The sequence below is a fragment of the Chiloscyllium plagiosum genome, unplaced genomic scaffold (genome assembly GCF_037043375.1).
Source record: "Chiloscyllium plagiosum isolate Xiang-an unplaced genomic scaffold, Cpla_swu_hap1 HiC_scaffold_26, whole genome shotgun sequence".
Taxonomy (NCBI): domain Eukaryota; kingdom Metazoa; phylum Chordata; class Chondrichthyes; order Orectolobiformes; family Hemiscylliidae; genus Chiloscyllium; species Chiloscyllium plagiosum.
Window position 1 is genome coordinate 19,828,116 of NW_028270164.1, and position 229,277 is coordinate 20,057,392.

A 229,277-nucleotide genomic window follows, 5' to 3' on the forward strand; every position below is an offset into this window, starting at 1 on the left:
TATTAATTCTGATTTCTCTCCTCACATGTTGCCAGATCTCAGAGTTTCTCCAGCAATTTCTGTTTTTGTCTGTTTCAGACCTCCAGAATACACAGTTTTTTGTTTTATTTTAATATACACTAAATCTGTCATGTGAATATACTGTTACCAGCCTGTTGCATTTGGAAATTCTGCTACAGTCAGTATCTGTAAAACCAACAATGTCTAAATAGCAATGTCTAAATTGTGTATATGATTCATTCAGAGGGTCAGTTATTACAATTAATAAATAAGATGATTGCAAATGATCCAACAAGTGATGTCAGCTGTCTATATTCTGCAGTCTAAGTCATTGTCACTGATGTCCCTCAATTCAAAGATAATGTCTAGTCAGGATTGAGGGTTTCTGCAATGGGTCTTCATGTGACCGCATGGGCTGCAAGGTTTTGAGCATATGAGGCAGATTGTCCTACCAGGTAGTGGGAGTCAGAGTGCACAATTTGCTTCCTTTCCTTTTATTCTCTGTGGCTACTGCATCTCATCTTTAAGGCAGTTTGACTCAAAACTGCTGAAGTTTGATGGACAAATTGTCACCATTTTGAACAATTGATAGCAAGCTCCTTAATGTCATTAATGTCAATGCTGTCACACATTGGTAAGAGCAAAAGAGTGTCTATGAGGCATTTTCTTTGTCCTTCCAGGAATACGGGCTACTTGAGAGTTGAGAAAATTGGACCTGTCAAGGGAGATTGCATTCAGCCATTCATACACAGGCATGCATCCATTGTAATTGATATTTCAGGATGTTCTATAGAATGCATATAGAGATGGTTCACGATACATGTCATTGTTTGTTTGATGGCTGTGTTTATTATGAATGCCAACAGCAAGTGGAACAATGAGCATGCGTGTGTAGAAACATGGAGTGACATCTTGGCAACAACATCATGTGTGCATGCATCTACTTTCTCTGCAGTTTGACATCTGCAGGAAGAGGTGGACCATACCTTGTCCATAATTATGGTGGGAGCAACAGGTTGAGGTTTATCCTGAGGGTATGAATCAGTTTCTGTCCTTTAAGGGATAAATTTTCAGTCCTATTATAAAAGCAAATGGGAACCACAAGGCAAGATAGAAGTACAGAAGCTCACTTTGGGTGAAACACTGCCCATGAAAACTGTCAGACACCTGCAGATGATGTAAAACACCTGGAGAGAGAAATGTGGGGCTTGCAAATTTTTGTACAAATAGAGGTTGCTATAGCCCAGCAAAGTTAGTTTTACACTTCACAATGGTAAAACTGGCTCTCCCGGTGTAAGCATGGAATGAATGATCATTTGACCTAATTTCCTGAGTTCTCTTATCAATTTATCAAGTTGTCTGATAACAGCATCAGAGCATGTATGGCTACAGTCTCAGCCCCAGCCTCCCGGCACAATCTCCCAGTTCTGCGAAGGACCACTCGCCTTCATCAGTTAGCGTGACAGTTAGAGAGGGCCATGTAGTGAGGTAACAGCATTTTTTTTAATTATGACTGCTCACTCTTTTCAAAGTCATTGAATCCAGAGAATTTAGTAGATGTATTGTGGAATTCCCCAACACTTTGTTTTTGCTGACAAATAGTGTAGATCTGGATCACAGGAGTGTAGTGTGACTTTCGGAAGACTTTGTTGCCAAACACTTGCTCCTGTGGTTTGTAAAGGCTAAGCTGGTCTGCTTTTGGATCAATGTAAATTGTGGCCTTTTGAGAAACTGGCTGCCAAAATAGGAAGCACTCAAAATATAAGAGTGCTTGCCCTTCATTAAAGACATCACTTCATATCTTATACTTCAGACAATTGCAGTCATACCAGCATTTGAGAACTGTGATGACATTTCTTGCACATCTCATTTCTGGAGAACAATTCACAGGCAAACGGGACTAGTTCATTTTAGGAAACCTGGTCAGCGTGGATGAGTTAGGCCGAAGAGTTTGTTTCCATACTGTATGACTGACTCAAATCTACAGGATGCAAATGTGCAGTCTTGATGTGAGCAAAAGTCTGTTAGCTTTGAAGACCTCATCTGGAATACCATTGGGACCACAAGTTTTGTTGTTTCTCTTCCATTTGATTGCTTGTTGCAGCGATCACCCATTGATGCTATTCCATGCCATTGATGCAGTCTATTAGGAGAAAATATGCTGCCACAGTGAATTCCCAGTTGAAGTGGTGTTTGAAATTTACTTTTCAGAATTGATGGATGCCATTATCATTTTTAAGAAAAAAAGCCTGGTCCTGTCAATGAAGGTGTTTTTGTTTATTTGACTTCTAGCTATAAAAGGCCCTAGTAGCTTCAAGAAAGTTTTGTCTGTCATGGCGATCTGCTGAACTTCTCAGGTTTCCTCTTCCCACCACCTGCCTTTTATGTTGTGGATTTTTCTTTGGGTGTTAACCTTCAGCAGTTGAAATACTGAGTTCTTGACTTGTGACACATTTCTACAATGACTTGGAAGTAACCTATAAGTAAATTATTATTCTCAAAGGAACAATATTACAGATTGAATAAATATTCACATTTTGCGTTTGATATTAAATTTTCTGACAAGTATTTATAACTGGAAAAAAATTGGATTTAAACAGAAGTAAGTGTGCCTGTGCCCCACACAGGGCTGGCTGTATGGAAATTACACATACTATTTAAAAAATCAATGGCTTTTAAATGATTATTTGATTCTGTCACAGTACAAAACAGTCAAAAGTGAACTATGTTTTATGTTGTATTGATGTAGTTGGTAGCATAGCTCACAAGTTGGGCAGTGGCCTGTGAGTTATGTAAGTCATTGAAAGTGATGTAATTTATGTGGGATTTCAAAGTTACTTTGTATTCTATTAATATAATAAATATTCATCAATGAGTAAATCAAAGTATATTTACATTTTTTTGTGCTTTCAGGAAAAAGGGTTAGCAGTACTGTTAGTGTCCTGGCAGCTTGGAATGTAATGCATTGTTCAGAAATATGCAATGAATATGAAATAGATATTCATGTAGACCATGACATATTTTATAATATTTCATTACATTTCTTACATTGTTTATAAGTGTATTAATCTAAAAACCTTCAATAATACTAAACCTATCCTTTCACTTCAAACAAAAATCCAATTTTTACCATTTTTGCAAAATCATTATGATGCAGTATTCTAAAATTACATCACAACATAAAAACATTGTATTTATCAAGCACCTTTCCTGACCACCAAAGCAACTTTACAGAAAGAAGTACTTTTGAAGTGTTGGAACTTGCTGTTTTAGGAAAAGCTATATTTGTAATACTGAAGAAGGATAAATATTATCTGAGATATTAGAAATAATTTGTCTTCTTTCTGCAAAACGGTGGAATTGGATCTTTTACATCCACCAGGGAGGACAGACAGGGTCACTGTTTAACATCTCATCTGAAGGACTGAATATCTGAAAATACAGCATCCCCTCAGTACTGTACTTGTAACAGCTTTGATTTTGTGTTCAAGTCCTGGAGTGGGACTTGAACACAAAACCTCCTCTCACAGAGCAAGGATGTTACCAACTGAATCATAAGACATTTATTTGAGGAAAGTGGCTTCCTGTAAGTGAGTTAAAGGCAGTATTTAAATTGTGAGCATTCAACAATGCTGCCAAGCCCCAGGATAAAGTTCAAGGATTAGTTTCAGCTAAGAACCAAAATCGGCTTACAGCCCTAAATGTATTCAGTCTTCTACCTTGGCTGAGTATATGCTTTCATCTTTGAGATACAGGAAAGAAAATTCTTTAGAGGGTTTAAATCAATCTGCTACTGTTAAAAGGAAGGATTGGTGTGTAACCTTTTAGGTAAGGAAAACTCCACATAAATCCTATACAAATCAACAGAACTTGCAAAATGAGAAGGAATACCGCAGAACACTTAGCAAGAAATATCATAAAATAACAGAATCCCTACAGTGCAGAAAGAGGCAATTCAGCCCCATCAAGTCTGCACTGACCCTCCGAAGAGCATTTGACTCTGGACCCACTCCATCCCCATAACCCGGCATTTACCTTGGCTGACTGCTGGCACTATTGTCAGTCATTAATAGTCCCCATTAACAGCTATTCATTTCCCCAGACTGACCTTCAACCAGTTCTTTGTCTGTCCAACTATTTACATCTCTCTTTGGGCTCTATCCCCACCTAAAGTTTACTCTCCCCTCTCTCCCCACCTCATCTCCTGTATAAAAAAAATCCTTTTCCTGGCTATCATGAATACTGAAGATAGGTCACTGGACCCAAAACATTAACTCTGATTTCTCACCACAGATGCTGCCAGACCTGTTGAGACTTTCCTGCAATTTCTGTTTTTGCTTCAAATTTTCAACATCTACAGTTCTTTCATTTTTTTTGGCTTGCTTACATGTTTGCAAAGAAAATTCCAAGGTTTTAGTTATAGGCTAATATGTACGTCCGTGAGATATCTTGGGATATCTTTTTCAGCTAAAATAGTCATTCATGAAAGTTACTATTGTTTTCATAGGAGGCAGTTTGAAGATTTATTCTACTCAGCTCAAATGTTAAAAATATAATTAATGACAATAGTTTTCTTTTATTATATTATTTTATACTCTAGCATCACTGACTGGAAGACATTTTATATCCGCTAGGACCAAAGTACCCCACCAGCGCCACTCACCTGCATTCTGCTGACACGCCCCCCACAGACCCCACTGTCACTATCCCCACCCCCCAGAACCCCGAGGGGAGCACTACCCCTGCTCATGCCTCCACCCCCATTCCCCCCACCATCACACCCACTCCAGGTACTGGCTCTGACCCCACTCCCAGCTCCACACCCACACCAGATCCCAGCTCCCAGCCCTGCCGAGTTTTCACCATCCCCCCGGACCTCCCACTCCCTGAGGACGAACGATCAGTCCTCAGCAAAGGACTCACATTCATCCCCCTCCGTCCACGCATCAATGAATTTAATACACGCCGTGACATCGAACACTTCTTCCGTTGCCTCCGCCTCCGAGCTTACTTTCACAATCAGGACCCCCGCCCACCTTCCGAGGACCCCTTCGCCCACCTCCAACACACTGCATCAACCTGGACACCCCGCGCTGGCCTATTACCTGCCCCCGACCTCTTCATTTCCAACTGCCGCCGGGACATTAACCACCTCAACCTGTCTACCCCCCTCCCCCACTCCAACCTCTCACCCTCACAACGCGCAGCCCTCCAATCCCTCTGCTCTAATCCCAACCTCACCATCAAGCCAGCAGATAAAGGGGGCGCAGTGGTAGTCTGGCGCACTGACCTCTACACCGCTGAAGCCAAACGCCAACTCGAGGACACCTCTTCCTACTGCCCACTCGACCATGACCCCACCCCCCATCACCAAACCATCATCTCCCAGACCATACAGAACCTCATCACCTCAGGAGATCTCCCACCCACAGCTTCCAACCTCATAGTCCAGGAACCCCGCACTGCCCGGTTCTACCTCCTTCCCAAGATCCACAAGCCTGACCACCCTGGCCGACCCATTGTCTCAGCATGCTCCTGCCCCACTGAACCTATCTCTACCTACCTCGACACTGTCCTATTCCCCCTAGTCCAGGAACTCCCCACATACGTTCGAGACACCACCCACGCCCTCCACCTCCTCCAAGACTTCCGTTTCCCTGGCCCCCAACGCATCATCTTCACCATGGATATCCAATCCCTCTACACCTCCATCCGCCATGACCAGGGCCTCCAAGCCCTCCGTTTTTTCCTCTCCAGACGTCCGCAACAGTACACTTCCACCGACACTCTCATTCGTTTGGCCGAACTGGTCCTCACCCTTAACAATTTCTCCTTTGAATCCTCCCACTTCCTCCAGACCAAAGGGGTAGCCATGGGCACACGTATGGGCCCCAGCTATGCCTGTCTCTTTGTTGGCTACGTAGAACAGTTGATCTTCCGTAATTACACCGGCACCACTCCCCACCTCTTCCTCCGCTACATTGATGACTGCATTGGCGCCACCTCGTGCTCCCGCGAGGAGGTTGAGCAATTCATCAACTTCACCAACACATTCCACCCTGACCTTAAATTTACCTGGACCATCTCTGACACCTCCCTCCCCTTTCTGGACCTCTCCATCTCCATTAGTGAAGACCGACTTGACACTGACATTTTTTACAAACCCACCGACTCCCACAGCTACCTGGATTACACCTCTTCCCACCCTATCTCTTGCAAAAATGCAATCCCGTATTCCCAATTCCTCCGCCTCCGCCGTATCTGCTCCCAGGAGGACCAGTTCCACCACAGAACACACCAGATGGCCTCCTTCTTTAGAGACCGCAATTTCTCTTCCCACGTGGTTAAAGGTGCCCTCCAACGCATCTCGTCCACATCCCGCACCTCCGCCCTCAGACCCCACCCCTCCAACCGTAACAAGGACAGAACGCCCCTGGTGCTCACCTTCCACCCTACAAACTTCCGCATAAACCAAATCATCCGCCGACATTTCCGCCACCTCCAAAAAGACCCCACCACCAGGGATATATTTCCCTCCCCACCCCTTTCCGCCTTCCACAAAGACCGTTCCCTCCATGACTACCTGGTCAGGTCCACGCCTCCCTAACCCACCCTCACATCCTGGCACTTTCCCCTGCCACTGCAGGAACTGTAAAACCTGTGCCCACACCTTCTCCCTCACCTCTATCCAAGGCCCTAAAGGAGCCTTCCATATCCATCAAAATTTTACCTGCACATCCACTAATATCATTTATTGTATCCGTTGCTCCCGATGTAGTCTCCTCTACATTGGGGAGACTGGGCGCCTCCTAGCAGAGCGCTTTAGGGAACATCTCCGAGACACCCGCACCAATCAACCAAACCGCCCCGTGGCCCAACATTTCAACTCTCCCTCCCACTCTGCCGAGGACATGGAGGTCATGGGCCTCCTTCACCACCGCTCCCTCACCACCAGACGCCTGGAGGAAGAACGCCTCATCTTCCGCCTCGGAACACTTCAACCCCAGGGCATCAATGTGGACTTCAACAGCTTCCTCATTTCCCCTTCCCCCACCTCATGCTAGTTTCAAACTTCCCGTCCCCTTGACTTGTCCGGACTTGTCCGACCTGCCTAGCTCCTTTTCCATCTATCCACTCCACCCTCTCCTCCCTGACCTATCACCTTCATCTCCTCCCCCACTCACCCATTGTACTCTATGCTACTCTCTCTCCACCCCCACCCTCCCCTAGCTTATCTCTCCACGCTTCAGGCTCTCTGCCTTTATTCCTGATGAAGGGCTTTTGCCCGAAACGTCGATTTTGCTGAAGCTCCTCGATGCTGCCTGAATTGCTGCGCTCTTCCAGCACCATTGATCCAGAATCAAACTACAAACTACCAAATAACTACCAAAGCAGTCATATTATCATAAAACTCAAGGAAACCTGCTGCTTTGACTTGGGTTGGTTGATGTATGAATGCAATTCAACATGTGGCTGATCATAACATCTCGGCCATGTATTGCAAATGCTTTTGCTCTGGGTCACCTTAGTGGACAGCATCTCCCACATGTTGCAGCAGCAATTCTTCATCCATCCTGCCATCACTATTGTATTTACTTTATTTACTAATTCTTCTAATAACCCCACTTTTTTACACATTGATGTATTTTTATGTTAGTATCAACTTTACATTTAACAAGCTACAAGGGGAGGTGCAATGAGACATGAGTATCCTTGGATGTCAGTTGTTGAAAGTAAGCATGCAGGTGCAGCCTTGAAGAAGGTAAGTGACTTTAAGTGCAAGAGAATGGATGTCTTGTTGCAATGGTACAGAACTTTGTAGGATCACACCTAGAGTCTTGTAAGGAGTTCTAGTCTCCTAACCTGAAGAAAGATACTCTGGCAATGAGGGAGTACAAAGATTTGCCAGACTGATTCCTGGGAATGGTACGACTGATAAGACTATATTGATGAGGACTATATTCATTGGAATTACGAAGAATACATGAGAATCTCATAGAGACGTATAAAATTTTGATCGGAGAAGACAGAGTGAACACAGGAAGGACGTTCCTGATGACTGAGGAGTCCAGAACCAGAGATGACAGTCTACAGATATGGGGCAGGCCATTTAGGACTGAGATGAGGAGAAATTTCTTGACCCGAAGAGTGGTGAGCCTGTGGAATTCTCTGCCATAGAAAGCATTTGAGACCAAAACATTGAATGTTTTCACGAAAGAGTTCAACATAGTTCTTAAGACTAAAGGGATCAAAAGGTAGGGGGAGAAAGCAGGAAAAGGGGACTGAGTTAGATGAACAGCCATGATCATTTTGAATAGCAGAGGAGGCTGAATGGGCCAATTGGCCTGCTCCTGCTCCTATTTACCATGTTTCTTCATTTTACTTTGAAGACTACAAACACTCCTCAATCAGTTGCTTTTCTTGCAGTTGCAGTACAATACAATTCGTGACATCACTGTTGTTGGTTTTGCTGCTGGTAGGCTTCTTTTCTCATGATATGCACTGAAGGACAAACTTTGGCTAAGATACTGGGAGAATTCTATGCTCTTCAAATAATGCCTTAGGATTTTTTACACCACCTGGGTAAGCAGATGTCAAGTTCTATGTCAAGTTCATTGTACTGCATTGTAGTTTTTAGAGTGGAGCTTCAACTTTCAACCCTCTGCTTCAGAGGTGAATATGCTACCACCCAGATAAAATTGATAGGTATGTTGTGCAAACCGTTAAAGTAATACAGACAAGTTCAAAACAACACATAATCATTAGCTTTTTTTCATTCCATTAAGTGAAAAGGGATCTAGATGATCGTAGATTTGGAACTGATCATACCATACCCTACACAGTAACAGTAAATAAAAGGAACAAAGATTAAATATTACATTATAAGTATTATTCAAATTATGTTCATAGGAAGTGTATGCACACACAAGGTTTTAGTCTCCATGCAAAATTGTAATGAGAAATTTAAGTGACACTATGAATCTCATTTTTGGCTGATTATTTTCCCTTTAATAAAGCAGCAATTGGCTTCAATGCATTTTCTGGCATTGCCAAATCTCGTCCAGTAAAATCACACACTCCAAACAGTATGTTTTACACATGTAACTACAGGTACTGTTAGAATACTGTATTTACTGAAAATTATGTTTAATTATGACCCCTCCTATCAGTTTTCCTCCGCAGTCTACTCTCAGCTTAGAGCTAAATGAGACATACTAAACATAACTTTTAAGCACAGGATTACAGTTGACTCCATTTAAGCGCATACCTTAATTAAATGAACACAAAATGAATATATTCTGTGTACAATGCAGTCCTATCATGGATGAGATAGAATTTTCCTCAAATTGACACTGGAAAAACAGAAGTGGTTTTGTTTGTCGCTTGCATGCTAAACCTTAACCTCATCACTGGAAGGTCATTCAGGATATGGCTGATGGTACACAAGCTCAACATCCTAGATAAAATTCACATAACATTTTTCTTACCACCAGTACCCATACCTCACCAAACTGCTGTTACCTTTAAGATATAACTACTTTCACAGTTGATTTATTGACAGACTGCAATATCAATTATAAGACATATAGAGTCATAGAGATGTACAGCACGGAAACAGACCCTTCGGTCCAACCCGTCCACGTCGACCAGATATCCCAACTCAATCTAGTCCCACCTGCCAGCACCAGACCCATATCCCTCCAAACCCTTCCTATTCATATACCCATCCAAATGCCTCTTAAATGTTACAATTGTACCAGCCTCCACCACGTCCTCTGGCAGCTCATTCCATACATGTACCAACCTCTGTGTGAAAAGGTTGCCCTGTAGGTCTCTTTTAAATCTTTCCCCTCTCACCCTAAACCTATGCCCTCTCATTCTGGACTCCCCGACCCCAGGGAAAGGACTTTGTCTATTTACCCTATCCATGGCCCTCATAATTTTGTAAACCTCTACAAGATCACCCCTCAGCCTCCGATGCTCCAGGGAAAACAGCCCCAGCCTGTCCAGCCTCTCCCTATAGCTCAAATCATCCAACCCTGACAACATTCTTGTAAATCTTTTCTGAACCCTTTCAAATTTCACAACGTCTTTCCAATAGGAAGGAGACCAGAATAGCATGCAATATTCCAACAGTGGCCTAACCAATGTCCTGTATAGCTGCAACATGACCTCCCAACTCCTGTACTCAATACTCTGACCAATAAAAGCATACCAAACGCCTTCTTCACTATCCTATCTACCTGCGACTCCACTTTCAAGAAGCTATGAACCTGCACTCCAAGGTCTCTTTGTTCAGCAACACTCCCTAGGACCTTACCATTAAGTGTATAGGTCCTGCTAAGATTTTCTTTCCCAAAATGCAGCACCTCGCATTTATCTGAATTAAACTCCATCTGCCACTTCTTAGCCCATTGGCCCATCTGGTCAAGATCCTGTTGTAAATTGAGGTAACCCTCTTCACTGTCCACTACACCTCCAATTTTGGTGTCATCTGCAAACATACCAACATCCGCATCCAAATCATTAATGTAAATGGCAAAAGGTAGTGGACCCAGCACCGATCCTTGTGGCACTCCACTGGTCACAGGCCTCCAGTCTGAAAAACAACCCTCCACCACCACCGATTTCTACTTTTGAGCCAGTTCTGCATCCAAATGGCTAGTTCTCCCTGTATTCCATGAGATCTAACCTTGCTAATCAGTCTCCCATGGGGAACCCTGTCAAACGCCTTACTGAAATCCATAGAGATCACATCTACCGCTCTGCCCTCATCAATCCTCTTTGTTACTTCTTCAAAAAACTCAATCAAGTTTGTAATTATATTAAAAGAAAATGTCATTAATATTAAGAACATCTGACCAGGTATTTCTGCCCTATCCCTCCCTTCCATTAGCTGAACACATCACTTCCCTTAAAGCTCACCTTTTGCCTAGACCTGAACTTGCATCATTCTGTAGTTCCTTTCCAATCTTCCTTTATGTCCTGTCCAGGTTCATCTTGTTCCTAACATCCACATGCTGCACCATCAACCTTAGCTGACCATCTTATTGATATTTAATGGTTCTCTCAAGGAGTTCTCCCTTTCTCCTTTAAATCTTCCCTGATTCACACTTTCCTCAAAAAGTAACTTTTCAGCTATTCATCCTTGCAAACTTATTGTCCCATCCGCAGGGAGAGAGAATGTGTTGTCATCTCACAAATCTGTACCTATCTTTCCCAGCGCTCCATGTTCCCAGCCTTCCAAACAGGTTTACAACCCTTGCCACATACTGAAAAGCCTCATAATATAACCACAAATGATACTGTATGACAAGGGTAAACTACCCTTCCTCATCTTTCTTGACCCATCTGCCGCTTTTGACACAGTTGACCATACCATTCTCCTCCAGTGCCTCTCACCTCACCAAGCTGAATGGGATTACACTCAGCTGGTGGCAGATCATTATTTAATTAAACATAGCTGGACTATTACTTACAATAATTCATTTTCTCATTCGCCAGGTGGATCTAACTTGTCCCTTCCTAATTCCCACCCACATGCTCCCCTCAGTGAAATCAGCTGAAAAGTGTTCGCTTTCACATGCAAGCTCTACTTCATCCACCATCTCACAACTCCATCACTGTTACTAAATTATCAAACTGCTTATCCGACATCCAGCACTGGATGCAGGACGAACAAGTATTTCCTCTAATTAATTATTCAGAAGATTGTTGCTATTCTTTTTGCTTCCCTAGCTCCTTACTCCATCACCCTGGTAACTGTCTGAAAACTAAACCAGATTGTTCACAACTTTGGTAACAAATTTGACACTGAAACAAATTTCTCTGGTGTACCCCCACCATCGCCAATACCATCTTTCCACCTCAAACATTGCCTAACATCACCCCTACCTCAAGTGTGATCTCTACCACCACTGTTGAAATCCTTATTCACGCCGTAGTTACCTTTACGTTTGATTATCTAGCACACTCCAGCCTGACCTTCCACAAACTACAATCCACAAACTTGAAGTCATCCAAAGCTCAACCTGCCCCTGTCCTTACCAGAACCAAGTCAGGTATTTGCTGATCTGTACTGACACCTAGTTGAAGAACACTTCAATCCGTCTTAATTACTATTCAAATTTACTTTAAGACTTTTCTTAAAACTGACCTTTTTAGCCACCTGCCTTATTGACTATTTGCTGTAATTCCCCTTTTTCTAGTTCAGAATCTAACAGCATTAAAAACAATCATGTGAAACATATTGGCACACTTTGTTACATTAAAAGTTGATGTTCAACTCTGCTTTTTGCAACTTATTGATCATCTAAAACTCTTGCCTCCCAGGCCAACGTACCTGGACCTTTTTTCAAAGGAATGCCTTTAAATCATTCCATCTCAGCTGACAATCAAGAACACTCTCCCTAAACACCACCTGCCAAAGGTGTATTTTTGACTATTCCTTCAGTCAACCCTGCAAAGCTCCTTTGTAGTCCTCCGTACTAAAATCTGCGGATAATGTCAAAGTTGAGAGAGCTCTCATATTATCTAAGCAACTGCCTGACAGTCATACTCCTAGATTCATACATTATACAATCACCATCCCTGGGTATGTCCTGCCCCTACAGTGGCAGATTGGTGTATAGTTAGGAAGGAATTGGTCTGGGAGCCTTCAACATTGACTGCAGATTCCATAAGGCCAAATTTGGGCAAGGAAATCTGATATGCAAAGCCACCTCTGCAGCTTTCTGCTGATGCATCAGACAAGCCAGTTGGTTGAGTCTTAGAGTACTTAGCTACTCGACTGGGTCTGTGACAAGTGATGAGGGAACCAAGAAGAGTGAAAAAAAATGCTTGACCTTATACTCACCAATGTACCAGCAATACATGCATCTGTCCATGATAGCATTGCTAATAGTGACCACCACACAGTCCTGCCTTCATGGAATTAGAATTAGAAACCCTACAGTGTGGAAACAGGCCTTTGGCCCAAAAAGTCCACATCAACCCTTCGAAGAGTATCCCAACCAGACCCATTACCCTACGTTTCCCTTGACTAAATGCACCTTACCTCCACATCCCTGAACACTATGGACAATTTAGCATGGCCAATTCACCTAACCCGAACATCTTTGGACTGTGGGAGAAAACCCGAGAACCCGGAAGAAACCCACACAGACATGGGGAGAATGTGCAAACTCCACACAGTCAGTTGCCAGAGGCTGGAATTGAACCTGGGTCCATGGCACTGTGAGACAGTGGTGCTAACTACTGAGCCACTGTACTGCCCCTTAGAATTAGAATCCCTACAGTATGGAAACAGGCCCTTCAGCCCAAAAAGTCCAAACTGACCCTCCAAAGAGTAATCCCCCCATTCCCATACTCTATATTTACCCCAAACTAATAACCTACACTATGGGCAATTTAGCATGGTCAATTCACCTAACCTGCACATCTTTGGATTGTGGGAGGAAACCCACACAGACACAGGGAGAGTGTGTAAACTCCACACAGAGTCACCTAGGCTGGAATCGAACCCAGGTTCCTGGCAGTGTGAGGGAGAAGTGCTAACCACTGAGCAGCTGTGCCACCTTATTGAGAATACCCCACATTGTGTTGTTAAGTGGTATTATCATCAAAAAGTGCGGCGCCGGAAAAGCACAGCAGGTCAGGAACTTCTGGTGAAAGGCTTCTACCTGAAACTTTGACTCTCCTGCGCTGCCTGACCTGCTGTGCTTTTCCAACACCACACTTTTCGACTCTGATTTCCAGCATCTGCAGTCCTCACTGTGTCTCTAGGTAGTATTATTACCATATTAAATGGGATAGACAAATCTAGCAACTCAATACTTAGCATCCATGAGGCAGTGCGGAACACCAGAACTGTATTCCAATATGATCTCAATCTCAGGACTCGTCATATGCCCAACTCTATCATTACAATTAATGCAGAGGATCAACTTTGGTTCAATGTAGAATGTAGGAGGAAATTCCAAACATGCTAAAAAAAAATGTCAACGTGGTGAACTAGCTTCACAGAACTATCTATTCGGTGCACAGAAAAACGCAGGACAACTCCAACCTAATTACTATCAGTAATGTAGTGGAAGGGGTAATCAGCAATGCTTGTCTAGCAATAGCCTGTTCAGAGGTAGAGTTTGGAGCCAGGGCCAGTCAGCTCCTAATATCATTACAAGTCTTGGTTCAAACTTGAACAAAAGAGCTAAATTCTAGAGGTGAGTGACTGCCCTTGACATCTTGCCAGTTTTTACCAAGTGTGACATTAATGAGACTCAGCAAAATTTGAGTCAATGGGAATCAAACAGAAAACTATGGTTTGAGTCATATACTGCAAAGATTGATTTTATGGTTGTTGGAGGACAATCATCTCAGCTTCAAGACATCTCTGCAGATGTTCCTTAGAGTGTTATTCAATGCCCAACTATCTTCAGCTGTGATGACCCTCCATCATAAGGTCAGAAGTGGAGATATTGCCGTTGATTGCAGAATGTTCAGCATCATTTGTAACTCCTCAGATACTGAAGCAGTCCATTCCAAATTGAGCAAGAACTGGACAAAATCCAGGCTTGGGCTGACAAGTGCCAAGTAACATTTACACAACTAAAGTGGCAGATAATAACTGTGTACAACAGGAAAATCTAACCATTGCCTCTTGACATTCAATAGTATTACCATCTCTGAATCCCCTGCTGTCCACATCCTGGGGCTTATTGTTGACCAGAAACTGAATTGGACTAGCCATATGTGTCTACAAGAACACTTCAGAGGCTAGAAATCTTACAACAGGTGAACTCACCTTCTGACTCCCCAAAGTCTGCCCACCATCTACAAAACACAAGTCAGAAGAGTAATGGAATACTCCTCTCTTGACTGGATGAGTGCAACTCCAATAACAGTTAAGGAGTTGAATGCCATCCAGGACAAAGCAACATGCTTGACTGCCACCGCATTCACAACATTGACTCCATCTTTTTGGAGAAAAGAAGGTTTAGGGGTGACTTGATAGAGGTGTATAAGATGATTAGGGGTTTAGATAGGGTCGACAGTGAGAATCTTTTTCCTCGTATGGAGTCAGCTATTACAAGGGGGCATAGCTTTAAATTAAGGGGGGGTAGGTATAGGACAGATGTTAGGGGTAGGTTCTTTACTCAGCGAGTCGTGAGTTCATGGAATGCCCTGCCAGTAGCAGTGGTGGACTCTCCCTCATTATGGGCATTTAAGCGGGCATTGGATAGGCATATGGAGGATAGTGGGCTAGTGTAGGCTAGGTGGGCTTGGATCGGCGCAACATCGAGGGCCGAAGGGCCTGTACTGCACTGTATTCTTCTATGTTCTATCCATAACCTATGCTCAGTAGCAACTATGCACCATCTGCAAGATACAGTGCAGCAATTCATCAAGGCTCATTAGGCAGCATTTTCCAAACTTATACTATCTAGAAGGGCATGGACATAGATAAGCAGAAACACCATAACCTGCAGGATACCCAATTACCATCCTGACTTCAAAATGTATAGCCATTCCTTCAATGTCTGTAGGTCAAAATCCAGGTATTCTCTCCCTAATGGCATAGTGGGTCTTCCTACACCAAATGGATTGCAGCAGTTCAAAAAGGCAGCTCAGCACCACATTTAAGGGCAAATTGGGATGGATAATAAATGCTGGTCCAGAGACTCCGACAACCCATTAATGAATTAAATGAACACCTCAAATTTATCACCCAGCATTGATTGTTGTCAGCTCATTTTTACTTCTCAAATACTTTCAGATGCTTGGCATGTAATTTTCTACAATGAAATAAATTGCAAAATTTGATTACCCCAGAAGTTGAAATTCTCAATTTGGACCAGGAATATTTAATCCCATCAGTGTGATTACATTGAATTTTCTTTGGGTTTCAATCAAGCCTGAATGCAATAATGAACAATTTAGGCAAATCATTGAAAGAATGTTCCATTATAGAAAGAATCACCCTATGCCATATTGCATTAGATGCAAGCTACTTCTCTGTAATAATCAGATAATGAATACATAATTTCATGCCATAAGCAACTAAGCTTCAGTGTGATAATACTGAATAAAAAAAGTTGTAGAGGGTCATCGTCATGTTTTTGCATACTTTTTCACTCAAATAAATTATTTATGAATGATTTGTTTTGTATTTGTTTGAAGTAGTAACTTGCAGGTTTAAAGAAATGGTAAAATGTCAAACAGCTGCAGTCTCTGGGGAAGAATGGGGTCAAGATGTTAATTAGACCTTCGTGCACTGCAGTGTTTTACTGGGGAATTCAACAATTAAATCCTCTCAAATGCCACAAAAAAATGTTTTGGGGATAATTCTGTGTAATATCAACATAAGGGGGTCAGATGAAAATATAATTGTGAGGAAAAAGATCAAAAAGTTTAATTCAGAGGCCTACAGGAAAATTTCTGACAAAAGAAAATGTCACTCTTCACTGCCTGTACAGGCAAGGCGAGTAAAGAGCTAACCATAAATTCAGCTACATGTAACTGCCACTTTGCAAGTTCACATTCTCATTTTAAAATACAGCAGTTTCAAGATTACCAAGGTCTCAACTCTCTGAAGCATTTCAGACTGCCTACTGAAAGATTAAAGAACAGCATAGCTCGGGCTCTTGTGAAGGCCTAAGTTCAAGTTCCTCCACGAGCATAACACACCTCAGCAGATTGATTAAAACTATCTAAAAAGACACAGTTCTACAAAATAAAACACAAAAGTCACTGTTTAAAAACAGCACTTCAGATTATTAATGTAATTATGCAAGATATTGAGCAATGGAGGCATGTTCCTAAAATGAAACGCCCGACATATATTTTCAATGGAAATTAGCAGCATAAACAATTAAGACAGGTCTGAATTTTTTTTTAAAAGTCTCTTCCAAACAGCTGGCAGTGTTCAATGCTATTCTTAAATTCATTTTGCTTCAAATGTGATTTTTTTCAGTCATACCTCTGGCAACAAATGTTCTGAATCATTACTGTAAAATAGAAGTTTGGTTACTGACTATGAAATTGGAGTTGTCTTTTTATTAAAAAAAACCATTGGTATAATATGTGAAGAAACCTACTAATTTAAAATTGAGCAATTGGCCAGGCTAAAAGGTTCAATGCCTATTGTGTCAAGCTGATTGACCTCAGCCTTGTTGACACATCCTTGATTAATTGTATGCAAGCTAATTCACCTTACAAATCAATATTCAGTCAGTTGAAATAAAAATAGGCACATGAAAATGTTGGTCTAAAAAGATTGAGGTTTTAAAAGATTTATATTGTTACAGCTTTATTTAGGCACTGAACTCTTTCCAATTTATAGCAAACAGCACTAAGATCTGTAATTGTGAAGGCTCAAAATGAAACACAGACTAAAGTGAATTATAAACCATTTCTTTACATTTGTTTCAACCTTGAGTACTCCTATGTAAAGGTGAACAAAGATTTGAACAACACATCTTCAGTAAGAAATATTTATTTAGCCTCATTTGTTTCATAACAATACGTTTTCAATGCACTATGTACAGTGATCTTTTCATATCCTTGAGATAAAAGACTGTAATTTGTAGAACATTAACAAAAAGAACGTTGATATTGCTGTCCAACAAAGTAAGTTTTATTCCATGAACTAAATCTCCCAACAGAGCACATAACTGACTGTGTTCCAATTCGCACTCAAGGAAGCAGTGGTTGTGCCAATACTCAGGTTTGCAGTTTCTTTATTTCTTCTTCCAGCTCTTCCTTTGTGTACATATGAAATACTTTTGAAGGTTCCATTGTTGCAAGCTAGAAAATAATTAGCAGTTACTACACATCAGCAAACTATGGTGACTGCAACTACAAAAGTACTAAAAATGAACTGGGGTTACTATTCATGCAGTTTTTTGTGGTGAAGCTTGTTACTGGAAAGCCTACAAAAAATACAATTCCAGCCTGCACCATTTTCTAACTTCATTATCAGAGAACATTTTCAATTTGATTTCTTTTTGCATTTCCACTGCATGAAGTGTCATCCTCTTCCCCACTGAGATGCAATGTTTGGCTCTTTGAGAAAATATTTGTTGCTCCAGTTGTTTGGTTCTCTTATATTTCATATCCTATTAGAACTCACACCTAATGAGTTATTGGCTCTTGGAAACTGGCAGCCCTCTGGACCCTTGCCCAAATAGACCAACCTCACACTTTACACTTAAAAAGTGCAAACGTGTCATCATGGGTATGAAACTCACCCAATAACACCAATCAAAAGATGCTTAAGAGTGGCCAGGGAAGGTGTTGGTATGATGGTGATGTCACCAGTTGACAAATGCAGAACTCTGGGCTAACATAAAGGGGAGATGAGTTTTAATGCCACAATGGCAGTCATCATTAGAAACCAACCTGGGTCACCAATGACCTTTAAATAATTGCTTTGGGCAATAAATGCTGACATAGCCAAAGATGTCTATATCCTGTGAATGAATTAAAAATAAAAACAGGAGCTCGAGACTGGGTTGTCTCTCTTCTGCTTCCCAGTCCAGTGTAATGATGCAAATTAAAGCCAATTTTGCCATAAGTGAGACTTGTTTACACCCATAGAGGATATTCCCGTTTTGTTTTGCATTGGATACTGGTTGGAGGAATGTCAGATAACTCAGATGGAGACAATTCACTGTGAATGACAGCAACAATAATAGTTATTATTAATATTACCATATTAAGGGATTTCAACTTCGCCAACATTAATTGGGATAGTCATAACAAAGGGTTGAATTTGGATTTCTTGAAATGGATTCAGGAGAGCTTTTTATGTCAACACATAGAAAGGCCGACAAGGGCGGCACGGTGGCTCAGTGGTCGGCACTGCTGCCTCAGCACGAGGGACCTGGGTTCAATTTCCGTGTTGGGCAACTGTCTGTGTGGAGTTTGCACATTCTCCCCGTGTTTGCGTGGGTTTCCTCCGGGTGCTCCCGTTTCCTCCAACAGTCCAAAGGTGTGCAGGTCAGGCGAATTGGCCATGCTAAATTGCCCGTAGTGTTAGGTGCATTAGTCAGGGGTGAATATAGGGGAATGGGTTGGTGTGGACTTGTTGGGCCGAAAAGCCTGTTCCACACTGTAGTGAATCTAATCTGACCTTAAAAGGGGACAAAGCATTGCTGGACCTAGTTCCAATGAACTAAGCCAGACAAGTGTTTGAGGTGGCACTGTCGTAATAATTTAGAGATAGCGACCACAACACATTATGATTTAAGTTTGTTATGGAGAAGGAAGATGACCTGCAAAAAAAAGGTTTTCGATACTTGAGGGGATGGAAATAAAATAGTGAATTTTGAGAAGATTTGTAGCTCAGGTTGAGGTTCTGGATGTAGGTTTGTTCGCTAACATGTTACCTAGTAGGGTGACGAAACGTCTGGAAATGAACCTTCCAACTCAAAAGAGCAAACCTACATCCATGGGAATAGAATATATTAAAGTGAGGTGGAATGTGGCCAAAGCTACATTTGGAACAGCTATTTGTCAGAGAATCTACAGAGCAATAGGAATATTCAAAAAAGAAATTGGGAGTGTACAGGCCCAATGTGTTCCCTTTGGGATGAAATGTAGGAGCAACAAGCTCAGAGAACCATGCATGTCTGGAAATATTCAGGACAAGGAGGAAAAGAAAAGCTTTTAGCAGCTGCAAAGGGAGCAAAACAATTCAGGCCCTAGTAGAGTACAGGCTTTCCCCGGGTCACGAACGCCTGTACTTAGGAACCAACCTCCATAAAGTCTATTTTTTAAAAATACCAAGTTACATACAATGGTTCGTACTAATGAACGGGTAGACTATTCTCTCAATTATAAATACTGTACTGTCTTTACATTTATTATTATTGTATTTAAGATATTTTAAGTAAAATATATCCTATATTCTAAGACAAACATTTGACTAATTGACGCTAGATGTGAACCGTACGTAACAGTTCCGATTTACATACAAATTTGACTTACGAACAGAATTAAAAATGGAACTCATTCATAACCCAGGAAATTCCTGTATAGAAACTTTGGAGGTTGGTAAACTTAAAGTAAATAGGAGGACAAAGAATGGGAATTAGAAAATCCTAAATTGTAAATTTAGTGAAAATCTCAAGGGGAGAGGATAAACAGGAGAAGAGCAAAGACCAAAAGGGACCAAGAGGACAATTTGCATGTGGAGCTGCAGGATACAGATTTGGTGTTAAACGTGTATTTCATATCTGTCATCACTCAGGACAAGGGTGTAGGTACAGAACTCGGGGAGAAGAACTGAGGTCTTGAGCAGAGTAAGAGACAGCAAAAAGGTTTTGGAGGGTTCGATGGACTTTCGAGTGGACAAATCCTCAGGTCCGTATGCTATGGGAGACGAGGGAAGAAATTATACAGGTCCTTACACAGATTTTCAAATCCTCTCGGGCTGCAGGGAGGTGCCAGAGGACTGGAGGACAGTAATGTGGTTCCATGTTTCTGAAAGGATGGTAGGGATAAATTACAAAATTACAGATCGGTGAGTCTCACATCTGAGGTAGAGAAAATACTGAACAAAACTTTGAAGGAAAGAATTAATCTCTACTAGGAAGAGACAAGGTTTGACCAGTGATGGTCAGCATGGCTTTGTCAGAGGAAGGTTCATGTCTAACAAATTTGATTAAATTTTGATGTGGCGATCAGGTGTGTAGATGAGAGCAGTGCAGGAGATGTATTTTGTATAGATTCCAGAAAAGCCTTTAGACAAGATTTCTCACAGGAGACTGACAAGAATGGTAAAAACACATGGAATCCAAGGTAACTTGGTAAGGTGGATCCAGAATTTGCTTGGTGGTAGAAGGCTGTTTGCATGATTGGAGGCAGATGTCCAGTACCAGAAGGATCTGTGCTGGGTTCATTATTTGTGACATATAGAAATTATATCAATGAGAACTGTGAGAGGGCGGACATGCAAGTTTGGAGATGACACAAAGATTGGCTAGGTGATTATTAGTATGAAAGATGATCAATTGTTGAAGGATCAATAATGAGGGGCAGAAAGCCTCACAACCTTTAAAATGTATTTGGATAAACACTTGAAATATTATAATATTCAAGGCTATGGGATAAGTGTTGGAAAGTGGGACTTGTGTCACTAGGATGGTGCAAATGAGATGGACTAAAGGACCTCTTTTGTGCCATATGAGTCTCTGACTATAACTTGCTGTGTTTAAATTTTACCCAAAACAGATCCAGCAGGCAAGGTTGGGGAGTGATGTGATGGGACTGCAGGGTAAAATGGAAGAGATACAGCAAGAGGGATAGCTAGACATTTCCTTTCAGTGGGGAAATTAATTCTAGTCACACAGGCTGCATTCAGATTTGTTCTTTTGATCAGGGAAAAGAGGGACGAGAAAAAGAAAGAAATTCAGATTCATAGAATGGTCACATAGCACTAGAGTTAATTCCACACATTACAGTTTTCTGAATAGATTAATAATTATGCTAAAACTTGCCAACTTTCAGAAATAAAAGTAAAATTATCAAACAAAAACAGACAGGTCTGGTAAACTGGATGACTCATGGTTTTATCATTGGCAAAATCTGCGTACCTCAATATTAGTAGCATTCAGTTTTTCTTCCATTACTTGTTTCAGGATAGTGAGTGCTGCATTCTTTGCTTCTTCTAATGTCATTGACTAGGAATTAAAAACATTCATTAAATGTACCACTAAAGGCACCATTCTGCGGTTACACGATGAACCTACACAGCAAAACCTTTTGTCATAATGACGACACCCTAAGAGGTCAAGGCCAAAAATACTAATGTTCAAAGCAATGCATATACTATATTCCACTGTGTTCAAAGTAGCAAGGTAGTACCAAATGTTTGGATAGCAAAAACCTACTCTTTATACTCTCATTCTACAGGATTGTTCAAGTTCAACAGATTTCAAAGGCAACTATCCAGTGGAATATAGTGAATGCATCATCCAAATAATAGCCAGACTTATGGCTGAGTAGGCTGCATTTGTACTTAGTGGGGATTAAAAGAATGAGAGACTACCTTACATATGTCTCTTAGGGAGCTCGACAGAGTAGATGTTGAGGGGCTGTTTGCCCTTGTGACAAAGTCTAGAACCAGAAGACATAATCATAGAATAAAGGGTCACCCATTTAAGAAATAAATGAGGAGGAACCTTCTCTCCCGGGAATAGTCAAACTGTGACATTCGAGGACAGTCAAGGCTGGATTGCTAATGCTGAGATAGATATACTTTTAATGAGCAAGCGATTCAAAGGTTATGGAGATAAGGCAGGAAAAAAATAGAGTTGAGAATCAACTATAATCTCAATGAATGGAAAAGCAGATTTGATGGGCTAATTGGCCTACATCTTGTGGTTTTAAATCCAAGCCAACATATTAAAATTTCTCCAAGATTAATGAGTCAATCAATAAATATTTCTACTGATTTAAGTATTAACAAAATAGAAACTTCCAATGGTTTCACATATTTCTCAAGACTGTAATCAATGGAAACAAATATTTCCCAGATGACTGCTTAGTGGCACTGTTTATTTCATATCACTATACAGATCCAGTGTTTCAAAACTGGCAACATTAAGGCAGATATCATGGATTTTAGATCTTGCCTTGTTTTGGGTTGAATGGTTCAAGATGAGCAAGATGTGCCTCAGAGTTAGCATGAAGCATGGGAAAAGACTCTCTCACAATGCCAACACAACAGCTGGCTGAACAAGCTGGAAAAGCATTTTACCCTTGACAAGAATAAATAAAAATTATGCATGGTACATTATATAAAAATAATGTCTAGTTTTCAGGCACTGCTGGCTTAATTGCTGAATGCAAGACACTATACCTGTACTCCCCAGTTTATCCATTAGTCTTAGTGGTGTCACAATAAGTAAAATATTTTCAGTCACTATACTAAGTGGATTTAATTGCTGATTGCATAACATCATCCTATGCGTACTAGTTCCTGTACCTTACGATAAACCTCCTGTAGGGAGCTCTGGGCACCCTCCGAAGCAGAGCCGATCGCTCTTGCATCACACTGTACAAAGGTGCCAGATGGATCCATGTGATACCTGCACAAGAAATTATAATTGGGCTAATAATTACAATGATATAAACATTTAGCAGTGAAATAATTCACACATTTTATCGGCACATTATAGGGTAGAATTCCACAGCCAATCTTGGACAATAGAATAAAGTTCACCAGCTCTGGATGAAGCTATGCCATTTGACTGCTTAATTGCAAAAATCTCAAGCTCCAGGCCAAGTCAAACAATAATTCAACTGAAGACGCATTCCTTATAACGTATGTTAAGTACATTTTATTTGAATATAGCATCCACTGTTAGCAATTGTTGTAGCAAGGGATTGGCTTTGTGACACAGGATTAGCCGCTGTATAAAATGGCAATTTTGGAATTCTACATATAACCATCAAAAGCTACTACTGCTCCTGCTCAAACATTGCTTAAAAGTATAAGAAAATTAACTTTTGCATGGAAATTGCAATACTGAGTTCAGCTGTAGCTATGTATAGACAGTCTTGCAACAATTAATACTCCTGGTGTTACATCTAACATAACTGATCCACCATTACTTGCTATACTTTCTATTTTAAATCTTTTTTCAGGGATACCATAGAGCTAAATGACAGTCAAAAAAAACCATTCTCCAATAAAATTTATATCATCAAAACAAATACTTAATTCATACAAACACAGAAAACATTTGTCACAAGTTTGAAATTAAAATTCAAAGTTTACAATATAAAGCCTATTTTACCTATTGTGACTGTATCAAAATTAGTCACACATTCTCCTTCATTTGCCTCTCTGCATTGTATTTGTTCAGATATTCAGCCAATATTGTCTTAAACGCCTTGATAATTCCACATTGCAAAGCATTTCAGGAAGACCATGGAAGAAAACTTTAATTAATTCATTTTCTCACATTTGATGAGGAATATAGTTGACAATGCCTAATCACAGCTTTCCCCATTAGAAGGGATTCGAGACTATCTTCTTCACCACTCCAATGGCACTGGTTAAGTTCTCTCTCATTCTGTGATTTTACTTGCACTTGGTTTCCAAAGCTACAGAGTACTGCAACTACAAAAAAAATATTTTCTTTGGCAACTATACTGCTTGAAATTTATATTCTTTGGCTATATTTAGGAAACCCCAAAGCCCATTATACTTGATAAAATATTGATCCATCTTCAATTGTATTGGAATTCCTACATCTCAAGAGTTATCCACAATCTTCAGTGTCTTTCCATTAACCCTGTCTCCACATTCCTGTTTCTTTCTTCCAAATATTAAAGTGTTCTGACCCAGATTATTTGACCATCAGCAAAAGAGTGGCACATGCCACTACCCAGAGAAAGTTTGAGATTGCCAGTAACTTGGTGCTCATAGGCATCCTGCCCTCTACAGGTGCATATGAACAGGGCTAGCAACAGTACATTTCTCCAAACATTTTATTTAATCCTTATCAAGCCTGCAGAATTTAAATCAAGAACTATAAATTAGATTTAGAGCAAAAAAATTATATGTAATCAGCAAAGCAAAGAGAGGGAATAACAAAATTAAAGGAGAAAAAGGCTAGACACTGACGATAAAACGAATAATCATTTTAAAATAACTCCAACACTAAAAATTTCAAAGGAATGAAAATGACTCCACATTTGCCTTGGCGCCCCTGCAACTTCCTGACCTTGCTGACATTTTTGTTACGTTTTCCCCATGTCCTTTACTACCCTGACACAACCTAACACCATACCTTACATTACTATGCTCTGAAAGCAATATTCAAAAAATAAAATGTACTTGAGCAGATAGTGTTAAAGACACAAAGCACAGTACAAGTCTCAGTCAAGATATATAAATAATTTAAAAATCTAGTTATAATTAAAAGATTACTGCAGTACAAGCAAAACTGTAGCAAATCTGTGCTTAAGGCTCTAGAACTTGCAAGTAGAGACTATTATTATTGCTCAAACTCTCATGTTGTTCATTCAGATGTAGCGATGACCAATCTTTTTGGTTACAAATATGATATGCGTGCTTAAGCACATGAACTTTCAGACCATCACATAATAATCAATTTGAATCCATTATGCACTCGATCAATTCCAATATCCCAAACCCTGTTTACTTATAGCTGTTTCAAGTCATGGAGTACAGATGTGAAAATTCTTTATGTGGGCTGCACTCCACGATCATCCAAACCTTTTGTTATATCCCCAAATGCACATTTGCCATTATGTAAAGCTTTGCTTTCAGCTGCTAACATTTCTCAGGCTTTTAACCTATATAAAACTTTCTCAAATCAATGTTAAATAGTATAAATGTAATCTAATGTTTTAAAATTGATTTGACACAATTTATTTAAACTCCATGTACGCCAAGTACAAACTCTGTAAAATGCCATCACCAACCAGATGTCAAAGCTGACCTGGAGTCAAATCAGAAACCAGTTCTGGGACTAAAGAATTTCACTTTCACACTGTCAACAAAACATGTAAACTGCAAAGTATATGACAATTAAATCACAACTTCTGAAAGGCCAAATTCAGCATTCATTTCTGATGCTTTGAAAAGGTAATTTGATTTCATCACCAACTTTATAGAAGGAAGTAGTCAATTAACAGTAGAATAGTTAGAAGTGCAAAGTTAATTCAATTTTAGCTCTGAATTTTCAAACATGCACAATGTGCTCAGTGTCACAAAACACAGTCTTCCAGCTTAAATTTAAAGGTAGCTGTCTTGCTCTGACAATATTGTACAAGCTCGAATCAGGTTTACTTCTGCAATGGTTTCAGCAGAATTACAGCCACAGCTGTAATTTTATATAATCCCACGGTGTTGCAAAAAATAAATCATTAAGGTGGAGTACATTGATTTAAACTTAACAAGGCCAAATAACCTATCATTTCCACAGCTCCATTTTCAAAGTTATGCTATTAACCAGTTTGAAGACACCAATCTGAATTTTTGCTTACAAATACAAATAAAAATATACTATTATAAAATTATGCATTGAAACTAAGAGCATGTCCTTTATAAAATCCTAATATAAAAGCTGTGTTTTCAGTTTAAGGATATAACGTGTGTGACATACCCCCATTGTGAAAATGTTATGATGGCAGAGGATTCTTGTAAGACTTGTGAAACAGAAGTGTTCCTTGAATTTTAGGAGTCCTCCATTTGATTTGAACCCAGTATTGGATAAGATTACTTCATCATTTTGTATCTATTAAGCTATAACCGGATCTCTCCGTTGCAGATAATCAATTACTGCAAGGAAAAGCTCAGCAGTTACAAAACATGTAGAGTGTAAAACATAGGCAATCTAGGTAATCAAGCATATGATACATGCTTAAAATGGTACGCTTTGACATTGTTAAAGTACCCAAATGAATTACCGCATAACATACACTTGATATGGGGGAATAAAAAAAGAGATTGGCACCAGATTACAATGCTCATTTGAAGAGCCAGTGCAGGTATGACAGACCAAATGGCCGCCTTTTGTTGTAATAATTCTGACTAAAATTATACTCACATCTGTGGTCCTTTTTCATCAATTCCTCCAAACAGTAGTGCAACACCAAACGGTCGGCTCTGAAAATTTTTTTAAAAATAAAGTTTAAACATGCTTTCCTTCTAAGTACTTAAACACCAAATGGTATATTGAGAAACGGTCTACCTTCCTCTATCCAAGAAACAATGATAAATGAGTGACCTAACAGCTAAACTGAGGTTTTTTTTAGCAATCAAACAAAAAAAAATTGGGACAAAGCAGGCAAGGCATTTTTGTCCTCCATGAAATGGAGTCACAGAGATGTACAGTAGAGAAACAAGTCCTTTGGTACAACTCGCCCATGCTGTCTAGATATCCTAAATTAATCTAGTCCCCTTTGCCAGCATTTGGCCCATATGCCAAGACCAGATTTCCAGTGATAATCAGTCTGCGGGGAAAGGATGATACAAACATTTCCCTGCTGGGGAAACTCTGCAGGTCAGTTGGCTAATGGCTGTCTGCACTGTGGTTGCTGACCTTCAGAGACTGCTCAGTATGGAGAGTTCACCAGGATGGAGCTTCCTTTACATCACCCATGAACCTCACCTTCAGTGCCCAGGCTGTGGAAGGGTTCTTGAGCCACCTCGAGTCACTGGCCAGCTAATGAACATTCTGGCTCACATGGCCTTGGTTAAAGATGAATGTGTGAGGGACATTGACAAACACCTCCTGAGAGCACTGTATCACACTCATACAAATATTTTTTTCTGAGGCTTGGTCTGGCTGGATTTTAGATTGGCCCAGATATTTAAATGACCAAGAAATTGCCTGAGCAATGTAGACTGAAATTGCACTTCTGGATAGTATGGAATCCTTGACACAGTCTCATGGGAACTGCCTGGGAAATTTCCCCATTTCTAGAATCCTTTAAAATAGTCCATTAAAGTTGGAGAATTTGAAGGGCTCACTAAGCTTAATCGGTTCCAGACAGAAAAAAAATTATTAATAATTGTACTCCCAACGCATCACAGACCCACAATAACAGACACTACCTCCACACCTATCCCCACCAATTACCCTGCCAATCAGTAACTTAACTAGCATCCTATCTATCTAGCGCACTACCATCCCACACTGACCATGCATTTCAACCCTTTCATAGAAACTGTCAAAGAGGCCAGTTGTGCTGCTAGGCATTTAAAATAAAATCACAGAATACAGCTCACAGATTGCTGCAAAAGGCAGCGTGATTTCTACTAAGATTATCTTTCCTACTGGATTTGGGAATTCCTGGGAAGGTTCATAAAATTCCTACCTAGAAACCCCCAGTGCAAAAGATATCTAAAGTGAAGTGGGTAATTTTTAATCCAATCAGGGTCAGTAATAGGATTTCCAACTGTGATTGAAATAACTTGGTGGTATGATCTTATACAAGTTACAGTATTTGCACTTCCAACTCAGTGACAGAAACACAAATCAAGCACTGTATTTTGTCATAATGGAATTGAGGGTGGGAGGATGGGGACAGAGAGAGAGAGGAAGACAGAGATGAGAAAGATTGCTTGCATGAAGCAAAATTGTGAAGATATCTTTAAAAGTAGCAACTGTATCTTAAAACTGGTTTTATTTCAATTACTAAGGTTATGTTCAGATTGATGGTCAAAACCTGTTGATTTGATAAAATGACTTAAAAACAATATTGGCACTAATTTGACCTTCACATTTAGCTTTCATTTGGAAATACTGCAGCTTGATGTCAGTTTTATACAGTACCAAACTGCAAGGCCAGCAACTGCAGTTTAACCAACCCCTCAAAGGCACATTGCAGGCCATATATCTGTATATTTAATGAGATTTTACCATTGCACCAGGATCTGCATCTTCTTCACCAAACTGCAAGGCCAGGTTGGAGACTGCCTGCGTCACACTCTCCACTGTCATATTTTCATTATAGGTAAACCAATGATTCTGAAGAAAAAGTATTATAATTTTAGTCAAATAATTTCAGAGTAATGTCATTCTAATACACATAGAGACTGTCAGTGAAATACAACTGGGGGATGCCTCGGAACATTTTACTATTGGTCATTTTCACAAACATTGAATACTGCAGACTGCACATCCACAGAAAGTGACAGATACGCAGTGTGCACTTTTACTGTAGGAAGATTTTTCTTTTCCTTCTTTAAACCATAGAGCAGTGACAATGAGATCCACATTGGTTGAAAAGTTATACGCCAAATCTTGCATTAATAAATACAATCACGATGTGTGTTAGTAAGCGAATTCACCATAGATAGGACATTACTGAGGACATTTTAACCTTTAAGGGAATACTAAAACATTTTTTTTCAGAAAAGTCTTCAAATACAATAGATTGTAGAATGTACATGAATATGGAGGTTTGCTCGCAACCAGAACCTAAGCTACAAATCTTCTCAAAACTCGCTGTACATGAATATATTCAAAACACTGGCTTCAATCAACAAGACAATATAATGGATAAATAAAAACGGTAGGTTTTTGTTAAACAAATTCCTCTTTTGGGCTATCACAGGATCATACTGGCAATCCAGTGTGACTACATGTTGCACCTATGTACGCATGCATTTATTTATTTATTATGTAATGCATTCTAGCTGAAGCTTGCTCAAAGTGAACTGCAATAGAAAGCAATTTAAACATCAAAGCTTATATGCTGGAATGTTAGTTTTCCTAAGACTTCCTCTCGACTACTGGCAATTTATTTGTTTAAGCTATCTTGTTATAGTCATAACATTCTAAATAGCTACCAAAGACCTTTGATAAATGAACACTTCGCAGGTGTATGTAAATTGATTTTGCAATAAATGCTTACCAAGTTAAACACATTTCTGATAATTATGTCAGAAACAATATTAACCATCCTCAGTTATGACAAAAGATTATCAACATTAATTCTGTCCCTCATGACACAGACCTGTATCTTCCACTTTTATTAACATAAAACATCGTACTCATATTACAAAGTCACTTAACATTTAAATATAGGATAGACTTCATGGCAATGTAATTATATGAATTCTAATATTACCTGCGTTTCAACTCTTGCTTTGTCAATCAAGGTTTTGGCATCAGCTATTAATCCACTCATTGCACAACCTAACAACAAAATAATTAACAAGTAAGATAATACACTCCAAAAAGCTATACTGAATGGAATTTGAAATTTGAATTCAGTGGGAAGATACATTTTAAAAATATTTCTACATTTAACATGGTATTCTTAATTTATCAATAAACACTGAAAAAGTACAATTCTGTTGACTCTTGTAAAAGTGATCCAAACACTTTGCACATTATAACATGATACAGTACAAAATAGAATTTTTAAATATCACAAAAAGTGGGTGTCTTAAGAGGCGCTTTGTATACCATACATATCTGATCTTATTTTCTCCAAACCAAAATACTCTGTCTTTACAAGGATTAAGTTTTCCTTCCTTGCATTATAATTTTATTCTATGCATTTATCAAATGGATTTGATACTTTTGCAATCAATCTATTTAGTCCCACTACCTATCTCTTTTTTTTCAAATATTTCACTATTTAAAAAACAATTATTTGAAAATAACTCTGCTTCCAGAACTATTTCTAATAGGGTATATCAAGCCTCAATAATTTTTGGCTTTAAAACTCCATCCAAACCCTCCTTTCATTTTATTGCTGATGCATTCCAGTTATCAACATGCAAAGTAGTGTACAATTTTTAAATTAAAAGTCTGTAACAGAAGACTCCAACAAAATAATCTCATATTCTTGTCTTTAAAGTGTTCTAAGAACATAACAGATTGTGATCTGTATACACAACCAGATCAGACACATTGTTTGTGACATACATATTAAAATGTTGTAAGGCCAGTACCAAACTCAATAGATCTTTTTTGATTGTGGAGTATTTCCTCTGGGGGATGTTGATCTTCTTTGAAAAGTACCCAACTGGCAGTTCAATCCCATCCTCATCTACCTGTAGGAGTACAGCTCCAACTCCAATGTCACTAGCATCGATGGTGACTTTAGAAGGTTTTGAAAAGGTTGGTGTAGTTAACTTGGCGATGTAACTGGCTTGTTCAACTTTTGCGATACAGTCCTCCAAATTAGGAATTGAATATAAGTCCGATTTTGTAACGACATAGACCTTCCAATAATCCATGCAGAATCGTTCAGTTGTGTCCGGTTTGGGAACTAAGATGATCGGTGAACTCCACTCACTCTGGTTTGGTTTGATGTCCTCGTCGAGCATGGCCTCCACCTCCATCTGGACCTGTCCGGCTTTGAAAGGATTAAGCCGATAGGGGCGCTGTTTTATCGGAGCAATATTCCCTACGTCTACTTCATGTACAATAGCATTAGTCCTCCTCATTTGATTCTTACATATGTCCTTATACTGCAGTAACAAATATTTCAACTGTGTTCCATGCTCCTGAGACAGATAGCTTGCTAACCTATCCCACTCCTCAAAGACTTCTTCATTTTTTAATCTATTTTGAGGCACATCAAAATCCACATCATTTGGATTTGATCCTCACTCTGCGGGACAATAACTAACACCTGTTTCTCCAATTCTTTTTTTGGAGTGCAATATGGTTTCAACATCTTCACATGACATACCCAATACCCTTTTTCCCCTATCTGGTATCTTTTACTAAGTAATTCACCTGACTTAACTTTTTCTCAATTTTATAGGGACCACTAAACCTGGCTTTGAAGGGATCTCCTATCACTGGTAACAGTACTAACATGTCATTCCCTCAGGAAAGCGTCCAAGTCTCAGAACTTTTATCTGCCACCTGCTTCATTCTATACCGTGCCCTCTTTAAGTCTGTTTAGCTAACTCGCCTACTCAATTTAATCTGACCCTCACCTCCAATATATAATCTAAGTATGAGATCTCAGACTTTGGTCCTGTCAATTTTTCTTTAATTTCAAAGGGCCTCTCACTTCATGCCTGAATATTAACTCGAAGGGAGTAAACTGAGTAGATTCATTTGGGGCATCTCTAATGGAAAACAATGCGAATGGGATACCTTTACCCTAATCATTCCGGTAATGCTGATAGTATGCTCTCAACGCGGTCTTCAATGTCTGATGCCACCTTTCTAAAGCTCCCTGGGATTCAGGATGGTACGCACTGGATTTAAGGTGCTGTATACCTAAGCTATCCATAACCCCCTTAAACAGCCTAGCAGTAACATTTGATTTTTGGTCCGATTGAATCTCTCCGGGTAGACCATACCATGTGAAGAAAGCTACCATCTCCTCTACAACCTTTCTTGCCTTGATACTCTGTAACGGAATTGCCTCCGGAAATCTGGTAGACACATCCATTGTGGCTAACCAGTACTGGTTCCCACTTTTAATTCTCAGGAGGGGACCTACACAATCAATTATAACCCGCATAATCCTGTAGCTCTCCAAATTATAACTTCTTGTCCTTCTCCCCCTGTTCTTTCTGAATAAACTTTACCCACACAGCCAAATTCTTTGTAGAGATCAGGTACTAACTCCATACCCAGTCCCTGCCTAGGCTGTGCACTCTCCTGTAGCTCCTCAGCTCTTCTTGGGCTCTCCTTTACTACCTTCATTAATCCCACTGGTTTAGCTTCTTTTATGACATCTTTTCCCACAGTGCCTTTCTTTAACGACCAGCACTGTGACTTTACGTGTCCCACTTTACCACAGTGGAAACACTTGAGGCTTTTCTCCGCTTTGGAGTTCTTTTTTAACCTGTGGTAAATTCTTACTAGTGTTCTCTACTCTTGGTTTCGTAGCGTAGGATCTCCCCTTCTCCCTACTTCTATCCCTCACAGGACAAAATTCTGGCTGAAAGCTTGTCTTATGCACCAACATGTATTCACCTGCTAATTTTGCTGCCCTTCTCACTTCCTGAACTTTCTGTTCCCCCACGTGAATTCTTACCATCTCCGGAAGTGAGTTTTTAAACTCCTCCAGCAGAATAATCTCTCGCAGAGCCTCAAAGGTCTAATCTATTTTTAAAGCACCCATCCATCGATCAAAATGAGTATGTTTAATTCTTTCAAACTCACCATAAGCCTGACGTGGTTCCTTCTTTGTGTTTCTGAACCATTGTCTATATGCTTCTGGTACCAATTCATAAGCATTTAAAATGGCTTGTTTAACCTCTTCATAATCTCTTGACTCCTCATCTGACAGCGTGGCAAATACCTCACTCGCTCTGCCTAACAGTTTCGTCTGAACTAACATTACCTATAAATCCTCGAACCACTCCATCTGCCTAGCCAACCTTTCAAGTGCAATAAAGAAAGGTTCAACATTTTTCTCATCAAAACGTGGCAAAGTTTTAACATATTAGTGTGTATCACTACGTTCTCTTTTAATCTCCATCCTGTTAACTTGGCTTTTCTGACTATGTCACAACTTCTCAAGTTCAAATTCTCTCTCTTCTTGCTCAGCTAAGAACTTTCTGTCTCTTTCTATCTCCTCTCTCTCTTTGCTCAGCTAAGAATCGTCTCTCTCTCTCCGTTTATCTTCTAACTCCATTTTCCTCAATTGTAATTTACGTTTTTCTACCTCTATTGCACTTGTCTGTTGCTCTGACACACTGAAGTATTTGAGTAAATCCCTTACAATTTCAGCTTTACTTTTGTCCTCAGTTAAACCCAAATCTAATTTCTTTGCTAATTCTAAAAGTATAGCCTTTTTCTTTCCTTCTAAATTTTCTTGGCAAATTTGAGAATCATCTTCAAATCCCAGAAGGTCTCTCGCAACTTTAGGAACCATTTCTCTCACTTTTAATTTAATCAACCACAAATCGCCCAAAGTAAACAAATTGCCTCACCTATGGGTACTTAAAGGTCTAGAACACTAACCTGCAAGTATTTAAATCTGCTGGGACTTTTCATACCCAAAATCTATTCAAATCTGTCTAAACAAGTACACGCCCCTAAACTGTTATGACATGGGTTATATTGTCTCTTGTTCAGAACACTTGGCGCTGTCAGGTAGTTCTGGTAGCTTTTAACTCTCAAAAAGGTATAGTACACTTCTACACCTTTATAACAGAATAATCTTCCCAATTTCGTGCATTCTACAGCGTGCGATTCCAATATGTTATGGTGATGTTGCATTTGTCGAGGGAGGCTTTCACAGTGCCCTTGTATGGTTTCCTCTACCCTCTTCTTAATCATTTACTATTCTGAAACTCAGATGAGCATTTGTTCAGGGAGTCCTGTCTCAGACATGCAGACAACATTTCCAACCAATTAGAGCTGATTGTGAGATGGTTGTAAGATGATGCTCATGTTTACATGCCTACCCTGCTAGCAGATAGGCAGAATTTTGTGAAGGCAGTGCAAGTGATAACTCTCTGGGGACTTGACGTATCTGCTCTAAATGGTCCAAGCTTCTGATGCATAAAGGAGAGTGGAGACCATGGCTGCTCTGTAGACTACTAGCTTGATGTTGGGCTGGAGGTCTCAGGTCTTTAAACACTCTGTTCTTCAGGCATCAGGACACTATATTGACGCATTGTAGTCAATGGCGGATTTCATCAATGCCTGCTTGCACAGAGAAGAGGCTCCCAAGGAAATGATTCTCAAAGCCCAGGTGACTAACTGTCGATTTTGCTGGGCAGCGGCAGTGTTGTGTTGCAACAATAGCTGATGAGAACATTTGTTTCTCAAGTGTTTATACGAAGACCTGTTTTCTCATACACCTCAGTGAATGTAGCCTCCAAGTGTGCATGCACACAGGCCTTATTGGTGTAATGCACCTCGATGACAGAATTTGGAATGGTCTTGGCTCTGACCTGAAGGTGAAAGGTGAACTGTTGCCTGCTCATCCTGCAGGTTAGCTCCACTCCAATGTTTCGTGGAGATGGGGTGGAGTGTTGTGGTGAGGAAAATGGAGAAGAATGTTGGTGTGATGACACAGTCCTGTCTGACCCTGGGTTTTATTGATATTGAGTCTGTGGTGGACCCATTCTTTTGAGAGGATCATGTCATTATGAAGCAGGTGGAGAATGATGGAACTACCACCTGATGAAGGAGCAGTATTCTGAAAGCTTCCAAATAAACCTGTTGGACTATAACCTGGCGTTGTGCGATTTTTAACTTTGTACACTCCAGTCCAATAACAGCACCTCCAAATTGAGAATGGTGGTGAATTTCTGCGGGCAGCCAAAAATCCACAATCCCGTGGGACTTACGAGTCGAAGATCTTTATGAGGTCAAAGGTGACCATGTACAGAGATTAGTGCTGTTCCCTGAACTTTTTCTAGATTTGTCACATCCTGAAAATCATGTCTATTGTGCCTCTTGCCTTGGGTGGAGCTCTTCAGCCAGTGGGAGGCAGTGGTTCAAGAGGATTCTCAATTATCTCTCCATAACAGACAGTAGGGAAATCCCTCTAATTTTCACTGTTAGACCTGCACCCTTTCTTGAAGATGGTTACAACAATGGCATCACCCAGCATTCTCTTCCTTCCAGACAAAGGTGATGTGGTCATGGGTTTATGTCAAGAGTGAATAAATGGTGAGTGGAAAGAGTGAGCAGACTCATCACAACGTGCATGGCTTCTTCGGTTCCAAAACCATCTACAGAGTACCCAAGCACCAACCAAACTGAGAGCCAGAAAATGGTGAATCGTTCAAAGACTGAGAGATAGTCAACACCTACTGGAGAAACTCTTTGAGGATCTCCATAACCAAGATACAGCCTTCAACGCAAGCACTCTCAACATTATCCTGCAACACACCATCCACCATCAACTCAGTGCACCTTCAAAATGCAGAGAGGTTGAAAAAGCCACTCAACAGCTGAAAAACAACAAAGGTTCCTGAACAAATGGAATCAAAGTTGCTATTACACTCATTATTCAAAATTTAACACAGAATAAAAGGTTCAATAATCAACATACTAACCTATGTGTGCATCAATTTCAACAATTTTCTCAATGCTGCTGGGTTCCATCAGAGGCGAAGTGATTCTCTTCTCAACTGCAAGAACGACACCCTCAGAGGTCTGGATTCCAATTGCTGTGGAGCCCAACTACAGAAAGGAAAATAACATTAGTTAAATTTTGACCACTTATTAACATTAAAAAAATGCAGAAAACAAACTAAAAAATAATTTGATTTCTTAACTAGAACAGAAAATGCTCAAATCCCCAATTGTACTGGTGTGTCCAAAAAAGTTGGTTTGACTTCAAGCACATTTACAGAATAGTTTTGATGTAAAGTGCCTACTCAGAGAAACAAAGTTTTGGATACTGATGAATATGCTGTTTTTGCAACCTTTTCTGTTGATACTTCAAATTTCCTGCTCCGACATTTCCATCCTCCAGTCCATCCACCGATCCTTTAATATCTGAACATCTAGCTAGCCTGTTTCACCATTCAATTAGAATACCAATCTGAAGAATGAGCAAGCTTGTGATGGCACCAAATAGCACAGAACTTCAGTTCCATATTGGCAAGGAGATCTATGTTGATAGCGCAGTTGAAACCAAAATTAGAGGTGTAGCGGATAGCTAAGGTTACCTCGGAGAAGAACAGGACCTTGATCATATTGGCCAATGGCTTGAGTGGCAGATGGAGTTTTAATTTAGATAAATCTGAGGTGCTGCATGGTAAAGTCATAGGGAGTGTTGCTGAACAAAGAGACCGTGGAGTGCAGGTTCATAGTTTCTGAAAGTAGAGTTGCAGGTCGACAGGATAGTGAAAAAGGCATTTGGTATGGTTGCTTTTATTAGTCAATGCATTAAGTATAGGAATTGGGAGGTTATGTTGTTGCTGTACAGGATATTGTTCAGGCCACGTTTGGAATACTGCATTCAGTGATGGTCTCCCTGCTATTGGAAACATATTGTACAACTTGAAAGGGTTCAGAAAAGATTTACAAGAATTTTGTCAGGGTTGGAGGGTTTGAGCTATAGGGAGAAGTTGTATAGGCTGGAGCTTTTTTCCCTGAAGCATCGGAGGCTGAAGGGTGACCTTATAGAGGTTTATAAGGGCATGAGAAGGCACATTTAGAGTGTTTAGACAAGGTCTTTACCCTGGGATGGGGAAGTCAAAAACTAGAGGGCATAGGTTCAGGGTGAGAGGTGAAAAGATTTAAAAGGCATCTAAGGAGCAACTTTATCACACAAAGAGTGGTGTGTGTATGGAATGAGCTGCGAGAGGAAGTGGTGGAGGCTGATACAATTACAACATTTAAAAGGCGTCTGGATAGGTATATGAATAGGAAGAGTTGAGAGGGATATGGGCCAAATGCTGGCAAATGGGACTAGATTGATTCAGGATACCTGGTCGGCACGGACATTACCAAAGGGAATTTTCAGATAAGTTTAAACTAAACAAAAAGAGGCCATAGGAGGGATAACTAAAAACCTGGTCAAAGAAGTTGCGGGGAATGGGACTATTTACTTTAGTTACTCTCTTCCTTCTCACACTTTTGCAAGAATGCACTTGGTTTTCATATTCCATGCTAGTGTCCTTTTATATTCTAATCAACTTTGTGGTAGCACTAGGTTGCTTTATTAAATCTAAAAACACTCAAAGACATTCTGTAAATTTATCTTCCAGGTTATGTTTGCCAACTTGACATTCTAAACCGCCAGATGTATTACAATTGTTTACAACGTTATGAGCCTGTTCTTTTACTCTAGTACACTATTTAACCTTCTTAGTAAGCCAAAGATGTGTCTCTCCCATGGATTTTTTTTGTTTTTCAATAGAACATATTTTGTTATCAAACAATTGAATGGTTTTTAAAAATATTTTCAGTTTATTTTTACTGCAAAATCTTTTAATCTGTTTATCCAATCAATCTTAGACAGTTCTCCCCTCATACCCATGTAACTAGCTTCAATTTTAAGATCCTCATTTGCAATTGAAAGATTTCTACACTGTAAGTAATCTAAAAAAAATTTCAAACTTAATGTAGAATTTGTTGTATTATGATCACTATTCCACAGTATATATTTACAATGGATCAGTCGCAATCATATTGAATAGCAGAGGTTAAATGTGCTTAACCTGCTCCAATTTTCTATATTTTGATGGCATCACTAATTAAGCCTGCCTAACTGCACAATAGTACCTCCAAAGTAATTTCATTTTATTGATTCCACAAACACATTGTTCCAGGAAATGGTCATAAAAACATTTCACACTCTTTCAGGCCACTTTAACCAACTTGATTGATCTAATCTATTTGCAAATTCAAGTCTCTTACTACTATTACACTGCCTTTGTTACAATCGCTAATAATTTTTGTTTAATGCTCTGTCCAGCTGTCGAACTAATGATAGGGAGGCCTATAAAAGTAGCCCTACCAACATTTTCTGACTCGTGTCATTCTTAATCTCCATTCATAGGTTTTACTTTCTGAACATTAATAAAAAATTATCTCCGTCAGATCTGTCATGCCTACTTTTATATCTGCCTATCTTTCAAACCATTGGGAAATAACCATTTCAGAGTAAAATGTTGGTTAACTTGTAACCATACCTCTATAAAAGGCAGAGATCTCTTCTTGTACCTCTAGTTCATGTAGAATATTTCAGATACACTCAGATAAATTGACTTTATTTCTTTTTAAATTAGGCCGTAAATATCAAAAATGTCATTTCTAGGTGGCACAAACAACAGGTTTTCAATAGAGGATGTCTCATGCAACAGGAGGTGGCTCATTGCTTCTCTGACTTCACCTGGGGTAGGTAGATGAGGGGAAAACAGGTGCAGTAGCCCAAGCCCCAGGAAAGGCCTCTCATTGTGCAGCACAGCAAATGGAGAGAGCTGAGGCCACAGGTGGCAGTGAGACAAGCAGTGGCGCTGGTGCTTTCAGCTACTGTCACAAGCTGCACATGCATTGGGACCATTTTGATGTCAAAGATAACCATTTTTATTAGTATTCCCTGCATGATTTTTTACTCTCCAATGTAAGACCACTTTAAAACTCCCTATCCCTTCTGGTCACATCCAGCTTGTCTTTAGTACACGGATGCACTTTTATCTTTGGATGTCTAAATCTCCCTTCACCTCAACCCTCCTCCCTCTCTATTACAGAGTCATAGAGGTGTACAGCATGGAAACACCCTTCAATCCAACTCATCCATGCTGACCAGATATCCTAAATTGATCTTGTCCCATTTGCCAACACTTGGCTCATATCCCTCTAAACACTGCCTATTCATGTAGCTATCCAGATGCCTTTTAACTGTTGTAATTGTACCAGCCTCCACCACTTCCTTTGACCACACATTCCGTACAAGCAGCACCCTTTGCATGAAAAAGTTGCTTTTTAGGTGCCTTTTAAATTTTTCCCCTCTCATCCTAAACCTACCGCCTCTAGTTCTGGACTCCCCCAAGTCAGAGAAAAGATCTAACCTTTTTACCCTATCCATGTCCCTCATGATTTTATAAACCTCTATAAGGTCATGTCTCCATTCCCTATTAAAATATAATTTTAACTATATCACCCCTTCAATATAAGGCTCAGTGTTACAGTTACCACTTTATTAAAAGTACCTTAATAGCCTCTATGGCATATTCGACCTGGAATAACCGGCCTTCTGGTGAGAATGTATTCACGCCTCTGAAAGTGAAACCAAAACGGATCATTGAATACAAAATCTTTTAAAATATATTTATTATCCATAATTTACTCTAAAAGTAAAATTAAAAAGGAAAACACTGAGTGATTCTTCGTGAAGTTATTTCAGTAAAACCCAGTAATAAAACCAATTTGGAAAGAGCAGAGAGGCCTTGCTATAAAATGACAAAGCAGAAGCACAAGAGCTGCACGAACCTGTCGTACTCAGATCTAATTATAAACATTTTTGGCGAAACTTTTGTTTTAGATCCAGGAACAGTGAGCTTAGGAGAAAAACTAATTTAAAATAGAGACTAAAATAAAATAAATCAAAGCTTTCCCGGGGCTTCTGTGACTTGACTTTAATTCAGTCAAAGGCGGCGAACTAACGACTACAGCCCTATCGGACATGCGCTGACCGACCCCGGCTCCTATTGGCTACCTTCCGGGCCGGTGACGTTGCACTACTATTCCACTTTTGATTGGATAATATTCCTGTCGGTTTGCCTCCCTGACCGTCTATTGGCCGTTAGTTATGTTTCGAGTCTTTCCATTGGTTGTTATCCGTGACTACTACCCCTCGGGCTGGTCCATTGGCTGACTCTCTGTCCGTTTCCATCCCTGGCCTCCCATTGGTCACCGCTCCTGCCATTGCCTTTATGGCCTTTCTATTGATCAATCTCCCTGTCCATTATCACTTTGGCATTCTGTTCGTTGCTTTCCGTGAGCTTTAGGCCTTCTCATTGGTTGTTGTCCTTGTCAGTTACCTGTTAGTCCTTCCCATTGGCTATTGTCCGTGTCCGTTATCTTTTCTCATTACTATTGGTCCGTGTCCGTTATCGCTAAAGCCTTCCCATTGGTTGCCACCCCTGTCTGTTATCTCTTATGCCTTCCCAATCGCAGCGGTCACGGTGAGTTATTTCTCCGAGATTCCGATTGGCTATTGTTCGGGTCCGCTAACTCTTCGGGGTTTCCATTGGCCATTTCCCTTGTCAGTTGTCTCTCGAGACTTCATGTGGGAACGGCGGCGGAAGATTCCGACTTCAAAATAGCATCCTTTCAAAACGAAAATGAGGGTGATAATCATTTTAAAAAAAAATAAAAGAGGAAAAGTGCAGGTGTGAGAAGATGGGGAGCGTCGCTGTTTGGCCACCGGGGGAGAAGAGGAGCTGGGGATTTTAGTTCCGCCTGTGTTAGTCATTCCCCTCGTCCTGCACCCACAGCGGGTGCTCAGTGTGCACACGGTGGGGCTTTTCAACATCTCCAGTGTCTTAGCCTTTTCCTAATTACTGTACTAACAGTTCTGAAGAAGGGTCACTGGAGCAGAAACTTTAACTCTGCTTTCTTTCCAAATGTAATGTCAGATTGGCTGAGTTTCTAGGAGAAAGTGAGGTCTGCAGATGCTGGAGATCAAAGTTGAAACTTTATTGCTGGAACAGCACAGCAGGTCAGGCAGCATCCAGGGAACAGGAGATTCGACGTTTCGGGCACAGGCCCTTCTTCAGGAATGAGCAGAGAGTGGGTTTCTAGAGCAATTTGTGTTTCTTTGATGTTTCGAATTTGCAGTTCTTTGTTTTGTTATCCAATCAACCTGTTCAGACACAGCTATGACACACCCCTGGAGCCGTTAGGAATTGAACCTAGTCCTCCTGGTTCAGAGAAAAGGACAGAACCCACTGCTCTGCAAGCGCTGGTTGAGGGTTTCTAATATTAGTTACCAATACTTGATAAACATTTGATGCACACTTCTACAGTACAATCTATTAGGAAACTGCTGCCGCATCCACTCAATTATACTGAAAGTGTAAAAAACAGAAAATGCTGGAGAAACTGCACAAACTTTAACTGGAGTAAATGTTTCAAGTCCAGTATGACTTCAAAGTTTGGGACAACACTACTATTATAGGACAAGCCAAACAGAGAATTCCTAGAGGCATGGCACTCATCCACAGATTTGATCAATAAGCACATCGACCTGGACCCAATATACCAGCCACTGCAACGGACAGCTGGAACTGACAACCGGAAGCAGCAGATACAAATCACTATAAATACCGGAGGAAACATCACAGAAGCGTTTCACAGGAGGCTCCCAAGCACTGAGGATGTCACCTAGACAGGGGACGAAACGTCTGCAACACAAATTCCCAGCTCGGCGAACAGAACCACAGCATCCACTATGACTTATTCGGATTAGTAAACTATGCTTGCGCAAATATGAAATCTTTTTATTTTGTTTGTATATCATAGAGTCCGTACAATGTAGAAGCAGGCAATTCGGCCCATCGAGTCCACACTGACCCTCCAAAGAGCATCCTACCTTGTTTTTAGTTGCTTAGACCTTTCCTTCTTCCATTTTGACTAAGCTGATAATTTACCTTGTCATCCTGCCATTCCTGTCCTTCATTTTCACATGAATATGCCTGTTCTGTACTTTCATCAACTGGTTCTTCAAAGACTCCTATATGTCAGATGTGGATTGATCTCAAATAGCTGCTCCCAATCCACATTCTCCAAATCTTGCCCAATTTGACCATAGTTGTCCTTCCCCCACTTGTAACACCTTCATCTGATGCCCATTCTTGTCCTTATCCAGATGTATTTGAAAACTTGTGGAATTATAGTCACTATTCCCAAAATATTTACTCATTGAAACTTTGATCAACTTTGAACCTTCAGTTCAACTTGTCCGTGCTGACCACATACCCTGAATTAATCTAATCGCATTTGCCAGCATTGGGTCCATATCCCTTTAAACCCTTCCTATTCATATACCCATCCAAGTGACACCAAAACTGGAGGTGTAGTGGAAAGCGAAGAGGGTTACCTCAGATTACAACAGGATCTTGACCAGATGTGCCAATGGGCTGAGAAGTAGCAGCTTGAGTTTAATTCAGATAATTGTGAGGTGCTGCATTTTGGGAAAGCAAATCTTAGCAGGACTTATACACTTAATGGTAAGGTTCTAGGGAGTATTGCTGAACAAAGAGACCGTGAAGTACAGGTTCAAAGCTCCTTGAAAGTGGAGTCACAGGTAGGTAAGATAGTGAAGAAGGTGTTTGGTATGCTTTCCTTTATTGGTCAGAGTATTGAGTACAGGAGGTCATGTTGTGGCTGTACAGGACATTGGTTAGACCACTGTTGGAATATTGTATGCAATTCTGGTCTCCTTCCTATCGGAAAGATGTTGTGAAACTTGAAAGGGTTCAGAAAATATTTAGATTAGATTAGATTACTTACAGTGTGGAAACAGGCCCTTCGGCCCAACAAGTCCACACTGCCCCGCCGAAGCGCAACCCACCCATACCCCTACATTTACCCCTTACCTAACACTATGGGCAATTTAGCATGGCCAATTCACCTGACCTGCACATCTTTGGACTGTGGGAGGAAACCGGAGCACCCGGAGGAAACCCACGCAGACACGGGGAGAACGTGCAAACTCCACACATCAGTCGCCTGAGGCGGGAATTGAACCCGGGTCTCTGGCGCTGTGAAGCAGCAGTGCTAACCACTGTGCCACCGTGCCGCCCACACATTTACAAGGATGTTGCCAGGGTTGGCGGATTTGAGCTATAGGGAGGGGCTACACAGGCTAGGGCTGTTTTCCCTGGAGTGTCGGAGGCTGAGGGGGGGTGACCTTTATAGAGGTTTACAAAATTATGAGGGGCATGGATAGAGTAAATAGGCAAAGTCTTTTACCTGGGGTGGGGGATTCCAGAACTAGAGGGCATAGCTTTAGGTGAGAGGGGAAAGTTATAAAGGAGACCTACGGGGCAACGTTTTCACGCAGAGGGTGGTACGTGTATGGAATGAGCTGCCAGAGGAAGTGGTGGAGGCCAATACATCTGCAACATTTAAGAGGCATTTGGATGAGTATATGAATAGGAAGGGTTTTGAGGGATATGGGCCGGGTGCTGGCAAGTGGGACTAGACTGGGTTGAGATAACTGATCGGCATGGATGAGTTGGACCGAAGGGTCTGTTTCCATGCTGTATATCTCTATGACTCTAAATGCCTTTTAATTGTTGTAATTGTATCAGCTTCAACCAATTCCGCAGGCAGCTCATTCCATACACTCAATACCCTCTATGTGAAAAAGTGGCCCCTTAAGGCCCTTTTAAATATTTCCCCTCTCACCTTAAACCCATGCCTTCTAATTTTGGACTCTGCTACCCTGGGGAAACGACCTTGGCTTTCATCCTATCTATGCCCCTCATGATTTTATGAACTTCTATAAGGTCACCCTCAGTTTCCGACACTTTAGGGAAAATAGCCCCAGCCTATTCACCTCTCCCTAAAGCACAAACCCTCCAATCCTGGCAACATCTTTGTAAATCTTTTCTGAAACTTTCAAATTTCACAACATTCTTCCTTTAGCAGGGAGACCAGAATTGCATGCAGTATTCCAAAAGTGGAATACTGCTACAACATGACCTCCCCACCCCTATCCTCAATGCACCGACCAATAAAAGCAAGCATACCTAACGCCTTCTTCACTATCATGTCTACCTACAACTCTATTTTCAAGGATTTATGAACCTGCACTCCAAGGTCTCCTGTTTAGCAAATGGACCTTACCATTATGTGAATAAGTCCTCACCTGACTTTCCTTTCCAAAAAGCAGCACCTCACGCTTATCTAAGTTAAATTCCATTTGCCAATCCTCAGCCCACCTACCCATCTGATCAAGGTCTTGTTGTACTCTGAGGTAACCTTCTTTGCTGTCCACTACACCACCAATTTTGGTGTCATTTGCAAACTTTCTAACCATACCTCCTATGTTCACACCCAAGTCATCATAAAAATTACCAAAAACAGTGGACCCAGCACTGATTCTTGTGGCACACCGCTGGTCACAGGCTTCCAATCTGAAAAGCAACCCCCAGTCACCACCCTCTATCTTCCAACTTCAAGCCAGTTCTGTATTCAATTGGCTAGCTCTCCCTGTATTCCATGCGATGTAAACTTGTGAACCAGTCTACCATGCAGAACCTTAACGAATGCCTTTCTGAAGTCCATATAGATCATGTCCACTGCTCTGCCTTCATCAATCGTCTTCAAAAAACTCAATTTCCTATGCACAAAGCTCTAATTGGTCCTTGCCTTTCCAAATGCATGTAAATACTGCCCCTCAGTATCCCGTCCATCAACTTGCCCACTATTGACATAAGGCTCACCGGTCTATAGTGCCCGGCTTTTCCTTAGCACCTTTCCTAAATAATGGCACCACATTAGCCAACCTCCAGTCTTCCAACACCACCTGTGGCTGTCGATGATACAAATATCTCAGCAAGGTGCCCAGCAATCCCTTCCCCACAAAGTTCTAGGGTACACCTGATTAGGCCCTGCGGATTTCACTACCTTTATGTGTTTTAATCTTAAAACACATAATCTGAGTGTACAGTTGTCAGGCTTGCAGAATGTTCAATAATTTTTGGAGCACAGCTGAGGTGTAGCCAGTTCAACCATTGCTACCTGAGAAATGCTTGAGAAACCTGTGTGAGAGTTAAAACGATGAAACAACTATTCTCCTGAATGATTTCTAGAAACCTTTTTTTTAAATTCAGTATTGGGTCATGGATGTCGCTGGCAGGCCAGCATTTATTGCCAATCCCTAGTTGCCGTTGAGAAGGTGATGATGAGCTGCTGCCTTGAATGCTGCAGTTAATGTGCTGTGGATTGACCCTCAGTGCCATTAGGGAGGGAATTCCAGGATTTTGACCCAGTGACGGTGAAGGAATGGCGTTATTTAGGATGGTGAGTGGCTTGAAGGGGAACTTGGAATGGTGATCCTATGTAACTGTTGCTTTTGTCCTTCGAGATGGAAGTGGTTGTGGGTTTAGAAGATACTGCCTAAAGGTCTTGGTGAATTTCTGCAGTGCATCTTGTAGATATTATATACTGGCTGCTACTGAGCATCAGTCGGGGAGGGAATGGATATTTGTGGATATGGTGCCATTCAAGTGGGCTGCTTTGTCCTGGATGGTGTCAAGCTCCTTGAGTGTTTTTTGGAATTGCAACCTCCAGGCAACTGGGTAATAGTCCATTGTATTGCTGACTTGTGAATGTTCGATGATGGACCAGCTTTGGTGAGTCAGGAGGTGAGTTACTCACCACAATATTCCCCGCATCTGATCTACTCCTATAACACAGTGTTTATGTGGCGAGTCCAGTTGAGTGTCTAGTCAATGTTAACCCCAAGAATGTTGATAGTGGGGAATTCATTGATGGTAACACCATTAAATGTCAAGGTTGGTGGTTAGATTCTCTCTTATTGCTGATGTCATTGCCTGGCATTTCTATGCCGTGAATGTTACTTGTCACTTGTCAGCCTATGCCTGGATATCGTCCAGATGAATTTTCTCTTGATATCCTGAATAAATTGAATCTGAAAACTGCATGTGTCTAGTGAGATCAATCTGTGCCTAGTGATATGTCCACACATATAAAAATGCCAAACTGAAACCAATCTGGAACATTTTTTATCTTATCCTTTTATTCTCAAAGAATAAACAACTATTTTGGCCAAAAATCTGTCCCTCAAAAAAATAACATCAGCAGAGAATTTTCTTAATTTTTTTTAGACTTGTCTGCACACATGTATTAGGGGTTATTTGGAAGGGAAATTTATAATTTCATATTGCAAATTTTGTTAGTTAGGTCTGAACCTTGGGTGAAAACGTTATTATTATAAGTCAATGATTTTGTAATTTGTTGAAGAAACCTGTTTGGTAGTTTTTTTTTCCTGACTGTAATATAGATTACCAATATTATATAGTTTATAAGTATATGTTGTAAACAGTTGAGTAATGGAATTAGAAAGACACAAGGCTCTCCTCCAATCTCAGATAGAACAAAAACTAAAAGAACTGTGGATGCTGTAAATCAGAAACACAAGCTGTTATGACAGTGTAACTTCTTAGTATAGTATCATTCTAGTCAATTTTTTTTGCAACTTTTCCAGAGCTTCCTTTGGAGACCAGATCAGTTCAAAGTATTCTATCTAAGGATTTATACAAGTTTAGCATCATATATCTGCGTTCAAATCTCATCCCTTGGAAAATAAACTCCTTAATTGCATTTATTTGGTCTTGTTAACCTAAGTCACTATATTAGTGATTTGTGTAATCAGGATCTCTCTGAATCTCTACTCCATTTAGACATTTATTTTTCAAGGAGTATTTGACCTTTTCCTTCTATCAAAAGCTAATAGTTCACACATGATTAAACTTGTAGGATAGAGGCTAATTGACAAATGAACTACAATATATTTAAGTGTTATTTTATAATGTGTTGCTGTCCTTCTCTACATTACCTAGTGTCCCTAATTCGATATCTGCATATTTAGAAACTGTACTTCCATAAGTCTAAATTATTTACTTAAGAGATGAACAACAGTGATTCCAGCATTGATCCTTGTGGAGCACCACTTGCCTCTATTTGATGTTTGAGTAATGAAATTTAACCACAATTCTGTGTTTTCTGTTTTGGAGCCAACTTGGCATTCTCCTAACTTTAGTCACAAATCTATAGATAGCACCTTTCAAAAGCCTTTTGAAAATCCAAATATATCAATTGCATTAATTACTTTTGCCTACTCTTGCCATTATTTCTTCAAAGAATTCAATAAGTTTGATCACTCATAACCATCCCTTTTGGAATCTGTGCTGAATAATTTTAACAGCATTTTCAGTTCCTAGATATTTTTATGTACATCTTTGCGTGTGGACATTTTTATGTACATCGTTCCAACCTCTAATATTTAACTATAGAGATCTAAAGTTCCTAAGAATTATCTCTGTCCCGGGCAGAAACTGGCGTCGGGGAGGCAGACCTGGTACTTGCCTTGGAGCAGTTGAGTGTTGGTATGGAGCAATCTGGGGATTGGAGCCGAGCGAGGACGGCTGTTGGACTGGAGTCTAGTGCGGACAGTCAGACCATATGCATAGGCCCTGCACTGAACTGCAACACTGTAATGTCGATTTGAAATTTTCTACCTTACTGTGATGTCAACCCTTTAATGATGTTGTGTTTTTAATTTATTTTTCAACTCTGTAAGTAGTGCAACTACTTTTATTCTTCTGATGTATCCAAGAATTGTACCTAGGTACTTATACCTAAGATGTCACCGTAAGAAGGCAGACATTGTAAAAGCTTTTCACTGTGCACCGACAATGGTGTACACGTGACAATAAAAGACTATTCTACTTTTCCGGTGAGCTTTTTAAAAATTTCCATGTAATAGTGTCTCTGCTTCCTCTTCTCAAATGTCTTTCAAAATATATATGAATGCATTGCTTCCAGACCAGTGGTTCATTCCTGTTAAGTTGATTGTTTTACAATTATCTCTCTGCTTTCTATGGTAAATGCTAATATTTTATTTTTTCTTTAACAATGTCATGTCCACCATGTTAAATGCCTATGGCAAACTGAATATTTCTGCTACTTTGTTGACGTTATCTGAACATTTATTTGTATATCCCTTAGTGGTTCTCTCTTTATTGTTATTTTTCATTTGTTATTTACATCTCTGTGGAATGCTTTCCCATTTCATTTCATATTATTAGGTAAATTAATTTTGGTTTCTTTGTCTTCTTAATTGTCTTTTTGAATTTTTCCCTAACCTTTTCATATTCCATTTTCTACTGTTTTGTTTTGTTTTGTTTCAATACTAAGTGTAATATTTTGTTTCAATTTGACCTTATTTCTCCCATGTTGTGAAACTTGAAAAGGTTCAGAAAAGATTTACAAGGATGTTGCCAGGGTTGAAGGATTTGAGCTTTAGGTAGAAGCTGAACAAGCTGGGGCTGTTTTCCCTGGAGTGTTGGACGCTGAGGGGTGACCTTATAGAGGTTTACAAAATTATGAGGGGCATGGATAGGGTAAATAGACAAAGTCTTTTCCCTGGGGTCAGGGAGTCCAGAACTAGAGGGTATATGTTTAGGGTGAGACGGGAAAGATATATGAGAGTCCTAAGAGGCAACTTTTTTCACACAGAGGGTGGTACGTGTATGGAATGAGCTGCCAGAGGAAGTGGTGGAGGCTGGTACAATTGCAACATTTAAAAGGCATTTGGATGGGTATATGAATAGGAAGGGTTTGGAGGGATATGGGCTGGGTGCCGACAGGTGGGACTAGATTGAGTTGGGATATCTGGTCAGCATGGACGGGTTGGACCGAAGGGTCTGTTTCCATGCTGTACATCTCTATGACTCTACACATGGTGTGGCATTGCTAGCTAGTTCTTTCTTGCTCTTTAATAGGATATATTTCTCCTGGGATCAATTAATTTCAATTTTTGACTTGGTAACCCACAGGATTTAGATTTAGGTTTATTTAATATATTGTCATTTGTAACTAGCTACAGTGAAAAGTGGATAATGTTGCCACATTCTGGCGCCATCTTGGATTACAAAATAAATGACTGCATAAGTTGCATAAATAGTAAAATACTGAATAAATGAATATTAAATTGATATTACTAAAACTGAAACAGCTTCAAGAGACTTCAGTGTTTCTGCTCCTCCAGTTACTACTGTCTGGTATTGCCCCTTGGCTTTGGTAATGTGCTGTTTTTCTGTTGCCACCACCTCCAAGCTGGACCTGATCATGCCACATGGGTCCCATGCCTCTTCCAATGCAGGGCATTAACTGACAGGTTCCTGGCTCCGAGTTAATTTACGGCTCATAGCTTGTCCTCTGACATCACATCTGAGATGGAGATACACATGGCCCCAGTCTCCCCCAGGAAGTCATCAGGGCAACCAAAACAAAAAAGGTAACCAAGATGGAAAGAAAACAACGAAACCATGTGGATATGGTAGAACCTGCATGAGTAATGAGCAGCCAAGCCCTGTACTCAGGAGCCAAATACAGCTGACATTTGTGACTAAATCCAATAAAGAAAGATTCACTACTGCATTAGACTGCAGATAATGTCAGCAAAATATCAGATCCCACTCCACACTGGGACGAAGTCAGGGACTGTAGAAGTCTATGAAGTGAGGTGTCATCTGTACACCTCCCCCTTGTTCACATGAGGAAGAAAGATGGAAAACTGGACAGTAACTGAGCACTCGATATTAGGCCTCATAAGGATGCTGATCATGTACCTGGGATTGAGAAAGCATTGCAAGTTCTGAAAGGTGGAAAGAATTTCTGCAGTTTTGATTTTGCCCACCAGCTACTCATCACTGAGCAAGGCATTGAAAAGATGGCATTCTGCACAGGTACCAGGCTACTTTATGAATGCCTTTTGGGCTCTGTAGTGTCCCTGTTATCTTTATGCATGTGATGGTTAAAGCTTTTAGTGACTTTCATTACCAGTTTCTGCTTATGTAATTAGACAAAAGATTCATATTAATTGTTTTCTTTCAGATCCTTTCAATGTTTTGATGATGACATCAACACTGATGTTCATTCTTTCATTCACTTGTTGAGAACTCATCCTTGCAATCTCTCTGATGGTGTTTTATTCACCCTTCAACAAGGGACTTGCAGAGAAAGGTGAGAGGAGCTCCATTAGCTATTACTGAAGATTCTCTGGTACATCTTGTCATGACTCACTGGGGTAACGCACTGGAAATCAGGTCCTGCCATTCCTGGATTCATCTCAACATTTAATATCTTACAAGAAACATGCAAAATCCCAAAGTTACCTGATTTTTTAGACCCCTACTAATAGAAAGCATGGACAAGGTTTCTGTTCTTAACAGGCAACCACTATTTCTTTTACAGATCGCTAGATTCTAGCTATAGGTAAACAACATGACCAAGTTAAGTAAACTCGACCAAGTTAAGTAAACTCGACCAAGTTAAAATGCTAAACCTCATAAATCTCACACTTACATGCACAAACAAACATAAACAGTCCAAGGACGTGCAGGTAAGTGGATTGGCCATGCTAAATTGCCCATATTGTCCAGAGATGTGCAGGCTATGTAGATTAGCCATGGGACAAGCAGGGTTACAGGGATAGGGTAGGGGAGTGGGTCTGGGTGGATGCCCTCTGGAGGGTCGATGTGGACTGGATGGGCTGAATGCTTCCACACTGTCAGGATTCTATGATTCCGTGAAATAGTGAAGAAAAAACACACAGGTAGAGGTAAAACTGGGAAAACAGTTTCATAACCTTTGTTCACAAGATCTGTTGATTGTTGCTGAGCTGAAGGTTCCTCCTTGATGTATCCTTTTCCAATAGCTTCCACTGGTTTGAGAGTGGCAAAGGGTGACTTTCTGTGGCAAGAGTCCTTCCAAAAGACTACTTAGCAAAACTAAATGTAACATTCAGCTACAGAACCTAATGCATCAGTGCTTGATGGTTCATATGGATTTGAGTCCTGGAGTGATATGTGTTATGAATCCAGAAGATGCATCCGATGGAAAACAGTTCAGGGATGACCAGCTGGGAGCTGGAAACTGAAGCAATAAGTACCACCAATTATAAAATTCCTGAAAACCTGACAGACTTAGACCCAAAGTGCTATTGAGCCTAGGTCCCTTGGAAGATAAGTGACTGAGAATATCTTTCTAGAAAGTGCCAGATACCACCGAAAAACTCTTTCCATTTGTCCAGATTGATGCTGTAGGAAGAGAATGCTGACACTATTTGAACTCAAACATTCGCATGGCACAATTATCATGCAACTGCTTAGCTGTGTGCAATCTGCATTGCTGAGATGGCCAGTCTCAAGCAGAGGAGTGTGTAACAGAACCTCCAGCAGCTGATGGTAATAGGGAGGGTTGCAAGCAAAGCAACTGGAGCAGCTGTGCCAAAACCTCCATTGCAGGTGTTGATGGTGAAGGAGGCTACAAAACACACAAGACCCTGCCTTGAGGAAAAAATGTCTTTGGGATAAGGATGCCTGATGGGTAAAAGGATCAGATGGACAAAAGATTTCCTCAACCATATGCAATTCATAGGTTTAATTCCATGTAAATACTGTCTTCTTTGTTTAACCTTAATCTTCTTCCATCCTTGTAATGATCTGATGCAAGTAGAATTAATAATCCCTGCTCAAAGATCTTTGGCCATCTGCATGTCCAAATTTCATGTCACAACGTGTTTATAAAACAGGCTCATTTTAAATTTGGCTGCTAATCTTGTAGCCTGTCTTTGCTTTCCATGCTAACAAAGTACTGTACTTTCCATAATCTTCCTGATTATTAACTGAATTGTGTTTCTGACATCCAACCTTTTCTGGCTTATTTTATCTTTTAATTATTTATTGATCCATGGCACATTAACCTTGGATGCACAACTTTTTCCCTTAACAAAAAAATGCCTAGTTTCTATCTGAACAGTCTCTTCCCTGAATACTCTCCATTGCTCCATTTCTGATTACCTTCTAAACTGCCTCTTCCAATCTATTTATGTAAAATCCCCTCTTATATCATTAGAATTAGCACTTTGCCAGTTTTTACCTTTGAGATTGTCTCATTTGCATAATGGCTTGAAACTGAACTTTGTTGTGATCACTGGTAGCTCAATGATTTCCTACAGCAATAAATTTCCTACACTCCACATATCAGAAATTACTCTCCTTCTGCACCCTTTTGCTACATTTATATATGGTATTATATATAATTCTAAGGTCATTAAAATGTTATAATATTACATCCTTTTGAAATTTGCTGACAAATTTATTTATTCTTTACATCAACGCTTTTCTAAAACAAATTCCTAATAATGGGAAAGCTGTTTTTCAACTCAAGCCAAATAGATTAAATTCTAGAACTGTAGAATTTAAGCATAAACTTTGACTAATTTTGCCACACCTCTCTTTTTTTTGGTATTCCTGACTACACATTAATCAGGAGAACTTATTCCATGCCTGTCCTCTGATCTTACTCCATCATTCTGCTGTTTTTGGTATGTTTCCCCTCCCAAGACCCTTCAAACACTTATGACTTGTCATGTCACTGAGAACTTCGATCCAGCCTTAGTGCAAGGATAACCCATCCAACTGCTACAGGAACTTGTTCTCCCAGAACTATGCTCCATTACCTTGAAAATCTGAAACCCTTTCTCCTGCACCACTTCTCCAGTCACTACACTATCATCCTGTTTCTATATTCACCAATAATGTGACATTCTAAGTAATCACAAGATCGTTAATTTACTTTTTGTTTCTTTTTAAACCTTATAAATATATGGAAGTGATTATTTTTTCAGTGGAGTACCAAAGAAAGTGACTAATCTGGAAAAGTTCTGGGAGAATCAAATGCAGATAAAATCTCAGAGATATGTTACATCTCTGACTGACCAGAAAGGAACAGGCGGGCCTTTTAAATTAACTTACTGATTTCTCATGTTCCTGATCCCTGCTCCTGCTTTTGGAAGAAGAGTCAGTACCTGCCAGACTCAAGCAAAGACTCGTCAACAACTAACTCATTAACTGGGCTCTTCTGATGTCAATATGTATATTCAACATTTAAGAAGTATTTAGATGAACCCATGACGTACAAGAGTATACAAGGTTAAAGAGTTGGGAAATGTGATAGGTAGATAATGATGGGCTGAAAGATCTTGTTCTGTGTTGTAATACTCAATAACTCTAAATGAATTAGGAACAGCTGTAGACAATTCAGCCCTTGAGTCTGCTTCACCATTCAATACAATCATGGCTGAATTTCTGCCTCCCTCCCCCCCCCCCACAATAATCTTTGACTCCCTTGTTTGTGAAGAATTTTCTACCTTTGCCTTAAAAATACTTAATCACCCTGACTCTACCTCCATGAGAAAGAGAATTCCAAAGACTCATGAGCCTCTGAGGAAAATAAGACCCCTTATTTCTGTTTCAAATGGGAGACCCATTGCTTTTAAACTCATCATTCTGATCTCCAACATAAGAGGAATCATCCTTTCAGCACTCACCCTGTCAAGTTTGGAAAAAAGAATACAAGCATGGATTACTTTCTAAACAGTGAGAAAATTCGTAAAGCCAAAGTACAGAGGGATCTGGGAGTGCTAGTTGAGGATTCTCTAAAGGTAAACATGCAGGTTGAGTCCATGATTAAGAAAGCGAATGCAATGTTGTCAATTATCTCAAGAGGGTTGGAATATAAAAGCACTGTTGTGCTACTGAGACTTTATAAAGCTCTGGTTAGGCCCCATTTGGAGTACTGTGTCCAGTTTTGGTCCCCACACCTCAGGAAGGACATACTGGCACTGGAGCGTGTCCAGCGGAGATTCACACGGATGATCCCTGGAATGGTAGGTCTAACATATGAGGAACGGCTGAGGATCCTGGGATTGTATTCATTGGAGTTTAGAAGATTAAGGGGAGATCTACTAGAAACTTACAAGATAATACATGGTTTGGAAAGGGTGGACGCTAGGAAATTGTTTCCGTTAGGTGAGGAGACTAGGACCCGTGGACACAGCCTTAGAATTAGAGGGGGTAAATTCAGAACAGAAATGCGGAGACATTTCTTCAGCCAGAGAGTGGTGGGCCTGTGGAATTCATTGCCACAGAGTGCAGTGGAGGCTGGGACGCTAAATGTCTTCAAGGCAGAAATTGATAAATTCTTGATGTCACAAGGAATTAAGGGCTACGGGGAGAATGCGGGTAAGTAGAGTTGAAATGCCCATCAGCCATGATTGAATGGCGGAGTGGATTCGATGGGCCGAATGGCCTTACTTCCGCTCCTATGTCTTATGGTCTTATGGTCTTAAGTTCTCTCAGGATCTTACAAATACTTTGTAATCAATTTTTCCAGATATGTTATAAAATATCTCCAGATTGAGTGATACTTGAACTCAGGCTGTCTGGCCCAGAGATAGGGATTCCTCATTCTTCAAAACGCCAACAGATTTAGTTTCAGTCTGTTCAACATTTCCTCCTGAGAGAAACTGTCTATCCCACATATCAGTTGAGTGAATGCTGATAATGTTTTGACTTGGACCAGGAGGGAAACGGCAGAAATTTATTGCCAGGTTGAATAAAGCAGGTCTGCATCGTGTGGAAAGATGAAGAGATCCTTCTGGTAAATTGAATGAAAAAAATCTTCTGTGCAAGGTTTGAAGAAGCGGGAGACTGCTTCCAGTTCCCACATAGAAAGTTGTTGCCTTTTCTTCCACTGTTGAAAAAACATGCCAAACTATTTTGCATTGGCTTGTGTTTTTGTTTGTATACACATGGCCAGCTTTTGTTTTCCTGTTTTATTTGGATTGTTTTCACCTTATTGCAGAACTTGGTAAACTTTTAATTTAGCTGAAAATGTGTTGCTGGAAAAGCGCAGCAGGTCAGGTAGCATCCAAGGAACAGGAGAATCGATGTTTCGGGCATAAGCCCTTCTTCAGGAATGAGGAAAGTGTGTCCAGCAGGCTGAGATAAAAGGTAGGGAGGACGGACTTGGGGTAAGGGCTTTGGAAATGTGATAGGTGGAGGGAGGTCAAGGTGAGGGTGATAGGCCGGAGTGGGGTGGGGGCGGAGAGGTCAGGAAGATGATTGCAGGTTAGGAAGGCGGTGCTGAGTTCGAGGGATTTGACTGAGACAAGGTGGGGGGAGGGGAAATGAGGAAACTGGAGAAGTTTGAGTTCATCCCTTGTGGTTGGAGGGTTCCCAGGCAGAAGATGAGGCGCTCTTCCTCCAACCGTCGTGTTGCCATGGTCTGGCGATGGAGGAGTCCAAGCACCTGCATGTCCTTGGTGGAGTGGGAGGGGGAGTTAAAGTGTTGGGCTACGGGGTGGTTGGGTTGGTTGGTCCGGGTGTCCCAGAGGTGTTCTCTGAAATGTTCCGCAAGTAGGCGGCCTGTTTCCCCAATATAGAGGAGGCCACATCGGGTGCAGCGGATGCAATAGATGATGTGTGTGAAGGTGCAGGTGAATTTGTGGCAGATATGGAAGTGGCCCTTGGGGCCTTGGAGGGAAGTAAGGGGGGAGGTATGGGCGCAAGTTTTGCATTTCTTGCGGTTGCAGAGAAAGGTGCCGGGAGTAGAGGTTGGGTTGGTGGGGGGTGTGGACCTGACGAGGGAGTCACGGAGGGAGTGGTCTTTTTGGAATGCTGATAGGGGAAGGGAGGGAAATATATCACTGGTGGTGGGGTCCGTTTGGAGGTGGTGGAAATGACGGCGGATGATACGTTGTACATGGAGGTTGGTGGGGTGGTAGGTGAGGACCAGTGGGGTTCCGTCCTGGTGGCGGTTGGAGGGGCGGGGCTCAAGGGCGGAGGAGCGGGAAGTGGAAGAGATGTGGTGGAGGGCATCGTCGACTACTTGTGGTGGAGGGCTTTTATTTTAGAACTGTAATACCCTTTGTTGCCACCATGTGGTGCAAGGTACTGCTTCTGTATGTGGCAATATATTTCTCAAAAGTTTCAAAGAGTCATTTCCTCATTTAGTGGGTTAGTTCTGTTAAGTGTACGCGGGAAACCCCTAACTGCTATCTATATGGACATGAAACTACTTGCTTGTTTTTGACCTTTTAGTACTGCATCTGGAATTTTCCAAGCTTAACAACGAGTACAAGGAACTAGAAACTTTTACAGAGTTGCAAAGCTGTGAAATTCATTTTCACAGTTCGTGGTTAACACAGAAATTATTCCAGCTTTCAAGGCTGATTGGAAGGTGGATGAAGAAAACAGTTTGAAGCATGAAGGAAACCAGATAATGACTAGGGTCTTTTCAAAACTAGGGAAATTCAAAACAGGAGGGCATATTTTTAAGGTGAGAAGAGAAAGATTTAAAAAGGACATTAGGGGCACTGTTTTTGTACGGAGAATGGATTGCATGGAATGAACTGCCAGAGAAAGTGGTGCATGCAGGTACAGTTACAAAGTTTAAAATACATTTAGATAAGTTCATAAATTAGAAAGGTTTGAAGGGATATGTGCCCAGTGGAGGCAGGAGGAACTAGTTTAATTTGGGAAAATGGTTGGCCTAGACTGGTAGGATCAAAGGGTATGTTCATATGCTCTATGATTTCATGATAAATTAATTCAGAAGTCACATGAGACCAGGTTATAGTCCAACAGGATTATTTGAAATCACAAGCTCTCTGAGGGAGCAGCGCTCTGAAAGCTTGTGATTTCAAATAAACCCGTTGGACTATAACCTGGTCTCTTGTGACTTGTGACCTTGTCCACCCTAGTCCAACACCTCCACAACATAAATTAATTCAGCATTAATTGGGAAATAAATGCTGAGCCTTGCTTATTAGACCAAATGGCCTGTTACTGTTCAATGGATTTCAGCCTCTTTACCCAAGTTTCAACAAAATCAGTCTTCAACCTGGTTAGAGTGGACCTATTTGCCCTTGATATGTTTAGTGTCTATCTTTCAACACTTTTTCTCATGATGAATAAATTTCTGGATCCAACATTTTTTTAACGCATTCCCAATAGTCTTTAATTGTTTTACACTGTTTTATTTTAGCCTTGCCAGAACACAATGCAAACTGTGTTCTAAATAAATTTTAACAGGAGCACTGAGAATCCCCTTTCACTTACCATCTTCCCATAATTTATTCCACATGAGTCTAGCTTTTCACCAATATTTCTCACAGATAGCATTGTTACTGTTAAAGATTACTTATATCTCATTCACCATTCATGTTGGAAACATTCGCTTCTGTGCAAATATTTTTGATCATTCCAGTTTTTGCATATTTTGGCACAATCCCAATGTTGTGAATCCTCACACAAATCAGCAAACTCTGCTGAATCCATCTCAGCAGCAGCTGAAAATCTATTTTATAAATGAAAAATGTGCAATTTCCAGACATTGCTACTTTAGAAGTGCACTCTTAGTGCAGCTAGATGGGTGCCAAAACAAAGGAAAATCTTCTGACTGGTCATACAATTGAGCAGTAGGCCCCACAAGAAAGCCTGCTTTACCCTAGCTTCCAAATGATTGATGATATTGGGAGTGTATTCCAAACTGAAGGAAGATTTCCTGGAGTTATTGTGCCTTAACAACATGGTAAACATAACGAGGACATTTCATCTGATTGCAACATTGACAAACATTTTTATGCTTTTGTTACGAGTACTCAAATAACTGAATGTTCCCTATAATATTTGCAATTTGTTAACTTATGGCAAGCAAAGAAGCCATCTATCTATCATCTGCCAATTTGATGGAACAATTTCACACAATATATAATGTAAATGTTACGTTATTATCCAGGAATTTTTGTTAGCTCTGTGTTACAATCCAGGTTTTACTGATACCATTATAAGAAAGATTATGCACAAGGTGGAGATTTTCCCCACCTAATCAGTAACTAAAAAATTCACTCTATAATAGTGATTATTTTGCAGATGTTAGCTACCTATCTTGCCTACATCTGACCCTGAAAAGAACAGCATTCTAACATAAATTCCAGGACTTTTTAAATTCTAAGACTGGTAAAAACAATTCTCTCCCATCTTTTCCTAAAAAGACCCTATTTCATTGTCGGAACAGGAATAGACCATGCAACCCCTCAAACCTATTCTGCCATTCAATTAGTTCATAGCCGGCCTTTATCTTAACTCCATCTGCTACCTTGGTTTCATAATCATTGTACTCTTGTTCAACAAGTTTCAGTTTTGAAAATTTCAATTAATCTTTATTTCAATAGCATTTTAATAGAACAAGTTTTAGATTTCTGTTATCCTTTCTATAAAAATCTTTTCCTGACATTATGCTAGAAAGCATGGTCCAGTGTTACAGATCACTTGCCCATTAAAGTAACTATCTAACTTTCATTCATTGCATGTTCCTTTCTTTGATACAAACAATGAAGTAACAGAGATGAACCAAAGCTGCTGGACTTACTGCACTGTTCATGCACTGCTGCCACTTTTCCCAGGGTCATCGCTGTGTGGCAAAAGCTCCAGTGCGAGTGAGATGGAGTTTCATTTATCAATGCCATTGGGTCTAATGGCATACTCAATCTACCACAACACTTTTAATTGGCTTGTCCTATGGATGACAGATGAGGCCAGGAAAGGCCAGGTTGAAGAATACCTGTGGATCTTCAAGAATAATATGGTGTGCTGCTGCTCTGGGCTATATCTTCACGGATCTTTCTGCAAGTCAAGCCAATGACTGGTTCATGAGGCTCCACCTTCAAAACTGGCTTGACTCCCCTCCCACATCCCAACTTCAGAATCATGCAGCCAGCCAGTTTTCTGTGCCAGTCAGCTGGCCAATGTATGAAATCTACTGTAAAGGTCTGAGGGTGGACCTTATAGAGGCCTGAAAAGTATTAAACACTACAGTAATGCCAATCCATTTCTTCATGGTGAACTGTGAAAACAAGAAAAATGGGAATGGAAACAAATTATGACAGATTAATGGTGGGATGTTTGACTTTAAAATGTTTGCACATGAAATGGATTCCTGTAAAGTTGTAGGAGATAGTTGGATGTTCTGCTGGATGTATAAGATAGGTCAATGAGCTTTGCTGCTGCTATTTATTTTGTATAGAAGTGCCATTGAACTGAACACCACCAGAGTCACCAAAAGACCATAGGCTGCTCCCTAGATATAACTGTCGATAAGTATAACCTGAAAGTCACCACAGGTGAGGAGCAAGGTTGAGGAAGCTGAGCTTCATGATGATTTGCACCAGTGTGGGCATTGAACTTGTTGTTTTGGAAACCTTCTAAACCAGCTAACCAACCCTATACAAAATTCCAGCCAATAATACAGACAAAAATTTATTTCGGCAGGAAACTGAGAATCATAATGTTGAAGCTTGATTACCAGTGGGGAACAGGGATGCAAAGTCCTCTCTACATTTTTCTGTCCACTTGATATCCTCCTGAACAAATATCTCCTGCTTCACTGGAACATAATCTGAGCAAACAAAATTAAATGGAACCAAGGGAGACGGTCAGGCAGGTAATCAAACGCTTGATCAGAGATGGATCTTAAGCAGCATATTATAGGAGGAAAGAGAGGTTAGATACAAACATCTTAGGGATTTTACACCAACTTAAAACTAAATCAGTTTCTGATCCAGCATATTAGCAAGTTCAGGCGATTTTTATGTCTTTGTTTTCTATTTTTTCCTTGATTCTATAATTCAAGTGGAAAACTTTGTTAAACCTTTGCATCTGTAAGAACACTTTCTCTTTCCTAGCAGTGAATTTCAATATGTAAGTAATAATTCATAGGCAGAACCAATTGAAAATAATACTTCCTACTGCATAGTTATCAGGTGAATACATTGAATTCAAAATGCTTGCTTAGTGTCAAGTTGCTACTCTAGGAATTGACATATTTGCTTCTCTGTCCAACACAATTTTGTAAAACAAAAGGAATTCTTTGGATTATCAGTCATACATCCTGCAATAAGTGAAACAAATATCCTTATTCCTAGTACTGGGTTGTGCTTGAAATGGCATTCTGCACTTATCCTGCTGCAGATACTTTGGCAATCACGAGCACTTAGGTTCTTGAATCTTTGCAGTAAATCCATCTGTAACAAAACAATGATTTATATATTGCAGACTACAATTTTTATTTTTGGAAAATCTTGTGCAAACATTGCTTGGAAATTATAAAAGAAATAATGAGGGCTTGAGCCCAATCATTGACATACCTTTAATTGGCATCTTGGGTAAGAATGTTTGTATTGTTATCATTTAGATCCTCGGAGATTATGTTTATCTGTGTCCTGGTACACACTTATTGACGCAACTATATTGCTGTTTGAAAGTCTGCCACCAGAGTATGAATAAAATAATAGAATTTACCATGGAAAAAATGTGATGTTGCTCACTTTGGCAGGAAGAATAAAAATGCAGAGTGTTATTTAAATGGAGTAAAACTAAAGATTTCAAGTGCACAAAGAGATTAAAGTGATCTGACGCATGTGCCATAAAATATTTATGTGCAAGTATAGCACATAATCAAGAATGCTATTGGGATACTATTCTTTATTACAAGATGAACTGAACATAAAATATAAAATAATTGAATATAAAAGAGAGCTGAGGAGTGGCAGATAAAGTTTAATTTAGATAAATGTGAGCTGCTTCTTTTTGGAAAGGCAAATCAGGATAGGACTTATACGCTTAATGGTAAGGTTCTGGGGAGTGGTGCTGAACAAAGAGACCTCAGAGTGCAGGTTCAAAGTTCCTTGAAAGTGGAGTTGCAGTTAGATAGGATAGTGAAGAAGGCATTTGGTTTGCTTGTCTTTATTGGTCAGTGTACTGAGTATATTAGTTGGGAGGTCATGTTGTGGCTGTTCGGGACACTGGTTAGGCCACTTTTGGAATAATTCATTCAGTCCAGGACTCTCCGCTATAAGAAGGATGTTGTTAAACTTGAAAGGGTCCAGAAAAGATTTGCAAGAACATTGCCAGGATTGGAGGGCTTGAGCTATAGGGATAGGCTGAATATGCTGGGGCTATTTTCCCTGGAGCATTGGAGGCTGAGGGGTGGCCTTATGGGGGTTTATAAAATCATGAGGGGCATGGATAGGGTAAATAGTCAAGGTCTTTTCCCCAGGATGGGAGAGTCCAAAACTCAAGGGAATAGGTTTAAGGTGAGAGGGAAAAGATTTAATAGGGTCCAAAGGGGCAACCTTTTCATGCCGAGGGTGGTGCATGAATGGAATGAGCTGCCAGAGGAAGTGGTGGAAACTGGCACAGTTACAACATTTGAAAGGCATCTGGATGGGTACATGAATAGGAAGGGTTTAGAGGGATATAGTCTAAGTGCTGGCAAATGGGATTAGATTAATTTAGGATATCTGGTCAGCATGGATAAATTGGACCAATAGGTCTGTTTCTGTGCTGTACATCTTGATGATTCTAAAACATAAGGGTGGATGGTGGTTAGTGTCAGGCATCTGGTTTTGATTCTTGCCTTCACTGTCTGTGTAGAGTTTGCACATTTTCTCTGTGTCTATGCAGGTTTCCTCTGGGTGCTCCTGTTTCCTCCCACAGTCCAAAGATGTGCAAGTTAGGTGAATTGGCAATACTAAATTGCTTATAATGTCCAGGGATGTACAGGCTAGGTAGATTAGCCATGGGAACTTCAGGGCTACAGGTGTAGGGTAGAGGGGTTCATCTGAGTGGGATGCTCTACAGGAGGTCAGTGTGGACACAATGGGCTGAATGGCTGATTCCACAGTAGGGAATCTATGGTAAAAGTAAGGGTGTTTTGCTTTGGTTGTATTGGGCATTGGTGAGATTGCATCTCAAATATTGTGAGCAGTTTTGATCTCCTTTTTTACGGACATTGTGAATGCATTGGAAACAGTTCAGAAAAGGTTTACTGTTGATATTTGGAATATATGGGTTATCCTATGAGAATAGTTTGGACAGGTGGACTTGCTTCTGCTGGAGTTTAGAGAAGTTGGGGGAGACTTAATTGAAGCATACAAGATCCTGGCAATGTCTTGACAATGTGGACGTGGAAAGGATGTTTTTCTCTTGTGGGGAAGTCTAGAACTAGGGGGCATTGTTTTAAAATCAGGAATAGTCTTTCAAGATGAGGAGAGTTCAGAGGTTTGCGTAACACTTGAACTCTGCCTCAGAATGCAGTGGAGGCAGGATCACTGAATAATCTTAAGACAGAGATTCATAGATTCTTATTAGGCAGGAGTAGATGGGAATATGGAATTTGATGCACCAACAGATCAGCCATGTCCTATTACATGGACAAAACTCAAGGGGTCAAATTTTCTATTTCTGCTCCTATATCATATGTCTATATGCTTATATAAATATAACTACAGATTTGCTGAATATAATCACAGGGAACAGGCAAACAGATGTTGGTCTTATTGATTAAAATAGCTTCAACAACAAATAGATCAGCGCTGAAGTTTTAAGAGCATAAGAATTAAGAGTAGGAGTGTGTAATTCAGCTCCTCAAGCCTGATTTGTCCTTTAATATGACTGTGGCTGAACTCACATCAGCCTCAACTCCACTTTCCTATCTGTATAATCCTTCAACTCATTACTAATTAAAGATCTGTCTATCTCCTCCTTAAATTTGTTCATAGTCCCAGCATCCACTCTGGGTATTATGTGGTAGTGAATTCTGTTTACTAATGGTTAGTTCATTGATTTCAGCTGTTGTAGCAATGCAGTACTATAATACTCACAACAGAGAGGGAAAAAAAATTCAGTCACTATCCAGCGACTCCTGCTGGATATTATTCAAATTAAACTGACTCTATTCAATAACTCTGGTCAGTTGGAGAGAGAGATGTGTTGGAACTTGATCTATTATCTCACTACATGCCATTGCTGTTTCTGGAAAGGATATGGGATGTGAAATGTATCAAAGTATGATGCCAGCTGCACGCCTTTCTTTACGTCAAAAGGTAATGGATTCAAGTCCCACTCTCGAGAGTTCTGTACAAAATTTGGACTGACAGTTGTTACGACCAAGTGGGGAGATGTCATTGACATCCCCCCTCAGTCAGTTGCAACAAATATTTCTTTAGGACATGATTGTCACACTTTTAATTAAACTTAGTTAGCTGAATCAAAAATGAAAGATAGCCAACTACAAGGTTTTCTTGAGTGAAAGAGAGTGAAGGTTTATTACCTGAAGAAATAATAATGCGTGACAACAAACACACTCAAAAAACACAGGTAATGACCTTATTAAGAAAGGGGAAGTGTTTGGTACAGATAGAAAGTGAAAAACTGTTACAATTCACTGTTTTTTTTGAGTTGCAAGAGTTACCTTTTTTGGTAACCTGTTTGAGTCCACCTGTTTGGCTGCTCTCTTGTTTCCTTAGACATGGTGAAGTTGCAGATGTCCAGGAGTTCTTAATGAATCATGCTTGGTGTTCCAAGTTGCTATTCATCAATGAGTTTGAAGTTGAGAGAGAGAGAGAGATTTGCTAAGAGATGGTCTTCCAGTCCTTGTTCACAAATCTATTTTTTCTTGTCTTTGCCCTGCTACTCAGAAGCAGCTGTTGATAAAGGTCCATTTGTATATTCCTGAATCTGTTCATTGTTTCTCCAAGCTGAATACCCTGTAGACAACCTTTGATCTCAATATGCAATTTTCAAAAAGGCACAAATCAAGCAGAATATACAGATTTAAATTTCAGTACATTTTTATAACAATATGAATTTTTGATCAGACTGATTCCTTGTTGACAGATGGTCTCAAGAGCCTTGCTCAACCTGTCAGGTTATCACAACAGCAATTTTAGATCAGCATTTGTCCTTCTTTAAAGCTGAGTTTAGTTCTTGAAAGTTTCAAATTTTAAATTCAAGTGATGAAATTTGAGTATTGGTAGTACATTTTCACTATGATTGTAACACAATTCAGTCAGGTGTTGAGGGTGTGCTACACTGTTCCTGGTACTATCTTTTCAATAAGGTGTTCTCAGGTGGATGTTAAATATCCTGGGGCACTATTTCAAAGAAAGGCAAGGGGATTAATTATGATGAGCTGGCAAGTAAAAGGTATATATCTTGTAATTAAAAATAAATTGGTATTTTTTAAAATGAACAGATCAACACATAGTGAAGTAAAGCGTTGAAATTACAGTCTTAAACATTCACGTGGTATGATGTCTCATGGTACTGTCTGCACTTAAGTGTATAAGTGAATTTAACATAAACTCCTCTTGTTCTGCATTTCATTTTTGTTCAAACATGCTTATAAATAGTCTGTCTACCCTATTCCAGACAGCAGGAACTGATGGCACCATACATTTATGTATGCATAAGAATCTTGAAAGCCAAAATAGATCAAAGAAAAGGCATGTAGAATAACTATGCTTTGATAAACAAATCTGCCTCTAGTTATTTGCATTCTGATCATCATCACAGAAAGACGATTGGTGATATCTATGTGGAAAATATTGTGGCAAATAACGATTGCTGGACTACTTGAAGATACATTATAAATGTTCTCTGATGTGACTTAAATCAATGCTACAAAGAGCTGGATTTTTCTGTGTGCTGAACTATTTTAAATTTGAACACTAAATTGTGAACAAATCTTCATATGTCCAAAACTGTTACTAATTTGGTAACCATTTATTTCTGGTCTATACATATAATAATTTTCAATCAGTGTACTGCTATAGTTGCAAAATTATTCATTGGAGAGGATTGTGTTTTTATAAAAGAAAGTTTATTCACTTAAGTGATGTGGGCATCACTGGCTAAGCCAGCATTTACTGCTCATCTCGACAATGTGTGGTGAGCTACCTTCTTGTACCACTGCAGACCATGTGCTGTAGATAGACCAACTACGTTGGTATGGAGGGAGTTCCATGGTTTTTACCCAGCAACACTGAAGGAATGCTGAAAGATTTCCAAGTTCAGATTGTGAGTGACTTGGAGGTGAACTTGTAGGTGGTTATGCTCCCATGTAACTGTTGTCCTTGCTCTTCTAGCTGGAAGGAATCAGATGTTTGGGAAGTGCTGTCTGAGGAGCTTTGGTGAATTTCGACAGTGCACCTTATATATGGTACACAGTGTTGCTATTAACCCTCAGTGGTAGAGGCAGTGGATGTGGTGAAAATGTGTTGCTGGAAAAGCACAGCAGGTGAGGCAGCATCCAAGGAGCAGGAGAATCAACGTTTTGGGCATGAGACCTTTTTCAGGAATGAGGAAAGTGTGCCAAGCAGGCTAAGCACACTTTCCTCATTCCTGAAGAAGGGCTTATGCCCGAAACGTCGATTCTCCTGCTCCTTGGATGCTGCCTGATCTGCTGCACTTTTCCAGCAACACATTTTCAGCTCTGATCTCCAGCAACTGCAGTCCTCACTTTCTCCACAGTGGATGTGGTGTCAATCAAGCAGGCTGCTTTGTCTTCCATAGTGTAAAGCTTCTTGAGTGTTGCTAGAGTTGCACTCATCCAAGCAAGTGAGGAGGATTCTATCACAGTTTAGACTTGTGTCTTATAGATGGTGGACAGGCTTTGGGGAATCTGGAGCTGAGTTGCAGTTTTCATAGCCTCTTACCTGTTTTTGTAGGCACCGTATCTACATGGCTAGTCCAGTTCAGTTTCTAGTCAATGGTAACACCCAGGACAGTGCAAGATATTAATACCATTGCATTTGAAGCAACAGTGGGTCGACTGCCTTTTTGTTGAAGATGATCATTGCCTGGCATTTGTGTGGTGTGAATATTACTTTCAACCTTTCAATCCAATGCTGAATATTGTCCAGGTCTTGCTGCATTTGGACATGGAATGTTTCAGGAGTTGAGAATGTCACTGAACATTATACAGTCATCAGCAAACATCCTCACTCTGACCTTATGATGGTGGGAAGGATATTGATGAAGCAGGACACTACCCTGAGGAACTCCTACCCTGAGGCACTAAGATGACTGACCTCTAAAAGCACAACCAGGTGTGACTCTAGCAGTGAAGAGTTTTCCCCTGATTCCCATTGACTCCAGTTTTGCTAGGTTTCCTTGATGCCACACTCATTTAAATGTGGCCCTGATGTCAAGGACTGTCACTCTCACTTCACCTGAATTCAGCTCTTTTGTCCATGTTTGAACCAAGACTGCAATGAGGTCAGGAATTGAGTGGCCCCAGTGGAACCCAAACTGGACATCACTGAGCAGGTTATTGCTGAGCAGGTGCTGCTTAATAGCACTGTTGATGACATCTTCCATCACTTTACTGATGATTGAGAGTAGATTGATGGGTGGTATCTGGCCATCTCCTGCTTTTTTGTGTACAGGACAAACCAGGCAATTTTCCTCATTGTCAGGTAGTGATGAGGCTGTACTGGAACAGCTTGGCTAAGGGTGCAGAAAATTCTGGAACACAATTGTCTGAATGTTGTCAATGCCCAAAGCTTTTGCTGTGTCCAATGCCTAGTATCTTCTTAATATCACATAGAGTGAATTGCATTGGATGAAGGTTAGCATTTGTAATGCTGGGTACCACTGGAGAAGGCTGAGATGGATCATCTGCTCGGCACTTCTGGCTGGGGATTGTTGTGAGTTCTTCGGTCTTTTGAACCGATGTGCTAGGCTCTTTTATCATTGAGAATTAGGTATTTCTAGAGCCTTCTGTTCCAGTGAGTTGTTTAATTGGCTACTGCCATTGACGATACAGCAGACTGCAGAGCCTAGATCTGATCCCTTTGCTGTGAGATCACTGAGTAGAAAGTGAGGACTGCAGATGCTGGAGATCAGAGTAGAGAGAAGGATGCTGGTCAGGCAGCATCCGAGGAGCAGGAGAATTGATGTTTCGGGCATAAGCCCTTCATCAGGAATGTGGAATCACTGAGCTCTGTTCATGCTATTTGGCATGCAAATAGTGCTGTTTTGTAGCTTCACCAGGTTAATACCTCATTTTACAGTAAGCCTGGCATTGCTGCTGGCATACCCTCCTGCATTCTTCATTGAACCGGGTTCAAGGAACATGCTTTTTGATGTATATAGACTCTCTTCATTCTTGTAAAAACATCAGGAAGCACCATCAGCAGGATGACCATGCAAATCTGACTTGTTTGATGTATTAAATTTCCTGGTTTTCTATCTAAATACTTGTTGGAATCCCTACCCAAAAGAACACAACTTTATACAGATATGATCTGCCTAAAGCACATTATACCTCATACAAATTCAGACACATTCAGAACCTAAAGTGATCTGATGTGGGATAATTATAATTCATATACTGCTCAATTTGGGTTCCAGCAAACTGACTCCTGAGGTTGTGATCACATTACAGCTTTCGCCCAAACATGGACAAAACGGCTGATTTCCAAATATGAGGTAAGACTGATTTCCCTTGATATCAAGGCCACATTTGACCAGGTGTGACATTGATGACCCCTCACAAAACTAGAGTCAATGGAAATCATTGTATGACTGCAGTCGTACAAAAGAAGATAGTTGTGGTTATTAGATGTTATCACCTTCGCCACAGGATATCTTCTGGGCACTGTCCTAACCCCATCTTCAGGTGCTTCAAGCACCTTTTCTCCATCATAAGGTCAGAAGTGGGGATGTTTGCTGATCTTTGCGCAATGTTCTTTGCACTATTTCTGACTCCTCAGGTACAGAAGCTGTCCATGTCCAAATGCAGCAAGACTTGGACAACATTCAGGCTTAGGCTGACAAGTGGCAAGTAACATTCATGCCACACTGTGCCAAACAATGACTCTCTCTAACAAGAAAGAATCCGACAATTGCTCTTGACTGACAATGGCATTACTGTCACTGAATTCTGTCACTATCAGCATTTTTAAGATCATCATTACTAGCCACTAAACTGACTGGCTATAAAAATACTGTGGCTACAAGAGCAGGTCAGTGGCTGAGAACGCTGCAAAGAGTAATTCACCTCCTGGCACCCCATAATCCATTCACCATCCACAAGGCACAAGTCCTGAGTGTGATAGAATGTTCTCCACTTGCCTGCATGACTGTAGCTCCAACAACATTCAGGAAGCTCAATATCATTGAGGACAAAGCAGACTACTTGATAAACATAATATCTAACATCTTCAACATTCTCTCACTCCAATACTCATACATAGTAACATCATACTGTGTATGATTGATAAATGCATGTAAATTCACCAAGACTCCTTAAACAACACCCTCCAAATCAGCAATTTCTGCCAGCGAGAAAGACAAGGGCAGCAGATACATAGGAACGCCACCAGTTGCAAGTTCCCTTCCAAGCCACACAGCATTCTAATATTTCCTTCACTGTTGCTGGGTTAAAATTCTGGACTTCCATCACTAACAGTATTGTAGGTGTACCCACACCACGTGTACTGTGGTGGTTCAGGAAAGCAGCTGACTACTGTTACCATCTAATAAGGTCTGAAGGAATGTCTGAGACCTAGTGGAAGAAGGAACAGATAATGGATATATTAATTAATAGTTAATTGGGTCAGAATTGATTGTATAAATACAGGGAGCTATTTATCAGTGGGGTGACTTCTATGAAGTATGATCAATTGAAGTAACACTCTCAATAAAAGTGTGTATTTGGAAATATTTATATTTTTGTGTATTACTTTTCTTGCTCTACTATTGGAAACACATTACCGCATTTTCCTGAAAATAGAGAGGTCTGAATGATGCGTATTGTTATTAAAGTTGTAGAAAGCAAGAGATCCCATGAATTGCAAATTGCCACAAGTTTTTGGTTGATTTGCGTTGCTCTTCCAGAAGCCTCATGAGGATGTTGCATTTGTACATGAATTGTCCAGTACACTGAAAAGACACAACATTGCTAAAGATTTTCATCTTGAACTCATCAGACCAGATGGAACACCACCAAACTTCAAAGGGTTTCTTCCTTGCATGTGTCCTAATGAGTGCATGAGGAAAGTCTTCAATAGGAATATGTAAGTTCTATCTAGCAAGAAATTTAAGTCTAATAATTACTGGTATAAATACACTCTTAATAATGAGTAAATTGCTAAAAGTTGTCAACTATTTTTGCTTGGAAGTTAAAAATGGGAGATCATGTTGTGGCTGTACAGGATGTTGGTTAGGCCACTGTTGGAATATTGCGTGCAATTCTGGTCTCCTTCCTATTGGAAAGATGTTGTGAAACTTGAAAGGGTTCAGAAAAGATTTACAAGGGTGTTTCCAAAGTTGGAGGATTTGAGCTTATGGAGAGGCTGAACAGGCTGGGGCTGTTTTCTCTGGAGCATCGGAGGCTGAGGGGTGACCTTATAGAGGTTTACAAAATTATGAAGGGCATGTATAGGGTAAATAAACAAAGTCTTTTCTCTGGGATCGGGGAATCCTGAACTAGAGGGCATAGGTTTAGGGTGGGAGGGGAAAGATATAAAAGAAATCTAAGGGACAACATTTTCACACAGAGGGTGGTACGAGTATGGAATGAGCTGCCAGAGGAAGTGGTGGAGGCTGGTAATATTACAACATTTAAGAGGCATTTGGATGGGTATATGAATAGGAAGGGTTTGGAGGGATATGGGCCGGGTGCTGACAGGTGGGACTAGATTGGGTTGGGATATCTGGTCAGCATGGACAGATTGGACCGAAGGGTCTGTTTCCATGCTGTACATCTCTATGACTGTATGACTCTATAATTATAAGTGCAGAATTTCTATATATTCCAAGAGCAGAAACAATATCAGCCAATGGATGTGAAATTGCAACCCTAATTAAAACTGGCACATTGCATTTGATAGCTTATGAAAATAAACTGCCTGTACACAAATATTGATTGCGGCATAAGCCCTTCATCTATTTATGAAGGGCTTATGCTTGAAACGTTGATTCTACTGCTCCTCGGATGTTACCTGCCTGCTGTGCTTTTCCAGCACCACACTCTCGACTCTGATCTCCAGCATCTGCAGTCCTCTCTTTCTCTGCCACAAATATTGATAGTAGCACTTGTAACTGCTGTGTTCCTAAAATTGTTTAAGTTACAAAACACAAGTGCATCAATTTCATTGTGGTCAGACTCTTGTGTTATTTTGTTGTTAGAGAAATGAAAATATACTCAATCTATATTTAACTTGTGTGATTGGAACATTGTCATAATTCATTTTTATAATAAAATTAACAAATTATGTATCTTACTCAGATAGTTGAAGAAGCTAATGGACTGCTGACTTACCACAACTGTATGCAGGACAATGCAGAATGACTGATCCAAAGAAGCAAAAATAGTACTCAGACCGCCAGCTACATTGCAAGTAGCAACCAGGAAACAAAAAAAAGTATCAGGAAAGAAAATATGGTGAAACAATATAAAAAATAATGAAGAGAAAATTATAAAGAAAGTACAAATTACGAAAAAATGTAAGATAGAACAAAGGTGAGATTTGTAAAATTTGGGATGTGGGAACGTTTCATTATTTATCCAGGTCAACGATTAAATCCTGAGGTTAAATTGGAGGGCACGTTATTTATACATCATATAGGTAAGAGTATGGTTAATGTTAAATTGCAAATTCAATGCTACTTTTAAACCGAATATACAGATTTTTACAGATGTGACTATGAAAACATTGATGATGTGAAATCTATGTAAGTTGATTATGATTTGAAGAAATAATAATATATGGCATCCATAAACTCTCTAGAAGTTGTAAATTATAATTAGTTAGAGCTATCAATTCAGATACTGCAGGTGTTACTCACACTTGTTAATTTTTATTTGTCTTGAAAGTAGCATTTTCACATAACACTTAACATGTCTTGATTTTATAACCAGCAACACCTTATATCTGTGTTAATTTATACTTTTTATATTCTATTGCTTACTTTTATTGACTCTTGTCTCTAAAGAGATAAATTTCGCAAAAGAACTGTTGAGTTTGCTTACCTAATTTTATGTTGCTATGAAAGCCCACAAATTAAACAAGACAGATTCACAATGAATACAGAAATTGAAAAGAGTTCCAAGTCCTCCATGGTCTAGAGATGTTTTGTAACATCTTTGAATAGTATGATTAGAAAATATCAAGAGCTGGATTCTTCATCATTGGGAGTTGGTTTCTGGCCAAGAAAAGGGTCCAGTAGAGGCAAGTAGAAACTGATGTCAGTGCCAAACTATAGATTGTAAATGTCTGACAATCTTTTGCTACCTAACTTAATACATGGATATTGGTCCATCAAATAAAACCGAGATGATATGTTGATATGTAATTTTGATGCAAATGTTACAAACTTAAAGATAAATGTATTTGAACAAAGTCCAACACCATACTTTTAGTGAGAGCTTGGTTTCAGTTAACAGCAATCCAAAAAACTGTTAGGAGCTCTCTTCAGCAACATCTTTCAATGATATTCGTGTTGTTCTTGATGTTTAAATTACCTCTCTGAATCCTATATTATTTTAATATCTGCAGTAATATTTTGTATTGTTCAGGAAGAACTCAAATTGTAAAGAGGATGTTCAACAATAAGGAAAATGCCCAGCCAGATGTGTCTGTTAAAATATTCACTTAAAAATTAATTTGTATTGTTTGTAAACCTTATATTGCACTGCAAGTAAAGATTTTAAATTAACCAGCAAAAATAATAATGGAAATTCTCCAAGTTTCAAAATATGTGACAGAATTGATTGATGCTCTTACCTAGATTTGAGAAGGATGCAAGCATATGTGTTCTGTCAGATAAGGCACTGCCTTCTCTTAGTTATGCAAAGATTGTCTTTGAAGAATATATTTATCCCCTCTACATGCTGCACATCAATCATAACAGAAAGCAGGCTTAAAGTGAGAACAATAGGGATTCCAGAATCTGCAGAATTTCAATACAAGCCACTTCTACTGTAAACATTTGAGAGACAAAAATGTTTTACTGTTTAGTGTTGAGTGAAATAGCAGATTTTGATATTTGCTAAAAACATTTAAATTAAATATTTAAGTATGAATGATCTAAACATTAAACAGTGTAGGCACAAGTATGACAGTTGGAGGTTTATTTCTACACGACAAATCTATCAAAGCTCCCTTCCTCCCTTAAAGATCTAACTTATAGAATGAATTGTCTGTAGCCTTAATTTATACTGAGCTTCACTCAGGACCATAAACATTTTGTGAAATGCACTACCTGTTTTTAATGTCTCAAAGTGACATGCAGTAAAATATTTCAAAGTCATTTTTAATATATTTTTAAAACATGTCTCTGTATGTTATGGCAATACATTTGATTGTAAAAACAAAATGCATGCTTTTCCTGTAAATGTTGATACAATTATCTATTCTAAATGAACAAAGTAATGTTTGATGTATGGCAATACTAATAAATAATATGACTTGAACCATTTCTGCAATGATTCAAAAATTCTTCATCATTCTTTTCTTAAAACTGCTTGTGGGTTCCCCGGTCTAACAGTGAAAACGGACATTGAACTGCAACTCTATTCACCAATTCTGCTGCACAAGTATTAGGAATTCCATATCTTGGAGTCTTAAGGATGACTGGTACAATATTTTATGTTTTATTTAATTTGATGCAACTTAAATATAATATCTCATGAAACTATAAGTATTATTAAAGATCAAACGAACTTAAGGATGATCAGCCATGATCATATTGAATGGTGGTGCAGGCTCGAAGGGCAGAATGGCCTACTCCTACACCTATTGTCTATTTGAACTATGCGAGCACTATAAGTACATATATTCTACTGAAAGGCTTTCCATATTACTACAGACACTGAAATAATCATAGATAGAAGATATGAGCAGGAGTAGATCATTCAACACCTTGAACCTGCTCCGCCATTCATTCTGATTGTGGTTGATCATTGAATTCAATAGCTCAGTCCTGCCCTCCCCCCATAGCCCTTAATCCATTTAGCCACAAGAGCTATATCTACCTCTTTCTTGAAAACAATGTTTTGGTCTCAAATACTTTCTGTAGTAATGGATTTCTCAGGTTCACCACTCTCTGGATGAAGACATGTATCCTCATCTCAGTCATAGAATGATAGAGATGTACAATATGGAAACTGACTCTTTGGTCCAACTCATCCATGCCAACCAGATATCTTAAATTAATCTCGACCCTTTTGTCAGCATTTGGTTCATATCCCAAGACCAGATTTCTAGTGATAATCAATCTCTGAGGTCCTGTATGTAATATTAAATATTGAAGCAACTTTGTAGTACTATATACATGTGAGCTAATTTAATGTATAATAATGTTGTTAAGTTTACACATTTATGGCAGTTAACGTTGCCATTATGAGCAGCCTGCTGGCACATTTTGTGAAGAAGGGCTCCCAAGAAAAGATGTGAAATAGAAATTAAACATTTTCCACATGAAGTAAGGAAGAATTATTTGGTCATTCTTGCCTCAACTCCTCAGATGTAGTTTCATCATGGTGTTATAGAGTCATCGAGATGTATAGCATGGAAACAGAACCTTCAGTCCAACTTGTCCATGCTGACCAGATATCCTAAATAATCTAGTCCCATTTGTCAGCACTTGGCCCATATCCCTCGAAACCCTTCTTATTCATATACTTTTCCAGATACCTTTTAAATGTTGTAATCCTCCCCACTCCCTCTGGCAGTTCATTCCATACACGCACCGCCCTTTGTGTGAAAACGTTGCCCCTTAGGCCCTTTTTAAATTTTAAATGTTTTGCTCCTTAAGATTAAACTATGACCCCTGACCCTAGACTCTCCCATCATAGGGAACATCCTTCCTCCATATAAACTGTTAGAATTTTACAGGTTTCTATGTGATCCCTTCCACAACCCATTGTTCTGAATTCCAGTGAATACAATGCTAATCAACTCAATTTCTATGTATACTTCAGTCCTGCCATCCAGGAATCAATTTGGTAAACTTTGTTCCATTCCCTCTATAACAAGGATATCCTTTCTCAGAAAAGGAGACAAAACTGGACATGATATTCTAGGAGTGGTCTCACCAATGCCCTGTATAGTTGCAGCAAGACATCCTTATACCTGTACCTAGCGAGAGGATCCACCATACCATTTTCCTTCTTGACTGACTGTGACACTTATGCACTTAATTTCATTGACTGGTACACAAGGACACCTAGCTCTCATTGAACATTCCCCTCTCTTAATTGAAAGCCATTTTAATAGTAATCTGCCTTACTTTTTATTTGCTACCGAAATTGGTAGTCTCACATTTATCCACATTATTTCCATGTGCCATGCATTTGCCCACTCAGCCTGTCTGAATCACACTGCAACATCTCTGCATGCTCCTCACAGCTCACCCTTCTACCCAGCTTTGTTTCATTTACACAAATTACATTCTGTTTCCTCATCTAAGTCATGAATGTATAATGTGAATAGTTGAGTCCTAGTACTGATCCCTACAGTACCCCACGAGTCACTGCCTGAATTTCGGAAAACATACATTTATCAAATCTACTAGTTGCTTTCACAAAGTATTCAAGTAAATTTATCAAACATGAGTTTCCTTTTGTAAATCCATGCTGACTGTGTCTGAATCTACCACAATCCTAGATAATGAACTGTAGCATCTTCTCATTACCAACATCACACTCACTGGTCTAAATTCTGGTTTCTCTGTAACTCCCTTTTTAAGTAATGGGGTCATATTCACTACCCTCCAATCTATAGGAACTGTTCCGGAGTGTAGAGAATCTTGGAAGATTCAATGAATCCACTATTTTGAGGGACACTTCCTTAAATATTCTAGGATATAGATTATCAGGCCAGGGGATTTAATCATCTTCAATCCCTCAACTTCTCCAAGATAATTTCTCTTCTAATGCAGATTGCTTCAGTTCCTCCCTCTCACTAAACTCTGTGTTCCCCATCATTTCTAGGACATTATTCAAGTCCTCCTTTGTGAAGACAGAAGTGAAAAATGAATTTAATTTGTTAGCCATTTCTTTATTCCCCATTATAAATTCTCCTGTTTCTGACTACATTCTCTTCTCTTCAGCACTAAAAGCAAAAGAAAATATTTTAAAATATGACACCAATATGAGCCATGCAAAGATGAAGTGGAAACCCAGAATTTAGGGCCAATTAGCTGCATAGTGGCAGGAAAATTAGTGGTTTCCATGCTCAAAATTGTATGAGAGAAATACCTAAAAATTAAAAATATCGTATGAAGTAGTCTGCATCGATTCCAAATGAGAAGGCTACACTTGATTAACCGAGTAAAATTTTTGAAGAACTGTTAGAAAATGTAGATAAATGATAGGGTAGATGCCAGATATTTGGATTTCAAAAAACCTTTATTCATAATTAAGGTTAGAATATTTGGACTCATGGGAGACGTAGCAGAATGGATGACAAGCTGGCTACATATGAAAAATAAAAAGTAGGTGTTAAAGGTAGTTATTCCACAGAATTATCATGGTGCAGAAAGAGGCCATTTGGCCCTTACTGTTTGTATTGGCTCTCTGAGTTTAACTTCATGCCAATCTCTTGCTTTTTTCCCATATCCCTAAACTTTGATTATTTAAATAATCATCCAATGCATTTTTGAATGTCTCAATTGGACATTCCTCCACCACACTTCTAGGAAGTGCATTCATGCCCTAACAACTTGTGTAAAAAAGCTTTCTCTCCACTCATATTTGCTTATTTTGCAAAACACTTTAGAACTGTGCCTTCTGCTTCTAGATCCATCTATAACTTTTCCCTATCTCCTCTGTCCAGACCGAACATGATTTTGAAACCTTCTTTAAATCTCACTTTAATCTTACCATCTCCAAGGAAAATCATCTTGACTTCTCCAATATTTCCTCATTACTGAAATATGTCATCCCAGGAATCATTCTTGCAAGCTTCCTCCGCACTCTCTCAAATGCACTTACATCTTTCCTGTAAAGTGGCACCCAGAACTGTACAAAATACTCCAGCTGAGGCATAACCAGCATCCTATATAAATTCATCATAACATCTCTGCTCTTGTACTCTGTGTGCCCCATTTATGAAGTATAGAATACTGAATGTTTTGTTCGCAGCTCTCTCTCTCTGTCCTCACCTCACATTTGTCCATTTTGAACTTTATCTGCCACCTCTCTGCTCATTCCACTGATATGTCAATAACCTTTTGAAATTCCACATTGTCCTCCTCACAATTTACAACTCTGCCAGGTTTTGTGTTGTAGATGATCCGCATAGATAAGGAAATGCAAGGGTTCCAAAATTGACCCCTGAGGAACTCCATTACAGACATTCTTGCACCCCACAAATGCCAATTTACCAAACATTCCTCCAAGCTTCCTGTCCCTCTGCTAATTTTGTATCCATGTTGCTACTATCCTTTCTACTCCAACTGGAAAATGTTAAGATGTTGTGTTCCGGACTGATTGAGGCCATTTATAATATTGTTTACAATTTTCATAAACAATTTTGATTTGGAAATTAAAAATACAATTTTGAAATTTGAGTATAATGTCATATTAGGATTGCAGTTAATATAGGAGAAGACTCTGACAAAATGGAGGCAGATATTAATAAACTTGCAAACTGGATGGGGAATTGACAAGTTTTTGTGAGATAGTACACATTGGTAGGAAATACCTGAAGTTAATATACTTCTTAGGAATAAAAATCTAAGTGAGACAGAAGGACAGAGGGATAAGGAAAAGGGGAACTGAATTAAATTGAATCTATTGTCACGTGTACTGAAGCACAGTGAAAAGTTTTGTGTTGCAAGCAATGCAGGCAGATCACAGAGTTAAGTAGCATAGATAAGTAAATAATAGGTAAACAACGGCAAAAACAAAAACATAGGTACAAGCGAATGTTAAGAATTTGTGAGTCCACTCAGTATTCTAACAACAATAGAGTAGAAACTGTTGCGAAACTGGCTGGTGCGTGTGTTCAAGCTTCTGTACCTTCTCCCTGATGGTAGAGGTTGTGGAAAAACATTGCCAGGATGGGATGGATCTTTGAGAATGCTGGCGGCCTTTCCTTGACAGTGGGCCTGGTAGATGGATTCTATAGATGGGAGGATGGTCTTTGTGATTGTCTGGGCGGAGTTCACCACTCTCTGTAACTGTCTCCAATCTTGAATGGTACAGTTGTCATACCAGGTAGTGATACATCCAGACAGAATGCTCTCGATGGCGTACCTATAAAAGTTGGAAAGGGTATTCTTCATCAATCAAAATTTCCTCAGCTGTCTGAGGAAGGAGAGACATTGTTGGGCCTTTGTAACCAGTGGGTCCACATGAAGAGTCCAAGAAAGCTTGTTGTAGATGACCACTCCCAGGAGCTTGACATTCTCCACTCATTACACATCTGTTCTGTTAATGTGTAGGGGGGGCATGAGTAACATCCCGTCAAAAGTCAATAATGAGTTCTTTGATTTTGCCGGCATTGAGAGCTAGGTTGTTCTCAGTGCACAATTTTTGCAGGTCTTCCACCTCCCCTCTGTAGTCAGTTTCATCGCCATCTGAGATTCGACTGACTATGACCGTGGACATGTAAATGGCATTAGTCTGGTATTTGACGACGCAGTCATGAGGACACAGTGAGTACAGTAGGGGGCTGAGTACACACCCCTGGGAGGCTCCAGTGTTGAGTGTTAGTGAGGATGAAATATTGTCCCCAATCTTCACTGATTGTGGCCTGTGGGTCAGGAAACTGAGGATCCAGTTGCAGAGAGTGGGACTTAGTCCAAGATCACTAAGTTTAGTAATCAGTCTCAAGGGGGTATTAGTGTTGAAGGCTGAACTGTAGTCAATGAATCAGATTTTTATGTAGCTGTTCTTGGTGTCAAGATGTTCTCGGGAGGAGTGAAGGGCAAGCTATATGGCATCTGACGTGGATCTGTTGGTCTGATAGGCAAATTGGAGTGGGTCAAGAGTAATGGGGAGGCTGAAGTTGATTAATGCCATGACCAAAAATTTATCTTAAAATATTTTGGCAACCCAGCGTAGCCCATGTGAGAAATACAGTTTGCCTCTTTTAATTAGATTCCATATTTTTCTGTGCAAGTGGGTATCTTGGGTATGTGGCTCATTACTCAAATTGTGGAATTTTCCAATGAGGACATTCTGTATTTGTGCCGGAATGAATCATGCACAAGTCTCACACTCCAGATTTTAACACAATTTATGTTATTTAACTGTAAGTTAGAAACAAACAAACGAAAAGGTTTCTGTTCCAAATAGCCCTTTAAGTATCAGTGAATTAAGCAAAAATACTTTTCAACTGATGAAAGCAAGCCTATGTCCATGAAATGTTTGTGATATTTTACTCTGATGTGGCTGTATATAAACACAACTTGTCAAGTGTTGATTAAATGTACAGTAATAGTCACCATTTTGTTAAAGGAACAGTATTTGTTATTTCGAGTGTGCTTCAGCAAATAAAACTCAGTAGGCATATCAAAAATTATTGTTGTATTTTATAGTATTCTGAACTTCAATAAAAAATATTAAAATTATTTCAACAAAAATTAAATAAGATACTCACATCAGAATTTTGTAGTTCTATCATAAGCCTTAATAGCCAACAGGGAAATTCATGAATAGGTTCCATGAGTCAGATAGACAGGGTACTTTCTAATAGGAAGAAACATCAGAACTTCTTCATAGAACAAGACTATTCAGTCTCTTCACCTTATTGCACCATTCAATATCTGGATCTTAACTCTGTCTTCATGCCTTGGTTACATAAACTTTAATACTCTTATCAAACAAAAGTCTATCAATCTCAGTTTTGAAATTTGCAATTGTCCTAGTATTTACAGTATATTCAAAAGGGAAATCTCAAATTTTTGTTTGAAAGAATATTTCCTGATAAAAATTCCTGATTGCGTAGCTCTAAGAAATGGATCTGCTAAACCTAATGACCTGATTCTGTCCTTTCAGTAATTTGAAATACTTGGCAATTTTAAGGTTACTCCCTCAGTTCGGTCACACCCTAACCTTCAATGTTGAAAGGAAGACAAACTTCATCTAAGCAACCTGTTCATATAATATTATCCTGTTGAAAACATTAAATTATATCCATAGTTCCCTCTGGACCAACACCACTAAAAATAGATTATTTGGTCTTTCATTTATTTGTGGGGCCTGATGAGCATAAATGGGGTGGCACGGTGGCTCACTGGTTAGCACTGCTGCCTCATAGCACCAGGGTCCCAGGTTCGATTCCAGCCTTGGGTGACTGTCTGTGTGGAGTTAGCACATTCTCCCTGTGTCTGCGTGGGTTTCCTCCGAGTGCTCTGGTTTCCTCCCACAGTCCAAAGATGTGCAGGTCAGGTGAATTGGCCATGCTAAATTGCCCATCGTGTTAGGTGCATTAGTCAGAGGGAAATGGGACTCGGTGGGTTACTTTTCGGAGGGTCAGTGTGGACTTGTTGGGCCGAAGGGCCTGTTTCCATACTGTAGAGAATCTAACCTAATCTAAATTGAGAACAAAGAACAAAGAAAATTTACAGCCCAGGGATAGGCCCTTTGGCCCTCCAAGCCTGAGCCGATCCAAATGTACTGTCTAAACCTGTCGGTCAAATGCTGGCAAACAGGACTAGATTTATTTAGGATATCTGGTCAGCATGGACATGTTGGACTGAAGGGTCTGTTTCTATGACTCTATGACTCTATGAGGAGAAAGTGAGGACTGCAGATGCTAGAGATCAGAGTTGAAGAGTGTGATGATGGAAAAGCACAGTTGGTCAGGCAGCATCCGAGGAGCAGGAGAATCGACGTTTCGGGCATTCCTGATGATGAGCTTACGCCCGAAATGTCGATTCTCCTGCTCCTCAGATGCTGCCTGAGTAGCTTATCTTTTCCAGCACTGCACTCTTCAGTCTATGACTCCATAAAACCTTGATGGAATTACATCTGAGGAGATGAGGCAAGAATGAACAAATAATTTTTCCTTCATGTGGAAAATGTTTAATTTCTATGTTGCACATTTTCTTTGGAATCTTTCTTCACATCGTGTGCCAGCAAACTGCTTATAATGGCAATGTTAACTGCCATAAATATGTAAACTTAACAACATCATCATACATTCAAATTAACACACACATATATAGTGCAACAAAGATACTTCTACATTTAATATTTCATAGAGGACCTAGTTTCAATTGTTTTGGAAATACTTGGAGTGATCCATGTCCAAATGCAACAAGATCTGCACAATATCCAAGCAGGGGTTTACAAGTGTCAAGTAACATTTGTGCCACACAAATGCCAGGCGATGACCATCACCAATAAGAGACAATATAACCACTGCCATTTGTGTCCCTATCAGAATAACCTTGTTAGTTTTATCACTCTAATATTTTGTTGATATTCCTTCAGGTATATACACAATTGCTGTTTGAAGGTCACTAGTAAATGTATATTCACTACCCTAGCTGGTGGTGCATTACTCAAGGCATGTTTTGCCTCATGTTATCTCCAGTTCCTTTACCAATTACTTTAAATCTGTATGGCCTCTGGTTTTCAACACTTCATCTGTTGGAAAATTATTTTGTTTATTTATTTGATTTAACCCCTTCATGAAGTTACGTATTTAATACAAATTTCCTCTGAACCTTCTATCCTGAAGCAAACAGCCTCACTTCTCTGCTCCACGTATGAAATGTAATTCTCATCTGTTGAGCTATTCTTGTAAATTTCTTCTGTATTTTGTCCAAAGCTTTCTTCTTCCAGAATTGGTCACAACATTCCATCTGGGGACAAACTAGTGTTTTATATATATGCAGTATAACTTTCTGTACATTGTACTTCCTCGGCTAGAGTTTTTACCATGCTGGAGAAGCTCTTGGCCCTGGTGAAAATAGCAGAAAATATCAGCAGTCCTGAGTCCCACCCCTAAACCCAGCATCTCCCATTTTTGCAGGGATGGGTTTGAGGACTATTTGTAGTTTACACACCTGCTTTGTGGAGGTAGCTGTTAATTTTTATAATCAACTGCCTCCACAGGTTATTAAGTGTGAAGGAGATGATGTATAAAAGATGTAAAAAAACCCTTTAGAATTGTCAAGACCTCTCAAGAAGTACAACCTAGCAAGTTCTGTCAAGAAGTTGACCTGTCAAGATTGTCAAGAAATGTCTAGCAAGCAACAATTTGATTTCAGATAGCCAACATGGTTTCGTCAAGGGCAGAGTGTGTCTCACAAACCTCATTGAGTTTTTTGAGAAGGTGACCAAGCATGTAGATGAGGGTAGGGCAGTTGACGTGGTATACATGGACTCCAGTAAAACCTTTGATAAGTTTCCACATGGTAGGCTGTTGGAGAAAATGCAGAGGCATGGGATTGAGGATGATTTAGCAGTTTGGATTAGAAACTGGCTTTCTGAAAGAAGGCAGCGAGTGGTGGTTGATGGAAAATATTCAGCCTGGAGGCAGTTACTAGTGGTGTGCCACAAGGATCTGTTTTGGGACCAGTGCTGTTTGTCATTTTTATAAATGACTTAGATGCAGGCATAGGTGGATGGATTAGTAAATTTGCAAACAAAACTTCAAGTAGTGGGACTTTCTTTTCTTCTGTGTGTACTGGTAGTTATGGATACTCAATCAGTTGATATGGTAGCTAAAGGGGGAAAAGAATGATGGTTGGAAGCAAGTGCTAAACTGCCATAAGTTGTATGAGAGTCCACTGGGGATGGGTAGAGAGGTATAGGCTAGCATACAGGGTGTTAGGAACAATGATGGTGGAGCAGCATAGCATGGCATGGAAGGTACTAAAGTTGGTGTAGTAGTGGACAGTTTGGAAGAATGTTACAGGTTGCAGCGGGACTTGGATAAACTGCAGAATTGGGCTGAGCGGTGGCAAATGGAGTCCAATGCAGTTAAATGTGAAGTGATGCACTTTAGGAAGAATAACAGGAAGGCAGAGTACTGGGTCAATGGAAAGATTCTTAGTAGTGTGGGTGTGCAGAGGGATATTGGAGTTCATATACATAGATCCCTGAAAGTTGCCACCCAGGTTAATACTGCTGTTAAGAAGGCATACAGTGTGTTAGGTTTCATTGGTAGAGAGATTGAGTTCCTGAGCCGCAATATCATGCTGCAACAATACAAAATGCCACTGCGACCGTACTTGGAATATTGTGTACAGTTCTGGTCGTCATATTTCAGGAAGGATGTGGAAGCATTGGAAAAGGTGCAGAGGAGATTTAACAGGATTTTGCCTGGTCTGGAGGGAAGGTCTTATGAGGAACGGCTGAGAGATTTGGGTCTGGAAAGAAGAAAGCTAAGAGGGGATTTGATAGAGACGTACAAGATGATCAGAGGATTAGATCGGGTAGACAGTGAAAGTCATTTTCCTAGGATGATGATGAGAGCTTATATGAGGGGGTGTAACTACAAATTGAGGGGTGATAGATTTAAGACAGATGTCAGAGGCAGATTCTTTACTCAGAGAGTGGTAAGGGCGTGGAATGCCCTACCTGCCAATGTAGTTAACTCAGTCACATTACAGAGATTTAAACAATCCTTGGATAAGCACATGGATGATGATGGGATAGTGTAGGGGGACGAGCTGAGAATAGTTCACAGGTTGGCACAACATTGATGGCCGAAGGGCGCTCTATTGTTCTATGTTTTATGTTCCAAGTGTGTACAACTATTCAATTGTCAAAAGCAAAGAAGTGATCACCTGTCACGAGCTGACGAGACCTATCAAAATGTATTTTTATGAGTTAAAGTGCTTTTCTAAATAGACTATAATTAGCAAACAAAACTTCAAGTCGTGGGACTTTCTTTTCTTCTGTGTGTACTGGTAGTTATGGATACTCAATCAGTTGATATGGTAGCTAAAGGGGGAAAAGGATGATGGTTGGAAGCAAGTGCTAAACTGCCATAAGTTGTATGAGAGTCCACTGGGGATGGGTAGAGGGGTATAGGCTAGCATACAGGGTGTTAGGAACAATGATGGTGGAGCAGCATAGCATGGCATGGAAGGTACAAGGAACCATTATAGATGTGTATAGAGATGTCAAGAGGCACTGGTCAGGCACAAGAGTGTGTAGGTGAGGTGGAGTGAGGGAAGTGGAAGGGGTGAGGGCTAGAGCAATGTCCTGAGTTGCTGACTCCGAATCCAGGCCATACCCTGGCTTTCCCCCAGACCAAAAACTGGAAGTGTGGGTCACCATTTTAAAAGAGTACGTTCACAGAGGCAGGATTTCTCCCAGCTCTATACTTATGATGTGGGGGCAAAGTTGGGACCTATGCCTCTATTTATAAAGCACAGATCCCTTAAGCTTAAAGAACTGCTTTGTTCATCTGTATTGTCACCTTTAATGATTTATGCACTAGCACTCACAGGACTCTTTTTGCACTCCCTCTTATATTTTATCATTTAACATGAATTATAATTGTCATTTTTCTTACCAAAATGCATTGTCTCTCATTTCCATTAAGTTTCATTTGCCGTGTAATTGAGCTTTCTACCAGTCTATCAAGGATCAAGGAGATACTAAACGAGTATTTTGCATCAGTGTTTACTGAGGTAAAGGACATGGAAGATATGGAATGTAGGGAATAGATGGTGACATCTTGAAAAATGTCCATATTTCAGAGGAGGAAATGCTAGTGTCTTGAAACGCATAAAAGTGGATAAATCCACAGGACCTGATCAGGTCTACCCTAGAACTCTGTGGGAAGCTAAGGATGTTTGCTGGATCTCTTGCTGAGATATTTGTATCATCGATAGTCACAGGTGAGGTGCTGGAAGACTGGAGGTTGGCTAACATGGTACCACTATTTAAGAAAAGTGGTAAAGATAAGCTAGGGGACTATAGACTGGTGAGCCTGACATTGGTGGTGGGCAGGTTGTTGGAGAGAATCCTGAGGGACAGGATGTACATGTATTTGGAAAGGCAAGGACTGATTAGGGATAGTCAACATGGCTTTGTGCGTGGGAAATCATGTCTCACAAACTTGATTGAATTCTTAAGAGAAGTAACAAAATGGATTGATGAAGGCAGAGGAGTAGACATGATCTATATGAACCTCAGTAAGGCATTCAACAAGGTTCCCCAGGGGAGGCTTGATCTCATGGAATACAGGGAGAACTGGCCATTTGGATACAGAACTGGCTCAAAGGTAGATGGTGGAGGGTTGTTTTTCAGACTGGAGGCCTGTGACCAGTGGAGTGCCACAAGGATTGGTGCTAGGTCCACTACCTTTTGTTATTTATATAAATGATTTGGATGTGAGCATAAGAGGTACAGTTGGTACGTTTGCAGATGACACCAAAATTGGAAGTGCAGTGGACAGCGAAGAAGGTTACCTCAGATTACAATGGGATCTTGATCAGATGGGCCAATGGGCTGAGGAGTGGCAGATGGAGTTTAATTTAGATAAATGTGAGGTGCTGCATTTTGGAAAAGCAAATCATAGCAGCACATATACACTCAATGGTAAGGTCCTAGGGAGTTTGCTGAACAAAGAGACCTTGGTTCATGGCTCCTTGAAAGTGGAGTCGCAGGTAGATAGGATAGTGAAGAAAGCATTTGGTATGCTTTCCTTTATTAGTCAGAGTATTGAGTACAGGAGTTGGGAGGTCATGTTGCGGCTGTACAGGACATTGGTTAGGCCACTTTTGGCATATTGCATGCAATTCTGGTCTCCTTCCTATCTGAAGAATGCTGTGAAACTTGAAAGGGTTCAGAAAAGATTTAAAAGGATGTTGCCAGGGTTGGCGGATTTGAGCTAGAGGGAGGGGTTGAATAGGCAAGGACTGTTTTAGATGGAGAATCGGTGGCTGAGGGATGACCTTATAGAGGTTTATAAAATCATGAGGGGCATGGATAAGGTAAATAGACAAGGTCTTTTCCCTGGGGTGTTGGAGACCAGAATTAGAGGGCATAGGTTTAGGGTAAGAGGAGAAAAATATAAAAGAGACAATCTTTTCACACAGAGGGTGGTGCATGTGTGGAATGGGCTGCCAGAGGAAGTGGTGGAGGCTGGTACAATTGCAACATTTAAAAGGCATCTGGATGGGTATATGAATAGGAAGGGTTTGAAGGATATGGGCTGGGTGCTGGCGGGTGGGACTAGATTGGGTTGGGATATCTGGTCGGCATGGATGAGTTGGACTGAAGGGTCTGTTTCTGTGCTTTACATCTCTATGACTCTGTGACCTCTTGTGTGTATTAATATCGTCTATATTTGCAAAATCTATGTCATCCGTAAATTGCAAACCTATGCCCAGAATTCCCATAAATTAATATGAATCAAAAAGTGTAGTTGTTCTAGTACCAAGCCTTCAGACTTTCACGATGTACCTTCATCAGTCAGAAAAGCCTGTCATTCATACTTTTACTGCCATGATATCCCATAGGCCTCGATTTTGCTAAGAAGCCTTTCATGTGCTACTCCTTCAAGCAACTTTTGAAAATTCATATATTCAAAAACAACTCCACAGCTTTCATTTACACATTGTTTCCTCATCAAAAAATATAAGCTAGTTCATCGAACATATTTTGCCATTAGCAAATCCTGCCATCTCTCCTTTATTCATCCATGTTTATTCAAGTGGATATGCATTTTCTCTTGGATTATTGATTCTAAAACTTCCCCACTGCTGACATTAAAATGACTGATTAGTAATTGCCCCTGTGATTTACCTTTCTCCCCTTTTTTGAACAAGGATGTTAACATTTGTAACACACTTCCACTTATAGAGTCATACAGTCATAGAGATGTACAGCATGGAAACAGACCCTTCGATCCAACCCATCCATGCCGGCCAGATATCCCAACCCAATCTAGTCCCACCTGTCAGCACCCAGCCCATCTCCCTCCAAACCCTTCCTATTCTTATACCCATCCAAATGCCTTTTACGTGTTGCAATTGTACTAGCCTCTATCACTCAATTAAATAATCAAGGACAAATTCTCCTAATTTTCTCTCAATGTTTTTCATTTGAATCTTTCTAAATCTGCTACCTTTCACTCTTTTTATTCTTCTTTCTATCTCTATATTTTGTTTGACTCTTAATTTGCACAATTTGCTTCTCATCTTCTCAATGAATATTCCTCCATTCTTCTCTTTCATTAAGGAGATGATGTTTAGAAATGACATTGACATATGGCACCCTCATCAAATCAATATTCTTGAAATGTGAGGTACAAAATTCCCGCCTCAGGCAACTGACTGTGTGGAGTTTGCACGTTCTCCCCGTGTCTGTGTGGGTTTCCTCCGGGTGCTCCGGTTTCCTCCCACAGTCCAAAGATGTGCAGGTCAGGTGAATTGGCCATGCTAAATTGCCCGTAGTGTTAGGTAAGGGGTAAATGTAGGGGCATGGGTGGGTTACGCTTCGGCGGGGCGGTGTGAACTTGTTGGGCCGAAGGGCCTGTTTCCACACTGTAAGTAATCTAATCTAATCTAATCAAAAATATTGAAAAGGTAATTGTGAGGATGGAAGTCCAATTAATAGTGTTCCATGCAGTGGAATGAATAATGAAACTCACCACTGCAGCATTTTCAGTTCTAAAATGTGTGTAATTGCAAACACAGCTATGTCTGGCTATTTTGTGGCACAACACATTGTAAAATCAGCACAATAGATTAGATTGTTAATGGCGGAAATAAGAAAAAGGAATGGAAATGAAATGGTGAAAAAAGGAGGAAATTTTGAAACAAATAATACCAAATAGCTTCTAGTGTCTACAAATAAACCTCACTCAGTTCATTAAGTTTTAAAGTAGGAAACTAGAGAGAAGTGAAACACCACACCAGATAGAAAGACATTCTTTTATACAGTGTTTTTCATGATCATCGGTCGGATATCTTAAAGCACTTTACAGGTAATGAAGTCCTTTTAAAGCATTGTTAATTGTTGTATTGTAGAAAACATTGCAGCCGTAAACAGCAATGTGATAACAACTAAATAATCTATTGCTATGACATAGAGTGATAAACATTGGCCAGGTTATTGAGGGATAACTATACTGTTCTTCAAAATAATATCATGGGATCTTTGATGTCCATCTAAGGGGCCATATGAGACTCAATGTCACATCCAAAAGACAATGCGGCACTCCTCAGTACTGCATTGGAGTGCCTAGTTTAGATTTCTGTGCTCAAGTCCTTCAGTGAAACTTGACCTGCTGAAACCAGTGTGCTGTCCCAACTGAATCTTGCTTTTTTTTAGTATTTGGCGTGGTTATTAAAGAAGTTAAGAGAAAAGGCAGGATGGTGGGGCAGAGAATGGGGCTCAGTCTTGTTGCATATTTGACCAGTAGTTTTAGGGTGAGCCTATACTCATTGAAGTGTAGCGAATGAGAGGCGACCTATTGAAAAATATAAGGTTTTTAGCGGACCTGACAGGGCAGACACAGAAACATTGTTTCTCCTTCTAAGAGAGTTTAGGAACAGGCATAATCTCAGAACCTGGTCCATCTAGGACAGATGAGAAATGTTGTCTCTGAGAGTAGTGAATCTGAGGAGCTCTTTACCAAAGAAGGCTTATTGAGGTTGGGTCATTAAGTATATTGCTGAAAATGTGTTGCTGGAAAAGCGCAGCAGGTCAACAGCATCCAAGGAGCAGGAAAATCTACGTTTCGGGCATGAGCCCTTCTTCAGGAATGAGGAAAGTGTGCCCAGCAGGCTAAGATAAAAGGTAGGGAGGAGGGACTTGGGGAGGGGCATTGGAAATGCGATAGGTGGAAGGAGGTTAAGGTGAGGGTGATAGGCCGGAGTGGAGGGGCGGCGCTCAAGGACAGAGGAGCGGGAAGTGGAGGAGATGCGGTGGAGAGCATCGTCGATCATGTTTGTGGGGAAATTGCGGTCTTTGAAGAAGGAGGCCATCTTGGTTGTACCGGCTATCGGGAATAACACCGTTTCTGTCGTCGCCACAGCCACTTCCAAACCCTGGGTTGCTGTCGCCGCAGCCACCTCCGTCCCCAGTGACATCACTAACCTGCACAACGACCACGGCGCATGCGTTTCCGCCCCCACGCCGATCTCCGTCACCTCGCCTAGCCCCGCCCCCACGCCGATCTCCGTCACTATGCCTAATCCCGCCCCCACGCCGATCTCCGTCCACACACCTAACCCCGCCCTATGCCGATCTCCGTTCACATGCCTAATCCTGCCCCCACGCCGATCTCCGTCCCCGCCCCCACTCCCAGCTCCAGTCCCACACCAGGTCCTAGCTCCCAGCCCTGCCGAGTTTTCACCATCCCCCCAGAACTACCCCTCTCTGAGGATGAAAGATCAGTCCTCAGCAGAGGCCTCACCTTCATTCCCCTACGCTCTCGGATTAACGAGTTCAACACGCGGCGAGACATCAAACAATTTTTCCGCCGCCTTCGCCTCTGCGCCTACTTCTTCAACCAGGATTCTCGCCCACCTTCTGACAACCCCTTTTCCCGCCTCCACCACACCCCATTCACCTGGACACCCTGTGCTGGCCTCTTACCTGCCCTCGATCTCTTCATAGCCAACTGCTGCCGCGACATTAACCACCTCAACCTCTCCACCCCTCTCACCCACTCCAACCTCTCACCCTCGGAACGTGCAACCCTCCACTCCCTCCGTTCCAACCCCAAACTCACTATCAAACCGGCAGACAAGGAGGCGCGGTAGTAGTTTGGCGCACCGACCTTTACACCGCTGAGGCTAAATGCCAGCTCGCGGACACCTCCTCCTACTACCCCCTTGACCATGACCCTACCTCCCACCACCAAACCATCATCTCCCAGACCATCCATAACCTCATCACCTCAGGGGATCTCCCATCCACTGCCTCCAACCTCATAGTCTACAACCCCACACCACCTGTTTGTACCTCCTGCTCAAAATCCACAAACCTGACTGCCCCGGCCGACCCATTGACTCAGCCTGCTCCTGCCCCACCGAACTCATCTCTGCATACCTCGACATGGTCCTGTCCCCCTTAGTCCAAGAATTCCACACCTACGTTCGGGACACCACCCACGCCCTCCACCTCCTCCCTGATTTTCGCTTCCCCGGTCCTCAACGCCTTATCTTCACCATGGAGATCCAGTCCCTGTACATCTCCATCCCCCATCACGAAGGACTCAAAGCCCTCCGCTTCTTCCTTTCCCACCGTACCAACCAGTACCCTTCCACTGACACCCTCCTTCGACTGACTGAACTGATCCTCACCCTGAACAACTTCTCTTTCCAATCCTCCCACTTCCTCCAAACCAAAGGAGTAGACATGGGCACCCGCATGGGCCCCAGCTATGCCTGCCTCTTCGTAGGATATGTGAAACAGTCCATCTTCCGCAGCTACACTGGCATCACCTCCCACCTTTTCCTCTGCTACATCGATGACTGTATCGGCGATGCCTCATGCTCCCACGAGGAGGTTGAACAGTTCATCCATTTTACCAACACCTTCCACCCCTACCTCAAATTTACCTGGACCGTCTCAGACTCCTCCCTCCCCTTCCTAGACCTCTCCATTTCTATCTCGCGCGACCAAACCAACATGGACATTTACTATAAACCGACCGACTCCCACAGCTACCTAGACTACACCTCCTCCCCCTGTAAAAACGCAATCCCATACTCCCAATTCCTTGGTCCCTGCAACATCTGCTCCCAGGAGGACCAGTTGTACCAGTTCCAATACCGTACAACCCAGATGGCCTCCTTCTTCAAAGACCGCAATTTCCCCACAGACGTGATCGACGATGCTCTCCACCACATCTCCTCCACTTCCCGCTCCTCCGCCCTTGAGCGCCGCCCCTCCAATCGTCACCAGGACAGAATCCCACTGGTCCTCACCTACCACCCCACCAACCTCCATATATGTCATATCATCCGTCGTCATTTCCGCCCCCTCCAAACGGACCCCACCACCCCTCCCCTATCATTTCCGTCATTTCCCTCTCCTCCCCTATCAGCGTTCCGTAAAGACCACTCCCTGCGTGACTCCCTCGTCAGGTCCACACCCCCCACCAACCCAACCTCCACTCCAGGCACCTTCCCCGCAACCGCAAGATATGCAAAACTTGTGCCCACACCTCCCCCCTTAGTTCCCTCCAAGGCCCCAAGGGATCCTTCCATATCCGCCACAAATTCACCTGCACCTCCACACACATCATTTACTGCATCCACTGCACCCGATGTGGCCTCCTCTATATTGGGGAGACAGACCGCCTACTTGCAGAATGTTTCAGAGAACACCTTTGGGACACCTGGACCAACCAACCCAACCACCCCATGGCTCAACACTTCAACTCCCCCTCCCACTCCACCAAGGATATGCAGGTCCTTGGACTCCTCCATCGCCAGACCATAGCAACACGATGGTTGGAGGAAGAGCGCCTCATCTTCCGCCTAGGAACCCTCCAACCACAAGGGATGAACTCAGATTTCTCCAGTTTCCTCATTCCCCCTCCCCCCACCTTGTCTCAGTCCCAACCTTCGGACTCAGCACCACCTTCTTGACCTTCAATCTTCTTCCTGACCTCTCCGCCCCCACCCCACTCCGGCCTATCACCCTCACCTTAACCTCCTTCCACCTATCGCATTTCCAACGCCCCTCCCCCAAGTCCCTCCTCCCTACCTTTTATCTTAGCCTGCTGGGCACACTTTCCTCATTCCTGAAGAAGGGCTCATTCCCAAAATGTCGATTCTCCTGTTCCCTGGATGCTGCCTGACCTGCTGTGCTTTTCCAGCAACACATTTTCACCTCATTAAGTATATTGAAAGCTGAGAATGGACAGATTTCTAATCAGTAAGAGAATAAAAGGGTTGTGAGGAAAGTGGAGTTGAGGGTTATCAGATCAGTTATGATCTCATGAATGGCAGAGCAGAGAGGTGGGCTGAAAGGCCTCCTTCTGCATCTACGTCTTTTGGTCTTCCAGCAAATGGACCCAACTAGCCTCCATCCGCAACATGACAGTTGTGTGATTCTGAGTCAGGGTTGACAGGCAGATTTCCCTGAATTCTGGAGTTAGTACAATTACAACAAAGAGAAAAGAAAAGCACCGTCCTTTCAGGCGAGGTGGGTGGAAGCGGCGGGAGCGGGGGTTTCCAAACAAAATCCCGGGTGACGACGTGCTCTGCCTGAATGGAGCAAGCTTCCCCGTTGAAGCCGCGGCTTGTCCACTGCGGAGTGGCGAGGAGGCGGGGCTCATGGGAGGGTTGGGGGGAAAGCACGCGCGGCTCTTTAAAAGGTGGCGGCTCGCGCTGAACGCCTCCAACTGTCACACGCAGGAGCCCTGCGCGAGAGCGTTTGTCTGCGCCGGTTCATTATCATCATGCCCATAGCGTCAGCCGCGCAGTCGGCGGCAGCACCGCCGCTGGGTAGCGCGCACTTCGCCCAGCAGCAGCCGGAGGATTTAACCCCCCGCCGCCAGAGGCCGGGGCTACCGAGACGCCTGTCCGGTGACATGCGGTCCGGGGAGCTCATCCTGCGCTGCGTCCTGCTCGGGGGCAACTGCAGTGAGATGCCGGCGCACTCGGCTACTCCCGGTCTGGTCAAGATGGCCAAAGCAGGTGGAGGAGTTGGCGGTGGTGCAGGAGCGGGAGGAGGAGGGATGGCGCAGGGCCGCCGGGTCAGGGTGAAGCAGGGAGCCCATCGACCTCGAGATGTCCGGACCATCTTCCACCAAACGGAGGATCCCAGAGTCCCGGAGGAGAAGGGAGAGGGGCATTGCTTCGTTCGATGTTCCGTGTACACTTGGTGCGATTATTGTGGCCAGCAGATCCCCTTGTGCAATGAAGCTGCCAGGTGTAAAAGTGAGTTCCTTGCAATTGTAATTCCACGGCTAATATATGGATTGGACTAAAATCGACATTGCATTTTTGCTAAACGTAGACTTCACTAACTACTCTGACAGGTGACGGTTTTTGGGTTTGTTATTGTGGATCAATGAAATCCAACCGTAAACATGCTGACACCGTTCCCACGCCGCTGCTTGTTTGGGTGTGAAACTATTTGCTGGTTTGTCATCTGAGTTACCCCGATTTTGATTTCATTTTCTTCATCACAAGTCACCAATGCAGAAACCCCTCTTCTGCTTCGACCCACCGTATCACGTAGAAATCTGGGGGGGGGTGGGGGAAACTGTGTTTTAATGAAATATGCCCGTCGTAACAATACAATTGCGAGCTCTTTGTTCAGCTCAAAGAGCACACATCTGATTTCGAAAAGGTAAATCAAACCGTGTGGAAACCCAGTCCCGTCACAAGCACAATAGTATGGGTTTTCAGTGGACTTTGAGTTCCAAACAGGTTATGGTCAGCTTCTTCCCACGGTGACCCCGTGAGTGCAGGTTGGATTTGGAAAGATGTATGACAGCAAGGGAGAAAAGGCAGGAAAACTGCAAGAGTGAGAGGGGAGGGAAGAAGAGCTGCCTCTGAACTTGCAACCCCACTTGGGATCCCAGCCTCCACTTTGGAAAGCCTTGGAGTGTTCTGCTTCATGTCCAGAAATATTACTATTGTTACATGTTTTGGTTGTGCATTTCTGTTGACATTTACCATTACAAATTATTATGTGAACATTCTCCATTCGTTGTTGTATTGCTAAGGGGGTAATCACAGATCTTGATGACTAGCCTGCTGTGTGGAGCAAGCTTCTGAACTCTCCTGTCCATGTAAAATCCAATGAGTGTCTATCTGTCTCACCAATTGACTGTAGGAAATGCAGAGGGCGTTTGAAATTTAAGAAACAATAGTTTAATCAAAAGAATTTAGCGTGGTAAAATACTACTGGATTTCCATCATGCTAATTGACTTTTTTTTGTTTGTTGGCTAAAGGACAAATTTCTCACTCTAATAACTGTAGAAATTTTGTCTTGTTGATTACATAAATCAGGGAAACATGGCAACACTGTTTTTGGTCTGTATGGCCAGAACAACTTTATAGTATGTTCAAAACAGTGAGCATTTCTGTTTTCAGAAGTGTTATTTGTTGTTTATGGATAATGTATTAAGTGTTTCTGAATGCAGCAGTACATGCAATGACATATGACTCATTTCACAACAAGTTCTGTTCCATTTAAACTTGATTGATTTCGACTCATTTTAATACCATTAATTACTGTCCAGTTTAATCCTGAGAAACAAGATAACGACTAAGAAGGCTAGTTTCATATTAAAGAATTCACCTACTTAGAATGTTAATCTCTAGAAAATAATTAATAAAGTATGGTAATAAATGGCAATAGTCGAGTTTGCAGACCGATTTCAGGTAAGTTTGGGATTCTGAGTGATATTTTTAGAATGGGTCTAAAAGTCTAAGTGGCTCATCTGGTTATTCGCAACTAGGGAGTAAAGTAAACTCCTATCACTCATTAATTAAAAGATGTAAAACCAGACAAAAGGAGAAATTTTAAAACAAGTCACTTACTAAAAAAAATCCGAATTGATTTTCAGATTTAATCATTTATTTTGAAAATTCCAGAGAATTTGGAATAGAGATCCCACACAGCTCCCTAGTAGATTCTTGGAAACAACTGTGCTGTGGGCGGTACGGTGGCACAATGGTTAGCACTGCTGCCTCACAGCGCCAGAGACCCGGGTTCAATTCCCGCCTCAGGCGACTGTCTGTGTGGAGTTTGCACGTTCTCCCCGTGTCTGCGTGGGTTTCCTCCGGGTGCTCTGGTTTCCTCCCACAGTCCAAAGATGTGCAGGTCAGGTGAATTGGCCATGCTAAATTGCCTGTAGTGTTAGGTAAGGGGTACATGTAGGGGTATGGGTGGGTTGTGCTTCGGCGGGGCGGTGTGGACTTGTTGGGCCGAAGGGCCTGTTTCCACACTCTAAGTAATCTAAAAAGAACCAGTTATGTAAAGATTTAGCACAGCTTCAACCTTAATGCATGCTGGAGTAAGATGGCTACCCATCCCTTCAGTTCAAAAATCCCACTCAAATAGGTGGCACAATTCTGTGATGATGTTCTGGGACATCTTAGTCTGTGACATCAATTCACCTTGCTCATGAGGAGGAAATAGCATTGAGAATAATAGACTTTGCATGTCTGATACCTTCTCTGCATCCTGACTGGACTTTCTACTGCAACCCCTTTTTAATATGGAGACTGTTTGGTATCTTCCAAAAGTTGCTGCTGGTTCTTGCTAATACATTTATTTCTCCTCGTTTCTCTGCACCATGGGTGTATATCGGCCACAGTGATGATGAGTGTCATTGGACTACGTCTACAGAATTGGCTCAAAGGTAGAAGACAGAGGGTGGTGGTGGAGGGTTGTTTTTCAGACTGGAGGCCTGGAGTGCCACAAGGATTGGTGCTGGGCCCTCTACTTTTTGTCATTTTACATAAATGATTTGGATGTGAGCATAAGAGGTCTAGATAGTAAGTTTGCAGATGACATCAAAATTGGACAGCGAAGTGGACAGCGAAGAAGGTTATCTCTGATTATAACAGGATCTTGATCAGATGGGCCAATGGGCTGAAGAGTGGCAGATGAAGTTTAATTTAGATAAACATGAGGTGTTGCATTTTGGGAAAGCAAAACTTAGCAGGACTTGTACACTTATTGGTAAAGTCCTAGGGAGTGTTGCTGAACAAAGAGACCTTGGAGTGCAGATTCATAGCTCTTTGAAAGTGGAGTTGCAGGTAGATAGGATAATGAAAAAGGCAATTTGGTTTGATTTCCTTTATTGAACGAAGTATTGAGTGCAGGAGTTAGGAGGTCATGTTGCGGCTGTACAGGACACTAATTAGGCCACGTTTGGAATACTATGTGCAATTCTGGTCTCCTTCCTATTGGAAGGATGTTGTGAAACTTGAAAGGGTTCAGAAAAGATTGAAAAGAATGTTGCCAGGGTTGGAGGATTTGAGCTATAGGAGATGTTGAATAGGTGAGGGCTGTTTTCCCTGGAGTGTGGAGGCTGAGGGGTGACCTTATAGAGGCTTATAAAATCATGAGGAGCATGGATAGGGTAAATAGACAAGGTCTTTTTCCCTGGGGTGTTGGAGTCCAGAACTAGAGGGCATAGGTTTAGGGTGAGAGGGAAAAGATATAAAAGAGACCTAAGGGGCCACCTTTTCATGCAGAGGGTGGTGCGTGTGTGGAATGGGCTGCCAGAGGAAGTGGTGGAGGCTAGTACAATTGCAACATTTAAAAGGCATCTCGATGGATGTATGAACAGGAAGGATTTGGAGGGATATGGGTTGGGTGCTGGCAGGTGGGACTAGTTTGGTTGGGATATCTGGTCAGCATGGACGAGTTTGACCAAAGAGTCTGTTTCCATGCTGTACATCTGTATGACTCTGGGGAATATCAGAAACCGAACTGGTCCTTCATAATTTGGTTTGATTTCCTTTATTGAACGAAGTATTTGCATCTCTCAATGCAGTGGGATATGTAGGACTCTGACAATGCGGCTCATGGTATCACTGAATGTGGAAATTTTGACATAGTTCGCCTTTATTCAATGATTGTAGCACAAGTAATGCTGCACAAATACATTGAGGTTAAGTGCAGCAGGATTACTGACCATTGCCATCCCTCAACACCAAAAGTAAAGGCAGCAGCCTAGAAGAGCCTGATGGTGAATACTTGAAGTTGAAGGGAAAGGGGATGAGCTTTGCATCATACTATGATCTATGAAGCCTTTGATTATCTTTATATGCATTTTAGCCCATGTGTGACTCTTCTAAGATCACCTGCTACACTCACTCATTCCTATTGTGGTGATTGTCAGTACCTTGCCTTGACTGTCGGTCAACAGGATTGAATGTGGCCCACTTCCCTCACCAACCCTTCAGAATTACGGTCCTGACTGGTAACTGATCTATCTGCAGCTCTCCCTTACTGGTTTCATTGAATCTGCAGGACTGACCTTGGTCCACTCCCATCCTGTAATTAAATTGAACTCCTGACTCTGAATACTCAAGTAGCAGGTTGACCATGCTCAAGCCCCTATTCTGAGATTGGATAATGGCTTTGATTGCGGTGGAACCTTCTGACTGAAGGCTGTCTCCCTGGGCTTAATTGAGGACTGCTGTCCTGAGACTTTGACACATTGCCGTTTGATTGTGGCTCAAGCAGTTTGCTCCATAAGCTGCTGGCATATTCTGTTGGTGTGATGTTGACTTAGCAATGTGCATACAGCTATACATCCACTCACAGGCTGCCTTGCCTTTTCTGTGTTAAAAGGCAAGGGACAATAGTAAGTGCTGAATAAGGCAAAGATGCTGTGAGCTTCAAAGTAAGTGCAAAAAGAGTGAGTGCGAAGAGCTCTGAGATGCACCCTGCTCTGATGGGTGCCTGTCTCTGCACACAATGTGACCTTGCAGTCACATTACAATGAAAGCAGCGGGTGAACTCCAAGCATGCAGTATTGAAATGCTGAACTGTGTTTTGTGTGGCCCTGAAATGTGCCATGATAATGTGGTAAAGCATGTGACAAAGAATGCAGGTAGTTGTTGCCAATGGAAATTATCTTGACATGTTGGGGAATGCTGCGCAAGATGGATGCGCAGAGTAGCAACAGCAAACCGGAGCTACTGTTCAGACTGTCATATTGGGAATTCCCACAGACACCTGGGAATTGCAGGTCTAAGACTATTCAAAGAAGAGAAGGAGCATCTGGGAAGGCGTCGAGCAGCTTGAGACTTGCCATTAGGAAAGAAATTGAAGCCAGGTGAAAACAGCAAAGGGAGTGTGCTGCCACACCAATATGCAACCCACCCTTTCCCATGGCCATCACCTGCCCCAAGTGTAACCGAGCCTGTGGTAGCTGCAACCACCTACATATTCACCATGAAAGTGGCAAAAGTCATCCTCGTCTGCAAGGGTCGATGGTATTACCATCTAGTTTCTATCCACTGCCTGGGTAAATAACAAACTGTATATAAATGAGTTGAGATTAGTTAAGAATGAGATGCTAATGCCTGTAAATAGGTTTCTTGCACTCACTCACACATTTATTGTCTCTCTGTTAAAACTTTGGTGAAAAATCAGAATGTTTGTTTTTCTTGTCTGATATTTTTGCCCATATTGTTCAGTTGTTGGGAAGATTCCACCCAATAACGTGATAGATTTCAGTGGTGAGAATGATCTAGCCTGGTGCAAGAGCTGTGTTCATGGAGTCCCCACCAATGAAATAATGCAGATAGTTTAAAAAAATGAATATAACTAAGCTCAATACATTTTTGTTCTTTGTTTAACAGAGGTAAATGACCAGATGCTCACTATCAAAGTAAATGTAACGGGTGATTTAGCTTTCTTCAATTGAATGTTTAACATATTTATTTAGGAAGTTCAGATATTTTGGTAGCTGTGTAATGTTGATGTTTCAACAACTAGTTGCAAAGATTTAAAAGAAAATTGAATAAAGGGAAATGCAAATCTAGAATCTGCTTAAAGATATACACCATCAGATTTTGAGCACTATAAGAAGAGCCTCTTTTCGACAAATATGATTTGTAGAGTTTCCGAGTCCTTCACATCTGGAATAAGAGTTGAACTGTCCTATGAGATGATGTGAAATTTGGCAAGGTTATTACATATTTCCGTTTCCATGCACAAAATATGCTGATTGAAAAGTGACTTGTTGCGGGGGGGAGGAGAAAAGATTAATTTTCATAGGGCATTTAGCAGGCTGACTTTTGAATATTCAATTGGAAGGACATCATCTGTCCACATTCTTCTGTTTGACCTTCGTTTTGCCTTGGGAACTGTTGTAATAAAAGTTAAATGCTTGCAGCTTTCCTCTTTAAAATGAATAGATATATGGTGGTGGGATGCTATTTCCTGAACTCTTACAATTCATAAACCAAGAAAAAAATCATAAATTCGGTTATTCCACTCAACAAATATAGTTGAAATTTGACAAAAGGCAGATTTAAAGTCCATAGAATGAAGCTTGTTATTTTAAATGTTACATGTAATCAATTTAATTGTTTCTACACATTGAAGTAAATTTTGGTTTTCCTTTTTGGATTCATTTTCAAAATATGGCAACTCACCACATGACAACTGAAAATGACTGAATTGGAACAGATTAAATCTCAGTACACTGTTTTGCTTTTTGAAAACTATAGCCACTTCTTCATCAATGTAGCACAAAGAATGTACTGTCATTTTTCACTTCCTATTGCCATAATCACTACTTCTTTATAAGGTCAGAAGTTGCATGATACCAGGTTATAATCCAACAGGTTTATTTGAAATCATAAGCTTTTGGAGTTTGTGATTTCAAATAAATCCGTTGGATCAAAACCTGTTGTCGTGTTCCTTCTGACCTTGTCCACCCCAATTCAACACCGGCACCTTCACATCATTCTTCTTTCTACTTAGATGTATGTGATCAACCAGTTTGACTTGTTTATACATTATGAAATTCAGTATAACTGTATAACTCTAAAGGACATATTGCAAAGTTTGACATAATTATAATCTCGGAACGATAGTCAAGCTCTTTGACCACTCGAGGGACTATTTAGCAATGGCATTTCTTGACTGATTAGGATTGCATTATAGTGGTCCTTTGGACAGATGACCTCTCTTATCGATCTCATTCAATAAGTGAAGTCTGATCAGAAAGAGTATGTAAGGAGGTGTTGATTTGAGTATTGAAAAAGAAGTTAGTTAGGTGTGACATTAACTTTTAGTTTGCTGAGGATAAATTTTAAACTTTAAGTAATGGAGTGATTTGTTTTTGTTTCGTAATGTTGAGGAAAACAAACTCCAAATAAACGAACAAAGTTATTTTTCGTACTGGTAATAATTCTGGCTCATGGAAAACTAAAACAGGGGACAAAAGATTAAGTTCTAGAAACATGGCCAAAGTGCTGTGATTTGGTTTGGAAGTTGGAGGATAGACCATTTTCAACGCAACTTGCAAATGCTACAGATTAGTTGACCAGAACCAGTTGACCGATTAATATTTATGCTCTGTTAAGGGGGTAATGTTTTTCTGACTACTATATTTATTGTAGTTTTTTTGTCTATGATTTCTTCATTGTACAATCTTGTATTCCTGAAATAAAGCTGGTCACCTAGATTGTGATGGTGGTGATTGTCCAAGGCTTCAGTGAGAGTTTAGCATTGTTATCATACTTTCTAAACATATTAGATACTCTCAGCAACATTCAAAAATGATATATCAAATTTGTATGGTGTGTGTGATGCTGAAGGAAAGTTTCTATGCAATGCCTAAACAGGTGCTGCCCTTGAAATATTAACAGTGAAGAAGTTTGAGACAGCAGCTTTTGGAAAATCAAATTGGATTAAAGTGAATGACTTGAAGCATGAGATGGGGCAGATATATCAAATCAGGAATAACCATTTATATTTAGTAGAGGAAATTGATTCTAAAGTTAGTCGTAAAAGCACTGCATTTAAACAAAAGCTGAAACTTGCTGATCGGAGTGCAAAGGAAATGAATGGAAATACTAGAATAAGAAAGTCTAGAAAATGCTTTGGAAGGCAACTAGAATTACAATGTTGGAATTTAATGTTTCACCCACAATGGCACAAATATTCTTATTTATCTCAGTTGTAATTGCTTTGAAATAAAACTGATGATTTAAAAAAGTGAGAACACTGCACCCACAGAGATTATTCCTTTGTATGTTTGCACAGCATTTCACACCCAATCATTGTACGGAGATAAATCACAGTAGCAAGAGCCAAACTAATTCTCCATTGTAATTTTGAGAAAGTGTTGGTCTACTGGGAGAGGTCAGGTATCCTGATGTATTCAATTCTTGCCATTGACAATTGCCAAAGTAAAAATAACATTGGCCTCCAAGAATGTTTTCCAACTTACATATTTTTGAAGTTTAGAACTCAATGCGTTTATTTGCAAGTTTGTTGAAATATATTATTCAAACCCTCGTTTTAGATTTCTAAAATCCTTCAGTAATTTCATAATTTATTTTATCTTCAGTGTCAATCATTGTTCCAGAGTCAATACTTACATGCTTTGATTCTTGTAACATTCACCAATATAGACAAATATTAAATATTAAAATTGCTCTCGGGCACCATATTAAAGTCACAACTAAAAGAACTGTGGATGCTGTAAATCCGAGACAAAAACAGAAATTGCTCAAAGACCTTAGCAGGTTTGGCAGGACCTGTGGAGAGAAATCAGTGAATGTTTCCGGTCGAGTGGCCTGAAATGTTAACTCTGATTTCTCTACATGGATGCTGGCAGACTTGCTGAGTTTTTCCAGTGATTTCTGTTTTGACTCTTAAAAGCCACTCTCTGCTCTTCTTTGACCTGGGACAATGGAGTATTGACTGACTATTTGAATAGTGTATCTATGGCCTTTTGTAAATTACTGTCTATAAATGGTTACTTCTGTAATGAATATGTTCTAAAGGTGCTTGGAGTCTCCCGGTGATATCACGTTCTTTTACTGCCAAACATGTCTCATTTGTTTGACTAATCTGATTACATAATACAAGATACAAAATTAAAATTATTTTTAGCAATATTGGAATATACAAATTGTAAATTTGTGGATCTGACTTGAACATTTAATCTAGGACCAAAAGCCCTCCAAAGCATCGTGTCCATGAGCCCAGCAGTCAGACACAACATATTTTGATGTTTGAATGCATTACACCATGATGACACCCCCTATGTTGTGGATTTAATGTTTAAAATTAGTTTTTTAAATATACCGTTAGTATGTCAAATCCAGTTTAGGAACATGGTTTTGCAGTGCAACTTTTATTAGTATTAGATAAATGAAGTGACAGCGTTGTAAGATTAGGCACTGAGCTAGAGCCACTTACACAAATAGAGTAATGGGTTCTGTGAATTATTTATGAAACTATAAGTTGATCCTTTGTGGTAAGAAAATCTTCAAAATCATTTTTTTTCAGAAGTATCAGGGGAAGCAAGAGGGACAAAAGCAGGAAAATGTTATCGAAGGAAAAATAAAGAGTGGCATTCTGTGAATAAAGTGGCATTTAGAAAAGTGAGCATGGCAGAGTGTCTCAAGCCTCAGTCACCTGTCAGGAGAGGAGAAATGGTGGTGGGTGTCCTGTGACTAGAAAGTGTGACATAGGGAAACTAGTACAAAAATTGAAATGAAAACCGAAGAGAACATTTGAATGATTCTTGGGATTGTAGTATGAGAAGCAGTTATGTAAACTGGCAGATTTTTCATGGAAAGGACGGTTTGCTTTCTATTTTTTTGGACATTCAAAGATTTAGATCATTCAGACCATGACAAGATCATCTTAACTTGAATGGTGGAACCAGAGGTCACAGCTTGAGACTGAATGGCGTTTCATTTAGAATTTAATTCGCGAAAAGCAATCTGATGCCTGTTCATTTTAGGTGAATTTGTAAAAAGAGGAGAAGCAGGGCTTAATTGCTTATCAGTAAGTAGTGAGGAGCTGTTTTCTAAGCTGTTTTACTTCACTAATTTTATTTAATAGTAATGATGGAATTTTTATACCTATGGGATTCTCCATGTTCACCTTCTACATGGATTGTGTTGTTACGTAGCAACACCTACTGACCCTTTCATCCATGAAATTTGGAAGGTCTTTGATTCTTTTTTTTTCTGACTGGACTAATCCACTTATTTGCACCAAAATGGGGGGCCTGGGCATCCACTACAAACTTTTCAGTGTTGGGGAAAGAGGTAAGATTGCAATATTCCAAGTTTGCAGACAACATTAAACTGGATGGGAGGGTAAACTGAAAGGAGGATGCAAAGATGCCTCAGTGGATTTGAACAACTTTAGTGTGTGAGCAAATTCATGGAAGAAAAAGTATAATGTGGAACAATGTAGAATTAACCACTTAAGAAAAACAGGACTATTATCTGAATGTCAATAATTGGAGAAAGGGAAAGGAGTATCAAGATGTGGGGACCCTCATACATCAGTTGCTGAAAGTAAGCATTTAGGTGCAGCAGGCAGTGAAGAAGGCAAGTGGTATGTTAACCTTCAAAGCAAGAGGATTCAAATACAGGAGGAAAGCTGTCTTGTTGTAATTGTACAGGGCCTTGCTGAGACCACATCTGGAATGTTGTGTGCAGTTTTGGCCTCCTTATCTGAGCAGGGATCCCCTGTTAATGTAGGGAGTGCTACAAAGGTTTACCAGACTGATTCCTGGCATGGCAAGACTGATTGTATGAAGAGATGCTGAATCAATTAGGATTATGTTCACTGGAGTTTAGAGTGATGCAGGGGGGAGGCATTGTCTCATAGAAAGCTATAAAATTTTAACAGGACAATACAACATAAATGCAGGAAGGATATTCCCAATGATCAGGGAGTCAGAACCAGGGGTCATAGTCTAAAGATACAGGATGGCCATTTAGGACTGGGATGATCTTATCCTTTTACCTTCAGGATCTGTGGGCAGGTTGGTAGGGTAGATGAAGACTTTGGGATGTTGCCTTTATGATTTATGGCATAGATTATGAAAGCAGGGATGAGATGTTGGAGCTGAACAGAACTTTGATCAGGTCACAGCTAGAGTACTATGTTCAGTTTTGGTCACCACACTATATAGGAAGGATTGCACTGGAAGGGATTCACCAGGATGTTAACTGGGATGAAGCATTTCAGCTATGAAGAGAAGCTGGATAAGTCCTTTTTTTTTGAAGCAGAAAAGGTTGAAAGGGAACCTGACAGAGAAGTGTATAAGATTGAGGGGAATGGACAGATGATTAAAAAGCAACTGATCCCCTTAGTGAAAGGGTCAATAAGAAGGCATAATTTTAAAGTGAAAGGCAAGAGTTTAAGGGGATTTGAGGAAAATCATTTTCATCCAGAAGGTGGTAGTGGTCTGGAATGCACTGCCTGAGAGGGTTGTTGAGGTTGAAACCTCACAATCTTTTTAAAAAGTACTTTTATGAGTACTTAAATTATCAGAATATTGAAGCCTATAAACCTGATGTGGGGACTTGGGACTACTGTAGGCAGCAGTATATTTTTGATGGTGCCGACTCAATGGGCTGAAAAGCCTCTTCTGTGCTCTATGATTCTATGAAGAGAAATTTCTTTAGCAGAGAGTGGTGAATCTGTGGAAGTCTTTGCCAACAAAATCAGTTGAGGCTAAAAGAACTAAAAGGAACAAAAGGTACTGGGAGAAAGTGACAATAGGGTAGAATTGGATGATCAGCTATGATTATATTGAATTGCAGATTAGGCTCAAAGGCCTAAATGGCCTACACCTGCCCCAATGTTTTGTTTCTAATTAACATGTGAAGGCTAAAAAATGTTTCCTCGATCCTAGTGTTTGAGACTATTATAACTTAGAACTACCTATTGTTACACATACATGTTAGAGTGAACTAACTATATATGTAAAAAAGATTCAAAATACTGGACATGCTCAGCAGGTATGACAGCATCTGTGGTGAGAAACCAAGTTGACTTTGTACAACAAGCACTTTCCCTCAGAACTACAGAAAGATAGTTCTAAAGAAAGATCCTTGACCTGAAATGTTAACTTTTTCTTTCTCCATACAGGTTTCCAGACCTGATGAATATTTACAGCATTTTCTGTTTTTACTTTGTGGAATACAGATGAATGTAATGGTCATAAGATAAGGAGGACATCTACTTGTTGCTTGTCTATCTTTTTAATGCTTTGCAGCTTTAGAAATAGTTGGTTAAAATGCTTTCTTGGTTATCAGTAATAATGGTAGTATTGCCTGGAAATATTTGTCTTCAGCATTATTTTCACTGCAGTTGAGATTGCATTTTCAGTTCCAAATCATTTTCAGGCTAGCCTTAAACTGAGTTGGAAATATGATGATCATACAATTAGTACTAACCCTTGCTAAACCAACATTGAGCTGCCTGAATCATTTGATAATTTTATTTCTTGCATCAAATAGTTATCTTATTGTTCAGCATGCTATTGTCTTTAAAAGTTGATTTTATGCATGTGACATATACCAATTTTTATCAGACTCTGGCATGTAGCACCTCTGCCCTAACTCCCTAGCCCCTCCAACAACCATACACAGGAAATAGAGAATCTCTAGTAAGTGAGTACAACATTCTTTGAGTGAACTTCGGTTAATTTGAGAGTTGGTATGATAAAGTGGCATATAACTATTGATGGTAAATACTGCATACCACACTATGGTGTTAATTCCTGGAAGCCTTTTTTAATTTTTCTTATTAGATTGCTGGTTCCTATCAGCAAGAATTATTTCTAAGAGAACAGAGATTTGTAAAATTGTTAGAAGAATCTGCAGATATTTTTGCTGTTTCCCAACTTAAGATCCCTTTGGAAAAATTAAAGCCACATTACATACCTGAGGGTGGGAAATCCTGTTATGCAATCTTATCTTCGCATAAAGTAAATAATGAGTAAATAACTGACTAATTTTTTTGTTGAAGGAAGTTTTTTTGCGAATTACATTTCTTATTTTTTAAAGGCCAGTATTGCTAGTTGCACTGTTTTGATCACATATATCTCTGAACTATACCTGTTGTGTAACCTGTTGTACTTGAAATGCAGCAGATACAAGACATTTTAAAGCCTGTTAAAATGTGTTTAACATTTTGGTCTATCTAGCTTCAGAGATTTGTTTTAATTCTAGAGTTAATTCTTCAAATGTAAGGGTTAAACCTTTTTAAACAACCTTTAAGGAATACATTAATTGTAAATGAACTCTCCTAAACAAATTTGAGTTGAAATGCATTCAAATACTGATATCTTCATTGGTCCAGATTTCTAAATTATTCACAAACTCTAAAATATTGTGACCAGAAAATTTTATTTGTGGGCAATCAGCCTAAATTCATACCAGTATTATTGTATCCCTATTGCTCTTGGTGAGTTAGAGATAGTACTCCAGGGTAACAGAATAGTGCACCTTAGCTTGGAAATTTAGCATCAAAGTACGCATGAGGTTACCAGCTTGTTTAGCAGTGCAATGATGGTGAACAGTGATGGCTTCTCTATCATTAGCACATCAAAATCCAGGCTAATACATGTTGATACCTGAAGCATGGTGCTTCAAAGGATGAAAACCATGTGTGCCTATTATTTTACCTGTTAAAGAATACCCATTATACTCCATCACATTTGTTTAGCCTAAGTTTAATGAAAGCCTCTTGACCTTCAGTAGGAATAAGTTGCTGAGCTACTGAAATTTGCAATAGTCACTGGCAAATGCTATAAATGAAGAGGCCAACTAGAATTCTGTGCAACTGCTTTCTCTAGATTTATCTCTGCAGGGGACTTAGGCATTTAATGGAGTCAATGAAGCATTGTAAATGGAACTGTAGCCCATGTGGTATGCAGCAAATTGTCCGTAAATATATCTCAAGGACACTTATTAAGGAAGAATGCAATAGATGAGAACTGACGCTTAAATATTGAAGTGTATGTTTTGCCCTAACTATTGTTAAATAAAGATCACAATAAAATGTAATGACTAAATACATCATACAAAATCCAAGAGGTTTCACAATTTCTGGCACATTATTTGATATTAAATGTTAATACAATTTACAGTTTCCTGCAAATTCCTGTTGGATTTGCATCTCTTCCAAAAATAGCTTTGAATAGAGCATTTAAAGATGAAGTGCAATTAATAATCATTTAGATACATTCCTGGGGAGGCAGGAAAGATGTTGGTGAGAGAGATTGACTAATCTCAGGTTTGTATTTCATTACTCTTGCTGTCATTCAGTAGAGTTAGAATTAATTTTAACTCGTGGAACTTTTTTATACATTTACGTGTATTTAACTTTATTATCACATTCTAGACAGAAGATTTTAAAACCTCACTTGACTTTATTCAGCCAGGTTCAGTCAAACTGAAATAAAGATCTAATTCAGGCATTAATAGTTTATAATTTGTTTTACTGGCAAAATGGGTGAGCCCCTCCTCCATTCTCCATTACCACCTTTGGGAAAAAATGGATAAAATGTCTTTCATTTGGATGACATTTGACAAAAAGTTAAAATAATGGAAACAAAGGTTGTGCTGACTGCCAGGAGGAATGAATAATCATATTTTGAAAGTTGTTAGGAATACTGAAACATTTAATATGCAGACTGAGTGTACAGATCACATAACTGTTGGCTTGCTATATCTTTGACACAGATACTAGATTAAAACAGGCATATGAAGCTTTTTTGAATTGTACACAATATACATTGGCATTGGTCCCATTTCAGACCTATTCTGTTTTGTTCAAGCTTGATTAGTTTCAGGTGGGTCATAAAGCATAAAATATCCTGGGAGTGTCTTGTGGTGAACTGGTAGTGTTCAAGACCCATCTGCTCCAGAGGTGTGTTAAAACATTTCTGACCAGGTTCATTAAAAATATCTACAAACTCCTGAACTTTATTAATACACAGGGATAGAGTATAAGTGCTCGGAGGTTGCGCTGAATTACCTCAACTTGAGTAACGTATACAGTTCTGAGTGCCACACTATAGGAAGGATGTGATTGCATTGGAGAAAGTACAGAAGAGATTTACAAAATGCTTGCAGGAATGAAAAGCTTTTGGCTAATGAGGATAAGTTGAAGAAGGTTGGGACTGCTCTCCTTGGAATGAAGTAGATTAAGAGGAGACCTGAGATGTTTTCAAAATCATAGGTGATCCACGTAAAGTGGATCAGGAGAAATTGTTCCTGCTCTTAGAAAGATCAAGAATGAGAGGGCACCGTTTTGGAATGACTTGCAAAAGTAACAAATCTGATGGAAGAAGAACCTTTTTACAGTGTACAGTTTAGATCAAGTGTGCACTGCTTAGATCGTGGTGGAGGCAGATTCATTTTGAGGTATTTAAGAGGGCATTGGGTGCTTAACATTCAGTGATATTGCCATGACTGAATCCCTGAGTATTAACATCCTGAGAGTTTCCATTGATCAGAAACTGAACTTGACTTAGCCATATAAATATTGTGCTACAAAAGCCGGTCAGAGGCTAGGAATCTTGCAGCAAGTAACACTCCACCCGATTCCCCAGAGCCTGTCCACTACAAGATACAAGGTCAATGTGAGGACTGCAGATGCTGGAGAGTCCGAGTCAAAACGTGTGCTGTTGGAAAAGCACAGTAGGTCAGACAACATCCAACACTCAAGATACTCAACACTGTTGAGGACAAAGACTGCTTGACTAACATCACATCCACAAACATTCAGTTCCTCCATCACCAATGCTCAGTAGCAGTAAGTAGTGTGTACCAGCTAAAAGATCTACTCCAGAAATTCGCCAAGCCTCTTTTTAAGAAGCACCTTCCAAAACCCCTACCACCTTGAAGGATAAGGACAGCAGATCCATGAGAACACCACAACCCTTAAGTCCTCCAAACTGTGCACTATCCTGACTTTTAAATATGTTACCGTTCTTTCAGTGTTACTGGATAAAAATCCTGGAACTCCTTCATAAAGATTGACCTACAGCAAATAAACTACAGCATTCGAGAAGGTAGCTCACTCACTGCTTTCTTAAGCAACTAAGGATGGTCGATAAATGCTGGTCCAGTGAAATCCACATCTCAAGAATAATTTTTTTAAAAAGCATGCAAAGTAGCCCCTTCTCTCTTTATCTCTCTAGAAAGATTCTCGTCTATCTGTCAAACCTTTATTTGCAAATTCCACTTTTTTCTTGAATCTCAGTTTCCTGTTTTTACCATATTTACACAGCTGATTTTCCAGGGCCCAGGAAAATCCTTCTGTCTTATATCTTTGCCACTAACTCCATCTTCCTCCTCATTCATAAGATTTGTCTTTGGCTACTGAAAACTTCAACTATGAAATAACATCTTCAGTTATTTCAATGTTTTACTAGTCTCCTGTTCCAGTCGACATTTTACCCTATATAAAACTCTGGTCAATTTTACTTAACCATCACTCTTATCCAAACTGACCTATATTGGCATCTAGTCCTTGCGTCTCGTATTAAACTTGAATTCCTTTTTGCAGCATCCTTCTGTCGTCTTGATGTTCCTATTTCTGGAATCTTGTCCAGCAATAAAACCCCTGGTCCTTGAAGTCCCCATTTCTCTGACTCTGTTCCTCTCTTCATCATGCTATCTTCAGTGAGAGACCACCAATAAATTAAATTGCCACATCATTTTCTTCCTCAAAGCCTTGTTTAAAAGCTACTTACAGTTGGTGCTTCTAATATATTTCTCTGTGTTGGCTAAGCATCTATTTTTGCTTCTACTCATGTTTTGAGGGATGTTTTTCCAGATTAAAATAGATATATGTATGGGTTCCAAGGGTTTCATTGAGGAGAGATTAAACAAGCTATGGCGTGTTACTTCTAATTTAGGTTAGGGACAACTTAGTTCAAGTTTAAGATAATAATTGGAACAAAAAGGGTGCATGGGAAGAAACTATTTCCAATGCAGATGGAATCCAGGAGTAGATGTAATAGCCGAGCTAGTTCTTTTAGGATTGAACTTGGAAATATTTCTAGATGATAGACTCTGGAACGACACTATTCTGAAAATGGTGGTAGATGCTAGATCAGAGTAAATTTAAAATTGAGATTGATAGATTTTGGTTTCTGCAGGTATTATGTGACATGGGAGAAAGGCAGTCATTTGGAGTTAGGCCACAGATCGTCCATGAGCTCATTGAATGGCAGAACATACTGAAATGTCTATATGCACTACACCTGTTCCTATCCTTTGCACATTACCATTTATTTGTGTGCTTGAACAGAAAATATAACTGCATTCAACTTTTTACAATTTTAGGGGTCATCAGTTTTGAACAGAGTGCTGGATTATTGATTACCTGTTTTATTGCTAGGCTTTTAATATTGCTGTTGTAAATCATTTCCAAGGCTGACTTTAAGATACGGCTTCCTATCATTGAGAACCAGAGATTTGCCATTTGATATTTAATATTTATTCTGGAAGAGGGATATTTTACAAGATTATGCCACCGGATTGATGTTTTTGACTTAATGTCACACTTGGGCAGGGAAAGTTGCCTTCATAAGAGAAGTGCAGTGATTTATAAGAGAAAACATAAATTAAAATGGAATTTACATAGCATTTTCTGTTTAGAGGACTGAACGTTATAGAGGTAAACCTCATTTTGATGGTTTTTTTCTGACAAGGAAGCCAAGAAATAGCTATTGGAATTTTTCAGTCATTAGGAATTTCACTAAAAGCCCAAATTATTGCTGATAAAGTTACTTTTTGGCTAGGCTTTTCCACTAATACAATTATGTACATTATCTCCCTAGTTAGCTGTTTCTGGCACGGATTCTTGTTTGGTTCACTTCTGTATCCATTCAATTGCAACTGCTTCTATTACACATATGTATACAATTGGCTAAATATACAGGATACTTCAAAAGCAAAAACCAGTCAGTTGTAAAGGGTGGGTCAAAATTCTGAAAGATGTGCAATACTGTAGTCAGAATTTTACCATACAGAACAATATTATTTTGGGGTAACACTATATTTTTCCCATTCCTTTACCTCCTTATTTTTGTGTGTCAGCTATAGTTCAGTTGCAACCACTCATCTGAGTCACAAGGGTTCAAGCAACACTCCAGGACTTAAATACAGAATCAAGGCTGACACTCCAGTGGAATACTGAGGCAGTGCTGCAGTGTCAGAGGTGCATTTATTTGTATAAGACATTAAACCAAGGTCACATCTGTTCCCTCAGGTTGGCATAAAAGATCCAGTTGGCACTTTTTAAAGAACAATGAAGAAATTATTACTCTTTTCCACACTAATTCTTATCCCTCACCAAAGCATTAAAACAGATCTATATAGTAGTCATTATTAAATTGTTTTTTTTTTGTGAGCTCACTGTGTGCAAATTGGATGCCACATTTCCTACAAGACAACAGTGATGTCTAAGTACTTCATTGGCTATGAAGAGCTTTTGAGGTGTGAACATAAAAAGTGCAGTACTAACTTTAATCTTTTTTACATCTATAAATAGATCTCCAAATCCTCTCCAGCGCTGTTCTAAGCTCCTCTGCTTGGATGCTGTAGATGAGTTAGCGAGTTTTGAGAAGATTTGTAGCTCAAGTTGAGGTTCTGGATATAGGTTTGCTCGCTGAGCTGACAGGTTCTTTTCAGATGTTTCGTCACCATACTAGGTAACATCTTCAGTGAGCCTCCGGATAAAGCACTGCTGATGATTCCTGCTTTCTATTTATATGTTTGGGTTTCTTTGGGTTGGTGATGTCATTTCCTGTTCTTTTTCTCAGGGTGGTAAATCAGGTACAAGTCAATGCTTTTGTTGATAGATTTCTGGTTGGAATGCCATGCTTCAAGGAATTCTCGTGCATGTCTCTGTTTGGCTTGTCCTAGGGTGGATGTGTTGTCCCAGTCGAAGTGGTGTCCTTCCTTATCTGTATGTAAGGATACTAGTGAGAGAGGGTCATGTCGTTTTGTGGCTAGTTGATGTTCATGTGTCCTGGTAGTGAGTTTTCTGCCTGTTTGTTCAATGTAGTGTTTGTTACAGTTCTTGCATGGTATTTTGTAAATAACATTAGTTTTGTTGTTTGTATAGGGTCTTTCAAGTTCATTAGCTGCTATTTTAGTGTGTTGGTGGGTTTATGGGCTACCATGATGCCAAGAGGTCTGAGTAGGCTGGCACTCATTTCCGAATTTGATGTAGGGGAGAGTGACTAGGGTTTCTGGATGCATTGTCTGCTTGCTTGGGTTTGTTGCTGAGAAATCTGCGGACTGTGTTCATTTTGAATACACTGTATAGACTCATTGTAGAGGAGTCTTGACTTAAGCACTGTTTTGTCAAAAGTAGGAAGAGTTTGGAGGATGGCATACTTTTTGAGTTTGTGCTTTTTTCGAATGAAACAGTTTGGAAGTTACGTATAAAGGAAGCATTGTCTTTTTGATGAGCTTTTGTACAGTAGGTTAATTAGGCAAGAAAACTCACTTCAAGTAAAAGTTTGGCTTGAATCAAAACTAGTGTTACAACTACTGAGTTCAACTGAAATAAAGCAGCATAAAGCAGAAACTTGCTCTTTCCTTGGAAATTTGAGCTGAGTAAAAATAGTGGTTTCGTAGCGACAAATTCCAAATATTGTGTGAAGAAAGAAACATTATTTGGTGTGCTACTTTACTTGAGGGCCCATCATCCTGTTTTGGGCAGATATTCAAAGTTTGTAACGTTGGTCTGATTCCCATGGCTACTGTATCTAAATGACATCACCTGCAGTCTGGGTGTGGTCTTGGGAATATGCATCACTAAGTGTGATAACATTGACACTTGGTGATAATATTTTGCTGGAAAAATAATGTGTGCTATTATTGATGCACAAATTAGCCAGAAAATTCAAGAGTTACACTAAGTTGGAATCTCCCGAATGTACTGGTTGATGTACAAAACTCCACTGACTATTTGTTTGCATAAACAACAGTCCATCTTTTTCTATTTGTTCTTATTATGAACTGATTTTTGCACATTGAGTCAAGGCTAGAACTGGAGAGTAAGTATGTTTTAAAAATATTGTAATAATTGTTAACACAATACAATCAACCCTGAACAATTTAAATTGTTTCCTTTTAGTGCACAATTGTTGGCAATTTTAATGTTAAATTATTATTTTGCATTCTGAATTTTTCTGTTCCTTTTTATCCAGTGTGTCTTTCACAATTTTTTTTTCTCCGTACTCCTATTTGACTCTAACTAGCCCTCCGTCTCCAAATATAATTTGTTGAAGGATAGAGTGCTGGTTCTGCTTCTGATTGAAGTTTCAAATGCCTTTGAGTAAACCAGTTTGAGCTTAAGCTCCAGGGAAAAAGCCTAACATTGTCAGATGCCTCGATCCAACAAGATCCAGTTCATTATCACATGAAGTGTCTACTGACCAGGATTAATTGTGAATGTTGAAAGTGTTACAAATTATAATCAAATTGGAAGTGGTTAAGCAAGATTTTTGGAAATGTCTTTACATTTTAAAAACCTCCTTTTTCCATTTTAAACAAATTGAAATCCTTCAAAGATTGCACATAATTTTATTTTCTTTCCATCTTCTTGTGTACATTGCTCATTAAAATAAGGCAGGGATGAGATTTTACCCCACGCTGTTATAATTATTTTTTAAAAATATACTCTTAATTACCTAGCCTTATGAGAAACTGCACGCCATGAGGTGCCACACCAAGCTTATGAACATACAACCATATTTGATGTATGGTGGCAAGACATGTGGTAATTGTTCCTTCATCCCCAAAGTAGTCAATCTGCTAAGTGTCTGTCAGGGCACTGTAGATTGTGGGTAGAATGGTCACTAAATGTTGGACTATGTAGTAGTTTGTTACCCTCTTAGCATCACAGTGGTGTTGGAAGGGAGAAGGGTTGGTAATGAGGAATGAACTAGGCTTCAGTAAACAATTTTGAGACAACCTGAGCACAAGTAGGTCAGGAGCTAGCAATGAGAGTTTGACACTTGCGTTTGAGACTAGTGGTTGTAGTCAGAAACATCCCAATCAGGAAATGTAGCCCCTTAGTGAGAGGAGAGGAAGTAAGTGTCAGGTGGGCAACAGAGACTGCACCCTCAGGATGTTCTGCGCCAAAAACTGAGCCTCCAATTCAAGTGGGAGAACCAGTGCTACAAGAGACTGTGACTCTGGGCAGCTGGCCACACAGATTTTTTCCCACATGGCAAAAGACCTCATAACTTGTGGCATTGCTTGCCATGCCTTGCCTGTAGCTGTCAAAACCATCGTGGTTTTAAATTTCTTCATGCCTGACTCTAAGGGAAAGCGGCTGATCTTGTTGCCGTCTATGAATTGGATGCACACTATGCATCGCACCTTACGGTATAAAAACAGAATTAGGCCATTCGACCCATCGAATCAGCCATGATTGAATGGTAGAGCAGATATGTTTCTCAATCCCATTCTCTTGCCTTCTCCCTGTAACCTTTGATCCCTTTACCAATCAAGAACCTATTATCTATATTGTTATAGAGTGGGGGGTAGATAAATTGTTAAGACAAAGGAGGCTTACAGTTGTAGATAGTTGTTTAATGTTCTCTTTTGGAGTTAAAGATTAAAATTGCTATTTTTTCTTTAGTGGAATATGAGTCGTTCTCTGTCACTCCATACTTTAACAGATTACGAGGCAAGGTGAGCTTTTCTGTGTGTTTGGTTCATTTAGCAGAAGGGTTTACCCCGTGTTGTAACCTATTATCTCTGTCTTAATTACACTCAATAACTTGGCCTCCATTTCCTCCTTAAACTCCATTTGAGTACAAATCCAGAGTTCTCAACCTCTTCTGATATGACAAGCTTTACAGCCCTGGGATCTTCCTTGTAAATCTCATTTGAACCACACATTGCCAGCACATTCTTGCATAGACATGGGGCCCAAACTGCTCACAATATTTGAAATGTGGCCTGACCAAAACTTTATACAACCTCAGCAGTACATCCCTGCTCTTGTATATTAGCTTGCTTGAAATGAATGCTCTTATTCCATTTGCTTTCCTAACTGCCAACTTAACTTGCATGCTAACCTTAAGAGAATCCTGACTAGGATTCTCAAGAGCCTTTGCAGTTCAGAATTTCAAAGCCGTTGCCTGTTTAGAAAATAGTCTATGCCTCTATTCTTCCTACTAAAGTACATAACCTCTCACTTTCCAGCATTATATTCTATCTGCCATTTCTTATCCCACTCTCCTAGCCTGTCCAAGTCCTTATGCAGCCTCTCTATTTCCTCTACACCACCTGTCCCTCCACCTATTTTGGTGTAATCTGCAAACTTAACAACAGTGCCCTCCGTTCCTTTGTCCAGATCATTAATGTATACAGTAATGTGAATAGTTGTGGTCCCAATACCCCTGAGCTCCTCCACTAACCACCAGATGCCAACAAAAAGACCCCTCTATCCCCAATCATTGCCTTTTGCCAGTCAGCCAGTCCTCTATCTATGCTAGTATCTTGCATGTATCACTATGGGTTCTTACCTAGCAGCCTCCTATGCAACACCTTGTTAAAGCACTGATGTTATGACTGTGATAGGGACCTTTTTAATGTTTGAAGAAAAAATCCAAACACTTGGCATTTACTGGCAGAACAGTGTGACAAGAGTTCATGTTTGAAACAAAACCTTTTATTTGTCAAAAATGTAAGTAATGTTAAATGGACACTATAGATTGGTTTTAACCAATACATCATGAACTCTGTTTTAGTATTTACTTCCTCCAGTCATTCCCTTATGTTGCAAGAATGTTGAAGGTGCACTCAGATTTCACTGGGGACAAATCCAAACATCTGCCATAGTCAGTTGGAATTCACTGATGGGTTTGATTTAAAAAAATTCTTGTGCAATAAAGCTTGGTATTTTTTCACTATACAGCAATACACGTCAGTCAGCATCTCAGAAATTATTACTGCTCAAGAAAACGGAAGTTAGGTCTAATAAAGTAACTACCCATAATGGTATAGTTGGGACACCAGCTAAATTGAGGTCTCTAACTTGGTGATGTATTGGTCATCTTAGATGCATTGTTTTGTTTTTTTTCCCATTCTGAAATGATATTCTGTGTATTTCAGTGTGGTTGACCTAATTTTTTTCCATAGCTGTTTATTCGTAGAAGAAACTGTTTTTTAAATTTCATACGCACTTTATATTTATATTTAATCTGTCATCAATTTTCGTGTGAAATCATATTTCAATGTTGCTGATTACACCCTGGTGCTAGAAGTGCCATAGCCTGTCAAACATCCTATTCTGGCAAAATTAATTGATAATCAAGGTTGACAGGTCTCATGCAATTTCAGCCAGTCAAACCCTAGTTCACAGGTTAACTGTTCCTAATGAATCACAGTCATAACAAATAGATAGAATTAGAATTAGAATTAGATATTAAATTGTTTCTGCTTGAATTTTCTGGCTGTTTCCTGCACACGCCAATTTGAAAACTAGAACTCCATCTATCAGTTTCAACTTAATTTTCCTTCTGGTGAAGTTGAGCAAAGATTTCTTCACCTTCAGGGCACTTCCAGGACTCCTGCAAATCATTTATTCTTCAGTATGCTTGACCGGATACGATCTCAGTTTTTGTATCAATGGGCTCAAGAAAGAGTTTATTTTTATGCCTCATAGATTAAAGAGGTTAAGGCTGGGAAATTTTGTCCTATCAAAGAACTGATGACACATTAAGATTTCTGTTTGGAGTGATAAAACAATGAGCCACTTTGGTTCAGAAACAGGAATTCACATTCCTATTTCTCAATTTAAAAACCTTATACTGGACTTTCCCTTCCCAGTTCCGCTTAACCATACATGGGAGCTGAGTGGGAGGTAACTGATATTATTCTCCTTGAAGCAAAGGAGAACATAAGGGAGTAAAATAGAAGCAAAAAATGGTAGATGCTAGAAATCTGAAATAAATGCAAAGTACTGGAGAAACTGGCAATGTCTATGGAGAGAGAAAGAGTCAATATTTTGATTCTAATATAACTTCTTCTAAAGAAAATTTTAGGCATTTAAAAAAAAAAGTCCTGACAAAACCAGAGGTGGTTTGTGAAATTCTGTTCTACACCACAGTTAAATTTAACTAAGGGTAACCCCAAGGATCATGTGACATCACACAAAAAGAACCTTAATTCATCATCATCTGGGGAGCAAAACACTTTTTTTTATGAAACTAAAAGAGAATGCTATTTGTTATGTCTGATTTTGATAATTTGGCAATATTGCTCAACTGACACCACATTAATCTTTTATAGTTGTTTTGAATTGACTTAAACAAGGTAACTGGTCAGAATATTAAGTAAAAAAAAATTGAATAATAAAGGTGCAAATTTTTGAACTGGGTGAAGATGTGGCAATATTAAAGCTGAAGGCTCAAATTTGACTGATTTGTTTCAACTCCTGGGGAAAAAAAATTCAATCTCCATGCTGAAGTACTGTAGCAGCTGCTTCAGTTGAGCTTGAGATTGTTTGGCTTCTCATCTGACAGAATTGGCTATCTTCCTTTGAAGTGTTCTACATTTCAAATTTCTGAGAAAAAGGAGCCCTTATCAACAGGAATCCAGACACAAAGGAGATGGGAATATTTCCAGAATGAAGTTTCACTTTCACACCACTAGTCCAACCCTTCCCCATCTCAAATTGTTCACTTAAAGCCCTATGTGAGGATCCAGGCAATTACTTTTTTTTGTATCAAAAGTTATGTGGTTCAGGCAGCATTGGTGATGTTTAGCAGGAGACCAAAAAACATGGAAAAATTAAAATTTAATGGGGGAGTAACAATTAGTAAGTAGCAATTCTTGTCTCGTGGAGCTCTTTCTGAAATTGTCGTCATTGGAATCAGATTGTTGGCTGTTTTATAATAAAACTGGAAACTGCTGTTGAATACTTTTTATTATTTTTCAATGTTATAAAACTTGTGCACCTGCATAATAGTGCTGACATTGAAAGGATTTAACTGTAAGTTGTTTCTCATTTATGAGAACCTGAGAGTTGTTTGTTTTTTAAAAAAGGTTTTTAAAAATTAGAGTTTTAAGGAAGATTTTGTTGCTAGATGTTCAACTAATTACTTTCCCTCAAGCTGCTGTGGTGTGGACTTCAGCGAAAAGAGTTCCTCCGGCTTTGTATTTGAATGTGTAGATAATAATGAAATTTAGGGAACTCTTAGCTTCAATGGAAGGAATGGAGCACTAAATAAATCAGTGACTTTTCAAAATCTGGTGGAGAATGGTGATTTTTTTTGTTCTAATCTATTTGCATACATAACTTTTGCAGATAGACTTCATGTTGCCCCATAACATGTAAGCAACTTTCGAACATGCTGCACAGAATGATTTATTTGATAAAGATCAAATTAAAACATCCCACATCAAAATTTTTAATCTGTTAGCATAATGGTTGCAGACTGCTCTATTCATATTCTGGATTAGTGGTGCTGGAAGAGAATGTTAACAGGCTTGTGTTGCCCTGCATTACAAATGTGAATATTAATGTGCTCAACTCTCAGCTAGGAATTGAATTCCAACTCCACTTTGTTGACCTTCCCATGCAAGGAGCTGGTCTGCTTTTGTTCCTTATCTGAGCAGAACAGCAAAAATTGCATTTAAAGTAATTATTTCTTCTGCCATATTTTAGCCATTCAGCTGCACCCTCTAGTGGACTGACCGTAGAAAAACATAGTCGACGGCCTACTGCCTGGACTTTCCCTTTTTTCGTTTGAGGAACACAAATTTGATGCAATTGGATAAAAGTTTTGATGTGACTGGAGAAAGGGAAAAATGACAAGATGGGGGAAAATGCAAAATGATTATTCTTTTATTCTCGCAATTATTCAAGTCGTATTTACCTCTTGCACTGCCCTATATTTCCAAAGTTAAAAATCGCCCATCACCAGGTTATAGTCCAACAGGTTTATTTGGAAGCACTAGTTTTCAGAGCACTGTTCCTTCATCAGGCAGCTGTGGAGCAGGATCATAGACACAGAATTTATAGCAAAAGATTAAAATGTCATGCAACTGAAATGATGTACTGAACAAATGGCATTCTAGGTTTGTTCAATACATCATTTCAGTTGCATGACACTGTAACCTTTTGCTATAAATCTGTGCCTTATGATCCTGCTCCATAGCTACCTGATGAAGGAACAGCTCTCCAAAAGCTAGTGCTTTCAAATAAACCTATTAGACTATAACCTGGTGTTGTATTTTTAAACTTTGTCCACCCCAGTCCAAACTGGCTCCTCCACTTTATTTCCAAAGGCATTGATTCCTTGCTGAGATACAGTTTGTCAGATAATAGAAGCTCTCCAGTTTGTTTTACAGAGGAAAATACATTTTTCTTTAGCCCAAACCGTTCAGACTACAAAAGGATTTGGATAGGTTAAGTGAATGGGCAGAAATTTGGCAGAAGAAATATAATCTGGGGAATATGTGAGCCTGTCCAGTTTGGCAGAAAGAATAGAAAAACATTTGATTGAATGAAGAGAGACTGCAGAATTCCATGGTACAGGGATCAGAGTATTTGGATACATGAGTTGCAAGAGGTTAGTCTGCAGGCAAGTCATTTAATGAAGGTGGATGGAACATTGTCATTTATTGCAAGGGTAAACAAAGTATAAAAATGAGCATATCATGCAACTGTTGTACGGTGCCTTGGGTTGAATTTAGTGTTGGGCACAGTTTTCAGTTTCTTAAGAAAGGATATAGTACATTTGAGAAGTTCAGAGAAGGTTCATTTGAATGACTCGTGGAATGAAGGGCTATTTACAAGGAAAGAATGAACATTTCAATCCTATGCTGAGTGGCGTTCAAAAGAATGAGGTAATCTTATTGAAATGCAAACATCCTGAGGGGATAGTCAATATAGGTCTTGAAGGAATATTTTCTTTTGGAGGAGTCTTGATCTTGTTGGGATTACAGTTTCTAAAAACTTAGTTCAAACTCCTACCTGAGATTGAGATGATGAGAATTTATTTTCAAGCTTGCTTTTTGTTACAGAGCACTAGAAGCTGGTCCAGTATAGGTATTCAAGATGGAGTTAGATTTTTTAAAATGGGTCAAAGGAATCTAGGTTTATGGAAGGTAGGCAGGAAACGAGAACTGACCTCACAATCAGATCAGCCATTATCATAATGAATGGAAGAACAGTCTCAAGTGACCAAATGGTCATATACTCCTGAATTCTTGTGTAACCGTAACTTCAAACATATATCCTGCTCTATTTAGTCATTTCAAAGTCAACCCTTCAAGTACTGAATACAGAATTGCATAGGAATTACTCTTTCTTGTATGCCATTTAACATTTTTTCATTCTTTAATTTATTTCTCCAATTGATTTATTGATGAAGTCTGACACCAAAATTCTGAAGTCTCCATGCTAATTGTGGTTCTATGCAGAGAGTGACTTGTATAAAATTGTGCCTTTAGTCTGTAAGATTTACCCAAAAATAGAAAATTTGATATCTGATTTAGAATATTCAAAACTGTATCCATTTGATTGGCCCAGCAAACTTAAGTTATCCCATTACATTGAATGTGTGACAACGTGTTGCCCAGTGAAGACCATTTGCCCTGTGATCATTTTGCTTAGCAATTCCTATGTTCTTTACCTATTGGCAAATATGATTTTATTCACTCAATTTGTGATATCTCTTGCTGTGGACTTAACTATATGCAAAACCTTCATTTTGTTAAGCAGAATTCCATTGAATTTTGATTGTTATTTATCTTACCTGCACAGATTGCAATTACACCGTTCATCAAGAGTGTAGGAGCTTCATTAAACTTGACTGCCAGCGAGGGAAACAGCTTTCAGCAGAGAAAATCAGCCCTGCAAACACAATGGTCCAGTCTGAAAGTGAGGTATTAATTTTTAATGTTCTAATTTTCACAGTAGCTTTTATGAATAACAATAACCATTCCTTTGCATTTCTGTTGTGCATTGTCGTCAAGTATTTCCAGTCAAGAAACTTACTGATGAGAAACTTTGAAAATGTCAACAGTTAGCTGACTTTTTAAAACATTCATTGCATAACTTTACATCATAAGGGACCACTTCTGCAGTGATGAACTTTTTTTTTGCAGAACACCACCGCTTTTTTCTTTCCTCTTAATGTAAATTACTTACCTGTGTTTGCATGGCACTTCATCCACATCCTACAACTTATTTAACAAAATAGCTTTCATAGAGATTGAGATATTGTATTATTGGTTATCGTTATTAACTCACTCACCAGCTCACTATATTCATTAATACCAGGTTCCTGTTCATTCATTCTTAACCCTTTACTAACCCGTTATTTACTATAACACAGATTTGTTCATTCATTCATAAACCCGTGGTTCCCTACTATACTTTACTATCATAAAATAGAGCTGAAAATGTGTTGCTGGAAAAACACAGCAGGTCAGGCAGCATTCAAGGAGCAGGAGAATCGATGTTTCAGGCATGAGCCCTTCTTCAGGAATGGGGGCTTTTGCCCAAAACGTCGATTTCGCTGCTCCTTGGATGCTGCCTGAACTGCTGTGCTCTTCCAACACCATTATATTAATTAGCCCTTACCAACCATCTCCTGAACCTGAATAGATTCCTCAATTAGTACATACCTGTTAAATACCTTTTAACTGGGCCATTATCCCTTTAAGAAACTAACTGACAAAACAGTACTTCCATGAAATTGAGGGAATTAATGAATGAAACTCACATTGGCAAATAGTAAACAAATCTCACAACCCAGCTGCAATAATCAGTTTAATATTTTTTTATTAAGTATAGGTACAATGTTTAACTTATTTCGAGCATGTAGGCCTTTTTACTAACTTTTTTACTAACATTTACTAACTGAAAAGACTAACACCTCTTAATTATTCAAGCAGTTCAGACAAACACTCTTAATCCCATCAGAAGTAGTAGCCAGCATTTAGCACGTTTTAACTCATTTTGCTGTCTCCCAGGACCGAAGCCCTTCAAACCTTTGTGTACTATACATAAAAGAATGTTAACACGATAGTTATGGAATTTTAATATATGTAAGAACTGTGTATAAAGGGGTTCTTGCAAGAACTGTATTTCAGGATTCTATTGCTGCGTTGAACTTGTGCTGTGATTGCTGAATAAAAGAGGCTATTTTCGCCCCTCACCAATTCCGATCATTATTTGAACACCATCCCACAAGATGAACATTGAAACCTTTCTCAGATTTTAGAAGAGCAATCTTGCTGCCTTAATTAAGGAAACACGTTACACTGTACTTAATAAGAAGAAAAAGTGAATATTTCTGAAGACATGCCTGGAATATGTGCCCAAGAAGCATGAGCTTGGCAACCTGGCAGAGTACTCTAGTATTCATATCTGGAGCTGTGACAGTCCTATTGAGAATTATGAAATTAAGTGAAATGCATGTATTAGTTTGTAGGCACCAGAAAAGTTACCTGATTGTTCCAAAAATTCACTAGTTCATTTGTCTTCAAGGAAAGGTAAGCCAACCAGTCATACTCTGGGTTATATGGATTTTGGTCATATACAAAGTACATGACCTAATATTATTCATGTAATGCAAACTGCCTATCTCCTGATGAAGGATGTTGTGGTTCTGTTCGCCGAACTGGGAATTTGTGTTGCAGATGTTTCGTCCTCTGTCTAGGTGACATCCTCAGTGCTTGGGAGCCTCCTGTGAAGCGCTTCTGTGATCTTTCCTCCGGCATTTGTAGTGGTTTGAATCTGCCGCTTCTGGTTGTCAGTTCCAGCTGTCCGCTGCAGTGGTCGGTATATTGGGTTCAGATCGATGTGCTTATTGATTGAATCTGTGGATGAGTGCCATGCCTCTAGGAATTCCCTGGCTGTTCTCTGTTTGGCTTGTCCTATAATAGTAGTGTTGTCCCAGTCGAACTCCTGTTGCTTGTCATCTGTGTGGCTACTAAGGATAGCTGGTCATGTCGTTTCGTGGCTAGTTGGTATTCATGGATGCGGATCGTTAGCTGTCTTCCTGTTTGTCCTATGTAGTGTTTTGTGCAGTCCTTGCATGGGATTTTGTACACTACATTGGTTTTGCTCATTCTGGGTATTGGGTCCTTCGTTCTGGTGAGTTGTTGTCTGAGGAGTGGCTGTTGGCTTGTGTGCTGTTATGAGTCCTAGTGGTCACAGTAGTCTGGCTGTCAGTTCGGAAATGCTCTTGATGTATGGTAACGTGGCTAGTCCTTTGGGTTGTGGCATTACCTCATTCCGTTGTCTTTCCCTTAGGCATCTGTTGATGAAAATGCGGGGGTATCCGTTTTTGGCAAATACATTGTATAGGTGTTCTTCTTCCTCCTTTTTGCAGTTCTGGTGTGCTGCAGTGTGTTGTGGCCCTTTTGAATACTGTCTTGATGCAACTTCTCTTGTGCGTGTTGGGGTGGTTGCTTTCGTAGTTTAGGACTTGGTCTGTGTGTGTGGCTTTCCTGTATACCTTGGTGGTGAATTCTCCATTCGGTGTTCTCTGTACCATGTCTAGGAATGGGAGTTGGTTGTCCTTTTCTTCCCCTCTAGTGAATCAGATTCCTGTGAGTGTGGTGTTGATGATCCTGTGTGTGTTCTCTATTTCTGTGTTTTTTAATGATTACAAAGGTGTCATCCACATATCTGACCCAGGGTTTGGGTTTAATTTGCGATGAGACTGTTTGTTCTAATCTTTGCATTACCGCTTCTGCTAGGAGTCCAGAGATTGGTGAGCCCATGGGTGTGCCGTTGATTTGTTCATATGTTTGGTTGTTGAATGTGAAGTGTGTTGTGAGGCACAGGTCCAGTAGTTTGAGTATGCCATCTTTGTTGTTAGGTTCAATGTCCTGTTGTCTGTTCTGTATGTCCAGCAGGTTGGCTATTGTTTCTCTGGCTAGGGTTTTGTCGATTAGAGGTGAACAGTGCCGTTACATCGAATGAGACCATGGTTTCTTCCTTGTCTATGTGTATATTTCTAATGTCCAAGAATTCCTGTGTTGATTGTATAGTGTGTCTGGATCCGCTGATCGGATGTTTCAGTTTCTGCTGTAGTTCTTTAGCCAGTTTGTGTGATGGTGTCCCTGGTAGTGATACTATAGGTCTGAGTGGGATGTCTGGTTTGTGCACTTTAGGTAGTCCATAGAATCTGGGGGTGTTGTTGCTTTCAGGTTTCATTCTTTGTAGGTCAAACCTGGTTATCTGTCCATTTTCTTTTTTGTCGGTTCCTCAGTGTGTTGTTTATCCTATTGGTGAGCTGTGGGGTGGGGTCAAATTCCCTCTTTTGGTAGGTGTTGGTATCTGCAAGTAGTTGTTGAGCTTTTTGGATGTAGTCTGCTTTGTCCAGTATGACCATCATTCTGCCTTTGTCTGCTGGTAGTATGATTATGTTCTTATCGTTTCTTAGTGATTTTAGTGCTTCCCTCTCCTTGGTGTTGAGGTTATGTGTTTGTCTTTTCCTTGTTATCAGAGGTACGATACTTTGTCTCACTGTTTGTTGTGTCTCTTCTGTCAGTCCATTCTTCCTGAGTGTGCATTCTAGTGCTGCTAGGAAGTCTGCTGTCTTGGCGTCCCTGTGGTTGTAGTTGAGTCCCTTGGCCAGTATTGTTCTTTCCATGGCTGTGAGCTGTCTGTGGGAGGGGTTTCTAACCCAGGTGTGTGTTGTGGTGTCCCCTCTGTTGTGTGTTAGTTTGGCCATGTTTTCTTTTAGGGCCATTTTTTTGCAGTGTGTGGTCCTGTTCTGTCCTATGGTGACGGCCTGTTCTATGGTCTGGGTCCATTCCTGATTGGTGGTTTTTGAAATTAACGATTTTTGGCACGCAATTTCTTGTCTGTATTTGTGAAGTCTGTCGTGAGCGTCTGTAATCATTACCTGGATCATCCTGAATCCCTTCTGTCTGGCTGTGTCCCTGGCTTGTGGGTTGTTGACTGGTGGTCTGTATCTGACACATGGTGGAAGGATTCGATTCTTCTCACAAACTTTGAACCTGATGAAGGAGCGATTCTCCGAAAGCTAGTGCTTCCAATTAAACCTGTTGGACTATAACCTGGTGTTGTGTGATTTTTAACTTTGTACACCCCAGTTCAACACCGGCATCTCCAAATCATGCTTTTGTCAGTGTTGTCCACATCCTAAGAACAAACAAAATAAAAAGCAATACCATCCCCATGATTCCAAAAAGAGAACATATCACTTTGTTAAACAGTTGCATTTGGCATATTGATAACTATTATGATATCAGAAATTATGCATAAATCTAAATGAATAAAAGTCTGGTGGATTGCTTTACAACAGAGCTGCTCATTTTTTTTTCCCCATGAGGGGACACATTTAACTTTTTGTCTCACTCAGGGAAAAGTAGGATTGGGTGTTGCTATTTTGCTCTGGATATGGGATGTCATATTTCAGAAAAATGAGGTTTGCTATGACAGAGACCTAATTGGGGGTGGGGTTGAGGGATTTGCAAACAATAAATTGATAATTTAAAATGATTAATTTATAGAAATGGCCATTCAAAAGTATCAAGCTGGAGATCCAATAAATAAGGTCATACTTTTCTGTAAAGCAGAACTGGCGAGAGAAAATGACTAAGTCCCAAGTTAAACGGTTGACATTAAGCTGCTTGCTGCTCTTTCAATCAAAGATTGTTTGTTTTTTTTATTGCATTTGCTTCCCTTCGGTTCAATGTCAGCAGCTCTTTTCAAAATCTTCCACTCACACTTAGTTTATTTTTTAACTTTTGGTTTACTGGGCAACATCGAACCTCTTAGTCAGCTGCATTGTGGTTCACCGAGTTTCTTTTGTAAATTTATGCATAGATGTTTTGAAGAAGAATAATTAGGTGCACTCTGTTCAGTTTAATTTTGTATTAGCACCAGTAAGATTTTTATTTGACATAGAATCATGTTTGTGATGCCAATATATTTGTTGCTACTCCACCTCCGGTCTGGGTGTACGTTTCCAGGGAGAAGAAAAGGGACTGTAGGAGATCCTCAGATCTTGTTTTAATTAATGAACCCATGAAGTTAATGACAAGTTTTTTTTGCCATCTTGCTGAAGTTGCTTTAATTCCTAAAGTAAAATATTGTAGATACTGTACTTCTGAAATAAGTAAAAACAGCGCATGCTGGAGAAACTCAGTAGGTCTGACAGTATCTTTGGAGGATGAAATGGAATTAACGTTTCAAGTCCATATGACTCCTGAAAACCAAGAGTGGTTGCAACAACCTAAAATCTATTTTAAAGTAGAATTAGAATTCTAGCTGTGGCTCAATTACTTTCTTAAGTTATTTACCAAGACTAGGATGACTGTAAATATACCAGATTTTATTTATGGGTCTACATTTCTTCTGGAGAAGCTTACATAAAGGAACAAAACCAATCATGCTTTAAGGCTTAAAAATATTTCATTACTTGTTTGCATATGGGGTTATTTGTACGGATTGATTAATGTTTTACAACTGGTGATCTATTAAATCCATCATTGAATTTTACATGACCTTTATGTAATGCTGGAAGGATGCAAGAGAGTTTGCACTTGTTGTGAATATAATTGCATAAGTGGAATGATTTTAACTCATGCCCAGCAAAAAGTGCATTCTACGTTAAAAATTCCTTCTTTACATTTGCTGCCTACCTGCCATATTTTCTCTAAATTTTCATTAGCAACCAAGGTTGATGTCTGAAGCAAAGAGGTTGGTAATGCATTTAGGTGGAACTGTTCTATACGATAATAACATGCGGATTCTAAATCTATTTTAATTCCAACTAAACCCCATTCAGTAATATTTGGATGGGTTTCTGTTTTAAGTCAGAAGTGATGTTTGAAGGGCACACTCTTGGAAATGCTCCGATCATTGGTATCTGTTTACATTTCCACAGAAGATTTTACTTTGGAAGTTTTTGTTCTTCTTCTACACCTACAACAAAAATGTCTGAATATCATCTTGGTTCTTTAATTCATTTTGGATGAAAAGAGGAAGATTAACTGAAGCTACAGCACCAAGGTAGGCAGCTGTATAAGGGCAACTGGCCACATGTAAGGGCTGCCTGCAAGAGGACTTACTCATACTTGTCTTCTACGGAGTCACTTATTAGGTATAATATTGCTGTGGACTTTGCTGCAGTATCCGACTTCAAAAACTGCAGTTGTAGATGCTGCCAGACCTGCAGAATACAATGTTTTGCTTCTATTAAATGCAGATTTCGGAAGTGTCCCAATGACATGCAATCTGTCAGTCAAGAACACACTTCAACAGGAAGGGTTATCACTTAATTTGCTGATCAGTGATCACAGTCAAGAATGTGGTGCTGGAAAAGCACAGCAGGTCAGGTAGCATCTGAGGAGCAGGCGAATCGATGTTTCGGACATAAGCCCTTAATCAGGAATGAGGCTTCTGGGCTGGGGAGGCTGAGAGATAAATGGGAGGGCGGTGGGGTTGGGGGTGGAGGTAGCTGAGAATGCGGTAGGTAGATGGAAGTGAAGGAGAAGGTTATAGGTCAGAGAGGAGGGTGGAGCGGAATGATGGGAAAGGTGATTGATAGGTCAGGGGTTGGAGGCTTGGGACTGGGATAGTGTGGGGGGAGGGAAAATGAGGAAACTGTTGAAATCCACATTGGTCCTGTGTGGTTGCAGGGTCCTAATGTGGAATATGAGGCATTCTTCATCAGGTGCCAGGTGGTAAGGGTTTGGCGATGGAGGAGGCCCAGGACCTGAATGTCCTTGGTGGAGTGGGAGGGGGAGTTGAAGTGTTCAGCCACAGGGGCTGGTTTATGTGGGTGTCCCAGAGATGTTCTCTGAAATAATCTGCTAGTAGGCGTCCTGTCTCCCCGTTGTAGACGAGATCGCATCAGGTGCAACGGATACAGTCGATAAAATTTACCTGTATCTCCACCAATGTTATGTCGGATGTGGAAGGATCCTTTGGGGCTTGTCACAGCCATGATGTTATATTGTTCTGAGTGCAGTACTAATAGCTGGCATAATGATTTTGTTTTGCAGTATTACCTCTTCTGTATTTGACCGTTTCATGATCACCCAATCATAGAATCCCTACAGTGTGGAAACAGGCCATTCAGCCCGTTGAGTCCACACCAACACTCCAAACAGCATCACACCCAGAACCACCCCATTCCTGTTACCCTGCATTTCCCATGGCAAGTTCACCTACACTGCACATCCCTGGTCACTATGGACAAATCAGCATAGGCAATTCCCCTAACCTGCACGTCTTTGGACTGTGGGAGGAATCTGGAGCACCCAGAGAAAACCCACACGGAAGCAGGGAGAGTGTGCAAACTCCACACAGACAGTGGCCTGAGGATGGAACCCAGGTCCCTGGTGCTGTAAGGCCTCCGTGCTAACCACTGAGACACAACGCTGCCCTAGATGTATAAAAGTGCTTTACAGCCAGAAAATTACTTTGAAGTTATGGCATGGCTGTTGGGGACAAGGGCTAAAAATTGAATATGAATTATGATGCCTTTATGTAACTTTAGTTTCTTGCCAAGAGAAGATGCAATCTAAGCTATCACTACATCAAATCATTATCCAATACAAACTATTCAAATAAGGTTTTTAGTGCCTGGATGTTTCTGACAGTTCTCTGGAGTATAGCCCACTTAAATGCTTTCAACAAGGATGTTTGTTCAATCTTATTGCATCAAGTTGAATGCACATACAGCAAGGACAGAAAGGGAACCATTCCAAATATGACTTGGGTAAACCTGAGGAAAGCACAGAGCTGAGAGGGCACTCAGAGATATTTAGGACCATTTACTTTGTTCAGGGTTTGCCTAAATTTAATCATTCACCACAAAAATCCCACCCTTTTATGTAAACTACTTATAATAGTCAGAGCATTCACTTGCAATTAAAAGCCTGTAACCCTTGGACTAACCTCACTTTTGATTTTGCGTTTATAATATACAGATACTGGAAAACTCTGGTTCATACTGTGTGGAGAGAAACAAGAGGTTTGTGTTTCAAGTCCAGGATTGTTTATCAGAACTGAAGAGAAATAGAAAAGTAAGAGGTTTTAAGTGGAGGAGGCAGGAAGAACGAAGAAGGTCTGTGATAGGGAGGAGACCACGGATGCTGAAATGAGAAAATAGTTTAGCGATACAACAGTTCAAAAAGATTGCAATATATATGGTAGATGTGAAAGATTGTATGACACTGCAAGAAAGAAGAGGAAGCGAGTTATCCTGGCCAATATTTATCTCTCCCATCAATATCAAAAACATAGTGCTCTATTGGTTCTCACAATGCACGGCAAACTCACACAAACAGCACAGGGTGCTGCATTTTCTATGTTTCAACAAAGATTACATTTCAAAAATACTTTATTTGTTGTAATACACTTTGAAGTGTCCATCATTTGTGAAAGGTACTATGTAACTATAAACCTTTTTGTTTTTAAAAATGCACATAGAGTCATAGGGATGTACAACATGGAAACAAACCCTTTGGTCCAACTTGCCCATGCCCATCATTTATCCGAAATGAACCTAATCCCGTTTGCCAGCACTTGGTCCATATCCCTCTAAACTCTTCCTATTCATATACCCATCCAGATGCCTTTTCAATGTTGTAATTGTACCAACCTCCACCACTTCCTCTGACAACTCATCCCATACAGCAGGACTGGAAATCAAGCAAATGTTGTTATTCTAAGTAAACATTTGGTATTGACAAATACACCTTACAAATACAAATACACTTCAAAAATATGTTTGGACATTCTTTGAACTGACATCCAAAAATATTGTATATTGAAAGTAATCTCATTTGATGGCCTACATAAGCTTGAACAATTGCAATAACATAGTTTAGGCAGAGGTAGAAATTGGGCAAGTGTGCATGCTGTACATTACAGGAGAAGTGCATTCCAATAAACATTTAATTTTGTATGGTTATGCACATCTACTGGTTTAATTACCTCTGAAATGTTATAAGTGAAATGAAGCAGATCATTCGGGTAGATGCCCTTCAAATATTAAATAAATCAAGGCTCTTGTTTGGACTACTATCTGCAACACGTGCAGTTAAAGTCGCCAGTTATATTGCAAATGACCCTTAAGATAAGGTCTAGTGGTATTGTTGCTGGGTTCATAACCCAGAAATCCAGTAGTATTGTGGATACCACAGTTTGAATTCTACCCGGCTGCTAGTGGGATTTAAATTCAATAAAAAAAATCTCGAATTAAAATTCTAGTGATATCTATGATACCATTGTCAAGTGCCTTGAAATCCCATCTTGTTCATTAATGTTTGTTTAGGGAAGGAACAATAAGAACTGCCCTCTTTATCTGGTCTGAACTAATGACTCTTAAAGCCACAGAAATGTGGTTGACCCTTTTTCTGCTCCCAGAAGTGATCCTAGCAAGCCACGCCATTGTCTTCATAGCTAGAAAGTCTCAAAAAAGGACTAAAATTGGATGGATCATCTAGTATCAAACTAGAAATGACAATGGCAAGCACAATCCTGTCGACCCTACAAAGTTCACCTTCTCACTTATTGGGAGCTAATGCCAACATTGAGAAAGCCTACTCACAGACAAGTCAAGTCACAGGCTGACCTAGCTTTGCTCTCAGAATTATACCTCCCAGTGTTTTAGACAACACTGATCACCATTGCTGGGCATGTTTTGGAATACCAGCAGGACTGATCCAGCAGAGGTGGTGGCACAGTGGTATACAGTGATAGGGGATTGTCCTAGGAATTCTCAACATTGACCCTGAATGCAATGAAGTGTCCATGGCATCAAGTTGAATGTAGGCAAGGAAATGTACTGCTAGCTACCTAACAGTCCTGCGAACAGAAAACTCCTGTCTGTCATGTTGCATAGCTTTACTGTTGAGCTAATGGGATAGTCATTAAACAGATCTAGCAGCTGAGGATTGGGCATGTGTGAGATGCTGTGGGCCATCAGCAACGGAGTTGTAATCCAACATAATCTGTAATCTCATGGCCCAGCTTATCCTGCACTCTACCATTACCTTCAAGCCAGTGGATCAACCCTGTTTCAATGAAGAGTATAGGATGGCATGCCTCATACAGCATTTGCAACCATCTCCAGCCAGAGGTTGTGAATTGATAATCTATCTTCGCCTCATTCAAAGGTCCCCAGCATCTCCGGTACCAGTCTTCAGACAGTTCAATTTACTTCACCTAATCTCAACAAATGTTTAGAGGCATTGGATACTGCAAAGGCTATGGACTTTGATAACATTTACAGAAATAGTCTTGAAGATGTGTTCTAGAAGTTGCCTGTCCCTAGTCAAGTTGTTCCAGTACAGCTACAACATTGGCATTTATCTGAACGTGTAGAAAATTGTGATAGGTGTTATCCTGCACGTAGAAAACAGGGAAAATCCATCCCAGCCAATTACTGCCCCATCAATCGACATTCATTAATAAAAGGATGGAAGGTGTCATCAATAGTGCTATCCAGCAGCACTTGCTTAGTAAAAGCTTGCTCACTGATACTTGATTTCAGTTCTGTTGAGGATACACGGCTCCTGACCACCATTGCAGCATTAGTTCAAATGTGAACAAAAGAACTGAATTCTAGAGATGAAGTGAGAGTGGCTGTCCTTGATATCAAGGCTGCATTTAACCAAGTGTGGCCTCAAAGAACCCTAGTAAAATGAGAATCAATGTGGGAAGCTCTCCACTGGTTGGAATCCTACTTAAGCACAAAGTAAGATGGTTGTGTTTGTTATAGGTCAGTCACCTCCGCTCCATGATATCGCTGCAAGCTTTCCTCAGGATAGTGACCTAGGCCTAACCAAGTTCAGGTGCTTCATCAATGACCCCCCCCCCCCCCCCTGCTTAATGAGGTCACAAATGGGGATGTTCACTGATGATTATATAATGTTTAGCACCATTCTCAACTCGGATACTGAAGCGCTCGATGTCCAAGTACAACAAGACCTGGACAAGATCCATATAAATAGCAAGAAGCATTCATGACCACAAGTGTCAGGCAATTACCATTTCCAATAAGAGAATCTAACCATCACCCCTTGACAGTTGATGGTATATCATTGCTGAATTTTTAAAAGAAAAATCATTCACAAGATGTGGGTGTCACTGGCCAGGCCATTTACTGCCCATCCTTAATTGTCTAGAGGACAGTTAAGAGTCAATCACACTGTGGATCTGGAATCACATGCCAGACCGGGCAAGGACGGCAGTTTCCTTCCTGTATAGGACATTAGTGAACCAGAAACATTTTGTCAACAATTTCATGGTCATCATTTAAACCCTTATTTCCAATTTTTAAATTGAATTTGAATTCTACCATGTGCCATGGCAGAATTTAAAACCAGGGGCCCAGAGCATTACCTGGGTCTCTGGATTTGTAGTTAATCAATAATACCACAAGGCCATTACCTCCCCTTAGGAATTCCCCTGCAATAAATGTATTGGGAATTATCACCGACCAGACATTGAACTAGGCTAACCATATCAATATAATAACTGCAAGAGCAGGTCAGATGCTTGGAATTCTGCAATGAGCAATTTACCTCCTGACTCTGAAAACCTGTCCACCATCTGCAAGAATACTCCCCACTTGCCTGAGTGCAGCTCTGACAACACTCAAGAAGCTTGACACCATCCAGGACAAGGCAGCCACGTGATTGATACCACATCCACTCCCTTCATCACTGACTCTCGGTAGCCGTTGTGTGTGCCATCTACAAAATGCAGTGTAAAAGATCCCCTTAGACAACACCTTCCAAACCCACTTCCACTTCCATCTCGAAGGACAAGAACTGCAATACATGGTAAAAACTACCACTTGGCCATTAAACACTGACCCAGCCAACTATGTCCACATCACATGAAACAAATTATTAAATAAATAAAATGTTTATGCTATATCTCAATGGCATGTCTGCATGTATTTCTCCCAGCCGACCTATCATCTTGGCCTGCTCCTGCCCCACTAAACTCCTCTCCCCATACCATGTCACTGTCCTATCCCAGCTGGTGTCCCCATCAGTACCCTTCTACTGACACACTCATTCGTTTGGCTGAACTGGTCTTCACCCTCAATAGTTTCTCCTTTGAATCCTCCCACTTCCTCCAGACTAAAAGGGGAGCCATGGGCACCCGCATGGACCCCAGCTATACCTGTCTCTTCGTCGGATACGTGGAATAGTCCATCTTTTGCAGCTATACCGGCACCATTCCCCACCTTTTCCTCTGCTACATTGATGACTGTATTGGCGCCATCTCCCACAAGGAGGTTGAACAGTTCATCAACTTCACTGACACGTTCCACCCCAATCTTAAGTTCACCTAGCCAATCTCTGATACCTCCCTCCCCTTCCTGAATCTCTCCATCTCCATTAACAGTCACTGACTCAATATGGACATCTACTACAAACCCACCGATTCCCACCCTGCCTCCTGTAAAAACGCTATCCCTTATTCCAAATTCCTCTGCCTCCACCACATCTGCTCCCAGAAGGACCATTTCCACTACAGAAAATACCAGATGGCCTCCTTCTTCAAAGACTGCAATTTCCCCTCCCATATTGTTGATGATGCCCTCCTGCACATCTCATCCACTTCCCGCACCTCTGCCCTTGAATTTCACCCCCAACCGCAACAAGGACAGAAACCCCTGGTCCTCACCTTCTAACCCATCAACCTCCAGATATATCGCATCATTCTCTATCATTTCTACCTCCTACATACAGACCCCACCACCACAGATGTATTTTCCTCCCTGATCCACGTTCTGTAAAGACCATTCCCTCCATGACTGACTTGTCAGGTTCACGCTCTCCACCAACCCATCCTCCCTTCCCGACACCTTCCCTTGCCACCACACCTCCACCCTTACCTCCATCCAAGGCCCCAAAGGAGCCTTCCACATCCATCAGAGATTTACCTGCAATTCCACACATAATTTGCTGTATTTGTTGCTCCCGATGTGGTCTCCTCTATATAATGGGGAGGCAGGACACCTACTTCCAAATGCTTCAGAGAACATCTCTGGGTCACGCACGAAACAACCCTACCGCCTCGTGACCAGACACTTTAACACACCCTCCCACACCCCAAGGACATGGCACCCCTGGGCCTTCTCCATCACCAAGCCCTTACCACCTGACGCCTGGAGGACGAGCGCCTCATCTTCCACCTTGGGACTCTCCAACCATGTCGGATCAATGTGGATTTAATCAGTTTCCTCATTTCCCCTTCCCGCACCTTATCCCAGATCCAACTTTCCAACTTGGTGCCGCCATCTTGACCTGTCCTACTTGTCCATCTTCCTTCCCGCCTATCTGCTCCATCCTCATCTCCGACCTATTCCCTTCATCTACCTATCGCATTCTCAGTTACCTTACCCTCAGCCCACCCCACTCACATTTATCTCTCAGCCTCCTGGCCCACAAGCCTCATTCCTGATGAAGAGCTTATGCTGGAAATGTCAATTCTCCTGCTTCTTGGATGCTGCATGACCAGCTGTGCTTTTCCAGCACCTTCCTGTTGACCACTACATGAGAAAATTACAAAGTACTTATAAAATGCTAAGCTTAACAAACTGTGTATTTTGCACAATAGAACAAATTGCATAAATTTGAGTTATAGTTAACTGTGGCTCATTGTGCTAAAGTTTGATCTCTCTCTCATTGTTTTTTTGATGAGAACTTAGGTTCTTATTATTCCTTCCTATCTACATTCATTTTTAAAATAACTATAAATCTGCTTTTCTCCCAATAAAAAGGCAACAGTAATTGTTACTTTGAAATGTTGTAAATTGATGTTCAAATGTGGCTGAACTAAACTTTCAACACATTCTACAACAGGAAGTGGGCAGAGGCCTTTAACGGAAAGTATGTTGTGATAGTGGGGGGGGGGGGTGTCCCAGTTTTGTTAGTCCTTTGTTTTACTTGTATGTGAATGAAAACAATCTTAATGTTGAGACACATTTTAAATTGGATATTTCAAACTCTGGGCTGTCTCTACAAAAGTATCGTTGATGTGAAAATATACCAGGAAATGGAGATAATGAAGGACAGAAGTATAGAAAGAAATTGCAAATTCTTTTTCTCTTAAAGTTCATGTTCTGCATAGTCATTTTTGAGAATTTATAAGGAAAGTAATGTGTAGCATTTGAATATTTTATATTTTGTTCAGGAATGGAACAACTGTTTCATAATTCAATTCATTTCTTGATCTATTGAAATTTTAGCTTGGATTATAGGCAGATTTTTGTTGCCATAAACCATCAATTAACATTTTGATGAAACATTCAGATTCCAGACTATGAACAGCACCATGCAAGATTAGCTGGAGATGTTTAATGTATTGTGCTGATGGAAGCCCAGCATTAAGTTAATGATAGTTAATGTGATGCAGCAGATTAACTTCAATTCAGGCTCACAATCCAAACATTAATTACCAGTAAGCATGAATGATCTTGTGCCACAAGCACTGCCTTTCTTTTCCCTTTCATTTTTTTTTGAAGCCATTGTTTTGACTGTCTTAAACATATGTGACCTCCATGAATACAGATATTGGTAAGCTAAGCGATAAGTTCCCTATCATATCAACAGAGATATAGGCCTTGGTTAAGTTCTTTTCATTCTGGATGGAGGTGGGGTCTTTTAACAGTGAGTAATTCCCCTCTCCTACCAACGAAAGCCCACTAGAACAAGCCAGCAGACGCTGATGAACTGACTGGTGAGCTTCTCGTTCTATCCAGTACTGTGCAGGAGAGGTCCACCATGTCTGAAGCTGCTGGCCAATTGGGCAGCCACTGGGAGCTGGAGAGAGTTGATGGAGTCCTACACTATGTTGCCACAAAGACAGTGACTGGTGAGAATGACTGTTCAGGGCAAGATTTGCAATTTGTAGGGGAGGGTGGCAACGGTGAGAGTGAGGGAGGTCAAAGGTTTTTCTCCCTAATCCATGTTCTGAATTTCCTCCAGAGATCTTTAAATGGCACAGGGCATAAAGATTGCCTACACATGGACTCTTCCATACAGAACTTGATTATTGAGGTGGTGGGAAAAGCGTGCTTAACCCAGGTGCAAATACATCTCATTATTTGTCCTTTCTACCACTTCCTAGGGAGGGGAGAATCCTGCCTATTTTAAAAAAATATGCTTATTAAATATGAGATAATTTCAGCAAAAATGCAGCAATTTAGTTTTATTTAAAATCCTTGCCGATCAGTTTGCATCTCCACTGGATATAAATGTCTGAGTGGAGCTAACTTACAGAGCCTGTAGGAAATTATTCAACCGCTGCCACCTTCAAACCAAAACCAAAGTCACCCCAATGACGGTCAGTGTGCAGATGATGCTTGTGTATATGAGAAAGTACTGAAGAAGTGCTCGCAACATGAATGTGGAATCTTCAGGAGAGGGGAAGAAGGAAAAGGGAAAAATGAGGAAATAAGTCCAAGCTCCAGTATCTAACACTGCAATTAATTTATGCAGATTAAAATACACATTAATATGTCTGGAATAATTTCATTTTGGGATTCACTGTACTAATTAGGGCAGGAGTTCTGTAGTCAACATGCCTACATAAAAGCAAAATACTCAATGCTAGAAATCTGTAATAAAATGATAGAATGCTGGAGAAGCTCAACAGATCTGACAGCATCTGTGGAGGGAGAACCAGTGTTTATGTTTTGTCTTCACTGAAGAAGAGTCATAGAAGAAGAGTCATGTCAGACTCAAAACATTAACTGTTTCACTACACAGATACTTCCAGACTTGCTGAGTTCCTCCAACACTTTCTGTCAATATAACCAAACAATTTAGAGATAGCAGCAGAAACTTTAGAAAAATTGTTCTCCTTGCATTGTTTTTTTGTGTATGTTGAAGTTATTTAGAGCAACATACTTGCAACCAAGATAGTTCTTGTTAAACAACTGTACTGGCACAGAAAATTGATTTTTACAGTGACGTGAGAAGTTCATTCTTTCAGATTTTAGTTAAATAGTTTTGAAAAAAGTAATGAGGCTTTTTTTAAACTTTGTTTCTCTTTATTTTCATCATTCTTCCTCTTTCTGTTTATTTTGCATCCAGTACCTGATTTATCATTGAGTTAAATATTCTAGATGTCAATCCCCTGTTGAGATTCATTAACAAGTCTTCAATTTGGTTAAACACAGTCACTTGCCCTGTTCACACAGCTCCTGGATCCCAGGCAGAGGGCCCCATGTCATCTTGGCTCTATATACAGAAAGATCCAGTGGAAAAATGCTTCTAAGTCAATGGGCAAGCTCCAGTCCAATAATTGGCTATGTTCGTTTGCCAATCATCAAAGCCAAAATTCAGCCTTTTGTATTACTTATGCAAAACGCATTGAGCACCAGTATATTTTATGTAAGTGGAGTTTTATAATGTTGCAATATTCTCTTATTCTTATAAATAATAATTTATAAATTATTTAGAAATTTAAGAAATTTTCCTAAGTAACAATTAACCATTTTGTGTCTTTTAATGGTGTCTTTATAAGGCTAGGTGATAGCATGAGCCTGATACTATTGTGACTCATTGTTTAAGTACATATTTTCAGCACAGATAGCTGAATGGCAAATAACAGTGAAAATTACTGGCTAATTCTTATTGCTGTCTCACTAATGAAATGTAACTTGAGATTTGTCCACACAGTCTGAAGATCATGAGGCAGGAACTCTTTATTCCTCTGGCATCATCTTATTACAATCATAAAGGGAAATTAAGGTTAAACAAAGTATTTATGTGGAATTAAGCCATTTGGTTTACATTGGCCTAAAGATTCTGTTTTTCTGTCTGCTCCTTCACCCCATCAGCCTCCTTTCCCCAAAAGACACCCTTTTTTCCAGAGATGATCTGTTCACCTGTTCCAGCTGGCTATCCCTCACTCTCGCCACCTGCTGGTGAATGTCCTTGCACAACTGCTTGCACTCTCCAGCACAGTGCCCTTGCTGCCCTTTGCTGTAGATTGGAGATTCCATTACACTAAGGCTGTGAAGTGAAATAGCATTAATAATGATGACAACTGAATGATAGATGAAGATTACCTTTTGGAAATTTTTGGCATGAATGGATCAACTGTTCAATTGAGAAGTTTGAGACATTGAGAAGTTCTATTGTTCGTGTGACTAATTATAGGTCCATAATTATTGTAAAGGTGTAAAGTGTTTATCTTTCAGAAACAATGTTTTAATAGTTTGATTTTAATTCAGGTAAGACCACGAGACTGTAGAGCAGAAGTAGACTATTTGAGTCTGCTCTGCCATTCATTGAAATCATAGCTGATCTGAATCCCAAAATTTGCTTTCCTATTTTATCCACGTAAGCTTTGGTTCAATTGTTTATTAAGAAACTGCCTACCTCAGCTTTGCATATACTCAACAACCCAGCCTTGGCAGCCTTCTGCAATAAAGAACTTAATAGATTTACTATCCATTAAGGAAAAAATTTTTCCTCCTCTTTGTTTCAAAATTTTGATCCCTTACTCTAAGATTATGCTATCAGTTTCTAGGCTGTCCCACAAGAAGCAACCTTTACACATCAACCCTGTCAAGCCCCCTAAGAATCTTGTACAGTTCAAGAAAGTCTCTTCTCATTCTTCTAAACTAAAATGAGCGCACACCCAATCTATTCAACATCTCCTCATAAGAAAATCTCTCCATATCCAGAATCAAATGAGTGGACCCTCTTTGAATTACTTCCATCTGTTAAGTTTTTGTCCCCTTACCTAACCTGTCTATATCCTTCTGTAGACTCTACTTTCCTCACTACATGCCTTCCCACCATTTGTTTTTTTGTCATCTGTGAACTTGGCAATTGTACATTCATTTCTGTCAACCAATTCATTAACATATCTTGTAAAATATGAGTAGGATGAGTACATTATGTCTTATGGTAGAGGTTACATGATGCACCAAGCCAAGAAGGTCATTTGCACATGATAGAATTTTAGTCCCCTTTTTCATAATAAAGAAACTTGAATTTTTAACTGTGAGTTATCTAACCTACCAGCCTTGCACATTATTGTTCCTGTGCATTAGCAGAACTATTTGTTATTAGATAGACAGTCCCTCTTTTTGTTTTGCTAGTCTCTGCATGCATGGCACATATTTGGGTTGTTGACCTTTCCTCTAACAGGTTCTGATTGGAATGATATGCATTCTGAGCTTTCACCTTGTTTCTCATTTAGCCTCATGTTTTATATCTGGAATTGCAGATATATTCATGGTAGCATTGGTACTGGGTTGTCTGATTTAATTTGTCCTCTTTGGGTGCACATCATTCTTCACAGAGCCTGAACTTCACCTTCAAGAGTTTTATTTTTGGAATGTCACAAAGCTGATAATGTTGTAGGAAGCACCAGTGTCTATCTAGCACTAATTTTTGTTTGCACTCGTTCTGCTGTCTACTTCAGAGTAGATACAACTTTCTCTTGGAGCAAGTTGGCAATTTTAAATCTAAGGTGTATATTGAATTTTCTGAATCTTTTGCATCTTGCAGGTCCATTCTTTTCTTTTGATTTGTCAGCAGCAGCATCTGACATTTCTGTGGCAATTGTCTCTTTAGTTTTATAGGCATTTTTAATCTTCATTCTTACTAATCACTTGCACTAAAAATGATTTAGTTTCTTGCAGTTAAAATTTTCCCAATGGTTAACATGCTTTCTGCATCTTACATAATTATCCGTGAAATATTTATAACTTGTCCTTCAGCCTTGATCTTGCAGCTGACTCTTCTATGAATACTTGTTGTTTTTCTTCAAATTATTGAATTTGATTTCTAAGTTGTTTTTCAACATCGTGGACGGAACTGAGCTGCATATCAAAATAATTGATAGGACTGGACTGCTTCTCCCCATTATGAAAAGACTTAAACTTGTCTGTTCTCCATTGTATGTGCCAAAGCTGATGTACTGAAGCTCAGAACTTCTACACATGCTTATAACTGCCTGGAGAGTCAGATTCTCTTCTCTTAGCAGTCGTGTTGTAATGGTTCTGCTGTTTTTAGGTTCATCTGTTTATTGGGCAAATTCACAGGATTCTTCAGCTATGTTAATACAGTCATGTTCATACCAATGGACTCACCTGAGCTTTAATATCGAACAAATACCATTCGCAAGTTTGTTCACTTGGGATTCAAAGCATGCATTCAATGCTTCAAAATTTCTGCAGTCTTTTTTTTCCTGTTCTTTTGGGATTTAAGTTGGAATAAGGACTTTCACAGTCTCTCCCCAGCAGAAATGAGAGTTTGGTTAATCATAGTTACTGTGCTTATTAATTAAATCTGTTGCAACCACATATTTATACCATTGATTTAAGTGATATTTAGTGTAGCTTTTCAGTTGATTAAAATTTCTATAGATGCAATTGTCTCAATTTAGAATGAGCAGGGAATATGTTGGTTTTATCAGTTCTCAAGTTAATCAGTTTTTTTTTGGTTGCTTTCAAATAATGTTTGCCTGGAATATTTGGATCCTTGGTACAACAGTGCAGAGAAAACAGCAAGTTGTTCAGCCTGAGTAATTTACTTTGTAACTATTTGACAAAACATTCTAATTATTTAATTTACGATGAAACACAATACTGCATTGATGTACCAGTGAAAAGACAATGTTTTGTTAAGCTAATAAGAAATTATGCAATCAATTCCTCAAGATACAGTATAACTAATGACACAAAGAAACTTAGTATTCAGCACCTGTGGAGAATGAAGACTTCATCCATCCTTGTCCCAGATCAGTTTTTGCTTTGCTGCAGTCCAACTGGCTCCACTAAGTTGGCACCTAATTTGTGAATGTTTCTAATCAAATATTTGGAACTTTTAAACCTAAACCAGTGCTTTTCCATTTTGGGGCTAGAATGTTGCTAACACCCTGGGCTGGAGTGGAATTGGAGATTGCTTGTTAGAGCAAGGAAGAACTGTTTATTCAAAGGGTTTTTAGGTGAAAAGCACCTAACTTCCTGTTGGTCCTTTTTAGGACAGAATTATAAGGTTAAGCAATTTGCCCAGGCTCTCTGTTAAAAGAAATTACGAACTTTACAGGGACCTCTCAACTGCTAGCCTTGGTTAGAGCTCAACAGCAGCTATTGTTCTATCAGAGGCCATAAGCCCAACTTTTGCAAACCAAAGTTTCAGCTCTGATGTGAACTGTTTTTAACTGCACCCAGTGTATTTTAATTAATTAAATTAATCGATTAATCCCAGTCTATAGAAACTTTTTATTATATTGCAACCTTGGTCGAACTCCTGAGGCAAGCTGCCCATAAATATCTTGCAGGTTAGTCATACATCATACTGAACCATTTATGAAATCAGAGTGGTGCTATCTTACCTTTGGTATATTGAATTGCCTTGGGATATTGAAGATTTCAAATAACTCAAGATTTTGTTTCACATTTTTTGGAAATACTATTATTGTATTTAAGCCCCCTCCCCAACCATTAATACCAAATGTGCATCTCCCTAACACACCTACAAATATTGATCTATAGCTTCCAAGTTGTTTTCATTTTTTTTCCCCAACTTTCTTTCGTTTCCAACTTTCATTTCCAACTCTCTGCTTTTCAAGACATTGACACTATAGTATTATAGGTGTTGGGTTCCTTTTGATCACTTACTTAAATAACACTCGATATATGTTATGTAATCATCCATAAATTCATAGCAACCAAACTGCATTCTATATCATAAACTAAAATCCACAAGTGTCCTGCCAGCAGAGGTCACTTCCCTCTCCATTGCCCAAAAGTTTCAGCCTAATTATAGCATCTGGCAGATAACTCCATACGAACTCGGATTCAAAAATGGTTATGATAGTTCGGATGTGAGATCTGAACTCCTTGAGCCAAAGATTAATATAATGTTCAGATCACTGATTATGTACTGCTAGCTTTTGGCTCCGTGTCACACTCGACTTTAATTTCGAAGGAAGATGCTATGGGTTCATGTCCGGGATTAAAGATTTGGTCATTTAAACAAAAGAGATTTGGTCATATCTCTGCTGATATTTCAGTGCAGTATTGAGGAATTGCTGCATCCTTGAGGGTGAGATGATTATCTAAGTTGACCGGTGAAATAAGGGGTTCTGTGGTATCCTGACGAACATTTATCCCTCAGAGAAACTAAGGCCAGGACAAAAGTGACTGCTCTTCAAATGTATTTAATTAGATGTAAAGTGCTTGGCAATTCCTGACAACATGAAAGATGCCCTATAAATTTCATTGCATTTGTTCTGATTCAGCTTAAAAAAAATGCATTAAAAAGCAGTTGCTAAAATGGAATTTAATGGAGCTATGACCCTAAAAGTTAAGAATGTAACTTAAGAACACGAATAGGTGATGCAGCATCCCCAACCTGCTCAGCTCAAGACTAATCTAGATTTTAACTTTGATTGAATTCATTCTCAGTTTGAGTACTTGAGGGAGTAACTATAACAGGATTTGCTGACAAAAGCATTTTCAGTAACCTCAAAAGTACCTCCTTTTGACAGTTTTTCATTTTGATTGCTTTGATTGAACTTTACATTGGGAGATACAAAGGAAATATTCTGAAAAGGCTACTACATTAAGGAATTTTGGAAAAAGAAAAATTTTGTGGTATCGTTTTATTACATTTTGAATGCTACTCAGTTAAATGCAGATTATATTTACATTGTAAAGATGCAGTGTACTTTTATTAACTTAAAACATCCAGTGTTCCTGTCAGTGATGCAACATACATTATTGTGTCATGTGTGGAGATTTTGCAAGACTTTTAATCCTATTAACCAAACCTGATTAAAAGGGTTACAAGCTTGTATTCACATTCTGCAATGAAAAATCAATTACATTATGTGTAAAATGATGGGACATAATGGATTTGGGTATTTAAGTGTACTAGGAATTAAAAATATACATTGAATTGAAATAATGAAATAAATTATTGATTGTTATAACGTGGAATAGAATTAAAACTGAGTATTTAAATGTTTAGCCATTAAAAAGGTGATGGCTGCTGACAAATACGATACCATTTGCATTTTCTTGAGAATTTCATGACATTTAAAATGGCTGTAATAAATCAACACGTATATTTGAATTTTGTATTTTAAATCTTGCAGGAGGAAGTGGCTTTGCTTTGTTGAAACACATAGAAGTAGAAGGCAGGAAGGAGCTGACCTCACTCAGCTTGTGTATGCATGCAGATAGCTGATTAGCCACAGATGGTGTGCAGCACAGCAGCCAACAGCTCCAGAGCTAGACTGTCAACTACACCATGTTAAACCGGCTGCCAGCAGTGACTTTCTATATGGCAGTGGAAGATAGATACACAGCCCATGTGTAAATAAGAAATTTGGTGACAGAAGCGAAGAGGTAAAGTGCATAGAGGATTACGGTTAAACATTAACAACAACTGAAGTAAAAACAAACAGCTGCAGCTGATCCAGGAATAGCGAAGACTCTGCATGTGTGTTGTATGATGCCCTTTGCCTGCCTCACGCAAGGCAACTCCTGTCTGCATTGGGAAATCGCAGTACAGTGGTCCTGTGTTTTAAAGCTGTCGGATCTGTTAAATAGCACACTAAGTCCTCCAGGATATTCTAATGATTTTTGAACACCAAACTAAGTCATTGGGTGACGTGGAATACCAGTATGAGCAGTGGATATTGCAGCCTAGATGAAGATTTAGACTATTTCTTTACCGCTAAGACTTCATTCTTTAGGAAACCTCAGAACAAGCATTTAGAAAAGGTAACATTTTTAATATACAATGAAATTAAGTGCTGTATTGACTTTGAAGTTGGTAAGAATTCCATCCTTTACCTCAAAAGATTTTTGCAGTTATAGCAACCAATTTAATTATATGATACACAAAATTGTTACTAATGTTGTAAGAAAGCTAGCAACCACAACTGTTTGACAGTAACTAACTTCACCTGGATCAGAAATTGTTCTGCTTTAATCAACATTTTACAAAATTGGACGGTGAAAATTGCAGATTTTTGGAATTCAGATTGATGCTGTTGCATCCAGTCGGCAATCAGTCTGCTTATAAGAATTTATTCCACATATGCTTTCAAATCATTTGAAGTATTTTTATCATAACACTGGGCAGCAGGTACAATTCAATTTTTAATAAACCTGAAGCAAGATGTGAGCAAATGAATATACTAAGAAATAATTTGCTTTTCAACTTATTTATTAAAAATTCAGAAAAACCTTGTGTTTGATAGTGGCGTTCGTGATCTACAGGTGTCCCAAATTCACTTTAAGTCTGTAATTTAAGGTGTTGTTTTTGAAATGTAGAGAATATTGTCGAGTAGGAAATGCAGCAGCTAATTTTAAACAGAACAAGATCCAAGAAATGTAATCATGACCAACTAATTCTATTTTTGCGTGATTTAAGTAATAAATATATTGGCCAGGACTCTGCAAGATTCCCCCATTCTTCAAAATCGAATTTTCTTTGTCCTCCTGGAACAGCAGATTGGGTCTCTGCTGTATTTGAAGACCACTGTCTCTGATAGTGCAATATGGCTTCTTGCTGCACTGGAGTATCGGCCTATACTTCTTTGCTTGAGTCTCTTGAGTGGGATATTCTGACTTTGAGGCGAGATTGTGGTCACTGAGCCATGTTTGATTTTTTTTTTTGTTTGAAAACACATTTGGAGATTAATTAAAACTTTTTAAAGATTTAGCAATTTGATTTCAAATACTGATTGCATTCAATACTGCTCATACTAGCATAATAAACTTCATATTGTTTTTTGGATAAATACTTTGGCCTTTTAACAGGCCATTCTTTGCATATTTGATTGTAAAAATGTTCAGTATCTACCATCAAATCTAATGTTGCCATTTTTCTGGGAAAGAAATGTAGAATTCTTGAAATTAAGTGCAGTTTATTAGCTTCACTAAACTATTGATGAAGGCGCCTTAAAGTTTTTTTTGAAAAAAAAACCCACTGGATGATGTTACACACAGGAAAATTACCTACGACTATATTGAGACTGGTTTAATTTTCCATGGTTCTTTCTCTAGCAAAGTAAATGTGTTGAATATCTTCAACCTAAAGTGTTCGTAAAAGTAATAATGATTCCACTACTACTTAGAGATCTACTGAGTAATAGTGTCAAGATGAACAGCAGATTACGGCTTGCAATCTCTTGTGTCCTATTTTTTGTAAACTCTGATGATTTTGTACAAAAACAGATACTAATGTGAGCATCTAGAAAAACACTTGCAATATGGGTGATATAATTTTTCCCATTTGAAAAATATGACCTTTCTTTTGCTTTGCTTTTCTGTGTTTCCTTCCCAGCAATAATCTTGGGGCTGCATTTCTAATGTGCTTTATATCATGTCAAAGAGCTTTATTTGAAACTGGCTATTAGTGTGAATATTCAAAGTAGAAGGTTAACATGTAAATGATGCCGAAAAGTCAAACTAAGAATGGAACGTTTGAGACTTCAAATATAAGAATTTTTTTAAAATGCTCTGTATGACATTTCAACTCCTACATTGTCAGACATAAATAGCTCATATCCTTTCGTGCTTCAGTGGTGAGATTACCAACTGGAATCAAAACAGATAGTCATTAAAAAGTATGGTTGAAGCATTATTACATTATTCAAAGTTCTGTAGTCTCCTTTTTAATGAACATTTAAGTATTGGTCACCTACTCATGTTGAAGTCATAAAGTTGTCCTTTGTGTAGTCAGTGAATCTTTTGTGCTTTCCATAGCCCTATTGACTAATGTCCTGTAGGGAAGGAAATCTGCCATCCTGATCCAGTCAGGATGACATGTGACTCCAAATCCTCTGAGCAATTAGGAGTGGGCAATAAATGCCGGCCTACCAGAGAAACCTTCATAATGTGAATTAATTATCAAATAGATTGAATTCATGGAGACCCCAAGGTATATATCTATTATCTGTGCAAATGTTGCAGAAATCTAATTCATGGTTCATGTGTCAAACTGCATTATTTTTAGTTTGAGGATTTAAGAATTAACTGTAGAAAATAGGAACAATGCAATTGATGCATCTTGAAACCTATTACACTTAACCTCTTAAAGTAGCATGACTGTAATAGGTTAACAGTTAGAAAGGTAGGATGTTTTTAAGAAAGAAGGCTTTACTCATCTATAAGCATTATGTCTGAAAAGATCACAGTAATGACAGTCCAGAGGCAGTTAAAGCTAACTTAAAGTATTCAACAAACCCTAAGGGCCAGGTTAAGAATAGCACCTAATAGGCTAGTCATCATGAAGATGGGTGGAGCTTAATGTTCTCTGGTTTCAGTTTAACTGTGTTTCCTGGGAGAGGAATGTATCGCAGCTTGAAGTTGAGAGTGCTGAAGCAAATAAATGGTTTCAGGCAGCAGAGGTTTTTATGCTAGCAGTTTCCAAACAGTGCATAGAAGTCCCAAGGAGTATTGATTGTCTTCCATGGCAAAAGGTTAGGGATGTATAGAAGCTCTGGGAGCCATTTTATGCAGCTCAGGGAGTCTAAGGAAGTTCATGAGCATTATTTGCTTATTGTTATTGGAAAAGATTGTAACCTGGAGAAATTTAGCTGCAGTGAAATAAGCTTTTAGATAAAAGTTTAAAATTGTGCCGTTAGTTAGATGCTTTGGGAGCACTCTTGGAGTCCTGGGGAACTTCTCTTTTGAAAGATTGAACTACAAAGCCATGAGCAGCATTGAAGCAGTCCAAGTGAGAGGCTTTGAGGGCTTTCTAAGATTAATCTTCTTGAAAATGATGAATTGGAAACCACTTAGAGTCATAGAGATATATAGTACGGAAATAGACCCTTCGGTCCAATTCGTCCGTGCCAACTAGATATCCTAACCCAATTTAGTCCCACCTACCAGCATCTGGCCCATATCCCTCCAAACCCTTCCTATTCATATACCCATCAGGATGCCTGTTAAATGTTGCAATTATACTAGCCTCCACCACTTCCTCTGGCAGCTCATTCCATACACTTACCACTCTCTGTGTGAAAAGGTTGCCCCTTAGGTCTCTTTTATGTCTTTCCCCTCTCACCCTAAACCTGTGCCCTCTAGTTCTGGACTCCCCACCCCAGGAAAAAAACTTTGTCTATTTATCCTATCCATGTCCGTCATGATTTTATAAACCTCTATAAAGTCACCCCTAAGCCACCGACGCTCCAAGGAAAACAGCCCTAGCCTATTCAAACTCTCCCGATAGTTCAAATCCTCCAACCCTGGCAACATCTTGTAAATATTTTCGGAACCCTTTCAAGTTTCACAGCATCTTTCCAGTAGGAAGAGACAAGAATTGCACGCGATATACTCCAACAGTGGCCTAACCAATGTCCTGTACAGCCGCAACATGACCTCCTGTACTCTATACTCTGACCAATAAAGGGAAGCATACCAAACGCCTTCTTCACTATCCTATCTAGCTGCGACTCCATTTCAAAGAGCTATGAACCTGCACTCCTTTGAAATAACTCTGTAGAGGCCAGTAGCCAGTCACCCGGTCACTCTTTATTTACACATGAACAGTTCAAAATTTTAGTACTGACGCATATAGAGTCAGGCACCAGAGTGTAAGTACCCCTGATACTCCACCTTTTAACGTCAGTCAAGGCTTTTGTGCTTGTTTCTTCCACACATTAGAGTCATTCAGCATGGAAACAGACTCTTTGGTCCAACCAGCTCATGCCAACCATGTTCCCAACTAAACTAGTCCTACTTGCCTACATTTGGCCCATATCTCTCCAATTCATGAACTTATCCAAATGTCTTTTAAATGTTGCAACTGTATCTGCATTTGCCACTTTCTCTGGCAGTTCATTCCACATACGAATCACTGTCTGTGTAAAAAGGTTGCCTGTTAGGTCCTTTTTTAAATCTTTTTCCTTTCACCTCAAAAATACACCCCTAGTTTTGAACTCCTCAACCCTTGGGAAAAGCTGCTTGCTATTCACCCTATCCATGTTTCTCCTGATCTTCTAAACCTCCATAAGGTTACACCTCAATCATTATATTTAAAAGATTGCAACTCTCAAACTAGATTATAACAATAATCCATCTTGTCCAATATTCTTAGAACTGAGAGCATAATTTGCTAGTTTTGTTTGGGATCGCAAGACAAGGAATAGGTTTACTGGACTGAGAAATCTTTTTTTCATTTATATTTTAAAAGTTGGGTGGGCATGAACATTTAGTATTTCTTCAGCATTAGATTTTTGCATGCTATTCATTCTGCTTTTTAACTTTCAACTGATTCAGATAATACTTTGGCCAGTTCTCTGAATATAAAGTGAACTTTCAGTTTGTGATATCCATTTTTATCATTGTTCATTGGAAGATGCCTGTCATAACATCCTGTCATTTTGTCTCGTCAAAAACAGCCATTAAATTATCAGAAGAATGCTTAAATCAGATGTAGAAATTATTTTTGTGCCCATCTCCAGAGCTTATTCTGTAATCATTACTAATCAAAGATTTCTTAATCAAGTGAAATTGTACACACACTTATACCAGCAGTTTTGTTTCATTAAAGTATTTTGGAAGCTGTGTTTCCAGGTTTATGCTCCTAGGTGACTGTGGCAGGTCATTTTTACAAGTCAAGCAATGAGAAAATTGCATTTTTTTGTTGAAACAGATACGATTGAAACAACGTAGGCATCCATCCTGCTATATCGGTGGTGAGGTTTCTTTGTTGACTCTGACTGCTCCTGCTTGAAAGCTGTCAGACCATGCCCTCCTCTCTATATTATGCATCATCTGTATGCAAAATGAATTTATCTTTGCTTGAAGGTTTCCTCTTTAAACAGAAATTTTGAACATTGAGTTGGCCTTGCATCCACACATGCGTGGCTATATCTTTTACAGCAGCCAAAGTAGAATGAAACTGATTTGAAATAAGTTGGTATAAAGCATGCACAATAGACCAATAATATAGAAGGTACGTCTTCTGTAATTATTTTATCTGCAAATACTGCTTCGATCATCTTTTACTAATCATAAGTGAGTTTAAAATATCTGATTTATTTAACAATTGATATGAGTATTATAACTTGGGTAATTTAGTGCAGGGAGGCTTTTGCATCTCAGTGCATATTCTTCAAGAGGGCCATAATATTCTGTTAGAGCACCATTTCATTTCGACATTGCAAATGTTCTTTGAATGTTAGAAAATGTTACTCTTATCTGTTTGAATGCAAAATGAAAGGCAGCCGTAAAGGTCATATTACAAGGATTCATTTAGTGACAGAAGCATTAGCAAGGCTAATTAACATTTTTATTGCTTGTGGAATTCTCTTACACAGCACAAAATATCCATAATCTGTAAAAAGGATGCAAGTTCAAAGTGAGAATCCATAATTTTTTTAATTATTGTAGTTGAAACTAAATTAATATTTTGAAAAATGTATGCTGAAAATTTCATGTAGGCTTATTAATATGCCTTCAAGAAGTCAATGAGGGTAGAATATTGATTAATACGTTTTGTTCATAAAAGTTATATTCATCTATAATAAAGCTGTTCTTCAATCACCGAAGTAATAGTTCAGGTTTGCATGCAGTAGTCAGGAATAATTTAATATGCACAGATTACTTCATGGCTTTATGATAGATTTAATTTCATCTGGTGTTGCCTCCTTGTTTTATAAAATACAGAAAGAGTGCCATTGGGTGAGCAGTAATCTTTTGAATTTGTGAAATACTGTAAGCAGTCAGATGATAGAAAATTAATATGGAATAAACTGATTTCATTGTCCTTCACGATGTTGCTACATATCATTCAGAGATTGTGATTATTGTTTAATATAACCAAAATAAATATCTCAATCGCAAGTTTCACATTCACTTTTTTTGGAAATGTAGTGAATAGTGCCAAGACGAACATGCCAAACCTGCAAATGTAAAATGAAAAGAAACACTACCACTTGATCTCCTAAAGTAAATCAGTTCATTTTTAATAGAATACAAAATAGTTTCATCTTCATGATCTGGAATGGCAGTTATTTTCCTGCATAAGCTTAATTCGTTAGTTCATGTGGTGGACTGCACATAAGTTTCGAATGAGCTGTAAGACACGTACTTCATGGTGGTGCAACAATATTTAATACAATATTTTGTGGTTGTATTATTCTTGGGTTTTCAGATTATTCCAATGATATACTGGTGCTAGTTGATGTATGGTACCACAGCAACTATTTCAGTGACTGAAGTTCATATAACAGTTACTGAAACAACAATTCTACAACAGTTGAGTACGACCGGAAGTTGGATTATTTCAAGCAGTATCTTTTAGCTGTTTGACATAAACTGTTTTGAGATAATCAATCTTGTCTAGTCTCCTAACTTTGCAGTTATTGTCCCCTTCTTATATATAAATTTCTTTGCCTTTCTGTCACTATTTTAATAGAATATACTAATTAACAGGTTGAGTATCGTCTTAATCAGCAAAAGAAATTCTTCATTTCTAATTAGCTTAACTGTACTTAAAGCAATTATGATGATGACAAAAAAAGTTGGAAACATTGCCTGAATTTTACCAAAAATTGGCAGTATCAATTTTGGGGAATTCCATGGAGTGTTTCTCTCTGTGAACTATAACTAGCTAACTGTCTCATTTCTCTATTGCTGACCTTATCATGTATGCATCATTCCTCCATGGCACTGCGCTGGCACTATAATGGGATCACCAGCAGCGAAAGTATTCTCCACTGCTAGGACCATCCTGGAATTTGGCTACAGGTGCACACCCAGCTGTTCACCCAGTCATTTGCTGAAACCACAAATAGCTCTTCATATGGTTGTATGAAAACAGTAAAGGAAAGCTTTTAAGGGTGCTTAGGTGGCATGGGTGACTCTTCTTTCAAGATAGAAGCTCTAGGGTATAGGTTTGCTTGCTAAGCTGTAGGTTTGATATCCAGACGTTTCATTACCTGGCTAGGTAACATCATCAGTGGCGACCTCCAAGTGAAACGAAGCTGTTGTCTCCTGCTTTCTATTTATATGTAACACTGATGTTACCTAGCCAGGTAATGAAACGTCTGGATATCAAACCTACACCCTAAACCTCAACCTGAGCTACAAACCTTGCAAAAAGATAGAAGCTCATTTGTAGATGTATTGCTACGTTACATCAATTACAGTTTGATTGTCATAGTAACTGCAATTGCAAGAATCAAACTACACCGACTTCTTGTCCTTAGCCATGCGGGGCTTGCTGACATGTTTTCTCCCCCTCAATTTTTCTGCGCCTTTGTTGTGTAGCAACTATGGTGATGAGAACCCCTGCTGTAGCACTCTGTATTACCCATCTTAGCAAAGCATCTTGTAGTTATTGATGTGGAACTTTGTATGTTGAAACATGAACTTTTATTGAATAAGGTGAAAAACAAACAAAAATGCTGTCTTTGCTTCTGGGAACAAACGGGGGCTGTTTGCCTTTCAAGGAACCTCAGGTTAGCAGTGAATGAATGATCACTGCACCGAGTCCACATATGTTCGAAACTGTTATCAATTAAACCCTGCCTTGCCTTGTTGTGCTGCTCTGCAATGCTGAAGATGATATTTCTTCTATCCATGTCGTCTGTTTCTAGATGATAGCCTTTCAGCACCTATTGCATTGCTTTTTTTGCCCGATTCATTTGTGCTAGGATTATGTGACACACTCTGCCAGGACCATACTGCATGGTTTCCCAGGCCAATCCCAGCATCAGAACCTCATCTGCAGGAGGCCTATTGCCATAGCCCAGGTGGAGGATTGGGTTGCATTATATTTAGGTGGAAGTGGGTACTGCAGATGCTGGAAATTAGAGTCAAGATTAGAGTAGTGCTGTAATTGATTTTCCTACTCCTTGAATTCTGCCTGACCTGCTGTTCTTTTCCTGCATTATATTTACGCTTGGCCTCAGTCTTGGGTGTGCATGATGGTGTCTTCAGCCAGTGTTGTAGCGGATAGCTCTGGTCTCCCAATAACCTTCCTTGAAAGGCATCCTGCTCTTGAAATGAAGCAGGAAGAGTTCTCAAGAATACAGACATACCTGGTGCAGACTTCTAACATGTGGTACCAATGATCAAAGATGAGATTTACATTCATGGAATGGAAACCTTTTTCTGCTGATTAATTCAGCCAAATTATGATTTGATGCACTCAACATGAAGTGTGTACAGTTTAAAATGCCCTGCACTGAAAGTGGCAAAACCCACTCCTCAGGATGGAGCACTGACCTTGTCACTAGAAAATGAGATGAAGTGGTGTGACGTAGCACAAACTATCCGTAACAACCTTGCTATTATTGCGGATTGAGGATTGAGAGATCCCAATCAGGTCCCCAGTACATCCTTGGAAGCATTCAGTTGTTCTAAAAATTAACCATCTGTCCCTTTGACAGCCACAGGGATAGGATGCCCACCCACCCCTTAAGGCACAACTCCTGCTTCAGCCAGTAACATAGTTTTGTGGTGATGTCCTGGGACATCCTCATTCTGTGGCAGCATTGCACCTTACCCATGCTGCAAAAATGGTATAGAGAACAATGGTCTCTGGGCTTCCTCCTCCTAGAGAGTGCCTTTAGCTGTAGAAATTTCAGGCGGAGGTTGTTTGGGCAGCCACTGGAGGTTGCTGCTGGTCCTGGGCTTGCTGACACATTTACTCCCATTCAATTTTTCTGCGTCTTTATTGTGCAACAGCCATGGTGACAAGAATCCCTGCTATAGCTGAATCCATTGACCTGGGTGTCGCCGGTTATGGCAACATTTATTGCCCTTGAGAAGGTGTTGGTGAGCTGCTTTCCTGAACCACTGCAGTCCATGTTCTGTAGGTTGACCCACAATGCTATGAAGGAAGGAATGCCAGGCCTTTGACCCAGCCACAGTGATGTATTTCTAAGCCAGGATAGTAAGTGCCTTGGAGATGATTTGGTCAAGGTTCCAATGAAACTGTGGACAATATTGTAAACAGAATAGGTCCCCCATAATTGAGGCATCAGCATTCATTACATACACAACTCTCAGCTTACAATCCTCAAGACAGTGGGACATGGAGGACCTCGAAGGAGTGCAATGGAATGCCTGTACAGGATATTGGTGAGGCCACTTTTGGAATACTGATTGCAATTCTGGTCTCCCTGCTATAAGAAGGATGTTGTGAAACTTGAAAGGGTTCAGAAAAGATTTACAGGGATGTTGCCAGGGTTGGAGGGAGAAGTTGTATAGGCTGGGGCTGATTTCTCTAAAGCTGAGGGGTGACCTTATAGAGTTTATAAAATCATGAAGGTAAATAGACAAGTTCTTTTCCCTGGTGTGGGGGAGTCCAAAAACTGGAGCGCAGCGATTTAAAGTGTGAGGGGAAAGATTTAAAAGTGACCCAAGGCAACTTTCTCATGCAGAAGGCAGTGTGTGTATGGAATGAACTGCCACTTTACAACATTTAAAAGGCATTTGGATGGGTATATGAATAGGAAGGGTTTCAAAGGACATGAACTAAATGCTGCCAAATGGGACTAAATTTATTTAGGAATCTGGTCAGCATGAACAAGTTCAACTGAAGGGTCTGTTTCCTTGCTCAACATCTCCATGACTCTGTCACTTCTGACATAGTGGGCCTGATTCTGATGTATACAGCACATGCACATATGCTGCACCCACAGTATAGTAGAATTGTTGAAACCTTGCTACCCATCACATACCCACATCATCCAAAAAAGGCAGTATTGCACAGAACTGTATGATACTGAATATTTGCAGTTCAAGGTGAGAAAAGATTTGCTCCATGCAGTTATGCAACTAATGATACTGTGAATTGTGACCCACAAAAGTGACACTTCTAAGGTGATTACTTCTGTTTCACAGAGATGACAAATCAATCTGTTCTGATTAGTGACATGGTCAAGATTGCTTGTGACCAGGATTTGTATCCCACACAGTTGATCATAGTACACAGTTCACATGTATGACTCTGTGATCAAGATGTGGAGAAGCTGGTGTTGGACTGGGGTTGACAAAGTCAAAAATCACACAACACCAAGTTATAGTCCAGCAGGTTTACTTGAAAATCTAAGCTTTTGGAGCTACCGCACCTTCCTAAGGCAGCTAGTGAGAGAGGATACATCGGACACAGACTTTATCTGTAAAAGATCAAAGGATCATACAACTTATGGAAATGTATTGAACAATTCTACATGGTTGTTAAGTCTTTAATCAGTTAGAATGGAGGTGCATATTTTGACTGATTAATACTTAAATCCCAGAATTTCTTTCAAGCCCACACCTGAAGTCCATTGCCTGACCTGAGCGTAGCCCTTTATTCTGATAAAACCTGAAGTTATCTTGGGGCAGTGACTTGAAAGAAATTTTGGGATTTACATATTAATCAATCAAAACCTGCACCTCCATTCTAACTGATTAAAGACTAAATAGCCATCAAGGTTTGTTCAGTGCATTTGCATAAGTTGTGTGACCCTTTGATCTTTTACTTATAAATTCTGTGCCTGATATAATCTCTCTCCCTGGCTGCCTGAGGAAGGAGCGGAGGCTCCAAAAGCCTGCGGTTTCAAATAAACCTGTTGGACTATTACCCGGTGTTGTGATTTCTGACTGTGATCAAGGACGTTTGAACCTATACTGTGCAAGTGACTGATAAATGCAAGAGTGCTTTTGAAGAGCCTCGCATCGCTCACAAGGAGCCTCTCTGCTGATAGAAAAAAGCACTTGCACCACCCACTCCTGGAATGGTAGCAGTCTTTTTCCATTTCCATTGTATCTGCGATTCAGATAAGAATGAAATGTACACAAGTCACTCCTTACCGTATGTCACAATCCCAGAGGACATTCCAAACTTTCATGTTTCCTTCTTCCTTGCACATCATCAGTACTGAACTTCCACATGTTTCCACTCAACTGTTCCATTTAAGTCTTCATCTCCTAACATTATGCCCTGAGCTCTGGATTTGTCATATAGCCATGCTACCATCTTTATGCACTATGCCCTATTGAAGCAGGGTAGTTGTGACTGATTCCCGAAAGGTGGGTGATGGCTCATTGACAGTGTTCCCCATCACAATCACTGGCCCTTCTGCATTTCAGCATAATGTCTTCAAACCCCACAATTTACTTCCCAAACCTCCTTTTCACAGTGGTGGCCCCTAATAACCCCCTTGACCTTCAGAGAGTGAATTCCCCAACTCCCAACTTGGAATGATAGCCCCAACTGAGTTACCAGGCCCCTGACTAATTTCTGTGCTACTGTCTGCCTGACTTACAGTGAGTCCCCAGACTGTTTGCGCTGGACTGAAAGACTCATGCGGCACACTCCCTGGACACGATATGAAACCCATGACCCATATTACAATCACCCCAATGACTGTCAGTATCAAAGCCCCTGGATTGAGACTGGATGATACCCTTGACTGATTGTTTTGATATCTCTTGGCTGATGACAAGGACTACACATCCTTAGACTTTGAGACATGGTCATTTTGCTGCAGCACACAAACAGCTGTGAAAGGTTGCTGGAGTTTATTGTATGTGGGACAGTGCTGCAGCAACATATCCACCCTCTTGACTGATCACTGCTGACAGTGGTGACGAGCTGTCTGGCTTTGTCTGTACTAAAAGGCAAGGCAGACGTGCTGTGAGCCTTTCAGTTCAGCATGAGGTAGAAAAATGCAAAACTACTAGACAGGAATGCTGTGCGCATCCCAGTAGGCACAGAATGAGTAAGTACTAAGAAAGCAAATGAAAAGCCTCAGCATGCATTCTGCTCTGCTGCACACAGTGGGTACCTGTCCCTGCATCCGAAGCAGCCTACCAGCAGCATTACAATAAAAGGTGTCAGTGTGCTCCATAGTGCAGAATTCTTGTGATTAACTATATTCTAAGTGAGTCAAAAAGTGTGGCGCTACAGCAGGTCAGGCAGCATCTGAGGAGAATCGATGTTTCGAGCACAAGCCCTTCATCAGGAAGTGATGAAGCGCTCATTCCTTGAAACGTCAACTCTCTTGTTCCTCGGATGCTGCCTAATCTGCTATGCTTTTTCAGTGCCACACTTTTTGACTTTGATCTCCAGCATCTATAATCCTCACTTTCTCCTATATTCTGAGTTAAAAATGTGTCATCACTTTGTGTGAGATTGTTGCTTTGCCAGTTCCAACCTCTGTATGTGGATGGTGCAGATCATCGCTGCCTATCAAGCATTCTCTAAGGGGTTGGAGACTGATCAAAATGGAGGCCAGGAGGAGCAAGTGTCAAGATTCTTATCTGACTATTCAAACTTTTCTTAAATCTGAATTTATTTTCTTTGATGTTGAGACACTAAGTTTTTTTCCAATCTTGCCATATCTTCCCAACTGATAACCCACCTTGACCTTCAGAGAGTGAATTCCCCAACTCCCAACTTGGAATGATAGCCCCAACTGAGTTACTAGACCCAGACTAATCTCTGTGCAACTGTCTGTCTGACTTACTGTGAGTCCCCAGACTGTTTGCGGTTGTCCCTATTGTCCAAGACTTGGGAAAATTCCACCCATTGTTTTATTTGTAGACTGTTGAATGAGATAAGTATTTCAAATGTAGCTTACATTGCTTTCTTTTAAATTCTTTTTAGACAAAATGCCATACAGTCTGAAATTTATACAAGGTGATACTGGAGAGTGTACAAACTGATACCCAGCAAATTTGTTTAAATTTTGGGGCCTGGGGAGCCACCATTGAAGCTTGCATTTCAAGCTTTCAACAGTTTTCATTTTGCTGCCTATTGCAATCAGCATATTACCAGATTTCAGTCAACATTCAACATATATTTTAAATTATCAATCTTCATCTATTGTGCTCTGAGATTATACTTAATCATTAGGAAGCAAGGTAAACAAAAATTTAATTGATGTGGAACAATGCTTCTTCACTTGTTTAACTGCAGATTGGGCTATGCCCAAACAATGTTGTTGTCGACAAGGTATTCCAATTTTATGGTGATTTAATTGAAGACTTAACAACATAAAACTAAGAATAGGAGTAGGCAATCAGCCCCTCGAGCCTGCTCTGTCATTCATGGTTGAACTCATTTCGGCCTCAACTCCATTTTCTGGCTGCTCTCAATCACTCTTCAACTCACCCCTAAAAAACACCCTATCTCCTTCATAAATTTATTGAATGTCCTGGCATCAGCACCACTCTGGGGTAGTGAATTCCACAGATTCATGACTCTTGAGAGACATAATTCTTTTCATCTCTGTTTGAAAACTGCTACCCATTACTTTAAAGGCATGACCTCTTGTTCTAGATTGTCCAGAGGCGGAAATATCACTCTTATATCCACATTTCTGTACAATAGATTAGATAATAACCTTTCACTTCTAGAAACTGAGGTCAAATAAGATGAAAATGTCTTCTGTTCACTGTTGGGATCCTGTTTGGAATGAGTTAGTATTGTCTCAGACTAGTTTCTAGTGGATGGGGATCCACAGCTTGCAACTGAATCTGGCGTTGTTTCCCTAAGAAACGTCATACAATGATTGTTGCAAGTATTTGAAAAATGGCTTGTTAATGTATTTGACATTCCCCTCTTGAGGGGATTTTTTTGGGGTAAAACATTTTGAAGTCTTGGTCAATAATTTTAATGACTGAGAATAGACTGTATGCCACTCTCTCATCCCACTGGTCACAATATCATTAATTTAAATGCTTTATCCAGTTATTAATGTGACCAATTATCTATTTTATTTATAATAGGTTTAGAATTTAAAAAGAAAATGCTGCCCATTTCTATTTGCTTTTGAGAAAATATGACTTAAAAAAGCTCTCGTAGCTAATTTTATTCACACATTCTTGATGACTTGCAGCAAAACCTTCTGTCCTATATTTGCTATTAATTTGTACAGCATAAAGTGGTATATTTGGTTTTATTCATTTGGAAAATGTTGGTTTCATTGGCCAGTGGTTACTACACAGCTCTGATTACCCTTGAGAAGGAGTTGGTCAGCTGTCTTCTTAAATCACCCACAGTGCTTGAAAGAGGGAGTTGCAGGATTTTGACTGAGTGATAATCTAGTTCCAAGTTAAAATGTTGAGTGGCTTGGAGGAGCACATTTAGGTGACTGCTTTCCCATGTATGTGGTTTCCTTTTCCTTCTAGATGGTAATGGTAGTGGTTTGGAAGATGCATTCGTGCTGCTTTTTATGTCCAGGACATATATGAGCAATTTTCCACTTTACCTGGTACATACCAGTGTTGTAGCCATACTTGAACAGCTTGTCTAGGGACACAGCAAGTTTTGGAACACAAATCTTTGGTACTATGGGCAGAATATTGTCAGGACCCATAACCTTGCATTATCTAAATGCCTTCAGCTGTTCCTTGATGTTACTTCAAGTGATTTGAATGGCTGAAGATTGACATCTGTGATGGTGTGGAATTCTGAATGTGGCCAAGTTGGATCTTCTGCATGGCATTTCTGGCTGAAGATGGATTCAAATGCTTCAATTTTGTCTTTTGCACAATTGGGTTCCCCTGTCATTAAGGATCTGAATATTTGCAGATCCTCCTCCTCCTCCAGTGAATTGTTTTAATTACCCATCACAATTCACAACTAGATATGGCAGGACTGAAGAGCTTAGAGCTGATTCATCATTTGTAGAATCACTTGGCTTTGGCTATCAGTTGTTGCTTATACTTTTTGACACACAAATAGTCTTGTTTTCTAGCTTCACCGGGTTGGTACTTCATTTTTATGCTCCTGACATGCCTTCTGCCCTCTTCTTTGAACCAGAGTTGATAGTTTGGCTTGTTGGTAATTGTAGAGTGGGTTTGATTGAGAACAAATCGGAAAATTAGTTATGACATTAGTTATACAGGGTGACACTGTATATGGAGTCACTTTATCTCAGGTTGCAGTGTTTTCTTCCATTTTGTCAATTCAGTATTTTTTTTGTAACATGCCACAAAATTTTCATTAATTTACTTTGGCTGATTTCTATGCCATGTCTCCTTTCAGCCCAATCAATCCATTGTATTTTTTTTGAGCTGCTTCCGGGTTTCTCCTCTTTTTTTTTCCTCATCTAAATCTGGGAACTATCCCTTTTTGTTCTTCAAAAATGTGCCTGGTTTCCCTTACATCTAATACATCTATGCTATTCACTTCACCCATTCTTTATGGTAACAAGTTTCATATTCTCAGCACTTTTTTTTAAGATGAAGAACCTTGCTCTAAATTTAAGATTGCTTCTCTTTGCTCTGGAGTTTCCACAATAGGAAATGGCTTGTTTTGCATCTAGTTTATTGAGTTCAATCATTGCTTTTAAACCCTTCAAATTAGATCAATCCTTCATGTTCTGAACTCTGAATACACACCAAGCTTCTTTAGAAGTATTGAAAAGTGTTTTCACAATTTCAATGAGGTTTCAAAGACTGAGCATGGGAGAGCTGTTTTCTGGAACGTTAGAATTTGTAAATTTGGAGAACAGTTGCTGGCTGCCCTAAACAGCTGTACAGTTTCCAAAAATAATAAAATGCCAAATTTAGTTCTTGCACCAACAGGAGTAATATACAGTGATTCAGTTTAGAAAATGAGTTATTTGTCTGTTCTTCTAATCTTTCAAACTATTTTGAAGAAGAAAGTTATTGATTACAATGAAGGAAGAAAAGTTTTATTTTCAAAGTGTTTCTGTAAAATTGAGTAGATTCCTCCTTTTCAATTTCGTCAACTCATAGTGAATAGGAAATGACTGAAATGAGTACAGCTAGCACTTGCACAGAACGTCTTTGCTAATTTGGCTTCCTCTTTCTAAACTGTTCCTGTGACGTTTTGAGGTATGTTATTGCAGATATTAGAATTTTACAGCACTGCAGGGGGGAATATACCCTGTTGAACTTGTGCTGCTGCTTTGAAAGAGGTACCTAATTAATCCCACTCCTTTGGTTCCCCATAGTCCTGTATTCAACAGTCTATTAATGATCCAACTTGTGTGGCTTGATCCAACTGTAGCTGCAAAAGTGATTGTTCTAATATGATTATGTCATCAACTTTGCATCTTTGTAAAAGCTGCAGTATAACTTTAGAGCTGTGTCTCTATCAAACTCCAAAAAAAGTCTGCTTGGGCTTTTAACACCTCATGGAACATAATGCAATGTCAAGTTTACTACCATTTCTTTTGAACTTCAGTGAGACAGGATTAGAATAAGGCACACAACATAAACTTTGTCAGGTACTAATAATATTGCATTATGTTGATTGATCTATGTAGTAAATTGGTGAGTTTTATTCACCAATTCCACAGCTGTTAACAGTATATGCTAAATTGATTATCATGAATAAAACACTTTATTCTTGAAAGTTTAATTTATTTGCTTTGACAACATGCCACTTGTTATGGACCTTTACACAGCACAATAGAGTTTGTATCTTTCAAGCTATATTGACATTGTTATGATAAGATATTAAAATGTATTTTTGTTCATGTATTTGTTACTTGGATTTAATGGATTCATCGACAAGTATTCATAGTATTTTTTCTAGTGTCAAAAAATAACCATAGGCACTATGCAGAAGAAAGAGATAGCAAGAGACTAGGTCATTGAGGAATTTAAGCATCAACGTAAGAATTTTAAATTTAAGATAATATGTGAAATAAGTTCTGTATGATGGGTGAACTTGCTCAATACTGTCTGGAATAAGAATCCCAATCTGAATGAGTTGAAATTATTTAGAAAGGATACAGATCTATCTTCTACCCGATGGATTTGAATTTGTGAAGTGGAGATGCCAGTGTTGGACTGGGGTGGAGAAAGTTTAAAAATTACATAACACCAGGTTATACTCAGTGTTTTACATATTAATTAATCAAAACCTGCAACCCCATTCTAAATTATTAAAGAATTAACAGCAATTTAGGGTTGTTCAATACATCACATCAGTTGTATGACACTTTGATCTTTTACTATAAATTCTGTGTCCTATGATCCTGCCCCACTAGCTACCTGACGAAGGAGCAGGGCTTTGAAAGCTTGAACTTCCAAATAAAATCTGTTGGACTATAATCTGGTGTTGTGTGATTTTAAATTTGAATTTGAATTTAGCAGCACCTGACTATTCTCATTGCCTTTTTCTGATTTATTTCAGATTTCCAGCATCTGCAGCATTTTATTTCATATATCTCCAAGATACAGAATAGCTGCTTAACTATTCAGTTCTTATGATTTAGAATATTTACAGATTTAATCCAATGTTTTCCTTCAATCCAACGCGTCTGTGCCAACCACGCATCCCAATCTGACCTAGTCCCATTTGGGAGAAAGTGAGGATTCTCCAGCAGATGCTGGACAGTTAGTCAAAAATTGTGGTGCTGGAAAAGCACAACAAGTCAGGCAGTATCGAGGAGCAGGAGAGTCGACATTTCAAGCATAAGCCCTTCTGAAGTGACATTCTCTTCTGCTCTTCTGATGCTGTCTGTGTTGCTGTGCTTTTCCAGCAGGAGGATCAATGTTTTGGGCACAAGCCCTTCATCAGGAATGACATTCCTGATGAAGGGCTTATGCTTGAAACATCGACTCTCCTGCTCCTTCGTACTGCCTGACCTGATGTGCTTTTCAGCGTCACATTTTTCAGCCGTTTGCCAGAATTTGGCCCATATCCCTCCAAACCCTTCTGTTTCATATACCCATCCAGGTGCCTTTTAAATGTTGAAATTGTACCAGCCTTCTCCACTTCCTTAGGCAGTTCACTCCATACATTCACCTCTGCATGAAAACCTGCCTCTGAGGTCCCTTTTAAATCTTTCACCTCTCACCTTAAACCTATGCTCTCTAGATTTGGACTCTCCCACCCTAGGAAAAAGACTTTGGCTATTCAACCTATCTGTGCCCCTCACGATTTTGTAAACCTTTAAAGTTATCCCTCAGCCTCCGATGCTCTGGAGAAAAGAGTCACAGCCTGTTCAGCCTTTCCCTATAACACAAATCCTCTGGTTTTGCCACCATCCTTGTAAATCTTTTCTGCACCCTCTCAAATTTAATACCTTTCCAATAGAACAACAAATCAGAATTGTCCCCAATATTCTAAAAGTGGCCTCACCAATTTTCTGTACAGCCGCAACATGACATCCCAACTCCTGTACTCCATGTTCTGACCAGTGAAGGCAAGAATGCCAAGTGCCTTCTTTACCACTCTGTCTACCTGCGACTCCACTTTCAAGGAACTTTGCATCTGCATCCCAAGGTCCCTTGTTTGGCAACACTCCCATCAATTCTGTAATTCTGTAACAAAATGGTTGTCAGCCTTCAGGTGTACAGCTTTTGAAAGCTATTTTTATGACTGTTAAAAGCTGTTGTGCTTTATTTCCAATCTTGACAATTGTTTCTGACTTTATATCTTGAAATCAACATTTAAAACACCTGAAATTATAAAACAAACATTTTATTTTTGTTATTTTTAATATATTTCAAAAGAATGGAAAGAGGAAGAACACCATACATTTCCGTTTTCTGAGAGATTCAGCCACAAGAAATTGACTCTTGCATCTGATCAGATAATTTAGACTGAATGAATGATTTATGCTAACCTTTTATAGTTAGACTGAAAAATGTAACAAATTGAAACGTGCGTTTACATATATGCTTCAGTGGCTTGGGATAATTAAAGGTTTCTCATTTGTTAGTAGTACAAATTGTACAACATTGTTAGACCACAAGATTAAACTGTATTCATATTAAATGACAGTAAGACAATGACAAAATACGGACGTCTGGTGCTTATGGTCACTAAATGCTGCCTAATGTGCCCAAAGTGGCTTAGAGTTTTCAGTTAACTTGCAGTTAAGATTGAGGTTGAAGGAAATCTCACTACATTGTACATGTACTAAGTGCTAATTAAGTTCTAACTAGGATGATTGCTGCACAAAGCTATCCAGGACTGGACATTAAAATAGTGGTATCATTTAAAAAGCGCACAAATGTAGTTTGTAGAAGAGTGCAAAACTGGGGAAGCAAAGAATTATGTTGAACATCATATCTGACTTGGGAGTATTTCTAATAGCACAAAAATAAATGAGAATAGCAGTATTTTCTTCAAAAATGGAGCTTTGTTTTGACAAATATATTGCTTTTCAGGTTTTCTTTTGCCTCTTTTCTATTTTGTATTTCATATTTCTGCCTGAGCTTTTAAACTTCTGAACTTGAACATCCCAACTATATTTTATTGTTGCAGTTTACCTTTATTAACCTCATAATACCCATTAAGCTGTTAGAATGTTTTAATAGCAAATTTACATCACCCAAATGTGTGAAACATAAACAAAGATATTTTTCATGCGACAAACGAAAGCACTTTGGCCCAGATCTGTCCTAGCTGGGAAGATCTTTCATGCCTAAGCTTGCCTACCACACTTTGGTTCATAGCTGTGCCAATTATGACACCTCATATGTATGTTCAAGTGATTCGTGAAAAAATAAATTTCAGTGGATCCTAGAAATATGAAATTGAAGGCACAAAGTACCAGAAACCTTGGCATGTCAGGCAGCACCTGTGAAAAGTGCAAGAGAATGTCTCAGTTCTGTGATTTTTCTGGTCTGGAAGTAGTATTGCAAAAGTAACCAGTGAATGACTGTCATCTGTTTTGTTGAGTTTAAGCAGTGCAGTACATGTACATTTTACTGACGCAAAGAACAGGGCCCTGTGTATTGATATATAGTATGTCACTTCCATGCGCCACACTGCAAGCCTGACTAGCAATCCTAACTTGCTTGTCGATGTAATTATTCACACACTCAGGATTCCACCCTACCAACCTTCGCATAAACCAAATCATCCGCCGACATTTCCGCCACCTCCAAACAGACCCCACCACCAGGGATATATTTCCCTCCCCACTTCTTTCCGCCTTCCGCAAAGACCGTTCCCTCCGTGACTACCGGATCAGGTCCACGCCCCCCCTACAACCCACCCTCCCATCCTGGCACTTTCCCCTGCCACCACAGGAACTGTAAAACCTGCGCCCACACCTCCTCCCTCACCTCTATCCAAGGCCCTAAAGGAGTCTTCCACATCCATCAAAGTTTTACTTGCACATCCACTAATATCATTTATTGTATCCGTTGCTCCTGATGCGGTCTCCTCTACATTGGGGAGACTAGACGCCTCCTAGCAGAGCGCTTTAGGGAACATCTCTGGGACACCCACACCAATCAACCACACCGCCCCTTGGCCCAAACATTTCAACTCCCCCTCCCACTCTGCCGAGGACATAGAGATCCTGGGCCTCCTTCACCGCCGCTCCCTCACCACCAGACGCCTGGAGGAAGAACGCCTCATCTTCCGCCTTGGAACACTTCAACCCCAGGGCATCAATGTGGACTTCAACAGTTTCCTCATTTCCCCTTCCCTCACCTCACCCTAATTCTTGACTTCCAGCTCAGCACTGTCCCCATGACTTGTCCGGACTTGTCCTACCTGCCTATCTCCTTTTCCACCTATCCATTCCACCCTCTCCTGCATCCCCTGCCCCACTCACCCATTGTACTCTATGCTACTTTCTCCCCACCCCCACCCTCCTCTAGCTTATCTCTCCACGCTTCAGGCTCACTGCCTTTATTCCTGATGAAGGGCTTTTGCCCGAAACGTTGATTTTGAAGCTCCTTGGATGCTGCCTGAACTGCAGTGCTCTTCCAGCACTACTAAACCATTGTCTAGCAAATGTTGTTCAATTGTTTGAATCACATGTAATGTTGAACACCTTTGCAAGCTTCACAAATGCGGGCTGGTGGGTGCAATCAGTACCTTTTTTGTTGTGAACAGCCAAAGAAGTATGTTATTTGATACTTCTCAAAGGTTGGTAAATTGTTTGGTATATCCCTGCCATCACACTTTCACTGAAATTCATAAAACAGAATACTCATTTGTGATAGGCAGAACAGCTTTTTGACTTAATGGCAACACTGAATGTCAAGCACCAGTCATGTTGCCACGGCATAGTACCAGCACTAAACAGCTAGTTGCTCAAACTTTTGAGAGACCTTGCTGTTATAATTGGGAATAATTGGAGGTAGGGCACATTTCAGGACCAAGAATTACCATCTTTGGATCTTTCATGAATTTATACAGTATGTAATGAAATGCCCATATGTGTTCAAGACAAAAAGGTTTGACAAAGTTTTACAGCAGGACAAAAAAGAATAACACATGACCTAATGGCTTTTCAAAAGACTAACCAGATTATCACTTCTCCAAAAATTGTTTCCATGGCCACTTTACCCCGCCTTCCACTCATGCGGTTCACAGACATACTACAGTCAATTCTAACTCTGCAAATAAATGAGCATTCAGTGAGTTAAATATCTTGCTTACAGTTTCCTCATATTTTGCTTCTGTCGATTGGACTTTCCAACCTTCCTTATTATGTTGCTACAATTAGATGATCTCCCCTCTTTTCAAACTCACCAGCTACATACGACCTAGGTTTAAATTCTTCTCAGCACAGCTATAGCCATCTCTGATTAAAAAAAGTTGTTAAACTAATTTTACTGGAGTAATAAGGAGTTAATTATGTTCGGTAAGTGGATAGGGGATCTGTAAAGAGAATTCGTGAAGGTCAACACATCTCAGATGTGCAAATGGAGAGGTTTCTGAGATGTCTGTCCCTGGCCTCTAACATAAAGGTCCTTTGGAACAATCAGTGCGCTGAAGTCACCAGGTACTGGCTTTGATTTCCTTGTTAAAATTTCTTGATGACTTGATTGGTTGTTTGTTTCTTTGTTTGGTAAAGTGAGAAGAGTAATATTAATAAGGTGAGCTGTGATGTTAATAAGGCATTTAACAAGCTTTAATCCAGGGTTAAGGGAGTTGGTTTACGAGGAGAGGCTGGGTATATTGGGATTGTGTTCATCGGAATTGGGAAGAATGAGGGGGAATCTTATAGAAACATATAAAATCATGAAGGGAATCGATAAAATAGAGATAGGATGTTTCCACTGGTGGGTGAGACTAGGACAAGAGCGCATGGCCTCAAGATTAGAGGAACTGGTTTAGAACAGAACTGAGAAGGAACATCTTCACCCAGAGGGTTGTTAATCTATGGAATTCCTTGCCCAGGGAAGTAGTTGACACTACTTCAATAATCATTTTTAAAACTAAAGTAGATACATTTTTGAAAAATAAAGGAATTAAGGGATATGGTGAAAAAGTGGGTAAGTGGAGCTGAGTCCACGAAAAGATTGGCCATGATCTTTTTGAGTGGCAGATCAGACTTGAAGAGCTGAACGGCCTACTTCTGCTCCTAGTTCTTACGTTCTTTAGTTGTTAATTGGCAACTCATCAGGAGAAACACAGCATGGCACTCAGCAAAAATATAAAAGGTGAAGCAAGATGTTCCCAATATTGAAGCAGGTGTCTTTGGCTGCCTTGTCTGATTTTACCATAAATCTTGCCATATCCCTAAAAGACTCCATCCTTAGCTCTTTTTTTGAAAAAAAGGTTTTGTCCCCACAAGTTCCAAATTTTGCAGCCAAGGTCTCTCTCCTCTTCAATATCCTCTCCACAAAAAAACATATATGGCAGAAAGATCATCAGCATATTCTTCAGTGTCTCAAAAATGTTCTATCTTCCAGCAAGTGGACACTTAAAATCCATACAGTGCAGCGAGAGGCTATTTGACCCATCAAGCATCCACCAACCCTCTGAAGAGCATCCCATCCTGGCTCCTCACCCTTTCCACGTAATCCTGTATTTACCATGGTTAATGCACATTCCTGATGCTGTGAGGTAGCAGGTAGCAGTGTTAACCACCATGCCACCCAAATTCTTGAATGTTCTGATCCCTCCAAACTTACTACAATGGAAGTAGATGTATTATCGAAAGAGCTAGGAACATGACCACTGCAGAATGACCAGCCAATGCTTTTACTTCTAAGGTTCTTATGATGGCTTGTTCTAACTACTCCAACATTGATGAGGAAACTCTTGTACCAATTTCTGGATTAACGGTTTTATACAGACCTATTCAGCAAGCATTCATTATCCATATCAAACACAAACCATTAGGGAAGGAAATCTGTCTTTATTTAATTTGCCCTTCATGTGTCCCTCTGGGCAGTTAGGAATGGGCAATAAATGCTGGCCTAACTAATAACGACCACATGCTTTAAAAAATAAACATATAGTGCCATGTTTCTTCAAAATACATGTAATAGAGCTGCACTAATCACTATGATGCACAGCTTTCTAGATTTGTTTTATTTTGTACATCAACTCTAATTCAAGTTAGTGTGTGTTGTTTCTGAATGCACTGCTTACATGGAGGGTTGATATTGGGTTGGGTATTGTCTTTCGGATGTAGTACAACACTGCCTTTTAGGTTGCCAATTACATCAAACCTGTCTAGGTAAAGGTTAATGAAGTCCTGGTTAGCCTCTCTGCCGTCTGGGATCTTTAGTGTTGAAACTGACTGGTTTTGTTACCTTGTGGACAATAAGGATGTGTAGATTCCTGAGTACTGGCTGGGTATGGTGGACCCTCTGTGTCAGTGGATGTAAAAAGTTTCCAAGTGGCCAGAGCTGTATTGAAATTTAAGATTGGGCTATATCACTTAAATGGATATAAAGACATTAGCTTTTCCAACCATATCTTTGCTGTGTTTCACATTAACTGTGTGTAATGTCTGACTGGGGTCTGCAAACTATTATTGCTGTATCATTACTTGTCCATCACTGATTTGCTCGCATGCCATGAATGAACTTTGGAATTTGCATTAGTGTTGTTCCTTGGTTAGCTCTTCACTGCTGTGGAGCATTATGTTGCAGTTTGAGTTTCCCTGGGACAATTGAACCTGCTGCACACTTTAACTCTATGGCAACTTGTGGGACAGAGCTTGTGTGTCACAAAATATTGGACACCGTCTTGTTGTGTGAGACAGGCAACATCCCTTACTGAATGTATTGATGGCTATGTTAGTTTTTCCCAGAGTGAAGCACTTACAGATATTACTGGTCCTATACAACTACTTCCCACTTCTGTTCTTCTTCTAATTAAGCATCTGTGGTTTATTCTTTGTTTGTCCAGAAGTACTTTTCTGAAGCACTTGCTGGGTCTAGAGGCACTGACTCTCAGTTAAGTTGGCTTTGGTGAAATTCTATTCCTCCTTTTGTATTGATATCTGCCTAAGAACATCCTGAAATTGACTCAGAATGTAAGTTGATTGTTTAAAATTCAAAAACTTGTGTCAGGATCTTGCAGTAATCATCCTAAAGAAGTAGGATATTATTCTTCTTAAACGTTCAGTGTCCAAAGTGAGAAAAGTCTTGACTGTCTGTAATCCTTTGTCAGTTATCTGCCAATCCATAAAGTAAAAATTAATTCAATTGATTGAAGCCCTAACAGAAAGTCAGTGGATTGCAGGGCCATGCACTTAGAACACACGCAGATCAACTGGCAGAGGTCTTCTATGACATCTTCAACCTCTCCCTGCAGCAGGCCACTGTCCCTGCTTGTTTCAAGAGGGCCAACATCATCCCTGTGCCGAAGAAGGCTCATATAGCATCTCTCTTTGACTACCACCCAGTGGCCCTAACTTTGGTAGTCATGAAGTGCTTTGAAAGGCTGGTCGTGGCATTTAATCAACCCCAGCCTCCCCACGACTCTTGACCCACTCCAATTTGCCTATCAGACCATCAGATCCAAATCAACTGCCATATCATTTCCCCTTCACTACTCCCTAAACCATCTTGACACCAAGAACAGCTACGTAAGAATCCTACTCATTGATGACAATTCAGCCTTTAACACTATTATCCCGTCAAGACTGATTACTAAACTTAATGATCTCAGACTAAGCCCCACTCTCTGCAACTGGATCCTCAGTTTCCTGATCCATAGGCACAATCAGTGAAAATTTGGGACAATGTTTCATCGTCACTCCTCAGGGGTGCGTACTCAGCCCCCTACTGTACTCACTGTATACCCATGACTGCGCCGCCACATACCAGACTAATGCCATTTACAAATTCGCTGATGACACCACCATAGTCGGTCGAATCTCGGATAGCAACGAAATAGACTACAGACGGGAGGTGGAAGACCTGGAAAATGGTGCATTGAGAACAACCTAGCTCTCAATGCCAGCAAGACCAAGGAACTCATTATTGACTTTCGGCGGGATGTTACTCATGCCCCCTTATACATTAACAGCACAGAGGTGGAATGAGTGGAGAGTGTCAAGCTCCTGGGAGTGGTCATCCACAACAAGCTTTCTTGGACTGTTCATGTGGATGCACTGGTTACAAAGGCCCAACAACGTCTCTTCCTCAGGCAGCTGAGGAAATTTGGCACGATGGCGAATACCCTTACCAACTTTTATACGTACGCCATCGAGAGTATTCTGTCTGGATGTATCACTACGTGGTATGGCAGCTGTACCATTCAAGGTCGGAGACGGTTACAGAGAGTGGTGAACGCAGCCCAGACAATCAAAGGCCAACCTCCCATCTACAGAATCCATCTACCAGGCCCACTGTCAAGGAAAGACCGACAACATGCTTAAAGATCCATTCCTCTACCACTGGGGAGAAGGTACAGAAGCCTGAACACACAGACCACCCAGTTTCACAACAGTTTCTACCCTAATGTTGTTAGAATATTGAATGGACTCACAAACCCTTAACATTCGCTTGGACCTGTGTTTTTGTTTTTGCCACTGTTTACCTATTATTTACTTAACTCCGTGATCTGTCTGTATAGCTCGCAAGACAAAGCTTTTCACTGTGCCCCAGTACATGTGACAATAATTTCCATTCAATTCAATTCAATTCAATTCATATTTGCATCTTTCTTTTGCATAGCTTTATCCTCTTTAAAAATTGCAAGCAAAAGTCTCTATTACAGCCTAGTGCTTTCTCAGTTTTTCTTTGGCTTCTCTCCTCTGCTATTAGAGCATTATGTTGAAGAAGAGATGCAAGTCTGAGCCTGTAGGTGTGTTCACACCAAAAAAAACTTACGATGTCACATGTGCTTTCTTAACCAGTCATTTTGGGAAAAGAAGATGGCACAATCAACTGACATTTAGACACCGATAAGGGCTGAAAATGTGTTGCTGGAAAAGCGCAGCAGGTCAGGCAGCATCCAGGGAACAGGAGAATCGACATTTCGGGCTTATGCACACAGATAAGGCCTGTTTAGCAAAGAAATCATTTATTTTCCTGTTTGTTTCCTGAACTTTTGTTCTGGGATTGCTTTCTTAAATTGGAGCTGTCCTTTCAGCACCTTTTTTCTTTACTAGCTGTTTTTAAACCTGAACTATCCTGGGACACTTTTTTTTGTTTTTGAAAGTGTGTGAGACAGAGTATTCACAGTTCTTCAGTGCAAGTTTATAGTCTTTAGGTTTGATCGTAGTATTTAGCTACATGTAAGACATAGACAGATCGATTGGTGGCCATTAGGAAAAACACTTTCACAACTGCCAAGCTGCTATCATATTTTCAGCCATTAGTGTCCATGTACTACTACTATTGACTGACTGGCCATCAAAATGCCTTTTAGTGCATACTTACTGCCACTATGATGTGTTTTGTAGTTTTTATTTAAAGTTAGTTCCAATTACATATTACCACAAAATCTCAGGTTCTCGTTGAGATACAAGCCTTTAAATTTGTTAACAACACTAACTATTTACACAGCTACAAAATCAGATTTTAATACCATCTGAGTTCTGTGCTTTTTGATGTTACTGTGAATTGCGTAAATAACTGAATATACACTGAATCAGTGAGACAGAGAATGATCAAAGGTGAGGCATGTACCTTTTTATACTGGAACATGTTGTGTACAGGCCTGAATAGTCTTGAATCTATGCCATAATAACACAGGCTGCTGATATCCATTGTTTGACAGAGAAAAATTTCCTGTCTTGAGGATGGTAGCAGGAGATGAGATTTTTTTTAGGAGAGGTACCAAAATCAGGTTGGCTTCAACATTAAGAATTAAGGCAACTGAAGTTCCTGTGAGGAACTCATATTCCTATTTGCTTCACACCAAGGTAAGATTATTTTTTTAAAAACAAGTTAATCTGGGAAATAAAAGTTTTCCAAAATTGGTTTTATTTGATATGATTAGTATAACAAATGACAGAGGATTTAAGAACCCATGTGAAATACAATTTCCCACGCTCTTTTTGTTCAGATTAGCAGCACAAGATGTGAAGCATGTTATTTGATCTGATGAACAACTGTTGCCAATGATGACTACTGCACATTTTCCAAATTCCAGACCTGCCACATTTTAGCACCATAGCCATGCAGTCTTATTTGATGCATAATTGACAGAACCATATTTTTAAAATTTGTGCTTTAGCAAAGAATGAAATTATTTAATACCTGATCCACAACTGTGAATATTTAAATGTAGTTCCAGTAATGAAGAAAAAAGGTATGTGTTTAATGAATAAAACTAAATCTATGTGCATATTAACATACAATATTTATGACAAAAGCTGGAATAAAGAATATTAGATTTTAATAAATAATATTTCAGTATATACTGTACTTTGTTATTTTAAGTTTCAAAAATTGTGTTCTTTAAGATCTCATTTATGTGCATTTTTACAGTCCCATAACAATGATATTTTGTAATTATATTATATTTGGCAACGTAAAGGTTCATGTGAACCCTAAATAATTCAATATACAGTAATTGAACTAAAGGAAGTGCATTTACCATTAAAGATATGGGATTAAGTCAATAAGGTAAAAATGGAGTTCGCACTGTAATATGTGTGTTCTGTAGTGGACTGCAACAGAATGTAGATATTTGCCTGGGTTCACTCATGATTTACTGGTTCTCTCTGATATAAATGGCAGAAAAGGTTGGCAGGGTGGCCTGAAAGAAAAATTTCATACCCCTGCAAACTGGTTTTATAGTAGCCTTAACAGAAGCATGCGAGCAGGTTACCTTAGCAAGTCCTATGCTTCAATTATAGTGACAAATGTTACAACAGACTTTACAAGATGGAAAAATTGGGAAGTTGCGTTCACTAGTGACTTGCAAACCTGAGACTGATAAGCCTACTCTGAAGAATCAGATACTGTTATTCAAGGTTAGTGTAAAGATTTGTAGCTCAGGTGTCAGTTACTGTAGTGTGGGTACACTTGCAGATGGTTCATACTCTGTCTAGATGGCATTTCAGTGCTTTGGAGCCTCCTGTGAAGCGCTGCTGTACTGTCTCTTCTGGAATTTATTTGGTTCCGTTCCTGCTGCTTCCGGTTGTTTGTTGTAATAGCCAGTATATTGGATCCAGGTCAATGTGTATGTTGATGGAGTCTGTGGATGAATGCCATGCTTCTAGAAATTCTCTGGCTGTCCTCTGTTTAGCTTGTCCTATGATCGTTGTGTTATCCCATAGAGTTTGTGGTCCTTGTCATCTGTGTGTATGGCTACTAGAGACAGCTGGCCATGGTGTTTAGTGGCTAGTTGGTGTTCAGCGGCTAGTAGGTGTTCCTAGTTGCGGATTGCTAGTTGTCCGCCTGTTTGTCCTATATAGTGTTTCATGCAGTCTTTGCATGGAATCTTGTAAATAATGTTCGTCTTGCACATGATGAGTATAGGGTCTTATGTTCCGGTGAGTTGTTGTCTGAGCGTGGCTGTCAGTTTATGGGCTGTCATGAATCCAAGTTGTTAGAGAAATCTGGCTCCGATTTTTATGTAAGGTAACGTGACTAATGTATTGGGTCGTGGCATGTCCTGGTTGCATTGTTTGTCTGCTAGGCATCTGCGGGTGAAGTTGTTTTGGTGAATGCTCTGTAGAGGTGTTCTTCTCTTCGTAGATCAGAAATGCTGCAGTGTGTTGTAGCCCTTTTAAACAGGGTGCTATTGCAGCTTCTCTTGTCTGTGTTCAGGTGGTTGCTGCATTTTTCAGGTTATAGCCAGACTTCTCCAATCATTCGGATTCATGACAGCCCATAAACTGACAGCCACGCTCAGACAACAACTCACCAGAATATAAGATCCTATACTCATCATGTGCAAGAATAATGTAGTTTACAACATTCCATGCAAAGACTACATGAGAAACTATATATAGGACAAACAGGCAGATAACTAGCAATTCGCATCCACGAACACTAACTAGCCACAAACGCCACACAAATGACAAGGACCACAAATTTGATTAGGACAACACAACGATCATAGGACAAGCTAAACAGAGGACAGCCAGAGAATTTCTAGAAACATGGCACTCATCCACAGACTGTGTATCAACAAACACATAGACCTAGACCCAATAAGCTGGCCACCACAATGAACAACCGGAACCAGCAACTGGAAGCAGCAGGAATGGAACCAAATAAATTCCAGAAGAAACAGTACAGCAGCACTTGACAGGAGGCTCCAAGGTACTGAAGGTGTTACCAAGAAAGGGGACAAAACATCTGCAAATCAACTTCCCAGCTAGACAAACAGACCCACAATGACAACAGCTATTGTTATCTTTAAGAAAATATGTCTATGAAAGAAAAATACCTAGTTAGGCTCAACTACTATGTGGTTTTGTCTTTAATGTTTATTTAGCAAGTTCTGGAAGCCTTTTGGAAACTACATTGTGACAGTCACCTTGGCATAGGAGCAGAAAATAGGTAATAAGCTCTCACATTCCTATTTTTCTCATGATATCCAAGTCAAGCTTCATCCCCCAAATTTTGAATATTCTTAAAAATATCTAGTAACATTTAGTGATTCTATTATTCATTTGTGTGATGTGGTGTTAGGTAGCTATGCCAGCATTTATTGACCATTCCTATTTGCCTTGGAACTGAGTTCAGGGGGCAGTTAAGAAGCAATCACATTGCCATGGGTCTGGAGTCACCCATGGGCCCAGACCAGGATGGAAAGAAGATTAAAGAATGAAACAAAAGCAGAAAATACTGCAGAAACTTAGCAGTTCTGGCAGCATCTGTAGAAAGAAAACTGAGTTAACATAAGAAGGGTCACCAGATTGGCAGTGTTAACAATGTTTTTCTTTCTGCATATGTTACGAGCCCTACTGAGGACGGCAGATTTACTTTCTGAAAGGGTTTTAGTGAGCCAGATGGGTTTTTATGACAAATTAGAATGGTTATGTGACTGCTATTAGGCACTGAGTTTTGTTGAATTCATATTTCACCAGATGTCATGATGGGCTTTGAATCCATGGCCCTAAAATGTTTGAGTCTAATGTTCTAGATTACTAGTCCAGAGACATTACCACTGGCATTACCTCCCCTGATGCTCAACAATAAATGTCAATATCTGATTATGAAAGAAATGCAGAATGTTGCATATTGTGAAGGTTACAGCTGAGGAACTCTGAGGATGTTACAAGGAACGTAACTTAAGTAACACAGTTGCCAGTAGATTCTTGAGATTAAATTGCAACATGAAATGGGAAGTCTAATTTAACCTATACACTGGGTGATAATGGACTGGAAAATTATGTGGTGGTCATGCACTTGCTGCTGGTTGACAAAATGCTCCTGGCCTCCTTCCATTTTTACTGCGCAAGTTTGTGTTCAGAAAATGTGATTATCATATGCCAAAGCCATTTTAAGATGTAGAAGTTGTGATACAGGGTGGATTCTCCTGGGTGTTTTTATCTCCAGTCACAGAAGTTGACCACATTGCTGAAAGCACCAAAGAAGAGCAAGAGTTCAAAGAAACTCCGGACTTGCTGGAGGTTTTCTTTTTATGTTTTTCGCACATAAGTATTCCTTCAAGCTCACCAAGGAAACTTTTGGACTTTTCCTGCATCAAGCTTCTTCCAGTTCCTCAATCACAGGGCCTATGGACTCCACAGTCTCCTCTGGACTCCACTCTTCTGACCTGCAATTACTATTTCCTCAGATCTCCAGCAGCAGCCTCCAATTGCCTGGAATTCCACCAGTGAATAAGTAGCTGCTGCTAAGTTCAGTTTGGAGGTGAAATGAGATCAGACAATTAGAAGTGCTCAGTGTTTACCAGGACTTAGTAACCTTGCTGACTCTGTTCCCTGTTCGAGTGAAAATTCATGATTCAAGTCTTTTGCCCTAAAGAGTTAAATCTTTGATTATAAAATGGTGGTGTAGGATCCTGTTTCTAAGTGTGACATCTATTGTGAATCTTCCTATCTAATAGTAGGGCTAGTGTGCATTCTATAATAATTAATTAACACTTTTTTGTTTTTATTCATTCACAGTATGTGGGCATCACTGGTTAGGCCAGCATTTATTCCCATCCCTAATTGCCCAGTGGGCAGTTAAGAGAGTCAACCGCATTGCTGTGGTTCTACAGTCACTTGTAGGCTAGATTTCAAGCAATAATTTACCACAAGTGTTTAAATAAGTGCTGTTGTGTTGTTGATTCAGTTTTTTTTTTGACTTTTTAGTAACAGCTGGTAGTATAGGCAGCATTTGTCTAAGTATTTAAAGTGGAAAACTTCAATATTGCATATGGAACATAATGGCTAACGATCTAATAAAGGGAGTGTTTGAAATTTACGGTATATGTTAAGGTTTCATAATTTTTGGTGAGTAGCTGCCAACTTCTAAACTGGTGAGTAACTGCTAAAAATACAGCCAAGCAATGTTGCAATTTAGTAATCTGTCGACTGCTATTTGATTTGATATTCACACACTGATGCACAAGTCTCAAAAATAATTGAAGTATTGTTACGTAAATGTTTTATATTCAAATTGCTTGGAGGATGTACATTTTGAAAGATTGTGGAAAATGGATTTATACCAAGTTCTGTCGAAAAAACCTGGAGTGGTTTCTTTAAAAGTGATCATTAAAAGTTCTTTGCAAATTTTTTTTTAAAAAAAGGCCTTCTGGAACTCTCTCGATTGGTGAACTATACGTTGCTATTGGCTCTTGCTAGGACTGTTTTTGAATAGTAGCCAGCTTGAAGAATGTTTTTTTTGTTCACCTGGTAAGAACATACTGAGTTGGAGGGTAACTTGCTAAGAACTGGCTTCTGTTCTGACCCCTCTTGTTGCATTCAGGATGAAAACTGTTTATTCTTTTGAACATCAGAGCAGCAATAGACTCTGGAACATCCTACACTTGATCTTTTTGCCTTCATGAATAACACCAGGTTGTCTTCAGTAGTAAAAAATCATTCTATTTATTGTTACACACTTGACTTTAACAAGAACAGTAAAAAGAAAGGATTTTTACTTTATACAAGTTAAACTATGTTTTCAAGGTTTGTGTAAAGATTTGTAGCTTGCGTGTCGGTAGCAGTTGTGGGTATGTTCGCCAAGCTGGGAAGTCGGTTTGCAGAAGTTTTGTCCCCTTTCTAGGTGACATCCTCAGTGCTATGGAGCCTTCTGTTAAGTGCAGGACACAACGCAGTGTACAAGATTCCATACAAGGACTGCACAAAACACTATATAGGACAAGCAGGCAGACAACTAGCAACCATGAACATCAAGTAGCCACTAAACACCACAATTAACTGTCTCTAGTAGCTATACACACAGATGACAAGGACCATAAATTCAACTGGCACACCACATCAATAATAGAGCAAGCCAAACAGAGGACAGCCAGACAACTTCTAGAAACATGGCACTCATTCACAGATTCCATCAGTAAACACATAGACCTAGACCCAATACACTGACCACTACAATGAGCAACTGGAAGCAGCAGGGACAAAACCAAATAAATTCCAGAAGACACACTACAGCAGCACTTCACAGGAGGCTCCAAAGCACTGAAGATGTCACCTAGAAAGGGGACAAAATGTCTGCAAACCAACTTCCCAGCTAGGTGAACATAGCCAAAACAACTTAAACTATATCTGTTCAAAATTCCCAAATCTACACTCATGTTCAATCATGATTTAAGACAAAAGACAGTTGGTTTAACACATATAAGGGTAGAAATTAATGTATACAGGATAATCAAAAATTCCAAAAATCAAAAGTACAGACCACAAGGTGGCAAGTCCTTTTTCTCTCTGTCCTATTTGATTTTTGCAATGCTGAAATGCTATTATCTGTACAGTGAGCGAAGATAAGCTTATGTGCTTTGTTGTTTGAATTCTTTCTTTTAATGTCTCCATCTCCATATGGGATTTGAAAAGATAATGCTGTTGGCAGGCTCTGGAGTTTTTTTATTCTCTTCTATTCTTGGCATTATGTCTTGGCTCAGGAAAACTTGATCTGTGCACTTTTGTAATGTGTGAAGCGTACACCCAACCCCTGAATGACTTTGCCAAGTTCCATAATGGTCAGGCTCCTGATTTCTAACAGTCACCCTGAGCTTTAGATTCTCTTGCCAGAGAAAGCATCCTCTTCACATCTACCCTGTCAAGACCCTTCAGGATTTCATATGTTTCAATAATGTTGTCTCTTATTCCACTTGCCTCTTACTAAACTCCAGCAGATACAAGCCTCGTCTTTACAATCTTTCCTTATAAGACAACCTGCCAATTCCAGGTATTAGTTTGGTAAACCTTGTTTGAACTGCCTGCAATGTAGTTATAACCTTTTAGGTGACCAGTGTGCACAGCATGCCAGATGCAATCCTATCTATACCCTCTAACTGAAGCATATCCCTACCTTTGCATTCATTTCTTCTCAGGATAAATGATAACATTGTATTAACTTTATGAATTACTTGTTTTACTGCATATTAGCCTTTTGCAATTCATGTACAACGACACCTAGAACCCCTGCCTCTCTCAACTGCAATCAAGTTCAGTAGAGTCTAAAAACAAAACATTGTGGGGGGAATGTTGTTAGCATGATGGAAGAGAAGGAGATTTGCTCTGATGACCTCTGATCTCCATTTTGATTAATCCACCCCTGGGCAACGTATCATTTGTGTCTTTTTGGCATTCTTCCAGACAGTTAAGACTGCCCCAACTTGGGTTGCAACCTCAGGCCTAGCTGGCATGACCCGGTGTCATGGCCACCAGTATATTTTTCAGCATCACACCAATAATTTACTCCAATATAAGATGATATGATTGATATAGTAGCTCCAACATTTTAAGCACTTCAATGAGACACACAACAAAATTAATGACAGCATTTGATGGTTCATTTCTTCGGATAATGCACTAATCAATCAGAGTCAACCTGCCTTGTTTAAAATTTAAGCAATTCCTGGCAATTGAAGTCATTCCGCATTAATGGGTGCATTTTCCATAGTAACATCTCCTACCAGAGTCACACTGTCGACACATCAGCACTCTTCTCTCATGAGATATAAATTCTGGCTTTCACCTTGAATTGTTATTCTTGCAAATAGTCTTGATGAGTGCAAGACAAAAGCTTGGACAAAACGTCTTATTTTCCAGCAAACCTCAAGTTCGATATTACCAAATGACTGAGACACAATTAATCTTTTACTCTTCTGAATTCTGATTTGTAACGATTAGTTCAAAAGTACCCAACTTTTTGTGATATCTTGTGTCACCAGCCACAATTTTGAATGGTGTCTGGTGATTTTGAATTATTCCAAAGGCAACTGTATGCACATACTTGAGAATTTTTTTGAGGTTAAAATTAGAACTTTTCCTTTCATTTAATTTCATTGTTTAGTAAGCATCTATGATGTCACCTGTGCGGGTGGGTTTCTCTGTGGTTACTTGCTATATAGATTAAGTAGGTATGCTAAATTGGTATTTTTTTTTAAGAAAGCACTTGTTTAAACATCATGGTTGCATATTTATTATTTTAAACTACTTTTGCTGTCTATTTTCAAAAAAATACAAATGTGTAAAAATATTTTTTGCTCCATCAAATAGTGTTTCCAAATTTTACCTGCAAATTTCTAAACAGATAATTAATGATTGTCCTGGTCTTTGAGTTTGAGTTTGAAACAAATGACCTCCGTTTGGCATCTTTCTTTTTAGAGAGATAACCGTTTCCTCACTTGCGAAGAAGAATGGAACATTTTATCAGTAGTCACAATGCTATCTCATCATCGCAACATGATGCACAAGGGATTTTGATTTTACTTGTGCAACTATATATTGCAAACAGAAAATGAATTAATGGATAAAAACCCAGCTTCACTGCATGATTTTTCATTTAAATTGAATTAGTATAAAGTCTTCAATGGGGAAAACCATTTCCACCCACTTTCCTTATATTGTGAATGATAGTTATACTAGTCTAAAACAGAACGTAGGCAACAGTTCTACCCATGGCAGTTTGACTTTTAAGCATGTGGCCACTATGATGTTGGACTCCTTGCTTCTATTGTTAAGCCTCTCAACAGCTGATTGAAAGTCTGTCTTCGGATGAGTTAACATCTGTCTTAGCTCAATAATTCAAGCTCTTCGAACTCCACTAAAGTAAGGTGTGAGGTGTTTACAAGTGAAACTCAGCCAAAGATATTGAGGCTCTTGCATGGTTTGTATGAACCTTCCTATTCATTACAGAGCAAAGGCAAATATGGAAATGCTGCTCACATAATCTAACACTAATCTGACCAGTAATACCACGTCACTAAAAATTGTACTTGAAACTGTACTGCATCTTTCATTTGAACAAGTGAATTATTTCTAAAGTAGTCATCATTATATAGGTTAATATAGCAACCAATTTGAAAACAGCCAGTTGCTATAAACAGCATTGTGATAATAGATTGTCTGCTTATGATGGTGATTGAAGGATAAATGCCTCAGAATAATAGCTGCAACTCAATAAAACAAGTAGAACAGATCTGCAATCACCATTAAGCCATAAATATGTTTCAGTGGTTCCCACAAAATTGGCTATACATTTGATCAATATGAATAATAAGCTTCCTCAATAAGAAATGTGAAAAATACTGAATAATTTAGGGCCCAATTGAATGATAGAGTTTTAGAAAGCAACAAGTACAATGTGAAATCTTTCACTTCCCTGATTGTTCTGAGAATAACCATAGTCACTCTTCTGATAAAGATGATGCTGAGCATCTTGAGTGTAATAATATTCCATCACACTTCTGACTAGAGTTTTGTCAATGCTGCTGAGGCTTTGAGGAGATCTCATGGTAAATTATTCAAAGTAACCTGTTAATGGCTTGATTTTGTCTGCATGACGTTGATATGGCTAGTCCAATTTAATCTTTGGTCATTGGTAATCCACGAACATCTATGTGGAAAGACAAGGGTGGACAGCAAGCTTTCTTAGTGTCTGGGCACTTGTGTATTTTGGGTGTACATGTCATTTGTTTGTCTGATTTATACATTTTATTTGGGCTGGCAATGTCTACTTCATATCTGAGGAGTTGCAAACTGAGTTGGATGCCGCAGAATTTCCAGGAAGCACCATCTCTGTGTTTTTAAAATGGAAAGCAGCTGATAACGGTTGGTCTAAGAACACCTTGATTTCTTGTGGCTATAATCATTGACCTCTTACAAACAAATATGGGTTGCAGCTGTGTTATGCATGCCTGAAGCTATTGGAGAGATTTCATTTTGACAACACTCCCACTCCCTTCCCCTTCACTACCAGCTTCTGCTTTGCTAGATAAAATGATGCTTTCTGTCATAGAGTCATAGGGTTGTACAGCATGGAAACAGACCCATCAATTGAACTCATCCAAGCTGACCAGATATCCTAAATTAATCTAGTCCCATTTGTCAGCATTTGGCCTATATCCCTCTAAACACTTTCTATTGATGTACCCATCCAGGTGCCTTTTAAATGTTGTAATTGTACAAGCCTCCACTTTGTCTGGCAGCTCATTCCATACCCGCAACACTCTTTACATGAAAACAATGCCCCTTAGATCCCAATGTCCTCTAGTTTTAGACTCGTCTACCCTGGGAAAAAAAACCTTTGGCTATTCACCTTATCCATGCCCCTCATGACTTTATAAACCTCTAAGTTCATCCCTTAGTCTCCGATGCTCCATGGAAAATAGCCCCAGCCCTATTCAGCCTCTTCCTATAGGACAATAGACAAGAGACAATAGGTGCATGAGTAGGCCATTCTGCCCTTCAAGCCTGCACCACCATTCAATATGATCATCCATGGCTGATCATGGAGGTCAAACCCTCCAACCCCGGCAACATGCTTGTGAATCTTTTCTGAACCCTTTCAAGTTTAACAACATCTTTCCTATAGCAGGGTGACCAGAACTGAATGCAGTATTCCAAAAGTGGCCTAACCAGTGTCCCAAACAGCTGCATCATGACATCCCAATTCCTGTGCAGTCAAATGCTGCCATGGTGTCAAGAGTATCTCTCTGCCACTTAGCTCTTGTATCCATATCTGGGTAAAAAAAGACTGTGTATAAGTCTGTAACTGAGGACATTGTGAGAAGTGGAACTAAATATCAGCGACTGGATTTGCAGTATTTTTATGCATGGGTTTTAATCTTCCAGTTCCTGCATTCTACATTCCCTTCCTCTATCAGATATGCAGCCAATGGATGTCATGGTGGCACTGAATAGGTATGTGGAAATTAAATCATATGAGTTAACCAACAGGAGAACTAAGCTACAAGACTACAAAAGACATGTAGTATGCATCAAGTGGGATCATTTGGATTTTAAGCCGGAAATGGTGTAGAAAAATGTTTGCAACATTTCAGGAAAAATGAGTAACATTCAAATAAAGATTCATGTAATACTTGTTGAAAACAAGAAGTCACCAGAATGTGCTAACCAAAAGAAGTATAAATATTTCGCAGATTTTGGCTTGCAGCACTTCCATGATGATTGTTGATTGTGTTGCATTTTTTTCTCAGTTTAATGGTCTAGAATTTCAGCCAGTTAATTGTTAATTTAAAAGATCCCTTTTTCCAAATATAAACCTACAGAAGCAAAAGTAGATTGAACATACAGGCTGAAATGAGGACAATCACATTTGGAAAAGCATTTCAGCAAATTGCTACCAATTTCCAACTCCATTCAACCACCCTGCTGGTCATCTGTTTGTTTCTGATGGTATCCTTTATTTAAAATGCATACCTAAGACCTTTAACAAACTGAGCACCTTTTAGAACACAAATAAATTAGTTCCAGTTTTCTCCTTGCTACAGCTATAGAAGTTTAAAATTATTTTGCTTGAGCAGGAAAACTTTACCTGAGCTGCACAAGAATGTGCACCACCTCAACTCCTGGTACCTTTCCCAACAAAGTCTTCCCAAACCCCTTAGGCCTGCAAACCCCTTGTCAGCATTTGCCTACATTTATTGCATTTTTCCAGAGTTTGTGAGCTGCTGTATTTACATGCCTTTAGTAATTGTGAGTTGCCAATGGCATGCCAAAGGGATTTGAACTGCAAAATGTATTGTTACTATCTCAATGTCTCTTGGGACCATGTCTGGAAAAAACTTACAGAATTTCCTATTCAAAGACGAAAAAATGCCCTTCCAGACGTCCAGAAATATGTCAAAGTCTTTCCAAATTGAATTATATTGGAAAAACAATCATAATAGAAAAAAACATTTATTTGACAGCATAGGAATTTGAGAGCTACTTGGTCAATATACAGCATGTTGGCTCAATTCACTCAACATTTGAAAGTTATTTTTCTATTTTAAATGTTCTTAGAAAATAGGTACATAAACTGCTGTTCAAGAAAAGAGAGAAGTTGGAATCTCAAATCTTAAAAAACACACAGAAAATCATAGTGTGATGAAAATGAGTCAATATGGTTTTATGGAAAGGAAATCATATTAGACAAAGTTTAGTTTTTTTTTTGAGGATGTAACTAGTCTAAAATGTTCCCTCGACTCATATGGGCCGACTTATTGAGTATTTTATTTCGGTCTTGTACCAATATTAAGTTTATAAAGCAGTATTTGTTTCAGTGTTAATGTTGTGGTAGATATCATCCTGTACTTTGGATAATTTGTGGCTTAACATCTATTTATATTTTACGAATTTAATATTGGCACATGAACATTGAATGGGTTGAAATTGTAAGGAAACCTTGGTAGATTTTGTTGTTTAAATATTTCTACACAAGTATATTTGGCTAGTACTGTGGAACATTTAACAAAACAGCTCTTTAAAAATTAGTGTGTTGGGCCAATGCATGTGTTGGCTAACTAGTTCTCTATTTTCCGAACAATATAAGAAGTTAATATAATTCAGCCAGCTATGATCTTATAGCGCATCTAAACTATCCTATTTTATGTACATGACTTGATGCACATAACTTTTTGTTTAGGATTAGTTAGTACTTTATTGTGAGATCATGAGCTCTTGTTGTATGAGTATTGTCCATGGCAGTCAATAATTGTGTTGAAATACAACACAGGAAGAACTGTGTTACCGAAATTGTACAATTGTGATATTGAGAAATTTACTAATTTCTCATTCTTAAAGATAAATGTCATCTAAGCTGCCAGGATCATCAGGAAACTACTTTAAAATGTAGTTCTTTGCGTACAAGGCCATACTTCAAACCATTCAGTGAAAGGAATGGAGCATTTACTGTTGTAAGTGTACTGGTCTAACTTGTGCATGCCAACCAGACATCCCAATCCAACCTAGTCCCATTTGCCAGCATTTGACCCATATCCCTCTCAACTCTTCTTATTCATATACCCATCAGATCCCTTTTAAATGTTATAATTGTACCAATTTCCACCATTTCCTCTAGCAGCTCATTCCATACATGCACCACCTTCTGCGTGAAAAAGTTATCCTTCAGGTCCTTTTTAAATCTTTTCCCTCACCTTCAATCTATGCCCTCTTGTTTGGGACTCCCCTAGCCTGGGAAAAAGATGTTGGCTATTCACTCTATCTATGCCTGTCATGATTTTGTAAATCTCTGTAAGGTCACCACTTCAGCCTCCTTGCTCTTTTAAAAAAAAAAGCCCCATCCAATTCAGCCTCATGGACATTCTGCACATATGTTAAATTCCCCTTGTAATTCAATTACAGCTAATCGTAGATTGAACCCAGCATCAAATCCAGTAACTTGTAAATGAAAACATTGCCAAATACAGTCTAAAATGAATGAACAATGCTCATTACCAGAGGTAATACTTGATTTGGGAAGCGAAAAGGAGAAAATGATGAAAAGTTGGACTGTTGAATCATGCAATTAATTTAAATTGCATTTCCTCATATTTGCCTCACGAGATTAAATCCTGTCAGGTGTAACTTTCCTCTGAATGCTTTTATTACTTTTCTTCTGCTAGACTATAGAGTATTTGGACAAAGCAAAAGAAAACAAATTGAAACAAGACTGGCATTGATTGTTCCAAAAATAGACTCCTAGCAACACCCTGGAGGCTCAGAGATTTTATTTGGATTGCAGCGTCAGCGAATGAATGGAGGCATTTAGAATTTGAATAAGTCTTTAGTATATGGAAAATATATGGAAAATTATATTTTTACTCCGATCTTCCATGGCAGAAGATGAGTTTTTTGTGATTAAAAGCAACTGACAGAATGGGTTAAATAAAATTAGCTTCTAACTTTTAAATAAATATTATGCTATAGTAATTATGTTAGCGGTAAGATTTCTAATGAATGCTTCTGCTGACTAACTATGAAGCTTTTCCAGTACTGGAAATGCTGGAAATCTGAGATCAAAAATAGAAAATGGAAGAAATACATTGGAGGTGAGACAGTGTCTCAGTATGAAGAGAGAAACAAAGTGAACATTTTAGGTCAATGAATTTTCAGCAGACTTTCTCATGTGCATTTTAATATAGTGATTTTGTCATATATAAATATTAAATATGGTACTGGCTTTCATTAGAGAAATATTAATGGTGCAGCTGGATTTCAGCCAGACGTTAACATGGATTACTTCGGAGGAGGTTGCTATCTTGTCTTTCCACACTCTGATCATATTTCCAGGCCACTTTTGGATGCTGCCTGGTCCATGAAAACATTGCAAAGCTGATGATGGATTTCAACCAAATGCACCTGGGCATAAAACATTGCCAGGAGACAGTTTAAATAACAGAAATAGGAACAGAATTAGAAAACGACAATGTTGTCGAGGAGATTACTGAGATACAGGCTACTAGACTAGGTGTGATTGAGGTTCACAAGGAAGAGGTATTAGAAATCCTGCAGACTTTGAAAATAGATAAGTCCCCTGGGCCGGATGGGATTTATCCTCGGATACTCTGGGAAACCAGGGAGATTGCCAAGCCTTTGGCATTGATCTTTAAATCGTCACTGTCTACAGGAATACTGCCAGAAGACTGGAGGATAGCAAATGTGGTTCCCTTGTTCAAGAAGGGGAGTAGAGACAATTCTGGTAATTATAGACCAGTGGGTCTGTCTTCAGTTGTTGGTAAAGTGTTGGGAAAGGTTATAAGAGATAGGATTTATAATCATCTAGAAAAGAATAATATGATTAGGGATAGTCAGCATGGTTTTGTGAAGGGTAGGTCGTGCCTCACAAACCTTATTGAGTTCTTTGAGAAGGTGACCAAAGAGGTAGATGAGAGTAAACCGGTTGATGTGGTGTATATGGATTTCAGCAAGACATTCGATAAGGTTCCCCACAGTAGGCTATTGTACAAAATGCGGAGGAATGGGATTGTGGGAGATATAGCAGTTTGGAACAGTAATTGGCTTACTGAAAGAAGACGGAGGGTGGTGGTTGATGGGAAATGTTCATCCTGGAGTCCAGTTACCAGTGGTGTACCGCAAGGGTCGGTGTTGGGTCCACTGCTGTTCGTCATTTTTATAAACGACCTGGATGAGGGCATAGAAGGGTGGGTTAGTAAATTTGCAGATGACACTAAGGTCGGTGGAGTTGTGGATAGTGATGAAGGATGTTGTAGGTTACAGAGAGATATAGATAAGCTGCAGAGCTGGGCTGAGAGGTAGCAAATGGAGTTTAATGTGGACAAGTGTGAGGTGATTCACTTTGCTCAGAGTAACCGGAATGCAAAGTACTGGGCTAATGGTAAGATTCTTGGTAGTGTAGATGAGCAGAGAGATCTCGGTGTCCAGGTACACAGATCCTTGAAAGTTGCCACCCAGGTTGACAGGGTTGTTAAGAAGGCATGCAGTGTTTTAGCTTTTATTAATAGAGGGATTGAGTTTGGAACCATGAGGTTATGCTACAGCTATACAAAACTCTGGTGCAGCCGCACTTGGAGTATTGTCTACAGTTCTGGTCACCGCATTATAAGAAGGATGTGGAAGCTTTGGAAATGGTGCAGAGGACATTTACTAGGATGTTGCCTGGTATGGAGGGAAGGTCTTACAAGGAAAGACTGAGGGACTTGAGGCTGCTTTTGTTAGAGAGAAGAAGGTTGAGAGGTGACTTAATAGAGACATATAAGATAATCAGAGGGTTAGATGGGGTGGACAGGGAGAACCTTTTTCCAAGTATGGTGACAGCGAGCACGAGGGGGCATAGCTTTAAATTGAGGGGTGATAGATATAGGACAGATGTCAGAGGTAGTTTTTTTTTACTCGGAGAGTAGTAAGAGTATGGAATGCTTTGCCTGCAACAGTAATAGATTCGCCAACTTTAAGTACACTTAAGTCGTCATTGGACAAGCATATGGACGTACATGGAATAGTGTAGGTTAGATGGGCTTCAGATTGGTATGACAGGTTGGCGCAACATCGAGGGCCGAAGGGCCTGTACTACACTGTAATGTTCTATGTTCTAATGTTCTATATAGGCGCAGGTCAATTAGTCCATGGAACCTGTTCCACTATTCATGGTTGATGTGCTTTGGATTTTCACCCCAATCTCCTCTCAGCCCCCATAACCCTCTATGTCTGGTAGATCAGAGATCTTTGAGGAGAAAGTGAGGACTGCAGATGCTGGAGATCAGAGCTGAAAATGTGTTGCTGGAAAAGCGCAGCAGGTCAGGCAGCATCCATGGAACAGGAGAATCGATGTTTCGGGCATAAGCCCTTCTTCAGGAAGATTCCCGAAGAAGGGCTTATGCCCGAAACGTCGATTCTCCTGTTCCCTGGATGCTGCCTGACCTGCTGCGCTTTTCCTAGATCAGAGATCTGTCTAACTAAACTGTAAATATGTCAAATAACCCAAGCCTCCTCTGTTTGTTATAGAAGTTTATAAAATGTGAGTGGCTCCGATAAGGCCAAGATCTTTTCCCCAGGGTAGGGAAGTCTAAAATTAGAGAGCATAAGTGTAAGATGAGAGGGGACGGATTTAAGAGACCTGAGGGACATTTTTTTCCACAGAGAATGGTACATGCATGGAGCAAGCTGCCAGATGAAGTGGTAGAGGTGAGCACAATTGCAATGTTTAAGGGACTTGGACAGGTATATGGATAGGAAAGATTTGGAGGCATATGGGCCACATGCAAGCAAATGGGACTAATTCAGTTTTGGAAACCTTGTTGGCATGGACAGATTGGCTGAGGGGTCTGTTTCCGTGCTGTGTGCCTCCATGACTCCGAGAGTTCAACACATTAACAACCCTCTAAGAGAGAATTTCTCCTGATCTCCATCTTAAATTGGAGACCCCTTCATTTTAAAATGATGCCCCCTAGTTCTAGATTCCCATGTGAGAAATGTTTTGCCAGCACCTATCCTGTCAAGTCTGCTGATATTGTGTTTATTTTGATAAGATTGCCTTTTTCTTCTAAAATTCCAAACAGTATAGGATCAACTGGCTCAACCTTTCCTCACATTTTGATCCTTAGGGCACTTTCTCTGAACTACCAATATAAGTATATCCTTCTTTACGTAAGGAAGCCAAAGATATACACAATACTTCAGGTGAGGTCTCAGCAACACTCTGTTCATTTTGTAGCAAAGTCTTCCGTTCTTTTTTACGCCATCCACCTTGCAATAAAGGCTAACATTCCATTTGTATCCTAATTCCTGATTGTATCTGCATGCTTTTCATGGTTGATGTACAGATATAGTCGGAACTCCCTTTTTTACACATAAAGTCTCCCTTCACTTAAATAATAATCTGCTTTTCTATTCTTGCATAATATTGTAATACATATTATATTTCATCTCAAAATTGCCAAAAGCTTTTCTGTCCTCATTCCACTTAATCAAAGAGTTTTTCTAGTTGTTTTCTGATGGAATGTAAACTGTGTATGTTATAAGGGTTCCTGAGTGAATAGAATAATGGCCTTAATGCTCTGGACGTGATTGAATCGATGACAACAAGTAAAAAGGTTTTGTATGTGACAGTGAGAGTGGTAAATTATGAGCCTTGGTGGGAGGTGGATATGTAGTGAGTGGAAGATGGTGGCATTTATACTGACAGAGTGGGCAAGGTCATTGTCGTTCTTGCAGTATTCCTAGGTGTTCCTCTAGTTGGTTGAGACTGCACTGATGCAGTTGGCAAATTCAGAGAAGGCTGACAGGCTCTGGTGTTGTAGTCTCTTCTGCCAGTCTTGGGGAAAGAGGACTGTTCTCCTCTGCCCCACCCCATCCACCAGGATCTCCATCTCCCTAATTGTAAACTGGGGTGCCAATTTTCCGCTATCTGTCATGTCTGGGATAAATATCCGAGATTGTGTAGATAACTTCAGACTTCCAGCACTTGAGCAGATGCACAACAGCCTTTTAAATATGGTGCTAGGAATCCTGGGATCTCCTGCCAGTGTGAGACCTTCCACCTACAGAGAGTGGAAGAATCAGGCTAGTTTTAGGTGAACTGGACACCAGAGGGCATGGTACTTAATTAATGAGGCATTCTGGTAAGATTCAGCTGTGTGTCTGTTTTACACTTTTTAGATTCAACTATTCCAAGGCTCTCTTGACTTGCTTTGATCCTTGCTGTATCCATAAATCTCAGCTGATCCAAAACTCTGCCACTGTTTCCTAATTCACCAATTATTGTTCACCAACCTATGTTAGGTCCTAGTTAAGCAATATCTCAAGTTTTGAAATTCCCATCCTTGTTTCAGATTCTCTCAATGGCCTCATCTGTTTTTAATCTTGTCAAGTCCTACAACCCTCAAGGTCATGAAAGTAATCATCCATGGGTACTGGAAATCTGAAATAAAAGGAGCAAGTGATGGAAATGCTCAGCAGATTAAGCAGCATTTGCGAACAGAGAAGCAGAGTTGACATTTTAGATTAATAACCTGTCATCAGAACTGCAAATATTTAGAGATGCAATGCTTAAACAATTGCAAAGAGAGAGATGAAAAGCCAAAACAGAGACTGAAAGGCAGAAGTGATTAAACATTAAAGACAATCGTGCGATGAATCAAATGGGTGTAGTAATGTGACAATAAACTAAACAAAAGATGGTTCTAGAACTCTTCTAAGATCTCTTTTATGCCTCTGCATATTCCTAATTTCCTTCATTTAAACATAGGACAAATAACCTTTGGCTGTTGTGGTCGTAAATGTTGTAATTCTCTCCATAAACATATCTTCCAGGCTACTGCTACTCATCCTTCAAGATAATCGTTACAACCTACCTTTTCAACCAAGCTTTTGGACACCTGCCCAAATATGGTCTGTAGCTTGGTGCAAAATTTTGTTTCATAGTACAAATAGTTCTTCTATAACGCAATGGTTGTGGTCTTGTGCAACCTGCATTATAGAAAAATCGCACTTTAGAAGAGGCTCTTAAAGTGTTGTTGATGTAATTGTGTTATAAGCAATACACATTTTGCAAGTTTGCACTTTAGAAATACTATCCCCAGTTTATCAATTACTTTACAGCGAATTTGCGTTAATGAAACGCACATTATAGCAGAACGACCTGTACAGCAAAACTCATTTAACCAACACCAATGGGACCAGGAGTCTTCTGGTTGGTCAAGTATTCCAGATAATCAAGAGGTACGGGTAACTGCAGTAAACCCTGACCAAGTGAAGCTTCGAAACATCAACATCCCTCAAAATATCTATGTGAAACATCAATACACTGCCTAAAATCAATGTAAACACACACAGTAAGTAGTGGAAGTGTAATGCAAGGGGTATACACATCACTGGTATACTTTCTTTACAGCATAAATACTTTGACATTGCAGTAGATCACAATATTTGAGCTATATCATTTTTCTGGTTTATCAAGAGTACTGTTTGATAAGGTGTAGGTTAAAACAAAGTTTGCTGTACTCCTTTGACATACCTTATGACTCTTTTTACTATTTTGAAGGTGGTGTAAAAATACATGTTATCTCTGCATAGAAGAATGTTGGATAGGAGGTGCTAGACACCATTAATCATAGAGTCCCTACAGTGTGGAAAGAGCCCATTCAGCCCCTTGAGTCCACATAGACTCTTTGAAGAGCACCCCATCCAGACCCAGACTCCCACCTTATCCCCATAACCCCACATTTTACCATGGCTAATCCACCTATACTGCATCTTTGGATTGGAGGAAAACCACACAGACAGTCACCCAAGGCTGGAAGCGAACCTAGATCCCTGATGCTGTGAGGCAGCAGTGCTAACCACTGAGCCACTGTGCTGCCCATTAGTAAAAGACCACAAATAAAAGTTGAGTCCACATTGAATTATTTAAAATCTTTTCTACCCAAGTTGTTTATGTTTGTGTCCAGGTAATACCTTACATCCAGCAAAAATTACATATGAAGGATATTTTATATTACAGTATGCCAGCTGGGGTGGATGATTGTGAACATGTGGCACAATCAGTGCATTGTTTTCAGTCTATCTCAACTGAAACAATTGTTCTTAAAGCATAAAGACTTTAAATGGAGTACTGAAGAAGAAATTGTGGTTAGCAGGGTCACAGACTAGACAGTTGCTCAGTTTCATTTAAAATACGTGGAGTCATAGAGATGTACAGCACGGAAACAGACCCTTCGGCCCAACTCGTCCATGCTGACTAGATATCCCAACCCAATCTAGTCCCACCTGCCAACACCCGGCCCATATCCCTCCAAACCCTTCCTATTCATATACCCATCCAGATGCCTTTTAAATGTTGCAATCGTACTAGCCTCCACCACTTCCTCTGGCAGCTCATTCCATACATGTATCACTCTCTGCGTGAAAAGGTTGCCCCTCAGGTAACTTTAATATCTTTCCCCTCTCGCCCTAAACCTATGCCCTCTAGTTCTGGACTCCCCCACTCTAGGGAAGAAACTTTTGTCTACTTATCCTATCCATGCTCCTCATGATTTTATGAACCTCCAAATAAAGGTCATCCCTATCCTAACCTAGTCCAATCCATTTGCCAGCACTTTGCCATGTACTTCTAAAACCCTTCCTATTCATATACCCATCCAGATGCCTTTTAAATGTTGTAACTGTGCCAGCCTCCACCACTTCCTCTGGCAGCTCATTCCATACACTCATCACCCTCTGTTTGAAAACGTTACCCCCTTCGGTCCCTTTTAATTTTTTCCCTTCTCACGCTAAACCTATGCCCTCTAGTTCTGGTTGTTTTATAATGAATGCATATAAAGTATAAAATACCTCTACTATCAAAACTTGCTTTCCATGCCCCATTTTGTAACATGTTGTGAGTAACTTGCTAGTTAGTGATCTGCATTTCCTCCAACGCTGATAAACAGATGACATGCATTGATTGTACCAGCCCACATAAGCACTAACATTCTACTTCCTATATATCCCATTGTGGTCTATTTCTAGTAGTTTTGTAAGATATATGTGAAAATGTGCTTGGTCCTTTTTTAATTAAAAGTCTAAACCTTATCTAAAGTTCTGCAGTGTTAATAACTGAATCCTAATGTCCCAAAATACATATTAGTAAGAAATAACATTAGCTTCATTGTAACTCAGCATATAATCAGGATAAGCAATAACTTGTGGCAGAAAGATGGGCAAGAAAGATTTATGGCAGTTTTTCCACTTGCTTCCAATTTCCCTTGCATGTTTTCCTATGCACAATTCACCCACTGAATTCTGAGTGAATGTATCTTAATCTATTATAATTATATTGCAGTTCTGAGTTTCCTGCTTTTGTACACGCAGAGTACTTGGTAGATGAGGCCCAAGAGATTATGTGGCACTCTACCTGCCAGCATCAGTTTAGATGAGCAGATGTATAAAGTTTGAGCCCAAAAACTACAGAGTGTCATAATGTCTACAACTGTAACTGGCATAAATGACTTACTGTTCTGACTTGGGCTACTGATCATTGTAATATTGTACAAGTAGCAAATAACAACAAATTCTATGTACTAGTGACATAAGAATGTTTTTCTTTCAGTTATCAAGGAGATTTTTGATAATTTTGTAGTGGAACTGTTCTGTACTCTGTTTAAATGGATCAGTTTAGCTGTGAGTCAATTAAATAATTTGTAAATTATATCAGCTTTAATTGTATGAATTAAGTATTCTTCAGAATCCTGTTTCTCACTTACAAAATAAGAAAAGGATTACAATTTATTACAATGTTTTGAAAAAAATGTATATTTTGTTTTATGCTAAACTGTACCTTCAAGTAGGCCATTTTACATTGGTGGTGCAAAGTAATTAAGTAGATCTTCCTCTCATTATATTCTTTAAAGAAGTGTTATTTTAGTTCTCTTGTCTAGTTAGATAAAAGAAATATTTCTACAGTGCTGTCAGTAAACATAAGCAAGAAACAACTTAGTGTTTTTTTTGGTTATAATTAGGTTCCATTTTTCAAATGTTTATTTCTGTTTTCAAGTCATGACTGCACAAATTGGAATTCTGAGAAAGAATAGATGTCAGAAACCTACTTTATATGGTCTGTGGCACTAAAGTCTAATGTCGATCAAAATAAATCCTCACATTATCCATATGCAGCTGTCCTTTATTGCACAGTCAGCAGACTAGAGGATAAAAACGCCTGAGAAATGCTTTGATATATAACCTCATTTCAGTCAACCAACTGAGTTATTCTGTATAGATTAAGAGTTGAGGATACAGAAGAGGAAGGAGGCTTGCTTTTAAATCTAAGAACCACAACATCTTGCACAACATTTTTTGACATTCTTAAATAGAAGAACTTATATGTTCACATCTTAAAATGTTTGAAGTAATAAACTAAACCATGTAGGAAACTATTCAGAAATGTGCAAAAGATTGGAGATGTTTCCTCTATCTGTTTAATTCAACTGTGCTAGCTCAAATGTGGGTTTAATTAAATTAGGGAGCAACTGAGTGTCCACTCAACCAAACAACATTTTATGATTGAGTAATCTTAATATGTTGGCACTCTCAACACACAACTTTACTTGATTATCAGACAATTGGATGCAGAATTCAGCAGGTTTTGCAGGCCTTCCAAGTTTTTTGTAATTAATTTTAAGTAAACACATTTAGCATAATTATTTACCAGTTTCCCTTTGTTGTTTATGTCCAGCATCTGAAATTAAAAGGGTAGTTTAAAATTTTGAGTAAAATGCTTCATCAGAACTCAATAAAGAAACTGTTATTGCTCTAAACAAGAACATTAAAAATAGCCAATGTGCCTTTCTTTGTTTATTACAGTCACAAATGTAGGAATGAGGTATGTAAATTGTTAGATTAAGAATTTTAAATAAAAAGCTGAAAAATAATCCAAGATCTAATTCTGACTAGTAAATGCTGCTTTGTTTCCCATTAATTAGAACCAAAAACTGATGTGAGGGCAATGAAGCTTGAGTTTGAGTAGATTTATAATTTGTCTCCTTTCTTAAAAGCTTGGGTCTGAGGGAAATCAATCAGTAAAATTTATGATAAACAAATTAAACAAAGGGAAATTGTGCAGTTCGTCAGGTTAATATTTCACTTGGTTAAAGGTCTTCACTGATTAATGCCCTTACTACATTGGCTGTTAACATATTTGTAAGGTTTCTTGTCCAAAAACATTGTTAATCAGAAACCATTTTTGTGAGTCTTGCTAAGCAATACCACTTGAGATCTTAAGTTAAAAATAGGTATTTAATGAATTTATTATTTGCTGCTTCAAATTCAAGATACACGATAAGTCTATTTGCAAAATCATTTGTTTACTATTATTCATTGAGCCTCAGATTATTTTTTTCCTATCTCGTCTGTTGGTTCCATGGGTTATCAAGCACCTTGGCCTTTCAAGATGTCTACATGGTTATTCTTCACAAGTAAGTTTAACTAGTGAGTGCCAGAGTACTATTTGACCACAGAACCTCAAAATCGATGTCCTCTTCTAACTGGACATCTATAGAGGCATGTCGCCACTGGACAGGAAGTAAAGTGGAATTTTCTTTTTGTCTTTTTACAGGTGGGGCACAGGGAATAATAGCACCATTGTTGCCCTGGCTAAATTGCTGCAAAAGAGTCTGAATTGGAGACTCTCTTGTCTGTATAATTAAGTATCACACCTAAAACTTCAATGAGGCATTTTAAGATTATTAAATACAATGATGGTCAGACAGAGCAGATCAATGGAAGGTGATGTTTACTAGGTATCAGTCTCTGTGACTAACACTAATCTCACTTTTGATCTCAACTGTGCTTATGACAGGAAATATCTCAATTTAACAACGCACATTGGAAACTGCTGCAAGGAAATTAACAGTAGCAAAGCTTGAGTGCAATTTTTGATTAGATTGTCTTTTCACAAAAAAACCCCAACAGGTTTACTTAAAGTAGAAGCTTCAGATCAGTGTATTTGAATACTTTAAGTTTTTAAACTGGTGAATGTTTTCACTAAAGGAATGGAAAGAGAAATATTTTAGCATTTTCCCATTATGTTAGTCCATGACACACTTTTCAGAACACTTACAGCTTTGTGTATTTTTAAATAGAGATTTATCCCTCTTTCTGGAATAAATAATTCAAGTGCAGTATAAATTAAAATGATTGAACTGGGACTCCTACGTTTCATTATTTTAAATGGGCCTTTTGTCTATTGACAGAATAGAATAAGAACATTTTGGATCTTCCTGTGTCTGTACAAATTTACCAGCACTAAAAAATCCAGATTGTGTCAGAAATATTTTTAAAGTAATTTTTTGGTGCAAAATTGTTACGTTACAATTATACAAAGGTATTATCTTCTGTAATTATGTATTGAAAGGCAGAAAATGCAGAGCCACTTACTATACTGTATTCGTTTTAGCAGCAAGATGGATGAATCCAACATGGATTAGCTTAATTATCAATCTAACGAGGATTCCCTCAGTATAACAGGGAGATTGATTCAGTGTGTAATTACTTAATCTTGAAATCTTGCATTATTGATGAAAACAATTCTCTTAGGTATGTCATTTCAATAATGTGTGAAAGCAATATCTGGAGAGCATTCATCCAAAGCTCTGAAGATTGGCAAGTGCTCTATTATAATCACCAGAGATAAAATTAGTTAAGCTCAGTTAATGGAGTAAGCATATAGCTGAGATATAATAACCAGAAACTTCAAGGTTCAATGTTTGACCTGTGATGGATTAGTTCAACTGTGCCAGGATAATGTAGAGTAATAGGATCAAAATCTGAAATATGAATAATGATGTCAGAATCATATAAGTAAGAATTTAGAAGGGAGCAGAACTGAGGAAGGGTCACTGGACTCGAAACGTTAACTCTGATTTCTCTCCACAAATGCTGCCAGACCTGCTGAGTTTTTCCAGCAATTTGTTGAGGGGGCATAGTTGTTTTATATTTTTACTAATTATTGCTGAATGAAATTTAACTAAAACTTTATGATTAATATTTTGGAATTATATACTTTGGAAGTAAAACTTCAGGTGACAATCAAAACAATTCCTCCTAAATTATCCTGCTCATCTTTCGACAGAAAAGGATTATGTGAATTTTCCTTACTCAATAACACCAACAGTTGTAATATATAAACAAGTCAGTGAGTTTTGAGAAGATTTGTAGCTCAGGTTGAGGCTCTGGATGTAGGTTTGCTTGCTGAGCTGTAAGGTTCATTTTCAAACGTTTCGTCACCATACTAGATAACACCATCCGTGAGCCTCTGGTTGAAGCACTGGTGGCGTGGCCCGCTTTCTATTTGTGTTTAGGTTTCCTTGAGTCGGTGATGTCATTTCCTGTGGTGACATCATTTCCGGTGGTGATGTCATTTCCTGTTCTTTTTCTCAGGGGTGGTAAATGGGATCCAAACCAATGTGTTTGTTGATAGCATTCCGGTTGGAATTCTCATGCATGTCTCTGTTTGGCTTGTCCGAGGATGGATTTTTTTTTTGTCCCAGTCTAAGTAGTGTCCTTCCTCATCTTGTAAGGATATTAGTGAGAGTAGGGCATGTCTTTTTGTGGCTCAAGCCTCTTGGCATCATGGTAGCCCACAAACCCACCAACACACTAAAACAGCAGCTAATGACTTGAAAGACCCTATACAGACAACAAGCAAAACTAATGTTTACAAAATACCTTGCAAAAACTGTAACAAACACTACATTGGACAAACAGGCCTAAAATTAGCCACCAGGATACATGAACGTCAACTAGCCACAAAAAGACATGACCCACACTCTCTGGTATCCTTGCATACAGATGAGGAAGGACACCACTTTGACTGGGACAACACATCCATCCTAGGACAAGCCAAACAGAGACATGCACGAGAATTCATAGAAGCATGGCATTCCAACCGGAATTCTATCAACAAACACATTGACTTGGATCCTATTTTACACCCACTGAGAAAACAAACAGGAAATGACATCACCAGAAATGATGTCACTAACCCAAGGAAACCTAAACACATAACTAAAAAGTGGGTCATGCCACCAATGCTTCACCCGGATGCTCACTGATGATATTACCTAGTATGGTGACAAAAAACATCTGAAAACGAACCTTCCCACTCAGTGAGCAAACCTACATCCATAAATGAGTCAATTCCAAATTTTATGCACTATCCTGAAAACCAATGTTGAAAATATTGAATCATAACTATTGTCATTATATACTCTCAAGTAAATATGTGACGCATCAACTTCAGTTTTAAAAAGACTAACACAAAGCATTCCAATTTATTTGTCAGATGGCAAGTACCCAAACTGTTCAAGTATTTGTTCCACTATTAAGTGTGCTTATTAGGTCCAATTTTATATGTTTGGAGCAGATACTTAAAGTATCAATAGGCCCTTGCATATCTAAGGTCTGGGTCAAATGCCTATTTTCAGACCCCATACCAAAATTTGGCTGCCCAAAACTCTAGTGCCAGCCCGACCGCATTCTGCCTCACGAGGTCCACAAGAAGCCTAACTGACAGTTCTTAAAGGAACTATTGGTGGCTGCAACCAAAAAGTGTAGCTATGTTTGTAAAAAATCTTATTTGAAGGTGGAATAGGAATAGCATATGCAATTCTTCCTTTTTCCTTTTGCTGAAGTTATTGTAGACTAGTTCTACTCTTAAATAGATTTTGTTCCTAAAATTGTGACTGTGCTTCAAAGCAGGATAAATTGGAGTATATTCACTTTATTGGCCAGTTTTTCATTACTTCAAATGTCTATCTAGATTGACAAAACTACCGTAGCTTTGTGGAAGGAATTGTAACTTTTTAAAACTATCATTTGGCAATATATGACATCTTTGGCTCCAGGAAATGTCAACTTTATGGATAATGCCAACAGCCTTGATGTTGGTGTAAACATGTGTTGGTGTAAGCATAAGTTTTAAATTTTGCTTCATCACTTTGTATTTTCCAAAATATTCCTTTTCGATTTAAGAGGGTTGCACAAATCCTGATTACTGAAACATCTGAACTTATTTTCTAATTATTGTTTGCTTGCTATTTTAGAATGTGGCAACGAAAGAAGAAGAAGAAAAACCCAAAGTTCTCTCAGCAAAGGAGATTAAACAAAAAATTGAAGAATACAATGGAAAAGCTAAAAGCTGCTTGGGAATGCGTTTGGTAAGTGTCCAATTTATCAGTTTTAAAATGAAATGTAATAGAAATTGCAATAAATGATTCTTTTTTATAGTATTTTTCAATACCACATTTATGAATAAATTTCCTATGAAAATCCAGATTTGAAGCAAAATTGAATTTCCAATTCAGTTGCTTTCCTTGCAGCTACCCTAGCTTTAGCTGAAGGAGTGCTGCAAGTGATAGAAGTAATCCTGCACCGGCAGCAAGAGGAAAATAGCAACCTATAACTTACCTTAACTTCAAATGAACATTTAAACTACCCTATCACAGAGTCATAGAGTTATAGAGATGTACAACATGGAAACAGACCCTTCGGTCCAACTCGTTCCTGCCGACCAGATATCCTAACCTAATCTAGTCCCACTTGCCAGCACTTGGCCCATATTCCTCTGAACACTTCCTATTCATATACCCATCTGGATACCTTTCAAATGTTGTAATTTTACCAGCCTCCACCACTTCCTCTGGCAGCTCATGCACCACCCTCTGCGTGAAAATGTTGCCCCTTAGGTCCCATTTAAACTTGAGAAGATTTGTAGCTCGGGTGCTCATTGTTGTGTTTCTGTTCGCCGAGCTGGGAATTTGTGCTTCAGACGTTTCGTCCCCTGTCTAGGTGACATCCTCAGTGCTTGGGAGCCTCCTGTGAAGCGCTTCTGTGATCTTTCCTCCGGCATTTGTAGTGGTTTGAATCTGCCGCTTCCGGTTGTCAGTTCCAGCTGTCCGTTGCAGTGGTTGGTATATTGGGTCCAGATCGATGTGCTTATTGATTGTGTCTGTGGATGAGTGCCATGCCTCTAGGAATTCCCTGGCTGTTCTCTGTTTGGCTTGTCCTATAATAGTAGTGTTGTCCCAGTCGAATTCATGTTGCCTGTCATCTGTGTGTGTGGCTACTAAGGATAGCTGGTCGTGTCGTTTCGTGGCTAGTTGGTGTTCATAGATGCGGATCGTTAGCTGTCTTCCTGTTTGTCCTATGTAGTGTTTTGTACAGTCCTTGCATGGGATTTTGTACACTACATTGGTTTTGCTCATGCTGGGTATCGGGTCCTTCGTCCTGCTGAGTTGTTGTCCAAGAGTGGCTGTTGGTTTGTGTGCTGTTATGAGTCCTAGTGGTCGCAGTAGTCTGGCTGTCAGTTCAGAAATGCTCTTGATGTATGGTAGTGTGGCTAGTCCTTTGGGTTGTGGCATGTCCTCGTTCCGTTGTCTTTCCCTTAGGCATCTGTTGATAGTGTCTTGATGCAACAAAAGAAGTTGCATCAAGACAGTATTCAAAAGAGCCACAACACACTGCAGATGCCTAAGGGTAACAGCCCCAGCCTATTTAGCCTCTCCCTATAGCTCTAATTCTCTAACCCTTGCAACATCCTTGTGAATCTTTTCTGAACAATTTCAAGTTTCACAACATCCTTCCAACAGGAAGGAGATAAGAATTGCATGAAATATTCCAAAAGTGGCCTAACCGATGTCTTGTACAGCCACAATATGACCTCCTAACTCCTATACTCTTATGTTCTGACCAATAAAGGAAATTATATCAAACGCCTTCTTCAATATCCTATCAACCAGCTACTCCATTTTCAAGGAATACAAACCTGCACTCCAAGGTCTCTGTTCAGCAACAGTCCCCAGGACCTTACCATTAAGTGTATATGTCCTGCTCTGATTTGCTTTTCCAAAATGCAGCGCCTCACATTTATCTAAATCAAACTCCATCTACCACTCCTCAGCCCATTGGCTCAGCTGATCTGATCCCGTTGTACTCTGAAGTAACCTTTTTCACTGTCCACAACAACCCCACTTTTGGTGTCATCTGCAAACTTACTAACAATACCTCTTATGTTCACATCCAAATCCCCTATATAAATGATGAAAAGCAGTGGACCCAGCACCAATCCTTGTGGCATACCATTGGTCATAGGCCTCCATTCTGAAAAGCAACCCTCCACCACCACCTTCTGGCTTCTACCTTTGAGCCAGTTCTGTATCCAAATGGCTAGTTATCCCTATATTCCATGATACCTAACCTTGCTAATCAGCCTACCATGAGGAATCTTGTCAAACGCTATACTGAAGTCCATATACATCACATCCACCACTCTGCCCTCCTCAATACTTTTTGTTACTTCTTCAAAAAACTCAATCAAATAGTGAAACATGACTTCCCATGCCATGTTGACTACCCATAATCAGTCCTTGCCTTTCCAAATACACGTAAATCCTGTCCCTCAGGATTCCCTCAACAACTTGCCCACCATCATGGGCTTGTGCCCGAAACGTCGATTCTCCTGTTCCTTGGATGCTGCCTGACCTGCTGCGCTTTTCCAGCAACACATTTTCAGCGCTGCCCACCAACATTGCCAGGCTCACTGGTCTATAGTTCAATTGAACAAATGACTTTAAACTGCCATTTAAACTAGTAACCTGTTTTATTGAGTAAAGTACCCAATTGCAACAGGATTGAATCATGTATGAAGAAAGTGAGGACCGCAGATGCTGGAGATCTGAATAGAGAGCGTGGTGCTGGAAAAGCACAGCAGGTCAGATAGCATCTGAGGAGCAGGCGAATCAACGATTTGTGCAAAAGCCCTTCATCAGGATTCCTGATGAAGGGCTTTTGCCTGAAATGTCAATTTTGCTACTCCTTGAATGCTGCCTGACCTCCTGACCTTTTCCAGCACCTCACTCTGTACATTGAATTGTGTATGCTGACTGGATATTTATTATTTCATGGGATGAATGTGTCATTGGCAAGGTTACATTTGTTGCCCATCCCTAATTGTCTTTGTAGTTGTTGAGCTGCATTTTTGAGCCTTTCCATTGCGATTTGGTCTCAGAAATATGTTTTGAACCAGTAAAGAGTCAACCATGTTGCTTTAGATCTGGAGTCACGTAGGCCAAACCAGATTAGGCAGATTTCCCTTCTTAAAGGACATTATTGAATAAGATGAGTTTTCACAATTGATGATTTGTGGCATCATTACTGCACCTAGATTTTCAATTCAGGATTTATTTTATCACTTAATAAACTCAAATTACATCAGCTGCAAAAGTGAGATTTGAACCCGAGGCCTCTGAATTACTAGTTCAGCAAACTTACAGCTACATCAGTTCATTCTGTATTTGTAGAGATACGCCTGGCGTTCATGACTCTCAAATGAACACCTTGACTGTGGCATTCTATTGGAAACTAAAGCCCTATCATTTGTGGAATATTTAGCTAAACAAATTATTAAATTTCACTCTTTTGAAATATGAGAATGAATTACATCTCATCTATTGTCCTAGGCTCTCCCACAAGAGAGACATCCTTCCAAATGCATTCTGCCAGAATCCCTCAAAATCTTGTTTCAATCTTCTTACCTGTTGCTTTTCTAAACTCCAGCAGCAACAAGCATAAAGTATCCAAACTGTCCTCAAAGGACAATCCATCCATTCCAGTCTAATAAAGCTTCTCTCAACTGCTTTCAACATAGTTACAACCTTTCTTCAATAACTTGACCAGCACTGTATACTGTATTCCAGATGCAATTTCACCAATGCCTTGTGTAACGTTGGTGCAATTCTGGTCTCCTTCCTATTGGAAAAATGTTGTGAAATTTGAAAGGGTTCATTAAAAAATTTATAAGGATATTGCCAGAGTTGGAGGATTTGAGCAATCGGGCGAGGTTGAATAGACTAGGGCTGTTTTCCCAGGCGCGTCGGAGGCTAAGGGGTGACTTTATATAAAGGTTTATAAAATCATGAGGGGCATGGATAGGATAAATAGGTCTTTTCCCTGGGGTGGGGAGTCCAGAACTAGAGGGCATAGATTTAGGGTGAGAGGGGAAAGATATAAAAAAGACCTAAGAGGCAACTTTGTCACACAGAGGGTGGTATGTGGACGGAATGAACTGCTAGAGGAAGTTGTAGAGGCTAGTACAATTGCAACATTTAAAAGGCATCTGGATGGCTATACGAATAGGAAGGGTTTGGAGGGATATGGGCCGAGTGCTGGCAGATGGTATTAGATTGAGTTGGGATATCTGGTTGGCATGGACGAGTTGGACCAAAGAGTCTGTTTCCGTGCTGTACATCTCTATGACTCTATAGCTGAAGCATAACTTCCTTCTTTTTGTGTTCAATGTCTGTCACTTCAAATGATAACTCTCTTTTCTAATTCCATGCTGTAACTGCAAGCTTATCATTTGCAGTTCATATACTTGGGCAACCAGATTACTCTGCATCTGAAGACCTACAATCTTTCACCATTTAAATAGTACCCTTTTTTGTTTGTCCTGCCACAATAGACAACTTTACATTTTTCCATATCAAATTCAAATGCCAGTCATTTGCCTACACACTTAACTAATTCATGTTCTCCTTATCCTTTTCACATTTTGGCTTCCTACCTATTTTTGCATTATCTGCAAATTTAACAATGACACTTTTGGTCCCTCCATCCCCTCATCCCAGTACTTTATGTAAAACGTGAAAGCCAAAGTATTGATCCAAGTAGCACACCATTCATTAGATCACTGTGTGGCAAACTATTGTCTTCTGACATGCTATGCTGTATTTCATTGCTACTTTGTATTCATTCTGCATGATTATGCTGATCATTCACAGAGAAAACCTTTGAACTGCTCCCATTGTGTGTTTCTGTTTAACTGAGATAAACACACCAAAAGTTGCAAGAACTTATAACTTATGGCACAACTTATGAAGGCTGACTGAAAGGGCACTTTCATCTTGGGAAATTTTCTAAGTGTACATCTTTTATTTTTTTCAGTCATTGTGTTTTTTATTTGTTTAATAATTCTCCAGTTCATGCTACACTACACAAAGCTGAATTATAATTTAAACTCACTTCACAATTAGGAAAGAGCTGAATACATATAACCCAAAAGAATTGCACAGTGCTTTTAAGTTCTGTGATTTTAAATTGGCTTTTGTTACTGCCTGTAGTATTTGAGGTTTAGAAATGTCACACTTCTCATGATCTATGTAGTTTTTAACATTTGTTACATTTAATTTGGAATATTAAAATCTTCCATGATCACAAGCCTAGCAAGTTTGGAATGTTGCCAGTGAGGTTTCTTGCTGAAAAATGTATTATTGCTTTGTTTATGAGCTTCTAAATTTTGCTCATTTATCCAGAGGTTTGGCTCTGTTGGCAGAATTCCAGGGAAATTAGTGTACTGAGATTAACCATTGAAAATGTGTTAGATTTCAAAACTTGTTAAATATAGGATATAGGTAATCTCAAAATAGGTAATTCCAGTTAATATTGCCATTTTGAAATATGTATTTATGTATTTTCAGGACCCAGTAGCAGCTGAAACAGTGAATGTTCATCTTTATAGATGTTATAGACATTGATGTGCTTGCATAACTTTATTGCAGTATTTGTCAGTTGCTACAGCAACACCAATTTATATTCATTTTATAGATCAAGCTGCAAAATTTGTAATTAATTTAATCTTAATATAATTTCCGGTTGGACAAACTTTGTGCATGAAAAAGAGCTGCCAATTTAGCTGTAAATAAGACCATGTTATTTAATATTAACATTTGATTAGCATTCCTACAAAATCTAAAAATAATGAGATTGTATCCAAGATATTTAATTGCTGGCATTGAGTCGGTAGAATCTTGGCAACTGGTTGTAATGATGATGCCAGTAGGAGCATGTTATTTATTAACATCTGTGTAACCAGATGTCTTGTTATTTTTTAATATTATTGTCCTTGATGTCCATACTCCGTGTCCTTGACATCCAAACTGGCAACGTCTGTCCATCCAGGGCACTGCCACCCTGCATCCTAACAATGTTGAAATCCAGTTTTATTCCCCAATGTTCATATGTTCTTTCTGAGGACGTGAAGATTGTGGAATAGCTTATTCACCTCAGTCAATGGTTGTTCTACAAGTCTACAGATCTTTAAAACCCCACCTAACAAGCCTTTTATTCTGACCTGTTCAACCTTCTTGGAGTAGGAGTAGGAGTTTTGATTGTTTCCCTAAATACTATTTCTAGGAAATCTTCTTCATGGTGTATTGCATGATGGGCTAAACAAAATCAACGATAAACAAACCTTCTGTTAATTTACACACACAACATAGTAAGATCTGAGAGTCTGTTAACATTTACTTCATGCTATCTGAAGGTGCATGTAGCTTTGGTTATGAGCATTTTATTTTCAATTCTCTCCATTAATGTTATTTTTCAGAATCAGGATGGCACATACACTGGTTTCATCAAAGTTCATCTCAAGCTACGCCGGCCTGTCACTGTCCCAGCAGGCATCAGACCACAGTCGATCTACGATGTATTGAAAGAAGTAAATCCAGCAGAAATCACCGATAAACGAACATCATTTTACCTGCCACTGGATGCAATTAAACAGCTTCACATCAGTAGTGTAACCACTGTTAATGAAGTGATCACAAGCCTGCTAAAAAAGTTCATGGTGATTGATAATCCTCAAAAATTTGCTCTCTTCTACCAGACCAAAAAAGACAATGATGGTAATGTATACTTTTCTGATATGTTTTCTTGACTGATTTTGCATATTTTAAGTAGTTCACTTTTTAAGGGTGGATCAGTAGGTGGAAGGAAGGATATAGTTCACAGTTTGTCAACTTAACCAATAAGGGCAGTTGCTTAATACCAAGAAATACAGACCGTAACTGCCATAAAAGTAACTGTAGTGACTTGCCTTTATACCCATTTTCATACCTGTTACTCTCAGAACAAAATAACTTTTAACGAGAGGTTTAAAACTAGTCTCCAATAATTGGCCATGCTAAATTGCCCGTAGTGTTAGGTGAAGGGGTAAATGTAGGGGAATGGGTCTGGGTGGGTTGCGCTTCAGCGGGTTGGTGTGGACTTGTTGGCCGAGGGGCCTGTTTCCACACTGTAAGTAAGTAATCTAATCTAATTGTTTTCTTTAGATTACTGTAAACCTTTCCTATCCATATACCTGTCCAAATGTCTTTTAACTGTTGTAATTGTACTCGCTCTACCCCCTTGCTCTGGCAGCTTGTTCCATATACACACCATCCTCTGTTTGGAAATACATGCCCCTCAGTTCCCTTTTAAATCCTTCCACTGTCATCTTAAACTAGTTTTGGACTCCCCTACTCTGGGTAAGAGTCCTTGGCTCTTCATGTTATCTGTGTCCCGCATGATTTTATAAATCCCTAAAGTCTCCATTCAGTCTCAGGGGAAAAAGGTTCCAGCCTCTCCTTGTAACTCAACTTTCCAATTTCAGTAACATTCTTGTAACGTTTTTGCACCTTTTTCATTTTAATACCATCCTTCCTAAAGCAAGGCAACTAGAATTGTACATAGTACTCCAAATGTAGCCTCACTAATATCATGTACAGCTGTCACATGACATCCCAACTCCTGTACTCATTGCTGTGGCTGATGAATGCAAGCATGCCAAACACCTTCTTTCACCACCCTCTCTATCTATGATGCCTCTTTTAATGAACTATGTACCTGCACCTCTAGGTCTCTCTCTCTCTCTCTCTCTTTGAAAGCACTCCCAGAGTCCTACCAGTAACTGAGTAACTCCTATCCTGGTTTGTCTTAACAAAATGCAATACTTCACATTTATCTGAATTAAATTCAATCTGCCATTCCTAGGCCTACTGGACCAGTTGATCAAGATCCCATTGTACCCTTAGACAACCTTCTTCACTGTCCACTCTACGGCAATTTTGAGGACATTAAACAAATTTACTAACCATGCCTCCTATACTCACATCCAAATTGTTTATATAAATGATGAACAACAGTGGACCTGGCTCCAATCATTGTGGCACACCTCTGGGCATAAGCCTCCAGTCTGAACAACAACCCTCTACCACCACCATCTATCTCTTACAGACAAGCCAATTTTGAATCCAATTGGCTAGCTGTTCGTGGATCCCATGTAATCTAACCTTACTAACCAATCTACCATGAGGAACCTTGTTGAATGCTTTGTTAAAGTCCAGGGAAGACAATTTAAAAAAACAAAATAACTACAGATGCTGGAAATCAGAAGCAAAAACAGAAAATGCTGGAAAAACCAAGCAGGTCTGGCAACATCAGTGGAGAGAAATCAGAGTTAACATTTTGGGTCCAGCGACCTTTCTTCAAATGGTGCCAGACCTGCTGAGTTTTTCCAGCAATTTCTGTTTTTGTCTATGTATACAATATCTACTGCACTACCCTCATCTATCTTCTTGGCACCTCTCCGTAAAACTAAATCAAATTTGTGAGACACTGTTTCCCAAGCGCCAAGCCATGCTGACTATCTCTAACCAGCCCTTTCCTAAATGCATGTGGATCTTAAATCTCAGAATCCCCTCCAGCAACTTACCCAACACTCATGTAGGTTCACTAGTTTGGAGTTCTCTGGCTTTCCCTTGCAGGCTTTCTGAAATGATGATACAACATTAGTCACCCTCCCGTCTTCCAGCATCTCATCTTTGGCTGTCAATTATACAAATATATCTGCAAGGAGCCCCACAATTTCTTCATAGCTTCTCACAATGTCCTGGGATACAATTGATCCATCTCTGGCTCCTCCAGTAGTCCCCAGCATCACAGATACCAGTCTCTAGCCAATTTGATTTACTCCAAGAAACGGTTGAAAGCACTGGATACTGCAAAGGAAATGGATCCTGATAACATTCCGGCTATAGTACTGAAGACATATGCTCTAGAACTTGCTGCTTCCCTAGCCAAGTTCTTCCAATTAAGTTACATCACTGGCATCTACCTGACAATGGGGAAAATTGCCCAGGTATGTCCTGTACACAAAAAGCAGGACAAATCCAACCTGGCCAATCAGTGTACTCGCCATCATCAGTAAAGTGATGGAAGGGGTCACCACAGTGCTATCAAGCAGCACCTGCTCAGCAGCAACTTTCTCAGTGATGCCCAATTTGGGTTTCGCCAGGGTCACTCAGCTCCTGACCTCATTACAGCCTTGATTCAAATATGGACAATAGAGCTGAATTCCTGATGTGAGATGAGAGTGACAGCCCTTGATGTCAAGGCCACATTTGACCGCATATGATTAGATTACTTACAGTGTGGAAACAGGCCCTTCGGCCCAACAAGTCCACACCGACCCGCCAAAGCGTAACCCACCCATACCACTACATTTACCCCTTTACCTAACACTACGGGCAATTTAGCATGGCCAATTCACCTGACTTGCACATCTTTGTGACTGTGGGAGGAAACCGGAGCCCCCGGAGGAAACCCACGCAGACACTGGGAGAACGTGCAAACTCCACACAGTCAGTCGCCTGAGTCGGGAATTGAACCCGGGTCTCTGGCGCTGCGAGGCAGCAGTGCTAACCACTAATGCAGTCCGTGCTCAAAAGCAACAAGATATGGACAATATCCAGGCTTGGACCGGCAAGTGGCAAGTAGCAGTCGTGCCACACAAATGCCAGACAATGACCATCACCAATAAGAGACACTCAAATTATTGCCTGTTGATATTCAACGATATTACCATCACTGAATCCCCCACTGTCAACATCCTTAGGGTTGCCATTGACCAGAAACTCAACTGGACTCATCACACAAACACAGTGGTTACAAGAGCACGTCCAAGACTAGGGATACTGTGGTGAGTAACTCGCCTACTGACACCCCAAAGTCTATCCACCATCTACAAGGCATAAGTCAGGAGTGTGATGGAATATTCCCCACCTGAATGGGTGCAGCTCCAACACTCAAGAATTGTGACACCATTCAGGACAAAGCAATCCGCTTGATTGGCTCCACATCTACAAACATTCAATCCCTCCACCACCAGCACTCTAGCAACAGTGTGTGCTATCTACAAGATGCACTGCAGAAATTTACCAAAGATCCTTAGATATCACCTTCCAAACTCTCAACCATTTCCATCTAGAAGGACAAGGGCAGCAGGTACTTGGGAACAGCACCACCTGCAAGTTCCCCTCCAAGCCACTTACCACCCTGACTTGAAAATTTACCGCTGTTTCGTCAGTCATTGGGTCAAAATCCTGGAATTCCCTCCCTATTGGCATTGTGGGTCAACCCACAGCAAGTGGACTGCAGCACCCCACCACCACCTCAGAGCAAATAGGGATGGGTTATCAATGCTGGCCAGCCAATGATGCCGAAGTCCCACAGATGAATAAAATAAAAGCTGCTCCTATTGGTCCCACATACTTTCTGAAGTGTTATGTCTGGTCTACTCCACTGGACCTGTGGATGTAGTAAGGGGGAAAAAAAAATCACATGACACCGGGTTATAGTCCAACAGGTTTATTTGAAAGCATTAGCTTGCTGAGCACTGCTTCAGTTGGTTGTAGAATGTAAGATCATAAGATACAGTATTTATAGCGAAAGATTACAGTGCCATACAGTGATATGTTGAACAAACCTGGATTGTTAAGTTTTTCATCTTTTAGAAAGACTCCACAACCATCTGATGAAGGAGCAGCGCTCCGAAAGCTCGTGCTTCCAAATAAACCCTGGACTATAACCTGGTGTTGTATGATTCTTAATTTTGTCCACCCAGTCTAACACCGGCTCCTCCACATTAAGGGAAACAAGACTCTGCAATACTTCCCTCCCCCACTTCCTTAAACTCCCACACTCACTTCAATTCCCAGCGTTTCACTCTCTGCAACAAGCACTCTGTGGGATAGCAGGACAGAAAGAAAAAGGAAGTCCTTGTAACCCTTCACAATGAGCATATTAATGGTGTTAAATTTGCACAAGGTTAGTGGCACATTCCTGTTATGAACTCGGCAGCAGTGCAGCACAGTCACAGGTAACTAGACGAGAACTGTGACAGATGAATTGGTCAGTTAATGGCAAGAGTCAGTGAGTATGTGTGTACCCTTGACCTGATCTGTGTCACTCAAAATCTTGGAGTGACCACCCATGTCAAGGATGGTCTCCACTTCAGCCTTCTTTCTAATGAGTGAGCTAAATATCTGACTGAATCCAGTATACAAATTAGCGATGAAGCAAAAGTTGATGCCTTCACCTCAATTCAAAATTGGGTCACTGGACCCAAAATGTTGACTCTGACTTCTCTCCAATTGTGCTGCCAAACCTGCTGAGCTTTTCTAGCAATTTCTGTTTTCGTTCCTAAATTGTACTGATTTGGTATTGTCCCTCAAATTGTGTCTTTGTTGTGATATTTTTGCTTTAAAAATATTAGAAATTTAATTCAACTGCTTCTACTCTTGCGACCAACTCAGAAGTCAGTAGAAATCTGACAATCTGTTAAATGCTTCAGTGTAATAGTTTTACATTATTTTAAATCTGGTTTAATTCATATTGTTAGCATGCAGATACAGCAAAAGTAACTAGGAAGAAAATTAAATATTGGCTTCTTTAGGAGAAATATACCTGCAGTAGCTTACAGTTTACTGGCAGGAAAATTCAGAGAAGGTTGACTCGTCTGATGCTTAGGATAAACTGTTTGTCTTATGGGGAAAGGTTAAGCCTGTTGGGCCTATCCTGAATGAGTTGAGAAGATTAAGAGTTGATCTAATTGAAACCTGGAAGATTCAGAGGGAGCTGGACAGGGCAAGTACTGAGAGGATATTTCCTCTGATGGGAAAATTTAGGGGCTAATAAGAGATCTCCCATTTAAGAAAGATGAAGTGGAATTTGTTCTCTTAAGTTGTCAGTCTTTGGAATTTTCTTCTACTGACGACAGTGGAGGTTTCATGGCTGAGGTGGGCTGATTGTTGTTTGACAGGGAAGTTGAAAGTTGTGGGAGGCAGGCAGGAAAATAACATGAAGAACTCAATGGTTTTAATGAATAATGGAGCAGGCTGCATGAGCCAAATTGCGCGCCCCCCCCCCCCCCCCCCCCCCCCCGTAACTATTTCTCACAAATATATTATGTTACTTTTACTCATGGATGGAGGCCTGTTCATCCTCATTACATATCCTTATTTTCAGATCTATTAATAAAAATGCATCAAATTATCACCAAGTATATCAGGAATTACAATTTAATGGAAAAAGAAGATAACAATAGCTTCATTCAGTTACAGTAGTTTATTGAAGAATTTGTGATTTTGCAAATTACTTTTATGAGAAATGTAAACCCTAGTTATCCTAACCAGTATATTTTGGGCATTATTTCCTAATAGCACCCAAAGGAGAATCTCGAGATCCTGTTACTTTATATCTGATTCTTAGACTGTGATACAAACAGCAGAAAGCACAAGGATTTGTAATTATGTTGATTTTCACAACTATTATTTAGGTGTAACACAGAGAACTTAATAATTATAATCATTACACCCACTTTTTTTTAAAATTTCCTTTGTTAGTGCACCTGCAGAAACTTAAAGAAAATGAGCATCCTCTTTTAATCCGTCTTTTGGCCGGACCGGACACAAATACCTCAAGTTTTGCATTGAAGGAGAATGAAACTGGGGAAGTTGAGGTATGGTTTTCAAAGTTAATAAGATTACAGAAATAAATAAAAGAACTGGTTGCGTTGTAGTTTCTTATTTAAGCACCACAGAAGCGTTCATTGTTGCATGTTATTTTAAACTTCTGTATTACCGTGAGGTAATTAATTTGATTGCCATTGCAAATGATAGCATTGCAAGCAAGAAATCTGAATACATAAGATTGTCCTGTGTAAGATTATGCTAGCAAGCTGTAATTGTTGGAAGTTACAGTTGAATGAGGGTTGAATTCATCTGGAAAGAACTACATGACCACTTACCAACAACTGCTTGGTGTGGTAAGGGTGAGGGCTTGCCATGTACTAAAATCATCTTGAAAGCCAGATCAAGTTAGACACATCAAGTTAGACCCCATCTACCACCCCCCTGAGAAAAGGAACAGGAAGTGACTTCACCACAGGAAATGACATCACCAACCTAAAGAAACCCAAACATATAAATAGAAAGCAGGAATTTTCAGCAGTGCTTTGCCTGAGGCCCACTGAAGATGTTACCTATTAGGGTGACGAGATATCTGGAAATGAACCTTCAAGCTCAGCAAGCAAACCTACATCCAAAGCCAGATATCTTGCTCAAATATCTTTACTTGACATGAGAATGTCAGGTTTTATTGTCACAAATGATCATATGGGTTATATCAATGCATGTCTGACCAGTTAATTTTATAGTTACAAAAAGTTCACTTGACCAACTGCTGTATATTTAATTAGCTATTTCCACTTTATTTTCCTGATCTCCTCTTTGCTTGATCAGATTATCATATAAATCTATTTCTTCCTTCTGGCTTACTGGATTTTGTCACCCCTTTTGTCCTTGACATGACACTTACTGATAGTCAAACTTCTTTTGGAGTTTCAGCAGTTTATGGTTTGTGCCAAGTATCTCATGATCCCATTCATCAGTCTTCCCTTACAATACTCAGAACTTAAATTGAAAGAGAACAGCATATTTTCCAATTTACCCTATAAAAAGAAATTATATCTTCCAATGAGATCATTTCCACAAACATATTGGCTATGTAAAGAGTTCCTTAGTGGATTTGTTAGCCATATATTGCTTAGTTCTGAACAGCTCCATTAATGGCAACATCTTCTGCACACCTACCCTGTCAAATACTTCCAATTTGAAATCTGATTTTTTTTCTAGGTTAAAAATCACACAACACCAGATTATAGTCCAACAGGTTTAATTGGAAGCACACTAGCTTTCGGAGCGACGCTCCTTCATCAAGTGATCATCAGACTATCACCTGATGAAGGAGTGTCGCACCAAAAGCTAGTGTGCTTCCAATTAAACCTGTTGGACTATAACCTGGTGTTGTGCGATTTTTAACTTTGTACACCCCAGTCCAACACTGGCATCTCCAAATCATGATTTTTTTTCTAGACACAGTTCTTTATTGGAAAATTATTCCACATTCTGTGATGAATTATGTGATCAGAACTGTATAGCTTTCTGGACAAGTAAGTTCTTAATTATTTGACATTTGAGGACTGCTGACAAATCACACTTTTTTGTTGAAGTTTTTCATTTTGCACTCAACCTTGACAAATGTGACCCCCCATACCTTCAGATCACAGATCCTGTTCCAGGAATTCCAGAAGGGACAAGCATAGTGATTCAGCGGTTAGCATTGGCGCCTCACAGTGCCAAGGAACTGGATTCGATTCCACCCTTGGGTGACTGTCTGCATGGAATTTGCACGTTCCCCTGTGTCTGCGTGGGTTTCCTCCAGGTGCTACGGTTTCCTTCCAAAGTCCAGCCTAGGAAAGAGTTAGGTGAATTGCCCATGCTAAATTGTGCATAGTGTCCTGGGATATGTAGATTAGGTGAATTAGCCTTTGGAAATGCAGGGTTACAGGGATAGGGTAGGAGTGGGTCTTCAGAGACTCAGTGTGGCCTCGATGGGCCAAACGGCCTTCTTCCACACTGTAGGGATTCCATGATTCTAAGTTGGCATAATTCTGTGGTCAAGTAATCCTCACTGTTTCTCACCCATCTGGAGGAATTGGCTTTGGGGATAACAGACTCTGAATCTCCTGCACGTATTTCAACTGTAACTTCATGTGAAGGCTTTCTGCAGCCACTGGAGGCTGCTGCTGGTCCTGGGCTTGCTAGTGCATCTGTTCCTCCTAAATGTCTCTGTGCCTTTGCACCAAAACAGCAGTGAGAGTAAAACCTGCTGTGATTGCTTTCCTTTGTCATGTTACCAATGAACCTGAGCGGGAAATGTTGAATAAAATGGGTCATTGATAATGTAACAGTCAGCATTTGTATCATACGATGATTTAGCATATTCCTCTGTATGGTGGAGGCATGGAGTACTCTATCATGGAGGGCATGGAATACTTCTGCATGGACTTTTGACATCGGGGCCATATTCTGATGAATACAGTACAAATCATACTGTGCAAATATAGTAGGATCTCATATGGGCCGAATGATCATTGATATCTTGGACCCCATATCATAGATCATCCATAAAAAGCAGCATTGCATGTAAGGGCACATTGGTGACTACTTACAGTTCAATGTGAGAAAATCAATTCCGTGCCCTTGAGATCTATGAATCTATATGCAAATGAAGATTGCAGATACCACTTTTAAGGTTGCCTATGATCAAATCTGCTTCACACAAATGACTGATCAATCTGTGATCTGCTGTCAGGATCATTAGTGGCTTGGAACAATATTCCACATTGTTGGTCACTGCATGCATTTCACATGCAGCATTCTGTGATTATAGATATCTTTAACCTGTATTGTGTAAATGTCTGATTAGTGCCACTTGGAGGGTTTCTCATTTCTGACAAGTGGAGACCATGTGCTCAGACAGAAAAAAAAACACTTACGCCACCCACTCTGGGCACAATGGCAGCAGTTTATCCATTGCCATTATATATTTACAATTCCGATGAAGATGGAAGGCAATATGAGTCACAATTTGCAGAATAAGTTAGTCTGGTAATCTAGGGACACCTCCACCCTGTTTTCATTCTTGCAATCCTTGTCAATCCCATAATTTTTGAGTTTCCACACTTTCTTACTCGCCTCTTTCGTCTTTTGTCTCCTACTGTTGCCCCCTGAGTCTTTCTGCCCAATAGCTTGCCCATGCCAGCCATCGATGATACACTGTCTCACCTTGTCAAAGGCATAGTGATGACTCCCACATTAACTATGTCTCATACTTGTACGTTGAGTTGCTCACTGTCATTATTATCCCTTTTGCATCTCATGGAGAAATTATGCCCTTCCACAAAAGGGCAGTGAATTAGATGCATAGACATGAGGCAATTTGCAAAAGAAATAAATATGATGTGAAAAACACAGTCAGTAGTTGGGGATCTGGAAATGTGATGGATGCAGATTTAATTGAGGCATTTAAGTGGAAGTGATTTGATTAATTCATTAGAAGTAGTATTCTGGATTATAAGGAAAAGATAGGAGAATGGTAATCATTTGGAGACAAGATGGGCCACATACCTGCTTCTGCACTCTAACAATTCTGGGATTAAGTCAGCACTCTCTCCTCATGCAGTATACCTGTAAATGTTGTTTTCCCTTTACATAGTATTTCTTGCAAATACGCCTGATAAAGTGCAAGACAAAAAGTTTTGACAAAGTGTACCTTCTTTCAACAATGCTGAATAAAATCACAGAATCCCTCCAGTGCAGAAATAGGCCATTTGGCCCATCAAGTCTGCACCAGCCCTGCAAAGAGCATTCCACCAAGACACGCCCCCAACCCTATCCCCGTAACCCTGCATTTACCATGACCAACTCACATAGCCTGTACACTACGGAGCAATTTAGCAGGGCCAATCCACCTAACCTGCACATCATTGGACTGTGGGAGGAAACTAGAACACCCAGAAGAAATCCATGTTAGCAATGGGAGAATGTGCAAATTCCACCATACAGTCACCCAAAGCTGGAATCGAACTCCAGTCCCAGGTGCTATGAGGCACCAATGCTAACCACTGAACCACCATTCAGCTCCTGTACTTCTGAATATTACATATTTGACACTTGATTGCAGCTGCATCTCTAAATAGCAAGTTGGAAGACTTTGAAAAGACCTAAAAATGTCAGCAGTTGATGTGTTTTTCCGATAGCAGGCAAAGTTTTGCTTTGTGTATTATTGGCAGAAAATTAAATTTAGACTGTGTTGTAAAAATGATGAGCTATATAAATAATATTCTTCACTGTCACAATTAATTAGTTAGAGTTAATCATATAGGAAGTTGACAGATGCATTAACTATTACGCTAAAAATATGAAACAGGAATTTGAACTCCTTAGTGGGAACTGGATTGAATATAATTGTTCTGGCTTGTTGGCACTGACTGTCTAAACTCACATGTAGGAATTGCAGAAGAGAATAGAACAGTAGGATAGTAGTACCTTGGTAACTATATCCAATGAAGAATTAGCTCCTGCATTAGATGAAGGAAGAAACATTTGGAGACAATTCCCTTTTCTTTAAGAAAGTCTATTTAGCTGTTTGGGATGATGATCACTATTGCACTTCCATCGACACATGCACAGGAATGGATTCCTACCAATACATTGCAATATCAGACAATGAACGTCATTTTAACTTTGGCCATTGGTGTAAATAGTCAGTATTAAAGTAATGAGCATCAAATTAATCAATCATTAAACAAAATGCCACATTTTCCTTTGCACTGATGCCAATGGCAGGAAATTTGGTGGGGTCTTCGAGTTACCAATTCAGTATTGCCTCTTTACACTGTTGTTCAAATTGAAATGATCGCTAATGGCTGTAAAGTGTTGTCATGATATTATAAATAAAACAATATACTAAATATGAACTATTGATATTTTTGAATTCTCTTTCCTAGACTGGAAAGGACTGAGGCTTTCATATAATCCTACAATATGGAAGCAGGCCCTTTGACCCAACAAGTCCACATCAACCCTCTGAATAGTAACCCGCCCAGATCCTTTCCCCATTACTCTACATTTACCCCTGACTAATGCACCTAACCTACACATCCCTGAACATTACAGGAAATTTAGCTTGGCCAATTCACCTAACTTGCAGAACTTTGTATTGTGGGAGGAAACCCACGCAGACACAGGGAGAATGTACAAACTCCACACAGACAGTCACCCAAGGCTGGAATCAAACCCAGGTCCCTGGTACTGAGGCAGCAGTGCTAACCACTAAGCCACAATGCCTTCATAGTCTGGAAGGTTTTAAAAAGGAGCCAGAAACTGGGTTAGCAAATAATAAACTATGTTTTCAAAACTCTCAAAAACTTTGGCTGCCACAGTAATCATTGTTAAAAATCATACGACACCAAGTTATAGACCAGCAGGTTTATTTGGAAGTGCTAGCTTTCGGAGTGCTGCTCCTTCATCTGGTAGCTGATGAAGGAGCAGCACTTTGAAAGCTAGTACTTCCAAAGAAACCTGTTGGACTGTAACCTGGTGTTGTGTGATTTTTAACTTTGTCCAGCCCAGTCCAACACCGGCGCCTCCACATCACAGTAATCCTTAGTTAACTACATTTTAATCAGAGAGATATATAGCCTTGTCTAAACAGAACTTCAACCAGAGAGGGTTGAAAAAAGAACTGATTCAGCCCATCTTGCTTGTTCACAACAGCTTTATTTGTACTTCATATTTAAGCTAATATTTTAGATTAATATACTAACTTCCTTGGATATTTTTTCATTCCTACAGTGGGATGCATTTAGTGTGCCAGAGTTGCAAAATTTCCTCATGATACTAGAGAAAGAAGAAAAGGAACGGATCCAACAGGTCCAGCAGAAATACACCACATTTCGACAAAAGCTGGAGCAGACTTTGAAGACGGTTGGTAAACCTGGATAACTGGATTGCAGAAAAGCCAAAAATAGAAGCATAAGACTATCCTTAAATATTGCTCAGGACATGTGAGCAGGATTATCTCAAGGGACAAGTGCAACAATAAAGCAACAACAAATGTTGTTTTTAAAATTGTAAAAGTGCAGAGTTGGTGCCAAGTTTGAGAAACATTACTGTATCTATGTCCCACTCTGGATTGACTAAAAACAGCTGCTTTTCATGAGTTTCCTATTGTAACCCTTTGAGTACTGAAGGAACTATAAATACAGCATTTCTAGACAAACTTTTAAAAGTCTATTTGAAGAGTACTGTGAATTAAAATCCTAAATAGGTTCTTTGTTTATTTGCTTATAAGTATTCAACATAGCAAATTCACATAAAATATAAGTGTGACAGACGTGAGCCTGCAGTTTGGAAGCTGCAGAAGGTATTCAGTGCTCAAGGGGTTGTTCTGGTTATTCTGCAATGCACCAAATCATTGGTTGGGGCTTGAGGAGAAGTGTCTATTAAAAGCAGCAAGCTGCTTTTTGCATGTAAGACAAAAATCTTTAAAATGTTGTCCTTTTTTTAAAAGAAAACCTAACTGTTGCATGTTTGGGGTGCTGAGTGGAATTGCATAGAATGCCATTATGTAATTGAAGTTGTCTCAGAACATATGCAGCTTTCTTAATTGAATGCTTTTAAAGAGAGCTATATCAAACATAATTACCTTGAATGATGATATTTAATAATGAAGCACCTATGTGAAATCTCTTTTTAAAAGAGCATTAAGAGAAAGTTTCTATTATTTGGTATCAATGGTGAAATCCTAAATGTCCACACCAGAGAGATTTTATGGTTTAGAGGCACAATAAGCATTCAAACAGGTACAGTGGTGCTCTACCTGAACTCTGCTGCCTTTCCAATTCCACCACAAGTTCAGGGGCAGGAAGGCTTATGGTCAGATTTCCTGTCCTGCTGAAAATTGAGGGCCTTATGTAGGCAATTAGAGACAACTGAATTATCATCCCACTACTGCTGGTATTAACTCAGTTGTAGGCAAGCTTTTTGACATCCTTTGTGCACAATGGTTAACACTATGAGGCTTTCTTATGATCTCTCATGATAGGGAGAGTTTCATTATTCAAAACTCCTCCGAGTCTGATTGAGTGATTCACTGTCAAGAATGTGGGGACCACAGAGAGCCGCAGTCTGCACTTCTGCTGACCTCTGTACACCCTGTCCCTGAAAACAGTAATGCAGGTCTTTAGAGGTGAGATTTTCAAAGCTTCCATAAAATCGTTTTTGAATAAATCCAGTATTTTATCCTGTTAATTTTGCTGTTTCTATTTGACTGGCAATTGGCTTGTATAGTTTATTCTTGGGGCAGTAGCTTTTCTGCTTCCTTTACTGTCATTTCTATACTATCTCTTGAAGTTAATTTTAATTTCAAAATTATATGGAGATTAAGTTCTAGATAATGGAATGAGTGAGCACAGTGAGGACAGTCCCTTGTACTTTTCCCTCGTGGCAGATTTGATGGTGGGTTGATTTATTGAGATGGAGAAAGTGAGGTCTGCAGATGCTGGAGATCAAAGTTGAAACTTTATTGCTGGAACAGCACAGCAGGTCAGGCAGCATCCAGGGAACAGGAGATTCGACGTTTCGGGCATAGGCCCTTCTTCAGGAAGGGATTTATTGAGATGGAAAAGTGGTGGTCAGATGGCCTTCTGACTGTGCTATCAATTGAGAGCCTTAAGTCAGCAATTAATAGTTAATTAAGGGAGTCATCCTGTGTACACCCAGGAGTGGGTAGAACGCTTGCCACGAAGGGAGCATAGCAAGGAAATCTCTGTGGTCCTGTTTGTGGGATCCCAGTGGGAACCCCTTATTCAAAGATATGGAAAATGGTAGTCCCGTAACAGTCAACCTCTTACAGCACCTTTCACCTTTGGCCTGGAATACCTCAATGATCCCTGGCTTCAGGTAGATGTGGTACAGGAAATCTGGTACACTGCTAATTAGAAGAGCTGCTGGCATTTGGCTGGCAGACAGGACCCACAGTGCTTCCAAGATCCTGCTTATCATATTAACAGTTTTAGAGCTATAATTTAATTCAATCCACACTCTTACTGGAATTCTTCTATCTTCACAGATTTTGGGTGAAGTGAGTTTGGGCATTTGCTAGTGGGTATGATACTATTTCTGAAAGCTGTCCCAGAGGCCAAAAGGATAACCAACATAGAAAGTGCAAAATCACACAATAGAAGCAAATGATGTTAAGGTTAAATGTACTGAGGCACTTTTGGAGGCAAAGTGGAATTTAATTCTAGTTTGTGGATTTTGGTACAAAGTACTGCAATTAAAACACTTAGTGTATCAACAGCTTAAGGCAAAATGGAAGTTGAGCCAGAAAGGGAAAATTGGACAGATGGTTTATCATAGAAACCCTACAGAAAGAGGTCGTTCAGCCCATTCAACTCTCCAAACTCAACTACCACCCCCCCCCCCCCCCCCCCCAAAAATCCTATCCTTGTAACCCCGCATTTATCATGGCTAATCCATCTATTCTGCACATTTCTGGACACTACGGGCCAACTTAGCATGGCAAATCCACTTAACCTGCACGTTTTGGACTGTGGGAGGAAACCAGAGCACCTGGAGGAAACGCACAGACACAAGGGGAATGTGCAAACTCCAAACAGTTGCCCAAGGTTGAGATCAAATCTCGATCCCTGGCACTGAGACAGCAGTGCAAAACTTGATTTTTAAGGATGAGAAAGAGGAGATTTTAGGAAGTCAGTTTCCTGCACATAGGACCTAGGCAGCTAAAAGCCGAGACCCTAGTGGAGATATTAAAAAAAGGCAGGTGTTTAGAATAGAAGATTACTTTGTGAGGTAACACCATAGGAATAAACACATTATCAAACTCATTAAAAATTCTTAAAGATAATGCTCTATTATAAAAATTGGATAAATTGATTCAGAATTCATTGACAACGTTAGACAATAAGCATGTTGCTTAGTACCTCACATACATTTCATCTAGGATCAGGGCAACAGAATAAAAACTGAGTTTTTCAGCTTTTTACTTGGGTGCTTTTTACTAAATTTCATCATTCCCAAATGGTTTAAAGTATTACTTTGATATCCGAATTTGCTAAAATATTCATACCAAATTGTATTGTTAATTCACTGTTATGCATTGTGGCACTTCATTTTACACTTGTGCTTTCAAGGATGAAATTCAGCTTGGGTGACAGTGCAAAACAGGAAATAGTAGTCCATTTCACATTCAGTATGATTATTTTATTATAATTGATGGGAAGTTAGTGGAGTGTAAAATGAGCTGCTTGTGTGCTATCAGCCAATTTCTATTGCTGTCCAAAAAAATCATCTCCCAAATATGCATTTCACAGAGCAAAAAATAATTGTTCAGATTACTTTGACACAGTGTACAGTAAAGGACCGATATAATACCATGAATAGAAGACAACTGCTGAATTCAAATCATTGCACTGAAACACACCTTTTCCTGAAGCCAAACTGAATTAGTTAGGTAAGCAAGCAAAAAATGTCTTGCAAAATTTTGTTTTCTATCTTCCTAATGTTTCAGTTTTGCAGGAGAAAATGGAACTATAATACTTCAGAATGCAGCATTTAGACAATGCTGTTCCTGAAGCTGTTACTCATCTCTCGTGCATTTGAAAATACATTAACTTGTGTTAGAAATTTGAGTAAGTTTGCAATTTCTAAAGGATTTCCACTTTTGATTTCAGTTGAGAAAAGATTGATACTCTGGCCATAATAAAAATTTTCTTCCCAACGGTTTTTACTCAACAAGTCCCATATTGGTCTGAGAAGCTATGTATGAATGAAACTAGATTCATCTAGTATCTGTTGAATTTTTTAAAACTATTATGCATCAAAATGTTCTTTTTAAAACCACTCAAAAATCTTTTTGGTGAGCTCACTAATTCTGAAACCTCTTCCTTCATAGTTTTTTCAACAATGCAGTTTTTAGTTTAGCTTCTTTTCCCACTGATTTTTTTTTTCAAATAAATTTGCTCATCTACCAATTTTTTGATAATATTTAGCTGAGCCATTTGTAAATGCCATATCATCCAGAATGATCAAACATTCTAAGTGACCTCTTTACATCTGAACCCAGTAGGTTAAAGATAGATTTCTTTTCATATGGAAGTATTAAGAGGATTGTGTGTGTAGGCCAGTAAACAGATTAACTAACATTCAAAAATAATTGGGTTATATGATGCGCACAGCAGATTCCAAGGAACTGTTTGAAGATGAGCAGTAAGTTCTCCAACAATGCTGACCAATGTTTATCCCCAACTAACATCACCAAAATAGATAAACTGATCATGTAACTTATGCCTGTATGTGTATCTTGCTGTGCACCAATAGTAATCAGAAATACCTACAAAACAGTAATTATCATAACCAATTTATTATTTTTGAAGTGTAAAGCACTTTTTATGTCCTCAGGATATTTCAAAGTGTATATAAATTCCAATTTTTGATTCAAAAGACAATGTTCAAGGTATAATTAGATATTACAAAATGGTTATTAATGGACAACTATATACATGCTGAGTCATTACCTGCATTCTCTTGAAAAGGACAAACCTCCTTTGACGAGAAGTAATGCAGTTATTGGAATACTTTTGCAGTTGAACCTCCAGAAGGAGATCAGTGAAGTTCAATATTCAACAAAGCATTCGAGTTAACTGCAGGCAGTATCTGCTTTTTTTTTTGACAGTTCCACATGCACAGTTTCTGAATTGTCTTTTTTATTAAAAAATTACAGCAACAAACCATTACCCTTAAGAGGTAAAGAAAATACAGATGTTATATTATACTTTTTAATTTATTTTGTTTGATAAAGTTACCTTCCAAAACAGAACAAATATTTTATTGTACAATGCTGCAGGATATTACATCTATGTCATATGAATGATTGGTGATGAAAAGTCTGGTTTAACAATGAACATAAGAATGTCTGCCTGATATTCTCTATTTTAAGGTCAATTAATTAGTAGAAATTGCATATTATAAACAAAGTTTTATTCAGAGAACTTTTATTGCAGAGAAAAATTGGCATCCATTATTTTTAAATTCCAGGTGCATTATTACTGGGGTCTTGATCTAAATTCCAGATTTCAAGGGAACTTTCTGAAAGTGTTTTGCAACAAATACTGTAATATTCTGATTAAACATTATAACTTAAGAATCATGTCTTCTCTTTTCCAATTTGTTGTATAATTTAGTTCTGTCTTATTTAAAATGTCAGATGGTACAAATTAACATTTAATTTGTTTTTTAACACAAAACCTATCTATTGAATGTTCTACATTCTGACAAAATCAGATGTTTTAATCTGTCTGACGATACTGGATAGGATTTGTTTTGAAAAACATTTTGTTGGCAATTAAGTATCTCAAAAGTGTTGTTTCAAGAAGTTTGGGCCAGATTCTAAGTTCACAGAAAGCCAGTCAAGTAAGAATGAATCCTTTGTCCAACTTGCTGAAAATTTGCCCCTGAACAACTGTGAAAGAGTGACAATTTGTCAATTTGATGCCTGTGATCACTATTTATGTCATTTTATTTGTTAGTGTGTGTGTGTGTGTGTGTGTGTGTGTGTGCAGACTATGATTTTACTACCATGAGCTATTACCTAAACCAAAAAGGTCATTATCCTTTCTACATGAAACAAAATCTCCACTACCAAGTACGTGACCCTGGTGTGATAAGCGCCCAACAATACAATGTAGTAACTTAAGACAGAACTGAAGTAAATTATTTGACTTATATGAAGGAACTGAAGGCTCTTGATTTACTTTCACATTGACCAGTCAGGAACACTGCTTTGAGAATATAATAAACCAGCATAGGAAACAATGTAAATTGCAATGTAAATATTCAAATAGCAATGATCAATAAAATGCTATACTATATAGAGAATGCTGTTTCTGTTCACATAGAAATATCACTATTAGCAAGCTGCTAATAGTTGAGGATGGAATCAACCATATTTTCATTACAAAATATATTTGACAGAATTGTGAAGACTAGAAAGTTTTACAATTACTGTATTTTGATTTCTTTCTTTCAATAAATTTGAAGAAAAAATATTTTGAACAAAATATCCTTTATAACTATCAATGATTGCTGACAATTTTTTTTATTGTAACACAGTAGATTCAGCAAATGTTTTTCTTTGTAAGAATGTGCTCAGTTAGTGTCATAGAGTCATTACAGCACTGAAATAGACTCTTTGTTCCAACTGGTCCACACTTCCCAAACTAAACTAGTCCCATTTGCCTGTTATGCCCATATCCTTCTAAATCTTTCCTATCCATGTACTTTTTAAAATGTCTTTTAAATGTTGCAACTGTACCTCCATCTACCACTTTCTCTGGCAGTTCATTCCATATATGTACTACTCTCTATGTGAAAAAGTTGCCTCTCAGGTCCCTTTTTAAATCTTTCCCTTTTAAATCTTTCCCCTCTTAACCTAATTCTGAGATAGGATCCCAGTTTAAGGTAAGGCTCATAGGAGAGAATTGTTATGCCACAATAACTTTGGGCTAGAAGTGCAAAAGAAAAACCAAATTATTTTCTCTGATTGCATAAGTGGAAAGTGACTACTGTAGATGTTAAGATATGGACAGAGATTGAACCAAGCATCCATGACCAACTAGCCTGTATTCACTTATTCTCTGTGGTGCTCACCAAGGATGGTCACTTCAGTAAGGTGAAGTGTCCATGAAAGCATCACACAATATGGGGATAAAATTGGAAAAGGACAGGTCCTGATTATGTAAGTGTCCTTCAAATTAGTGAGATATTTGGGGAAGGTGCCAGTGTAGGTGTCCTGGAAGAAAAAGCAGAGAAATCAATTTCAGTTTGTAGCAGCAATCTGGTATCATCAACCCTATAGCTGAGAAAAAGCCACCTACATTCCCCACATTCAAGGAAGATTGGGCTGAATCGTACTTATTTTTGGGTGTCAGTTTTGTTGAGATTCATGGAGGGTTTCCACAAGTCCTTGTAAGATCTCACTGCAACTTACAAAACCTGCCTCAGAGATTACTAATCCCGCCCATCTCACCTGATTCAAGCCTCATTCTACCACTGTCAACTTTTCCAGCAATGACAAATCACCAGATATGTACCAAAAAGTTGGCATTCTTGGCACATGGGCATCTTTAAAATGCATTGTGCATCTGAACAAGTGTTGACAATCATGCGTTGTCCTTCACCGTGAGCATAATTGCACAGCAGCAATACACTGCTACACACAGCCTGACACATGCTTGCACATACAACCTCATTGACTTTCTCTAGTCACTGTTTAATTATCCTTAGGTACATCCCATTTAATTACCCTGTTAAAGTCACCACTACTCTCCCCCATTGCCCAGATGAGACCTGCATCTTGTCATTGTCCATTAGGTGAATATCATAGTCAATTGGACAATTCCAAAGATGGGATTTTATTGACTGTCAGCAAAATGAACACCGTGAAATCAATAAAGCCTGCTGTTCACTCCCATATTAAAAACCAAATGCTAGCATAACCAACAATGACCTTAACTTCCATGATTTCCTACTACACTCAACTTTCAGCTACTGGAACTGAGTGTGAAGCATGTCCTGTCTGGTTTGTAGCATCCAATATAGCTGAGCTATATTGCACAAGTTTTGCACAAGTGAAATTTCTCCTCTTCTTCTGAAGATAGTTCCCATTCTGTCAGCTCCTCATGCATCAATCATATTGCCTTGTTGCCGCCTCTTAATTGTGCAGAGAACAGCAGGCTAACATGATGCGGCGCATTCTGTCTGGCCTACACAACCAGTCCAAACAATGAAACAACATCTTCAGCCCAATCATCTGCTCCAACACAGCAATGACCGAAGCATGTGAATCATTATATCTGTGTTCCACAATGGTCAGGGAATTGGTCAATAGTTTCATGAATCATTGTGCCAGTGGGTAGCAGATCACAGATTACCTGAACATAAACTGAATGGAACACCCTGCTGTTGATGAGTTCTGCAGCATTACGATACCGTCCTCTCAATGCTACATGAGTACAGACCATGCCATCCAGCACCTGTGAGAAGCCAACTATATTGCCAAATTCTACATCCAATCTGCAGTACTAACCTTATCATAAGGAAACAACAACTGTGTGATTTCATACAGAAGGCATCGGTCACTATCCTGATGCATTTGTGACTGCATGATTGAGAGACCCATACAGGTCACCCGTTGCTCCCCTGAATTCAATGCGGATGTCACCTTCACAACAATTGGAAATAGATGGCCTCTCACTCCCCCAGCCATTAGGTCACATTCCAGCAATTGACACAGTTCCATTATGGTGTCCTGAGACATTTGAACATTGTGCTTTATTCATCCACAGGAAATTGAGTCAGGTCAAAACTTCTGGTTCTACTGTAGCACTGATGTATCCTAAGGAACCATGGATTGTTCCTCAGCCCTTGAGACAGCTTGCTGTTGGGACCGTGGTCATTCTGCTTCCACCTTTGCCTTCTAAACAAGGCAGCCACAGTGACCAACATTCCACCAGCCACTGGGTATATCTCTCTTGCCATCATTGAACTATATTGAGATAAACAGGCTCTGAGAATGTTAAGTGATGACGTATCCTGTGGATGAGATGGTACACACATCTCGGTACAATGAGACATGTGGCATCCTGATACCTGTGTCTCCATTATTCATTCAGCTTCAGCCTTGTCCAAGTGGTACAGGTGCCATCGCTGCTGAATGTCCAACACATAACATCAAAAGGAGAGAGTTTGCTGTGCTATGAACCCCTTTCCAACCCAGGACCACATCAACTATCAAAATATCATTGAGAGATTCAAGATGGCTGCAGTCTGAACAGTCTGCTGTGTTGACTCAGTGGGCTCTTTTAAATTAAGATTTAACAGATCTGGAGCTGAAATGAAGACATCCAAGGGAAGGGAGCACAGTAGGCACTCCCCTACTATGTCAGGCACACCGCAGCCGTTACCCCGACTCCTGTGGTGGCACCCTTAGGTTCAGTGGAGCAACAGCATTTACTCACGGAGTTCACAGAATACCATTAAAAAATCAGGGAAGCGCTGGAACCAATTAGTACCATGCTAACAAGGCAAGAGCAGGAGACCTGGGCTTTGGATCAGTGTGTAGAAGTGGTGGAAAAGAGGACCATAGCCTTCGAGGCCACGATGGAGATCTCCAAGGGGTAGGTCTGATCCTTGGAAGGCAAGGTTCTGGCCTTGCAGGAATAAATAGATGACCTCAAAAATCGAGGTCGGAGAAAAAAATCTACAGATCTTGGTCTCACTGGAGTGTGAAGAAGGTGAAAAACTCTGATTTTCTCGAGAGGTGGCTTCCGAAGTTGCTGGGGCTGGAGATTGAGTTGAGTTGGGCTGGGTGAGTGTGGAATGCGCCCAGCGCCCCTGCCCGGTCCTAGTGCAACTCCAGCATTACAATGAAAAGCAATTAATAATAGAAACAGCCAGAAGACTGGGAGGAGATCCATAGACTTTGGCTTAGAATGGTTCGAAGATAATGTTTTCTCATGACTTTTCTGGCGCCATAATTAAGAAAAGAAAGACCTTTGATGATGTAAAGAAAAAATTAAGAGATTTAACCATTCAATATTCTCTGAAGTACCTGGCAATGCTACGTTTCAATTATGGGGGACCTGTCTTCAACTTTGACTTGGCGGAAAGGTCAAAAATTTTTGAACTTTGGCCAAGGGGGAAGGAGGGAAGGATGCGTGCAGTCAATGGCATAATGTAATTTTTTTATCTTCCTTCTCTTTGGCCTTTTCCCTTTTGGGGTCTTGGGCCTTATAGAGTTGGAATTGCTTTGGTGTAAATTCCAGAATGTTTTATATCTGTTTGGTGGTTATTAGTTATTCTACTGTTTGTTTTGCTGGGTGAGGGGTGGTTGCACTTTTCATGTAAAGATGTGTGGGGTTGAGATGTGGATGGGGAGGGGTGGGCATTCATTATTAACTTGTAGGAGTGCAAATAATATTTTTTTCCCTACTGCCTGGGTTTGGGGCGCGACCTTAACCGGAAGGTGCCAGGATGGTTCTGAGGTTGGGAGTGAATGCCCCCTTGGGCAAGGGGGGAGATCGCTGGAGATTTGTGATTTTTGTGTTTATTTGTTCAAGTTAGAAGTAGAGGTTAGTTTTTTAGTTTTTGTAGTTTTGGTAGAGCTTGTAGGAATAGTCCTTAGATTTAATAAAGTTTGTTTTTTCTTCAGTCGTCGCACATTGAATGGGCTTCTTCCTATCGGGGGACTGCGGGCTGTAGTGTACGGTCATGGCTAGTGATCTGTTCAGGTGGTGCACCTGGAAGATAAAGGGGTGCCACTCCCCCATTAAAAGGAAAAAGGTGCTCTCAAATCTTAGGAAAGGAAGGGTTAGCATCGCGCTGTTGCAAGAGACACATTTGACTGATGGGAAACATCTGAAGTTACAGCAGGAGGGGTATGATAGGGTGTTCTTTTCCACCTTTAACTCCAAAAGCAAAGGAGTGGCCATACTAGTACGAAGGAACCTCCCATTTCAGGTGACAGATCAAAGCAAGGATGAGAATGGATGGATCATCATTCTCAAGGCACTGACACACGGAGAAGAGTATGGCATCCCGAACATTGACTGTCCCCTGGCACATTCTTTCCAATCTTTAGTTGATGCAGTCTCTAAACTAATGGCTCTTGGGATGCGCTGTACGATTATAGGAGGAGACTTTAATTGTCTCATGGACCCTGGGGTAGACAGGATGCCAAGAGGGCTGTTGGGTACACCATGGCAGTCTAGACAGTTAGTGGACTTGTGTGAGGAGCTAGGGCCAGTGAGTGTGTGGATGTGCCTCCACCCGAATAGGAGGAACTTTACCTTTTACTCCAACCTGATCAAGTGCCACATAAGAATTGATATGTTCTTTGTTCCGTCAGTTTGTTTGGACTTGGTGTTGGCCTGCCAGATTGGAAACATAACTATTTCAGACCATGTGGAAGTATAGTTAGATATTAAGACCAAAGATAGGTGATAGACACGTGGCACTGGCGCATGGATCCGTTTATGTTGAAGGATGACAAATTGGTACAGTATATCACAAAGGAGTTTAGGGTTTTTTGGGACATGAATCGGGGTGCGGCCAGTAATCCATCAGTGCTCTGGGAAACCACCAAAACACTTTTAAGGAGTATGCTTATTTAATACTTGACAATGAGAGGAGAGCAGCAGCGGATACTTGAGGCCCGGCTGAAGGCAGCCGAACCGGCATATTATACCAGACCACCCATGGTCAAGTCACAACAGGTCATGGCTCTCCAGGCTGCTCTGGACACAACATTCATAACAAGTGGCGAATAGAGGGGTGTCCTTTGCAAAGCTAAGGCTGTTTGAATATGGGGATAATCCAGGTAGATACTTGGATTACCTGGCTAGAAAGAAAAGTGCTCCACAGTCCATTGTGTCTATTAAGGAGAGAACTGGCAATGTCACTCATGAACAGATTCCGGGAGTTCTATACAGAGTTATAACGGTCGGAGGGCTGTGGGGATGGAGAAGTGCGAATGGAATCCTTTTTTGAAAACTTGGGCCTCCTGGTATAAATGCAGACCATGTCTCCCTTTTAAATGCACCTCTGACAGTACAGAAAGTGTAAGAGGCAGTTAGGCAGCCAGTCCAGTCGGGTTCCCGAGTGAATTTTACAAGGCGTTCATACACATGTTAGCTGAACCACTGCTGGAGATGTATAGTCATTCATACAGCCAGGACTGCCTTCCGCCCTCTCTTAAGGAGGCTAATAGCTCCTTTATTTTAAAGAAAGGGAAAGACCCCAAGAATTGCGCATCATATAGACCCATCTCGCTGTTGAATGTGGATTTTAAAATCCTATCATAGGTCTTGGCTCAGAGGTTGAAGAAGGTGCTGCCCGTTATTATAAAAGAGGACCAGATGGGTTTTATCAAGGGCCGCAACTTCTCCAATAATATCAGGCAGGTGTTGCATATAGTGCAAATATGTCAGCAGCGAATGATTCCGGGTTTGGTGTTATCCCTGGAAGCAGAAAAGGCTTTTGATTAAGTGGAATGGTCATATCTCTCTGCTGTTCTAGATCATTTTGGTCTGGGAGGGGCCTTCGCCAGGTGGGTAGCAGTGTTATATAAAGGCTCCAAGGCAGCGGTTATCACGAATGGGGTTAAATCGAGCAATTTTGATGTGGAGGGGGCAACCGACAGGGATGTCCCCTGTCACCGGTACTGCTTACCTTGGTACTTGAACCACTGGCAGAGGCTGTCCGAAAGCACCCTGAAATAATGGCACCAAAGTTGGGAGTTGGGGAACACAAAATCACTCTCTCTGCAGATGATGTCCTTCTGTTTTTGGCGAACCCTGAAAAGTCCATACCCCAGCTAATACAAAAAAATTAAATTATTCAGCAGCTTTTCAGAATGGAGGTTAAGTTTCACAAAATCGGAATTCATGCCCATGGAGGGATTTGTGGAAGTACCGAAGCTGGAGTACGGAATGGAGTTTCCTTTTAGATGATCACAGAAAGGTTTTCTCTACCTGGGAATTTTTATTACCCCTTACTTCTGGCAACTGTACAGAGCTAACTTTTTGTGCAACAGTTTGATAGAATAAAGCAGGACTTGCAGTGATAGGAGGGACTACCCATGTCATGGCTAAGCTGTATAGCCTTGATTAAAATGAATATGCTTCCTCGGTTATTATATCCTATTAGGATGTTCCCGTTATCATTACCCAAACAGGTGCTGCAGAGGTTTACGGGATGGCTTGGATCATTTATTTGGTGCCATAGGTGCCCCCTAATTAAATTTACCAAGTTGCATCTTCAGCAGGATATGGCAGGGGTGGACCTCCCAGATCTGAAGAGACACCAAGTGGGCACCCTGTTGTCATATGTAGGCAAATGGGTGCGCAATGACTCAAAGGCGATATGGCTTGATGTAGAGGCCTCGCAGGTAAGATGTTCCCTTCATAAATTTGCTGTTCATGGATAAGATGAGATCAGTAGCTGAGCACTGTGAGAGTCCAATTATCATAAATACGGTAAAAGCATGGTGGATAATGCGGCAGGGTGAGGGCAATTTGCTTACGATCTTGCCGATCACCCGTTTTGTGGGAGCCCCAGGATTTAGACCAGGGTCAATGGACTCCGGCATCAGAAATGGGAGGGTAAATGAATTTCCTGTCTGGGAGATTTATTTGAGGGAGAGGTCTTGATGTCTTTCAGCCAATTAGGTCAGAAATACGGAATCCCTAATAAGGACCTTTTCTGATATTTCCAGGTTAGGGATTACATACAGAAGGAGGCCACGCTCTTGGCCCCAGCTCTACAAGCCGGATGTAGAACGAAGAGTGCTCCAACGTGGGTGTGCTCTCTCAGTTAGTACCATTTATCACCTGCAGAAAGGGAATGTCTTGGGGGATATGGAGATTTGGAATCAACAGTTAGGGGAAGAAATCTCATCAGAAACATGGGAGGATATATGGGGAAATTAAAGAAAATTTCAGTATGTAATAAGGCGCAAGCGATTCAATTGAAGATCCAACACAGGGCCCATATGGCACCAGAGAGGTTAGCAAAGTTTAAGAAAGGATCTTCCCCGAAATATCCCAAATGTAAAAACATTATTGACACCCTTACACATCACTTTTGGTCCTGTTACAAGATCCACGGATACTGGGGGTCCATAGTGAATGAGTTGGAGAGGATTCTGGGAGTGAAAGTTGGGGGGGATCTGGTGTCCATCCTTGTGGGACAACCAAATTTGCCCACTTTGGGTGAGCATGGGAAGAGGTTATTCAATATTCTTACACACTGTACAAGGAAGAACACCCTAATAAATTGGATATCAGAAAAGCCTCCAGGTCTTGCAGGGTGGCACAGACTTGTGATGGAGCACATCCCTCAAGATTACCTGACAAGTATGTTATGCCATGGAATGAAGCAATTTTATATGACATGGCAGCCCTTTCTAAATTACATAGACAAGGATCTGTCGGCGGTATTGATTAGGGCCTTTAAATAGCCACGACGGCCGTGTATGGTGGTCTGGGGACCCCGGGGGTAGCAGGGTGGGGGCCTAGAAAATATGAGTATAATAACTGTTTCTCCTATAGATGGGAGCCTTGTTGGAGATGCTGCAGGTGAAGTAATGTAGTAGCACAACATAGTGTAATTTAATTTTCATGGATTGTAATTTAATTTAATGTTATTTTATTTAATTTGAGTTTATAATAATTTGGGTTGTTAAGTAAATATGAGATGACTGCATCTTGAAGAATAGCAGGCAGTTTATTGTCAACGTTACTGTAATATAACATAATAGTATATTATTTCTACTTTTCTGTACTTTTGCACTTTTATAACTTTGTTCTTTTGTAAGAGTGAAATTTTTTTTTCAATAAATATATACATAAAAAAATATACATATCATTGCATCCAGAATAGACCATCATTAAACTTACATCATGTGATGAAGTGATGGTCTCGGCCTCCCACAGCACCACTGGAAGCTGCACATTTGTCCAGCATTGGCCTCTTTTTAAGTCACTACTGTTAACTTTAGTATCATTGAGATACCAGTGTTCAATTTGCAAAGGACCAATGGCTTATGGCAAATTGCTTTTGCCCATATTTGAACTGTAAGCCTGTTCACTCTGCACACTTTGCAAATAAAAACTGACATGATTGCAAATTAAATGCAGCTCCAGTTTGCAAGTGCAGGCTTCCCTGTTCTCGTACCCAGCATATGTGGAACCTGTTTTCACACATCAAATTGACACTGACTTGTCCCAGCCATTTTCCATTGGCATTTCACATGTAGATAAGAGCAAAGGATGCCAGGCAACTCAGTTCTAGGTGGATACCAGTTCACCAGATACACCCCCACCCAGAATCTCTATGTCCCCTTTCACCTTGTACCACCATGACAGCCCACTTCACCCTATCTCCTCCATTAGTGAGTCACCACATTGAACTTTGCATCCAACTTTCCCCCAATGCATGTGATTACACCTTCCTGATGTCTATCATGGTCTTGTAGGCCTCAACTGTGGGGGCCAGATAATCACCCCCTTCTGTAACCTACTATGCCCTCAAATGCTATACTCTATTACTCCTTCAACACCTTGTCTTTTACCCTGTGACCATCTTTGTTCCCAACTTAACATACACCTTGTTATTTTCTTCATCTACCCCCACAGCCCTACCTGCCCCATCACCTTCAAGTAGTGAGGTCCCATTTAACCCTATCCATATTGATATGATACCTTTATTTCCTTCGGCTTTTGAGTTGCTACCATTTTTGAGACCAAAAGAGATATAAGGGTGGGGGAGAAGAGTGACGTAAGAGGTGGTTTAGCCAAAAGTAAGCTACAAAAAAAATTGAAATGAACTATCTGAAAAGGAGAGATTGTCACCCAGCTGTGTTTGGGAATTAGATTGGTTCTTGAGAAATTAGTCGATGAAACTCAGGGAAGGTGCGCAAAAAATACAAGTAGTCTT

At 39.8% G+C, this 229,277-nt stretch overlaps 2 protein-coding genes across 4 annotated transcripts; one reads left to right on the forward strand and one right to left on the reverse strand.

The window, feature by feature from the left end:
- Window positions 1-17,478: 17,478 nt before the first annotated feature.
- On the reverse strand, window positions 17,479-39,568 carry psma5 (proteasome 20S subunit alpha 5). Its single transcript, XM_043716599.2, has 9 exons — window positions 39,378-39,568; window positions 39,098-39,164; window positions 35,489-35,615; window positions 29,620-29,687; window positions 28,407-28,514; window positions 26,589-26,647; window positions 22,991-23,093; window positions 21,597-21,683; window positions 17,479-17,805 (listed from the first exon to the last, which is right to left on the reverse strand). Exons 1-9 carry the CDS (start codon window positions 39,404-39,406, stop codon window positions 17,722-17,724), a joined length of 732 nt encoding a protein of 243 aa, XP_043572534.1. The 5' UTR covers window positions 39,407-39,568; the 3' UTR covers window positions 17,479-17,721.
- Window positions 39,569-90,665: 51,097 nt separating this feature from the next.
- rassf5 (Ras association domain family member 5) lies at window positions 90,666-218,928 on the forward strand. Of its 3 annotated transcripts, XM_043716600.2 has the most exons (6): window positions 90,666-91,171; window positions 118,525-118,646; window positions 195,246-195,359; window positions 201,584-201,881; window positions 207,699-207,814; window positions 213,555-218,928. In XM_043716600.2, the coding sequence occupies exons 1-6, from the start codon at window positions 90,691-90,693 to the stop codon at window positions 213,702-213,704; spliced, it is 1,281 nt and encodes a 426-aa protein (XP_043572535.2). In that variant the 5' UTR covers window positions 90,666-90,690; the 3' UTR covers window positions 213,705-218,928. The 3 variants fall into 3 exon arrangements, with proteins under 3 accessions (XP_043572535.2, XP_043572536.1, XP_087829667.1); XM_043716601.2 differs by lacking the exons at window positions 90,666-91,171; window positions 118,525-118,646 and adding an exon at window positions 140,980-141,484; XM_087973541.1 differs by lacking the exons at window positions 90,666-91,171; window positions 118,525-118,646 and adding an exon at window positions 140,985-141,106.
- The last annotated feature ends 10,349 nt before the right edge of the window (window positions 218,929-229,277 follow it).

What these genes read in the sequence shown, in the direction of transcription:
- psma5 (XM_043716599.2), bottom strand. Translation starts at nt 39,406, where the DNA reads ATGTTTATAATTAGATCTGAGTACGACAG. An exon ending in ATTAGATCTGAGTACGACAG is followed by an intron (nt 39,165 to 39,377) that starts GTTCGTGCAGCT and finishes TTTCACTTTCAG; the next exon opens with AGGCGTGAATACATTCTCAC. An exon ending in TGAATGCTACTAATATTGAG is followed by an intron (nt 17,806 to 21,596) that starts GTACGCAGATTT and finishes ATTATTTTCTAG; the next exon opens with CTTGCAACAATGGAACCTTC.
- rassf5 (XM_043716600.2), top strand. Translation starts at nt 90,691, where the DNA reads ATGCCCATAGCGTCAGCCGCGCAGTCGGCGGCAGCACCGCCGCTGGGT. An exon ending in TGAAGCTGCCAGGTGTAAAA is followed by an intron (nt 91,172 to 118,524) that starts GTGAGTTCCTTG and finishes TTACCTGCACAG; the next exon opens with ATTGCAATTACACCGTTCAT. An exon ending in GACCAAAAAAGACAATGATG is followed by an intron (nt 201,882 to 207,698) that starts GTAATGTATACT and finishes TTCCTTTGTTAG; the next exon opens with TGCACCTGCAGAAACTTAAA.